General features: G+C 39.3%; 3 protein-coding genes and 2 long non-coding RNA genes across 19 annotated transcripts; 2 read left to right on the top strand and 3 right to left on the bottom strand.

Moving 5' to 3' along the window:
- Positions 1 to 27,151: 27,151 nt before the first annotated feature.
- Positions 27,152 to 124,875, bottom strand: LOC146763447 (uncharacterized). The gene is made up of 3 exons (XR_014952063.1): positions 122,818 to 124,875; positions 122,688 to 122,734; positions 27,152 to 39,050 (listed from the first exon to the last, which is right to left on the bottom strand). It is a non-coding gene; the product is annotated as an uncharacterized LOC146763447 (long non-coding RNA).
- A 6,577-nt stretch (positions 124,876 to 131,452) lies between these two features.
- On the top strand, positions 131,453 to 135,476 carry LSM8 (LSM8 homolog, U6 small nuclear RNA associated). The gene is made up of 4 exons (XM_021553471.4): positions 131,453 to 131,519; positions 132,390 to 132,430; positions 133,556 to 133,683; positions 135,231 to 135,476. The coding sequence occupies exons 1-4, from the start codon at positions 131,489 to 131,491 to the stop codon at positions 135,319 to 135,321; spliced, it is 291 nt and encodes a 96-aa protein (XP_021409146.1). The 5' UTR covers positions 131,453 to 131,488; the 3' UTR covers positions 135,322 to 135,476.
- Positions 135,477 to 136,584: 1,108 nt separating this feature from the next.
- Positions 136,585 to 138,304, top strand: LOC146763446 (uncharacterized). Its single transcript, XR_014952174.1, has 3 exons — positions 136,585 to 136,723; positions 137,964 to 138,067; positions 138,167 to 138,304. It is a non-coding gene; the product is annotated as an uncharacterized LOC146763446 (long non-coding RNA).
- A 3,467-nt stretch (positions 138,305 to 141,771) lies between these two features.
- On the bottom strand, positions 141,772 to 190,763 carry ANKRD26 (ankyrin repeat domain 26). 15 transcript variants are annotated; one of them, XM_021553490.4, is made up of 39 exons: positions 189,942 to 190,277; positions 188,088 to 188,202; positions 187,686 to 187,859; positions 187,464 to 187,570; positions 186,814 to 186,951; positions 185,886 to 186,037; positions 182,854 to 182,904; positions 179,897 to 179,930; positions 179,746 to 179,818; positions 178,451 to 178,511; positions 177,112 to 178,115; positions 176,447 to 176,576; positions 174,861 to 174,922; positions 173,665 to 173,770; positions 171,986 to 172,014; positions 171,819 to 171,885; positions 171,690 to 171,734; positions 168,085 to 168,170; positions 165,442 to 166,428; positions 164,392 to 164,600; positions 163,750 to 163,899; positions 162,801 to 162,834; positions 162,517 to 162,655; positions 161,860 to 162,073; positions 161,403 to 161,586; positions 160,843 to 160,989; positions 158,729 to 159,682; positions 157,090 to 157,242; positions 155,968 to 156,143; positions 155,677 to 155,770; positions 154,501 to 154,575; positions 153,259 to 153,393; positions 152,232 to 152,344; positions 151,679 to 151,820; positions 150,778 to 151,059; positions 149,855 to 150,090; positions 148,889 to 149,135; positions 144,271 to 144,316; positions 141,772 to 143,209 (listed from the first exon to the last, which is right to left on the bottom strand). In XM_021553490.4, the coding sequence occupies exons 1-39, from the start codon at positions 190,142 to 190,144 to the stop codon at positions 143,088 to 143,090; spliced, it is 7,476 nt and encodes a 2,491-aa protein (XP_021409165.3). In that variant the 5' UTR covers positions 190,145 to 190,277; the 3' UTR covers positions 141,772 to 143,087. The 15 variants fall into 15 exon arrangements, 14 of the variants coding, with proteins under 14 accessions (XP_021409165.3, XP_021409166.3, XP_021409168.3 ...); XM_021553491.4 differs by having other exon boundaries at positions 179,746 to 179,815; XM_021553493.4 differs by having other exon boundaries at positions 179,897 to 179,927.
- Positions 190,764 to 196,553: 5,790 nt separating this feature from the next.
- Positions 196,554 to 207,137, bottom strand: LOC146763445 (ankyrin repeat domain-containing protein 26-like). Its single transcript, XM_085569644.1, has 11 exons — positions 206,886 to 207,137; positions 205,841 to 206,016; positions 205,565 to 205,658; positions 203,255 to 203,430; positions 202,984 to 203,077; positions 202,167 to 202,333; positions 201,876 to 201,969; positions 201,202 to 201,437; positions 200,210 to 200,456; positions 198,128 to 198,173; positions 196,554 to 196,808 (listed from the first exon to the last, which is right to left on the bottom strand). Exons 1-11 carry the CDS (start codon positions 207,021 to 207,023, stop codon positions 196,687 to 196,689), a joined length of 1,590 nt encoding a protein of 529 aa, XP_085425770.1. The 5' UTR covers positions 207,024 to 207,137; the 3' UTR covers positions 196,554 to 196,686.
- Positions 207,138 to 239,515: the final 32,378 nt, after the last annotated feature.

Here is a 239,515-nt window from a genome sequence, read left to right as displayed (position 1 = left end):
GCGCGGGCGGGGCTGCCGAGCCCGGCCCAGCCGCCCCCTGCGCCGCCAGAGGCGAGCGACTCCCGCCGCCGGGCGCTCGGGCTTCCCCACCCACCCGGTCCCCGTCCTCCATACGTCGGCTCGGAGACGGGCGGAGGGGGAGCGGGACCTCGCCGCGGGCTGCCGGCGCGCAATGGTGGCGGAGGGGAGTGTCCCCGCTACCGCGCTACCCAGGCCCCACGCACGCATCGCTCTCCTCCCTACCCACCCCCGTGGTTTAGCAGCAGGAGAAAGAAAGGAAAGGTTGTGGCTGGGGCGAAAAAAAGGGAGTTGCAGTGGGTTGGTTTACCTGATCCGTGAGACCTTTAAACCAGCTGAAGTCTTCGAGGGAACGGCAACTGTACCTCTTATTGGTGGGGTGCTGACTGGAGGAGTCTCCTCTCCCTCCCCCTGCGTGCAGAGGTTTGGGGGAACATTCTGCTGCCAGCCATTGCTTGACTGGCTTATTTTCAAGGCATGTTTTCAGACCTTGTGTGAGGGTGGACACAGCCTGGCCCAATGTTCTGGCTCCTCAGACGCGGTGCTGGAGCCCATCCTGGCCTGGGGCTGCCCTTTCCCATTCCAGGTGGGTACGGAAGCCAAATCCTGTTCAGGATTCCTTCCAGAGGAAGGTTTTGGCAGCTGAGCTGAACCCACTACCACAAAGGCTCAATGTTCCCCACACAGGAGCACCCCCGCTGCCCCTCTCCAGGAGATGTTCCTCACGGTCTTGCTGTACTGCTTTGCCCCGGCAATGGGGACATTACTAAATCTACATGTACTGCCCTGTGGAACCAACTCATCTATTATAAGCTGAATTTGCAGCACTGTTTACTCTGCAGCCACATAGAACTTCCATCACCAGCAGGCTCATTTGAGCCTTGCCAGGCTCTTGCTTTCACAGGGCTGCCTCAAGTCTGCTGAACTAAATCCCTTGATACCAGAACCAGAAATGAGCTGATGGCCTTGATCAAAGACAGCATGTTCTTCTATGCATGCTGTACCTAAGGATGGAAGTAAACCCGTATATGAATTTTTTCTCTTTTACATTACCAGAAGAGGAACTGTGATTAGTAGAATAAACTCCAATTGTAAGGTAAACACATGCTGAATAGAGAAAGAAGGTGGCAGTGTATCCAATCCACTACAGGGTACATAAGATCAGTTAAACAGATGTTTTCTGGGTTTGGGCTTGTTTTTTCTTTCTTCTTAAAAATGAGCTCTCCTGCTCAAGTTTTACATTTTTATAACTTTAGTGTGTGCTCACATCCCTTCTATCACTGAAGCTAAGCTACATTGATGACACATAGACTAAAAAAAACTTGTTTTTCTCAGTTCTCAGCACTCTACTACCATTTAACTTGTTTAGGACAAATTGTTGCTTGCTTTCTTTATCGACAGCAAAGTAACATACATTACTCATAACTATTATTTATATAAATTTGGAAGATTATTTGGTGCTTTGCCTTCAAGAAATGCAACAAAAGTTATTTGTTTCCTATGAACTCTGTCATACTCCTCTGTAAAATGGATTAAAATACTAACGTTTTTAGAATTGCTTGAGGATATCTTTTCTCTTACTGATTCCTGTCTACCATTGTCATTGCCAGTATTTCCAGTATTGCGTTAGAATCATCTGCTGTCCCTCACAGTTAGTTATGTGTCTCTGAGTTGGTGCAAAGCATGAACACAACATACTGTGTAAATAACATTTTTTAATGCCATATATGTCAGAGCAATGATGTAGCAAAGACTGCACCATTTATCTCTTGCTCTGCTGAGATCATAAACTGGTTTAGCTGATATTTTATCAATTACCAAGTGTACATTTATCAAAATAACAATGAATACTGTATTAGTCATAGCTTGCCATTTCAGCCTTGAGAACTGATCTTTCTTTCCTTATCTGAAGATAAATTTAGAATGATTTCTGAGAGAGATGGGAATGCTCAATCTCAGCCAGCAAAAATTAATAGAATAGATGGGCCAGCAACACTTCAGTTAAAAGCCTATCTCCAGACAACTAATATCCAGCACATCATCCAAGTGCTGGAAGTAGTTTGACCTGCTGTTATGGTTAAAAAGATGACAGATATGCTTTTGCAGGAGGAGTCATCTATGCTTCTTGTTTATGTCATGAAATGAATCATCACCACATTTTGAAAACATTACTGATGTTTGTAATCGTATGAGACTATACTGCATGTTTGTGTTTTCTTTGCTCTTTCCCCTAACAGCAGCAACAAGGCTTATGGTTGGCATGAGAGCACTAAAATCCAAGCTAGATATTGCCAGTCACTACTGGGAGTAGACTCTTCTGCACAGCAACACTGTGTCATCAGTGGTGGTAGTATGGTCCAAATGTCTTTGAGATTTTGCTGCATGAAGAACACCTTCACACTGGGGATCATCTTCAAAGTAGAAGATGTTTTTTTCCTTGATTGTTTCTACATCACTGGACAAGGTCTTAGTTATTCTCTGGTTATTTATTTTATGCTACTGACATAATTTCTTAGATCTGGCTCTACAGCATCTACACACATTATGAATGACTTCAAAGTGAGGGACAGCATGACTTCATGACTGCTGTCATAGTGCATGGTCATTTCTATGCCTTCATTATACAGGGAAAGCAGCTTTTTAATACATGTGTAAGTCAGAGCCCTTCTAGGAGAAGAAATTACCTCTGCTTTTACAGACAATTTTCTTACTACAGTAAGGCAAAGGAGTTACTTCTCTCAGAGGAAGGTGCTCACTGTTTTGCTATTAGCATTTACCTGGCAAACTGAATGCAATTAACTATTTATTTGCTGTTACAGTTTTATTTGGCCTGAGTAACATAAAGAAAAGCCCAAGCCTAGGAGCAGACCTTAAGTGTATTCTTAAGTGTATTTCTTTCCTAGAATTAGAGAGCTGGCATAAAGCAGTGGAATATGTCCACACTTTACAGGATGCAGCTGCTGAACTGAATGGTGCTTATTCCCTCCATTAGCACACAACTACAGTGACAGAAATTACTCCCTTGGTATTATATTGACAGGGAAGCAAATTGTATGTCTCAATTGTACAATGTATTGTGGCTTTCCTGCCTTGCATGGGAAAACAAACAAAAAAGTGTAAAATAGTATTTTATTTGCCTTTATAAACAAACAAACAAACAAAAAGCCTGTTTCTGAATTTAAAGCAAAGAGGAGATGTTGAAGTCCCAAGATAAATTTTTAGAATATTATATTTCTGAGAGAAAGTAATTAATCACAGTATCATCAAAATCTTTCCAAAGGTCATCCCAGTGAATTTCTTCCATCACCCTCATCTAGGACTCATGAAGCCAATCCAAACAACATAATTCAAATACTGCACTGATTCCCTCTTCAGGAAACTTTGGTTTTGGAGATCTGTGTGCAATACAGAGCACATGGATAACTCTGAGCCATTGACTTGAGTTGCTTTCTCTGAAAGACAGCACACCACTGTCCAGGTAAAATTCAATAGCAAAAGAGAGGCATGTTGGCTGCTTCTGGGGATCTTAAAGTAACATTAAAAAGAAAGGTGAAAAGGAGGCAAAGTAAAACAATTGAGAAAAAATATATAATCTCCAGTAGGCATTCAAAGAAGAGATGCTTTAATTAACTATGCAGAAGGAACACAATTAATGAAGAAAGTGTTGGAATGATTGATTTTTGAGCATAAAGTCAACACTGTTGAATATTACTATAAGCTAATGATGTGATTCACATGACTGGAGTGTTGAAAACTCTCTATAATCTGCTTAGAAAGGGACGAGTGCACCAAAAAAAAGGGCAAAATATTAAAATAGAATGTTCTGTGTGTCAGCATTACTGACATCTCAGGAAAGGTTATTTGAATGTTTATGTGCTGTGTTTTAATGTTTAAAACATAAAATGAAGTATTTAGTATTTACTGCAAACCTCAAATCACACTAAAGAACAAAATGGCAATATCCTCAAGTATCTTTTACAAAGGAAGAGACAGCTGCTATCACTGAGATTATGCTTTGAATAACATCATTTTGCAATTCCTGTAACATTCTGTAAATGTCTAAAAATTATGGGTGTCAATTCAAAAAGTAAACCTTGAGCAGGAAGATTCTAAATGAGACATCCTTTTAACACAAGAAGAGGAGAAGGTCACTCTGACTGGAATCTAAAATTTTCATGTTCTATGTGCCTAAGTTCTGGAAATCTGAGCCCAGAATGGAATCTGGAAACTAAAAATGGGTACAGCTTATGAATTTGAAACAGTTATTTTAGAGAAATCTTGAAGTCTGTGTTATGCAAAAAGATCACACATTGATTTTCTTGGAGTTGAAATACATAAGCTTTCCTATGAGGAAGAAAAAAACGATTCTTATTTGCTGTCAAGACAAAAAAGGAGTATGTACTCTCCTTACACTAGAGAGTTTTCTAAATACCAGAAAGGTATAGAACAGTTAAAATTATCAAACTGGAAATGTATCAAAATATTCAGAAAAAGTAAAATCTATATCTTATTTCTCTCTTTCATTCATCTTCTCTTACTAGTGGGTAAGTAAGAAATGCAGAAAAGTTTTCTAACTAGAGCAATAAAGGTGCAGGAATCAAAAATTCTCAGAACTAGTTTCCATAAGCAGGCATGATGACTAATATACTTCTACAGGCATCAGCATTTCTAAACAAAAACCCCACTATTTTTTTTCTGGACATGGGAGAAATGCTTGCTGCTGTGATCATATTGGCTAGTGGCAGGAGGCAGGAGAATTCATGCTGCAACTGCCAGACATGGAAGAGTCTGTTCCTTTACTGGCAGGATTTATGCAGTGATCTGCAGTGCTGGGAAGTGCACTACCTTATTTTGGAATTTAACTCTTTGCCACTAATCACCACACCATGAAAGCAATACTTTTCAGTGACTATTAAATCACTTTATTACAGAATCACTTCTCTTTTTCTAATTTTCTTTTTTTATCTTCTTTTTTTTTTTTTAATAATCTGTTGATTGCTAAGACTATTGTTTTAGCTTTTGCTTATTTTCATTATACAAAAGGTTAATTTTGAAATTGCCTTATGCTGCTGACATCTTATGAACAAAATTGGATCACTAAATGCTCCCCTGTGAAGATGAAGCTGTGCCACTGCAAAATGGACCACTGTATCCTCGACAAAACTCACCTGGAATTGGAATGATAGTGCACATAGTGGAGGCTGTCCTCCCTGCCAAACCCTGCTGTTGTTCTGAGATCTCACTGTGAGCACAGCACTGTATTCAGGATTGCAGCACATGAAACAGCTTCAAGAAAACCTTTACTCTGTAATTGTAGAAATAAAACTGCAAGGGAGGTTAATCAACTCATTGCCAAGAAGGATGAGTCTAAGGAAGGCGGTTACTACCTTAGCACTTAGGTAGCACATCTATATAGTGGCTTGGTAATGAAATATTTTTTGCATTGAAATGCTCCACTAGGGAAAAATTCCCTTGCTAATGAAGCACTCCACTAGGGAAAAATTCCCTTGCTAATGACACAAAACTGCTTCAATAGGTTGTTAGCTCCATCACTGAACGGTAGAACCACAGCACAGAAGAACTGGCTCCTGTGTTGATGACACAGAACAGAAATTATTGTACTGAGGAGTTAATTCCCACCTGGAAAACAAGCATTTGCTAGAATAAAGGAACAAATTTGCTTGCCTGTAGGAAAGCGATGCACTTACTGATGTAACTCAACCTTTGTTTGCAATGTAACTTTATTTATACTTTCAAAGTTGAAAAAGAATCTTATGAAAAGACTAGATCTCTCTCTCTCTCTCTATGTGTGTGTGTTTGTGTGTGTTCCAAACTGAACTAATGTGATCATATTGACAAGACTCATAGTGACCTGACCTAAAGGTAGGCAACTCATGTGTAAGTCTGTGGTTCAAGCTTATGGGTAACAGAGAACCTGATGAATGTTTTAATTGCGGGAAAAAAATCAGTAAGACAGACTGATTATGAAATCATAAGTAAAAAAGGCAAAATTAAAATTCATGTGGCACCCTGAATATGTGCAAAATTCACTTATTTACATGTAAATGAGGCAGACAGAGGGAAAGCAATGAGCAGGGGAGAGATAACCCTGACTAGTCTCTACTGTCAAGCACAAGCATCTTTCAATGTGCAACTGCACTGAAATCTTTAAGTTGGGGATTAGGGATTCTGTCTTTGCTGTAATGCTTAAATTCTGGATATCCATAAGTTTATCTTTCATTATAATTTTGCTCAGCATGTCCCTCAAGATTGAGATGTCATTCATATTGTGTGGGATTGATCCCCAGTCTGTCATTTGCCTACCTTTCTGGGAATTAAGCAGGAAAAAATTTAAAGAATGAGTATGAACTAGCTTTGTTGCAAAAATAAAAATAGATTTAAGGCTCCTGACTTTCATCAGCTCCCAAGTTTCATCAATAGATGATGGAGACTCTCTTGCCCTTTGTGCCTTGACAATTTCCTCTGAGATTTCAAGACTGAGCATGAATTCTAAGCCAAAGCCCTACGGAAGATCTACTGCAACCAGACATCTGTATGAATATGACTTTACAAAATATCTTGGGAGGCTGAATAATCTTGCTGCAGGACAAAAGGAAAAAAAAAAAAAAAGAAAGTCAGTGGATTTGGAGTGAGGATTATTTACATAATATTTGATCTTTGTTATTTTAAAACAGCTACAAAATATGAGTCACAGAAACCTAAGACTGGATTGCCAGTTAGTCTAACATCTTCCAGATTCTAGAACACATATTACACAGTCGTGTAAATAAAATGATCACTTTAACATCAGAATTTTATTGCATTCATTTTTACTATTCAAATAATGCTGAATGTGTCAGGATTAAATGATATAAATTCTGCAAAATTTATGAAAAATTATGTCCTAACGCTGGTTAAGGGCTATCAAATAACCACAATATCTTTCTGAGTCTGATTTTATTTGGGCTGTTATTTTAAAGCAAAAGCAAAGATAAAGGGAAGATTATTGACTTGGTAAGGACCACAGAAGAGTTTGGAAACTGTAACTGAGAAGGGGAATCTTGGAATACTGGTTTCCAGCCTCCTTCTCTTATTGAAGCAAATATCTGAGTAAATATATAAATTTAATGAAATGAGATTTAGATGTCCCCTTGCCAAGATAAAGAGACTGAACTGGAAATGAACTGGTACTTTAAAAAATTGCGCTGTCAAAAAAGAATGCTTTTTCAGCTGAGAAAGACTTCATTTCAGTGACATTTCTGCTACTCTGTACTGTTGACACTCTTGAGATACAACAGTATTTGTGTAAAAACACAAGTACTTTTTTTAATTTAATGAATAGTTTGTCCAAAAACCATTTGATTGTGAAAAACATCAGCACGACATCCTGTCAGAGATGGAAAACTATTCCAATTAGAAGTAGAAACGAACCCACAGAAACACTTATTTTGAAAACAAATTGTTATTGGCAGATAACAAGAGGATATTTGGAGCATTTCTGAAGATAAAAAGTATCCCAGAGTATAAAAAAAATAAGCACGTGCATTTAGCTTCTGTTTATGCTTTGAAAAGGCTTTTGAGAACTGTGACCTCCTAAGGGAGTTTTGTTTTGCAGAGATCACTCTAGAAACAACCAGAACAGAGCAGCAGCCCAGAACAAAGCTGCTTCTCGCCCATGGCAGTGTGGAAGGATAGCTCCCCTGCCTTTATTTGAGACCCCTTAGGAAGCCTACAGGATGCTGGTTGCTAGGCAACGCCTGAAGCTGTGGTGTATATAGCATTGGGTATTAATTATTGTCATGGGCCTTTTCCATGGAAGATCCTGAAAATATGCAATTAGACACATCATAGGATAAGTAATTTTTCATTCTGATGGACAAGCGTTATTAATCTGTAGAAAATTCAGAATTTGATAAATTGTTCAAAGGTGACTGACTGTGCCAAGCCTAATATTTGCTTTTTGTTGTGATGCTGTTTTGTAATTGCAGCAAAGGGGTTGGAACAGCAATATGGTTACAGTAAGCTGTTTAAAGTTTCTAAACTAGAATATAATATTACTTCATTTTTTTTCCTCTGATTAAAGTGCTTAGCTCTTAACTGATCTTTACCAGCACTTTATTTTGAGTAGTTCAGGTCAGTGGTTGAGCAAAAAAAGAAAACCTTAGAACATGAAAGCAGTAAAATAAAATATTTAATAGCAGCTGCATGTGGCAACAGAAAAGTAGAAACAAGCCAAGAAATTAAATCTTGTGAAAAAGGCAAGTTTTACTCTGGTAGTGTATACTATGAGATAAGTTTCTGCATATCTTTGATGACACTGGCTTGTGTTTATGGGAAAGGAGAGCTGCTCTTCCTTCTCTACCATTACCTATCTAGCTAGCCATTCCAAACTAGTCATTACATAATGGGATGTATTTGTGGTACATTCCACTTTTCAGGGGATGAATACTGAAAATGGTTATACCCCATGAAATTAAACAGAGTAGCCTAGAAATTACTTCAGTTACTGCAAAGGAAAATGGAAGTCACCCTAAGGAAAGTCATTCCCGAAGGTAAAAACATAAGCAGCAGCATATTGGAAATTCTTGTGAAGTGACAAACTGTAACCAATGTCCAAGAAAATAAATTACTGTCTCAGGACATGAACTGAGTAATGAGAAAAGTAGAGAAAGAAATGGCTGAACTTTTAGCAATTAGTGGAAGTAAAAAAGAATGCTAGTTATTTTCCAGTTGAAGAAAGAAAATGTGACTGTGGAGTGAGAGGCTCAAAGAGACACTAATAAGAGGTTGTGTGACTGAAAATCTTTGTACAGACAAGGATGCCCTCTCCCACATCTTGGATACACTGATATTTGTTCAGAAGGAGCATGAAATGTAGCAAAGGGGAACAGAAACAATTTGGATTATGTGACCTGTAGATGCAGCACATGTTGGAGGATGAAAACTCCAACTCTATTTCCTGAGCTGTGTCCTTTTAGATGAATATGTGACAAAAACATGCCCTGTTGGAAAATTTGCCATGGGATACTTCACTAGCCAGACTGGTAATGTGCTGCTTCAAATACCCATAGAACATGCTAGCCAGCAAACTTATGAGGTAAGCCATAAAAATTATTAAGTTGGAAAATGACTGAACCTATCTTTTTCTGGTGAAGAAGTCCAGACATTCAATTTCAATCAATTTAGGGCAAAAGGCATGAAAATTTCACAGCTACCTCCATAACTGTTCTCACTCCAATCATTACTGCCCACTTGTTGAGGTCACTAACTGTTTTTCTTTACACTGCTACCAGCTGGAAATGTATGAGGAGCATTAATTTCATTCACAGCTGAAACAAAATTACTATCCTTTGGCCATTCATAGTGATAAATATTCTTCTTTGAAACCTAGAAAAACATCTTCTGAACCCTGTTTATCAAGAATTGCATCTTATGAATAGTATGTGTACTTCTTAATGAAGTGCTGTGCTAGGGAAATCAGTTATTTTTAAAATAAAAAGATTGTTCCACAAAGGCATACTGAGGGCAGAGAAATGAAGAAATTAAATTAGTGTTCCTAAAAAAGAAAACTAGCATACTGTAATTTTATAATGAATGTGAATGCATATGTTGCTAACATCCTATTGTTCAAACTGATTTAGGAATATATTTTTTTCAGCTGTTATTTTCCTTTGATAGCACTTCCAGAGCAGGTGGATTTGCTGTCACTGCTGAGTTGTGAGGAACCAAGATGTACTGCACGATAGCAACCACAAATTTCAGGTGGGCTCAGGATATGCGTCTGTGCTAGAGCCCAACCAATGCAATTTGTTTATATATGACAGAATTCACACAGCAACCTACAAATAAGTGTGAATCACGTCCTGTCTTATTTGTAATACTGATTTTTGACTGTAAGTTGCAATCTTATGAATCTTCATGACAACCTCCTCCTCTTTCCTGATGTGTGTTAGATCAATGTATTTGTCTTTTCTCTCACTCTTCTGATTTGAAACATTAGATAAATGAACATGGTATTTATGTGTATTGATTTTCTCTATTTTTCTTACATTTTGGGGTATTACTTTGAATTACTTTGCACTATTTCTAGTCATTTGATACCATGAAATGGGCCTGCTTTACTTCCTTCATTTTTTGCTAGAAATAGCTTGTATTTGTTTCATGGTTTTTTGATCAGTACTTTTCATTAGTCAGCTATTGTATTTAGTTACATACTCTAACTAAAATCATCATCTCATTTCTACTTCAGTGTCTGTCTGTGATAGTGTTATGCTTAATTCAGTTGTCTCCAGCAATGTTTTCTCTCAGACACAGATCTGTAAAGAAGCCTGTTGCCTCATTGCCCAGCAAGCTAGAAGCTGGCTTTGAAGGTGCCCAAATCCAGCAGCAAAATCACCTAGGGTTAGGAATTTACAGTTATGAACTTGGTTATTTTGTGAAAGAGAGAGCAGGAGTAGGGCTTTTTAATATTTGAGGCCTCAGTCCCATTTCGTTGATATGGAGATCAGAGAATCTGAACACATACTCTTCTAGGTGTAGAGAGATATCACCTAAGTTTGTCAGAGTTAATGGAATAAAATTTTGCATTTAGTGGAGACCAGACTCTTGGGTATTGTACAAAATAAACAACCAAGGGAATGAACTGCCAATTCATGCCAGCTGCATGCCTGCTGACCCTGACCTGCAATTTGCTTAAGCCCGGAAGAGTATTTTTCAGTGAGCTATTAGAAAACAAAACAAAACAAAACAAAACAAAAAACAAAACAAAACAAAAAGCAACCCAACGAAAAAAAAATCAAATATTTCAAGTCAGTGTTCCATGGTTCTGGGAAATAGGAGCTTAAACCACTTGACCCCTCAGGTTCACTTTTTCTTACAGCTTTACTGAAGGTTAAACTGTTATTTAACAAAAAGAAACATTTGTGTACAGCTTAGCAGCTATATTACAACAGGAAAGATATAATTTGTTCCAAGAGCTGAGAGGAACAGAAATGCAAATGATAACCTGCCCTGAAAATCCAGAAATAAATATTTTTCTTCTCATCAGAAATGTTGCTTTGAGATGAGGCCTTGTAAAGTTCTTAGGTGTATTTCTAATTGATGTACCTTAATGAAATAGCCATAAGCATTGGTGGAAGGGATAGAGATGGGCTTAAGTTCAAAATCAAATAACCTTCCATGAGATTTCAAATTTAGTTCAGGTTTATATTAACTGAAGTGATAGAATCATGACATTCAGTAGCTGTACCTCAGTTTCTGTCCCTGCAAACTCATTAGCTTCCCCTGTCCCACCCCTCCCCCCCCCCAATTCATGTGACTGAAAAATAGAGCAGTGACCATTCAGGAATTAACTCGCATTCATATTCACCCACCATCATTACAAAACTTTACATTTTTTTAGTTGTCTTCCATTGACATGGAAGCATCTAAGCATCTTCTACTTGCTTTAATTTCCTTTGCAAAAGCTTAACTCAAGATAGTATAGAATTCCAATACTTTTATTGAAAACATGATTTAAAAGCTGAGGAAGTCACACATAGTTAAATATACTGTCTCAACAACATCCGTATTTTCATATTCAGTCATAGCTAAGCTACATCAATGCATTTAATATTTGTACTGGAAGAACAGTAAATAATTTCTCAGGAAAATCTTGTTTTCATTTGCTAGCTGTCCCATTCAGTGACAAATTCTTTTTGAATTCCCTCCTTGTTTGGAAACAGAGGCCTCCTTCATTTTATACTCTCATAATCCCAGATCCAAGAGAACAAAAAAATCATTATATTGTCTACTAAAGGCTAAAAAGACAGATTGGTGTAGACAATTGTGAAGTGTTTGCAGTACATAGAATTAGAAAAGCTCATTTGTCTGATTTACAGCTGCCTACTTAAAAGGTAGATTGGAACATGAGATCTGCCCTGTGCTATACACATTTGGGTAAATAATAGCTAGGACCTCAAATAAAGAGAAACAGCAAGAATGGATTTTCATAACACTTTCTTGGCTTCTTCCTTTGCTTGTTAAGCCCCAGGTTTAGTTTTTAGGATCCCATACTTGTGTTTCTGTAAAACTAGCAAGCTCTGACTTTTTAACTTCTGTATCTCCCAGATTTTTGTTGCTGAATGCTGTACTGAAATTGTCTTGCTTTTCCACCTATTTTCCTAATTAGTGTTTACTTATGCTCTGTTTTCCCAACATAATGGCACATTAATAAGCAGGAACACAGTACAGTTGGTCAGACTGTTCTAAATATTCTGGCCATTTTATAAACTTGTTGGTCTCATTGGATGTATAAAAATATAACGACCTACATGAAGCAGGAATGAAAGAAATGCAGTTGAAAATAATGCACTCACTGACGTAAGAAAACCATGACTGACAGGAAATGAACCTACACTAGTAGTGCCCAGATCACTATAGAAACAGAATAATCTTGTGGCAAAATTCAAAATGCTAATCAACTGAAGAGAGGCAGAAAGTCTGTGAGCAACACAGAGAAGGAAAGCAGCTACCAGTGCCCCTGCCAATAAGGTAGTAAGAAATCCCATCACTTAAAATGCCATAGCAATGCTTGTGATTCCAATGACTACAGATGGGTGGAACTGAAGAATATAAAGCTTTCCATGTTGGAATTACAGTCACTCACCCTTCTATATTTGTTTAAGCTCTACTGTCACAAAGTGAGTATTGTAAACTTAATGTGATTCTCTGGAGATGTTTGTGTGGTTCCTCTGTGTATATCTGTGTTAAACCCTAATCCACTTTGAATGTGCTACTACTCAGCCTCCTGTGCTTCCCATCACATGACATAATGGGGGAAGTCTTGCATCCTCTATGGAAAGTAAAAGATCTGCTCTCTGAACTTCTGTGGTGGTCCATTCAAATGTGATATCAAGTGAAAGAAATCACATTCAAATGTGATATCATTAAGTGAAAGAAATGCTCACTTGTCAAGACAGATTGTTTCAAATCTGAAAAGGACAGTGGATGTTTTTTCCAAGAGTTTTGTTCATTTCTTCTGGCTGGTCATAAAATCACCAGGAATACAAGGTAGATATTTAAGAGGTTGCTTTAGAGGAAGCTCAGTCAGAACAATGCAGAAGAAAGCGAATGGACTGAATAGAGGTAAAGCCACATTTTTGAAAAAGAAGAGGGATCTAAGCTTAGGAAGTCCTTACTCTGAGGAAAAACTGAAGAACAGCAATACCTGCTAGTATTTGGTTGTTTTAAATGATAAGTAAAGGATAATTGTAAAACAAGGTTTCAATCAGAGTGAACTCCTAGAAAAGGAGATGACTGGAAAGTCAGTGATAGCCACCAACAGCTTTGGGACATGTGTACTAAAACGTCTTTATAAGAAGGTCTAGCAGACAAAAAGGAATTTTTTCAGAGAAGTTATAGATAGACACTGTGCTGGACCATACCTGCTCTGAGTTAACCTGGATATTTTCCACTTAAATTTCTAGTGTAATCACCTTGACTTTTTCAGTAATGGAGCACTATGAAATGATGAATTAATGCTAGAAAATCATCATTAATTTCCACTGAAATAAAATTTTTCAATATGCTGATGGACACATTTTCACCATCTCCTAATAATAACAACTTTTGGTGATGGGTAAAATTACATATTTAAATAAAAAGAAGAGCAAAGACTAACTTTGTTAGGTGCACTGGAGACAGTGAAGGGACCATTATCAGCTGCTACACAAACAGCCTGTCAGTACACAGACTTGAAGTAGAATGTTGCTCATGTTTTCATATTACTCTTCCATCCTCTCCTATGCTCATCTGGATTCCAAATTTAATGAGAGTTAGATCTTTCCAAAGAGAAAGAATGCTGATGTGCCTCTATCACTCACATGTGGCTGAGCTTTCCAGGAGGTCACAGAGGTTTGAGCAAACAACTGGAGACACAACTGCTCTTCCTTCACTGTGAAATACAGGTGGATCTCAGCCAAGTTCTGGCCAAATGTGAAGAGAATACAGGTAGGAAAAAAGGTTCCCTTTATAGAATCTAACTTGATATAACAGTATTACTTCCAGGGCACTGCATAGAATGTTATAATTTTGGAGATAAAGTGTAATTATTTCATTACGGTCTGAGTTGTCTTCAAAAAAGTGATGGGATAAACCTTTATGTAGGTATGTATTGATCTATTTACTTTTTAAATGAATTGTTGGGAGGGCTTGTTGAAAGGCAGGTAGTACAAAGGCCTCCCAGTGCTAAGATGTCATTTATGTACAGTGCTGAGGGAAAATATTTCAATGTTTTGTAAAATAATAATGGAAAACAGTAATGGCTAGTGGCACTATGACTTGACTTCCAATTAGACAGCATGAAGCTCATCAGTTGAACTGAATCAGAAAAGATGCTGCCTGCCCACATCATCCTGTGATACTACTAAATCTAATAAGAATAATTGTAAGTCTAGGAATGCTTCCAAGTAATTTTGCTTAATGATCTTAAACTCTGAATAGGTGGAAGGGATATCCACCTATTGCTTAAGTATTTAATCTTTTAAAGGACATGTGCATAATGGGGCAGATTATCTGCCCATCAGTACAACTCAGCAAGAATGTAACTCTCTAATTGTTCTGTGCTGCTTTGCCTTTTGGCTTATGAATCCAAGCAAGAGCTGTTACAGCCTGCTAGGACATGGGCCTGTTCAGAGAGGGAATCAACATCACATTCTGTAATTCATCTGCCCTTGCAGATTACCTTCACTGGCAAAACGAGTACACTGGCAAAAAAGAGTACACAAAAAGTAAAGCACCTCAACTGCATGTAGCTAGACTTGTCCCAGTGTGGGAACCCCAGGCTTGCTCTGGGGTCCCATGTGGTGGTGAAATTTCTCCTCCAACCTGTGCTTCCAAAGAAAAACTGCGCAGGCTCTTGCTGTTTGGTCTCAAGGCAGTTTATTGTTATCTAAAAGATTGTCTTTGTGGGCTGCAGCTATTTGATCAGCGGCCCAGGCAGAGGCACACACACACCCTGACATCCTCTCTGTCTGCTGTCTTCTTCTTCTCTCTCCTGCCCAGGGCTGCTGATATCTTTTATATGATATATTACGTGTTACATGTTTATAGTTTTCCCCCAATACGTACTACCTATATTACAAAGTGCTTTTCTACTCTAAACCAATCTGTGAGTGCCAACATCACCAAGAACATGGAGGCAAGGAAGAAGAAGGAGGAAGAACAGGATCAGCCCACTTTCCTCCATCTTCGAACTTCTGACCCCCATGTACAAAGTAAAAACCCCACTGTACAAGTGCTAACCCCCCCCCGTTCAATACTAAAAAAATTTCCCCTCTGTTTTGTAACTGCTTTTACTATACTATCTAACCTTTTTTGACTGCTTGTTCCACCTTCAAAGTTGGTAACTCATTCCATGGCTCAAACTCAAAATCACAGCTGTTTCCAGCTGTCTGCCAGGGTCTAAAATGCTTCTGACCAAGGCCTGGAACCTCTAAAAATGTCTGAGAGACATTTTGAGTTCCAACATCCCAGTCCTGTGGCTTCACTGATGGCTGAGGTGAACAGATATCAACCACACTGCACTGAGAGCAGCATGCAGCAGCACTGATTTTGACCTAGCTGTTCTGTATTCATGCCAGCAAGCCTAATATTATCAAATTTTGTATGTGCACATATCTGTATTTATACATCTACATGCAAACTTGCAGGTTCTACAGCTATACCTCAAAAATCTGAAAACTGAAAAAGCTTGCTCTTGATGACAGGGCTGGAAAGACAGGTTTTGCTGATTTTTCTGTATCACACATCATACAGACAAGTGATCCAGACATATATCTCTGTGTATTTTGTATGTTGTTATAAACACACTATATATTAAAGATCATAAACTGCTATAGGCTTGGATATGAATCCCTCTAAATTCACTCCTCTGGATGTTCAGGTGGTGATGTGGATTCTGTGTGAATTACTACATTACGGGGCTATTCCAGCATGAAGGGATGTATTTTGTCTTGTTTCCTCTGATGTTTTTGAAAAACTTCAATTTCAGTCAGATAAGGTGTGGGGGAAGGCTGAGAATTCTGCAAGACTGGAAAATCATTTCAGGTTGTGTTCTTCTATGCTCTTGATTCAGATACATGGAAATTAGGAATTGATGTAGTTACACAAATTAAAACAACAGAGAATCAACCCATAAAATCAAAATGGAAATGCAATGAGTCAGGTAAAATTTAGTCACACAACATAAAAGCTATGCAATGTAGTCTCAGATTGACTTGTCTGAACAGGGAAAATAATTTCTGGGATCCCTTTGAGTCAGCATTGTCAGAATTGTTCCTGAAGTTGTTACTTGGCTTTCTCAGTCCTGCCTGCTTAACAGAAGGAAGGCTCATAATGCAAGCTCAGTTGTCTGAGTTCTGTTGGGATTTTCAAACCATGGACTCTTTCTCATTCCTGAAGTTCTGGTAAGTACGGTAATGCAGATAATCCACAGCCAGTGGAACTGGTGAAGCTGGGTTTCTTTACAGGTCTCTGTAGTATATGTGAATTAAGCATATCCTTTAGAATATTCTCACCACAACACACTCAGTACAGCCTTATGTCCCTTTGCCTCGCTGCTGGGTTACCTGTTATCCTCCTAGCTTCCCCTGCACTGCACGTTGCTCCCTCCCAAAGCCCTGTGCCCTCTTCTCACACCACAGCAGTTCCCAGACTGCTGGTGCTAACATAGCTCTTCCCACACCACCACTTCACATAAGTCCAAGTTATTTTTTCTGCTTTTAGCTGTGTAAAACAGCTGTATTTATCCTGCTAAAATGGGGATGATAACTGGCCAGTCAGGACATGCCTGCTGATTGTCCAGCTGGATGCTGCCAAAAGGATCGTGTTGAATTCTCTCTGTCCTTACCTCAGAGGAAGCACCAGTAAAGTCTCTCTTTAATCAGCATCTATATTTCAGTGTAGACATTTCTTGTATTTGAGATCTCTAACCATCTGCTTTATGGGGCTGAAATTGGTCAGGGAGTACCAAAAATAATGAGAAATGACTGGGACAGGGTGGAGGGGAAATGACTGCCAGACTGCTAAAAGAAGAAACAAAGGGTGTAATTTTGTAAACTTCACATCCTTGGAAAGATAGGCTAGAAAATAAAGTGAGTATGCCTCAAAATAGACAAAACTAATTCTACTGTATCTTCACAGTTGTTTAGGAATGATTCTTTGGCTTTGCTACAGAAGCCTTGCAACACTGAACAAAAATTTAGGGTGCCAATAGCTTATTTGGAAATGAAAATGAGGGCTAAGGGCAGATCCCTTCTACATTTTTTTTTATATTTATGGAAGGATAGTAAAGTGAACCTGCTGCCAACACTGCTATTCACCACTGTATGATATTATTTGAAATGTCTCATTAAAGCAACTGATTTTTTTTCTGTAAGTTTGAAAAGAGGAAGTTTATTTGCCACAGGAGCCACAAAAGCCAAAGACTAGGTTGTGTGTTCAGGGATGGCTCAGGGTAAAGTATATTGGATAATCTTCTGGGAGCATCCCTTGGAGGTGGTCGGCCTCTGACACACTGTGCTCTTCTTCCCCTTGAATACAGCGCAGGAGAAATTATCACAAACATCTGAATCTGGTAGCTGCTCTGTCTTACACACATGGAAAGGAAATAAGGAGATCTTGCTGTTGCACAGCAGCTGGACCCCAGGCTAACAAGTGCTTCTAAGGTCAGGAAGAAGTCTTTTCCTGTGGTGTGAGTGAGAGCTAGGACAAGTTTTAACAAAACAGTATAATGTATGCTAATGAAGATGTTCTACAACATTTCAAGTTACGTTTATATTTTCACCTGAAACTAAAGAATCTAATTTTTCATCGTAAGTGAAACCCAAGGATAATTTCACTAATATTTACTGCTGAATAATTTTATCTCCATTTTCCTATAGTATTTCTTTTCCTTCTTTGTATATTTTGCTTCCTGCTGTCTATTCATGATCTGAGCAGAACTCTGACATGTGAATTTAAGGGATGTTTTTCCTGTTCCTTATTCTTGTATCTTCTTCTAGATCTGAGAGACCATATTAAAGGATTTGCATTTAGAAACTAGAACATTCCTTTGACTGTGAATGCATACCATAAACTTGGCACTCCTGCTTTCATTTCTACTGTGACTGAAGAAAATTTCTGCCCTTACTGTGAACCTTGTGGATGTTAAGGGAGCTCCTTAGTGATCTTTTTAAAAAATGTCTTCTGTAACAAGTGGAAATAGTCAAATGGTCATCAAAATACTGCTTTAAGATTTATTGCCATATACAAAATGAAGAAAACATTTCAAAAATAAAAAGTATCACTTGACTTGCAGAGAAACAGATGGGCATGAATTACACAACTAACTAGAATGAAAAATAGAAATAGACACCAAAGTGAATTAAATGCTGGTGGTATGATAATGAAGTCTTTTTTTTTTTTTTTTTTTTTTCCCTGAAGTGAGAAAACAGTCCTACTTATAATGGAAAATTATTCACTCTGTACTGCAGTGTAAGACAAAATCTATCACACTGGAAGAAGACATTACTAGACTGAAAAAATACATGGCCTCCCCAGTAGAATGGACTGTCTCACAGAAGGGAGAGCTACAAATAAAATTTAAACTTCAGCCGTTTTGGATAAAAAGAGAATGCTTTCAGTATTTACATATTTAAAACTTTTGCAAAATACATAGAACAAGTAAAATGAATTCTTTCAGTTTGTGCTATAGTTCTTTTTTTGTTGTTGTTGTAAACTTAGACTTGTTATGAGATTTTCATTGTATTTTTGTCTCAATAGATCTTTCTGTTATCATTAACTACAGCTGAGATTTCAAAATGTCAAATGCTCCTATAGAATCTATCACTTTATCTTTGGCTTTCAAAGGGCAAGTGCTGTAATAAAATTGAAATTGCTAAATATCATTTAATTCCCACAGTAATTATTTAAGTATTATTTATATCACTGTAACCAAGAGAGATCTCAGCTGAGACTGAGGTAGATGTTGTGCTAGATATTATCTAAGTTTAATATTCTAAATCATATTAATCTAGCTCAATAGAGAATAAGCTACTTTATAAAGCATCTGCTATGCCTCAATAATCAGACTTTTTGTAAGACAACAGAGAAAGGTCTAATTGTTCAATATGCTTGGGGCAGATGAACTGCTCTAAGTTTCAAGTGAACTGCAGGAAAATCTTTATTCTTTCTGGGCAGGAAGCTGGTGTAGTGCTTATCAACAAATAGTCAGCTGTACTTTTCTGCCTATTGGTGAGCACACTTGATTTTTAGAAATCTACAATATTGATATTTAGGCTCTCATATATTGACTTGGGGATGACACAGATTATTACTGACATTAATTTTAAAGAACAGCACAAATTAACAAGAGTCTTTGTCCAAAGGGGTTTTGTAGTCTAAAAAAAGATAAACAGATGTACTTGGAGAAATTAAATATCTTCTTTATTTACCAGAGGAGGAACATGAAGATTAAGAATTAAAATCTCTTTCTATGCAGGCCAATGGGAATTTTGCCAGTAACAGCAACTGGATTAGGCTTTTAGCCACATGGGTGATATTGCAGTGGTACAGTTGAGACAGGAACTGAGTGCAAGTTTGCTGAATTCTGGAACAGCAAAGAGTGTGTGGGAGCACTTGTTTTGATTGGAGTTTCATAGGCACATGAGCTCGGAACTGTACTGTACAGCACAAAATTACATTTATACATCAGCATATACAACTGTTTCCATCCCAGAACTGATATCTAGAACTTGAAAAAGTGCCTTGGGTGGGGAAGGTTTGTTTGCTTCAGGAGGACCAGAGTACCATTTTAATTATCACTCCAGTAATTTCATCAGGATACAAACTACAATGCATTTTTTACCATCTGATTTGAATCAATCTTTGTGTGGCACCATGCCTACCATACACAGGTTCCCTGCTATAAAATATCACGTTCCTGCACAGTAGCTACTCATTTCAGTTACTGTGTCCTCACAATGTCATGCAGTGCCTGGGGGAGCCTTATAAATGTATGTGCAACTGGGAGGAGCATGGTGTTTGTGATGGTCTTCGGTTCATTACAGCTGGTTGTGGTGGATTTATACACGTTCTCTACATTTTAACATCATTAGAGCATCACAGAAACAATTTTTTAGCAGAAGAATGACCACCGCTCTGTGGCACACATCTTAGGATGGGGAATGAAGAGCAGCAGGACACAGTACTGCTCTGTACAGTATTCACCTTTTCTGGGCAGACTTTTTTATTTTTTTAAGGGCACCATATGGCTAATGCAAAAAGTTAAAGAAAAGAAGTTCCCTTATAAAGATGCACAATATACACTGTGTTTTTCTGTGAGTGCTACAAGCATTACAGAGGTTATAATTTTATCTTAGAGCCCCTTAGTCAAGATTCTAATAAAATCATCACCAAACTGAAATTGCAAAATCTAATCTTCACTGAATTTCAAGTACCACAGACTGAGAAATTGCAAGAGAAACCTCAAAACTGTAGCGTAGCCACCTGTGTCTAAGACAAAGGGTTAAATGCATTGCATGCTTTGTGAGAAGGGGAAGCACAAATAGGAACAATACATAATATGCAGAGAACTATCCTTTTTGCTAGTAGAGTTATAAATCTAATCAGTCTATAAATAGTGAATCTCACAAATGTTTGAAACTTCCAGCATAGTGATTTTAGACTTTCATTTCCACAAAGGCTGTTTATGGCCCCTTATACACAACATTTAAAAGGTGTATAAAAGCTATGCTCTGAATATACCCAGTTAAAAATTTTTATCCCACAAGATGAAAAATCCCCTCCAAGATCATGATACTTAAAGTTTTTGTAAGGGACCCACTCTGGCCTCAGGTGTCATGTTGTAAAATGTTGGCTGAAATAACTGGGATTAGGGTAGTATGAAACAGAGGTAAGTGAAATTGTATGAAAACAAATACTAGAGATTTTGTTTATACAAGTGAATTTCAGATGCGGAAATGTTTATATCTTTTTCTCTCTCCCCAGATAAAATTATTTTAATAAGATAAATTAACCGAGCACTGCTTATACATAGGCCTTGCAGGACTGTGCACAAAGCCATTTATTGTATCCAGAAAAGAGCAGGATATTTTTGTAGGACAGACATGTTTGCTTTATTCCCCCCAGTACTCTTTTCTCTGGAGCTCTTTCCCCACTGGTCTCACAGCCCTCTTTGTTCATCTCAGCTGCCAGATGCTTCCTCCAGAGCCTGCCCTGGACCTTGACCTATGGAGCACCATGAGGTGGTGGCCCTCACATCTGTCACCATCTGGTCCCTCTCTTGCTCCACTGTGGCCATGACTCTGATTGTAGCACATATCCCAGGGGCTTGTAACTTACAATTCATGTGACTATGGGGGTTCTGGACAAAAGATCTCCTGTCTTCAAGTCATGTTTCTCTTAACATTTTAGGATACTTTTCTTTATTAAGATAATGTCACAGTGAAAAGCAGATTTAATCTAGAGTAAATACATAGAAAAGGTTTTACAAAATCTGTTCTTGCTAATGGCCCTGCAGAGGAGTGCTATGGAATACATTTTCTATTTTACTTTCATCAAAGTGGTCAGCTCCAAGGGGGATATTTTCCTTTGTGTTCTGGCTTTCTTTTCCAGTAAGAACGGAATCTTGTCAGAAAAAGAAGAAGCCTTTTGTTTCAATACTTTAAAATATCTTCCAAAGGTATGATAGTTACAATTATAATTTATAAAGGCTGCAAAAATTTTTAATTTTTACTCCAAATATGGTGTTGGCCTCAAATATAAATCAAAGACTTCTTGAGGTAGTAATTGAATTCCAGGAGCAACCACCCTCATCCTGGAGTTTGTACGTCATTTCGCTACATGATTCTGATGCAGTTGCTACATGGAGTGGCATACTTTATTCTGGAAAAGATCAAAAACAATAACACTCTTTGACCCACTACAGGGTTTCTTTCCAGAAAAAAGTGCCTAGAAATGTATGGTTGTCTGAATAAATTTCTTAAGATTATGAAATTACCTTGCAGATGTCAAGCACTATGTAAATATTGCAACAAAAAATATGAATCCCCAGAAAGTCTTAGCACGTGTAGAAGTAGGCAGTGACAGTTCATGGTGGGAGCAGTTATATCCTTCCCATTCAGAAAGTAGAGCTATTGGGAACATCTGAGCAGGGAATCTGTGCAGTCAGTGAAACACAGCCCGTCTGGTCTGTTATTTGAAATGCACTGTTTTGCAATCTTGTGAAAATGAAACTCCTGGGAAAATAAGTACATAGCATATGAAAGATAGCTGTATATCAGCTGAATAAATGGCATTTCTACCCTTATTGTTTTACAATGTTAAATTTCAGGTAGCCAGGTTAATGTAAGAAAATCTGCTACCAGCCATTCAGTAGTTCTTGTAGCAAATACAGTTAAATTTGCTGTTTACACTATATATACATGCAAAAACGCATTTCTCACATTTCATGTGAGAAACTGTATTTATAACTACAACACATTTTATGTGTTTGGTTCTTTGCTATACTTCTCTTTTCCATTATGTATTTTACATCCCAAAATATTTCAAACGTGTCCTTTTGTAAATGTAAATATAAATAAAGGGTATATGCCTGTTATATTTGCAGTACATATGGAAAGTTAAATTTTAAAGCACCAAACAGGAGAAAAACCCTTAGCACACACTGATAGCCACAGGAGTTGTGCAAATTCATGAAGGCTAAACCTCAAAAATAAAAAACTTTCATTTCTCTCATAAACTTTCCCAGGTAAAAGATCTAATTTCAACTTTCTAGTATATGTGACATTTGATTGGGCATTTGACCACACATCCTGGCATTTGACCAGGCAACTGCACTGGATTTGGTCCTAAAAGTGACAGGCAAAATGAACTAGCTTGCAAAACAGGCAGACAGTCTGCAGCCAAGGATACTTCCCAGAGCTCACCACTCTCCTTCTGGCTTCACATCTCCTGTCATTGCTGAGGTTTCAGAAGGCTGAGCTGTGGCAACTTTAGAGCGGACTTTGGCACCCACAGTTCACATGTGAGGGCACCAAAAAAACAGCACTATTTGAAAGCTAGACCTTTTGTCTGCCACCAGTGCCAGTGCAGAAGTGGCTCTGGTCAGTGTTCACCAGTAATGTTTCAAGAGATATGGAAACTCAACATTCCTGCCTTCTTTCTCGTATTCAAGGAGGGAAAAAACTCAATCCAACCAAATAGAAATAGAAATAGAAATAGAAAAAGAGCAGTTCTTTAAAGACTACCATGAATGTTAATTAGGAATTTTGGGCAGAAATGGCACTAATTAAGCACATACATTCTGAATTCTTATTTTCTTTTCTAAGCACATACAAGATAACCCCAAATATATGCTCTACTGACAATTGTGAATGTGTAAGAAGGCTTTTACCATCTCTTTTTTCTTAGAGAACCTAATGCAGAAATCTGGAATTAATTGAAAACCACAGTAAGATGCCATTCTCTGCCATTTGTCCTCAGCCAGTCAGCAGGTGGTGTGTTGTACACCCAGCACTATGGCACAAAGACACGCCCAGAACTGGTCTCCAGGTCATAGGGTGCCACAGCAACATTTCTCAGGTGCAAATCAAGAGTTGCACAAGGAAGAGCCCTGACTTAACGAGTGTCTGACTTCAGAGTGAGCATAGGAATTACAGTCCTTTAAAAGAAAATTTTATGAAGATAAATTTACAAGTGTTCATAGGTTTTGGGTCCCCTTCTTTGCTGCCAGTGCCTAAGAGAGCTCGTAGTTTGTGTTTTGTGACAGAGCAGGAGCACCTGCATTGTTCCACCCACACAGCCCACAACAGCTGAGTCCTGCCTGTGTCCCTGTCAGATTCATCAGTGCTTTTCTTAGCTCCAAGATGTGGTGAATGTTGTTCATATTCTATTCAGGTTCTTATAGTTTGTCCATCATATTGCTTTCTGTGAGCCCATTACAGCAAAGCTTATATTACAGTCTGTCAGATGCTGGGTTTTTTGCACATGCTATAGAATTGTATTTTTTGGTTTGCTCAGTTTGTATGTGAATGATCCCATGTGCAATAAAAAGATTCCTAGTGCATGCTCTGCTTGTAACCACATTAAAGAAATACATGTCTGCAGCAATCAGGATGTGTTATGGTTATTCTGTGTTCTGAGCTTTTTGTGGTTTAGGTTTCAGTGAATTCCTCAAGGTTTTGCTCTGGTGTTTAGGAGGATTTCTTGTTGTTTTCTATTTTGCATTTGAAGGAATTTTTAACTACTGAAACCTTTTGTCCATAGAGACTTTCTGTGGAATAAAATTGTATTGCACTGACCAAAAAATTTCCCTGTTGGATACAAGAAGATGGATTAGATGGTTTCTTGAGATTCTTGCAGCATTTAATTTCTGCAGCTCTGTGTTTTTAACTGGTGTTGGGGTGTGGGAGCCATACGGGAGGTGTTGATCTGTGCTGAATGATTGCCTGTGAATTATAGTTTGTATTTTGCCATCTGGCTGCCTGATAATTAGTCCATCTTTTTATCAAATGAATGGCACATGTCTTCCTTTCCTAAATGCATATGCAAAACTATATATTTTGGAAAAGGGTATTTACAACTTCAAAAAAATATAGCCAGAAAGCAGTGTCATTCTGTAATCCCATGTGTGTCCTCAGACAAACCTCACCCACGTATGGACCTAGACTACCCCCTGCATCACTCCGGGGTATTATGCAATCCAAGCATTGGATTTCTGGTTATGTGATGTTCTGAATTTGCTACATACCCATATAAGCTGAAGTCTGGATGATATACTATTTTACTATATAGCTGCAATATGTAGCTCTATTTTCCTACAACTAATACGTAAAAGACATACGCAGTTTGAGAGAATGTTCATTCTACTATATCTGCTATATCGCTGCTCCAAGTGTATTTCCGTGACATCCATTCCTGGTGGGACTCAGTGGGTTGGGATTACGAGAAAAGCAGGCTGAGCAGCAAGACAGCCTACAGGGGACAAAGTACCCATGAGGTACATCAGGTACCCAACCTCAGCTCCTAAGGCAGTAATGCTAGAGAAATCTGTGGTTCATTATAGAGTGTGAAATCAGGAAATCAAGAATTCAATGCAAATCTACCCCCAATCCCTGGGGGAAAAAAAAATATCATTTATGAAACCTTTTTCTTTTCTTTAGTCAGGAAACCCTGCAAAAAGGTTATTCAGAGAGGAGAGAAAGCATTTTCTCACTCTGTGGGATGTCAGCTATCCAATTTGGTACTTAAGAGCTATAATTCATGAGTCATGAGCTAGGTATTAAATGCACAGGAGAAAAATCTTAGTTGTATATATTTGGAGAAAGAGCTTTTTGACTTACAATATTGAAGAAGATGTATTTTCTTAGAAGTTACAGTTTTATTCTTTCTAGTTTTCAGTAATGCAATATATTCAAAATTAAGTGTGCATTAGCTTGTAAATATAACAATTTTTGTTCCTACCAAAAAAGAATTTCTATCATAAGATATATTCATTTATATAACTTTCTATGAGTTGGCAACTGCCAAGCTGCCTAAAAATGCAACCTGAGGGAGCACTTCAGATCAGTCATTTTGATTTTGGTAGTGCAAAAATCATCTGCTAGGAATTGGTTTGATGCAACAATATATGCCATTAAAAGGAATTAAATAAAGATATACCATAAAGTCTCTCACATATCTTATGCACTGAATGGGACTTTTAGCTATAAACAATCTAAGCAGTATTCAAGTTGATGGAATTAAATGTATATCAAGAAAATTACCATTTTCCTGTACTATCAAATTCTATCTAATGGAAGTGAACTTGTATTAATTTGCTTGTAAATCTGACTGTATATCCTCTTTCCTTTAGAATACTTTTGCTTTTCTATTGCCATTTTCATTACCATCTTATGAAATCTAAAATATTATTTGTACAAGACTTTGTTTTATTTCCTTTTAATGATCATGGTCATGTGGATCATGATCATTAAAAGTCTTTCTCTTTGTCAAGTCATTAAAACTCTTTCTCTTTGTAAAATATATATATTAAATTAGTAATAGTCTTCCTTTTGTCATTGAAATCACTGGCAACAAATGATGGCCAGAAAGAGGAATGACCTTTCTGAAGGGGTTTTCTTCTACACAGTGCAGAACAGGGCCACATTAGAAAACAGAACACTTTGCTTTAAGATCAGTCTTTGGCTCATTTCAGGTTGATGCCTGTTATGGCTGATTAAACTGTGTCTCTGTTTCTTCATTCTGCTGCAGCCTATTGTTACCTCCCATTAGCTGTGCAGATGGTAAGGTTTAGGGATCATTTTTGTTATAGATTGATGTGTACAGAGCATGCCAAATAGGCATGGAATCCATTTCCAGCTGGAATTTTAGCAATACTACAACACAAACAATATTTTTTGAAACAAATTTACCTCTAATAAAAATAATAGATATTTTCTTTCCAAGTTAGAAGAAATAAAAATAATTAATTCTTTCCATTCAGTTCAGAAATGCACACACAGACACGCACAGAGAAATATAATGGTCTAGATGAGGTAAATATTTTCATTTTCCATAGATTCTATATTTGATTAGCCTATGTAAGCAAATAGGAATGGATAACTTAATGAAAGCAAAGTAGATACATGAGAAAAAATTAGCTTAGGATGCTACAGAAATAAACTAGAACTTTTCTGTCCTCAAATACTTGTATTCCTATGATCTCCATGGCCTTCACCACAAGTTTATTTCTAAAGTTTCTACTGATATAATAGGCCTCTTGTGACAGAATTTAAGTGCTGTACCTAAAACATGAAATGAGACTTCCCAGAAAACCAGGCAAGTACCCAGTTCTACTAATACAGGTTCTTGTGCTCTGGTGTTCTGAGTAATAGCATGTCCAAGCAGAGAACCTTAATATGTGATATGGAAAAAGAATGGCATGGACCTTTTGTTCCAGGCTTTCACAGGGCACTCTGTATGATGCTGTGAAACCTTTGCTCCCAGTTTCTTTGCCTTCACATCTTCTCTGTAACTACATTTCCAAGATGACCAGCTTCCAGCAGGTTCTGGGCACGGGGTACTTATTTTGCTGACTTCAGGCTTTGAAATGTCGCTTTAGATATTTTTTTATTTATTTATTCTACAGAGATAAAAGCTTCTCTTTGTTTTTCCAGAGTGAGAAGTTATACTTGCAAAAAATTGTTTTGATGGTTATGCCTTCAAATACCAAACACAAGGTTGGATAGATGTAAATTTTTGGGTGCAAGTCTCCAAGATGTTTTGAAAGGAGATTGGATCACTGCTTCCTTGTGACATATATTAATTCTCTGCTTCAGGGCATTCACTGGCTGCCTTTGGGCCAAGAGGGATTATTTTTTCTTTTTTTTCTTTTTCTCTCTTGATGTATAAATTGCCTCACAGGGTTTTCTTTATTTGACTTTTGTTCTGTTGCTCTAATGGCCAGCCAACTGGAAATAGGCCACATGTCTAGACAGGATGCAAAGGCACAGTGCTGAAATGCTCCTAGTGCCATTTGAAGTAAGCTTATAGTTGAACTGATAGCTAGATTTAGGACCATGAAGAACTTTCCCCTAATCCAAGTGGAACTGTTATAGGGGTTTTTTGCTTGTTTTGTTGTGTTCCTCTATATTGAAGGGCATAGTCTTTGTCCTAGGTACCTTATGCAAATAATAATAATAATAAATCCTGCTATACAGGCATCTACAGTATAAGCAGTATCTTTTATTCATCCTGCTCACTTTCTGTTGGTCATTATAGATTTTTAAAAATTATTTGTTGTAGTTGTTTATCCCAAATAAAACTTCGGGACTATTCTAACAGGAAGCAGGGAGTTTAGGGCATTCAAGACTCCGCAGATGCTTGTCAGTACAGGGAAATGGATTTGTTGACCTCTGTTGCCATTTCAGACTGATGTTCATATAGAAGTTGAATCCTGCTTGCAACACCATCATCACAATTCATTTTAGATCAATTTGTTGCAGAAGTGTGCAGCAGAGCAGAATTTGGGCTCTTCATATAGAGATGCAAAATGGTAATCAGTTTTTCAAGGCATGCAAATATAACTCCAATAGCTGATCTTTAGAGTTACTAAAGAACATTTCTCTAAATGATAATTTAAAAGCAGTATGTCAGATAACACAGTCAAGTAGCTAAGAAAAAAGTATTTGAAGGCATGTTAAGGTTTGTTGAAACCTTACATTTAATTCAGGCAATTCTTCTAAAATATGTTTCCTGACTTTTGCAAGATTTATCTAGCAAATAGAATGGACTTCAGTAATTTGCTAAGAGATAAAAACTGTGAAATGTGAGATCCCTTTCCTTTTCAAAATAAGCTTATCTGGTTTGTAATCCTCTTGTGCATACACTTAGAGCCCTGTACTGTGTTTTTTCACCTTAAGGAAGATTCCCCCCTCAGAAATTCAGTACAACAGAAGTGCTCAAAATGTGTTTAATACATGTGGATTTTTGACACAAGAAGGCTCAAATTCTAAATGCATACTAGAACCACTAGAATCAGCCTGAAAATAAGATCTGTTATATTTTTGCTTCATAAACATATCTATTTTTCATTAGCAATATTGTTCTGAATTTTTGTCAGCTCTGGAAATGAATTCAGTTAAAAAAAGAAATAACTATTTCAAGAAGAGATTTCCATTAATTTGAATTCCTTGCAGAATCTGGATGGCACACCCCTCATTGTGTCCATTTTCTGCTGTTAAGGCACATACAAACTCCTGGCACTGGATAAAGGTGTTGTATTTTAAAAGACTTTTGAAGAGGATTAGAATAATTAAGATCTTACACTTCAAAATGCAAATTCTGTGTTATGCTGTTGGAGTTGCAGATTGTCTCAAACATAAATCAGCACATTAAGTAGTCAGCCATATTTAGTAGAAACTAGAAGCATGTGGCAATTCTGAACTTCATCAAGGTATGACTTTTGTACCATCCAGATTTTGACTGCTTTTATTCTGATTTTTTTATGAATACTGCAAAAATATGGTGTATTTAAAAAATTAAGGTGTGAATCTCTTATGATGAAAAAATTATGTATACCACAAATAGCACTGTCTTAGTTTTGTGTCAGCCATGATATGTGATATAAAAGCAGCCTCACTTTGTCTCAACACTACAGTGCAGAAAAGCATGTTAGATCAGGGAGCTGAACCTTTGACTCTAGTGCCTTGCTTGACATCAACAGAAATGGTTGGCAGTGGCAGCAATGAGCCATATGTTTTCCGAAATACACTTTAGATTAGAAGCCATAGAAGATTTCCATCGGAGCCTGTTGTCCATGGCAAGAACCAGTAGGCTGGCCTGGCAGACAACGAGAACCTTTACTCCCTTTCCCATGAGATCAATACAGTGTGAGATCTGGGGACATTTTTCCTCCTTTGGGGGCTGTGACATTCCTGTCCCCAGCTCTGCCATGGCCAAAGTCTGCCTTTCAGAATACCATTGCCACTACCTGTCACCCTTCAGTAAATCATCACTACCTGCAGTGCATCTCCTTTCCAGTTCCTGTTTTTTCTGAAATGCATGGCAGCCATGGAACTGTCTCTTCCACAGTGTGTAACAGTTTTTGGTGCTTCACACTGTGCTAATATAGTGTTATAAATCTATATTTGCCCTGTAAATCCATGCCTGGCCAATGGTAGATATCATCCACAATATTTTAGGATGTCTGTTACCATGACTAGTTTCTGGCTTCATAGTGGCTGCTAGGAATATTATTTATGGAAATATGTAATTAACCCTAAAATTATTTCTTAGGAGGGATCAATTGGAATAATTCCCTGTTAGGTAAACAAGAGTTTACATTGGCTTATGAACTGATTTCTAATGATTCACAGCTTCTGCACCTTCAGGTGCAAAGCCAGAGGTCAGAATAATATCGTAGTAACAACAACTTTAACACATTTTGTGATGTTCTAATTTAATTGAGGGGAAAAAACAGCCAGTAACTGCACCCCTCCTTATTTCCTTGCTTCTCACTGAAACAGGTCAAAGAGTTCCAAAACAGCACAGTGAGACTAAGCACCAAATAGGTCTGTGACCTGCTTCAGGCTGTAAATCAAAGTACTGTTTCCAGCACACACAGTCTCAGATGACCTGCTTTGTTCCTAGGCAGGGTTGTTCAGAAACTAGAGACCCATGAGCCTAGGTAGTATGGGCAGATGTTTGGCCTGATGCTGCCCACCCCCTCTATTGCTGAATCCATTCACAGCTTCTTTTCCAGACATGGATATATCAAGTTGCTCCCTGCTTGGACACTATCCTCATGACATCTGAGTTCAGTCTTCCAGTGACCAAACCATAGGTGAATAGACCAGGCCTTCCACTTTAAATACTGTCCAATACAAGGGTCCACATATATAAAATACAAAATTTTTTTCCCTCAAAAAGTGGCTTTCTGTCCAGAACAGGGACAAGGATGAACAAGAGTTAATATACTGTCCAACTTTTTATTATGATTTTCCTTTTGTTTACACTTAAGACACCTGAAGATAAATCTTCAGGTTGCAACACTTTAGTCCTACAAAAATCTGAAATCTAGCTAAAGGAAATTAAAAACGTCAACCTAAATTTTTTAGTTCTCTCCACACTGTTTAAGATGTCATTTTAAAACTGCCTAGGGCAAACCTAAGAAGAGCAGACAGCAAGTGACAATGGCTTCTTTTTGTTCTGGTTAAATTCATGTTTGAAGAAAAAGTTTTATTCACTGTGTGAATAAAAGCACAGGAGCTGGACATTAGACTGTGTATTCATCAGGAGCATCTGTTTGTCTGAATCTCTGTCCAGCAATATTAAAGGAAATCTATTCTCATCCCTGTGATGCAAATCAAAAAACACTCCCTTTGGTAAATTGGCTGGGTGTTGAAGGGATAGTTTGCTCGTCACTTTGGTGTAACTGCACCAGGATGACACGTTTCTATAAAAGAGCTGATTTGGAATGATATCTACTATATGATTACCTGTCTTTGTCACTTTCAATGGATTGAATTTGATACCAAATTCCATTTTTGTCAACCCAAAATATGTCCAACTCTGGAGGTTCAAAGTGAGCCATAGGAAGGAACTGTGTCCAAACATGCCATCCTTCCACAGGATCCGAAAAAGACTTCAGAACCTTTTTGGATGGATGTCCCTTGGAATTGGTCATTCCTTCACTGGCACACCTACCAAGCATGTCGAAAATTGTTTCCCCAGTTCTGAATGGGTCAGGCAAATGCTGTCCAGACCCGCTGCTTTTGCCAAAGTTTCCCACACATTTTCCCTTGGTTGTCTCATGGGAAAGTCTCTCCCATTGCCCAAGGCAACAAGCAAAGGAATGAAGCACACGAACACTATCTGTCTGAACCCCATGTCCATGTCCCCAACCTCTGTGAGAAACCCCGCAATGCAGCAACACCCAAACAACACTTGATTCCCCAGAAAAACCCCAAGTCTCTGAGTTGCTAATCGTTGTCCGACGAGACGTCTGCAGCGTTGCTGTCCATCTTTGTCTGCGTGCTTGCTTCTCTGCTTCTCTGGTCCACGTTCACTGGCATCTGCACCTGATAAGGTTTCACGTATCTTGGAGTTTTCTGATACTTTGTATTTATGATGATCATGTTATTCATCACATAAAGCAAGGAAAACAAAGAGTCATTCTGATTTCCCTAGCAGTGACATATATCCATAAAGGCTAACAGAATTACTGCAGATTTATGCTCTGTGAGTTCAGGATTTGTTCTAGCAGCTCTATAAATTCTCTAACATTCAGATAGCAACACATCTATATACCATGTAAGTCCTGAACCATCTGGTTTCTCTGAGAGTGCAGAATCTTTTTAGGGAGTTCTTTTTAGCTCCAATTTAATATGGTTAATTTTTTTCTTTCCTCATTCTTGCCATTGACCACAATAATACCATTCTTACAAGTTTTAATTACTTCATGTACGGCACTTGACTGGCTGCTACTTCAATACATTGAAGACACTATATGAAAGGTTAACTGATTGCAGTTCGTGTGAAGAAAAGGAAGCAAAGCTGTAAGATCTTCATGCAGCAGGACATAGATTTGTGGCAGTCAGGGACTGCTAACAAACAAAGGTCTCTGGAAGTAAAGGCAAAACACAAGCTGACATTGAAATTCTTGATTGCAAACCACCAGGGGAGCAATACAGTATAACAATAACTGCTGATAATGGATGCTCCCTTTTAGGAAAAATATAGCTGTATAGATCTATATAGCCTAAATTACAAATTGTATTCCATTTAGTACAAATATATAACCAAAACTGCACAGATGGCAGGATTAGGAGGAAAACAAAACAAAACACAACACAAAAGGAAGGTTTTTTACAACTGCTGTTATTTCACAGGCAGATCAAGACTATGTGACTTTCTGGTGGTTCTCTGGGAAACCAAAGAGACTATTTTTCTGAGCAGTTTAATAAGCTTAGAAAATTTTTTGTCATCTTGAGGAAGGGCTTAGATTTAAAATTACTAATCAGTATTTCAGAAATATTTGCCCTGTTTCTTATTAGAATTGTAGCAGAGCTTCTGATGTGTGTTCTTTGACAGCTACAGTAATACAGTGGAAGCAGAAGGGATCAAAAAGTTGTGGACAGTCAATAGAGTCCCATAGCATGATAGCCAATGATTAGTCAACCAAACTCTTTTATTAGCTCAGCCTGTCAGTATTCTTTTTCCAGGATTAATTATTTGATGACTCTGAACAGCTTTGACCTTATTTTACCTTTAGGATAACTTTAACCTTCCATGTTTGTCTTCTAAGAAAGAAATGTGCTTTTCAGAAAGGATGCTAGGTTTTTAAAATAATAGCTTGGCAGCGCATTTCTCACCATGTTCAGGAAGGTACATAATGTGTCACAGGAGATCAGTTTGGATGACAAAACTAACACACCAAACAGATCATCCTTCATTAAGGAAAATCCTTTGTGTCAAAAGAAGCATTCATGAGATCACTGTGATGTTTACAGTATATGAAATAAATAATGAGTTTTCTAACATGAGCATTTCCCACAGCATGAAGCAAAAAAACTGTACATTGATCTTGGTTACCCTTGTGAAACATTAAAGTCTTGTATAGCATAAAAATAGGAGCAGAAATTAGCCCAAAGACATATCTTGGCATTTCTTGTACAGCAATTTTCCTTTATACAACAACTTTCACCAATCTTTTATAGCATCTATTCAATACATATACTATAGAAAGGCAAATACAAGTGACAGCATCAATGAGAACCCACCTTATTGAGGAGAAGAGTAACATAAAGCAGTTCAGAACTTCTGTTCCTTCTCTTACTAATTTAATGTTGCTACAACATTATTCTAAATCTCACAAATACAAATCTTTATTTTGAAAACAAACTTCTGTGAATTCCAGCAGTGCTACCTGTCCCAGCCAGTGTGTGCTGAACCTTTCTTTCAGGCCATCCATACTGCTTGAAAGCCCAGCTGTTGAGAAACAGAAAAGTTTCCAGAAATCTGGAAACTTGCAGCCTGAGTGTGAGATCCCTTGTGTTCTCCCTACTGTGTGTCCTTTCAACAGCCTCCATCAGTCCACAGCACTGACATAATCCAAGTGTTTTTGGCCTTGTCCCCTGTTTTCTGTTTTGCAACAGAACTGGTAGCAAGTAACTGAAGATTTTATATATTTGTTTAACTTAATGTGCATTAGAAAGTTTGAAAGAAATCCACTGTTCCAGTACACTGAATTAGGCCAGAGTATATGAATGTTTTCTACAGTGGTATGCATTGGTAGTCTAGATATATTAAACAGAGATTGGACTGGATTGTACTAAGAAATATGTTGATTAGATGGAAGTGTAACTTTGCCTTTGAAGTTAAACACATGAAGTCACAGTCTGCCCACTACTTCTTAAAGCTTCATCTCTTGTCTTTAGAGACCTATCTGTCTATTTTTCAAAGAAAATACACTGTGCATGTTGCTACAGCTGCATTTGTGCTTCTAGAATATTCGTGCCTTTGCTGAATAAAGGTTTCTTCCTCTGCTGCTGCTTTACACCACTGAGAAACAATTAACATATAAGCAGGTCTCAACTGTACTATGTGTTTATGTCTCAGTGTACAGTATCCTCCTGGGAAGCAAATGGGACTGTACTGGATCAACATAAAGAGAGAGACCACAAAAAACAGATGTTCTAGAGGCACTTCCCCTAAGTCCTGTCTCTGTCATCTCTGGAAAGTTGTAGCACAGACTCGCTGTGACATACAGAGTAGAGAAGCCCCTAGTTTCATGGTTGTACATTTCTATACATTTGTTTGTGTAAGTGGTATAGGTTGAGCAATGTTAAAGAGGAGTGTTTGAAAGCCCTTCAAAAAGGTGCTGACAAATGAGGAGCTATGTTTTTTATTGCTTTGCTGTTTTGAAGTGCTTTATGTTTGTTGCCTTGGCTTTTCCAAAACAACATCATCTTACTTTTGCTAGAATTCAAAATTTTCATAGCTTTTTTTACATACTGTATTTCTGCCTTTGAATGTAACTCTTATTCTGTCCCTCCCAAGATACTACCAAATCAGATTTTATGCAAAACAGTTTTCATCCTCTGATTTACTTTGGAGACATGATGAGCCCAGAAAAGTTATAAATATTATGACAACAGAACAGAAACCGTTTCCTTTGCTAGGACTGTGGTAAGATGTGTTGAGCTGACTTCAGTTGATCAAGGACTTCAGAAGATCCCTTCTCTAACATACTCACAGATTCTCAGCTCTGATCTGTTGGCATAACATCAAAGACAGTTGCATGGTAATCTGGTTGTCAGTATGACTTGGGTTAGGGGAAACAATATATTTAAGCGCTTTGTTTTTTTAAAACCTGCACCATCCAGATAAGACTGCATCAAAGAGCAAGGAAGCAACTACTTGCATAATCATAACATTCACAGTTTCATCCAAATTTGCTAGGGAAGAAATGATTCAAGCAACTGGGCTTTTTGAGACAATGTGAGTTGTTCTAGTCCCTGAAATATGAAATCTCTTGAAGGCAAGAAGAAGATATAAAGCAGAGAAAGCTGAAGTGCTTAGCTCTGATCTGGACTGGGTTAGAAGTAGTTTCGCTCCACAGGAAAGTAGCAGGAGCATGTAGTGTTAAATATGGTTTTTGCAGGTTTTTTCCTCCAAATTTCAGTATGAAGAAATAACTGAATTACCTTCAGAAAAAATGATGTAAAGAAATCTGAAGAGTATATATGCTGCCAAAACACCCCCCAATAGTCCTGGATCTTAACAGAATTTAGCTTTTAATATGGAAAAATTACTCCTGTTTCCTAAGAGGCACATGATATATGCTTTGAGATAACATTACCTACATCAACAAATTTATTCAGATTAAGATTTTGTGTCAGTGTTTTCCATGTGAGACTTAAAGGGGTTTTTATGACTGTGCCAGTGTGTTTTCTACTTGGAGAAAGTGGTCTCTAAAGAACAAACTAATAGAAAACAATTTTGATGATCCCAGTATCCTGAAACTTATTGCATTGCTAATTAAATATTTATTCTATTCTCTGTGCTTTTTGCTAAATCTCTCTTTATTTAACCCCTCTTTACATAAATGCTCATCATGTTAAGTAATTATAAATAGTGCAATTGGCTGGTCTCTAATTAGGAGAGGAAAACACTCAGTGATGTATGAACTACAGGATAATGTAGAGCACTCTGTAAATCTGCCCAGGATCCAGCAGACTGGATTACAGTCTTTAGGCAATAGCTTTAGATAGCCTGTGTAACATAATGATATCAAACCAGCATAACATTACATACACATTTGTAATTAATAAGAACAAAACAAGCATTTACTGAACAAATCAGTGAAGCTGTGCTAAAACAATAAATGTATGAGGTTATAAGTTTTTTACAATACTAAATATTTACTGTGTAAAATGAATGTGCAAAAGAGCTGAAAACGGTAAAAAAATAAAATATTTTTAACATTGATATCTCCCATTGTATTAAGACAAGTTAATGTAAGTTACATAACAGTTCTTGGGGCATAGCTATTTCATTATCTCACCAATTAATTGGATCTTATCAAGGAAAAAAAAAATAGTAGAAACTAGCAGAGGCTGCACATTAACATTAAATCTTAAATGAGGAAATTCCTCATTTTACTTCTACTCTCTGAAGGGCTAAAACCAGAACCCTAAGGCCATCCTTTGGGGCGGAAATGAATATAAAACCTTTGTGTTTCATTATTGGAATTCTACTTCCAGTTGTGTCTGAGATGAGTTTCTCAGAGAAGTGAATTTTATTCACCAGGCTGGTAGCGTTTGAAACAGGCAATGGGTTGTAGGCTTTATTTCTTCCTTCAGGATTATAATTTTCATAGAACTATAGAATGGTTTAGGTTGGAAAAGACCTCAAAGATCATTGAGTCCAACCATTAATCTTGTACTGCAAAGACCCCTGCAGTTTAATTCTAGGCTATTTTATGGGTATTATCCTCCACATTTTTTTTCCTAAGAGTCCCCCTCTTTACAAACCAAGGAAATACTTTGGCACCTCAGTTTCATTTTCCTTAATAACTTTCTTCATTTTTAGACTCACAGACAGAACTGCATATTTTTACCAAGGCCCAATTCCCATTGCTGGTTTAAGTAGATGGGACTTGTCCAGCCAGCTGATGAGGCAGCCAATGAACTGTTAGCAGCTGGGAGAAATTACTTATAAGTTTTATAAAGAACCTTTGTTGGTTCTGATAATTCTTTACTTGGACTTCCCTTCTATCAGAGATGTGATGTACCTTGATTGTTATAACTGTTGATGTTTTCATCATTCACTTACTGTAAGATTAATCCTTTTCTTTTTTATTTTTCATCTTGACTTTAATGATGACTGGTGGTGATGAGTTCCACTAGTGCTTGTGATGTCAATGACTCAGTTTTGAACCCTTCTTCCTGTTTATAGATCTAATAAAACAAGCTGAGCAGAACTGAATGCAGCATTCCAGGAAAGATTGATTTACACAATATTAGATTACTTTCAGTTGTGTTTTCTACTCTGCTCCTACCAGTATTCTTAGGACCTCACATTGGATTACAATGATTGCACTGACCTGTATTCTATGGTGCCAAAGGCTTTTTTTTCAGTGCTGATACATATAATTAAACATTCAGCCACACTGTGAGAATAGTAAAGTACATTTCTTTACACATATACTGCATTTCAGTCCTTAGCATTTAAAAAACTTATGGTTCTTAACTGTGGGGATTTTTTCGTTTACTTAATTTTATAACACCAGTTTTGCTATCTCATTTTGCCCTCTGAAAAAAATTGTTAACTGTTTCATCTTATGCCTCTTATCTGATTTTTGATTTAGAATAATACTCTCTCTCTTGCTGCAAACCATAGTGTTATGACCATATGGCTTATTTAGCAGGGATTTCATTAGAGAATATGTAAATCCCCATGCTGATTATAAAAACAGGGTTTTTACCTATTATTTCAGAGTCTGAATGCCGGAAATTCTACTGTATTAGAAAGTTATGAGGTTTGCATGCATCAGTTTTTCTTTTATAGAATATTTATAATGCCAGTACTGAAACATGTTATATACATTCAATATTTTGCAGTTTGAAATATTTTATTCGGCTCACCTGGCATGAAGGCAGAGCTTATCCACAGATAATCTACTACGCTTTCTTTCAAATATTTCCTACACCCTAGCCCTCCATATAATTGAAGTGCCACAGTAGCTGATTCTACTGTAAAGTTCAACAATAATTTTAAATTCCTGGCACTGCTCCCAGTGGAGCTATGTTAATTTGAAGCAGCTAAAAATATGGCCCAGTAGTGCTGTTTGCTGCATTTCTCCTCCTCCCCAAACAAAACAAAGCATTTAAATGCTTAGAGAACATATTTGTCATATATATGATGCTATTTAATAACATGCTGACAGAGAATAGTATGATGTCTAGAATACTGTGATGATTGCCTTTAATATTTTTCAAAAACGGCTTACAGTGAACTGAAATAATAGTTTTACATAAAGCATATTAATAATACTTCCCAAACCAAATTTAAAATGTTCCATTACTCTTGGTTATTTTTCTCCTGTTTCAGAGCTAACAGTAGAAAGCCTCGGCCTCAGCCTCATTTTAGCACATACTAATTATAATTTTTTCAAAGTCAAAATAATGCTAATAAACTGGAAAATTTCACCTACTGAAAATCACCTTGTTAGGAATAGTTAATCCTTATGTTAGGAGCAAAGCAGCATCCTACCTAGTCTATCATACAGAAAGGAAACCTGGGTGAGGAGAAGTCCTCATCTCTTCATCACCCATCTCTATATAGGTCAGTCCACATCTCACTGTATTGAACAGATGCTGTACATGTGTGGGGCCTGCATATTTAATTACCTTTGAATCTATAAACAAGTATAAAATTAACAAACAGAAATAAAAAATATTGAGAACCAGGAGAAAAATTAGGGCTAAAAAACCTCCACAATTAGAAGTTTTGGTTTTAAAGAATAGACAAGAATAAATAGGATTAATTGAGTTATTCTGGGGAATAAACTATTCCCAGTGCAGGCCATTTCTATTAATTGGTTAAATCTGTGTATATTCTTCCCACTGCTGGTCTTGTGATATACACAGATATCTAAGCTCCCTCCTGAAGAGGCCAGTCTTATTGAATTGGGGCTGGGTAAGTGTCATGTTGATATAAAATGATCATGGGCAAGATAAAGCAGTATTTAGCTTAAAAATATTGAATTTTGAAGTGGGATGAATGTTAAATACCAGAAAGTATACTATAAAGGAAAAATAGCACAAATATAAAAATATATACTCTGTGTAGGTTGCTAGTACCTGATTCAAAATCATCCTGAACTTCACTCTACCTAGGTCTTGGTGGTAAAGCACAGGAAATTCCCAAAGATGAAGGCCTGAGTGCCTTTATGTAACAGTTTTGCAGTTGGAAGCAGCGTCACGGAACAAAATGAATCATTCATCCTACATGGAGAAAGAAGCAGAGGTAAATTCAGGTTTTCAGGCTAAGAACATTAGGCATCTGTGTCATTAGAGGTAGAGGAGAAAACTTCATCATGGGCTTCTGAGTTGGTGGTAAATCTATACTAAAGGAAAGGAAAAGCTAGTTTCCACATTTCTGGTTTCAAAGTCCCTGCCTCAAAGACAACCTTATGTTTAAATACTACCTTTTAATCAATCAGTGTAGCACAAAGTATTAGAAAGAGTGGAGGGATTTAGCCTATGTGGTGAATACCAAGAATTGCCAAAACCACACGTTACAAAACAGACTGAAAAGGTACTCCACCAAACATTCCATTCAAGTTAGGTTAGATCCTTGCTCACTTTTTTTTTCTTGCACATTCTTCATGCACCTGTTTCCCCTGGCTAGTGAATAAGTCAGTGCCTTTTCTCACAGCAGTACTTTGCAGTCTTCACCTCATGAGAGATTTTGCCTGATTACTGGTAAGAACTGCAACATGAACCAACATCCTGAGAAAACATTAGTCTAAATCTGATTGATCATTACACAGCTATTAGTAAATCATGCATGTTGACATGGCCAGGGTCTGAAGCTCAACAGTAGTGTGCTCCAAAAAATCACAATGAACTTTGTATCTTTTTGACTTTCCCACAGGATTGTGGGATAACTACTGTCCTAGTTAGGCAGTCTCAGAGCTCTGCCCACCCTCACAGCAGTTGGTACCGCTGTGTTTTCAGTGACTGTCCTTACCCCACTGACTACTTTTTCATGCAGATTTTACAAAACATCCCAAGCAACTGAATTCTCGATTCTTTGAGTTTTCAGCTGCTCTTATTGTTTCATCCTATTCCTTCACCATTGTTTATGATGGTTTTTGAAGATGCCTTGCCAGATTCTTATATTTCTTCAGGGTATCACAGACAAAGTACACCCATCTGCATTTTGATCACACTGTTTGGCCACTAACAGGCTCTTTCAGGTTCTGGAGAAGCTTAACCACCGCTGAGTTTAAGGAGTTTCTCTTTTATTGATTCAAAAAGTTACAAATGCTGACAGGAATGAAAACAAGGTACAGTAAAAGCCAATGGAGAGGTGAAAAACTAATCTCCACTCAGGAATGCATATAAAGATCTTAATGAAATTATGATATTAATGGGTTTCACCTCATACTTAGTCCTAGATCCAGCATCCACAGTGTCTCCTGAAATCTTCTAGAAGACTTTGTACCAATGTTATTTGGATTTGGATGTTTTTATCAAGGACCCATGGAAGATGTAGTTTAACTGCAGAATAAAGATATCACCAAGATGGGTGAGGCAGTAAATTATGAGATTAGGGACAAAAACACTGTCCAGCAAAATGTATTCTAATTCAAGCAAGTGCTGCATAGTGTCTGGATGTAAAGAAGGCCAGCTGTTCTCACAGGTTAGAGACCTGTTGAAGTATTTACTAGAAAACCCCAAGTGTCCTTCACTGACCTGTTTCAATATTCTGGCCATAGCACTTGGTAAGATGCTTGCATATGCTCCAAGGATAATGCAAAAATAAGCTGGAAAGGCACTTTGTCTCTGAACACAGCAGTGCTAAAACCACTGCTAGAATTCTGTTTCTGGCTCTTGATGGTCCCATCTAAGCAACGGTGTGGAAAGTGCAGAGTGTACAAAGGGGGTCATAAATAATTCAGGTCACAAATGACACAATTTACATCTTGGACACTGAGGAGTACTGCTTGATTTTTTGAAGATCCGATCCACAAACAAAGCTTTTGTTCACATAATGTTTCACAGGCAAAGGCATTGGAACAATCCAGTAGCTGGAACTGAAGATAAAGGGGAGAAAAAAACAACTTCAAGCCTAAAATGACACATGATTTTTCTTAGCTGTGAAAGGTAGGTAAAAGCTGGATCAGCTTATCAGGAGGCTGTAAATTCATCACAACTTTAGGTCTACAAGAAATTATTACAGGTCTTCCCATGAAATGTGTTTTGATCCAGTTCCTAAGCAAATGCCTCTAGACATAATTCAGACCAATGAATTATAGTAGTCCCTACTGGCCATCACCTAATGAAAGAAATCTGTGAAGGACAAAGCTGAGATTTAATTAATCAGATTTTAAACTAAAATCTTTTATTTATGCTGAGGTTTACCTCTTTACTTTGTTCATCAGAGTGATTACCAATTCCACAGAGAAGAGTTTTCAGTAAATATGACTAAGGTTATAGTTAAGGTTATAGTTAAAGCTGAAATATCATTTTACCAGAAATACGTAGTGTGGAGTTTGTGGTGGAATTATGTCATTTGGAACAAGTAATGCCTATAATCCACTTACGCCCTTCATTTTTTGTTTCTTTTAGTATTAATTCAAATTTTAATAGGATTGGAAAAACACAGCTGCTTCTTGTTGGAAAGGTAGTTATTTTCTCTGTATTTACAGGAAAAATTGATTCATTTGGTTGTAATCTATAAATCTAGCTTTTAAAAATGAAAATATATCATGAACCATGTTTGTCCATGCTGCTTTCAGTGAAGTTTGTCATTAACCCTTCTTCTCATCCTATGGATGGTTTTGTTTGAAATGTGATTAAGACTATTTTTAGGATTTAGATGAGTACTAATCCTCATAGAAATTGTTCAGTTCCCTTGTAGAAGTTTTTCACATGATATTCTTTCACAGATGTTCATGCATTGATTATCAAGGGACAAAATTAAAGCCTAAAACAAGAGAGGAAAAGCATGCATATATATTTATACATCAGTGGGTTTTTTTTTAAAGTTATTAAGAACTTTGTAGTTCAAAATAAAATTATTTGATGACGTAAAAGTAATACAATCAGGATTTTGGATAGTTATCTACATATAGGTGGCAAACCATGAATCAGTTAAATAATTGAGAGAAAACTTACGTATGCAAAATTCTCACACCTCCAGCAGCACATATGTTGCTGAGAGTTGGGGAAAGCACAATATTTAAGGGGATTTTAGAAATGCTACTGAAGCTACTTTTCATATCATTTTCCTTTTAAATGAATGCTATTTATCTCTAACAGTACTCCATAAAATACCTGAAAATAACCTACAGTATGTTTTCACATCATCATGAGACCTATGCTACAGGTTCCATAGGTAGTCTGAAGATTTCTTGTACTCAAAAGGATGAAGCTGTTATTTCTGGGCCTATAATGTCATGATTTAATATGCCTAATTAATGGAAAATTTTAAAATTATTTTATGCGTAAAAGAATCTGCCAGCAAGATTATGAAATATGCTGAATATCTTTTTTCTGCATATTTCTGCAGGAACACATTTGTTCTGGAAAGACATGCTGTTGGCTAATACCACAAACAAACTAAAATATGTGTGACTATATGATTGTCATGTTTCCTAAAGTGCAATGTAAGCCGATATAATTTACTTTTACAGGTGTGCATCTTTGTAATGACACCTTGAAAGATTTTTTTAAATTATCTATACATCTACTCTAAACAAAACCAGCTCAATCAAGATGAATCTGTTTTGTGGCACCTACTGGGAGTTTGCAACTTAGTTCCACTACCAAGTAGAATGAAATGAAAGTCTTTCTAAGATATTCAGTAAAGCCTAATTCAGTGAAAAAATATTGACAATTTCATCAAAAAGATGGATGTCTAAAGAAGAGATATCTTGAAGACATATCTTCAAGGAAATCAGTTGCTCAGGGTCCCATCCAGCCTGACCTGGAATGCTTCCAGGGATGGGACAACCACCACCTCTTTGGGCATCATGTTCCAGTACTTTACTACCCTTGTAAAAAACTTCTTTATATCCAAGATAAAACTATTTAGTATGATACCATTTTAGTATGGAACCATTACTCTTGCCCTATCACAACAGGCCCTGCTAAAAATTTGTCCCTATCTTTCTTATAGGTGCCCTTCAGGTACTGGAAGGCTGCAATAAGGTCTCCCCAGAGTTCTCTCTTTTCCAGGATGAACAACCCCAGATCTCAGTTTTAGCTTGTGGCAGAGGTGCTTCATCCCTCTAATAATTTTGGTGGCCTCCCCTGGACTCGCTCCAACAAGACAATGTCCCTCCTGTGATGGGGCCCCAGAACTGGATTCAGCACTCCAGGTGGGTCTCACCAGAAGGGAGAAGTGGCAGAATCCCCTCCCTTGACCAGCTGCCCATGCTGCTCTTGATGAAGCCAAGGATACAATTGGCTTTCTGGGCTGGGAGGGCACTTTGCCTACTCATGGGCAGCCTCTCATGCACCCCAAGTCCTTGGAAGGGCTGCTCTGGATCTGTTCATCCCCAAACTTATGGTGATACAGATGCAGCACCTTGCACCTGGTGTTATTAAACCTAATGGGACAATTTCTTGAGATTTTCCAGGTCCCTCTGGATAGCATCCCTTTCTTCTGATGTGTCAACTGTGTTACTTAGCTTGGTGTGGTCTACAAATGTGCTAAAGATGCACTTGATCCCTTCAACTATGTAGATAATAAACACATTAAACTATACTGTCCCATGAAAGCACTGTGGGCACTGCTGGCTCCTGAATGTTCTCTCCATTACCCTGATGTCCCCCTGCCTCAGTAAAAGCCCCTGTTTAAAACTGATACATCTTTCTGAATGACTTGCATTTGAAAAAATTGCCATTTATGCAGAAATGTCTCAGCCATTTCTAATACAAATTCGATTCATAGCCTCTACCAAAAGCAATGCAGAAATACCTCTATACTGCCTGAAGCATCTCCCATCTACACATATCCTACATACAAGCCCTGTTCCAAGACCTCCATTAACATCTTGATACTTGCCCAGGTGCATGAACATTTTTAGATGCCCATCCTCTTTGAAGGCAGAACGATGATTTCAGCTCTTGTTGCAAAAAATGCAGGGAACTAAATTAATTGATGATTGTAAGATTAAAAAAAAAAAAAGTTTAGAGAAGGAAAACAACACTTTATATTATATTTATTATATATTTTTTCAATTATATTACAGCAGTATTTTTAAAATATCTCATATATAAGATACCCAAATAATGATTGAAAACTATTTATATCCCAGCTTTCCCATCACAAGGGAATGCTCTATGAAAACACTATGATCAATATTAATTAGTACAACCTCACTGCGGACAAAACAAACAAAGGACAACAGTGTAAGGAAAAATTAATACAAAAAGCCTCTAGTGGCAAAATGAAAACCTGTAAAATCTAAGCCAGTCTAATTCAATAGTTGATTTTGCTCATCTGCACAGGTCTTGGTGGAAGGTTCTAGAATGTGGGCTCTTTCTGGTGAGGGCACCTTTCCCCCCTCCATGCCTCCCATGTGTCTCACTGTGCTCTCAGCAATCACAGCAGCAGTGCTGGGGATTTGGGAAACTGGTACAAGCAAGAGCAGCCTGAGGCTACTGTGTTGAAACTGGAAAGTAGATCACCATACAGCTGGTCTAGGACCAAGCAGCACTGACATGGCTTGCAGCCACCACTACAAACTGTTCCTCAATTATACTTTTGCCCTTCAGGTACCAGAAGAGGACTTATGCCATTAGTTTCTATGCCAAGATAATCAAGCTGCTTAGTAGATAAATTTTTCAGCATCAAACATTAGGATTGTTAAAAATATTGTTTAATAATTAGAGACATTTGAAAGCAACAGTTTCTACACAAACTACATACCTTTTTCTTCAGATATTGAAAACATAATTTTAAAGCACTTTTGCATATCCTTTAAAGCTATGAAAACTATCTGTTAATAATATTAAATACTATTCAAAGTATTTACTGTTGTAAATACAACTATTACAATATGATAAGATCCCTCCACTTTAAGCAGCCTTCTTTGCATCTTTATGGTACTTTAGCTCCCACTGTTTGTCTAATAGTAAGTATATTAGATCTGGTTAAATTCCATAAATAAGGCTTCTGTGGAAAAGACAGTATAATCTCACATTGCCTAAGGGATAACAGCTTATGCAAGTGGGGTATCACTTTGCCCTTGAATAAATCATTACATTCTTTCAGTGTCCTACATATGTATAGATGCATAATTATGTCTGGAGTGTTGTAAAATAACTTCTTTTAAACTTCAAACACTACAAAAGCTGCAACCAGATAATTTTCCCTTTTGAGACACTCTATTGTGCTATGTGTACTAATGTCCAAATCCTGGACCACGACCTTCTCCATTCTCTTTCAACTTCCATCTAACTTGAATAGAAACATGCTAGCAGGGCTCAGGATTTTATTATCCAATTTCTGGATGGAATAAATTCTGTCAGATCTTTAACTGAAAGATCCTCGGAAAAAAAAATAGGATCTATGCACCATCAAATGAGTAGTTCTGGCATTTGCTGTGGCTAATGTGTGGACTACACTGGACCAGATTTTGATATACAACTGTAAAAATTAATGATATCCAACTCACATTAACCTATGTAAAAGTGGAGACCCAGTTGGAAATAATGCTGCAATCTCCCTAAGAAATCACTGTAGAGAGACAGACAGCTGCAGAGGACACTAAAACAGGTGTCTGAGATAGATGAGAAGAACTGATCCCTGGAGGAATCATATGCCATAACTGCACACAGAGAGAGCTGAAATGATTAGTCAGGATCAAGTATCTATTCTTCCAGATGGTTTAATGTGGGTGAGATGAATCCAAGCCTTGACTTCTAATTCAGATGTTGAAACTATTCAAAAACAAGCACATCCATGGAACAAAAAGAAAGGTCCCTCAGATGAGTCCTTTCTCTCCTTTTTCTAACTCTGTAGGGTGCTGAGGAACTTGAAATATGGAATGATCCTGGATGTTATCCAGGGAGATGCCATGGACTAACCCACAGGAAGCCCCAGGCATAGGCTGTGTCTGAACAGGCTCTTCTCATGTTTCTTGGGGGAATAGGTACCAAACTAGGAATAAATTACAGGATAGAAGGCAGCAATCACTCAGCCTGGTAGGATAAATATTTGGTTCCTTAACCTAAATAGCTTCCTATCTACCTCCTGGCTATGAGTGGCTCTGATGATATGATTATGGTGGGTTTGTTTTCCAGCTCCCTTTTTAAGCTGGGCCACTGTGCAGATAGGAGTCCAAGATGTGAAGGGGTAAAAAAACCTAAATAATGGAATGCTGACTTAACCATGCTTAAGTCTCTGTCCTTTTGGTTAAGACCCAATTCTAACCCTGCTCCCAGGAGTCTCATGCCCTGCCAGTGAGGATGTTTGCAAAAGAAACTGGGAGGAAGCATAGCTGGGACAGATGACCCAAACTGACCAAAGGTATATTCCAATAGAATATCATAGCCCAGTATCTAAGTAGGGGGTACTGGAAAGGGGGGCCAATCTGGGTTTAGGAAGGGGGGTCTGGCACTGGTCAGTGGGTGGTGACTAATTGTATAATGCACTACTCCTTTTCCCTTTTAATTACCATCATTTATCTTTATTACTGTATTTTATTTTAAATTATTGAACAGTTCTTATCTCAACCTACAAGTTTTACTTTGATTCTCCTCCTCATTCTACCAGGGTGACATGGGAGAAAGGGGGCTTGAGCAAGTGACTGTGTGATGCTTAATTTCCAGTTCAGCTTAAACTATGACAATTATAAATCATCTTTGCCAGTTTCTTCCCCCTGTGAACCTCACCTTCCCCTTAAAACAGAATCATAGGATCACAGAATATCTTCAGTTGGAAGGGACACAAAATGATCATCAAAACCCAGCTCCTGGTTCTATACAGAACAACCCTAAAAATCACACTGTATGTTTGAGAGTGATTCAAATACTTCTTTAGCTCTGGTAGCCTTGGTGCTTCTTCCCTCGGGAGCTGCTCCAGTGCCCAACCACCCTTTGCCTCATATCTACCCTAAACCTTCCCTGACACAACTTCAGGCCATTGTCTCAAGTCCTGTCACTGGTCACCTCAAAGAGATCAGTGCCTGCCCCTCCTCTTTCCCTCATGAGGAAGTTGCAGATTGCAGTGAGGTCTCTCTTCAGTCTCCTCTTCTTCAGGCTGAACAGACCAAGTGACCTCAGCCACTTCGTACACGGCTTCTCCTCAAGGCCCTTCACAATCTTTGTTGCCATCCTTTGGACACTCTCACAGCTTTTTATCTTTCTTATATTGTGGCACACAAAACTGCCCCAGCATGATGTGAGGCTGCCCCAGAGCAGAGCAAAGCAGGACAATCCCCACTCTTGCCCGGCTGGCGATGCTGTCTGATGCCCCCCAGGACATGGGTGGCCCTCCTGGCTGGATAGGCCAGGGCACTGCTGACTCATGTTCAAATTTCCATTGACCAGGACCCCCAGGTTCCTTTCTGGTCTGTTTTCTCAGGAATACTGATACTGTTTTCCAGTATCTCATTCTTCAGTCTGTCCATGCATCCAGGACTGCCCCATCCCAGGTGCAGAAACTTTCTGATGTTGAACTTCATATGGCTGGCAATTGCCCAGCCCTCCAATCTGTCAAGGTCTCTCTGCAGGTCCTGAGGTAACTCTATTTGCCATAATCCTAATATTGTTTTTGTTGTTGTTACTATATTATAAAGTATCTAACCTTTCCTGATTCCATCCTCTTCTCTTGATGGATTGCAGAGCTTGTACCCAGGGTCCCACTATGAACCAACTCATTCAAGGTAATGTGACCTATTGAACCCATCTTACTAAACATTATAGATTTGGCTGACAAAGCAGCTCAGATGGAATTATATTTTCAAGACCTAAATATGACTTTTTTTACCTTCTGCCAGCAGAACCAACAGAGACTTGCTCTGACTCTATAGCTCTTTGAGAAGCTAATTTATGGAGTAAGCCACAAAAAAGCTGCAACCAGACCTGTTTCTTTCAGACCTCATATCACCTTATTCAAAATAGGAAGTACACTTTGGTCTGAAGGATAAAGGTTTCCAGGCACAGAGAGGAAACAACTGAAATGAAACAGTGGCCTTTTAAGTCATATTGTACTTGAGCAGGATTATAATGCTCTCAGGGCTGTGTCCTGAATCCCTCCTTCAAACACTTCAGTATAATCAGCTTTTTAGTCCTTTCAGCTCCATGCCAAATGGCAATAATGCCAACTCTGCCCACATGAGCCAAATCATCTCCAAATAAGACATAACAGTTTTGTCATTACACCACTCCAACAACACTGTATCAATAAGAAAATCTGGTTTCTTCATCCTGAATTGGAAGAGAGTCTATCATCAGTCTCCAGTCAGAGGCAGCAATACCAAAACAACAAGGTGAGGTAAAAATGAAAATGGGAAAATAAGCTTTTCCTATTACCAAAGACAAACAGCCTTGCCTCAGGAGGCCCTGGTGTTTCTGGATACAGTGGTATTATCAGAAGTTTACCACATGGAATTATAATACCCTGGAACATACTGCTCTTGCTGGGAGGGTGCAAGGGGAAAGGCTTTATCCTAAAACCCTCATTACAGAGATCACCTAGAAAGCTTCTCTGGGATTGCTTCCTGAGATGTAGTAATTGATTATGTTGACACTTCCAGTCCCTCCAGGACAGTGTTTCACAGTTCAGTGAACACTGGTGGTACAAGCTGAGCTGGTAGACTTTCCCCTGGAGTATTCACAAGTAGCAAAGAGGTGAAGAGATAAGGAATAGGTTTCTCAGTTACAACTGGGAATAAAAATTCTGGTCTTGAATCTTCTCTGGCAGCATAGTCAGTTAGATGCTGGATCTTGTCTAAGAGGCAATTAAAAAATCAGTGAATTCTGGTGCTGCCTAGCTGAGGCTGGTGACAGCATCCTATGCTCCTCTGCTGGGCTGTGTCCACTGATGGCTTACAGACCACAGACAGCAGTGCTTCACACTAAGCTGGCAATCAGCTACTGAAATGAAGTAAAGATAAGAAGCCTGAACCTTGTCCCAGCTGTCACTGGGACTTTAGCCATGATTATTTCAGCTGCCAGCAGCCATGGATGATTCCATATGTACAATAAATTTAAGCTGTCAAAGGTTTTATAAAGGCAAAAATGGACTACCTGGGCCACCGCTAATATACTATCATACCATGGCTATTTCAGTAATTATCATGGGCATTGACAGTTCATTGGGAGATAGCAGGCCCCTTTCAAGGTGTTTGTTGAAGAGGTTTGGACTACAGAGCTTTATCTTTGCATCTTGAGCAGAAATGAGGAAAATACTTGGTTGCAACTATGAAAACAGTCTTTCTGTAGCTTGTTAGTCACAGATGAAATGTTGACATGTAAACAGGCACACTCTGATCAAGCCTGAACTAAAGCTCAACCTTTTAAGCTGTAGAATTACACACACATATTCAGGAAATCAATACAGATTGATTCTTGATTTCATTTAGATAACTGTAAACTGACCAGCAGAGTTGTGCAGGCTATAGATGCTGTTTAGGGAAACAAAGTAGTATTTGCATGATTCTCCAGTGAATTTCTAATTAATTCAACAGAGAACCATGATTAAATTACTGTCAGACAATGTTTGGGTAGTTTTTTTTTCCAAATCCAGAATGAAATTTCTTTTCGAAACAGGGTAAACCACAGAACTTCCTCACTATGTAGCAGTATTAGGCTTTTGGGGACAGGTTGGCAGTCAAGTCCACCTTCTGCACAAAGCATAGGTCTTGAGCATTAGATTTTGCAGGAAGGGTTGATTTTACTTACACAAAATAGCTTTCAAGTGATTTGGGGTTGCTTTGGTACAGAATAAAAATATTTTTTAAATGTAGAAGAATTCTGCAGAATGAAAGAACAACTCTCAGCCAGCTTTACTTCTGCAATTCAGGTCAACAACTTGTTCACCAAAGCACTGCCACAATAAAAAATAACAGAAATTAAAAAAATCTAAGTGACCCTCTCTGAAGAGTTCCTGACAATTTGATTTGAATCTTTGTACAATATCTTTATCACAATGCCATCTTTCCTCTCTGAAACTGTCACTGTCACTATAGTAACTGCCATATTTAAAAAAAAAAAATCTCCTGCTAATCTTGAAATATGAACATATACCTAAAATAACCATGCTTACTGTACTGGTATTATCACCCAAAGACTTTGCAGAGCTTTCAGAGAGATAATAAGCATAAATGCTACAATGAAGAAACATTTTGTATTTGATAGAGTGTCTGGTAGTTGTTATAGATGAACTTACATGGCTTCATCTCCTTTGGAAGTTAAGGTGTTGATACAGAAAAAAATCTGAACAGAGAGAAAATACTAAAATTACTTTAGAAAGAAGATATGGCTAGGCTGTAAAAGACAAGGTAGAAATTGTTTGCTACTTTACAGATGTTACAAAAGCCAGTCATAGTCATGATAATATACAATCTCTTTTCATATTGCTGGAAGATAACATGACTGTATTGACAGGAGCAGGCACAATTCACCATATACTGCATACCGTTGTTCTCCATGCTGAATTCTGGAATCTGAAAATCACTTCGAAGTACTGTGAAAAATTATATGTCACATAGAGACAGTCAAGGGATAAGGCATATCCCTACTGCACAGTATATAAGGATCAGCATAAATTAAAGCTAGCACATGATCTATCCTTCTGTGTGCAAAGAAGGATTTTCCCCCAAAGTAATTAGGCTTTATGTGCAAAAAACCATTTTTTACATTACTTGTTTATAGATGCCTGATCAGATACTAATCCTTTATCATCTTCTTTAACCTAAATTATGTGGTTGTTGTCTAGCATTTCCAACATTGTAATGGACACATAGAAGTTGACAGATAAATTTAATCAAATCCATTATTTTTCCTTCTTCCTTTAATTATTTTATTACAAGTTGTGATGCAATAATTGCAGTCAGTTATCCTTATTCAGAATACAAACACTCAAAAAGGGTTGGAACTTTGATATATGAAGTATCAAGCTCTGTCTTAAATGTCACTGTACTCCCTTTTGTTGATTTATATGCCTACGAAAAGTATCTTGCAGGCAATTCTGGACATGAAATAAGATCTCTCAGCAATATAAAGATGCATGCAGACATAGAACTAACTTTCCACACTGTTCCTCCAAATGACAAATGTGTGCTATGGAGGCAAGGATATAGGCCAGAGACCTGGTCTTACAGGGGTGAAATGAAAGTTGCTTATTATCTACCCAGTCACCTCCTTCTCAGCTGAGAAGATCAAACACAGGTAACACCTGTGATAGCTTCACAGTAAAAATAAGTGGATTGAAATGAAAATATTTATTAGCTGACAATGGCCTTCCCACTGTACTGAACAATAGCTCGAGTGAACAATCTACTCTTTGGGTCTCACCTGGATATGCAGAACCATGCTGCAGACTTTCTAGGCAGCCAGAATTCCTTGCAGAATATTCTACAAGTCTTTGTGTTGCCTTGGCCTGAGCTGTTTGGTGCTTCCTTCCTGATGAGCTAGAGGAAAGTCCTGTTTCTTCTTCTGACTTATGGAGTGAATAATGGGGAGCTGCTGGTCAGATAATGTGTGTCATTGTGCACACCTGTCTTTGCTATGAAGGATTGATCCAAGTGAATTCCCAGTCCAGATTTTAGCCCAACCTTCAGCTGTGTCAGTTGGAAGGACCACTAGCATGTCAAAAAAATGAGGATTTGTGTGTGGCTAGAAAGGGCATGAGCAAGATGCATACCCATATTGTGATGTCCTTAGTAATTTTAGGTTCCCCCTATTTTCTGTACATGATCTGTCTCATTGTATGTATCTGTGGTACAGACTCAGTGTGTTTGTGCAGGGGTCCACTGCAGAACTTCTATTGACCTAAATGAAAATGGCAACAAAGATTTTGGCAAGTGTCACAAGAAGAATAAAACCTATCCCCAGCACACTGGGATGCTAAAGAGGAGAAATGAAAATATGAAGTGATCTTGGAAACAAACCAGAAATTTAATGTATTTGCAGATTCATTCTAATTTTCGGATCTCTGCTCAGATTTCTGACATAAAGCTACCTAAAAAAAAACCAGTTTTATGCTTCTGTTACAGGCAGTGAAATTTTAAAAACTTGAGAAAAAGAAAGATTTTGCAGGATTATGAAACCAAGAGGAGGAAAGAAGCTTCCAAAATTTCATGCATTTTTTCAAGAACAGAACTTTAAGAGGGCTTTGTCCATCTGTTTCAAAACCAAAATACAAATTTGTCTTCACCCCAAAGAAAGAATTCTGAAACCTATTCCATATCTTTAATGCACAATTTGTTGCACACTTTAACACTAGCACATACACTTAATTAAAAGTACTAAAATGTCAGAACTCTATCAGAAATCTGGGAGATGTTGGCCTGTGTCCCAATTAGCTCTTTTATTAGCTACTGTGGTAGAATAATTTTTAATGAATTTTTAATTATTTTTAATGGGTATGAATTTGATCAGGAACTGATCTAAAAGAGCATGTTATAAACAGTAAATTGTTGCAGGGTAGGAGATCAGGTTATGCCCCAATAGAATTAGCTGTGCTCGACTAAGACACACTTATAACCTCATTCATGTTAGAAAGAATTTTTTCATATGCAGATTTTTTTAGTAGTTGGCGTTTTTCTATGTATTTCCTTTAGAATAACAGAAGGATACACTTTAAGAATTTTAGCTTTCTTATATACTTTGAGGTTTGCAAGGGAAGGAATAAAGACTCAGAACAAAGACTCTGTAGGTTTACCTGAAATCTTTACTGTTAAAGGTGTTACACAGAAGGTTTCAGAAAATTTGGACTTTGTGGGAAAATTTCCTCAGCTTTAAAAACAAAAAGACATTAATTCTGTCCATATCTGTTGCAGTCCCTCACAGGATGGTATGGCTGTAAAATGCTGATAATGTGGGTGGGATGATGGGCACACCCTGCCCTGCAGGATTTGGTGGGAGAGGAGGATGTTCCCGAATTTACAGGAGCACTCCTGTACTTCAGGAGAGCCTCCTTGCTTGTGCTCTCTTTATTTCCTGTGAAAAAGGGTCATGCTGACATATATATCAGCATAGTAGGCCATGTACAACCTTCTGTTTTTTTATATGGAGACCTAACCTCAAAAAAGCTGAAAACACACTTAAAATTAGATAAGAGTGTCAGTTTGATTCTGTCTGAGGGGCCAAATTATCTTTGGTCTTACTAACTGTAAACCACGTTCCATAAATCCAGCCTGGAATCTGAAGGCTTGTTAGGTTTCTGTCACAGAAAGAGGGGAAATAATGATTCTGTAATTGAGTTTCTATTTGTGATTAATTTTTACTGATCCATGAACCAGGACAATGTACCCCCACAGAGATACTCTTTTTCTCCAGTGCTTACAGGTATGAAGAGAGAATGTGAAAAATGGTTCCATTTTTTTTCTGCATTAGCCCTTTTAGTGACCACTTTAAATAAGATTACCACATTTAAAATGAGTGAATACTGTACTAATTCTGTCAAACTTCAGTGATCTCCCATGCTTTGAACGTAGCTTTGAAACATCTTTATGTTTATTTTAAATTTTTCCTTTCCAGAATATTCCTTGTAGATTCGCCATTTCTTTGAGAGTTTGGAGAGAAATTGATCAGGCAGTGTTTCTGGTAAAATATATTGAGACCAAATCCATATAAATCCTGTAATACCTTTATATTTGAGATAGAGTTTATCTTATTGTTTAATATCATTACAGAAGAGCTCTCCTTTTCACTTGACTTAGATGATTAAATAATATAATGTGGTAAAGAGAAGGGCTTATTTGCAGCAAATACATTCAATCCTCACAAAAATTAGTAGGGCAGCAGAAACAACTTCTTTGCTTTTTGAAATCAGAATAATTATACTTTTTTGGAAGGACAATCATGCCAGTCAATAAAGTCTAATTTGAGGGCAAGCATTTATTTTGTCCTCCTTTTGGTGTGAGATTGATAAGGTTTTGGCAGAATTATGCATCTGAGTCAGTCCTAACTTAAATGGTTATTGTTCTACCTACATAATACAGTCTAGTAGTTCCCAATCTTATAAAGCCCAGAAATAATAATCAAATCATGCTCCTAAAATGCCACGTGCAGATTTCAAACTAATCCTTATCTTCTTCCAGAAAGAAATGAGATAAAATACCTGTTTCACTGAGTTGGGTCTAATAGATTCACTTTGCGAAGGAAGCTAATGCTAACATCCATTTCCATGGAAACGGAGCTTGCAGAGGCATCTTGCATGCAGTGTTTGGGGTTAAGCAGAGCCGAGTTTGGGTCCCACATTCCACGCAATCTAAACTGATTACATACTGCAAATATGCACTGCCAATCTCCACATTATGTCAGTCATTTTCCTTTGGGGACTGGGTACCCTCCATGAGAAGCACTCCCACCAACTCACGCCTCTGCACTTTCCTCAGGCTCTGCCGCACCCACGCTGCTGCAGCGCCAGCTTCTGCCTGCCTGGTTATCAATGGATTTATTTTTAGTGCCTTTGGAATTGAGAGATGCTGAGCCATGTTCTGCTCTTCTGCTCTGCCTCTGCACTGGCTGGGAGAACAGGGTGAGGGAGGATGCAAAGGCAGGGTGGTGTTCAGCCTTTGCAGCTGCAATTTAGCATTGTGAGCTGGGTCACACAGCCCAGATCAGCTCAGCTGTACATGTGGCATTTCAGCACAACGGGTTTTGTGAGCAAAGAATGCCTATTCTCTGCATCTGAGGAAGTTTATATTTTGTAGGTTTCTTCAGGTGCAGAACACTGAATAAGGGAAACATTCTGTAGGCAGTTGCTTAGAAATCTCCTATTACTTTAAGAGAAAAGAAGAGAAAAATATCTGAATTCTGGTATCTTGGTGTGTCTAAGATAGCCAACAAGGACCTTGTGACAGTCTTGTTATTCTTCAAATAGAAAACAGATTGCATTCTTTATATTTGGGAAAAAAAGAAGAAATAAAGGCAGCCAGCAGGATATGCTCCCAGAGTTTCTTTCTCTTTTTTCTTTCTGATTTAATTTAGTTTAACTCCTTCAGGATTTACTGTTCATTCCTCTTCCTGTTTAAGTGTATTATTAATGAATTCACTTTTAATTTATTTGCATTATCTTAATGCATAAGGACATGTACAGATGACAAAAAAAAAAACCAAAAAAAAACATGTCGTAGAAGACTAGAGACAGCAGACTAATCCAGACAGGCAGAGAAATCCTAAGGAACATTGCAGAGTATTTGTCAGGATGACAGGAAGGGAACCATCAGCCTAAACATTTAAGCCTAACATTTCCTGTTAAGCAGAATTGCAAAGGAGTCTGTGACAGATTATTTTGCAGGAAAGACCTGTGTGACAGATTGACATCCAGAAAATTTTGAAATGGACCTACATTTGCAAAGGACCAACATCAAGGCAGACACAATCTCTGCCTCAGATGAGGTCTTTATGTAAATGAGAAAAGAAGGAAAATTAGACTACAGATAGCATCATTACATGCTGGGGTAGGATTTTCTCTTCTTGGTGCTAACAAGCTATATAATGTACATATGCAAGATTGCATACATATAAAAAGAAGACTGCATACATGTACATATGCAAATAAATAAAATCCAGGGAATATGTTGATAGCTACAATAACATGGATGGTTAATCTGGATGGTTCCACTCTTCATCTTTCTTCATACTCTGTAATACAGGAAATCCAGATTTGCCTGAAAATGGCATCAGCATTGCTTTCCTAAACTGCATTACTCTTACAAAAGCAAATATCTGTGGGCTGAAAGCAAGCATGGTAGATTTTTCCCTGCAGTAATTTGTTGGAGAGGGGAGCTCCCCATTTCAGAGCTCTCCAGCACTTACTATTGCAGAATACTAAACATAGCCTCCCCCATGCACTGTTTCCATGGGGTATCACTAGAGACAGAAGGGGCATGGACTGACAGAAGAAAATATATTTATGAATGTCAAGGACAATTTATTCTGTCTTTACAAGCAGACCTAAGGAAAAATTGTCAAAAATACCCCAGCATGAGAAACTGCACTGTAGTTAGTTCCTTGGCTTAATGTATCAGAAAAATATGCATCTCAAGCTGATCCCACCATGATCTCTCCATCTGTGGCACATCATTTATTCCAGGAGTGTATAAACTGCATTCATTAATACAATATTCTCCCATATGCATCATAAATGTATGTTGCAGGTATGAATCCCGGGCCACATTTGAATTTAAATCTAGATTGCCAGTATACTATTCTACCTTTCATAAAATAGCACTTAACATGGGCATTTTTCAGATGGCCAGGCTGGCACAAGTGCATTTAGACTACACAATCTTGAATTTTCCACATGGTTGTATTCTAATCAACATCAATTTATTATTTCTGATCTTTCTCAGACCCAACAGTATAATGAATTTTTATTTATAGTATTTCCTATTTGTGTGATGATGTCAAGTCCTGAGAGGGGCTTCTGTAACAGGAGGCAAAATGCTAAATTAATCTAACATACAAAGCCTGCTTCAAGTAATTTTACATGGTTTTAGCTATCTTTCTGAAGAAAATTCTATCACATCATGCCAGCATCAATAACTTGTTTCTGTGTCCCATGAAGCCACCATTTAATTGACCATTGACAATTGACCATTTAATTTCAAAAACTGAGAAAAATCTATGATAGCCCCAGTAACCAGTCAGTCTTACTAGGATTTGGCTATGCATCCTCCTTTCTCCTTTTCCATGGGGAAAGTGCATTTCCCATTGCATATGAGCAGTCCAGGTAGTTGGTGTATCTACAACAGCTGCCAAAGTAGACTTGGTGCACTCAACCACCAGCACCTGTCTCCACGGACAGATGTGCCAGTGAGTGTTCAGGTTCTACTGGTGCTGCCCTCCTCTCGCAGCATGCCATGAGGGAGGACTGTACAAGGGAGCAAACCAAGCTGATTTTGGCAGGCATAAGCTACAAAGCTGGGACTGCTGTCTGGAGAAGTCTCAGCAACGCCTAAGAGAGGAGTGAGGACAGTGAAGGACAGGTTCCTTGGCATACCCAGCCTGGTGACGTAGTGCATGTGTGCATGCAGAGGACTCGCTGCACATGCACTGGGATGCTGGACCCACTGCACCATGATGAGAAGTGCCCTGTGCAACCATAAATCTCCTCTGTTCTCTTCTCCTGGCTAACCCTTCGCTTTCCCTCACAAACTTGTACATCCATGTCTCCACAGCCACACCTCTTCTTTTCCACTCCTGCCCTTTTCTACCCAAGTTTTTTTGTTTCCATTTACTTATTACTCTGCTATGCAATTGTCTTTGAAAGAAAGTACTTTAAGAGAACTAAATGACATTCAAGTATTGCTTTGATGACATTTACACCATGTCTTTTCCCTACATTTATTTTACTTGTAAGACCCTTCAATATGGATCCTGAGTATTGTTCTGTGCCCAAATGGGCTCTCAAATTAGTCTCTAGGTAGAGCTCTGCCAAATGTGACAAATAAATAACAGCATTTGTGAAGGACTACAAACAACTAAGGCTTAGGATTTTGGACAAAGATATTTGATGATGATGATGATGATTTTCAGACTATATTTATGTCATTCTAGAAATCTTCTCAGCTCTGTGAAAGCCTTTGGTGCCCACTGCTCCTGGTTTTCCAAGCTTTATCTTTGAGTATCTACACAAGTGCTCTTTCTAACTACAAACTAATGTTATAAATACTTCTATGTAGCCTCTAGAACAAATTACATCCATTATGATGATGGTTTTTAAAGTTCTCAAGAGCTTTGAATGGTTACTTTGTTGTTGTTTTATCCTATTTCCTACTTTATTATCAAAAGATTATTTTTAACACAGCTAAATAGAAAGTACCAAGATACTTGAAAAGAGCTAGCAAATGATAATTGAGAGCTAATGCCTTCATATAATTAAAATCCCATGCAATAAGGGGTATGTGTAATGATTGAGGATATGAAATAGTGGTTCTAATTTTTCAAAACAGTCAGAAGTATTATTTAACCTAAAATCACAGATTTTTCTTGTATTTAATGCAAGAAAAAATTATGAGCAATGGAATGAAAGTAATTATATTGATAGAGGGAAAGGCTATGGTTAATATGCTGTTCTCAAAATCTTAGATCTTTGCTGGATATATCTCAGGTTTGTACTAACATATAGAAACCTCTGTCAGACATGTCAGAAATCAGAGAACTCAGAAGTATTATTTAACCTAAAATCACAGATTTTTCTTGTATTTAATGCAAGAAAAAATTATGAGCAATGGAATGAAAGTAATTATATTGATAGAGGAAAAGGCTATGGTTAATATGTTGTTCTCAAAATCTTAGATCTTTGCTGGATATATCTCAGGTTTGTACTAACATATAGAAACCTCTGTCAGACATGTCAGAAATCAGAGAACTCAGAAGTATTATTTAACCTAAAATCACAGATTTTTCTTGTATTTAATGCAAGAAAAAATTATGAGCAATGGAATGAAAGTAATTATATTGATAGAGGGAAAGGCTATGGTTAATATGTTGTTCTCAAAATCTTAGATCTTTGCTGGATATATCTCAGGTTTGTACTAACATATAGAAACCTCTGTCAGACATGTCAGAAATCAGAGAACTCAGCTTGACACTGACAGACCAGGCTGTCTTCCAGTCTCTGGGGACTGCCTGGAAACCGGTCAATTTCATCCAGTGATGACTGCATGCTTTGCAATGGACATGCAAACAAAAGCATACATGTAACTTTAGTCTTTCTTTTCCTCACCCACACACCCAGAAAGGCAATTTTCTTTGTAATTCACCAAGGAAATAGTCACAGAGCACTTTAACCCACTACAGCACATGAACTCTGAGCTCTGCCGGTGGGGGAGGCACATTCCTAATCCTCTCACCCTTAGCATTAGAAAGACGGTGATTTTGAGAAAAAGAAAATAATTTTTTCAGATGTTTTCTCTAAAATAGAGCCTGCAAGCTCTCCATAGTCCAGAGGGAAAACATTTTATCTTTCATAAATTAGGGTGCTTGGAGCCCCTAAAATCTCTGAGAGAAGCTCTGGTTTCTAGAGCAGCTCGGGGCTTTCAAACTGTGAACATTCTTCTGACAAAGACTTCTCACTATTTCCTTTGCTACTCTCAACCAGTTACTGTCTTAGCAATCACAAAACCTATTCTCAAATTACAGTGCCCATCAGAAATAATATTTAAGCATCACTTGATGCAAACAGTGAAGTTTAATATATTAACTATGTCTAAAATGAAACTTTTTCAAAATGCTTTTTCTTTTTCTTTTTAAGCATTCCTCCTTTCTCCATAGCCTATTCTATTAAGCTCACTTCTCAAAAAGGATAAATAACTATCCTCCAGAATTACTTGCAAATCAAACACTTAATGCATAACATGTAGTCTATGGTAATGTGGAGAGATCCTGATTAAATATTTCATCACTTGGGGCTGAAAGATTTAGCAACCTGACAGTGTGACCCTACCCAAAGAAGTTTACAGTATTAAAATCTTTCTTATGTTTCAAGATTTTCTCTAATTTTTTTTTTTTTTAAAACAAAGAAGAGAGGGGAACTATCCACTGTGAAAAGATCATCTGTAGCAGAAAAAGAACAAAGAATACACCTGATTCATCCTGGCATTAAGGCATTATAAAATTGCTGGAGTTTAGAGAATGTTATTGAATAAAGAGTGCCAGGCCAGAATACAGAACTGTATTGACATTAAACACACTTATTAGGCCTCCTAAATCTAATTTTTTGGAGAGCAAAAAGTGTATTTCTGGTGACTCTCATACTTCCGCCTCCTCACACTGATTGAAAGAGATATATGGGACTAGGAAAATGGCTCTGTTTCCCATAAAGATTTGAATTGCATTAATTGTATCTGGGGAAAAATATTTATATTCAGTATCAGTGGGTTTATACAAATAGACTTTATTCTGAAACAGAAAGAGAACAGACAATATTCCTAAGAACATTTTCATACCAATATTCTTGAATTTAAGCCAGGAATTTTACAGAAGTAATTATTTCAATATACAAAAAAACAAACAAAAAACCCCCCAAACCCCCTGAAACACAAAGGCATTGTTTCTCTAATGACTGGTTTGTTAAAGACTTAGGGAAAACTTTGAGACATACATAATTCAGACACCAGCAGGAAAGGTCTTTGGTCTTCTATGAAAAATACTCTACTTGAGTAGATGGATACTTGATCCATCCTGGCTTTTTCACTAAACTGAAACTAATTGCATCTTGAGCCTTAATCTTCCTCCAGAGATAATAACATGGGACTAAATCCTGCCCTAAGCTATAGCAGTATTAATCTGAGTAAGGCCTTTGAAGTGGGATTCATTTTTATGCAACATACTTTTCAATAGGTTCACTGTTTGCAGGTTTTATTTGGAAATCCCACTTTCATCAGGTAAAAACATCACACTAACTATTAAAATACTAAGTAACAATAACAATACCTAGCAGCATAACAACACACTGCTCCCTGGGGATCTAACTGCTCCTTGAAAAGGTGAATGATTGCCAGCTCACAGAAGGAGGCTGCAATGCACAAGACTGCTATGAATTAAAGAGTAGAAACTGCCTCCATAAAAGCATCATAAAATGTCCCCAGGGCACCATAGCATAGCTCCCACAGGGCTTGGGAAGGGCAGCAGGCTTGTTCTGCTGATGGCCAGTGGTTTTTCTGCCCCTGGCTTTCCCCAGGACAACACAGAAGCTGCTGGCACTGGTCCCAGCCTTGAGCTATGCAGTACCTGTGCAGCCATGCCAGCACTTTTGGGAAACAGCCGAGGGTGTTTGTCTCTGGCAGCAGCGTGTGGAGAGGCGCAGGCAGTGCACGGCTGCACATCTGGCCCTGGGGAGCTGCATCGCCTGCCCAGGGGCAAGGCTGGGCAGCACTGATGCCCTTGCTGGTCTTCACCCTTCCAACACCAGCTGCACTAAGCCCATTTTCACAGGAGCCCCAGATTTTTTGTTTTGCTCTTGCTCTTGGCACTGACCTGAGAGAACAGGGAGCCAGCATAACAAGCTGTTAGGTGAGGTGGTTTATCATTATCACTGGGAGAATTACACACTGTCTGACAAAAGTCTACAGGAATTAATGTGGTGCAAGATTCTGCTTGAAGGATCTGGTAAGGGTAACTCAGTGTATATTTTGCCTCTTGCCCCCAGCTCATCTTTCATGTATTTGCTTCTTTGATTTACTTATTAATCTGTGATTTTTCTGCTTTTACCCTTTATTTCCTTTTTCTGTACTAGCATTTGAGGTCTGAAGCAAACACTAATTAATAAAAATCCCATAGCTGAAGATAATATCTTCACCTGCTAAGAGCACCTTCACACTTTTTGACAGACTTCTAAGTCTGTGCTGTGGATTGTGAAAGTAGCTGCAGACACAGGGAAGGCATCTGCTGCTGCTGACTGGCCTCTGAAAAGCCTTCAAGCTTGTTTGGAGCAACTTGTTGGCACACCAACAAGCCACCACATACATAAACATTTGGGGTTTATCCTTGCAGAGGAAGCTATCTTGAAGAGAAGGGGTATGATTATAGTGCTATTTTCCAATTGCCAGCTTGAATCAGATCCTGAGCCAGTCTCTGAAACCCCAAGCACACAGCCAAGGTGCCTGCTGTCCTTCGCTGAAGATACACAAAAGGCAGGGAGGCAAAACTCTCTGAAGAGGCATCTCCACTGAACACTTTAAATCAGGTTCTGTGAGATTCCCACAAGCATGGAAGTATTTTCTCTACCACTGTGCACACCTGGCCCCTTCCAGGTGCCACCACAGAGACAATAGCTCTCAAGCATGTGGTGGTAGCAGCTTTGAGTGGTCTTGAGGGTGTCTTGGTGACAACAAAGGTCACAGCCACAATTTCAACCTGCACCCTAGATTTGAGGCAGGGGGGACTGCTCTCTGCTGAACACAGGTCTCTGGTTTGGAAATGTACTGCTCAGTGTGCAGGAGTGGGTAGTGCTAGTGCTGTGAGAAAGGCAAAGGGAATGATGGCACAACTCCAAAAAGTGATCAAGATGTTGGTATCCACAGAGTGCTTAGGTAGCTGGGAAACCGGAGACCTGCCAAGCAAGTTGTGATTAGAGACACAGAATAATTTAGTTCAGAAGTGACCTCAGAGATCACCTAGTCATATCACTCCTCAAAGCAGAGCTAACCTCAAGGTAGAGAAGGTGCTTCAGGTCTTCACATACTTACTGAAAATCTCCAAGAACAGAAGTTTCACTTTTGAAGCAACATGACTTAGTACTTACCTGTTTGAAGATGTATTTCATCTATAGGTACAGTCAGAACAGCCCATCCTCCAACATGTGTCTGTAGCTTTGCTGAGCATCTCTGAGGCTCTGTCTTTTCTACAAACTCCTTTTAGTTGAAAAAAACAGAAAGGTCCTTCTCCTTAACCTTTCCCTGTCCAGGTCAAGTAAACCCTCTTTCTTCAGCCTCTTCCCACCATGTTGGGCTGCAGTGATTGACCTCACTTCAGCTTGTGAACATATTTACTGTATGTTGTGGACTGAAACTGGACAAAGTACTCTGAGTAACAAATAGAAGGCAATGATCTGTTTTATCAGTTTTATTCTTAAACCCACTTACTTGCCAACTACTGTGCAAATAAACTCAACTTATTTATAAGTAAGTTTATCCTGGATTTTATGTCAATATTCTTGAAAGTACCAGCAGAAGACAGGGTTAGGAGGGAGCCAAAGCTGATAATAGTTTTCACAAACTAGCTCTTTGTCCTGTTTGTGATTTCAGAGTGATGTTGCTAAAGCTGCAAAGAGCTTTGTTCTCTCTCAGAGTTATTTCATAATTCTCAGGCTCATATTTTCTAGCTCTCTGTAGAACTGTTCCCTTTTCTATCAGCTAGGCTTGCTTGGTAGTTCATATCCACTTTGCTGACATATAGTCTTTCAGCCAGCTAGCCTTGTTCCATTCCAAGGTAATTTCAACTCAAAAGAGCTTAACAATTAAATCTAGTTTTGGTTGTCTGAAGGCCCAACTTCTAGTTAAAAGCCCATATGGTTGCAGCTAAAAATCCTATTTCAGAAGATGCCCCTTTAGAACCTCCCCACATAAAGTTTCATCAGAGGATTAGGAGAGAGAGGAGATGAGTAGTCAAATGAATTCAGGGTGCATAAAAGATACAGACTGCCAGCAAAAGCAGATGTCAAAGTGGCTCAGGAATGGACTGTGGAGTGATGTTGAGAGCTCTGCATACAGGTCAGGCAAACAGCTGGCATTGTGGTAAGGGAGGGAAAAGATGACATGAAGAGAGCTGCCAACTGAGGTAATCCTCTGTTCCACCTCTGTCCTGACAGAACAACTTGTTTGGGAAGCTGCTGGCAAGGACTGGGGCCAAAAGAACCTGTAGATAGCCAAGCTTCACCCTGTTTTCCATGTGCAAACCCCAGATCTGGGGAAAGCAATTGTGCAGCTTGCACTTTGTATCAAGGCACATTGGTTTTGCACATTTCTTTGTCTCTTTTGGTAAAAGCAGATTTTCAGCTCTTTATTTATCTGGTGACCACAGAGGTGTCTGCCCTCCAGCAAGCTTCAGGTGTGATTTCCCAGTGCAAACTGGCCCACAGCCATACCAGCCCCAGCACCCTTGTCTGGCTCGTGGTTCAATTCTTGCTGTGCTATGCTGCCTTCCTGTCACACCCAGCCAACAGCTTGCACTAAGGACAATGAGCTTTAAAACATCTCCAAATTGTTACAAAAGTGCTGTATCATGAAACCACAGCCTCGCTCTCCTACTTAGGGCAGCAGCAGCCTTCAATCTGTCACTTTTCATGTCATTGTGAGAGCCTTTTTACAAACCTCTATGGTTTTTACTACCATGCTGTAATGGGAATATGACACATTCCTGTAATACCTGAAAAGTTTCTTAAAAGTGACTTGTCAGTCCATCTGTGGGAACACAGCTGTGATGGCTGTGTCATTTTTGATTAGGTGTGCTCAACCTTGGTGGCTGGTAATTGTTATGGAAGGAGAAGATATTGGAGACTTTGCCTCACTCATTTTTTACTTGAAATGGTCCTCCTCTGAAAAAATTCAGTGCATATTAGGGGTCCAGACTTGGTGTTAAGAACTAAACACCTCTCTATCACTTGTGTCCTCCCTCTCTGGTCTTAGATAGGTGGACATGTATTATTTGATAGAATCAAAAAGATGGTAATTTTCCCTCAAATGCCTCCTTTGTCCCAGAATTTCTGCTGTGTCATAAAGGAGGTGAACCCAGAGACCTGGATGACTGTGTTGACAATTCTTTAGAGCAGTCCCTTGCACAGGGTAGTCTATGTAAACTACAACTCACAAAAATTTCAAGGATTTCAATGTTCTCCCACGTGTGGTTTGGTAACCAGAAGAAAGCAGGGATTACCTGCAACAGAAAATATGCATATTGCCATCCTGTTTTGAGAGGAAGAGTTTAATAATAGGAATGGAGACTCTTCTGTGCCATTTAGCCTCAGAGAAAGGCCCCGAGGATCTTTAAAATAGTTACAGTCTGTGTTTCTGTCACTGAGATCCAATCCTGCTACTCCATCCTACAATTTGCCCTTCCCAATTTCCTCTGCCCTCAGTTTTGCTTCTGATGTTGTCTTGATACCCTTGCCTTCCCTACTGTCACTAATACTAACACTAACCCTGTCACTAATAGTAGGGATGCCTGCTACTATTTTGTTGAGTTTCACAGCTGCAGGTATCTTTATAAAAATATCCTATGCTTAAACTAAGAAACTGCATACCTTTCTCATTTGAGAATGAAAGACAAGAAGAAACAAAAAGAAGAAAAAGAGGAAAGAACAACAGCATCAAAAAACCACAATAAAAAGAAATCTAGATCTAAGTGCTCCCTTCCAGCAAAACAGCAAACTTTAAAAATATGAAAGAGATGGAACCTAAAACCTGAGAAATGTAGAGGTATCAAAAAGGGATTCATTAAAACGCATCATTATTTAACCTGAAGTTTGAAGATGTTACATTCCAATTTTAACATCAGAGCTGAAGGAACAATTCTGATCCATTAAACTCTCACTTGAACAGAGTTTTGCTCTTTCTTCAGTTTTACTGGTTCTATGCTGAAGTAAAAGAAGATGCATTGAAGAGAAATAGTGAAATCCTGATCCATGCTAGTGTCACTGGAAGGAGAATGAGAACCAAATTGAGGGCCTGTATTTAAATGAAAGTGACAGGTATATATCTACATATATATATTTTTTTTTTTTCTTCCAGGAAACAATATAAACAAATAAACAATGTTTGAGACAAAGAAAAAGTTTGTGTCTCAAAGCCAGATGACCACAAAAGTTAACAGTCCAGAGATATGTTGGTCTTCCAGAAATAACAGAGAAAAAGATTATTTTTGACAGGTACAAAGTAAAATGATAGCACATAGCAAACTTTTAAGGTTTGAAAGTTTAATCTTCACTTGGAAATATTTTCTGGCTGCTGTCTGGGCTTATATAAGCATTACCCATTAATACAGCAGCTTCCTCCACGTCTTGGGCTGGAGACTCTGAGTTTGCCTAGTGCTCCCAAGAACAAGTCTGTGAATGTTACCTGCCCTATAAACATGTTAGTGTTTTATTTTAACTGAGTTCCTGGAAGCCAGGCACATTTCATTGTTCTTTTTCACAGTAATTCTTTTTATTAGCTCTAGCGAAAATTACTCATCCATTTACTTAATGGTTTTATGTGGCTAGAATGACTTGGGATCATTTGCCTACCTGACAGATATACATGTAGATTAGTAAATAAGAACCATAAGAAAACCTATTTAATGATTTCCCAGGAGAAAGGAAGAAGACTTCAACAGATCTAGCACATCACTTTTCAAAATGATTTACGGAGAAATGGTTTGTTGTATGAATTGTTTGTTTTTCTGGTAAAAATTTTAGATGAGGACACTTCTTTAAGAATTTCTTTACAGAACTACTGTCTAATTTATTATGTTATTGTTGCTGAGAAACAACCTCAGATTCTCATAGAAGAATAATGCCTCATCATATCACATTTCTTCTTGAAAGAAGCATCATTAAATTTAACCCAAAAGTTAGCAGGAATCTGATAATCACGTGTTGAATACTGTGAATATCATCTTATTGTTACCTTCTGCCTTTTACATAAAAGAAAATAAGTAGGTCTGTTTGGCTTTCAGAAGGCATAAGAGAAGTGACTGACTGGTACTGTGCTCAGTGACAGTACAGAAGAATCACTGAAGGTCAGTTAATTTTGCTGCCAGATGCTCCACAAATGGAGAGGAAAGTACACATGCACATACCCTGTTAGTGCTAAGTCTATTAACACAGTCATTAATTGCAGCCTCCTGCTCAGACACCATCCTGAACATAAAATAAATGAAATGTTATTTAAGGGATTGTTCTTAGTCCAACCTGATTTTTGTATGAAGGCATATAGAGATCTAGTTTATGCATATACAGAAACAATACCACTGAGTGTGTAGCACCTAGACAGAGAAAAAATGAGGACCTAAAACCCCATTCTTTTCTGAGAACACCTTACTGATTTCTTTTCTTTAGAGGTGCTGTAAATGAAAAACTTCCCAGTGAAAAGCTTCATCAGTCTTACACTTTAAAATAAGTGGTGGAATTTGATAGCTCAGGCAGATACATTTTTCCCTGTTTAACATGGCATTGTTTTATGTGGCTTAAAAATATTGGCTTGGATATTGTGCTTTGGAACAAAGAAATCAAATATAACTATCCCTGTGATTCTTAAGGGAACCTAGGATCTAGTTTGCAATGCAGGACATATGCACTGCTCAGGCACTTTATGGACCAAGATGCTCTCATTCATGCCATTCTTCTTTCTTAAGATTATTTTTGCACCAACAGTCATAACTGGTTGCACGAAGATCTGTTTTGTGAGATGTGGCTAAGCAGGCAATTACTGATATGATGAACCCCTAGATAGCTAGTGCAGCAAAGTCATGCCAGTGATCTTTGTTGTACAATATCAAGCCACTATGTCAGAAAGGGACTCTCTTGTGGATCCTGTTCAATTTAAGTGCTTCAATTTGTGCTTCACATCTGAGATATGTTGCTCCCCTCTTCCATATCATTGAAAAAGATAATAAACAGAGCTGTGCCCAATACTGAGCCCCAGGGAGAAGCTCTAGTGTGGATTTCACTCTCCATTCTCCACCACTCTCAAACATCCACCAGTTTTTACCCAGTGAACAGTACACTATCCAAGACACAGCAGGCAGAGTCACCAGGGACAGATACTGCTGTGGAAAACAGCATTAAGGGCTTTACTTGCCCTCAGAAAAATGACCTTGTCTAAAAGATAATTTAGAAGTTACGAACTGGAATTGTTTGTAATGAGGAATAACACTGGACATTTTTCCTTCAAAACTTACAGTTTCAGAATGCGTTTGTTTCTAATGGAACCGAATTCTGCAAGGGGAAGCAAGTCAGTTGGAGTCTCAGTTTAATGGGAACTTGCTGATTCTGGGTACAGAGCAGGCAAATTACTGTAATTGCAGACTGTTTCCTTTAGTCAAATTCCTACAAAATGTCTGTGGAAGAAATCCTGTAACAAGTAGCATCTATCACAATTATCAGGTCAGTCATACTTCTTACTCCTCTAATTTTTTCAAAAACAGGCCAATCCTTACTTAGCCCGAGTTCCAACAAATCTCTACCCCATCTGGACATCGGCCTTTTTCCAAGATGAGTTCCACACCAGGGAAGGAGGAGAAGGAGAGACTTGTTTCCATAATTGTTAGTGCAGATAAAGCGTCATCTCTCCCCGCAATCTGGAAACACCACAGATGACTGTGGTTGTTAAACGTCTCACAGAAGTTTCACATTGCTGATAACGCACAGTGGAGTCTGAGGTGTCCCTAGAAAGGCCTTATGTTGTCCATCTCAGCACACTCAAGCTCTTTTCCAGCCTGAGTAGCAAGAATAAACCACCTTTTGTTGATGTAACATCATGGTGGTGCAAGAGTGCAGCTGGACGTGGGCTAGAATGGACTTTTGATGGTCCTGAATGAGAACACTCAGGTAAACATCATGCAGTCAAGCCACAGTACACAGCTAGTGACTATCTAGAGGCAGGTAGGATAGCAAGCTCAACATTCACCCTGACTTCAGTGCTGTTACTCAGGTGAATACTGATGTCACCTTACGCAGCAATGGGTGTGTAGGGTACTCAAGGTGCAAAAGTCCTCCTGACACGCTGAGACAGGTCAGGAAGCATGCCTGACTTTTCACCGTGCCTTAGTCCTGGCATGTAAAGACAAACTAGGAGCAGTCTCTCGGTATTTTGGCAATTGAATTGCAAGGGCCCATGCTGCTGTGATAGGGATGCCCTGGACATTCCCATGGTCCAGTCTACCCTGCAGATATTACAGACTTGTCACTGAGTATGGCTCTCATCAGAGCTTACCCCCTTCACCATCACACACCTCCACACAGTCACCTGATTAACTAACCCACAGGGCAGCACTAACAGTGATTACATTGGCAGGGCTGAATTATTTTCAGTGCCTGCAATTCTGTTCCCTCCAGGTGTAATTACAAGAGCAATTAAAACCAGCCAACTGCCTCCAAGTATTATTTCTTGAGAAAACAGGTCTCAAAATAGGTTATATATATTCTGCTATCTCAACTGTAGTTCAGGATGGCCTCAAAGCACTCTTATACAATCTCCCTGTGTTTCTTTTCCTAAGCCAGCAAACCCTGGCCCCTCCTTTTTTCGTGTTATTACTGGTTATTATTGTAGAGTAATTCTCTGAGGTTTTAATTTCCAGGCCTACCAGCTCTCTTAGGGCAGGACCTCCAGTAGGTGTGATGAACTGCCTTCTCACTCTTTACTCCAAGGTTTGTTCTCAACAGCTTGTCTAACGCTTCACTGCTTTCCCGCCAACCATAATCTCTAGTTAGATCAGGACTAAAAAATTCATAAATGAGAACTTTATAGTACAAAAATTACTTTTTGCTGACTAGGTTATACATAATTTTTATGGAATTGCTTCTCTATACTCTTATACTGCTATGCAAAATTGCCATCAAAGCTACACAGCAAATAGTCTGTTATGGGCAAATAAAGAAGCAGATGCTTTTCATTTAGCCAAAAGGAAGATAAAAAGAAAATCTAGACAAAGTAGTTAAAGAGGTGATGAAGAGTTGGAATGTCCAATAATGTGAGTCAGTCAGAAATAAATGTTTAATGTTAACTGAAGCTGAGCACTGTTAGGCAGTCTGTAAGGAATACTTTCCAAATTACATTGTCAATATGCTTTCTGCAGTATCACAGGTAATCAAAAAAGTGAAAAAGTTGATTTCAGCTAATATTTTAGTAATTATTCACACTTTCAAAAATAAACATTAATGGTGAACTGGTCTCTGGGTAATGAAGGAATTCCTGATTGATAAACTTGTGTCCGGGGAAGAGACAACCTACATTAACCTACAAAGCACAGGCGAGATCCCAAACAAGCAAACACAAAAACATGCAACCTTTTTGCTTTCACCAGTGTAATTGTGAACTGAAATGCAAATCCTAGCTGTTTCATGTCAGGGTGTGATCTCTCCAATAAAAACGCATTATTGAAAATTTACACTAGCAAAGCTGTGAAGAAAGATCACTTATAATAGTTTTGTCTACTGCAAATTGCCTGATAAAGCAAGTTTTTCCATACATGTACACCATGAATGTAGGTAACAAGAAATACTTCCTACTTCCAAGCACTTGCATCTGTTTTATACCTGTGGCTCTAGAGATGCTTTGTTTTCTTTGAAGCTCTAAACCCAATTTTTTTTGTGAAAGATGTACCATTTAATTGGAGTATGCTTAATTTTTGCAGTCAAATATAATATAAAGTACCCTTGCACATAAAACTCACTTTAAGGTTAAAATAGAAATACCTAGAACTGTAAGTAATTTCTTTGCCTGTGGAGAGATTAAAATTCATTTGCAAAGGAAGAATGAACAAAACAGTCATTTTTGTGTTTAATTTCTGTAACTACCATGTTGTTTGCCTTTTCATCATTTGAAATCCTGGCCATAAAACGAAACTGTGGAATAGAAAAATGGAGACAAGACAAAAAAATTAATGAAAATGTTTCATTTATGATAATGATACTGCTCAAAACATCTAGACTTTGACTCGTGAAACTGATAAAACTTCAGGAGCAAGCTGATTAAAAAGAGAAAGTAGAGGGCTAACATGGCCAGAGAGCTAGGGGTTGAAATGAAAATTACACATGACTTAAAGGTCTTAATAATACACATGACTACATTATTGCAATACAGTGAAAGTACTGTGTAATCAGGCAGTTATTTTGACATAGACTTCCAGTGCAAAAGCAAGTACATTTTGAACTTTTGCTATACATGCTCTCACCCAAGTCACCATGCTTTCTGTTTGCTATATTGGGCCTCAGATGTGCAAAGCAAAAATTATGCATATTACATAAGTCTGAACACAATCTGTCGTCTGACAAAGGTCTAAAGAAAATACATTCTCAGTTTTATCATCTAGGTGCTGATTTGGATTAGGATCACAGAAACATGGAATATCCTGGAGCTGGAAAGCACCCACAAGGATCATCAAGTCCAACTCCTGGTCCTGCACACAGTCTGAATTGACTATTCCCTGTCAAAAAAATGTTTGAGGAAAGCACATATATTATAATGCAAATATCATAACATATAGACTACATATACCCCAACAAATCTTTTTCAACACTTCTCTATTCTTCAGTAGGATCTTGTTATACTTCTAGACTGACAATGTCCTTTTAACTCTGTCACCATCGCCATAACAGAGATCGATAATAATCTTTGGTCATGAATGAGTTGTTAATGTCCCTGCTTTACAAAACTCAAATTCATCAGACTTTTTGTGAATCAGACTCTCTCCTGTTCCAAATCACTTAATCTGTGTCAGCAAAGGCACAGCTGTTGAGCAACAGTTATCTCTGCGGCAAGCTGCCTCTGTGAATCTTAGGGAATGCATATGTGCAAACAGGCCCTGGGGTGGGAATAACTGCATACACTGCAAATGCAGTTCTGCCTCTTATTTTTACCCTTTTAATGATATATACAAAGTATTGAATCATTCCTGCTTTTTATTTTTTCATCTTTGGGCTTTCCAGGAAAGCTTAAAGATCAGTTTTATGAACTCGTTTGTCCTTGAGCCTTTTTCTTATTTACAGAGATATTTATAACATATGGTGGTCAATTCTGTTCTTAGTTTCAGGTCCTCAGATGTAAGGTTATTGACACTAAGCAGCAATCTGTTTGCTTGCAGGGGTATAGCTTGTAGGAAAACACTACTGTTTGATTTTCAGAGACAGTGAGCCAAGAAAGTGCAGCCATGGGACTGGTTTCCTTATCCTAGTGTTCAGGCTTCTAAGAATGATACCACAGATAGAGTTAAGCATCCCTCTTCTATTTTCCACCCTAAGATCCTAGAGTTATATATATATTATAGAAAAAAACTTTTCACCAAATGTGCATCTTTTTTAGCTTTTTTCTACTCATTGATGCTATTTTGAAGAAGAACAAATGTGGCAATGGAAAGTGCATGGACACAGTTATTTCACCAGAATCTGTCTTCCAGCCCAGGAGCAGAGACAGGAAATCCAGATGTCAGAGCTGGCAGGTAGCATGGCAGATGGTACCATGGCCTCAAAGGCAGTGGAAGTTGGTCAGAGTGATTGCAGCTGTATGAGAGCAAGTTGGGGGAGATCTTGAACAGCTATGAAGAGAGTAGTATGGATGGCTTGGAGAAGAGGAAAAAGCTTCACTGGAGAAGGAATGTGGCATCAGGAGAGAGAGAGCATAAAAGCAGCTGAGATGTTTACCTCATAAACAGAGCATAAAAGCAGCTGAGGAAAGTGATCTTCACAGCAGGAAGTCAGAGCAAGACAGCACAGTAAAGGAAAGACTAACTGGGGAGCTGCTTTGGAAGAGAGCTGAAGGCAAAAAATAAAGCATAAGGAAAGAAAAAGGAAAAACTTCTCTGGTTTTACAAAAATCAAGTACACTGATTTGGTGGATTAATATTCAAAGAGTTCTGGAAAAGCTATGTCTATTGACATTGATTTTAGCTGCCTTTATATACCATTAAATACCTATTAAAGTAAAAAACATGGATTAATTTTTAACCTACCTCACTCTATTTCAATAATTTTGATGTTAAAATCAACATCAAAAGCCTCAGTAGCTCAGAGTGCCATAGTCGAAGGCAGAAAAAAGCTGAACATCAGTCTGTTTGGTTGACTTTCTCTCCTGACACATATATGACATTCAGGGTCACAATGTATTCTGCAAGTGTTTGTGACTACTATGCCAAGTTCTCAAAGTTAGTTGTGAGGATTACTTTTTGTGGTAGTCAGCCCTTCTGTTATGTTCTGCAGTTTAAAGATACCATTTAATAGCTCATCACGGACAGCAGATGTACATCAGAAAAAAAGTCATTGTTGAGAAGTGGGCAAACACCATATTGAGAATGTGAAACTGGCACAGAAGCTGCAAAAAGCAGGGAATATTCGCTTCTGCTTTGAAAAATGCTTAATTGGGCAGTTCAGCTCTCTCACAATAGGTTCCACTCTTCCAGTAGTCTCACTCAAGGCAAGCAATGGTATTAAAGTGGATACAAAGTTTGATGTGTGAGATAAAGGAAGAAAAATAAGTTCAGGTGTAGAAGTACATAATAACAATTGCAAAGATGGAGATATAAACTGCCCTGTGTGGTAGAAATAATGAAGCTGCAGTTGATGACTCACATTACACTTTGGGGCAAAAAAAGATATCTGAGGGGCTGTAGAGCCTGGAAAAATACTGTCTGCGCAGTCTCTCTCACTGGAAAGGTTGAAGAATAATTCAGACATGAGACATGTCCTATATAAATACATTTAATCTTCTTATGTTGCAGAGATATGCCAAAGAAACCTGACGATATACTCCTGGCTCAGGTTTCAGGAGTAATAAATAAAGTATATTATGCTGACATGACACACTAGGAAAAGAAAACCCCTATGTCTACTATTGAGTACATGCAGATAATGAATTCTCTTGTCAGACACTATCTATCAATGAAAAACACAGAGAAAGAAATAGAGGAGGTCAAACACAGTCTTGATATAAGGCAGCTATTCCTCTTACAGTGAGTGAAATCTGGGGTTTTTCTGAGCTGTTCAGGGTGGAATGTCACTTACCAACATTATTTGATGGGTGAGAAATGTGGATTATATTAGTAAATGATTTTGTAAATGAATAACTTAAAGGATTGTCTCCCTGTTCCTGATGATTTCTATTCTTTGTATAATCATCTATTTTCTCTTGCCCAATTGATATTTTTCTTAACTTTTTTCACCAAGGTTTTTTATTGAAATCTTCCTAAATTACCTATTTCTTCTGTAGGTCTATGCCATAGATGTCAAGTTTACTGCAAAGGTGTTGCTCTTTGTAAGCTTTATATCAAAAGTAAAACAGAAAAGCTTAAAACTGAAAAGCTTAAATCCCTTATACCAGTGATATATCATATGTTTTTTTCCTGGTTGCTTGGCAATAAAAAATAGACATATGACTCCCTCCTCCATCTCCCTGGCACCACCTGAAGATATTTTGTTTTGGCCTTTCTTCTTTTGTTCTTACCTCTCTGTGGGAGTGTTAGTTACAAAAGGGTTTTCAGCCCGATTTCTTTTTTCTCAGAGTCTGTATGTCAGTTTTCTTTACAAAATCCCCATATATGTGTAAAGACATGACTAATGGCAGCTGGGATTTAGAAGGACGGAGCAGTGGGAGATCAATGTCACCTAAGTTTAGACACCAACTGTGGCATCTAAGATACCTGCTCGGTGTCCTGTGTCAGTGAGATGCAGATGTCACCAGAAGACAATTCGGTACCCCTGGGACCTGAGTCACAAACTGGAGATAGCTGCACATCAGCCACTGGCCTCTGTAGACCAGGAAAGAAAGGCAGGACACTTCTCACCGAGGCAGCTTGGCTGGGTGTCAGGAGTCAGGTGCACTCACTCCCCTGCTTAGAAAGGGCAGTCCCCAAAGGCACCTGCCACAGGCCCTTCTGCACAGAGAGGGAGAGCCTTCATGCAGGTAATGCCCGTGTTCAAGGGGATCTTCACTGCATGGTCCAGAGGCCATCCAGTTCTGAGCTCCTGCGTTATGCCAGTGTCATTGGGATCATTTCCACATCTCAGACCCTGTGCCCTCTCCAAGAAGGCAGTTCTTGGTAGCATTTAGACTGGCCTGCTCTTCTTTCTACAGCCATACAGAGACCTTGTGCTCCATATCACTTTTCCAATGAACTTGCCTGTGTTTCTGGGTACAGAGAGATTTGTGGGAAGGCAGGCAGGGGGTTTCCTCTCTGACTTAGCCTGTAACTGCAAGATGGGAGGAGAATAATTAGTCCAAGAAAAAGCAATTTTTGGTCTCAAGGTCGTACATACATTGTGCCACCTAGTGAAAACCCCTCCTCGGTGGGTGGGTGCAAGTGCTGGGGCAAAAGCTGAGAAAGAAAAGGGCCTCAGTTGTACTTGAGGCAGCAGGGTCAGCTCAAAGTGCTTTACCCTTCATCTATCTCTCTTTTATGGCCATTGCTGCTCCCAAGGCAGGAGCTTCTCATCTGTTGCAATTTTGAGCAATGAAGGTAAACAGGTTCTTATTTTGGTCTATCCCCATGTATGGCTCTGGAAGCTTTATCAGTCCAAGAGCTGATTCAGAAAGCAGATTACGCATGCCTGCCCTAAGGACAGAAAAATAACTCAAATCCTATCACAAGTACAGCAGGGCACAAAGTCAGCAGTGGAGACCTACCTAAGAGTTTACAGACACATGCATCACCAGGCAAGTTAAATCCTAACACTTTCCTTGTTAATCAGTCATGGATAAAATGCTGCCTTACATTTCTTCCTGTCAGAGAAATGTGTGCAGGCAGATTTTGACATCTTCAAATATGCTTATTACTGAAAATTAATTTCAAATTCGTTTGCAGAACATTTACCAAGTGCAGAGAATATGACGGTTTTGTAACAGAGCAGTGCTTATCAGAACATTTTTGGCTGAGTAACTCATGCATTGCTGGGCTTGCCTCAGGATTAAAGAGCACAGGAGAAGGCAAATGGCAAGCACTCATTGTCATCATCAAATATACCATTGGAGATTTAATGTCAAACATCCCCCTAGACCAAATGTGCAATTTAATAGCCTGTCTTCATTTACATGTGAATGTGAGGGTGTCATGAACTCATAACTTGGTCTTCAGATAATTATTTATAGAGACTTTTCACTCAGCTCTTGTGGTGCATCTGTGCACTTGTTTAGTTAGGTGACAATGCATGTGGCAATGTGGCAACTCTGCAGTCTTAATTTATTCATCACAAAGTGCACTGGTTTCTTGATCTAGTTTCTGGAGAAATATTTAAAACTCCAGTTGGTGTGATGTTAAGTAACATTCTAAAATAAGAAGGTGGCATTTGCAACTTTTCAGTACTTAAAGGGGGCTATAAGAAAGAGAGGGGTAAATATTTTAGCAAGGCCTGTTGTGAGAAGAAAAGAAGTAATGATTTTAACTAAAATAGGCTTAATTTATAATATATATAAGGAAGAATTTTTTCCCAGTGAGGGTGGTACAACACTGGAATATATTGTCCAAATAGGTAGTGCCTAGAAACATTTAAGGTCAGGCTGGACTGTTCTAATTGAAGATATCCCTGCTCATTGCAGACGACTTGGACTGAAGGAACTTTAGAGGTCCCTTCCAAATGAAACTATTGTATGATTCTAACAAAAAAAGTAATGCATGGTCTGGTCAGTGGAGCTGACTGCACATAAAACCTTGGCATAATGCAAGATAAAGAGCCTCTCAGACACCGTGTTCCTGAATCTGGAAAAGACACATGCAGGAGTGATTACCATTCAAGACAGTGCAAGCTGCTGAAGCTCTCCCACAGAATGACCTATGCTAAGTACTGGCAGAAGAGTAGATCAGATTTCAGTTTACCTCTGTAGTGAGAGCCCTGAATTATCATTTCCCATGTCAGTGTGTGTGTGAGCATACATTTGCAGTCCATGGTGATAGATGTACCTACAGTGTCCCAGGATTGACAGAAGCAAGGCCAAGCACAGCCTTAGCACAGACTGTTGTGCAGGCAGTCAAAAGCCATTTTCTCCATAGTCAAAGGACACTCAGAGATCCACAAACATTGGCCATATACTTTTATAATGTCCCTTGGTCAAATTGTAGGGGGGTTTATTAAAAAAGTACTTGAAATGGCTCACACATATTAAAGAGTTAGAGCTTAAATTGTATAAAATTAAAATACATTAAATAACTACTGAAATAATTATATTTAAAATACAAATATAGGTTATAGAATCATAGAAACTGAGCATGGTTTGAATTGGAAGGGACATCAAAGATCATCTAGTTCAAAATCCTGTATTATGGGCAGGGACACCTGTCCAAGAGAAATAGTTTATAGTAAAGCAATAATGTCAAAATATTAAATTCTGTAGTGCTTCTTAAAAAGAAAGCTCTCTTCCAGCCAAGTTGTTTAGTGTTAAAAGAATAATTTTTGTCAGTGTCTCTAATCTGACTTCTATTGAGTCACTGAAGCACTCAGTTTTTAAATTATTGCCAAAAGATCTTTAAAAAATCTATTCTGGTTTACAAGCTCCATCTATTGCTTATTACCTAGGGGGACCACTGTCACTTCTGTCTCACAAATTTCTAACTAATAATTTGCTTTCATATCCCAGTATTCCACATTAGTATGGAAAAAACCATTCTGCCAGTATGATATTTTCACATTCACAGAAGTTTTTACTGCACCTTGGTATAGAGACAAATATAGTTGTACCCAAATAGAAGAGATTTGTCTAAGAATGCATATAGCTCCTTCTTCAAAAAAGATAGTGGTGCTTTTCTGTTCTTCTCTTTTGTCATCTCTGCAATTTTCTGAGGGTAGCTTGGGACTTGACATCTTTCTAAGCACATCACAGTGGCATTACCACTACAACCTTCCATGGGATAGCTTTAAGCTACAGGAGGTGGCCTCTGGGCAGTGCAGTCTTGTTTGTCCATGCTGAGCCTTGTCTGTTTGGTTTCCTGCCCTGCTTTTCAGGAAGGTGATGAAGACCTTGGCTCCAACCCCAGGGTCTCCCATCAGCATGTGCAAAATGTGAGAGATGGCTAATAATTGCCTATGCTAGCATTTAGAAAAGGAGAGCTAATTGTTTTTACCAATGAAACAACAGAAGATATTTAATTGGCACAATATTTTAATCCAATTTGGAACTGGGGTAGGATATGTCCTCTAATGCAAGTTTGTCCCAGGACTTACTAGGACAATGATACTGCAGTCACACTACAAGCACACAGTCTTTTTCACCCCATACTGCAGTTCCAGAGGATAATCCCTCAGGAGTATAATATTCCCCAGCATCATGCTTGGGCATAATATCAAAACGAATTTTGAAAGAAGACCAGCATTTTCAGGTTCTGCACATCTTCCTACAGCACTAAGGGATTGCTATCATATTCACATCCAGTTCAGAATCAGACACTCCAGGCCTTTCTGGCACAGAGACAAGATGGTTGTTAGTCATGTGATTAAAGGCTAATCACCAGAATCACAAAGGCCTAGCAAAGAGCAGATGAACAATGGAGCAGAGAAACCCTAAAAAGGCATTAACATGTGCTGAAATGGTTGCTCCTAAAAGTATCCAAGCATTCACTCATCACATGTAGTGTGAAATCCACCAGGACTATTTAACTGAAGAAGATATCATCCCAGACCCTGCAGACTGCCAGGGGTTATTGCCTACAAGGACACAGGGCTCGCTACAGGACATTGGGAAAGGCATTTAGGGGATGTATGCTCCTTACTATGTCAGGGCTTAAGGAGACCATAGGAATGTATGACACAGTATATTTAGGGGATGAAAAAAAGGAAAGGCTTCCAGGTAGATTGGGAAGGAACAAGCAAGTGAAAATGAAGATAAATGGGTACAAAAGTAGATGGTTATGTGCAAACAGGTTTTTAGTGCACTTGCCCAGCTGAGCTCTGTGCTTCCTCACCACAATCTAATTGATACTCTGGTTTAATTCTATTTACAATTATCTTCTGTTCCTAGTAGAAACGTGTGAATGTTAGTAAGCTTCAAGATGGACTTGCAGAAAAGTAGGAAAATAGATGGGTGTATCAGCAACAAGAACAGGAAGGTGAAACTCCACACGTAGTATATCTGGGTACCAGCACATGGAGAGACCAGGAAAGCTCTGACCTGCTATCAGAATGATCCAGAATGTGTTTTTTTATATCTACAATACATAAAACACACATGTGTATTTTCCACTTGTGGACTTCAATCCTAATCAGTTGGAGAGGAGGAACAGCACTGTGTAGGCTGTGCTTTTTGTGAGTGTTTATGTGGGTGCTGGCAAAGCAGTGTTTCTATGTGCGAAGCTGGCTCACACGTGTGTGCGAGGATGTGTTCACTGGCTGGACTTCAATATCAAAATGCCTTTCTGAATTCAATGTTCAAAGATGAGTTATAGTAAATGTTTATAGATATCTGAATACATGTAATGCATACATAAGCTTTGAAAGATCATGGCAAAATTTGGATCACAATACAGACACCCCTGGTTGGTGCCTAATACCATGTGCATACTGCTTTATAGCAGCAGTTTTCTCTTGGCCACCATTTTCTGTGTCATTTAATAATATTTTGGAAAGCTTTGTCACTGGAAAGAAAACCCCCTGAGCTTTTGGTAGAGTTGAGCTGGGCTGCTGGGAGTGCAGACAAGCAAACTACAGGCAGAAGGTGCCAAGAAGCAGATCTGCAAAAATTTATCTTCATCCTGCTGTAGAACAATGAAAACCACTTCAACTGCTCATTCCCTATTATCTCTATACCTGAGCAATAGTCCTCTGTGTTAAAAGAGAAAGTAGATTCTTTTACAAGACTATTTTTCTTTTGCTGAGAGAAGGCTTCTTTTTTTGACCAGTTACTTATGCCTGGTTTTGTGGATGGAGATGGAGCTCTGACATGGTTGTCAACACTTTATATTCATCAGGTATTATCTCACAAGAAAAGTTTCACTTTTCCATTATAACCTTTTCAAGGCTGGCAGCCTTGTTCAATGATTTCTTATTACAGTGAACTCTTTTGAAGTAAGAATGAAGATTCTCCCCTCTCTGTTCACTCTTTCCATACTAGTTTTAAATTTTTGAAAAGCTTGGAAAAAAGGTATTATAGGTAGTAAGGTCTGTTATTGGAGTTTCTCAGAGACTGCTTTGATGATGTATTTTTGAAATACTGTCCTTTTTTATATTTATTAATAATGGAAGCTATCCAGGTGTAAATCAAAACTTGAGCAACAAGTATGAAAAACACAATTGTCTTTTCCCCTGAAACAAATTGCAAGCCTTCTGGCCCCACCCTTGCTTTTCTACCAGCCATCAGGCTCTGCTATTGTACTGTCTGGTCCTTTCAAAACACTCAAAGCCAACAAGAAAAATCACATTTCATTTCCAAAAAGAATTTCAGCTCAAATCCAGCTCCTAAGATTCCTGAGCATTAGTGGCACCAGCCTGTGTAACCTTTCCCAGTATTTGTGTCACATGTATGAAAGTACGCAGATGGCCAATTATGCCAGTGACGGCACTGAATTATTATATCTAATTAGAGATAGGAGCAAGATTCTAAGATGAGAAAAAGAGGTCTGATTCTATCAGATTTGTGGGCTTGGAGAAGTCAGCTTGGTTTTCCTCTTATCTGTACATGTAGTGCTTCTGCACAGACATTTTACAAGCCATTCATGTGATGAATACATGCAGGGCTAAGGAGGTGATGTGAGGCATTGCTGCCAGGAGCCCAAAGGTGGATGGTGGGTGCCCTCGTAGGAGCAACAAAGGAGAGTTCAGCATGTGACTGGAGCCTTCACTGCTCATACAGGGAGATGCACAGGACACTATTTTTTCTCTTCATAACTCTTCTTGACTGCAAGATGTACGTTGCTCAGCTTCTTGACAAATATTTCAGATTGATAAGAAAACAAATAAAGCACCATGAGAAAAATGAGGCAGCATTATTATTTGTATAAATAAGATGGCTGAGGATTAAGCCCACTTCTCCTCCTACATGATCTCAGGATGAATTAGTGTCATTCATTGCTACACTGCTATGTTCTGTGAGAAACACAAGATTGCACTTTTCATCTTAGGGTTGAGTGGAAAGACTTAACTGTGAAAAGTCAAAGCTTTTTAGACAACTGCAAAGTCTGATTTAATACTGAAAGAATTACATGCAGACTGGTATTTTGTTCTCTTCTTTCAAGTTTACTCAAATAAAAAAGTAATTAATTCTTCAAGCACAGTTGAACCTTGCATATTTTATACTAAAAACTGGGTGACTCACTGGAACCTGCTAAGTTTTTGAACTCATGAGCATGAAATTAATGAATAGCAGAAATTAATACGTTGCAAACCATACTTATTTTCATTTGATAACTTTTGTTTAATGTCATTTCAAATACTTTGGAGTTGCTAATCAGTCACCAAAATATAATTAGCGTATATTTTATAAGAAATTACACCTCAATAGGTGGGCCATAAAAGACTTCCAGTGTGATTCTCTACTGAAATGAGGGACAGATTGCTGATTTTATAAACCATCTAGAAAGTGGATGGAAGGTGCTTGACAATTACTTTTTAAATCAAATGAGCTACTGCTTCTTCTATTTTTTTTTCAATACTGGCACATATATTTAATGCTTCAAAATGTTAAATATTTGACAAACCTGATTAAAGATTGTTTGCTTGGTATCTTTTTAAAATTCTTATAACAATAATTTAAATATATTGTTCTTTGCTTTTTTTTTACAATTTTCCTCTCTACTTGTTCAGATAAGGCATTTTCAGCCAATGGATGTATTAAAGTACTTCCTTAAACTTCAATTCCATTTCTGATGTCTGATCTTTGAAGAGCCATTGCAAAATTTTAATGCTGTATTTATGAAAAATACTTACTATGAAAAGTAAAACATAATGAACGTGTTCATCACAATTTTAAGATGATCAAGTTTAAAAAATCATAATGATAGAAGTACAAGCCTAAAAAAAAAAAATACATGTGATACATGTGTGCCATGTAATATTCTAGTCAATCTCACTAATATGTAACAACATGTACTTAATTCTTCCTGCCATGACAAATCTGAAAAGAACAATCTTAGACATTTAACACCCAAGCATCTCCTTATGATACACATAATGTAATAATCCCCACAGATATATATCCAAACACAATAGCACTGACAAAAAAAGGTCAAATAAAACCAGTACGCAAACAAATAAACAAGCAAACAAAACAAAAGAAAAAGAAAAGAAAGAACCCAAATTCCAAAACTCCAGCATCTTTCAGCATGACTTTTATAAGGGTCTAAAGCTTGTTAGATGCTTTCTGAATTGCTACTGTTGCTGAGTGAGCTCCACTTACACTTGTTCTGTCTGCATACTGACAATAAACAGTTAAAGCTCTGCTATTTAAGTGTCTCATTGTTTCTCATTCTCTCCCTCTCTGAGTTTAAGAGCATGAAGTACCTATTCTTATAAAAATAGCTGAAGCAATTATCTGGTCCAAACATAATCAGATTAGCTAAAAAATAGTGTGGCCAAAACAGCTTTATGCTACACCTCCAGTACTGCACAACTTAGCTTTCTTCTTTTATGTAGAGTCATAGAGTCACTAGTCCAAGCTTTCGCTGTGATCCAGAGGTTATTTTAATGCTCATTTGGTTGGCTTTCCATCCAGAGATGGAAATTGGACCTTCATTTCCATGAGAGCCTATTGCTTCTGGCTCCCCAGTCAGGGTATCCTGGTGAGTATCCAGGTATGGCCCATAAAGGGAAATAAAATAACCAGAGCTGGTTAGAAGACTGTCTTTTGTTCCAAATGGCTTTATTCTTGAAAGAAAAGCAAAGCTATGCTGAGCTGGGACACAAAAGCTAACAATCAGAACATTTTTGTGGGAGGGAAAAGCCTTGGAAGGATGTAGGCATCTTTTCAGCTTGTTTCCTGGGCTGCCCAGCTCTTCTGGCTGCCTGCTATGTAGGCAGGCTCCCAAAGAACTGAAAACCTCTTCTGCTGAGAGGGATGGGCAGAGACCATGAGGGACAAACTTGCTGACTACCAAGAGAGACCGATGGAGGGATCACTGCTCTCTCCTTCACTGGGCTAATGTGGTGACCCTGAGCAGCAGATACCCAGCTAACCATGCTCCTGGTGACCAAGAGGCTGCTGTCACCAGGGAGGCCAGAATTTGGGGTGAAATTTGCAGAGACAGCCAGCCAAGGGAGCCCAGGAACCCCAACTTCAGTGACAGTTTGAGTTATGTATTGCTCAGACACCAGTTACCTTTTCCCTGCAACCACCAGCTGGGGACTTGGGAACTCCAGACTACCTCCAGGTCACCAGAAACAAGCAAAGACTGAATAAAATCAAAGAGAAGGTTGAACTGGCAGAAGAGTTGGCTTGAGGAATTATTTTCCAACAAACTGTCATTTTTCAATGGAAATTAATTCCAAAAGGAAGCTTTTGATCACCCCCATACCTGAGGGGTTAAATACACTGAGGCTGAGTGATAGGCTTAACACATGTACTTTTAAGGGAAAAATGAGCTTTGATTAGTTTCAGGTAGCATCACTGTGCCAGAACTCACCAGCTGTTTGGTGGCCAAGAATGGAAAGCAGACGTGGGCGGTCAGGTGTTTAAGGTCTCTTGCAGCAGGGATCAGCAACTGTCTGTGCTCTCTTACTAGTGAGGGTGCCACGGTTTGGTGAGTTAAAAAGCTGGGGTGAACAGTTTTATTCATTAGGAACCTGATATGTTCTGGAAGAGTTATCACACAGCTGGTAGCAGTTTCTGAAATTTTCAATGGAACAGTTGTTTGCTGAAGAAAAGGGACATGACTATGTGTCTGGTCGTGTAGTTCCCGTCTAAGTTAGATCTGCTGCACCTGGACATTTCAACATTTAAGGTGAATTTTTTCCTGATGCTATTAACTGCCCAAATGTGGCCCAAGATAAAAATTAAGACTAAAGCTTTAGATTCATTAGATTTGATGCCTGAAAAGAAATGGTCATTCATAAACTATCTAGCAATGGAGATGCATTTAGCAGAGCCTGACATCCTACTGCTATACTTTATACTAGGTAGCAAGAGCTCTAATACCCCATATTTCTTGTTTCCACTATTTTATATATATTTTTATATTTTTATTACTTTATTTTTCTCTCAAAGGGCTAAGATAAGCATATTGAACAAATGTATTTTTAGTTTAGGCCTCTGATCACATTCTTTCAGGACAAAGGAATTGTAGATGTGTTTGCAAATATTATATTACTTCTTTTAGTTGTCTTCATGCAATTTTGGATTAGTCTTTCAGTATCTACCTGAAGGGAATTCGTGCTGAGCCACAAAAGCCTATTAAAGGAGTGACTGGTGAGGCCCTAAAAATACCTTAGTCTGAAATAGCTTGTTGCAGCTCTTTATCAGGCACAAAGAAAAGTGTGCTGCCTAACATCTTACAGGACAAGGATGATTTCCAGAGGACAAACACAATACCTCTGGAAGTGATAGAAGGAGAAAAAAGAGACTGTGGCAAGCTAAGCACTGGATGTCCCCTTTCACAAAAGCAGAAAATCTTCACAGCACAACTTTTATATAGCTAAGGTAAAGGTAGTCCCAGTTCCCAGTCCCAGTTCAGTGTTCTCGTTCACAATTTGGCCTGCACTGGTTATTCTCTTACTCTGTTCTCTAGTTCAACTTCATGTTTCCTATTCCTCCCTCTGTGCTTCATCATTTAATCTTCCTATAATGTCACATTATTTTTGATGTCATTATTTTTAATGATTTCTCACCTGTTCTCCTTTTTCACTTTCTGATCCTCTGACTAATGTGCTGATACATCAGTGATTAATTTTCAGTATTCAGCTTTGCTTCATTTGTCCTTCTCTCCCATCATAAGACCTTCCCTTCCAACTCTGATACCTTTTTCCCTTACTTCTGCTCCTATTCTGCAGAGTGGACTATCTTCCCTCACATGTATTTCAATTGACATGTTCTATTTTTACTATCTTCTATTTATCACTGTTTCTCTAGTTTAGTTGATGGCTCAGTCAATGTCAACAGCTCAATGTATTTTTACTTCTTAGTCCTACTCACAAGCAGCCCTGTTGCATGAAACACAGCTGGGGTTTTCTGACCCTTCCTTGTCTGTCACAATCCAGGGAGCTCTTTCTCGCATAATACTGAATTGTTAACTGTCTTTTTGGTCTACAATTTACTAATTCTTCATGTCTGTTTGTAAGTATTGATGTGACATACAGTGTCACAATTAGAAATAATACTTGTAGACCTTAGCCTTTCAGGAATTACAGTAACTTAGAATCAGCTCAAGATAGAGATACAACTCCAGAACACTATTCTCATTTTTTGAGATGAAATTCAATGTTTCTGCGAGACTCATTTAGAGATACAGAGTGTATATCTAAATAAAAATATTTAGAAACTTTTAAAGAGAAAAACACTTAGGACTGTGTATAATTAGTTCAGATCTCAAATTTGGGTTGTAAATACAATTTAGTGGGAGTCTGTCTACCTTTACTCACAATTATTCCTCCCAGAAGTCAAGCAGTGGATACGAAATACCACCAGCCATGAAATAGTATTTCTGATACAGCAACTCTTTTGCCTGTCATTACATGGTGTGACATGATTTAAATCTGAGTTTTTATCTAATCAGAAACTATTCTCATTTTTTTCCACTGTCTGATGTTCCTACACTTCAGAAGCAATGCATTATACACCAAACTTTACCCAGAATAATGTGGCTGGCCAGGTAAGGTAGCAGCAGCAAAAATTATGTCTGATGCATTGACTATAATAATTATTCAGAAAGACTGAGCTTTAAACAACCTACATTGGTGAGTGCTGAGTGGCTGTCGCTCTAGCACATGTCAGGTCTTCAAGTGAAAAAAAGAGCAAGTTTTGTAATTCATACATTATTATTTATTTTATTAATAATCTTCATTCGTCTCAATATTTCTGGTCAGGGAAGTGTCTGGGACATTTGAAAGCCCAAATTTTGCCTGTTTTGTTGCATTTCTGCAGGATCTGAGGCCCAAGCAGCCATAGACATCCACCTACCTGCTCTAGGTGATCCTGACCTCCAGAGGTCCCTTCCCACCCCAACCATTGTGTGATTCTGCTTGCTCCTTCTCAGTTAGTCCTATGGTAGTGGGGCAGGTGTCCCAAGAGCCTTTCCTACTTTTCATCCTGAGTAACATCCAACTGCACTCTGGAACTCCTTGTTCCAGGGAAGAGTAATCCCTGAGTATCCATCAAATTTCACTGTTAAAGATACTCATATACTGAAGAGAGGCCTTAAGCAACTTGTCCTTTGGATAATGCTGAAGGCCCCTTTAGAGAGAGATTGGCTCTAGAGTGAAATAGAGAACAATAAATATGAGATGCAGGAGTTTTTAAATGTTCCAGCAGCATGAACTGGAAGATATTAAAAATCTAGAAAGGAAATGTCAGAGCCTTACACAAGATCTACACAAAGTTCAGACTACACAAGCTAAACATTGTGTAACACCACCAGCATATTCAGTATATCTTTTTCAAATGAAGTATAAATAGAGTTAGTTAATATATTAAGTGGAGTCTTCCTTCTCTGTTGCGGTTACGTGGAAAGATTTTGTTTTCTTTTGAAATAGATAATTACATACCAACCTTTCCCCTATTTGCAACAATCCTTTCCTCTTCCAAGAAGCAGCCCTTCTTGGAATAAAGATACACTACATCAAGCAGCTCTATAGAAGGTGTCTTTAATACGATAAACCTGTTGTATGGTATTAGCATGGGGCAATAGTGGAAGGTCTGCTAACAGTAAGTTTTACATTAGCAATGAAAGAGTTGAGCAAAAAGTAGGGTCTTAGCCTACTTAGGCATTGTTTCTGCTTACAGAATTACAACTCCAGAACCAATTATTTTTCATGTTGCTTCTAATTGAAGCAAGTGGAAAGTAAAATCTAAGGGGTTTGGGTGAGCATCAAAATTGAAAAAAAATAACCCAAACAAACCAGAAAAGGATCTGACTAGCTCTCTGCCATTGACCCAGAAACCCAAAATATTATACAATCCTTAAAAAAAAATCTGAAGAAGCAAAGAGAATACTTAATACTTTGTTAGGAAATTTGATAAATATTTTATCTCCTCCTAAATTGTTAGCCTGACGCCAATGAAGACAGTTACAACAGGTTTGAAACAGAGCAGCACCCAGAGCAGCAAGACATTTGCCACAGTCTCGCTAGGCCAAGTGACAATGATTATTTTATTATTTCATGCCATCATTAAACAGACCTTATCACCAGATCACAGTGAACCTCTTAAAAATGTCCAATTTGTCCTTAGCAATCTGCTCCCTGTATCTAGCATGGAAGTATATACAGTGATCAATCTTACATCTAGCAGTTTTCATTAAAAAAATATTTCTGTGAAAACCTATGTTGTGAGTGGTTTAATTTTGCCCCAATGACACATCTCTTCCAGTACATGTACTTGCAAAGGATGCTCAAGTGACTCGTTGGACACTCAGTTCTGTTTAACAGGAGCATTAGGGCTGTTGTCCTTCTTCCTCAGGAAATTCCTGCAAGCCCATTCTGGCTCTTCACAATCTTTGCCCATCGATCAGACATTATTGATCTGAGTAAGGGTCCCTAAATACCTCATGAATTTTAAGTGAACAGCTGTGGTACAAAAACGGGACCTTATTATCTGTAAAATCAAAGGCCTTGAGTGAAAGTTGCTGAACTACTGTGGAAATAAAAATTTAGTCCTTGATCAAAAGCTGACCAAGGTCAAATCTCAAGCTATAGTGTTTAAAAGAGTTCTAGAATTCCCAAAGTGTTTATTGGGCTGGGGAAACTGGGCATTCATTCTTGAGAGGCAATGGATTCCTTCTGCTTACTGAAATCTCTTTGCTTTCAGGAATACTATCAAAAAAATGACCTTGTTATAGCCTGCCAAGTGGTGCTAAGCCACGGTCATTGTAGTAAAGCCATCCTGCAGAGATAACACATCTAACTACCTGAGCCTTTTCCAGATTCTGGAACTCTGAATTTGAGTGTGCACCCTTTGCATTCTTCCTGAAAGAGAAATATTTGTCAAAACTTTGAGCCACACTTGTTCAAGAAACTGAAATATTGAGAAAATATTATTGCTAGTCCAGGGTTTAGGCAAATCCTTCTCATTCAGAAACCATCTTATCACATCCTTTGTACAGCTCAGAAAGCTACCTTGAGAATTACAATTTACTTTGGTAAAAATTGTAAAAATCTCCAGAAGCTCCTGTCAAGTCTAAGAAGGCAAGTAATCTGTTCTGGATCTTTTGTTCACTGTTACACGCTATATAGCTTCATTCTTGCAAACCTTAACTGCTTGCAGTGAAGACTTCCAGTGAAAGGCCTTGGCAGGAATTGACTTCTGTTAACTGAAGAGGTTAGTGCTATCACTAGTGTCTAACCACTTTGCAAGTCTGGCTAGCTCAAAAGACCACAAATGAATATTAATCAAGCATATGAAATCGGTTTCAGATTTAATCTGAAATTCAGTTCAGATAACCCATGAAAATATACACTAGTCCTTGTGGGATTTGCTGATTTTTGGTTTGTATTAAGTATATCTGGTGAAGCTCTATCTAACCAAACATAAATTACTTCACTCAAAATACAGAAGACAAGAGAACAATGATGTTGATCTGGTATTGTTGGCAAATTCTTTGGCTAAATTTCTCATACTGGTTTCATCCTACCTAAAGCAGTGATGCCTGTGAACAACAGCCGTAATCAATACCATTACAGACTACACTTTTGACAGACGCACTTTCCTAGAAAAGGAAAGAAATCATTGAGACCAAAACAGAAAAATGCAAGAACTTCCTGAACTCTGAGCCAGTCAGTCTGTATCACTGACATATAGCCATGGACCAGACAATGGTCCATGGATGTTCTTTTCTCTGAAGTTGTCATCTGCTGACTTTACTACGTTTGCCACAGAAACTTTGGGTTACCACACTTTTCATCAATCACCTGAGGGCATAATTCAAAGCACTGGGGACATACACAGCAATATATTGAGGCCAGCTCCTTATTTGAGGCAATATATTGAGGCCAGCTTTTGCTGCAGCATTTCAGTGAAAAAATGCTTGTTTATGCTCTTCCTTTTACAAGCTGAACTAAGTGTGATCATTTGGGAGACAGAATCTTGAAGCCTATAATTAATTACCTTCAAGCTGTAGGGAATTAAAGATGTAGATCTTCGACTGTTGAGTAAGCAAACAAGGACATATACTGTAAGGCCCATTGCACCAAAGTAATGTAAACTACCATTCTGAAGAAGGGAAAAGAGAGGAGAAGCTGAGAAGACCTATGCTGGTAGGTCAAGTTACCAGTACACAAGTTACCTCTGCACATTATTTCAGAAAAAAAAAAATTCAGAATACTGCAGGAACCCTGTATTAAAAATCAGGGCACTGAAAATGCAAGACTAGAATGAACAGTGTGTCACAGAATAATTTCTGTCTTTGGTTAACTAAAAGAGCCTGGAAAGATCATGGTCTTTGGTTAAATAAAACAGCCTGGAAAGATCATGTTGGGTTGAAGTCTCTTCAAGGTTGATGTGCTAAAGATCTTGTGATTCCATCAGGGAAAAGGAGAAGAGGTTTCTTTCAACTTGGGGAATGATCTTGCACCAAACCATTTGCTTTTTTCACTGAGCTCTCAATAAAGAGGTAGAATTTCCAATTAGTAAAAATAAGATGAAAAACTTTGTCTATACTGGTCTCATCTTACTGCAGAAGTCTCATAAAGATTCCATTACTGTATACAGGACACAGACACTATGTATTTGGCAAAATAGACATGTCAATTAGTCTCATAATTCCTTAAGGACAAGTTCCAAAAACTACATTTGGACATCTAAAGCACTGCTGAAGCAGAAGACATGAAGGTTAAAGACAGTAATTCAAAAGAAAAAATCCTGACCCCTCTTCTGATGCCTGAAAGTCTGTCTGTACCTATGCCTTATCCAAAGAAAACTTACTGGGGTGCCAAATTCTGCATTTGTGCAAATGGCCAGAGATATAATTTTCTAACTTGACCTAAACATATGATATAATCCCCTCTCCCACCTAAGATTCCATCTCCATCCTAAGATTCACAAAACAGGCATGCCTCTTAGGAGACCCATCTGGAGGCCTGATCTGCACATACACTGAATTTAATGAAATAGCAACAGCAGCTGCTGTTAACGGCAGTGGCAGTAGTGACTGATCACTGTTTATACAGTACCTTAGCTATCAGGGCAGTTGCCAAGTAAAGAGGAGACTGAAGAGACTTTAAATCACTCAAATGTTCTCACCGAGATGGAAGACAGCCCAGTTTGTCTTTTCACAGAACTCAGCCACTTGGTATGTCTGAAAAGGTGGCCATCCAAAAGGACAGTCTGAGCTAAACACAGGCAAGAGTCTCCTCACCCAGTCAGGCTACTGTGATATTTGTTCTGAGCTGCCTGGTGGTGCCCAGGCAGCCTTTGGGGTCTCTGATTTCCCCTGGGAGCAGAGACATTCGCTTTGGGTGCTGCAGAGATGGGTGACAGAGCCTTCAGCTCCAGTCTGGGAGTTGACTCCAGGATCTCCATGTAGAGGAATTTCTCCATTGCATCCTGCCAGTCAGTTATGGGGGAAAGGAACCCAGAGGCAGGGGCGGCTTTCACCACTCCCAAGGAAGTGGTGGATGCCCCAACATTGGGCACTTTTAAAATTCAGCAGACATAGTTCTGGGCCATCTTGTCTAGACTGTGCCTTTGACAAGAAAGGTTGGACCAGATGACTCTTGAGGTTCCTTCACACATGCTCCTCTATGATTCTATGATAAGCTCATATATTTTCCTTCTTACAAAGTTGTCTTGTTCATACAAGAAACTCTGGTTTTGGGCACTGTGTGCTGAGAATGACCATGCTTGGTGCCTCAAAAGGCAACACTGCATTGGCAGGAGGTGAGACAAGCCTTGGGGCTTCCCAAGTTAGCTGAACTGTGATGCCACAAACAAGGTTCCTGCAAAAGCCCTGGTGGAATTCATCTGTCAGAAACCATGGCATTTTCAATATTTCTGATTAGAAAGCATATACTCAAAGGAAATAATATAGAAACTGAAATATTTAAGGTCAAGCCAGGTTTCCATAAGTCAGTGGGATATTTGACACAGACTTTAAAAAAAAAACAAGGATTACACTCTAAATAGTCTATTTATGAGGAATAAGTGATATTTTAACGTATCAGTATTTTTCCAAACTGTTTCAGGAAAATGATTAATAACTGAAGAAATCTAAAGAAATCCAAAATGTTGAAAAATGTTTAATTGCCATAGCAACGCCAGTTTTACCATTGAATAGCATAACTCCAGGGAGACACAGAGCTGCCACGATCAGATGCCTTCTTTTAAAATTTCCTGATTGCTAAAATAAAAGAATTTTACTGCATAATCCTCTTTAAACACAACAACAAAAACAGCTTCCCTCAGCATTAGTCAGTGTTCCTAATGGTTTTCCACACCTTTCCATACACAAATAGAGATCACCTTCACTTAAAGCTGTTGAAGACCATTTTTGTTACAAAGCAAAACACAGAATTGTGCTAAATAACAAATGATACTGCAAGATCTGAAAGGAACCTTTTATTTCATGACTCAGACTCACTGAGAAAGGTAAACAGTCTGAGTTGTCTGTATATCCTACACACACACACTGTAACATTGACTTACTGTGCAGTAGACTAGTATTAGGAGCCCCCCAAAAGCATAAAATAAAATTTGTCATAGTGTTATTACTAATGAACTTGTCTTGGTTATAGATCCACAAGTTGATAATCTGCCTCTGAAATATACTTAGCAAAATATGTGATAATTTTAAATGCACAAAAATATTACTGATGTGCTAAAAGCTATAAATCTGGCCCTCAGAGAAAATGGACTAGCTCTGACATCAGCAGAGTTTTAATCAGACTTTAGAATTTCTGAGCTGGAGGATTTGTGACCAATGGGAGCCAGGCAGACAGAGGAATAGATGGGCAGCACATCACCACGCCTGAGAAAGTGTTGAGTTCCTCCACTGCTCCCTCTGGCCTGTGGTTCCTTGGAAAATAGATGTAGCAGCAGATACCTATGTGGTATTACCAAAATCTATTATGATTCTTCTTATTCTAAGAAGATGTCTTACAGAGGACAAGATCCACACATTCTTAGCATTGACCTCTTACAACTGATGGCAGTTTTTTTAAGCTATTGAGATTTTGTTAAGTCAGAACAATTTTGGCACACATGATGAAACCTTTTAGAAGAAAGACCATGGAAAAGACTGACATGCATGCATCTGTTTGCCAGCAAGAGTTCTGACAAAGCTGAGGAATCCATGCTGGAGGTGACAGCAGAGGGTGCAGGTGGAGGGCTGGCTCAGTGGGAGCAGTGCAGCCGTGATGTGACAGGGACACGTTTGCACAGTGCAGTCTCCAAACCCCATTATTTTTGACTGATGAGGAGCAGAGACCCTATTATAACAAAGGATTCTCCTGACATGCGTGAAGTACCATATGGAAAAATAATACAACTTTGTGGAAGCAGCAAGATGTTTGACTTTATTTCTGCCTATTTATAGCTTACTTGAACATTTTGACAATTGCAAATAATTCTGTAGACTAGCTATTTAGACACCCTGCTGAATGTATCCCAACAGAAACTTGAGGAGTTTAATAATTTTCTACCCAGAGAGAATTAAACTCGTGATTCATTGAAGAATGTTGCAAATAAAGTCAGACTCTGAATTTTTAAACTTTCACTTCTTGTAAATTATCTTTTAATTACATTGTTACTCCAATTTATCCACTCACCCTCAATTGTAAATCAATTCTTTTATATGCAACCAAATCCCCAAATACCTCACTTAAGATTTGAGCATAAGAAATTGCATTAGTACTTCACTTAAAATCTTGAGCACCGGTTTAAAGGGAAAACTTTTTGCAAGGCTGCACAATAGCACCAGCTTTACCACGCTATAGGAAAACTTTCATGCAGCCATTACTGTCACCAAGGAAATTGGAGTTAATTCTAGCTTCCACCTTCTTGGATATAGACTTCTGGTAAAAATGCATGGCCTATTTTTGAAACCTCTGTAAATATCTCCAATGGCTTTTGTTGCTGCTTAGATCAATTTCCTGACTATCAGACTCCAAATAGACTGAATTAAAGTACGTTTGATATTATGTGTCATTAGTGAGTGCTCTTACCTTTTCAGATAGAAGACATCTTTACAATATTTGCATTTGAAAGTGGTGAGTAATTTTCAGCTTTGAGAGAACGTAACTCACATGTTTTCTGCAAAATTTTGCATTCCACTTAAAAATTCCCTCTCTCCTGCCATATCTTTCATATTCCTTTATGCTTAGGTTTCCCAGTATCTCTTGCCCTGCCAGTCTGTCCATATCTCTCATGAGTACTGCTTGTATATCCTTAGAGGAAAGATGAAAGCTCAGTCTTTCTCTGTTTTTCTTCAAATCATTTCACCATTGTCTGCTGGGGATTATCCATGGAAAATAATTTACAAAAATAATTTATTTTCTACATAAAAGGCAAAATAAAAATAGGGTTTATCTTCTACCTAATTAAAATTTGTGCAAACTCAGTATTAGACATCTTTTTTTTAAACAAATACTCATTCTCCATCTTTTCAGAGTGCCATACAAATCTGTTTCCACACAGAGCAAACCAAAGAAAAAGTGTCCTGGACCTTGCCCTGCACATTTTAGCTTTTGTTAGTGGAGTCATTGCCTGGTGCTTCTTCACCAATGGAAATCAACACTGAAAAACATAGACGTAAGTAATCTCTTCTGTTTGGGTAAAAAAAAGCTACTCTTCAAGGATTACAGATAAATAACCTTATGAACCTTTTAACAGTGGTGCCAATGAAAGGATGTCATCTGTATCATGTACAGGATTGAAAGGATACATTTTGCTACTGAAAGTTCTGCCCCATCACCTTTTAGTCTGAAGTAATGACCTATGGCAAAAAAAGGCAACATCCATGATGTGATAGTAAACACCACATCCCTCTGTCATGTTTCACAGACTAATCATTATAATTATTTGTAAGAGTGACTTTTTTTATTTGTGTAAATGATGTATCTGTCCTTTCCCCCCCAAAATTTTCTAGTTGCAATTCTGACTTCTTGATTTATTAAACCTTCATCTTAATAGCAAGAAAGAGCAAGCTTTGAGTAGGAATTCTCAGAAAATGGTTGTAGTGTACTACATACTGTCTGTGTTTTAGCCAGTCAATAATAACACTAAGTATTGCATGTCCGATGTTTGCTATTGTTTTATTGTTATACATTTAACTACATTTCTTGTTTTATTTGTCTGAGATGAGTTGAATCAGGCATGAAGAACAAACTCCCCCTCCTAAAGAGATTTGACCCCTATTCTTGTGGGCCCCACTGGTAGCTCATATTGCAGCAGAAGCGTAGCTTCCCTTGTATAAAGTTGTACTATGAAAGGCGGGAACTAAATAGTCCCATTCAGCTATATGTCAATAGAAGCAACAGAAATTAATTAGAGAAGCTATAAAAAAATTCCCAGAAAATTACTAGAGCATTTTTTGTGGGCCACAAATTAAAAGAAACACTATTCCTAAACACTAGACTGGGTAGCTCAGAACCCCATCCAAGATGGTCTTGACTTTTCATGACTTCCCTCTGCATAATCTAATGTAGTCATTGAAGTCATTACTTTTGGAACAATATTTGTGTATTTCCATTTAGCTGCCATACCAGCAGTATATTCTTACTCTGCATTGCTGGGCTAGTTGCACTAGCAACAAGAACAAGAGGCGTAGATGCACTTCAGTTTGTGTTGCAGGAATCACTACTTTCAAGGAATGATATTGAAGTAGAACCAGCAGAACCAAGTCTCTAAAACTGTTTTCAGCATCTCTGCTGAAACATTTTCTACTACTTCTATTTTGGTAGGCTCAGGACCAGCCTATGATATATAAAATCACCACATGATTCCCCTATTTATCAAGTAGTATCTGTAAAGATGTTTTTTTCCCCAACATTAATTTTCTTTGGTCAAGGTTTGATTTAGTCAAGTTGCCAGTGAAACCACACTGCCTCACAAAAATCTAAAATTAGCTTTTATTAAGTCTAGGCATATCTAATAATCTCAACAGGTCGAATAAAATTGTCTTCTAAATCTTCTAGAAACTATGCTACTAAATTTAAATTTACATACTTTACACTAGACCAGACAGTTTCTTAAAAGTCACAGTTGAAGTAGAATGTAAATTCAACCCAAATTTTATTATTTTCATAATAAATTTCCATTAATATTACTGTGCACTTCCTAAAAGAAGGGAGGGGAAAAGGCATAAATAGAAACAAAAATTACCAGAAATAATCAGAATCACAGAAAAAAAACAAACCAAAACAAAACCAAAAAAAAACCAAAAAAACCTTACTATTTAATTCAGAGGTTTATCTGTTGTGATCTTTGAGATCTCTGCTTCCCCTACTGCTTTCAGGTGATATCTTTTCAAGGCATTTGCAGGACTGTTTCAGTCCTGAAGTCTGTTTTACCATTGCTGTTTCTCTGGTAAAATAATTATGAAGCATTCAAATAAAAGTTAATCTTACTTAACAAAAGAGGAGGGATGGGGGCAAGAAGGAGAAAAAGGGGACATTTGCTTTGATGTATTATTTAACAAAAGAAAAAGAGAGGAAAAAAAAATGTAATTTTGGTTTGCCAGCCATAGAATAAACAAATGTAGAAGTTTTCCTGCCTCAGTGCCTCAGAAGGTCTCAGGCTTTGGTTCTCTGGGTCATATTTCTAGGTATTTTCCTGACATTGCCATCAACTCAGTGTGCATACAGATTCTGTGTATACACACAGGCTCCTCTGGACAAGCCATTAAGTTTACCATCAAGTTTAACCCCAGGTTACCATGAAACCATTACTGCAGGCAGTAACAGTCACAATTCTTATCTGTCCCCACTTTCTATCAATGTCTACTTGCTCTTCTCATTGAGATTAAAGTAAGTTTTAGAGTGAGTCTTGGTATTATTTTTCTATTAAAATCTCCTGTAAGTTCAACTCTCACATCTCCTAGAAAAGAAAAAAAACTTCAAATTAATTCATTTTATAATTGCTTCACTTCCTAAGGTTTAGGCTACATAAAGTAATTCATAGCCATGCTCATCTCTCAGCTCCCCTAAACCTTTATAAACCAAACTACATTACCAGATCAGTTGATAAGCCAACATTTGGTTCTGTAGCCACAGCTCTTTTTGCCCATACTGACCAGAAATGCGAGCACTCAGAAGGAACAAGATAGGCTGTTCCTGGACTACTACTGCTTTTAAAGAATATTTTGATTTTATAAAACATGTTACAATGAAGCCTTTATTTCAATGATCATATACTATTTATTGTCACAGGCATTCTGACACATTCAGTGCATGCAGTCTGTGTTGTCCTATGTCAAATGAAGGGTATGAACCAGAGGAAAATATTGCCCCCCCGCCAACACCTGCCTCTTCTATTCCAAATCTGAGTATTAGCATCCAGAGCTGGGATTGTGTCCCTGCATCTCTCCTCAAGCTCTGCATGGTGCTGAGAAGGTCATCCAAACCACAGGTTTCAAAAAGTGGCCACAAGTTATGATTTCTTCATGTTCTGGGTATCTAATATGAAACAGCTGTGGATGAATTTGAAAGCATAGTGAACACTCACAGCTCCAGGTGGGGGTGGTTCCCACTGCATAAAACTTCATGAAAAGGTTTCTTCACTAAAAAATGCTCTGAACATGATTTTCTAGGTGGCTTTCTAAAAGCAGCAGACATCTCTGACAATGGGATTTTAGCACAAATCATTTCTACAGGAATGCAGTGAAGAGAAGCTCATTAACAGTCATGAATCACTGCAAGTTTGCAGAGATTCTGGCAGTGGAACAGATAGCCATCATAGTATATAAAGGATCCACAAGTCTGAGTTAGTAGTCTGCAAGAAATCTGAAGATTTTGCATAAATCTTCTGTGCCAAAGCTGAGCCACATCTTCCCCTACATGTATTTATATTGTTACACACACAAGCACACAAGCAAGGAGAGTTGAAAAAAGCAAAAGAAATAAACAAGCATTCCAGGATAAACTATCTGTAGGTATTTTTGAATTACAACAGGTGTGGCAACGCTGCAAGACAGACCTCTTTCCAGAGGCTTAGCTGTTTGTCCAGTTTAAAAAGCTTGTGAAGCTCTGTCTGCCTTCCATGTAGCATGAGGAAAGACAGGCATCTCCTAGAGATTCCAGTGTGTCAGTTTATTTAATGACAGCATCCAGACCATGTAGAGTAACCACTTTCACATTTCTCAGTCTGGGTATATATCTGTCCTGCTCAGGTAGGGCTGGGGGTCTCACCTCTGTGCACACTGCTTCCACAGAGAGGAAGCCCTGCCATGCATCACAGAAACCATTCTATTTATTTAATAAATGACCAGTATTATTGAAGGCATCAACAGTTACATGTAGACACAAGCCAAGCCAAGATGACCAGAAAGACATAGCAAAGAAAAGCTGGGATCATAATACCCACCTGTGCTAGCAAGGCTTTGGGAGGCTTGAGTTAAATTTCTTTTGCTGCTTGAGGGAATCTGACCTGGTATCTCCTACTTGGAGGTGAATATGCTGATCACAAAAGGTCAGCTATTTTAAGGCACAAGGGTGAGGCATCCCATTATTTCTGTTCAAACTGTTCCACTTTGCATGGAATGAATATTCATTGGGTTCCTGAGAGAATGGAAGTGAAGAAATGTGTCTATAACTGGGCTGTTAGACAGCCTAGTGGGGAAGGTGGGTGAGAGGAACACATCCTTTTGAAATATGTGAGCATTTCTGGCTAAGCAGCAGCATGGACATGGTGTTAATGATCTGTGTTTAGGACTGAAAAGTTGATACTGGAGATAAAATGGAATTTGAATGTTCAAATCTGATTGCGGCAGCAGCCCCCAGACACCCTACTGAAAAGTCTACCTGGAAATTAATAGTTGTCTATTTAGTGCTGGATAATGTAAGGAAAATATAGTGTGAAACTACTCACACAATGATGAAAAGGTCTCTCCTAGAGCTGCAGGAATAAACTTTCTTGCTCTAAACTAGCCTTATATGGAGGTCTAGGAGTACAAATGATGCTGGCAGAGAAGTAATTAAGTAGAATGACTGCAAAGACCTGATAATAGAGTGTCCTATATTAGGCAATAAGTCATTCATCTAGATAGTCTAAAAAGCAGATTAAATAACTGTTCATATGAACTCTTCTATGAAAGTATTTTCACTTTTAGACTGTTGCTTTAATGACTGTGTAATTATTAGAATTAATTGGGTTTGAAGGAACACTAGTATTTTTAACATAGGTTTTATCAGGTAGCTACAGTGTTTTTATCTTATTATAAGTTTGCATTTTCATTCTCAGATGCCTTACTATTGGATCAAATTTTTCAACTGCAGAGTTGTTGATAAATTCAACTGTGGTAAAAAAGGCACTCATATAACTCTGTTTATACAGACTTTTATATTGACTTCTGCTGTCTTTCCTCAGGAATGAATCTGTCCCACAAAGCTCATTATTAAATTATTTAGAGAGATGTTGATGAAGTTACACTGTATGAGTAAAGAAATTTCTGCATATTGCCCTGAAGTGACTTTGCTATAGAGAAAGGCACTTAGGGATGGCTTCTTTTAGGGACAAAATCTATAGATTTTAACAAAAGGGAGCAAGACTGTTTCAAGATTCAGCAACAAAAATGTTTTATGGGATCAGTATGCACTATATATTAGGTCATTTGGAATTATACTTTAAAAAAATCAAGAAAACATTATATTCCTAGATTGTTTTAGTTCTGGTGAGGAATGACACAGCATCCACAAGACTGAGTGCCAGTTCACACTGACTGAGATCAGTGGCTGCTCCACTAAGAAGAAGGATTTTCCTGCTCTAAGTGCAGCCCATCCAACTGGAAAGAGAGCAAGGTTTTAGCTAAGGAACACCCAGGGGTGCTTGTGCCTTTTAGTCAAAGTTCATTTCAGATCTTCTGGCTGACAAAAAGCAGCATATTTGCTTCTGTTTGCCTGTACGCAGCTGGTTTGGCACTGCAACTGCATTTTCTGGGGGACAGCAGTAGCAGCCATTGCCTTCACAAGAGCTTTGCTGTGTAATTAAGTTTTACTAATAAAGACAGAATGTACCAGATTAATAACCTTGTCTTTACACTGAAGACTGGTAAATTAGAGTTGGATTTCTGTCTCTAAGAATTGTTGCGAGATTCAGAACACGGCTTTGATACCTTTAATTTAATTACCTACAAAAATTTGATGCCATTTGTCTTCCACAAAGTGCACATTCTAGCCAATGGAGATACACTGATTTACACCAGGTCTGGGGTCTGTATAGGAAAAATTGTGGTTATATTTTTTCAGGACACTTGAGAAAGGGCTTTTGTCCCTGCTTATCCTCATCCTATCTATAGACTGTAGTAAATGTGAACCTTTCCCCTTGGAGGGGTGTGTTCTTTGTTGGAGCCAGAATTTAAATTTGCCTGTTAACTCACTTTGAGACTCATTGTCCTAAAACCACAGAGATGCAGATCTGGGAAAGACAGGATGCTGTCCTGTCCATCCCATGCACTGTCCCCCAACAGGTGCTGGTGTGGACTGTCCTTAAACACATCCAATGAAACACATTCACACATATTCTTAAATACTTCAGTATTAAATACGTCAACAGTCAAAATACTTCTTATTAAAGGACTTCACTAATAATGCAATTTAGAAATCACAATATTTAGTTGCAACAGTTTTTTTGTCCTTTCTTTCTGATCTTAAGTAACAAGTGACCATTATTCTATTTATAATTACCTTTTTCAGATACTAGAAGATTTAAGCACCCCCTTATAATGTTCTCTTTTGTAGCCTGAAGGAATGGGATTACCTTTCTTTATGGATTATATCTGCTAAATCCTTTAGCATTCCTTGCATCATACAGTGGATTTTTCTCCAAGTCGTCCTTTTTAAAATGTGGCATCTAAACGTGGACACCTGTTGGTTCCCAAGCAGACAGTTAGCTCCCAAGCAGAGCAAAACAGTTACTCCCCAAGGGTTGAATACAATATTCCTAGGAATGTATTTTTGACCAAGATGTTTTCTTGGAAAAAAATACTGTGCTGTTACTCATAGTCAATTTGTGATTCGCCACAATCCTCAGATCCTTCTCTGTGTAAAGTCACTTCTCTTACATGTCTATTTTCATGTCTTTGTTGAAGTTCACCTGCTTTTAATTTCATGGGATGTCTGATTTTTTTAGACTCATTATTTTCCACTTTTGATGCTGTCAAAGTCAGAGCAACTTCTCCATTCATATTGACTGTAGATTTTTCTAAACGTATTACCTCAACTTCATCATTCAATCATTAATAAAATTATTTAGAAGAAATGATGTTACAACATAGGTCACAGCACACGCCACAGCCAAAATGGGCCACAATACACAGAGTACCACCGTACAATTTCAGAAAGCTTCAACCCATAGAGTAACACCAAACCACATCAGAAAGCTTCAGGTGTTTACCCATACAGAGCAACATCATCTCAGAAGGCTGCAACCATCTGCCCTTTTTGTTCTTTAGCCCAACATTTATAGCCCTCATTGTTCTTGCATTGCACCTGTGTGCCCTCTGTTCCCTTTGGTGGTTGCTCAGTGCACCTGGGCACTCCATGGCTCATTGCTGTCAGTGCTGCTCACCTGCTTCTCACAGTGAATCACTGAAAATTATTTTTGGGAATTGCTCCATAACCACAAAGAGGGGGTTCAGCACTCACTTTACCTGGATATGGGTAAATTACCATAGTGGCTGTGGAAGTGCCTAGCATTATATAGTCTGTTATGACACCTTTTCCCAATATCCATCTTTCCAGAAAAGTTATGCACTGGGAGGAAGTAACGAAGATGGACCCAGACCCTTCTCAGTCGTCTCCTGACAGTCTGAGGCAGTGATAACAAGCCAAAATTTAGGAAAATATACTCAAACACTCAATAATTTTACTCTTTTTTTTCCTGTGAGTGTAGCCAAAAACTTTAACAAGTCTTCCAGAAAATTTATGGAGTTTTCAGCTTGATGACACACAAAACCTACATGGACATAGACCCAAGAAATTTGCAGTAGCTGACTCTGCTCAAGCTGGGGCATGGATTACAGACCTGATGTCTCTTCCAGTCTCAAACATTCTGCAATTCTATGAATTTATAAGACAGTGCTATTTGTTTTACTTTTCCTTCCTTGAATTCAGAGAGTGTTTTGCAAGCAGTTTTAACTTTTCATGACAGTAATGTTAAATAACATGAAAGTCATGGTCTGATCTGCAGCTGAAGGTCAGTCTGGGAATCAGGTTAGACATTTTGCTAATCTCTGCAATATGACATGAATGGCATGTAACATTTGAAACAGTATTTGAAATTCTGTAGTTGACTCCTCTGGATGCTGAGAACACATCTTTTTAACCCTAGATCAAAGTCCTTCTCCCAGCTTGAGCACTGGTATTAAACAGTTTCTCTGTCACAGTATCCCTCTTCCACCTTTAAAAAGCAGTGTGTTATTTTTGAGGAAGTTGAAGCCCAGTGCTGACTTTATTAGTAAAGATCGGCATCCAAATTCATGACTCATATGACCCAGGGTAGGCCTCTGCAGTCAAATGGGAGTATTGGCAAGCATCACTTGTGACCTGGACTCCATTCCCTGTGTTCCCAGAACCTCACAGTCACTTCATTAGTGCCCACATGGATGAGTAATATGAATAGCATGAGTCACAGTCAGGGACTGTATATGCCTCAACAGTCTTTCCACTGTGCCTAAGGTTTTTGAATTAGTCAAGAAGCCCATGTCCCAGCAGGATGGTCAGACAGGCAGATGGATGTTTCTGGCCCCAAGACAGAGAGTCTCTAATCACAGTCATCCACTGAGAAGTTTGTCACTGGAGCAGCACAGCAAATAATAGGACCTTACTGAAAAGCTGAGCCAAAATGTATTTGTCTTGAAGCAGGAAATTTTCTATATTTATCCCTCCTAAAAAGAGTTTACCTTTCTTTTCTGCTGCAATGGGTAATCTCTGGCATCTGAATTCACTAGGCATGGGACCTGACTCTTAAAAGAATCTACAGTTTTACAGATTACTGACTTGGAAACTGATGGGGTGGACAAAATACTCTCAGCTAGTCTTGTAACCTGATTTTGATATTTGGCAGGAATTTTTAAAGTACTCATGCTCCTTTTTGTTCTCTAATTTAACAGACTGGTTTTCAGCACTTTTCTACTTTCATGACAGTTTCGGATTGTGAAATAATGTAAAATACACTTAAATATAATGGAGGGTTTTAAACTATCTGTTCAGAGAGGGTACTAAAACATAGTACAAACCCATGTCCTGAATAAGAGTGAAATAACAGACTGTGAGAAAAACCCCAAACATTTAACACAACTGTTTTTATGCATATTTCTTAGTTATATAGTTGAAATCCACACTATTTCAGGAATTATAATAGTGACTTTTTTTTTTTAATGTTATGAACACCAGTGTTTTTTTTAAGTACTGGTAAACCTGCTGATAATTTCTTTTAAAGACTAAAGGGGACTATTCTGTTAAATCTTCCCTTGGAATTTAGGTGTCCATAAAGTTGTCTCTTCTACTGAGAAACCTTCACGTTTCCTGGCTCCAAATGGATGATTCTCCACAGATATTAGGTATAAAGACATGAGCACTTTTATATATAGGTGAGATACAGACAGGAAAGGCCAAGTGTTGTCAGAGCAGGAGGTATGAGGTGGACACTTGGAAGTAGAGTACTCATTGTTTCTGCAGAAATGCAAGAACTTGGGGCAACTTACCACTGGAAAATGAGGTGCCAAGGGGTTGTAAATGCAAAGTAGCTTGAGAAGGGTTTGTGAAACTCTTAATAAGATGTGATTTAGGCACCCTGAAAGACAGTTAGGTAACAAGCTCTCCAAATCTGGCTTCTTGACCTGGGTATTTTATCATCTTAGCCAGTCTTAAGCTAGATGGGGACATGGTGAAGCATTACAGCCTGACTGCTGAGGGGAAGTAGTACCCACACAGTAGTCAAACCTGCCACTGTTTGTGCCTTCTAAGAATTAATTTTGATCCTATGATTTCACACTTCTAAAACTCCTGTGTTCCCTAACAAAGGTTATTGAAATGTCAGTTTTTTTCAAAAACTGGCTGCCTAGAGCTTGTTTTACGAGCAGCATGACCCTCTAGTGAAGCTAATTCACAAGATTTTTACCTGACTTGAGGACATATAGATTCATATTATTAATTAGTACTATCTACACAGCTAGTTTAGGAGCTAGAAAATTCAAACCCACAAGAGAAACTCAAAAGCATGTGTATTTTTCCCTCTTTACCTGACAAAGCTCTCAGTAACTGTGAAGATAGAAGGGTGTGTGTGGAATAGCAAAAAAAAAAAAAAATTAAATAAAATTCCTATGAATATTTTTTGTTAAGATGCTTAGATGCTTCTGTCTTACTGCAATAAACTCTACAGCCAACTCCTTCCCAGTTCCAAAAAAAAGCAAGCAATCTTGAACATTTTTAATTGTAAGTCAAGATTTCCATGAGGCATGTCTTTTAGTACTCATACACCATTGGTTTCTCATAAGTTATATTGGGCCAAAGCAATTGCACATTTCTAAGATAAATCTACTCTTATAACATTGAAGGCAGAGCCCCACTATCACACAGACTTCACTTATTTCAGGAATCAAGAGTTTTTAAGAGCTCCCCAAGGTTAAACACAGCATGCTGTGTGCAAGCCAAGTTGCTATGGTGACATTGCTTCATACTTGCATTAGTTACTTGTTAAGATAGGCCTTTGGCCTTCTATTTTCTAATTGCTGATGAATGAACTATCAAACTGTCTTACATTAATGGTACAAAGGTAATGTGAATCATATTTCAAAACACCAAACAAAATATGGTGCAATTAAACCTGATAAAAATGCATCATCTCAAATAAAACTATTTTTAAGAGAGATTTTAGATTAAAGCATCACCTTTTAATTTGAAGCAATAGTGTTTTAACCTATTAGACTCAAAATATGTTCCAGGAGATAAAGATGGAAGAAGGAGTTACAGTCAGAAAGCTCATAAAATATCAGGAAAGTATACTGTTGTCATCCAAAAACAACGGCAGGAGAAACTAAATATTTCTAAGGTTCTGGTCTCAGTCCTGTGTGTTATCTTGGTCTCCACCCACTGGAAGTTTAACCTCATTGCCTACTATTTGTAGGCATAAATAAAAACAATATGTTCCACCAGATACAAAAAATAATTATATTTTACATCTGCACATTATTTGTGTCTTTATTTACAATTTGAAAAATATGATGCTCTTGCAGAAATCTTTCCAATAAAGCAATATATTCCTTGTCTATGGCTCTAATAATGCTGTTGTTAGAGACAGCAACCTTCTATAGGCATTAAATAAGTATAAAATTTCTGGATAGGGATTTTAACAGAGATCACAGCTCTTTTCACAGAGGTAGTCTGGAGTTTTTTCCATCTCTACTAGAAAAAATCAAAGATATGTGAAAAGTTCATCTGTTCAAAAAACATTAGGCCTTTCGTTTAAGAATTTGTATATAGGCAGATGGAGCAATTAAGTAGTCCTAGTGCATTGTTAAGAAGCAAAATATAACCAGAGTAGAAATGCTTCTCAAAGACCCTTTTATCCACAGTGAAGAGAGGCTCTGATTGCATTTTACAAGTTCCAGAACATCCTGCAAGTGAAGATTTCTCTTCTGCCTCTTTTCAGTATTTGGGCTTTTCCCTTAAGGTTCTGTGTCACTCAGCATCTTTTGCTACCCAATGACTTCTGACTAAATGCATGCCAAAAGAGAAAATCTGAGATACATATTTCATTCCCTTTTGACAAAAATTATCCTGAGGAAACACTTCTTTTTCCTTTTTTTCTGACATTCAGCATGTTGCAGTGTCACCATCAGCATGCAAAACCATTTTGTGTACAACTACGTTTCACCTGATTAGATGTACTCAGGCATATTTTTAATTTGTAACAATAAGTATAATGTTATAAATATTTTTTTAAAACTTTATAATTACCTTTCTTCTGAGGTAGCCAGAATTTAGGTCTGGAACAGTAAGTGCTAATCCTTGGAAGAGTAACAAAATGGGATAATTTATATAAAAAACCCTTCACTATTCTGCCAAGCTCATTGAGGTGACAAGTGGTTTTAAATGCTGGTGAGGTCAATATATTCTTATACTCAGAATGCTGTTCATTACTTTTGCTGGGAATACTAAGATAAATGGTTATAAGAGAATAACTTAATACCGTCCATTCTGTTGGGCTTTTGAAAAAGTCTCTAATACATCTGAAATATTTTGAGCATTTTTATTCATGCATTAAGTAGACTGAGATAGCTTATTCACAATAGGTCAAGGAGCACATTTTTAGGAACTAAATCTTTCAAATACTGCAGATTTCAGCTTTCACAAGAACATCAGGCTTCATCCTTTAATGTATGTTCCTATGGAGACCTGAGAAATTTGCAGTTCAAAGACCAGAAAAACATTTTCTGTGAAAAACGTGAGTACATAGATCCTAAACAGGAATAAATATTTCTTACTTGAGAAAGGAAATGTAATTATGATAGTTACAACTTTCAGCTGCTGTCCTGGGTGTCTGATAATTGTGTCACGCATTTCAATCTAACACTCAGACTTCTGAAAGCTTCATAACCTTGGCTGCATGTACCTAGCAGTAGTAAATTGAAAGGGATGCTTAAAAAAGTTGAAGCTAGTTAACTAAGAAAAATGTCAAACAGAGAATGGGCTATTTGCAGGGCAGGAAATGTGTGTGTATATGCAGATGTAGTAGTAATCATTGTACCAATTAAGGACAAGGTTTGGAAATTAGCCATCCCAAACTGATCATCAAACACTCTAGTCTCTAGAGTCATAGTAATGAGACAGCACTCAAATCCCATGTTGATACATGTCCACAGTAAATTTAAGGCGTCCTGTACAGAATGGCTTCAGGATGAATTCTACAGAATGCCAGGGTAGGAAAAACGTTTTACCTCTCACTGCAGTAAAGATTTGCTAGCAGATTCGTCAAGCCATGATAAACAAGACATGTTTACTATAAGAGAGGAGATGACTGTAAAAGGGGCATTAACATTTCCATACAAGGAAAAGCAGTCTATGAGGATCAACCTCCATCTTGAAAAAGTTAAGGATCAGTAGTCACAAAGGAAAAATCTCAGTGGAAACCCAGTCCTATTACCTTGCTGCTCCCTTGTATACATCATCAAAAAGATTAAAAAGAAATGCACCCACTCTTCTACAGTCCAACATTATTAATATACCATCTCCCAGGTGCGGTGGTGTGTTTTTCTTTCATTTGATATTTGTTTAATATCTGTTTCCCCCCCCAACCCCCCTTTCCCTGCCCCTTTCCCTAGAACCTTCCCTGTCATTCATTCTAGCCCCCTCCTCAGCTTCCAGATGTTAGTTCTGCCCTAAACTCCTCCCCTGCTATTCCCTCATTGGTTACTGTTCCTACACCCGTCCTCCTGAGTTCTGTATAAAACCTTTGCCCCCCCGCCCGCCGGGGTCTTGGGGCTCATGGAATAAAACCATCTCGTTCCCCCCCAAGTCCCGTGTCGCCTTCGTCTGTCCCTGCGCGCCACGAACTGAAACTGCAGAGCTTGCGGGGGAAAGCGGCCGCCCGTTCTCTTCCCTCACCGCCCAGCACGGCTCGGAGTGCCGCGGCGAGGAGCGCATGCCGCGCCTCAACATATGGTAGCAGAGGATGGTTCCCTCCTTCGTCTTGTAAAAAAAACGGGCAAATTTGTGGGGGCGCCCGCCTCACAGAAGAAGAAGGAAGGAAGAGGAACATCTACGGCCGTAAAAGCTCTGCCTGATGCTATGAGGAGCTGAGCGCCGAGCGAAAAAGATTGAGGCTCCGGGACCTCTTTGTTCTCGCCATCTTCCCGCCCGGGAGCAGCCGCGCTGCACGGGCAGCCGGGCTGCAGAGCTTTTTGGCGGGCAGACTTACCCGAGAACACAGAGGGCGGTTTTGGCAGCGGCTCGGGGGAGCCTGAAGAGGGGCTGACCGAGAAGAGGTTCATTCCTCGGTCAGCATCTGCAGCGAGACCACCGGAGGCTGATAGTGGCCGAAACCAAGGCTTCGGGGACGAGTCTTGGTTTAACGGGAACACCCAGGCTTCCGGAAGGGCCAAACCGAAAGAGAAGGAACATCCCCAGTTTTTAGCGCGACTTTTCCATCGAGTCGAGGAGAAGATCCAAGCCATCTCCGTCCGAGCCTGCAAGGTAAGGTAGGCTACACGGGGTGGGGGTCGCCCCGACGGGCGGCTGGGTCTGTCACTTTTTTTTTCTCGCGTTTTAACCCCCGTCTGCGCCCAGACTGGGGCTGTAGCCGTGCATGTCCCTGGCAAGCGGGTGGGTTTTCTTTTTCTGGGAGAAGCTAGCACTGAGTGCTATCCTTCGCCTAGTCTTCTGTGGGGACCTAGATTAGATCGCTTTTTCTTCTCCTCGAAAAAGTTGTCTTCTCTATCCTCCCCTCCCCATTCTGGGCTGGACGGAGGGGGTAGAAAAGACACCAGTAGGGATCAGCTAAGAAGACGACACGTTAGCTATAGGAGAGTTGTTAAAAGGGGCCCTTTACACCCACGCATTGCGCCGACATCCAGCTGCGTCGGGCGGCCCCCCCCCCCTCCTATAAATTTCCCCTTTTTGCTTCTGTGAAGCTCCCTATGCCCCCATCCCCTCGGACTTTCCTAAAACCCTTTCCTATCCTCCCTTGGGGATTGCTGTGGCCGAGCCGCCCCAAGTGCCCTGCCGGACACTGCTCAGGCCAAGTGCAGTGTGCCCGGCACCCCTCTCAAGATGGCGCTGGCCACGCCGCTCGGGACCCATTTCCCGCCTTGACCCTTCTTTTCCGCCCCTGGTTTCCCGCCAGTCCCATCTCTCCCCCAATAGCCCTGCACCGTCCCTGCACGAGGCTAGTCCCTGTTGGGGGAGGCGGGGTTGGATATTCCCCCATCCTTCTTCGGGCTCGTCCTCCGGGGGGAGGGTCGGGAGGGATCTTCTCCCGAGGAAATGGAGCCGAAACCCGGGACTGAGGATCCGTCATTTTGTCTTCCCCCTGAAATGGCGGCGCCCCGGTCCACCCCTTACCGATACCCCCTGTTAATCATGGCAATCACTAATTAAGTGATTGTCTGATTCCCCTATCCTATTCCTTAATGTACCCTACCCAATACTCCTTTTTATTTAACTACGAATTCCTCTTTTTGCTTTTGATTATTTTTGAATAATCTGTTTGTTAAGTTATATTTTATAGAAAAAAAAAAAATCATCCCAGTTAATTATTACTCAAGATATTATGCCCACCTCTCAAACGGACATTCAAATTGAACAAACCACATCGCTATCCGCTGACTCTGCTTTAAAACAAGCGCCGTTATCCGCTGACTCTGCTTTAAGAATTTAAGAAGCTGAACATCGCAAACGCCGCGACGCAGCAAATTCTAAATCAGATGAAGTCACAAATCCTGCTGTGCTTTGTACCCTTAATTTGGACTCTCATTTAAGACAATTTTATATACTCCAGATGAAGTTTTTATATGTTTCATATGTTATAATCACAATTAGTTTATCATTTTTTAATGTCTTTCAATTTATGTTTTTTTAATAATATGTAATGTTACAATTTGATTTTATATTAAGTTGTTTTGTTATAATTATAATTAATTCAGTCTTTTCTGATATTTTTTAACTTAAAGGCTGTGTTTAACCATTATTGCTACAGGAATCACTCAGCTACTATATCGCTTCAGGCTTGCTGCATTGCTGCGAAATTTAAAAATTTATTAGTTATATTTAGTTGATCTTTTATTATATTTAATTCCAATAATTCCATTTAATTATTTTATTCAAATTAGATAATTATAATTTTAATCATTCTAATTAAATTTTTTAGTTTAATTTCTGTCAATTATTTCATTCTATTTCAATTATTTACATTATTTACATTATTTTAAATTGTTACTCAGAACAGCAAAACAGCAAGTTTTGTGCAGTCTTGTGTCTAATTTAAGCTGTTACTACTCTTCCTGCCCTATAAATGCAATAATGTGTCTTTCATGTCCTTTAAGTAATTTACAATGTTATCATATGATTTTATATTATTTGCATGTTTTATTAATTTGCTTAAACCACAAAATTCTCCTTCTTTTTGTAAAGTAAAAGAGGGAGATGCGGTGGTGTGTTTTTCTTTCATTTGATATTTGTTTAATATCTGTTTCCCCCCCCAACCCCCCTTTCCCTGCCCCTTTCCCTAGAACCTTCCCTGTCATTCATTCTAGCCCCCTCCTCAGCTTCCAGATGTTAGTTCTGCCCTAAACTCCTCCCCTGCTATTCCCTCATTGGTTACTGTTCCTACACCCGTCCTCCTGAGTTCTGTATAAAACCTTTGCCCCCCCGCCCGCCGGGGTCTTGGGGCTCATGGAATAAAACCATCTCGTTCCCCCCCAAGTCCCGTGTCGCCTTCGTCTGTCCCTGCGCGCCACGAACTGAAACTGCAGAGCTTGCGGGGGAAAGCGGCCGCCCGTTCTCTTCCCTCACCGCCCAGCACGGCTCGGAGTGCCGCGGCGAGGAGCGCATGCCGCGCCTCAACACCCAGGAATGCAATATTTGCAGATACTGTGTGCAAATTCTACTTCATATGGATCATATGGACTGGGCATCTGGGCATCACATACTAGTGTTTATGGCTTGTGAGCTAGATGACTTCTTGATACAAGCGTGGGATCAATAGATGGTTTTCTTTAACATTTGTAGCTAGGCTGTCATTAAATATTTACAATAGTAAATAGTATTTATTTGGGCATTTTTAAATTGAGTACTTTGTTTAAAATTTTCTCTCTCTGGTATTACAAACTCAGAATATCTAGGTAAAATTAAAATATATCAATCCTATAAGAATATGTGACTCATTAGTATCAGTGTCCTGGACTATACTCAGAGAAATACAAATACATTGCTTCAGAATATTAAAGTACCAAGACATTCTTCTGTTGAAGTATTTTGGGAACTGGATATGAAAAAGTGCATTCTCAAGACCATATATTATTCACATAACTTTTATCTTGTACAGTGTTTCCTGGGGAGGAAACTGGAACCTTGTGGGTTAGAATCCTAGATTCATAGGATCATTTACTTGGAAAAGACCTTTAAGAATCCAACCATTACTGTAATACTTCCAAGTCCCACTAAACCACGTTCCTAATTACCACATCTATTTTATAGGAAGGACACAGATCTGTTGGGGTGAGTCCTGAGAAAGGCCACCAAGATGTTAGAGTGATAGAGCAGCCCTCTTATGGGGGGAGGCTGAGAAACTTGGGATGGTTCAGCCGTGAGAAGAGAAGGCTCTGGGGAGACCTTATTGCAGCCTTCTGGTGCTTGAAGTGGGCCTACCAAAAAGATGGGAACAAACTTTTTAGGATTTCAACTAAAAGAGGCTTAATTTCAATTCAGTGTAAGGAAGACTTTTCCACAATGAGGTGGTAAAACACTGGTTGGCCAGTGAGATGGTAGATACCCCACCCCTGGAAGCATTCAAAACCAAATTGGATGGGTCTCTGGGCAACCTGATCTCGTTGAAGATGTCCTGCTTGACAGGGGGGTTGAACTAGATGACCTTTAAAGATTCCTTCCAAATCAATCTATTACATGGTTTGAAATACACCCAGGAATAGTGACTCAACCATTTCCCTGGGTGGCCTGTTCTAGTGCTGGCTGTGAAATCTTTTCACTGCTTCTAGTGAAAAAATTTTCCCAATATCTAATCTAAACCTCCTCTAGTTTGAGGCCATTTCCTCTTATTCTATTAATTGTTTCTTGGGAAAAGAGACCAACTCCCATCTCAGTACAACCTCCTTTCAGTTAGTTTAGGAGAATGCCTAAAAGTAATCACTTTCAGAGCTTGTAGGGAAACTGGTGCGTTGAGGTCTAAGTCTGTTGTAGGGGATACTCAACCTTTTTCAAGTTGATGGGGAGTGTGGAGTGACATTAGAGGTTTGCTGCTCCTAAATTTAGGCTCTGAATTTTACTTTGGCAGAATTCACCTCTGTATTGATTATATAAAAATTAGGGTGAAAATATCTTATTTCAATTGACTTAATTATCTTCAACTTATATCAGTCAAGACAGATGTCAATAAATATGGTGGTGTGAGTGTCATTCCAGCAGAAGATTATAGTATTTAGAAGCCTTGCAGAGGCTGTTACTGTTCTTCACGATGAAGTCATGAAGGTTGTCTCTCTCCTTTTTATGGGTGGGCCTTCTATATCTGCTTGGCATACATGGCAATAGAACAAAGCAGGACAGCTTGAGCAGTCACTGCCAGCAGTGCGCCCATCCAGCAGATAAAAACAGGATGCCAGCCTTCAGACTTGTCAGCTTGGTAACTTTCAAAGTCATTTCAACTCCTTGCAAAAATAAAACAGCCTTTTTCAGATTAATGCCAGAAATCTTGCACTGTGGTGAATAGGTAGCACTAAAATAAGATTCCCTGCTGCCTTCCAATGTAAAAATAACTCAGTATGTCTGAGTATGCTACAGAATACAAAGCACCCTAGCAGTCTTTTTGCATGAACTAGGCAATTGCTAGATGTTAGATAAAGATGTGTTTTCAACAGTGTGCTTAAAGGAAATGTAATGGGATGGATGTGTACCTGTTCTACATTTTGTCTCCCAAAGCAACTATTTTTTAAAACTACATGGACTTAACTGATATTCATGTAAGTTCCTTCTCAGTCTCACTAACTAGACAGATGCATCTTAAAACAAATTAAAATGCCATTTAAAAGCTACAATTAAATAACCACAATTATGCTGCATTAAAATTGTATAGTGGAGACCTTATTACCATGGACTTTGAAAGATTTTTCCATGTTTTCTACTTTCTTACTAGCAAGACCTTAAGTAACAGAGGACACTTTAACCTGGTTATGTTAGGAAAAGCTCCCGAGACCCATTAATGACTCAAAGCAACATGACACATATTTGAAGAATACTATCAGGACAGCAGCACTTTGAAGTAATTCTCATGTACAGGGATAGTCCTTGATCAAAATATTTCTTCTCTAGATAAAACAGACACAGGGAAAAAAAATAAGAGTACTTACATAGATTTTCTTAGGTCACCAAGGAAGACTGGTGAAGACCTTGGAAAAAGATTTCATTAGTCATTACCCCATCCTTCCTTTCTGATTATGACTTTCTGCTGATAAAGTCCTGCTCTAAATTGAATTATGAGTTAATTAGCTTTCAGAAGGCTGACTGAAAAGACTCAGAAGCTGCAGCCTACAAATTTGAAATAGAGCTCTTAAACGTAGCATATTAATGATAATACAGAAAGAAAGAAAGATTTAAAAAAATCAGCCTAGATTCTTTGAAATGTATTTTTTTAAAAAAAGACTAGCAATTTACAAATTAAGACATGTAACTAGATTCTAAAGCAACAGGAACTAAGAGAAACCACTTAGAGTTTTTGTTTGCTGTTTGACAACAGGACTAATAAAGATAAATATTTTATCCAAACCCATAGCAGGATTGTCATTGATAATTAACTATTTTATACTATGAAAGGAATTGCAAGGATATCATTAACATTAAAAAATATTTGATGCAAACCACTGCCCAATTCAAGCGTTACAAAAAGATAATCTATTCTTTACTTTGTTGCTGATATAAATGGTGAAGTTGAGGATCAATTATTGTTTAATATTGACAGAAGCATCTTGGTCATAAAGTGCAGATAGCTTCTTATTAACTCTGAGAGAGATCAGACAAAAGGAGAGTTAAGAGCTGGAAGTACATCTCCCAGGTATTACCTGGGAGTAAAAGCTTTCAGTGGAGTCCAAGGGACTGACGTCTTGCATGAAAACAAACTTCTGCTGGAACCTGACTTGTGTTTTAAGGATGTATGTATGCAAATGTCTAAGAATGCACACTCATTTTTCCAATTCAGAGCAGAGCACTGTATCAGCAGGGAGACTCATGCTTTTAACAGCTTGATTAAAGTATTTCTACTGAAGCACCTTTTTGCAAAAAAATTATGGCTTTGGTTAATTTTCCAAGGTCTGTTTTTCTTGGTCCATTGATTTTTCTATTAAATATGAAAACCTGAAAGACAAAACATTTTCTCCGAACCTCAGAATTTTATGTTTGGAAATAAAATCAGGTGTCTTGTGAGTTTCATTATCCCCTGTATTTTCTTGAAATGCTGTCCTGAGAAACCTCCACTGGTGCATTGTTGTCAGAAAATCCAGTGATCAGCATTATTTAGCAGTAGGTAGATCACCAGATACAGGATAATTTGAGAAACTGGACAAAAAAGAAAATTAATTATTACCTGCAAAATTAAGTAATAAGACATTGAAAAACTCTCACAGATTATTTGTGTGCATGTGTCTGTATATGCTTTTGAAAATGTGACTAGCTGTACTTATACCCAGCTAGCTATAAAGATCATCATTAGATAACACTATCCTATGTAATGTATCTTAATGTACTGGGCACACAGCTATTCAAATGTGCATGATTAACAGTGGTGATGCCAACTTTTATAGAGAATACTTCAAATGACAGAAACTAAAGAAGCACTCTTTCCCAAATAACTTGGGAAATTTCATCCACTGCAGAGTCAAGCCAGATAATGTTGCCATACCCCGCCTATTACAGATCCTTGGAGAAATATTAGCTGTGCGCCAGTCCATCAAATAAATTACTCAGTCCTACAGAAGCCTTCCAAAACCAATGGGCTCCTCTGGGCTTTGTGCTAACTTCTAAGAGCTGTCTGGTCCCCAATGCCACTAATACACCATGGGGCACTGCAATCACTACTTGCAGAATTCCATCAGCAAAGGAGGATCTCTCAGGATTTCATAAAGAAGAGTCCCTTGAATGGGATCCCCCTTCCCCTCTTGGATCATAAAGGATGATGCTTTTGATGCTCCACTGTTACCAACAGTAAGATTAGCTGAAAGACTAACAGCAAGAGAAAAGACAAACAGGAAAAATAATATCTGCACAGCCCACTTTGTCCTAAAAGGAAATGTCTGACTTTTCACCCCCACTTCAATAATCCATCATTTCATTTTTCCAAGCCCCAGGGATGTCACCTCCATAGCAAAGGGGCCTCATGCAACCTTCCTAAGAGATGTTGTTGCTGTGTCTGTGCTGTGCAGGAACTGGATGGCCCTCTAGGCTCAGCTCTGGAGCTCATCTGAGATCTGAGCTGTGCAGAAGAAAGGGCAGCCTTTTCAGCTGGATTTATGGCTAACAGGATCTGCTCATGGGGACCTATCAGACACAAAAGTCTACTACTTTTGGACCTGACACACCAATTTCAGGATTTAAGGGTGTTGATATAGGGACAGGCAGGAGTTACAGGCCTGCTCTATCATACAAGAAGAGCTCAAAGTTTTAGGGTGTTCCACTAGGAGGAAGCCTCCAAGTTTTGTTGAAAGTCTTATTTTTTCCAAGGCTTAATGCAGAATTCTTGCTGGAGGAAACCCCTTTACTATATCAACATGCTGTATGCCTCATGAAGTCTGTTTAGGGACTTGTAAAGCAAAGAACACTGTATAAGTGTAACAAAAAAGTGCACATGTGGGACAAAATTAGAGGGAAAAGGATCCAGGCTGAGGGGACAGTAACTTGGTAATTGAGATGTTATCCATAGTATCCTTTAAACAATGAGCCAAATGCTAAAGACTTTCTTATAAACACTGCTTATTATTCCCTTTGAAGCCTTATACATGTAGTGTTTAGAATAAAATACCAGCTGGTAATGCAGGATTTTTCCAACTGTTTGTATACAATTTTCTTTTCAAAATACAAGGAGAAAAGGAAACAAAGGTTTCCTGATGAGAACAAACTGAAATACAAGAACTTCTGCGGGAAACTGAAGGAGTAGCAGGATTAAAAGCAAAAAAATACATGCATCCCACAGACTCCCTTCTTGCCTGTGAGGCCTCTCATTCAAGCACTGACCAGAACCACTGTGGCTTTGTTTATGGCATTGAACAAGCCCTAAGCCTCTGGCTGTAGTACTGTATTAGGTAGTTTTTAAAGCACTTTTTGATGCTCTAGGGAACAATAAAATATTAGGAATCAAATTCAGCTTTTTCATGTTTGTCAGCACTCCATCTATACTGTTAATGTAGAAGTAAATGTATTTGAAGGCATGAATAGATGTGTGTATATATATATATTGCATGTATGTTGAAATACATTATTTAACTATAAGAGAATTGCTAAGATCTGCCATTTATTTACATTAGAGAACTCCAGACAATTTAAGAAGGATATGTGATGTGATACTTGTATATTCTTGTTCTATAAAACTGATCAACAATATATATATAATTTTTAAATTACATTTAACAGTCATTCATAGAATCTTAAATTAAATAACTTCTTTTCCATATTTAAGGGCTTTGGGGAAGTTTTAAGAATTTGAGGAAGCGAATGGATTTTTAACATTTATTTTAGCACCACTTGGGCTAATAATTTCTCATTAATCTCAGCATCTGGAGGACTGAAATAGCAAAATATCAGATGGCTTACAGCTGTCAGTTTGCCCTCTAGTGGGCTTCTTTAAAGCCATCACTGCTGAAGAAAATAGAAGGACAACAGTATTTTAAATTCATGAAAAACATAAACTGACTTATGTTGCTGCTGGAGAAGCAAATAGCTATAAAAATGCCTAACCATTCTAATTGCCCCTAGAACAGCAGACAAATATAAAGCTGCTAAACAAATTCTGAAAACTTCACATGGAAGTGAAGTGAAATTGTAGGTTGGGCAACTCAGATAGCTTGATTTATCTCATTGTTACACAATATCCCCATTTTGTTCAACTTCTTCTCCAGTATGTCAATGTCCTGATAAGAATATACTTTCATCCCTGATAAGAATATACTACCATTTTATTTCCTGGGCAGGGGCTATGGACTTGTTGGATCACTAAATATCATGATTTTTTGCAAGGACTGGGAGCAAAAGTTTAAAAAATCATCTTGACTGCACGAATTTCTGTCTTTGGTTTTCCACAGGTAAGTCTCTGGCATGTTTATAGTATGCTTAGAGGCAATGCTTAGATTCAAAACCTCCAGTAGAGTGGAGAAGACACAGGTCTTCCCAGGCTCATGGGGGAAGAGGTGGCCAGGTACTGTTAAAGAACTCCTAGTCAGGCTGAGCTGAAGTTGATTCACAGAAAAATAAAGGTATGCAGCATTGATCTAATTTATTTCTTATGTCACTTCTGCAGTATGTTACATGCTTATTATCTTATGGTATCTACTTGCACTGTTTTGCAGGTAAAAACAAACAGGCTGGGGGCAAAATCAACAGAAAGACAAGCTGTTCTTAGGCACAGAAGACAATAGCCCTATAGCCACCTATGCGTTCTATTTCTTTCTTAAGCTTTGTTACCTGGTTTTACACTGGAGTAGCATGATCAGGAAGAGGTTTGGAGAGCTGATCTAACTGCAGCCCAACCCAGCACAGAGCTGATGATTTCTTTTAAAGAGACGAAAGAGCTTCCCTGAAAATCTGGACTTTGAACATCTTCATCTACAAAGCTGCTGACTGCAAAATCTAGCATATCTGTGAGAACCAAACTTGCAAGTGTCTACTGGCATAAGGTATTCTCACTTTTATAAATTTAACTTAAGATAATTAAAGAGTCTGAGCTCTACAGTGTATTAAGCATACGTGCTTAGCAATTCTCAAGACTGGCAACTTAGATCCATTGAATCATTCCTTAAAATACTTTTACAGTTTTGTCTGGACCACAGCTGAAGTATGTTACTGTTGGAGGCAATGCTAGTGTATGCACTTTATATATATGTGGATGTACAAGCATAGCTATTTTATGCATAAGGTATACACATAGCTATTATATATGATATAGAGATAGCTAGCTAGCTAGCTAGCTAGCTAGATAGATAGATAGATAGATAGATGTGAACAATTTGTCACTGTGAAAGATATTTCAGTTCAGTTGTTCACTTTTGTTTTTGTTTGGTAGGATAGTTAAAACATTTTCAAAGACCTGTCCAAATACCAGTCCCAAAATGAAGATGGGACTAGTAGTATAAATGGAGAAAAACAGTCCCCAGCATAAGCATTTGCCACCTGGCAGTCTAGCCACTGACTTGGTCACAAAGTTTCTTGCTCATACTCTGATGTAACCTGAGCAGCACCAGTACTTCTTAAGCTAAGAGACAGAAAGTCATCATGCAGTCATCTACAGGTTCTGAATAACTAATATTCTTCAACACACAAATGTAGACACAATAATGTATTAACAAAGAGAGAAAAGGAAGGAATGGAAGTACTATGTCTAACATGTGAGAAGCAAAAAGGAGATCTGCAAAAGTCTGTGGTTATGCATAGCTGACCTTAAGAGACACCCTACAGATGGATATGTCTTCTCTGCAATGAGCTGAATTATACCAAAAGTGCTTAATAGGCTTTGTTCTACCTGAACTGGTACAGTAGGACTACCTCAATTCCAACAGGACACTGGCAAAGTCACTCTGGCCAGATGGAGCTCAAAGCTCCATGACTTCAGTGACTCTGAAGGAAAATGCCTACACAAAATGGTAATAATAATGGTCTTCCTTGGTCTTTGTTGTAGGACAGAAAGGGCAGCAGAATTTATTACTTACCGCCTAGCCTTTGGCTTGATTTAAAGCTGAGAAGACATCACCAGTCAGTTTCTCTGACTGAGATGTAGAGACAGTTCTAACCTTTGGCAAAGTGAAGTCTTTAGAGACCTCTGTTTCAGTTATGAGGGCTGTGTTTCTGTGGGCAGAGGTAGCCATTATATAGCACAGAAACACAAAATGTGATTACTGTGGCAAGAGGGTGGGAAGTGGGAAGTGTTCATCTGCATATGCTGTAAGAGTTCATTAAACACAATAAACTGCCTGCAAAATTTGCATAATGAAAAGTCACCATTTCATTTTCTCCTCTCCATTCAAGAGAGACAGAGAACACCAAATATATCTCAGCAGTCATCATATTAAAGGATTCTGTTCACTACAGTACCTGGTAATGTTTCAGTGGGGTGAGGCTTTAGCCTTGTGTTTATCAGTTGTTCTCAGGTCCTTAATTCCAGAAGTCAAAAAAATATGCTTCTAAACTAAAAGAAAATTTCCTTCAAGATTTTTTACAACAAATCTTTGCCACTACATTTTTTATATAAATGCACTTGTAGAATCATGTAAGTGCAAGAGAAAATATGAGAACAGCAACCTTAAAAATCACTGTGAAAAAAAAAATTCAGTTGTCAAGAAGCAGAATTTCATTAACAGCATCATACAATAAAGGTTTGCCATGCAGTTTGGGTGATCTCAGGTTACCTGTCATTTAACATTTGAACTATATCAAGAAACTGACAGTCATTCATATTTTCACTAAGCTACTTCCTCCAGGACAAGTCCTTAAGTGATTTGCCTTCTCCTGCATGTATTTGCAGTATATAATGTATTTGCAGTATATAATAATTTTAAACCAGAAAGAACCAGATGCATCCAGTCATTTTGGATTTCAATGAAAATTACTCAGATTGAAAGTGATGCGTTATTGTAACTCAGTCCTGTTTATATGCCCCAAAATATCACCCATTGTGGGTGGCGGGGGAACCTCCACCATCATGCTGATTTGTTCTGTTACTACATGTTCTTTGAGATTATCAACAGCCTGCAAAAAATGAATTTGCCATATGTCTATGATCAGCCATTCTCCATTTGGTTGAATGGACAATTCCTATTTTATAGAGATCTGGATTTACTCTCTTGAATCATGCTGAATGGAGAGACTTGGTACCTAAGTAAATCCAGTGATCTAAAGCCAAGCAGGACAATTACAATCATCTATCTGACCTTCTGCACCACATAAAATTCTATGTAGTTGTAGCTCAATCAATTTGTGTTTGTCAGGCTATTTTAGGAAGCTATCTGCCCTTTCAGTCAGCTGCAGAGACCCTGAAAGTAAGGGGCAGAGCATCATTTTTGTAAAGGAAATGGAACAAGCAGAAAATATAACTAAGCAGTCTCACCCATAAAAAATGATACTTTTAGGAATGCAGAGAGAAATCAGAGTTTTTGCAATAGTGCATCAGGTTTAGAATATTTCCTTAGCTACTGTGCAATTCTGCTGAAGAATTTCAGGTTCTCTGTGTATCCTCTTCACTTGTCTCCTGCAGTTACATGAAGATGTAACATTTTCTATAAAGTAAAGGAGATGATGGGTCCAAAAATGTTTGGCAGGTCATGTGAGGGCAGGAATACTTCTGGTCCCTTCACTAATTTGCTGGGTAGCAGACTCCCTACAGTCTCTGTGAATACTTTTTCTAGTCTGACATATTACATCAAAGGACAAATACAAACGTGGCTTTATTATCTAAAGTTACAGGATACACCATATTAACTCTTATTTCCTACCAGATAAGAAAAGCTATAGCCAAATAAGATTGACCAGATCATAAACACCACCACAGTGGGAAATCCAGGTTCTGGCACTATTTCTCAGGGTTTTGTGCCAATCTTTGATGACATGAGATGGGAATCTTCTTTTCTATTGTTCTATCCTCTCCTTTCTTGTACCACATCCATCACTGCACGCAATGCTGAATTAGTTTCTTCTGTCAAATCAGGATATTATCACAGTCTGCCACGGAAAACTATTGTCATTTTGCAATCCCTGCTGGTCACCATGGTGCTCAGACCTTCCTCACTCCAGTCAATATTATCACTAGTCTATTTTTAAGGCAACTAGTATTCTTTTTTACTATATAAGATTCTCTTTGGTTCCACACTCATAAACTTCCTTGGACATCAATATTAACTGAATGACAACGCCTGCCCTTGACCCTATAAACTGCTTTTGTGACTCACAGTGTGCTGCAAAGCCTTTCAGGACCCTCCACCTAGAGCAACAGACACGTCAACTGCAGGCTGCACCTTGGTATGGGCTATGGCCTATGAGAACAGTGTGTGCTAGTTAATGGTGCAAGGCTTACCTCTCTGTCCACCATACAAGAGTGAGCCAGCTAGAAGAGAAAAGCAGCTACACCAGCAGAGCTTCCTCATGGCTTCTGGGGGAGCCAAGAGCAGGGGAATAGATGGTATTTCACTAGTGGATGCTACGTGCACGCCAAGCACAGAAGCAAGGATCCACCAGAGAGGGGCAATGGCATCTGCAAGACAGGAAACGTGGGAGGAGGACTGTGGGTGCAGGGAGTTGGTTAAAGCAGGATATGAATAAGCAAGAAAAAGCCAGGTATGGGATTCTGGAGGTGAAAAGTAGGCCATTCCACATGTGGTCTGACTGTAGTGGAAGTAATTTTTGAGGGGAAGAGGGACAGGAAGCATTTTGACAGAGAGGTGGAAGATAGAGACCGAAGATCTGGCACAGGCCAAAGCATATGTCCATCTAAACTATCACAGCAAGGAAACTTGGGAACTACTACTTTAGAGAAATGACTGAAGAGTAAGAATGGCCTCTAATCTTAGTTTAAATATTGATTCAATGTATCGCCTTGGGCAAGGAATTGGTTAGATGGAATTAATTACGTCTATCTAACTATTTTAAAGCACTGCTGCAAAGATTAATTAGTAATTGTTTGCAGATTTCTTTAAAGATGAAAATGCAGAACTGTATAATTAAATTAAATCATTAGTCATAAAGTTATGTGACTTTGATGTTTTCCAAAAATACCTAAATTAATACCATGACATCTATTTCCATTTCATTCTTAGGCATATTTGTAGTCCTGGAGAAGAATTAACAATGCCTGTAAAACATTACTACACAGCAGTAACATGAATGAGTTCTATTTTAAAAATAAGGCTACATTAAAATTATAAAGTTTAAAGCCATAAGACTTAGGCTTATATATAAAGGTTTCAGCTGATATTCAACATCTTAGTGAATCTGTTGTTTTAAACTACTGTTTCATCTATAGAAATCAAATTTCTGGTTGCTTTCCAATAGTCAGGAATTGTAGGTGATGTTCCTCACAACAACAGTGAAACTCCACTGAAGAGAAAGGAATTACTGATATACATGTGATAAAGATTACGGTCTAGCCTTGGCGTTGTGCCTCCTGGGGTGACATGACAGCCAATGTGCACACGTTTCACTGTCTTCTCCAGGACAAGCTTGGGCCACAGCACACGGGAAGGGTGATAGGTCTTCCCCATCTGTCACTGAATGAACTTAAAGACAGTGATACTCTGTTTGGCACACAGCTTCAGAAAGCATCAGCTATGAAAGACCTACTAAGTCAAGAGATGCTGCACAATTTTATGCCATCATATCGGGCCAGATGGGGTAATACCTCTGACAGAATCACATCTTTGACATTGAGTGAGGACTTTTTTTTTTTGTTCTGCACACCTATTCACACAAGTGTAACAGAAGTTCCTATGTGTTTTTTTTATGATACCATGGTATCATAGTTCTATCACCATGATATCACACTGAGTGACTTTATACCTATGGAAGTCACAATTTCTGCTGATATTTGAATTTTCAACATAAATTCCAATGAAACCATCATGGAAAGCTGCTGTGGAAAGTTTCTAGGCTAGACTTGTTACCAAAGATGTTTTACCTTCTTTTTAATGGAACTTTTTAATGTTTCTGAAAAGGCACAACAGCTTCTCCACAGTTTGCTTCAATGTATGTGTTGCTTAGCATTCATATAACTACAATGACACATAAAGTTTTGTTTTGAATTGGATGTTTTCCAAACAGCTTTTGTGCACTTGTTTATTGAAGTTGATGGGCAGGAAGAAGTGAAAGGGAGTGTTAAGATTCCTTCGGGGTCTAATCATCCTATCTAACTTTTCACATCTCCTGGTATCCATACCACCCTGCCAGAGGACCCATCTGCTGGTAGGAAATTATGCCTAGGGCACTATACTTCTCACTTAAAGTTGCTGAATAGAAACAGACGTTACGAAAATGGCTGAACAAAAACAAAAGATGACTGTTTTTACTTACCTATCTTTAGATCACATGCAGATAGCTTCCTTTATTATGTCAAACCTGTGCCTTGACCAAGCTCAGAGTTATGTCCTTATGCAATTCCATCATATTCTATAGAAGCAAATTATGTCCTTATGCAATTCCATCATATTCTATAGAAGCAAATCTAAAGAAGATCTCAGCCAGAGAGAAAGTACTTCCTCCTTGCCTTAGGACCAGTTTGGATTAATTCTCACCTCTACTCTTTTGTTTTGTCCCTCTTACCTTCACCTTGACTCTTGCTCTCCATTAAGAAACTTATTGATTCTTAATTTATTCAGGAAATAACATCAGTACTCACTTCTCTCAAATCTTCATTGCTTTCACTTCATAAAACACATCTTCATAACACAATCATGTCATATTTGTATTTCAGGACTTTCAGAAAGTCTTGGAATGTGTTCTAAAAATCAGTGCCAGGCAGATTCTTTGAACAAAATTTTCTTAACCAATGGCAATGTGCTGTTTTACCATACCAAATGCATTTCAGATATTACCAATATGATAAAGTTTTATAAAAATATCCCCATTATTTATGGGAGGTACAATTCAAGTGACATTGCTTATTTAATCTAAGTAATCACAGCTCCTAGAGTGAAATTGGGAAGTAATGTTATACAAAATCTGAAATAGACGAGACTATATACATGTAAGAACTTTGCAATTTAATAGCATACTTGCATTTCTAACACAGTGATAATGCTTCTGAGGTAGGGAATAAGAAATCAGGTTCAAATCATCATGGGTTTGTACATGAACATAATGAACACTGAATATGTTCTTTGAGAGATAAACATAACATCCACTTGCCAAAAAATAGCAACGTTTTTTAAAATTATTTCCTCTTTAACACAGCCCCTTTTCCATGTGCAGAACAGATCATCTCCTGTTTAAATACCACAATCGTGACTACAAAATACCAGAGTCAGCCAATACTAAAAATACTTACACGCTGTATATGTTCATAATGAAGAGCAAAAATACGAAAGCACTTGCAAAAACAGATTGTGCACATTAGCTTCAGGGCAGCAGAGACTTGAACAGTGACAGCCTTATCTTGATACTGTGATTTAATTTGCAGTGGCCTTTTTTGCCTAAGAGTGGTACCTGCCCCATCACTTATTTGACATTAAAAATCGCAAACCATTTTTGAAAGATGTAGAAAGACCCTAGTATGGCATGCCAGTATCACCAGGAATGACAATGAATATTATTTCCATTCTAATTATTTCTTTCAGATACCTGTAATTATCTTTTTGTTGGTTTTCTTGTTTAATTATTTAAAGTCAGACAAGTAGGTGATGCAGATGATAATAATTACTTACATCATGTGCAGCAACCATATTCCATTCTGAAACTTCTCTTTCTGAAGCTGAAATAGAATGAAGGTGATTAGCAAAGTCCTGAAGTCTCTGGAAAGGACATGAGAAGGGGTAAGATGGGGAATGATCTTACATATTCTGTATCAAATTACATGCTGAGGGGGAAGCAGAGGAGCCTTCATCAAAGACCAAAAGGTATTACAAATTGCCTAGAACATAGTTCAGAAATCTGGGGTTTTTTTATGGGTGGAACAGAGAAGCAAACTGCTTTTCTTTGCATTCTCTCTGTAAACTAGTATAGAATAAAACAGAATATTTTCAGGTGGGAGGGAGCTTTAATGATCATGTAGTCTGTCTAACCACTTCTGGGCTGAATAAAAGCTAAGGCATATTATTAAGGGCTTCAAAATGGAGACACTAATACCTTCTTCCCTCTGCACTTTCTCTTGACTATTCACTATGCAAAGTACTTGTAGCCAGAACTTTTTCTCTTTCTTCACATGCCTATGTAGAGAGCTTACCATAATAGGTCCTAATATTGACTGATGCCTTCTGGAGTCTTTGTAATACCAATATTTAAAAATTAACTAATTTCTATTTATAGTTCCACCACTGAATTCAAAAGAAATTTTAATATTTCAGTGAACATCTATGTAGTTCAACTTGCAGATTTAGTACGTTATTAGAATAATATTTACCAATCATTCTGAGACATGGTAATGCTCAGCTAAATTGAAATAATACTTTTAGCCTCTACAATAAATAAAGCATGTGACTTTCCAGAACATTAATAGCAGCACCATAGCCAGCAGAAATTGAGTAAATATTTTTTAAAAAATGGAAATTTTATGCCTTCAGGATGGGTTCAACATTCAGTGACATATATATTTTTGTCAATGACTATAAAGAGAGTGCTTATGAATTGTATTTCACTCATTCCTTTTTCTATTCAACTAGATGTGGCTGATATAGTAAGTGTTTTTCAGTAAGAACATAAGACACCAACATGGACGGCTTTCAAGAGCATTAATCAATAATACAATATTACAGCGAATGACAATGAAAAGGCAGAAGTTACCAGTGGTTAGCACTGTGCTCTCTGAGACACTGCTCTTCCCTCATGTGGGATACTGTGCAGGGATGGTAACCCTTCTACACCAGAGCCAGGTAAGCAGGTAAGACTCCAACAGAAGGACACTTCTCAAGGCCTTTTATCATTGACCTCCTCAGCTACTACAGCACTATAGAGCTGCAAAACTAACTAGTACTTTCAGGTCAGGTGTTAGATGTACCAATTCAAATAGCCCAGAAATTTCACACAGTTTAAGCAAAATCCTTGTCCTGCAATTAACAAGGGGGAAAACCCTAACCATTGTGCAACTTGCTGTGAAGCTGATTGGCCTCAAAAAAAAAAGCTTTACCCATGACAATATTTCTTCAAACAAGAAGTTGCAACAAAATTCTGTCTTTTCATGATTCAAAGCTCTGTTTTGGTTTTTTTGTTTATTTACAAAGTTTTTCCCCAATTTAGACCAACCCTACAAACAGAAAGCAAACCAAAAGGATTTCTCCTGCTGTCACTTATTTTTACATCTATTAATCTCTGTAATCATAATTCCTACTTCCCCTCCAGATGCCCTGTGCTGGCTGCAGCACAGATTCCAGGGTGTGGCATATAGAGTTATCTTCTTCATACCAAAGGCCTCAGTGCTGAGCCTGCCATTGGCATCAGCTGCCCACCTGAGTGAATCATGAGCAACCACAGCTGGGACAAGCAAGGTCCTCAGTAAAGCTCAAATATCTCACTGAAGGTGTTTTTGCTCCCCATACATTAATGAACATCAGTATCTCAACGATAGCAGCTAAAAAGACTCATCACTAGAAGGTGGCTCAAGTGCCAGCTGAAACATGAACCAGAGGACATGAAGAGAGTGTCTAAAAGTACAAGCATGTACCCTGGCAGTGAACAAGGATGCCAGCTGTGATTACCAAGGAGATCATGGAAGTAATAAGAGAAAATACGCAGTTGAAGCAGTAGCTTGTGAAATCCTAGGCTAGAAATAATGACAAAAGAGACAGCCTGCCTCAAGGATCTGAAGAAAGAATAGCATCTGACAGCCTTGTGTGCTACCTCTCTTCATTCTATTGGTACAATTCTGTTTCTTGTCCTTCAAGATTTGCTTTTCACAGCATAGCTGTGAAAAGAAAAACAGCATCCTGCTGCCCTTTGGTCTTATATCTTTTATCAGAAAAAAAACAGTGCCTATTAAAGGAAAGCAGGTAATCCTATTTATCTTCTTCTCCTGTTGGTCATTTTTCATTGAGGTTTCCAATAAGGATTCCAACACCACTTCTGGGCAGGTCAAAATCTGCAGTATAATATTTCTCCATTTCCACAATTGGTTCAAAGGTCCTGGTGCCAAAGACTGCTTGGTGGTACAATGGATAACCTATTTCAAGAAATAATGATGCTATATAAATTACAAAGAGAAATCTATTGATTTTTTACTGCAATCTACATTATATCTGGCAGCAGGCAAAATGTAAGTCATCTCTGAACAGAGCCCTTTATCAATGTGCTGTTTCTTTTACATGGTGATTATGTGCCACAGAGCATATGAAACAAAAAGTGGAATGGGGTCAAATGGGCATCTCTGCAGAGGATTAAGATAAAAGACTTTATAATTAAAACTGGGAGATCTAGTCATCTTAACACAGACTAAAGATTAGTATCAGTGCTTTTACAGGAAGATGAATTATACTTTGAGAAGTAGAGAATCTATCAGAAGGAAAAGCCTGCTTCATGAAAGCAATTTAGCAAATGCAGTTTCAGCTATGACTGTAAAAATGATTCTATGACATACTAGTAAATGTCAGTTACTTGAAGCTTATTATTTATTCTATGTTCAACAGAATTGTCTTTATGCTTTGCTTAGAGCAACTGAAAACAAGAATCCATTTGCTCTATTATTTTGTAGTAGGTACACTACCCATTACCAATGGCATTTTCCTAACAATAGTTCCTAACATCCTCTACAATTATTAGCTAAGAGGATAATGGTACTAAACTCCTATGGCTGTTATCCATTTCTTCTGTAAAAAAAAAAACAAAACAAAAAAAAACAAGTTTGTTTTCCTGCTAAAAGAAACATGTAAAGTTATTTTTCTATGCTAACACAGAAAGTAGGGATACTCTCATTAAGATTGTTATGGTATTTTGCATATTTCAGCAAAAATTGCTGGGGAAAATACACACTTTCTCATGTAAAGGAGCATTTGAGTAAAATTTTTTAAAATTTTTCCCATAGCAGCAGTTGCTATCATAACAAAATTTAGATCAAGTGTTTGCTAATGAATTTCTAAAGATAAATAAAAAGTACTTTGAGACCTCATGCTACAGATTTGTTTCTAATGAATTGTAACACATTCACAGTCTATCAATCCTTTTCAGACTGTTAACTTTCTATGTTTTCCAGTTGTTTCATTGCAAATCCCTGTCATTTGATACAATAATATACATGAAACACATCTCAGCTTAGACTGCAGCTAATGCATGAGATGAGTGAGATCTTGCTACTTTTCTCCAGATACCAGAAAAAAAAAAATCTATGTCCTTGCATTGCTGATAATGGGCCCTAAAGTCTCTACAGATTCAGAGAAACAAAGTAATGAAGGGATATTTCTGTTATTCCTGAACTCATAATCAATCATGTTTAGCCAGCTTGGGTGTGTATGAACTAAAGACAAACTAAAGGGCTAAGCTCTTTCTGTGAAGTGATATTCTGGGCATGTAGGTGAAAATCAGAGAGATTTAAAACTTTGAGTCCCAGAAAGTATTAGAAAGGCTATCGGATTAAGTAAATTAAATATGTGAGATTTGGGGATGCTTAGTTTTCTTGTGGAGTACATACTGCCTGATTCTTCTTCTTCAGTACATACCACTCCATTATTCCCTACCTCAGGTGCTATTTTTTTTCTTGAGCAGCAACCAAGGGATGCAATTCTTGTTGAGCAGGAAGACAGATGTCACTAATTTGGGGAGTTTTGTTATATTAAATACTTTAAAGCTCCCGTTCCAATAGTCATCAGGTGATTACACTAGATTTTCAGCTTCCAAGGAAGCTGGAGGAGTAAATCTTGCACTTTTGATGATCTGATCTGACAGGGACATGGTTTGACATGCTGTGGCACAGCAGTAGCAGTCAGGGCCCCTCTTCTCACGAGAGCATCACAAAGTCATTTCACCCTTCAGCATGGCAGGCTCTATAAAACCTGGCTACTTCTGGTAACTAAGGAAAGCACAGTCAGCAGCAGCTAGCATAGTTTAGGAGATGTAAAACTGATAAGCATCATACAGTGACTAGCAACAAAGCATTTACTCAGCCATTCTACCAGTCTTAGGCAAGATAACAATTTTGCACACAGCCACTTGCACACACCTTACAAGTACCAGGGCATCCTTCCTGCCCTGGCAGGCTTTAAGGAAGCTGGGAAGTGTGCAGAAACTACAGGGAATGATTAGTTAGTCACATATTCTGCAGGAAGCATAACATGGAACAATCACTTGCCATAGCAACCTTAACATATGGAGAATCATCTGCAGAAATAAACTGATTTTAATTACTAGACCAAATGTAATTAGCAAGTAAGCTATAGGTAAACAATGTAAGAGAAAAGGAAGCCTTTTTAAAAGGGTCTTTTGTTTCTTCAACTGATAGCTTAACGGGCATTATTATTACTTAGTATGTCCCCAAGGACAGCTCTGCAGCAACTGAAGAGAAGGAACAGGCAAAGGGCTGCTAGGTAGTTTTCTGATCCCAAATGTTGCCAATGTTATACAGTCATCAGAAATAAAATCTGTCTGCTCTAATGAAAGTGTGAACCTGTGAAACGTCCGTGTCTGAGTTGGTCACAGCAGGCTCGCTTTGTAAGCACTGGAGAGACGCAGGCATTTTTAGCGGGAAACGCATCTCGCTCTGCGGCAGGGCATTTCCGTGCGCCGGACCCGGCGCCGCGCTGAGGCTGCGGGCGGCGGCTGCGGAGGCGCGGGGGCCCCCTGCTGGGCACGCGGCCGCACCGCAGCCCCGGCCTTCCCCCGGGGATCCGCGCGCTCTCCGCGCCGGGAGCAACTTCCGCACAAATGACGCCACTTGTGCCCCCAGGTTGTAATTTAGCCTGCCAAACCTTGCTCCTGAAGAGGAGAGGTAGTATATTTTTTTTTCCCCCCAAAAGATACGGGTTTAAATTAGATTTACCCATTTCCTCTGTGTGTGTGGGTGTTTAGTAAGAAAAGAATAAGAGCAGTGGTGACTTCAAACAGAAGATTGAACCTCAGTTAGGGCTGTATGAAGAAGGGCTGAGCTGCCTGCTTTCAGGAAGAGCCTAAGAGTAGATGAAGCCAGGAATTCTCTTTTCAGAGTTCCTTTTTACTGAGGATGCTAACTGCTTTTAAGCACCTGGTTTGGCAAAGCCTGGGCACTGGACTTCTTTAAAGAAGTCTGGCCTTACTCTTTGGGTTTTAATCCTCCTTTATAAAACAAAAGCGATTTTTAAAAAATCCCTTCTCTCGTTTTCAGGGACACTCTTAATATAAACAGATGGATCGGAGATCCTTGGCGTCAGGTATTGTGGCAGTGTCCTGCAAATATTTTAAGATTTCATCCTATATCCTTGTATCCCAACGATCTCATGTTCTTGGTCTTTGAGAATGTCTCTTTACAAAGAGAAAAAATATAAAAAGGAAAATGTCAACCCCTCACACAAAAGCCCTTTAGCCTCTTACATGAAATACAGAATAATTATTGCTGTCCTGGTGTAACCATTAGTGGAAGTTGTTAAGCTTCTTATAATAAAAGCTTAAGAGGATGAGAATTATGTAATGCCCAATTCCAAAAGTATTTTTTTCTCTGACATTTCTTGTCATGTTTCTGATAAAGGCTGAGCCATTAGACAAATGCTTCAGAGACTACTTTGGTGTAGGTAACTTCAGAGGTGCCAAAGAACATCTATTTTGTTTTGGCTGGCTGATTTGCTTTAAAAAAATTAATTTTGCTTTCCCTGTAGTTGAGATTGCAATAGTGTGCAAGAAAACAATTGGCATGCTAGGAGAATAAACAATAGCATTCTCCTTTCCAGAAATTGTATTCCCTACAGGAATTAAACCATGGGCTGGACACCAAGTCCTAGTTTGGACCTCTTGCCAATTTGTCTCTTTTACTGAAATAAAAGGAAGTTGGACTACTGACAGGGACAATCTAAACTGGGAAGTTGGGAGGAGAAACAGCGAGGACAGGTGACCCAAACTGACCAAAGGTATATTCTCTACCATGTGGCATCATGCTCTGTACATAAGGCAGGGGGGAGGAGAAAGGGAGGATGTTTGGAGTGACAGCATTTGGCATCCCAAGTCACCATTGTATGTGATGGGACTCTGCTCTCCTGGAGGTGGTAGAACACCTGCCTGCCCATAGGAAGCAGTGATTTAATTCCTTGTTTTGCTTTGCTTGTGTGCACAGCTTTTGCTTTCCCTACTAAACTGTCTTTATCTTAACCCAAGAGTTTTCCAGTTTATATCCTTCCAATTCCTTCCCCCATCCCACTGAGTGGGAAATGAGCAAGCAGCTGTGTGGGACATGGCTGTGTGGAAGGGCAGCAGTCAGGCCTCCTTCCTGCCCACCTGACACTGGCAGCCTACCGAAAACCAAGGGAGGATTACGTGGCTCCCAGACTAGCAAGACTCATATGAATTTACAGCTAAGAAGGGATCTTGAAGATAATCTAATCCCAACCTTTCCTACAATGGACAGGGACACCTTCCACTAGACCAGGCTGCTCAAGGCCTTACCCACCCAACCTGACCTTTAACACTGCCAGGGCTGGGGTATCCACAGCCTCCCTGGGCACCGTATTCCAGTATCTCACCACACTCACAGTAAAGAATTTCTTCCTAAAATCTAGCTTAAATTTTCCCTCTTTCAGTTTGTACCCATTACTCACTGTCCTGTCTCTACAGCTCCCGAAAAAGAATCCCTCTCTGACTTCCCTGTAGAACCCCTTTGGATACTGGAAGGTTGCTATGAGGTCTCCATGCAACCTTCTCTTCTCCAGGCTGAACATTCCCAACTGTTACACTGTCTTCATAAGGAAGGGGCTCCAGTCCTCTTATCAACTTTGTGGCCCTCCTCTGGACTTGCTCCAACAGTTCCATGTCCTCCTTCTGCTGGGAGAACCTGTGACACAGGGTTTCACAAGAGGAGAGAGGTTCAATCAATTCTCTCAACCTGCTGCCCACACTGCTTTTGATGCAGCTCAGGTTATGGCTGGCTTTCTGGACTGCAAGTGCACACTGCTGGCTCATGATGAGTTTTCATCAACCATTACTCCTACGTCTTTCTCTGCAGGGCTGCTCTCAATCACCTGTACACTCAGCCTGTACGTGTGTCTGGGATTGCCCTGAACCAGGTGTAGGACCTTGCACTTGGCCTCGTTGAACTTCATGAGATTCACATGGGACAATCTCTGAAGCCTATCCAGATCCCTCTGGATGGCATAATTTCAATGGCACCACATAGCTTGGTATCATCAGCAATTTTGATGAGAGTGAACTCAATTCCACTATCCATGTCACCTACAAGGATGAACAGTGTTGGCCCCAGTACCGACCCCTGGAGAGACACCACCAGTCACTGGTCTCCACGTGGACAATGATTCCTTATCTTTGCCAGTGGCCACTGCGAAGAGAATCGCTGCACCAAGCAGCCAGGCGCTGAAGGCGGACCCCGGCTGCAGGGATAAACCTTCCCGCCCACGCCAGCCCAGACCCGCCCCTGCCGCGCCTCCTGCCGTCCCTGTGGCCGGGGCCGTGTGCCTCTGAGGGGCGGGGCCGTGTGCCTCTGGGGGAGCAGTGCCGTGTGCCTCTGAGGGGCGGGGCCGTGTGCCTCTGAGGGGCGGGGCCGTGTGCCTCTGAGGGGGCAGTGCCGTGTGCCTCTGAGGGGCGGGGCCGTGTGCCTCTGAGGGGCGGGGCCGTGTGCCTCTGAGGGGCGGGGCCGTGTGCCTCTGAGGGGCGGGGCCGTGTGCCTCTGAGGGGCGGGGCCGTGTGCCTCTGAGGGGGCAGTGCCGTGTGCCTCTGAGGGGCGGGGCCGTGTGCCTCTGAGGGGCGGGGCCGTGTGCCTCTGAGGGAGCAGTGCCGTGTGCCTCTGAGGGGCGGGGCCGTGTGCCTCTGAGGGAGCAGTGCCGTGTGCCTCTGAGGGGCGGTGCCGTGTGCCTCTGAGGGGCGGGGCCGTGTGCCTCTGAAGGGCAGTGCCGTGTGCCTCTGAGGGGCGGAGCCGTGTGCCTCTGAGGGGCGGGGCCGTGTGCCTCTGAGGGAGCAGTGCCGTGTGCCTCTGAGGGAGCAGTGCCGTGTGCCTCTGAGGGGCGGGGCCGTGTGCCTCTGAGGGGCGGGGCCGTGTGCCTCTGAGGGGCGGGGCCGTGTGCCTCTGAGGGGCGGTGCCGTGTGCCTCTGAGGGAGCAGTGCCGTGTGCCTCTGAGGGAGCAGTGCCGTGTGCCTCTGAGGGGCGGGGCCGTGTGCCTCTGAGGGGCGGGGCCGTGTGCCTCTGAGGGGCGGGGCCGTGTGCCTCTGAGGGGCGGTGCCATGCGCCGCGGAGGGGCGGTGCCGCAGCCCCCCCACGCGGCTCTGCCATCGCTCCTTGGTACAGCCCTCCCGCACCTCCTGGCCGCTTCCTGTCCCCCGCGCATGCGCGCTCGTCGCTCCGCAGGCGGCCCCGGGCTGTGCGCCTGCGCGGCGCCCCGCGGTGAGAGCCGCCGCCATGACGTCCGCGCTGGAGACCTACATCAACCGTATCCTCCTGGCGTCGCCTCACGGCGCGCCGCGCTCCGGCCGCGCTCCGAGCGGGGCCCCGGCGGGGCGCGGCAGCGCGGCTCCGGGGCCTGGGCCCGCGCCTGTCCCTCCTGGCGGTGGGGGTTGCTCCTCCGGAGGCTGGCCGGGCAGGCCGGAGCGTACGCGGCAATAGGGTCCCCTGCAGCTCGCAGTGCTGCCGGGCTGAGCTCTGCCCGTGGTGAGCGGGATTCGCCGTGGGCCTGCGCCCTTAAAGGGCTCTTAGCCTGCGTTTGGATAACAGCTTCGCAGCACTTGCTCAAAACTGAGCTGGGGGATCTTGCAACGCTTTTGGTACTCGGTTTTTGTGCTCCTTGTAACCCACAGACATTGTCAGTTTTATTCACAAACAGTAAACTAGTAACCCGGAATTAGTTAAGACGATGAATATATGGTCATCGAATAGGGATAATCCGATCTTCAGGAACAAGAGATGCAGAATACTAGCCTCGGGATCACTACTACAGAGCTTTTTAAGGACTTTAAGATTGGTTTTCTAAGGTCTTAAAGTGTTCATTAAACTGTTTCCATTTCGAGGCAGTGCAGTTAGCAATGGGAAGAGAGGTGAGCTCAAATCTTTATTCTGTTTTTAAGGGTTTTCATGTTTGTTTATGGCTGTCCATGGTTGGGTGAAGAGAAACTTCCAAAGAGATGTTAATAAAAAATACTGTATTGTTACATGTTATTGTCAGCCATGCTGCTTTAAAAAAAAGTGCAGATAGGCTTTTTAGGCTCTAAATGGCTCATAAAACCTGTATTACATATGAAAGCTTCAGAAAGTGTTAATGGTTCTATTTCAGATATAACTAAATGTTTCCTTAATTAAATATCAGGTACTGTTGCAGTAATTACTTCTGATGGAAGAATGATTGTGGTAAGACTTTTTTTTTTTAACATTTTATTTTCCCCATAAAGACATCATGGCAATAAAGAAGCTCTGTTAGGATAGTCTCACATACTCACATTACTAAATTATGTATTATAGAATAATTGCTATAAAGCTTAAAGAATAATTTTGTGAACACTTACTGTTTCTTGCATGTCATGTCAGCTTTTTTCCATTGATATATTTGACTGCATAATATTTTTTGTTTTATGCTTCTGTGTTTTGGGTTTTCTTTCCTTGCATTGCATTTCCCCATCTTTCATTCTTTTGTGTTTTGAGTGTAACTTAATAGTATAATTGTTGCAAGAGGATTGTATCTTTCTGTCTACACTTAGCTTTGTGCAGCCTCTGGAAAGAGAAAACAGAAATCTGTTGGCTTCACCAAATCTGCTTGGCTGAAGTCAGTCTGATAAACTTTGTGTGTGTGTGCTACAAGATACCTCTATCAATAAAGATTGGAATGGAGTTAGTATATATGACTCGTTGTTAGATGATATAAATGAATATTATGACTGTTTCAAGGGCTGTTTTATGTAAGTTTGAGTTTCTTAATCAGTTAGTGATGGTAAATTTATGTTAAAAATTATCCAAACACGTACTTAATTGCCACAAAATCTTGTATTTTTTAATGTATTTAAAAAAAAATTAGTAAACACAAAGTAATCTTCAAAGAGATGCCCCTTAAAAATTGTTTGTTAGGAATGGTTTCAGTATTGTTGACCACAAGAATCCAACTTGTCTGTTTTCTGTTTATTTGATACTTTTTTTTAATTTCTGGAAATGTCCATACAAAAAACCATTGTAGAAATAGTAGAATTGGTTATATAGAGGAACATCACTGATAAAATAAAAAAATTACTTTTTTAATGCTTAAGCATATTGTCTTTTAGCATGAACACAAAGTAATACTAGGGTGCTTTTCTTAAATTGGTTATTGCTTTTAAAATTTCATTCTTTAGCTTTTGTGTTTAAACCAAAGAATAAAATCTGAATAGAACATCTGTTCTCTAGTACCTTTATTTTGCCACTCTGTTTAAGAGTGCTGTCCTTGGCAGCAAAGGGGAAGAATTTTAAGGGCAACGGCAGTGTGCTTTTTTGTGTTTTTTTTTTCAGGGAACACTCAAAGGTTTTGATCAGACCATAAACTTGATTTTGGATGAAAGCCATGAACGAGTGTTCAGTTCTTCACAAGGAGTTGAGCAAGTAGTGCTAGGCTTATACATTGTAAGAGGTGATAATGTGTAAGTATAGCATGTTCTTGTTTAAATCCTTTCATACAGACTTTGTGTGTGGATGCATGTGTTTGTGTGTGTGTATATTTATATATCCATAATCTGTATAAATCTTGATAGCCCCACACACCTTGCATCTTTGTGGGTAGCACTGAAAGTATTGTCAAAGCTGAAGGTATTAAAAAGATGTGTAGAAGTGACACTTAGGGACATGGCTCAGTGGTGGACTTGGCAGGGTTAGGTAATGGTTGGATTTGATCTTTCCAAACAAACAACCGTGATTCTGTATTAAAGACCAAACGTCTACACTTCTCCAAAAGTTGAGACTGAAGTTGAGATTGAAGATGATCTCTGTGCTGGAGCATCTCTCCTACAAGGACAGGCTGGGAGATGATGAAGGAAAAGACAGAATAATCACTAAAAAATGAGATAGAACTTGTGTACCAAAAGTCATCAATTTGGTATCAGTTTGGGTTTTTTTTTTTCTTTAGAGCAGATGTTCGCAGAGAACTTTATAATCTGGAAAATCCTTGAAGGTTCTGACTTGACAGTGTAGCAAGTGTTGAAGCCAATGTAATGACAAGTCAAATGTATGAGTTGGTATTTGATGTAAACTTCCCTTACAAAATGAGGGTGGAAGCTCATTGAGTGCGGAGAAAAGTAGCTGGTGTGCCAAACCCATGCGAGGGTTACCAGAGAAGTGGAAAGAAGGCCTGGTAAGCAGGCCAGCTGGGAAGATTACTTTTGCCATCAGTTTCACAATGCTGCTGCAAAAGTAAGATTATTTTTTTATCACAGCTGAAAAAAGTGTGTTGCAGTGGCTAAGACATAAATCTCGATAGGAATTTTCATCTTCTAATTCTAATGTATGCTTCTGTACAACAAAACACCAAGGCTTAAATTGATATCTAGGTGCAAGTGGATAATTCTGAATACTTTCATCACTTTCAATTTAAACTTTTAAGAAGAAGTAATTTGACACATGTACAAAGGTGGGACTATGCATACCCCTATACCAGTAGCTTTTCATTCAGGTAGTAAAAATGTGTATAAAACAGCAAATAATGGTTTACTACTTCACTGTTTCATCATAGAGTTGAAATGTATGATGAAAGACATCATCATACAGCCACATTACTCAAATATATTCAAAATACGCTTCTGTGAAATACATTTTTTTTGCAATCCTAACAAACTCAAACATATTTATTGCAATTAATAATTAGTATTCATGCAACTCTTCAACATGCTGAAATTCAGTGTCCTTATAGGAAGAAGTAAAAAGAATCAACAGCTAAGTGACAGTAACTTCAAAATAGGGAACTCTCATGAAATAGGGAAGCTGTTGAAAAATGAAAGAAACAGTACATGGTACAAAGTACTTTGAGCATTCCAGTGTGCATCACTAGACGCTTTAATGGAATAAATAGCTTCAGTCAGAAGTTGGTATAGTTCAACAGGAAGTAAGGCTTGTTAGAAGAAAAAATACAGCTTGTTTTAGAACTGTGTGATTTGATTTCAACAAATAATAACCTGATCTCTTTTTTTTATTGCAGTGCTGTGATTGGTGAAATTGATGAAGAGACAGATTCTGCTCTTGACTTGGGGAATATTCGAGCTGAACCTTTAAACTCAGTTGTGCACTGAAAAGATAAAAGACTTTGTAAATCTTTGGTTGTACAGACCTATTTAGCAATGTGCACAGTTTTTACAAATTGTGTTTAATTTGTTTGGTCACCAGTTTTTTATTATGAATATGTTGTAGTTTTGCATGTAAATTAAAGTTTCTACATTTTGCTAAAGATACTTTAATTGAATTTCTTTTGGGATTTCATGCTGCATAATTTCACTGGGAAATGCAATCAGTATGAGTGATGGTCCTGATACTGTGTATATATACAACTTGTTCTTAAAATAAGATCTCATTCCTAAAGGTAAACAAAGGTTTTTCATGTAAACCCAGGATTATTTGAAGGTCATTGTGTGGCTTTATGTAGACAACTTTTTGTAATTTTTTTGTGTATGTGTGTAGTGTAGAAAGGAAGAATGTTAAAAGCTGTCACAGTCAAATTAATGACTTATGCACATAATACTTTTGTGGTGTCAGACCTCTTTGTTCTCCAAGACTCTACTGGAGGTGCAGGAGTTAGTAGTGCCTTAATCCTTGCAGAAAAATTGGAGAAACAGACTTTTGAGCACAAACAAAAAACCCCTATATATGCATTTATTTGAAGCCCATTAAATTCCAGACCAACTCATTCTCTATCTTTACCTTTCAGCAGCTGTTGTGTTGCTCAAAATTTGGGTAAGATCTACAGAAAGAGAATTGTGTTTGATAATAGTAACCATTGTCTTAGAATGTAATTTAGAAGACCCAGACTGCCATTAGGTAGGTAAATTATTTTCAAAGAAATTTGCCTTAATATTGAATATAAGGATCACATATAGACCTCTTATACATAGCCACAGCCGAGCTAAGTCGGACAAGGTCTGTGCAGCATAGTGTGTTTGAGGCCATTATCAGCATGAAGTTTGTACTCTTGAACAAAGTTGGTTTTGTTATTCTCCAGTGTCGCACAGGCCCAGTATTTTTCTCCTGTATATAAATGTGTTGTCAAAACAAACAAAGGAATTTTAATGTGCATATTAGGGGGTTTTATACCGATTTTACTATTAAGTGGGATTTGGTACTTTTCATTGCAAGTTCAATGGCAAGATGAAGAAAGATGGGAAAAATCAATGCAATTGAAACCACAAAGTGGACATAGACTGATGGCCTAGTATTAGTGATTCTGAAGAAAGAGAGTGTTAGTCCCCAGTGGAAGAGTGGGGTGGAAACTCAGCACATGTAAAGCCTGTGTATGTGTCTTCACACTTAGGGAACTCTGCAGTCAGTGTTGCAAGCACAGTGAAGGTAGTAAAAAGGTATAACAGAACAAATGAAGAGCTGAATTTTTGAGAGGAAAACTGAACTCCTCAGATGCTGAAGAGATATGAAAGTGGACTGGGTGGAATGAGAAAAGAGCACCACAGATTCTGTGTTGCGAAGGTATGTTGATCACTGTGTGTGCCAGCTGGCTGGTTTGAAGGTTCTCCTGTTTAACACTGCTTGCAGAGATGTAGCAAAGCAAATTTCTCCTGGCAGATAAGTAGTATTGTCTGCAAGAAGCCTTTGCTTTATTCTTCCTGGAGAGAAAAGTACTCTCAACAAAAAAAGAGTAACTCTCTTTCTGGAACTGAAGGTGCTCCCTAAAGAGTTCTGACTGCTGGTGCCTTATGGCTGTCAGCTGGTTCCATGGGGTACATGAAGAGCCCTGCTGAGATCATGAATACTTTTTTTCTTGAAACTGTCTTCCTGCAATGAGCCTAGATTAAAGATTCAGTAAATAACAGGTGAAAATCCAGTGAGTCCTTGCAGGGTAATAAACATACTCTACAAAAATGAGAAGGGCAGAGAAAGGTGATACTAAGGCCAAAAGGAAGTAATGCTGAATTGGAGTTGTCATATGCCATTAAATTTCCTGCATTGCCATAGTTTGGTCACTTCCTCCTTTTGTTTGGTTAATAGAGATCTTGGAGTGAAAAGACAGCTCTTGACTAGTAGTGGAAAAATCCTCCAGTGAAATGAATAAGCTGGTTTATAGAGATTTAAGTAATTTAATTTGGTGTGCATGAAGAAACACAGAAACTACTTTTTGTTGTCCAAAGGCAATTTCTCTAACTGCAATCCACGTTAAATTTACCTCCCTGTCCCTTTCACATATTTGCAATCCAAGTGCTTCAAATATTGCCTGCAAGTGGGTTACTGGCTGTAGTGGATTGCAAGAACATAGATAATGTTATGAGGATGTAATCCAACAGTGGACAATTTCTGTACAACTTGGCCTTTGCTATCAACTACAGCCTGTTGTCCTTAGCTCTGGAGATAGTGTTTATTCTTCAATCCATTTTATAAATAAACAGCTGAAATACACATTGGACAATTAAGAGCTAGATGAAGTGCAGGACTATAGTATTTATCTCCTGGCCATTGCCATACTACTTTCATAGCAGATGTACTAGGTCTGTGTGTCTGAGTAGGTGTTTTGTACCTGTGGCAATATAATTCCACCAATTAGCCTCCACTGCATGCTGCTGCACTCTGCCAGGAATTTCATTCTGCAGATTAATACAGAAATTATCCTTAAATACCAGGGTTGTGTTCTCCATGCATTGGTATGAAAGGATTTAATTTATTCCATTGTTTATTAACATGACAAATACTAGGTCATGTGCTGTTTCTCCTTTAGGAATTAAATTACAATGACCACAAAGACACTTCTCAAGAGGGAGAAGCCTCAGTTGAAGAGACTTGGAAAATGTGAATGTGAGTTATGCCAGTTAGAATAACAAGGTATGTTTGCTAGTTACATTTGGTCTGTGATACATTTGTGGCACCTGTGTATGCTACTCTACTAATTTTTACTAATGGATTCTTACTTTTGCTTTCCAGTTGAGAGAACTGCAGCTTATTGATAAGAATAATGAAAATAATTTGGTGGATTAAGTGGAACTTGCAGTAGCCAGAAAAACTATGTAATACCAATTAGTTTTAGCTTCTCTGTTGCTTAAATAATAAGCATTATAACTTCAAATATCAGGTAGGTATTAATGGAGAAATAACTATGAAACCCAGATGTGCCAGAAGTTCAAGATTCTTGAGGTGAGGGAGGGAAAACTTGTACCAGACCTAGGTTAAAAATACATGACAGAAGATAGTAAAGAGCCAGGTATTTGTTCTGGAAATTCTGTTCCTGATGGCCTCTCTCAGCATACTGTGTTTTGCTTTAGGGTCCTTTTCAGGGGCCTATTTTTCTGTAATTTTACAGTAATGGCAGAAATGATGATATTTCGTGCATCAGTAGCATTTTTCCTGAAGGAAATAAAAGCTCCACTGACGCAGGTGAAAATCAAAGCTGAAAACACAATAGCATTCAAACTTTTGGCAAAACCTGCTTACTAGCCCTAAAAGCAGGACTTATCTACTTGTTATATGTTCCTTCCTGGAGCATTGCAGCACGTTCCAGGAGCTCTGGAACTTGCTTGGAACAATGTGCTGCTGCCATTCAGCCTTACATCAGTAACAGTGCCACTGGATGCCAAAAAAATTTCACTCAGTGCTCAACTTCTTTCCGGCTACTTGCACTTTTAGATGAAAGGCTTTCATTACTTTAGGGAGGACAACCACATGTGCATGTACTGCTTTTGTCTGCTAAAACCTCTTTAATGGCTTTCCTGCCATCTTGTTTTGTACTCTAGGTTTATTTTATCTTTAGTGTTGAATCCAGCAGTGATGATTACAGTGCTCTGTGTAGAAATGGGAATTGAAATTATTCAGTGGAGACATTGAAGAAGTTGGACCTGAAGTACTCTAATGCATAAAAAATAACTAGGATGGAAACCTGTTGTATGTGAACAAAGTTGGCCTTTATAGTAGTGGTCATTGTAGTGAAATTCTCTTAAACACAGGTACAGTTATTGTATCTGTATAAATCATTGATCTTATAAGAAACACTGAGAAATTGTGAGAAAACGTTTTCTACTCAGAAATATTTTAAGGCACTGGAATTTTATATGGAAGCTTCCTATCCTAAAATGTTACTTTTTAATGATGGTTATTGCTTGGTATTTTTGTGCTTAAATTTTTGGTAATTCTCATTTGTGTAATTTTCAGACTTCAGCTCTGTTTATGATGCAGATGGAAACCTGTATGCACATAAATATTGCCATGTTCCTGCAGACTGGCCAGAGCCGCTGGTGGTGTATGGCTGGGATCTGCAGCATTCACACTGATGAACATGTGTGTGATGTAGAGACCTTGGATACAGGGGACAGGTTGTCAAGCTTGTATTCAAAGCAGTGTGCATGCAAAAGACAAGGAAAAATATGCAGCAATAAACCCCCTACCTATCCATAATAGTTTCAAATTTGTTTTGTAGCATTTCCAATTAATAAAACAATTTCTTGTCAACTGCCATGTAAATACCACCTCATCTGTACCATTTCATGCGTACAGACCAAAGCTACAGTTCTATGTTGCACTGAGTTACAAGACTGAACAGAAGCCAAAGCAGGAAGTGATTATGGCTAAGAAGCTGATGCTGATTGAAAATGTGTGATGCTGTGGAGGAAATATCAGACAATAGAACCTCAGTCAGTTTGGAAACAGATTTCAAAAACAGCACATTAGGATGTAAACAGTCAATAGGACTGGGGCCAGCCTTTCTCCTAACAATCGCATCATTAGCAGTAGGAGCGTGCAGAACGATTTCTATGATTAAAGTGCAAGTGCAAAATCCATGAACATGTGTGCTCATCAATGCTGAACGGAAACAGCCTTCTTGCTTTTTGCTGTGTTTCTTCTACAGGTTGTCCTAACTCATCCTGGATATGAGTCAGGCATAAATGCAGTCTAAATCTAGGAAGTGCAAATGGTCAAGGACTTTGAAAAGAAAGGCTTAACATTATTTTGTGTAACTAATAAGTTAGGATCACTCTGGAATTACGCTGCTGATTTTCAAGACAGCTTCATTAAAAAGTCATCAGCTCACATTCAATTAAAATAGGATCCAAGTGGAAACAGATAAGAAATGGAACAGAGTGATTGTTATAATTTAAGTGATGATCATTATGTGGCTGAAGGGGACAGCTTCCTGATTTGTCTAGAGACTAGTTTAACTTCTTGCATAATTTATAACATCCATGAAGTAATTTTGAGTTTTATGCTGTAACTTGATTTCACCCTTTTACGGAAGTCCAGCCAATGCAGAAAGGAGTAAGAAAGGCAAACATTAATATGTTTGCATGTATCCATTTCATTTATGGATAAGACATGTATAATGTTTTATAACTAAACTGTATGTGTCAATAGTTTTTTCTAATTGTACTTTTTCTGAGTTTCAACAGTAAAGTGCAGATGGCAGCAAAATGGCCCTTAGCTAAAAGGGAATTACCAGGCTACCATACTGTTAATGGCACTCTTCAACATACAGGTATGTCTGAGCAATGCCCTCCATTGTCTTGGGTCTTTAACCAGCAGAGCATTAGTTATGAAGTACTGAAATGCTCTCTGCCATGGGCCACCTGAGCCTTAGTAATTTAATGAAGCAACAAACTTCTAAGAGGACAAAGCTTCTACTGTAGGACACATTTGCCTGGCCTCTGGCTGTTAAGATCTGACCAGTTATTAAAACTATTACAAACAAGCCTCTGCCTGACTAAAGGGGCAAGTGAGACAATATGCCAAAGGCATTAGTACGGATTTTTATTTAACAGTAAATGTGAGGTAGAGAGAGATAGGAAAAAGACAAGTGGAGGAGGAGAGGGAGAGAAGGGAGAAAGAGAGACTGAGAAACAGAATAAACATCAGAAGTATCACCATAGGTTCCAATGACAGGTTCTCTTGTCTTGTTGGTGGTTGCAGTCCTGTTGATGTGGTGGTTGCAGACTGTATCCATCAAGAGGGGCGGAAAGAGCCCACAAAAGAGCCCACCAGGTCCATGGGGCTTATATTAGCTAAGTCTAGGTGGAAAGGCCCCTGTAATTCCCCTGGATGATGTAGTAGTGGATCATGGGACATTCCATAAGGTGTTGCAGCAGTCTCTTACCCATTATAGCTCAATCAGCTGAGATAAAAACCTTCATCCTATAGTACTTCAGAGGGGAGTTCTCACAGCTGAGCCATTATGTAAGAGAAGATACTGGCATGGTAAGAAGGACTATCCCACTTTGCAGGATTTGCCTCTTATCAGCCTCTTCCCTTATCTGGGAACCCTGTTTGTAGCTTCAGGTGTGCACATCCACCTGCAGCGGGGAGGCCGCTCTGTGCATCACTAGCCAAGCACCCAGCTGATTGTTTGAGCTAGTCCAGTCTCTTGGAGCACCTGGGCAGTTCCTGAAAATGGTCCAGTGTTTGAGTCATTCCTATGTAGCAGGCCAGTCTCTTACAGCAGGACAGGCAAGGTGCATTTGTGAGCACAGGAGAGCTCTGGAGAGTTCTATGAGCAGGGAAGGGGTGGAAAGCAGTGTCAAGAGGAGGAACAATAAAACAAAGCCATGTTCTAGACTGCAAAGTTTATTAAATATCAAGGTCAATTAAATACACGGTAATAGCTTCACAAAAATGTATTAATATAAAAAGGAAGAGTGGTACAGCAGCATTTAATGCTTTTCAATCCTAAAAATTCTTTCAGTCTTGTTTCATCTCAGTACAATCATTCTTACTTTTCCAGAACTGGGACTTCATTCTTTACTCTGTTGGTGACTTTTGCAGGTGGGAAATGACAACACACATCTTAATTAAAAACCAGTAACTCCCTGAAATAAATAAAACTGCTATAAAACTGTGGCTGCTATCATTTTTCCACCACATCTGGGCTACAGACACTATATCATCAGCTGCTAGCAGCAACAGAAAGATTGGGTATCCTATCACACAAGTTCTAGAGAGTACTGAGGAAAATTGTTAATATTAATGTTCCTTTTTTACCCCTCCCACTGGAAGTGTACCATATGTATTTAAGCAAGAGCTGCAAAAATCTGAAACTCCAGCAATTCTTAATACAGAAATCAACATTAATACCATGAGAAGTACTAAGTTTGAATACCCTCATGATATTCAAGCATATTGTGACTGTGACTGATCATGAGGCCAGGTTGCCCATGGAGGCTTTGGAGTTTCCATTTTTGAAGCAATTAAAAAACCAACATAGATCTGGTCCTCCTGGAGCAGGAGGGCTAAAACAAAAATCCTTCAGAGGTCCCTTCCAACCGCACTCATTCTGTGATACAAAATAAAAATATCAAAAAGACCATAAAACAACTCTTGGCACTACTACACACTCACAGTCATTTTAAACTTAAAGTGACAACAATGTAAAGTGCCCTTTTCTCCAGCTTGAACACCACTATAAGTTAATGAGCAGAACTTAGTCACTGCATCAGGACTGAAGCACTGGGCTCAAAGAACATCAAATGATGTCCTAAGCATTGAAATAATACTGGAGAACTTTAAACACATTGAGTGAAAGGATAAAACAGAACAAAGGGAATGCTTTGTTAAAACACAGAACATGAATAATGCAACATAATGAAGCTACTGTAAGAGGAAACATTTCTGACAGTTTTGTCAAGCTCAAGAATCCATATCAGTCAATCTTCTGGTCAGAAAAAATGGATGTGGTTCTTACTATGAGTGCAAAAAAAGTCAGCTAAAACCCAACAGATGAGTGCACTGTGCTTGACAGCCAAGTAATAGACTTATATACTCAGACTGCAATGAACAAATTTTCACATCTGAATGGGGTAAAAGGGAAACCATAGATGTGCTTTCTAAAAAAGCAAAAAATGTTCAGAGCCTTTCCACAGCATTTCATTCAAATCATGTAATTTTTGGTTAAAACATCACGGTACTCTTCTATTGCTCTGCAAAGGGGATCCTGGTCCACATGAAGGTTTTTGGAAGATTCGGTACAACCAGTTTCAAGTTCAGCAGTGGCTGTGGGGAAAAAGAGATGAGATTCCTTATGTTACTTCTACAGCAGACAGGGAGAAATAAGGCACTGTAAGAGTCAAGAGTCTGCAATCCTGAACAAGACTTCAAAAATTCCAAGGACACCTAACCAGGGACAAGCTGGGCAAATAGGAAGAAACAGATTTTGTGCAAACATGCTTATCAGTCAACAGCATTTCTAAAGCTAGTGACAGACATTCCAGAGGCTACACACTGAACATCTTGCGGGACTCCACACAACTCCAGTGGCCCTTAGCAGTGCTTCTTAATGTAGCCCCTGCAGAGCTCTTCAGTCTGAAGTCTTTGCTTTCCTTAAACGTTCAAAGCTGTACTTTATTGGAACACTACAACTACACAGCTGCAGTCCCTGCAGAGCAGTGACTCTAAAGGACCAGCTATCATGTAACAAGTGGATTTCCTCTTTGGAAGCCTGGCCTCAAGTTACAGAGTGTGTTTGAGGCTCCACGTTGCAGGCATTGAACTCATGTTTGCCTAAGCACTATTGAACAATCTCTTCCTAAAGAAATGTGGTCTTTTATTCCTGATCATGTTCTTCTTACTTGTTCAAAACAAGATTGACTGCAACACCTAAGCTACAAAGACAAGCCATGCATCATAGCAAGAAAAATCAAGATCGAACAGCAGAGAATATGTATGATATGGTTTAGTACTGAATGCAACCCATGAACAGGGAAGAAAGGGATGGCTGAAGTCTATAATGATCTGTAAAAAATCTGGGGGCTTCTTTGATGTTTTTGCTGGAGATTAACTCCAGTGAATAGCAGCTTCATCTTAAGCCAAGTGTTTCTGTGTGGAGCAGTGGATGAATTTTCTTTCTGCTTGTTTTTTCCTAGGCAAGTGCATAACATTCTATGCAGTATTTTGGGAAGCAGGAATTTTTCACATTCAAGTCGAAACTGGAGAGCTTGCAGAACAAAATCTCTGTGCTTAGCAGAATAAGTTGAAAGTAATATCTTGAAAGCTGTCAAGACTTAGAAACAATCACCTTTTTCCTTAATAACACTTCAAATGTAATGACACATTACCTTCTTTCAGTTCCTTAGTGATTTTTTCATCCAGTTCCTGTCGTACCTAGAATTATGCATCAAATATACAGTTAAGTCATAATATGACCCAAATGTAACTGCTAAAACTCCTAAAACATTCTTACACCCCACAGACAACGTGATAAAAGCTAAAAATATCATCCCAAATAGAGCTGATGGCCAAGAAGATGCCAAAGGCCCTGGACCACCTGAGCTATGTGGAAAGGCTGAGAGAGCTGTGCCTGTTTCTTTCCTGGAGTAGACAAAGCTCAGGTGACCTTGTCTGTGTGTATTAACTACCAGGGGGATGGAGCAACAGAGATGGAGCTGAACTCTTCTTAGTGGTGCCAAAAGAACAACTTCCCCCAAGACTCAAGTTTTTTTCAAGTGTGTTAAAAAAGCAAATACATGGATTTCTCTGAAAAGGAAGGAAAAGGCCTTTGAATAAAAATACACCTTTGAGGACTGACAATGTCCCCACCATCCTCCTGCCCCTCCTGCATGAAATACCAAGGCCTGAACAACAGGCCCTAATGAGGCCTAAACAATAGGCCCAGAACCAAAGTTGACCTTAGATGAACCTTCCAACCAAATGTTATCTATATTGTGCATTTATTGGCAAAACATGTATTTACCTTTCCACATCTAGAAACTAGATAAGACCACATCTGGCCTAACCAAGGAGGTATAGGATCAAAGACAACTCCCTTGGTTCCTCCTTGAGCCCTGGCCAGGCTCTGGGAGAAAGCCAACAGAATGAAATGACACATTATGTCAGATTGTTTGTTTAACAGTATAAAAGCTGGGCTATTTTCACAGCAAAGTTGGGGGAGCCTGATAGTCTGCAAGGTGGATGCACCACAGGAGTTCCCAGTTACCTTGGTTCTCCATTCCTTCACTGTGACACCTTCCCCTGACAGCTGAGGTATCTCAGACTTGGATTATGGCAAAGTACTGGAGTAACTAGTGATGTATCTTCCTTTATCACTAAAGGCATTCTTTTGTAGTAATCACTGGGTGCATTGCTTAGCTTATCCTTTATAATTATTTGCTAATGATTATATGCTTTGCTTAGCTGAGCATATCCTTCCAGAATTCTCTGCAGTTTTACATTATAGTAAATTCCACTATTGCTCAAGTCAGTGTCTGTGTCCTGAGCAGGTACATCTCACAGCTTGGCTCTTCAGGCAATAACATACTGGGTCACTTGCAGCAGTCACCATCTTAGTAACTCTATTTCAGGTTGTGATGTTAACTTAGTTACCCATGGACCTTCTTGAGCACAGAGTAAGTTGGACCCTCTAAGATACCATGAGATGATACTCAGGAACTCAACTAGGATCTCAACTGCAGAGCAATACTGCTACTGCACACACAACTGCTGTTGATACCCAGAACTTTTTGTCTGTCAGAACAGGCAAGGGCGGTAAAAAGACTTCTCCTCTAGTTTAACCAAGTTCCATCAGAAGAGGTGAAATCCATACATACGGTGCCATCTTACAGAAGCTGAACTACCACAGAAGCCATAACTTCACAAAGACATAAAGCAAGCACTCGGCAGCAAGTCGGATTTTACTCAAGTAAAATCAGCAAATTCAACGTTTGGTTTAGGCCAATGTGAGGCATCAGTAAGTTTGAATCAAAACCTAGCAGCATAAATAGACAAAACATTTGCAATAGCACCCAAGGTTAAACAGTATGGGCTACAAACCTTGTCACATATCTGGCTGCAGAGAAGAGAGAGATTTTTTGATTAAGGATCTGAAGGAAGAAAAACAGTCTTAAGTTCAAAGGTCTTCACTGAGACACAAGAACATGGCCTACATGTACATGAGGCAAGGAAAAAAGCTCACAATAGAAACACCACTAAAATACAAGAAGGCTTTTCGAAAATGAAACAAGAAAAGGAATAGAAGTTGAGAGAGAGCATAGGAGCTGACATTTCCTCTCTAACATTAAGTAGGGAAACTGGTTTCATAAATCCACCAATTCACACTGGTTGCAACTAGCAGAGTTCACTATTCTTTTCCACATTCACTTGCAGCAGCTTTTGGCACAGCTGTTAGGATGGAAGCTTGACAGTTTGTAAATACAAGTGGCCTTGAGTCCCAAAATCTTCTTGCAATACTTGCAGCAGACAGACATTCCCTGCCTTGGGCTATGCACTACATTTCTAAAATCTGGTATACAGACAACTAACAGTACTTCCTACTCAAGACTCAGAGAGGGAAGACCATATTTTAAGACTTCCTGAATGAACACTGAGGTACTTGAGGCTACAGGTGGTGCCATGACAGTTTCAGTTCCCTAACTGGTGATTTTAGAAAGACTTCTCACAATAGAATGTGCAGCTCAATTTAGTATGAAGGCAGATAAATTCACAGCAGGAAATCTAAGTCCCAGACACCACCCTTCTGCTTTCATTGAGAGAAATCTGGCATGCTGAGATTTCCATTTTTCTCTTAAAAGAACCTGGTTGACACAGTAAGAAATAGGTAAGTTTTCTGTGGGCATAGCAGTTGTTTGACTTGCCCTTATTCAAGGAAGAAAACTTCAGAGTTTGATACAATATTAGAGCTCAAAGGGAATCCTAAGAAGACAATCTGTGTATGGTGAGAGTGAATTATCCTTAGCTCCCCTGGTGATGACAACCATAGGTTGTGATCAAGAGCAGAGAGAACTTCATGGGACTAAGTTGTACCAACAAAACTGCATTAGGAAGGAACAATGTTAGTATAGAAGAAAGTCCCCAAATTAAGAAGAAAATACTAGACATCAGTAATTGAAGACTGGGAAAACGTCAATACATAATTGTTCAACAACTTCCTTGAGAGTATGCTTAAAAGCTGTGAGACACACATGCTCTGGGCAAAATTCTGTGGTGGTCTTTAAGTCAGGACATTGAGAGACAACAGTATCACCATTCTCAGATATAAAGCAGACTTGTCTTGGAATAGGCTCAAATGTTTTTCACAAGTGGATTTAGAAGCATTTTTCAAAAAAACATTGAAGAGGCTGACACTACAGTTTGAACTATACATCTTATTTATTAGCAGCTGTATAAAACAATGAGCCACAAAGTAGCCAGGAGAAAAATTTAATTTCTGTAATTAAATTTCCTTACTTAGGGGAAGGCAGCAAATTGAGGAAACTGAGATTCTCAGAGAGTTACAATGTCTTCTGGAAAATGAAAATGGAAAGCACTACCTGAAAACTGCTGCTGTAATTGAGTTTTAAGAAGTACCAAGTACTCCCACTTTCTTTCCCTTCACTGTGTTTTCCTTGTTCTTCTCCAAAAAGCCACAATTGTTAAGCTTTTCCTTTTAACCTAGGGCAGCTTTTTTTTGCCTAGAAGACGAATGGTTTCCTCTTTTGCCTTTTTTTTAATGTCTTGCTCCCATCTCTCTCTTGTTCTATGCTCTCTATCCCTCCCTCCCCTCCCTCCTCTTTATTTCCCTTTCGCAGTGGGTCCCTGAATTTTCCTTCCTTTCTAGTGCTCGCATGCAGAATAGCCCCTGCAGACTATACAGTACTAATGTCCTCATGAGTTCTTCCAGTAATGTCTGTCCACCTCTCTGCCCTCAAAAGATCATTCACGGCTACACAGAGAAGTTCATCTCTGTAACTGCCACAGCTACGCACTTCCTATGCTGCTTTGGCCCCACCTGTTCTCTTTGGCTTGATTTGTAGAACAGGTGCTCTATGTAGACACATGGTTTAAATGGGTTCTTTCCAACAAGGGGGGGACCATCAAACTGAGATGGACTTAAAGGTGATCAAATACTTGTCACATTCCCTTGATAACAGAGTACAATGACTCAACAGAGCAGCTTGGCCATGTTAAGTGTGTCTCTCACCAATTGCAACTATTGGTGTGGGGCTTTCATGGTATAATGTTCAGTCTTCTGTGACAGATGTGCTATCACAGTGACTGCTAATTATAAGGCATACTTGGACCAGAGGTATTGCAGAGGTTGCAGCATTGCTGTAAAACCAGAAAGCTGTGAAGACTTGCCAAAGAGTAGGTTATTTTATTATTTTGTACATATTTTACAAGAACAAATGTCTCCTATGTGTAGCATCTGTTCTGCACTGAAGTTTAAGAGCAAAGTTATGCCATCCCATTCATAACATCCTATTTTTGAAGCATCCTTTTGTTGGCATTAACATACTAACACCAGTTCTGTGAAGAAACTTCTGGAGTGAAGATCAAGGAAGAAGAAAAAAGTGTTTCAGATGTCTGACTGGATTTATCACTCAATGTGATGTTAGCCATTTTAAACAGGTTAGCCAAACCATATTGAAATTTCATGAGCTTAGCTGGGAACTCCCTATGCCACAGTACTCCTTGTCACAATTTTTCTTGTAAAATAATGTCATTACATAGCTCACTGCTTTGACTTAAATACTTTATGGCCTTTAACCCCCTTGAAAATTTTTACAACCCTAATGACCAAGAATCTTCAGCCTTACAACATACAGCAGTGCACTGTTCTGAGGATTTGCTGTTGCTTTGGCCCATTAGACAATATGGCATGGAACAATACTTCAGGCTAAAAGGGAACCTTGCATGGCTACTCTTCAGCAGGAGTCAAGAAAGTTATTTCAAAATGCTTACCTTGGCCACAAAGGCTGCAACCCTATTTCTCGAGGATAATGTGTTCTCTGCTGGGGTGAAGAAGCTTCCTCCTAGACTGAGACTTCTGCTCAGTCCCAAATTGTTGCCAAGATGTCCCAGTGCACTTGAATACAGAACTGGAGTTGCAGCCAGACCTCCACTGACAATGCTGCTTGTGAGTAACGATTTGCTTTTATGGCGCTCCCGGAGGAGCTTAGCATTGGCTTCTTCAAGTCTCTCATTAGCTCTGAAACATTTGAAAACACACAGAAAGTTACCTTTGGTAATAACACTTTCCCAAAGTTACTCTCCAGGTCCTAACTATTATTTAACTTCTGAGATGAAGAGCCTCCAAAAGTAGTATATCATTTGACCTGAGCTTGTTTGGAGGGCCTGTTTCTAAGACGTCACACGAGGTGCAAGGAGCAGCATCACCAATGCTTAGGACTGCTCAACATGAGGGCTTCAAAGCCTTCTGTGAAAGCCATGTGTTTACATGGTTTACCTTCTGGAAGGTACGTCACCTCTGAAACAACTCTGGGCTGAATCCCCCTTCCCAAGGAAAGCTCAAAGCTTAGAGCCACTGCTTAAACAGAAGCAAAAAAAGATAATTTCTATTTTTTCTTCACAGAACAGAAATCTGTTCTCTGAGAGGCCTACATTTATTCAAAAAATAAAGGACATGAAATTCATGTTTCTCTGTTGTACAGAGAATGAGATTATAGAGACTGGCAAAAAAAGCTGCCACTTAAAACAACATCAACTTGAAAAGTCTCCTGTTAATGCCATGATCAGTTGTGTTCCTGCTGAAACACTAAAGAGAAATGGAGGCCTGCTAAACGTTTGTTTTCCCCACACACGTCATCATAGGCTTTCAACGCTGGCCAGGTGCAGAAGAATTAACAAGAAATATGCATAAGGAAAAAGAAGTCTTTTATTACCAGTCCAAAAAAAGGACAGACTTACCTTTCCAATTTCTTTGCTAGGCATCGTCTAGTTTTCATTTCCTCCAGATATAGCTCCTTGTACTTTTCCACTTCTGCCTGTACACATTCTTTTGGAAAAGTACTGTCCTGTTGAGTATTTTTTATCTTCTCCAATTCACATTCAAGATCTCTAATTCTGTCTTTTAGCTGGTTTCTCAGAGAAGCATGATGACTTGCTCTGATGTGTTCTAGTCTGTCCTGGGAGGCTGCCTGTGCCTGAAGGAGACAGTGCACCTTCAACCACCACAAAGAAAAAGAGAACTCTCCCCACCTGTCAATTGCATGTACTCAAGGTCATGGGCCCTCCTTGGCTTAGAGAGACAGCTGCACCTCCTCACTACCATCAGCAGTTAAGGCAGAACCCTGGAGCTACCACTAGGGTAAATAATTCTCTTCACTCAGGACAAAGCCCAAATCAGAACCACTATTCAAAGCCACTAATGCAAGGGCATTATCTCTGTAGGACAGGGCATAGAGGACAGGATTCCTCAAAGACCTTAGCAGGATGCCTCACCTCCTCTCAATCTCCACACCTACAACTTCAGTCACTTGTTTCCTGAGCACCCTCCCCCACACAAGGACAAAACCAGACTTGTAGGTCTGGCCGTGACAGCTGGAAGGTGCAAAACCACTTCAAGCATGAACAGGGAGAAGCAGACCAGCAGAGACAGCCCCAAGCACTGCAAAATGAAAACTTACCTTGGGCAAGCCTTTGATTGAGGGACCTGCCAGCAAATTACACACTCTAGGAGCACTCTTGCCCACCATATGCCCTTCTCCCACTGACCTTCAGCACAGACACAAGTACAGTGCTAACACACAGAATCAGGTACCAAAAGCAAAACACTAAAAAAATGGCAACCACAACCAAAGTCTACAGAGACGTGTCAGAAAGTCACTCACCTGCAAAAACAGATTGACTTCTTGTAGTTTTTGTCTTATTTCTTGGCCTGCTCGTTCATCAACCTCTCTTTTATATTGTTCTATTTGGCTGTGATCCACCATGTTAGTCTCCAAGTGATGTTGGAGTTTTGCCACTTCTTCTTTCAGCTGGCATTTGCTCTTCTCCAGTTTTTCACAGTTCCCATGCAGGGTAGATAGCTCTTCACGCAAATCCCGGTTTTGGGCTTCTAGCTGCATGCCTTTTTTAGACTCCATGTCCAGCTGCTGGGAAAGTTCAGCAACCTGTATTGGGGGGGGGGGGGGGGGGCGGGGAGAGAGGGGGAAATGAAAAGAAACCCAAAGGCATCTAAAAGCAGTGAATTCTGTTAAAATTGATAAAGGGGTTGTTCATGGAGACTGTATTTATCATCTGTATATTCAGCCTTGACCCTCACCCATGGACATGATGTCCTGGGAGGACAGCAGAAATGCCCATCCCTAAGGCCCAGCCTGAGGATCTGCACTCTTGGCTGACCCCGCCTGCTGTCACTGGACCTTCTCTGTTCTTCTTGGTGAGTTCCTGTGGGATGGCTCCTTGGCCCACAAGGTCACGGACCCTGCCAGCCTTGCTGCCACTCTTGGCTTGCCCTTCCTCTGCATGACAGTCTGCCCTTCTGGTGCCATTGCAGATGCTGCTTTGCACTTAAGGACTGCATCTTTACCCATAAGGACAGCTACATCAGTTATTATAGTCACCTGCTTCTCTAACAGTAGAATAACCATTGAGAGAGACCAATGAAATGTAAAATATAGCCAAGGAAAGCAAATCATCAACATGACAAGAAATACAGGCAAAGCTTCACACAGGTTTGAAAAGAAGTAATACCACAACCAAACAAACCCCAAATTAAGCAGAGCTCACCTTTGTTCTCAATCTATCAACTTCACCGACCATTTCAGAATATCTGCTCTTCATTTCTCCCTTCAAATTAAGCTGCGACTCCATTTCTCTCTCCTCATACACTTTTATTTTCTTCGTAGCTCTACTGAGAAGTCTCTTCAACCTAAATAGCAAATCAGTTTGGAAAACACAGGAACAAGCAACCTTTTCCATATGCTCTCCAGTAAGGCGTGCAGACATAGTTTTCTTCATCTTTAACATACTTGAAAGTATCAGGAATTGCTGATAAAAAACCTGCTCTTCTTGTGCCACAAATCAGCTGGCACATCCAAATTTCAGCTGAAAAGACAAACTGAAGATTTCCTTCCCCACCCCTGGAGAACTGCAGGGCAACCTGGATTGGCAATTCCTCTTGCAGCTATAAGTATAGGCTCATGCACAGATGTACCTTGCAGGAACTAATACGAGACCCTAGTTTGCTTTCAGAGTATGTGTGAGAGTATTCTTATATTCCAGTTCAATAAAACTGGACTTCTCTTCAGGGATATCTCTTCACCATATCAAAAAGTCATACCTCTTAAAGTCTTTCTGCAATTCTAAGTTTCGTCTCATTTCTTGGTCCAGACGGAGTTCAACTGGGCGTTTTAACTCTATCAGTTTCTTCACTTTCTTTCTTTCACTCTCACACTTTCAAAACAGAAAAGACACATGACACACACAACACATAAGAACAAGAGCTATGTGCAATACGTATGCGTAGTGTTCTCCATGGAGAAGCTGCAATCCATCTCCATCTTTTAGCCAAGTTACACATTAGGTTTCACAGCAAACTGGGCCAATATTGAACAGCAGAAATAGATGCCTCCCCTTAAACAAGGTGGAAAAGATGCTGGACTTCTTTCAAGAGTTCTCAACTCATAGTAAGATTATTTAGGTATGCTTATCACGGTAGAATACAAATTAATCTAAAGCTTTTATGGGATCTTTTCTGATAAGCAGGCAGAGGAATTTGATCTTTGGGAATTTTTTCAATATACTAATCCCTTCCACCTCTTATTTGTAGCTACTTATGTGCTAGTTGCTTTGCACTTCCTTTATTCCTCTACAGACAAAGAGGGAAAGACTGCTTCTTTGCAACTGTCAGTCATTTCTTGTTTCCCAAGCACTAGTTCATTTCCCCAGAATTCCTTCACTATGTTTTTCTGCAAGGCTTTTAAACATCCACCACACTGAAAACATGCTGCAGCTCCTCCCTGCACTGCACTGGAAAAATAAAATACTTCAATCCTGCCCAGAAAACAAGGGGTCAGAAGATGGCCAGAAGGAACCCAAGAAAGAACTGGGGAACTGCAGCCCTGCTTGATGTGCTTAACTGATGCAAACCATACTGGGAGCTCTTTCAAAGAGAATCACTCCAGAACTTACACAAGATACCCAGATAGCTTTCCTTTGCTTCCTGTATGATCCACAAATCACAACATATCCAGAGCCTAAACGGCTGGGGTAATAAAAAAATGCTCTTTATCTAAGAACTCGACCAAAGGGTTAATGGAGTTCTCACAGGTACTGGCTTAGGTCTCTGGAGAATTTTCTGGATTTACCTGTTCAAAGAGATCTGCCTTTTCCCTGTCAAGTTGAGCAACACGCTCTTCAAGGTTAGATCTTGATTTAAACTGCTCTTCCCATAAACTCTGCAAGTCCTTCGATGTCAGAGCCAGCAGATTCTGCTTTTGCACCTGTAAAAGCAACAACGACAAAAGAAGAAACTAAGGTGACCATAAAGAAAACACTGCAACTGAAAGCTGTAACTTAAATGGAAACTCTCTTCTCTCCTCATCCAATGTCTATGGTAAATGTTAATGTGGAATGTAAAACACCGCTTGGAAAACATAACCAAGAAGACAAACGGGATGAATGAATACTATATGGGTGGTTAGATGAGGTTGAACTCTGGGGAGTAACAAATATACACACAAAATTACCCTACAGCTTTCTTCCAAAGGTTCTCCAGAGTTCATTACATACTTTGTAATGTCTTCATTTCTAGTGCCCACCACAGAATATACCCTACCCTCATGGCTTCTGTGACAGCTGTGTATCTCCTGAGAGCAAGAAATGTTTTGAAATTGACAAAAATTTGCCTAACAGATGCATTTGAGTTGAACACAGCTTGCTGAGTTAGTTCAAGTATAAAGACTGGAAGATGACTAGATGCTTTTAGTGGCATTTTTTAAGGAAAAAAGAAAATTACAAAATCAAAAAAGGAAAAAACAAGAGATGTTTACTGGCTACAGAAAGTGACAAAGCACTTCACACAAAGTCTCAGATTAAAAAAAATCCTTAGGGTGTATCACTTTCTCAAGTGGCAGTAAAACACTGGGTCTCATGACAAAAACTGACATGGCCTCAAGACAAGCTCTGACAAAATTACAAAGAAAATATGGATCTGTCAATTCTGCTTTCCTCTCTCAGCTTTCAACCACAGATCTCCATGCTGCCCACAACATCCACTCTATCAGTCATGTGCTATGGCTTAACCCTGGTAAGCAGCTAAGCATTTCACAGCCACTTGCTCACTCCCTGCAGGTGGGATGGGGAAGACAATTCATCAGATGAGTCACACTGATGAACACAACTGTCTTGCACACCACAACACACACAAAACACAGAAGTAGGAAAATGAGGAAATGTACAGCCTTCTCCCTTGAGGGTGCCTTGCCCTAAAACCAGATGGGTATTTAAAAGGCTGTGTGATTACACAACTCACATGATCTTTTAATCAATTACCTATATACAAAAAATTCAAAGATTAAAACAGCCGTTCACAGAAGCCTGTCACGTACCTGCTTCTGGTGATCCTCTGCAGCTGCCTGTGCTGTCTGTAAGCTCATTATCAAGTCTTCCAGGCGGTTATGGACCTATAGAAGCATTACAAGAAGAAAGAAGGCATACGATCACTTTCCACATTGAAGTTACACCTCGCTGACAAGAGTATTACACAAGACCTCTTAATCTCTTTATTCCTACACTATTTACACTCAGCAACAATGATCAAAATGGCCTTAGTTTGATTCCACTGCAAAATTGTTAGTAATCATCACCTTTGCCATTTGATGCAGAGAGATAGAGAGAGAGGACCACGTGGGATATAAAGAATGTTCAGTGAAAACAGGTAGGAGTAGCTTTTCTCATCCCCAGTACACTTGAAAATAATGCCCTATTAATCAAAGCAAAAGGATTTGTGACTGCCTTCCCACTTCTCTCGACAGTATCAGCACATCACAAAGTTTGACTATCACATATAGTGATTTTCAAAATACCTTCAGCTATAATTGACAACTACAGTTTTAACAAGAACCCTAGCTCAGTGGCTACAATACAAAAAACAACAAAAAAAAAATCTCTTCATTCAGGCCACAGATGTTAGCACCTTATCTGAGCTAAAATTAACCACTGTGTAGAAGCTGTGGTAAATTCAAAGGCTCACACTGAGTTTTGCAGATGCCACAAGCAGTCGTCTTCACTGTTTCACGAGAACAGTCACACAGCAAGTAGACAAAGAAAAAGCAACTCTGCACAGCAAAAGCTCTGGAACACGTAATTTTTGTTTCAGTCTGATGATATCAGCCAGGTCTCTGGCATAAAGAGATTGGCATCAATATACCCTGTGGAATTTCCACCAGTTAACTTGATTAATAAATTAAATAGAACACGGCAGTCCCCAAAGCAGCATCTGATGTTATGAAAGGTTTAAAGCAGACAATAGTTACACTGGTGTACTGCTGTCAAATCCTTACCTTTTAGAGTGTTATGTTTGACTTGCTATATAGCATGGGAAAATTTTCAAAACTGGATGGCTGGAAAGTAGAGCAGGCTGCTATGTGGGCAGCTTCTATTCAGAAAAATGCAAGCACTGAGCTCCCCTTGGCTCTCTAGGAAAACCTCACCATAAAATTTCCACATAGAAATAGGTAACTAGGCTAATGAGTCACCGAAAGGGAAATTTATGAGCAGCTTACTGAGGCAGAGGCTTGCAGGTCTCTCTGTAGGGCTTCAATCCTGTTGCTTTGTTGCTGGACAGTGGCTTCCAATTTGGTGTTTTCAATTTCAAGGCTTAAAAATAAATACGGGTCTTATTATAAAAATCTGCCAGACCACTAATTCCAAAAGAACAGTGCAAAATGATAAAACCCAAGAACATCCTTCAAAATCTTAATAATTTGCTATGATGCAACAAGGCTACCTATCTGTGCTGTGGTTTCCAGCTAATCCTGCAAGTGAAGATGCCTTGCCCCACTGTGTTCTCTTACTGTTGCACGTGTTCTTCCAGTTGTTTTATAGTAGTGTTAGTCTCAGAAGATGCCAACAGCTGGTCCTGCAGTTTCTGGGCAGAAGCTGTTGCTTCTCTTTCCTTACCATCCAAGGAAGTCTTCAAGTCACGAACATAATGCTCAGACTGAAGATACTTTTCTTCCACCTCCCGCAACTGTAAAATCACAGAAAGAGTCCACAGTCTTCAAGTGAGCTTTTATACAGGGCAGTCACCTACTGCCCAAGGACTGACATGCTGCAAATATCTTCCCATGCCCTCTGCCCAAAGAACTGTAATCATCTTAAAGACTTCCAAAGCTTCTACTAGCAAATGAACACAAGCAGTGTTACTTCCTAATCTTCCACCGCAGCCTCTCCCATTCCTCCATGTGTTCCTAGAGTATGGTTCTAAGCACTAACATTGCTGCTTTGACCCTTTTGGTGACTCAGGATGCTCTTTGTGTTCACTTGTTTGCTCCTCCGTGAAAATATGAATTAAGAAGTTCATCTGTCTGTAGTGACTTCACAAGTCCCTCATAAGGATCAGATTTTAAATTATTTTCCTTTAAGAACTCCAAGGCCTCTATATGACCATATCTTGGAAAAACACTGTGAAAGGTAGTCCCTAACTCAGAAATAGCTTATACTTCCTTCTAGGAAAGCCACTTAAGGATATTAAATTATAGAAGGGTCAAAGGGGAAAAAATGCAGAGTAAGTTACAAAAGCATTCAGAATTTGACGTGTTACATGGTGACAGGGCAGGGTGGGGGGAGTGGGGGCAGGGAGAAAGCAGGAGCATAAAAATGTCCAAACACAGCAGTCCAATACTTCTACTATTCTTCAAAAATCAGACAATCTGCTTGGCTAAACCAAAGGTAATGAGGCATAAACACAGGAACAAGTTTATTGTGAAAAGCACGTTCGCAAATAAAAAGTTTTGCCCAAGTTAGGGCATAATGTCTGCATAAACTTGGACACCAAGTTTATAAAACAATGCAATTGATTCACACATCATTAAATCTATCCTGTTTAATTTTTTCCTGGGGCTTTAGGAAAACATCCAATCCTACTTTTAACAGCCACCCTAAGATTTATTGCTATAATTACAGACATTATGTACCTTGGTTTTAGTCTTTTCCAATTCCTTTTGCAATCGCAGCTTGTCTTCCTCCAGGTCACTGCGGTAGCGTGTAGTAACTTCAAGTGAAGCTTCTGACATAGACTGCTTTTTAAGAGCATCAGCAAGCTCCTGCTGCAGCTGTCTGATCATGCCCTAATGAAGCAATCAAATGAGCATGAATAAAGTTGTAAGAACATGAAAAATACCTTTACTTTTACTTGATTGTAGAGTTAGATTTGTCTTTGGATTGAACTCAAGTGAAATTTTCTTTCACCAGCAGGCATGTGCACAATCGCATCTCCATCTTTTTCAGCTGAGCGCCCCCAAACTGTCAGCAGCAGTTCATGAGGATTTTTGTTTCCATACATAAAAAAGATGCAATCATGGGAATTTTACTAACATAATCAAAAGAAATCTGTTGTAATGCAAGGGCCTCACTGCAGATACTATTTTGTTGACCAAAGGCAGGATTTGGTATCATTCTTTTTCCTATTCCTACAATTTACAAATATAATTAAATTAATAGCTATATCTAAAAGCTCTCTTTAGATATACTCTAAAAATATATTGAATCACATCCTCTTACAGCTGTCTCAATAAGTATGTTTTAGAATAACAACTGCCTTTATACTGACATACCAGGTTTACTAAAATCTAGACAGTTCATACCGTTATATAGATGTAGTATTTTCAGAGGGAACCTGTACTTTTGGTATAAAGAATACACAGCAATTCACAGATTAAAATGACTGACAGTATTGCTGGAGTTCTCTCCCCACACACACCTCACAGTAACTGATAAATGATGAATAAAGCAATTATCTCACATGTGCCTATATTTATCTCACTCAAAGATTCCAGACTTGCAATTCCGGAAGCGTAATTTTAAATCACTGTTCAAATCATTAAAGGTGAAAGACTGTACATCAGTGTGTCTAAATATTGACTTTTATTAGTTCCTATTTTCTAGAAAGTAAGGGATGATTGAACAGGGTAATTTTGAAGTCATTTCTCTACCTGAAATTGGCCAGAACACTCTATCATTACAGAATACCCTACCTACTCCTAGGAACACAGGTAATGATGCATTCTCTAGGCACACCCCTTAGAGCCCCCAGAATAATCATTAATTAGTACCTGGACCCTAAAATACTCTTCAATTTTGATAGCAACTTAGGGAAAAGCAATGTTTTTCCTCTACAGGAACTTAATACAAGTTCATCTCACACAATTCACTCATCTGCATTTTCATTTCTCAACTGTCACATATTAGATCATTCTTCCTTTTACATCACTCTTACTTGTGTCATCAGTGCAATACTTAAAAAAATCATCAAATACCTTAATCAATTCTATAGGGCAAATAATGGACTAAGGAAAAGAGAGAAAGAAGTTCTAGAGAAGAATCACCTTTCTGATCCAAGCAGACTTGGATACCTTTTTTCTGCTCCCTGCTCAGATCTGAGCAGTAACACCCCATTTACCAAACCCTTCCACAGTTTCAAGAGAAACACAGTAAAATCAGACCAAAACATCATTATCTGGTCCCATGCATATGGTTTATATCTGATACACTTTAGGAACACAAAATAATTTCAAGAACTGGAAAACTTTAAATTGCTGTAAGTCTGTATTTTACCTCTCTCTCTATTTTGTCAGTCTCATGTTTGAAGATTTGTTCTCTTAAATCAATACACTTGGCATTTAACTCCTTGTTTCTCTCTTCCACTAGGTAAACTTGCTTTTCCGTATCAGCTCTGAGTTTGTTGAAAATATCATTAAACCGATCTTGCACATCATTAACTACTTTTTCTTTGATGATCCCCTTGTTCTGCAGATCTTCCAGTTGCTGACGGAGCAAAAGGTTTTCACTCTGGAGCTGTGCCAATCGCTCCTGCATGGATTCCTGCTTTATTAAAAGTTTGCTTACTTGGTCTTTCTCAAGCTGTCGAGCATGATCACATTCCTTTGCCTGACACTGGGTTTGACTTAATTCTTTTTGTGTCATTTCTAAAAGCAATGTTTTCTCTCTAAGTGTTTGTCTTAACTGGTGAAGCTCATTTTCTAGACCATTAGCTTTGCTTTCAGCATTACTCAGCTGCTGAGACAAGCTCTTGTTGGCTTCTCGTACATCTGAGAAGTCATGATGGAGTTTGTCTTGCAAGCGAAGCCATTCATCACGCTCTCTCTGAAATGTTCGTTCGACGTCGCTTCTTGATGACTGGTGACGTTCAAGTTCTTGAACAGTAGTGCTCAGGCGGGAACGAAATGATTCAATTTCTGTCTCTAGTCTGTCTTTGCTTTCTTTTGTCTGCTCCAGTTTGGAAGTTAGCATTGTGGATTCTGTCTTTAGTAAGTTTAGTTGTCCATTGTACTGAAGAACTGTTTGTGTTAAGGCTTCCTCATTCAGCTTAAGTTCTTTTTGGAGATCTTCATTTTTTTCTTTCAAGGTCTCAATTTCCTCTAAATATTTTCCTTCTTCCTCCTGGTGCCTAAGTCTTATTTGATCAAGGTCTAGTCTTAGCATGGCAATCTCATCTTGCAGTAACTGATTTTTGTACAACAGATCCTTTTCTCTCTCACTGTCGGATTCCTGAATGACAGGGAACATGAATAAATATCCATGTGGGAAATAAATCTACAAAACCACTTCAGCATTAAACTGCATTTTAATATTTCTAACACTGCAACATGACTCCAAAGATGAGAGTGAAATTTCAGATAAGACATAAGCTACTCTATGAACCAGTGCATGTGTTCCAGTGCAGGCACAGAATGAAAGCATAACATATCCATAAATAAACATGCCAAATACATAATGCCTTTTTTTCTGTTAACCAACAATTAAGTAATAAAATTATTTAAAATATTTCAGGTATAAAGGTTATAAAATAACAGTGCTTTCTTGTGTGTGCATGCCTTTAAAATATTCCCTTTTAGCTTAATTTAGCTTCTACTAAAATCTGTTTACCAGGCTAAAAAGGGTATTTTCCTTTTTAAATGTCTTCTTAACATTTTTCTTGCCATTACTGAAAGTTGGCTATACAGCTGAATCATCCCTGGAATGCAAGAGTCTTGTATAGTACCTGTTTATTATACAAATTTTTTTCATATAAACATATTCACCCTATAGTTATTGGGTAACATGGCCAAGAACAAATAAATTCTTCCAATAATTTCACATTCTTAGTAAATTCATTAAACTTCTCAAGATTTCTTTTCTTTTTTTTAATAGTGTTCATGATTGCTCATTCTCCTTCAATTAGTTTAACTAGTATTGAGAGTTTAATTTATTGCTGATCTTCCTTCATAAAACTTTAATATGTGGAGATGGAAAAGAACTTCATACTTCAAGTTTGATAAGGGAATAAATAATTTAAAGAACCCCAAGTAATGGGAACACAGAGTGAGTGTCAGCTTCCTTCCTTGTCAGTCTGGATGTAGGTAGCTACATGATTCACTGACAGAAACCTTAAAAAGTGATGATAAAATGTCAAGGAAATAAAAACAAGACAGTTAAAAAAATGTTCTAAATAGTGTTTCCTTTTAGCTTTCTACTTGTACATACAGCACTGATTCTGCTTTCCATAACTTTTATAGATATAAGGGAAAACAGAAAAGGTACTTGCACAGTAAAGTTACACTGGTAAACTGTAAATAATCCATCAAGAAGCAGAAAAAAAATATAAGTTTTATTATAAGTTTAAAACAAATACAGGGAAATTTAATTAATTAGAAAAAAAATCTGCTTACATCTGAACTTTTTCCTATAGTTCTTCTTGTCTCTTCTTCGAGTTCTTTTTGTCTCCAAAGGTGGTTGTTCAGAATGCCTTCTTGCAGTGCCCTGGCACTCTTTTCCTGAGAGAGCTGTCTCTGTGTTTCATCACGCTCTTCTTCAACCTACAATAATACAATTAAATTACTTGCAGCTTCAGAGAAATCTAAGCTAGCAATATTGTTCCACTCTCCCCTTTATTCTTTTAAATTATTTTGCTTTCAACAGTTACAATAATCCATCCATAAATTTTAATTTTCTTCTGAAAATTAAGAAGATATATAGAATAATTTAGTTATTTTAATTATTATTTTGTAATAATTTTTAAAAAGAACGCAAAGTTAGGCTTTGAAATACAAACAAACAAAAAAAAAGGGATACACTACTTTGAAACTAGCTGTTTGCAAAATCTGACAATAGTTACCCAACGCTTTTTCCATGTACAAAGTACCTCTTCTTTAGGCATGCTGGAATACAACACCAATTAAAAAAAAGCAGAAAATAAGAAAACAAGTGTTTAAGTCATTATCTAATATACCTGTTTGAAGAGCTTTCTCAGTGTTACTAACTCCATTTCTAAATTCCTTGACTGTAACTCAAGTTGCCGTTTCTCCTCCATCTCTTTACAATATTGCTCTTCTTTCCTTCTGAGTTTTTCTTTTGTTTTCTCATATAGTGTTTCTACTCTGAGCCTCTTTTCTTCTTCTTGTTTCAAAGTAAACCTGGGAATTAACAGTATAGTTTAGAAACTAAAGCACTGATATAAAAATTAGATATTCTACACTATGAGCTTGCAGAAAGAACTCAAACAAAAATGTTAAATACTTTCACTCTAATTTTTAACTTTTTAAAGAATTCTATTGTCATTCCATTATCCATGGTATCACATTTACAGTATATCCAAATAAACTATTGACTGTTTCACAACTTGTAAGCTTATCTCAGTAAATACACTGTTACAAGGTAACACATTATCAGAAAAGAAGACTACATACTTAAGGCTTTGGATATCACTTTTCCATTCAACTTCTTGATGAGCCAATATGGATTTCAAATCTTGAGTCTCTTCAGCTTTTAACTTTGATTCTTCCTTTTCGCTTTCCAATTTTCTTACTTCTCTGCAGACCGTTGCATACCGATTTTTTTCATGCTCTATTATTTGTTCATATTTAAGAAGTATGTTTTGAATTTTCAGTAAAATAGCAGAACCTATTTTGAGATAGAAAAGACAGAGATGCACATATGCATAAATACTTTCTAATGTGTAAATTATTTGATTTGGTACAGGTGATAAAGTTTTGCTAGTGGGAGGACTGAAGTAAGGCAGTGAGAGTTCTCTGTGAGAAGATGCCATGGGCTGCCCAATGCCAGACAGAGACAATGGACCAACTGCAGGGCACAACTGTGCCTTTCATCATGCTGGTGGCACCTCATCAAAATATATTCAAGAGAAGACAAAACCACCACTCAGGCAAAGGCAACAAATAGGAAAAACAGCTGCTCTGTAAACACACAGGTCAGCAATGAAGGGGATGGGGGGAGGTGTTTTCTCAAACATATATGAACCAAGATATCTAGGAGTGCACACAAATAATTAATCTTTTAAAAGAGAAACTTGTAACATCTGAGGAAAAAGTGACTTTAGAACATACCTGTATGATCCACAGTAAGCTGTTCTAAAAGCAACACAGCCTCTTTGTAGGTGGACGTTGGTAATTTGACATCCTCTGATGTTGTGTCAGATGAGTGAGTTAAATCAAGGTCGTCAGCCACATCCATTTGTATGCTGACCTATAAACAATACAGTATCTTCTGTATACAACTATGTAATATTACAGATTACTCATTCTTTCATTCACAGTCCTTATCTGATTGATCCCATCTGAGTGATTAGAAGCTGATAAAGCTATTAATCAAGAAACAAATTTTACAGTACCTTGTTCTTTTCACTCGCTGTTTTTGCTGCAGGTCTGGAAAACAAATGTATTTCAGTTCTGGAATGTTTATCTTGCATTAAGAACAATACCTAAAGTTGTTCTGAAAACCTAATTTCAGTAGGGAATTAAAGTAAATTTTAATACAAGAGTTTTTTTAGAAATAGGTGAATACTGCTAAAAGACATCTTTATTGGAAGACTATTTTTTTCACAAGATATTATGCAAATAGGTGAAGTAACTGTTCACTCAAAGTGATAAGAATCATATAGCTACAGACATGGAGATATACAGATACATAGTTATGTGCATTCCCTCTTTAATACTAGAGGGAATCAGTTCCCTTCAGTATTTAAACTCTTCCCCTTACAGGTCAAAGAACTGTAATTTTCGATCTCTAGTGGGCTTAGGCTGACTGGAATGGAGTTATTTTCTTCAAAACAGCCCACACAATGCTGTCTGTTACTTTTCTGACCCAAATGATGTTGACTACACACCAGTGTTTTAAGTGCCTATACCCTGTTGAGAATTTCTGTTTCTCATTTTGCCCCCTACAGTTAAGTTTGAGGTAGGCAAGAAGTCAAGAGGACAAACAGCTGAAGAAAAAACATAAAAGTGAAAAAAACTCAAACCCTAAGGTGCATGTAATGAAATAGCAACTTTGTTCTTGCAGAAGTCTCTCCTCTCCCTTTTTAAAAATATAAAATATAGGTTTACATATACACTGACCTTCCGGTAATTTTTCAGCACTTGTGCACATTGCCTTTATAATGAACTTTGCTAAGATGTTCAAAGCACATAAAGCAAAAAAGATATGTTTTGGAATACAAAAATATTGTCACAGGAAGGAACAAAAACAACTGTGCACATCAGGTTTACAAAAAAAGTTACCTTTAGGTCAATTTTTATCATTAAGTAAGTTTTAATTATAACATTCCTTATATTCAGTACCTTCCTTCCTCTTGAGATGTTTCACTGAAAGTGCTATCATCTGGTACTCGAAAATTATTCCCACTGGAAGAGTTCATCTGCTGATCAGCCTTCTGCTTTGAAGTCCATCCTTTATTTTTCTTTGCAACATCATGATTCAGGGCAAATTCACTATATTAAACAGAAAAAAAATTACCTATTGAGTAACAAAACAGAAAATGTTTATTTGAAACGGACATAAGATGATGTCCAGAAACCACAGAGATGTAAAATATCTCTGAATAAAACACAGACTTAACTCCAAGGATTGTGGAGTATTTAAAAAACCTTGCCCTAGGAATGAGGGCAGAGATTCCTTTAAAGGACAGACAGAAAAACCCTCCTGCTTTGGATTTCATAAAAATATCAATGCTTCCTTCAAACTTTTAAGATTCATTTGGTAATATCTTTTCCCTTTTCCTAAAAAAAAAAAAAAAAAAAAAAGTGTTTTTCTTAAATGTTTGTGAAGCAGTGGCCTACTCAGTATTGCTTTCAGCATCAAAGAAACTGTTTCAACTAGTACAATATTAGAAAACCTAAAAGATACTTAAGTAATACTACAAATACAAATTAGAGATAATGTCTTTAGTTTCTACTTTCACTGGCATTTTAATAATTTCTGACCTCTCCTCAGGTGAAAAATTCTTGTTGGCTTTTTCTTCTGTAGTGTTTTCATCTTCCATTTTCAAAGAGTCATTCTTCCTCAGTGTTAGCTTTTCTGTCATCTGCTGATTATTAATGTTGCCTGGTGGTGTATTTAATTTATCAACATTTTCCTCTTTAGTCACTGTCTGTGTATTGAAACATATTTCTTTGCTTTTTTCCTTCTCAACCTACAAAAAGAAAGTTAAGTTTCAAGTATCATTCAGTCTTTCCATAAAAGAGAAAGACAATATCCATGATTGAATAATTCAGAGTTTACCTCTGAAGGAAGTGCAAAATGAAAAAACATATAGACAAGTATTTTCACAAAAATTACATTACAAAATTTATTGTAATTGAAAGTACTTCAAATTCACTCATGAACCTGTGATGTAACAGAAACAGAGTCCTTAGGAAGAAGAAAACAGTGCATCTTGAAACATGAACAACAAAAATGTAAAAGAATTACTGATGGATTAAACAGTTAGGACTGCACAATGTTTGTTATAAAAACAGAAATTAAAAAAAATCAAATGGAAGTGTGCTTGGATACTGCTTCCTCCACAGAGGGTAGGCAGGGTAGCAGAGAAAAAGATTCCAAATCCACAAGTAGAAACAACTCCACTCACAGCAAACAGGAATTTAAGGGAAGGGTAATGAAGACACACCATGCAGAAATCACAGCAAATGACAACTTCAGTCAAGACCCTGTTCAGAAGCTATTTTCATTCTTTGTTTCAGAATCAAAATTGATTTAACTGTGTGCACTTCTTTTTATGTCAATGAAGTGATAACTTCTTACACTTAAACTGAGTGCCACATACTGTTAAACTGGAACAATAGTGATTCTGTGTTTCCTGAAAAAGGGGAAAAGGCAACTCTCCACTGCTCTCTTTATGAGTAAATATTGTCTTTGCATTCAAACGACAATTAATTTGCACAAAGCATCTTCATTTAATGATGAATAGCTGAAGTGAACAGGACCATTGATATGGAGAAAGACTAAAGAATAATGAGTAGCACGTGAACTACCTCTTTTTGCAGCTGTACCTTCTCTTTCTCCAAAGCCAGGAATACTGTTTGCAGAATTCCTACCTTACTCTTAAATCTTTTCATATCTCGTTTTAGCTCTTCATCAAGACTTCTTTCCAGCATGTCACATGATTCCTGAGCACTAGTAAAAAGACTTTCAGTTCCTATTTCTCCTATATTACTGTTGATATGGCAGTCCTTGGGAATATCATCATTAAATCCAGAGTACTTAAGTTTCATTTCTGTTACAGAATGTGCACTTTCATCACTTGTACAAACAGATTTTATTTTAGGAAGAATATTAGAAATGTCACCCAAAATACTTGATTTTAAGCTATGTCTCAGGGAGTAAGCAGGACCTTCCTCTGCATTTCTACTCTTTCCATTATCATTCTCTTCTGTTTCTATAGTAAGCGTTTTCTTTTTCTCTCCTTTAGCTAGAGACATCTTTCTGTTATCTACATTGTTGATGCCAGCTTCTTCATCTGTATTCCAGGTATCTTCTACATTTGTCTTTAAGCTCTTTTGATCAGGAAGAACACCACGACTTGGAAATGCAATTTCCATTTTGGGTATTTTTCCACCAAATGTAAGTTTAATACCTCCAAATTCACCTTGGCTTTCTAAATTATTTGATTCTGTCACAGGAGATGAAATAATGTGAGAACTCTTCAATTCTTCACCAAAGCCATTTTCAGGTATTTCTTCCACAAGGGAAGCAGTTTCTTCTCCAGCTTCATTTTCACCAAACAACTGCTTCAACTCTGCTGTAATGTTTTTAAAATTTGTTTTCAATTCCCTTTTCTCATTTTCAACCCACATTTTTTCATATCTTTCTTCCCAAGGCTTTAGAATTAACTCCTTGTCAGCACTGTGCAATTCCTCTTTTTTTGTTAGGGCTTCCTGATGTGAAACTTCTGCTTTGTCAGTCTGATTTTCATGTGCTGTTTTTTCTATCAAGCTGGTAGTTTCTAAAATATATTTATCCTTAAGTATACAGGTACAGACAAAAAGATTACCAAGAAAAAGGAAGTTACAGTTAATCAAGGTAATTTCCATTGCAAACTCATCCTATCATGTAACAGAAAAAACAGCATCAAGATATTTTGAAAGCAATTTTTATAATATAATTCAAAGAATACTAAATTAAACATTCACTGACTCACCTTTTACTTAAAAAAAAAGGACTTACTAGCTACTAGGACTTATTGGAGACAACAGCTTTTCTAGAAATGAAGTTTTCTAGGTGAGGGTTACTTTCACCTTTAGGCCTGCCTGCTTTTTGTAACCAGCGGCCTTTGTTAGAAAGCAATTTATTTTTTCACGTTTCATTGCTTTAATACCATTTTTCTTTGGAACTGCCCGTGTTTCCTCACCTTCCTTTCTCCATACTGTCTGGCATTTTACAATTCCCTGCCAGCTAAGCTAATAAGAGTGTTAATGAACATGACAACCTTTTTATTGTCCACCACATGGAGAAGTGGGCCTATTTCCTCCCAAGGCACAGAAATGTTAAATTTCATTCCAAGATCCAAAGAAAAGCATTTATGAGGGAAAACTGACCATTCCCTCCTTCATCGCAGAAGTCAGGAACCCAAACTTATGTGAAAACCACACCACGCCTCCCTCAATGCCGCCTGTCTCCTCCTGTCCCTGAGCCCACACCCTGCTCCTCACACGCCCCTTCCCCATTTGCTGCTTTCCAGCAGCCCTGCAGCCTCAGTCACAATGGGCTAAGGCCATTCAACCGATGGCTAAGGCCATTCAACTCCTCCCTCGGTAGCCAAGCCCTTCTCACTCTGCCAAAATTCCTGCAGGGAATTCCCTTCCAGAACAGGCAAGGAGCACCTCAGCCAGGTCCCATCTGCCTCAGCCTCCCCATTCCCCAGTTCACTGCCAAGCACGACCACTGCCAGCAGGCCCAAGTTCCCTGCTCTGCCTGTCAATATTCAGCATCTTCGTTTTTATCACACCTGGGTGTGGAGTAGAAGTAATTTGCTCCACTGTCCCTTGAGGTGCTACAGAAGACTCCAGACCCCTCTATCCAGCCCTCTCCCTCTCCTGTTGTAGGCCCAACACAAATAGGACGCCTGCCTTATTCCTGTCTAAAATGCCTTCTGTAAAAAACCTTTTCAAACAGTAACATGCCCAAACAAGCATGTATTTTGCAGAGACAGGGAAAGCACTGAGGTCACAAAATGCAAGTTTTTTTTGTTTCTTCTTCTGTTACAAAGTGGAAGACCAGGCATACTTAATCCAACAGATCAGCATACTATACACAAATTTCCTTCTTTACTTAAATGTGCATTTTGCATAGAGAAAGAAAAGAATTTGACTGCACTGTTTCTCAGCACTATGAAAAAAGAAAAACACAGAGCGAAGTCCATGTAAACCAGCTGGAAACAAATTAGAGCAACAAGTATCCAATATAATAATAGGCATTTTTCCCCACCATAAGGAGACTGCATCCCATTTTACTTCAGTCTGTTATACAATGTTTATCTACAGAATTCTCCAGAATTATTCATTGACTGGTAAGTTTCCTTCACTTTACATGTGTATAATATATAATTCTTTGCTTTACAGTGTATAGTAAAATTTACTGATTCAGACTCTTAATTCAAAATCTTTGATGTTACATACCCACACTCCATAGTCTTTAATGGCATCCTTATCGTCTTCTTTTTCAGCTGCTGCTGACATATGAAAAGTAGATCCCGAGTACTCACCTACAGTGAAAAAACTGTATTTTGATAACCAGCATGACCTAATACTACTTTTTACATTTAGAGTGCATCTTGAAGCATATTTGTGAGAAAAATCTTGACACAAAATAATGCATCGCCTTCAATTTATGATGAGCTATTATAGACAAAAATTACCATAAAACAGATTGAAGATGCATCTTTGTACATTGCTTTCTTAAAGGGCATTTAAAGAAAATTTGCTGCAAATTACTGCAAGTGGTCACAAATCAACCAATCCTGCTTCTTAAAGGTGCATTATCTTGATCCTTCTCTTTGAAACACTGTGTGCCATACAGTTACATGTCTCCAGCAACTGTAATTTCCCTAAGTGCATATGTGCACCACACAAAAAATAATGAAAAACATCATAGCTTTGAAATATTTTAAGGCCCTGCTTTACTCTATCCATGAAACAAATCTGTCTCTAGGTGTGAATCTGGACTGAGTATTTCAAACTGCTACCTTATCTGTTGCAGAAGACACAGATGGAAACTGAAGGACAGACTTGTATAATGCTGAGAAACAATCCATACTCTGAACATTTTGCTTATACTATTGAAAACCGGATTCCACTCTTCCCTCTCTCAGAATTTCTATACAGTATGGGCAGGTCACAAACTTCTCAGATGTATTCAGTCTGGCAGCCTACCCTGAACTCTGTTACACCAGAAAACTGCACTCCAGATAATCCCAAACACAATCTAGAAGCAGCATCTCACTGTCATTGTTCTTGTGGAAGGCACATTGTACACTTTCAAGTGACAAGTTTTCACAAAGAAACAAGTCTTAGCAACTCAACTGAGGAATCTAAAAACAAGAGATGGAGGCTTTTCACCCTTATCACTCTGCACCTCCTGTCTTGTTTCATAACGCTGTGGATTCTACACAATAGCCTTTCTATACACAACACTTCACTGCTAAAGAGAGACAAAATACCCTTCCTACAAGAAAAATGAGCAAGACTGAGAAAAATAGGTAGGTATCATCACAAAAATACAAAAGGGCACAACCTCACTTCTTGGCATTTTCTGCTTTGGGTGAGTACTTTTGCAAGTCTTCATTCTTTGAAGCGTTCTTAACATTTGATACAAGCTCAGAGTTACAACTTTATGTCTGGAGTACGAGCTCCTCAGTCAGTCATAAAGGTCTCTAGAGGTCAATTCTGAACCCAAGTTACACAGTGTGAAGTAACAACCTTTTCCTTCCATCTCCACTGCTGGGTAAAATTTCTGAGATCTTTTGTAGATTAGATTGTTGGGTATTTCAGTACAAGGCATTACACAGCAGTCATTAGTGGATTGACAGCACTCATTTCACAGGGTTGTTATGATGATTTCTTGATAATTCTGATGCATTTCAGATAGTCTGATAAATACTAAAGACAATAATAACAGTAATTGTGGGAACCCCCGGCCTGGTTCAGGGGTCCCATGTGGTGGTAAAGTCTCTCCTCCAACCCGTGTTTCCAACGAAAGACTGCAGCCTCTTGCTGTTCAGTCTCAAGGCAGTTTATTGTGAGTTATCTAAAAGATTGTCTTTGCGGGCTGCGGCTGCTTGGTCAGTGGCCCAGGCAGAGGCACACACACACCCTGACATCCTCTCTGTCTGCTGTCTGCTTCTTCTCTCTCCCACCCAGGGCTGCTGCTATCTTTTATATGATATATTACATGTTCCATGTTTACAGTTTTTTCCTAATACCTACTACCTATGTTACAAGGTGCTTTTTTACTCTAAACCAATCCATAAGTGCCAGCATTACCAAGAACATGGAGGTAAGGAAGGAGGAGGAAGAACAGGATCAGCCCACTTTCCTCCATCTTAGAACTTCTGACCCCCATGTACAAAGTAAAAACCCCCCTGTACAGGTGCTAAAACCCCCCTGTACAATACTAAAAAAACTTCCCCTCTACTTTGTAACTACTTCTACTATACTATCTAACCCTTTGTGACTGCTTGTTCCACCTTCAAAATTGGTAACTCATTCCACGGCTCAAACTCAAAATCACAGCTGTTTCCAGCTGCTTGCCAGGGTCTAAAATGCTTCTGACCAAGGCCTGAAACCTCCAAAAATGTCTGAGGGACATTTTGAGTTCCAACAAGCAATAATTAGGGATTATCCAAGGATAATGTTCTATAAGGAACACAGGCATTTTTCCCTTTTCCTTGTTTTTTAACAAGAGGAGCTTTAGACTTTACTCATGCTTATAGATATCCCAATACCAAGCAGCTTGCTGGTGCAGATGAAGGCTCCAGCCAGCAGTAAAATCAGACAGATGTGCTGGTGGTCTAGGAATATTTGCAGGTAGCACACAGAAATTACTGCAGAGGGAATCCTAAGTTATCACTAACAAGACTGCTGTAATCAAAAGTAACCCAAGCTCCCATTTAGTCTTGCCCATCAGAGAAGTTTTCAACAGCAGCTATGTTGAATTTGAAGTCTCAGCCTTCAAGTAAGATTTTAGGCTCTTTGAAACCCCTAAGATCTATTTCACATAGTGTTTAATCAATCTTGAAATTTTTGTGTAGCTGACAGAGATAAAGTGAAAAGGCAGGAAAGACACAAAGCATCAACATTCCTCCATCTTCAGGACTGCCTGAAAAGGGGAGATGACAACATATATGCTTGAGGAAGCCAACATCATGGAAGGGCAGACTATAGGAAGGAGCAAACAGGTACAAGTGTATATTTCAGTAGTCCTTTTGCGTCCAGAGCACCTTGTTAGAACCACTAATTTAAAATTAAGAAAAGATTTGCAATTGAAACGTAAACTTTAAGGAATTTAGAGATTTTAGAGGAGCTAAGATTTTAGTTAGAAATAAGCCTTACTAGAGTTAATTAAAATAATAATAATAAATGAGTAGGCTTGATGAAGTTAGAAGCTAGTAGTTAACTAATAATTGATTGTTTGTCAACACAATGTTTAGTTAGCTGGGTTTATAATGAAGAATATAGAAACTGACAAATAGCTTTTAGGAACATAAGACAATTGTGGGCCTCCTCTGTTCTGAAACCAATTGAAGACAAGGAATGGGAGTTCTACCAAGAGTTCATTTGTCATATTTGCATTGAAAAGGTAGAAAGGTCAAAACGAGGAAGACTTCATTTACTTCCTCATTTTGGGACCCCTCCCCATGAAAAGGACACTGACCCATTTCAAGGAACAAACTACACATGCTGAATAGCTTTTGGAGCGATTAGCATATGAAGCAGGGAATGGGATGTACCAAAATTATGAATATGTATTTGCATTTTGTGTATTCAATACTTGTCTGGATAAAAAGACTCTGTAATCACCTGGAAGGCACGGTGTGTATTTGGGAGCTATCCTGCACACTGCCCAGTGTCGAATAAACACACACTTTCTAACTTTAAACTGTTAGAGAGTTTTTGTCCGTCACAGTTGGATATCGGTACTAGATCAATATCCATATTTTTCAATAAATCACAATTACAATGTGTCTGTTCATAAAAGAACATGACTAAGAGATGGTCATGAATACCTTCAATATCCTCGACATCTTCTAAATCAAATTCCTGCAATAGATCTGCAAAACATAAAACAGATGCTTTATTAAATACTCCTAAAAGATTATGAAGCTAAACTAAGAACCACTTAAGGCAAATATTACCTGATTTCTGCTGTCTGTTTTCAGGAGAAGTTTTGTTCATTTCCAAAGTAGATATGGGAGTCTTCAGCTATGAAAGACAATTCCATAATAAAACACCAAAATCAAAGTAACTACAAACTATTTAATGAGAAGAATAAGTAGTCTGTCTAACATGAAAAAATGTTTACCTGTGAATTATTTGGTTTCTCCAAAAAGGCTGTAAGTGAAAAATATTTTGGGAAATGTTATTTTTTAAAATGTTGGGTACCTTTTACTCCATTCAACATTAGTAGTTTCTACAACTAAGTATCAGTCACAAGCATTATTTCATCAGGAGTACAATACTTAACATTGCATTTACCTTATCATGCATCATGTATCTTAGTATACAATAAAAGAAAATCTTTGATTTAAAAAATAATTATCACAGAACTAGGACAATACAGGTGAAGCAGTAAGATCATGCTTGTTAACAGAACAAGATTAAAATATTTAGTCCTTGTGAGGAGCTGAATCCTGCTTTCTAAAAGGATTATTTCAAAAGCCAAAGCTGGTCTGCTGTAATGATCATAAAACAGCACTATGACTATGATTGGTTGGATATTAGGAAGAAGTTTTTGCCAGAAAGAGTAATTGGAATGGCCTGCCTGGGGAGGTGGTGGAGTCACCATCCCTGGATGTGTTCAAAGAATGACTGGATATGGCACTTGATGCCATGGTCTAGCTAAGGTGTTCAGGGCATGGGTTGGACTTGATGATCTTGAAGGTCTCTTCCAACCTAATCATTCTGTGATTCTGTGTGATTATTCTAGAAGCGCTTAATATTGATGAGCATTTTGTTTTCCATTGATGGGACTAAGAAAGCATGGGAGCAGACAGAGAAACCTCATATATGTCTAACAAGTTAAAATCAAGGCAGTGTTCATCTGATTGTTGTGGTTTAGCTTGCAGAGGAACAACAGAGACAAATGTTGTCTGGCTTTATTCTACATTTAGAACATAGTTCCAAATATGTTTTAATATTTTGTCTAATATTAAATAATTTCCAAACCCACACAATCCCACCTGTACTACTCAAATCCTCTGCTTAAGTCATCATACAGTTGTATGTGACTAAATAAGTAAATGAAAGAATACTTAGAATTATTAAGAATGGCTCCAGGGCAAAAAAATTATATTTAAATAATTTTAAAAAATATTTTATATTAAAAAAAAAACCCCAGCATTAAAAAACAAACAGTATTCAATTTCAGTAAACCTGGTGGTCTTAGAAAGATTACCATAACCATTTTTACCATCTTTTCACACTGATCCTAAACTTGTTTTAGTAGAATTCTTGTCTAAGCAGAATTCTGTGACAAATAGTTAACAACTGCATTTGAAACTCCTGGAAACTTGTAAAGTTTTGCTCAAGACACTCAAGAGACAGTGTCACAAACCACAGGCAGAAATCCTCAGCAAAAATTCCTGTACATGTAGTCCTACTTCAGCTTCTAGACGAAGCAGAACATAAAGCTATTAAAATGCTATCAAAGGTTATCAAAGGCTAGCTGTCTTCTGTTGCATTATCATCTAAGAATGTTAAATGATGAGAGAGGTCAGTCCTAATAGACATACACTGCCATTGCTATGAAACAAGAACCTGAATCAAAAAAACTAGATACTCACTGGAAGAACAAAAAATGCAAATAATTTTCTTTACAAACTGACCAGCAAGTGCTGTGATTACTGGCATTAATTAACAAACAATAAGCACTTAATTGGTATGGTTTGCACTCACACCGTGACAGCATCTCCAAGACTGACAGCTATAGAAGTTTACTTTAGCCTATAAATGCTTACAAACATTAGCCCAGCAGGAAGTTACCATTGTCACTTTCCTCTGAAACAAACTGGGAGCATGCTCCATGTCTCTTTGCAGCTGGAAGCAGCACATCACAGGGTATTTTTCTTTCAGAATCTGCCTGTGTAACCTAAAACACATGAATGAGAAATGGTACAGAATTAATTTTCAACTCACTTCTATACAAAAAGTTCCTGCTAAACTAATTAATGTAGCACAGTATCAAGTATATTCTAGATACAAAAATGTTTTTTAAGGCCCTTGGCAAGAATGCATCAAAACATGGTATATTGGGAAATCACAGCAATTGCGTTTGCTTTCAGACCTTAAGCAAAAACTTCATGCCACTAATCTGCCACACTTACAAACTCAACAACCACAAACAAGAATTAACATGGTAACTCAAGATACAGCTTGTGAACCAACAGATACATGTCTGCAGTGGTCCAACATTTGTACTGAATTTGTATGACATCCAAGTTGGTACTGACACTCCCTAGGCAAATATCCTGTGGTAGTGAATGAACACAGTGCTGCTCCAATTGCAAGAGCCATTTTGTCTGAACAAAGATTAGCAAGGCGGAGTTCAAAACTACCTTAAAATTAACAATGTTTGAGCCTTGTATTTTTAAGAAGGGGATGGGAAAATTCTTTTTTCTCAAAAGAAGAATCAGAGGGACTTAGCTACAGACCTTGCTGATTGCCACAGAAAGAATGAAAAAAGCAAACAAGGCCAGCATGTGCAGTGCCTCTGTTGAACATGATTTTAAAGAGGGCCAGAGTACACCTACAAAAGGTAGAGAGGATCTGTTCAGAAGCAGCTAGCCACCTAGCTTGTAGACCCCAAGGGCAACAGCTAACCAGGTCAGCAGACTAGGGCTGTATGTGAAAAAGCAACAATCCTGCCGGCCTCTGTGAAAAGCAGTAAGGAACTTCACTTTTTCTGGACTATACTAGAAACCAAACTCAAAGGCCAGTTGCTGTGACCCAAGCCATTAGCTCAACCTAAATTCATCCCAATCCTAACCGAGCAGCTGGCCTAGAGCAAAAGTTATAAACATATGGCAAAAGGAAGAAAAAAGGAAATAAGCCTTATCAACAGTAGTGTCCTACTGACACTACCTACAGTAGTGTCCAAATGAAAAGGACGCTCTCAAGTGATTCTGGACCTTACTTCTACTTCCTGCAGTGGAAACCCTTGTGTCCTTCACAAAAAGTACCTCAGAATCCCAGGGAGATTCAGCATCTTCCTCTTGCTCTGTTCCCACTGTTGGAAAGGCACCTAGAAATAAGGTAAGAAGTGAGATGATTGTTTGTACATCCAAAGATGCAGGTTCCATTGATAACGACAAACTAAGAAGCAAGTTTTATTCAAGTGTTTCTTCCCAGTCAGACACATCATGTTATCTCCTTTATACTTCCAACTCCTTTTGCTTCCTTTCTATCAGAAGATGGCTATGCACAACAGCTAACAAAGCTACAGGCAATAGTCAACATGCTTGGGTAACGTTCAGGAAGATACTCCAGTATCCTGCAGTTCTGTTGTATACAGAGTTAAGGTCTCTCCACCCTACAGCTCCAAATTTGGCATTTGCTATCACTTTCCACTGTACAGGGGGTACCACAGAAACACTATCCAAAGCCTCCTCACACTAACATGCACAAAATCACCAAGAAACAATGCTCCCTTTGTTGTGCTACTAGGAAAGATCTTCCCTGACAAAGCTGTTACCCGGCCCCTTCCCAGAAGCTAGACACCTAATCATTGCCATTTAAAAATAGAGGCTCACTCCTCAAACACTTAACCCAAACACACAAAAACCATTGCTGTCTTGGGAGGGTTAAATTCAAACCCCTTCCCTACAATTCAAAGACAATTTTAAGCTTCAGTCTCAGGGGGTTACTAGCTAGATTTTACTATTGTATTTCTATTTTAAGCTACTTCATTAGGAAAAAACTAATTCAGGATTCAATTGTGTGGATACAAACACATAAAGAAGGGGGAAGGAGCTGGATGCCTGTGAGGGCACCCACACCAGAAGAGGCAACTGATGGTTCCAATCTGAACTCTGACTACTTACACTATGCCAAATACATATTTATGGTAAAACACATATAGGCAGATAAGCAGGTATAGGCACAACACTAGGATACAGCAGGTTCTGCCAGTGCCCCCTGCACAGCATCTGAGCAGCAGCTACACATGCTCTGGTAACATCTACTACAACAAGCTACTCACTGGAGACAGACAATGGAAATAGTGCTTTGTCTTCCTACTGTCAGACCTCAGATAAGTACCAAAGTGCTCTACTCTGACTAGGCTGGTAATGCTTTCAAGCACACACATGTGGTGCTGGAGAGACCTTCCACATTTTAAAACTGGACAAGGTGAGCCACTAGAACAGCTTTCTCTCAGCTTGACTCAAATCCTTCCCAGGCTTCAGCCAAGAGCAATTACAGCCATTCAATGTGACAGTACTTGTCATAAAAGGGAATACTGTTGTCACTTAAGACATTCTAGTCCTCCTTCCCTTTGTCATCTTTGCATTTTGTTCAGATCACTTCAGGGAGAACATAGCAACAAATCAAGAATGGCACTTGCTTCATATACAACGATTTCAGGTTTTAAAGAACTAATGTAAAGCAATGCAATCTGCTTTCCTTCTCTGCCAATGCCCACTGGGACTCATAGGAAAGAGAAAATTTTGCTACCATAGGAGTCAATCACCATTTTAGTTCATTTTCTATGCTTTAATATTTGTAGAGGAAGAACTTGGGTCAGGATTTACAAAGTAATTTCTCTCACCAGAGTTGTCCTTTGAAGCTTTGTCGACTTCATGCCTATAATTACAAACAGAATTTTTCACATCCTCAACAACTGTAATTTGTAGCTTCTTTCCAGAACCCTCCTTCTCTTCATGTTCAGATGATTCTTCCTAAAAGAGATCAACCAAAACTGCTGAAAAGAACAGTAACAAACAAAGATACAAAACAGTATCTTTGCTGTTCCTCCATAAGCAATTCCTCATGTCAGTCTAACTCCAGCTTCATTTAAGTTCCAACATTCTGGAATGTATTTTTTTTTTCTCTACTTTGCTCCATGGAAAATCATTATTAGTTTCCTGCTCTCAGTCTTCTCCAAAATTATTTTTGTTTCCTCACTTTCACCAATCACACAATGAATTTTCCTAAATGGTAGTAAAACTTCATAGATAAAAACTGTAACACAGAAATGAGAAAAATCTAACTGATTCCAGAATCTACTGCCTATTCTTTTTCCATACTATATTACCATACCATAGCAAAAAAACTGTTTTGACTCCAAGTAAGACACTAACATCAAAAACAGATGATCAAAAGATGGATATATGTGAAAAATAAGTCTTAAGAGAAATCTGGTTTAGTATGTGCTCCTTACCTATCTGACCCTTAGAAAATACCCTTGTGATTGAATCATCCTTACATACTTACTTCGCTGCTTGAATGAAATGCTGCTCTCAAATTTTCTTCTTGCTTATTTAACTGCAAGTTTTCACTTTCTTTTTTCAGTGGTTGACAGTCTTTATCATCTACTCCTTCATATTCCTCTTCAGTATCTTCACCATCCACACGTTCAAGTACAACAGAGGTTGGTCTTTCAGGTCCCAGATTTTTTTCTGCTAACCAAGGATTATTGCTGCTTTCAAAGCCATCACTGAAGTTTGACCTTTTCTCCTTAACACCACAACTATCTAAGAGAGGCTGAGTAATCTCTTTTTTCCAGTCTGTCACTTCAGAGTTTGGAAAACAGGAGTCAGCATTTCTGTGAAATTTCTCTTCAATCATGCTTTTTCTGTTCTTGGTTTCTTGCATATCTTGCAGATTATTTAGATTTTGAAAGACAGCTTGTTTTGGTACTGACTTGCAAGATACTTCATTATTCATCTTTGGAGACATTGCCATTTTATTTTCTTGAAACCTTTCACAAGACTCAGCTATGAAAGACACAGGAGTATCAACAGATTCATCATGTTCTTTATTTATTTCATCATCATCACAGACATTGCCCATTACACATCGAGCATCCCCTTCACACTTTGCTTTACTGAAATACTCTAATTTCTGATTAATTGCCCTTTCAGGTTCTGTTTTCTCCTCTTCCAGTATTTCATTAGACTGAGTTTCTTCATCCTTCAGCTCTTCCTCCTCCTTTTCATCTTCAGTAAAATCTTCATCGTCATCCTCATCATCCTCCTCCTCCTCCTCCTCCTCTTCCTCCTCATAATCTTCATTACCATCTTCATTGTCATTTTCATCCTCTTCCTCCTCCTCTTCCTCCTCCAATTCTTCTTCATCCAGGTTGCTTGCAGCTGAGACATCCTGATGAAACAATTCTTCACTGTCCCCTTTGTTCACATTTACACTGGATGGGATTCTTTGTTTGAGACTTTTCTTTGGTGACTTAGGACTTCCAAGTCTAGAACCACCACCATCATCTTGAAGTAAAAAAAAAAAAAAAAAATTATGTAAACAGTAACAGGCATGTTATCAGATTAATGTACAAGACAGAAGCCATTTGGGAATGTTTAGAAATTGAGAGGTTGGGCAGGATAGAGGATGAACTTGATAAAGGAAAGGGGCTTAAAAGAGAGGATTAATATCTTCATATTAATGACTTATTTTATTCTGAATTATTAAGTGCCATGTTTACAAAATGCTACTTTTCTCATTTATTATTTAAAAGTCCCCCCCAAACTAACCAAAAAACCTACTTAGCAAGTCTACTCTATATATATCAGTGTATCATGCAACCTTCTGCAAATTAACTTACTGTTGTTCCTGAACTGCTGTGAAGCATTCATTAACAGTGTCAGGTTTGGTTTCTGCAGCTTCTGTAAATAAATGTTTAAGATTTTTTTTTAACAGTAACAGCAACAAATCCTTTGTTCTCATCAAAACTTGAGCAGTAAATATAACTAGACTGTCCTTATGACAGTGGTGGCTCCATTCTATACTTCTAACTACACAAACACTCCTCTTATATCCAATTCAGTAAGTATTTCACACTGTGCAGGCACCCTTCTGAAAATTTTTTTCAAAAATGTTTATGTACCTAACTATTGTAAAAAGCTGCTTCTAATATTTGTAATACTTAAGTAAAATTCAATTATATTTAAAAGTGCATTTTCAAGATGCTTACTTGCAAATGTGCACAAGGTAAGTAACTATTAAGATCCCATACTTAATGCGTAAACTTAGTCCCTGCAAGTACACTTAAAAAATACCCCTAAACTTCAAAACCATGGCAGAAAAAATCTATCATTTCTATTTAAATCAGTGCAAGAAAATAAAATCAAGTTAAAGCAAAACATGCTTGCATCTCCAGCATTACAGAGTGGGTTGAACTACCACACTCAGGTTCTACATCACAGCACAATGCCAATGCAAACGAGTTGATGCTCCAGACATCACTCAGATGTTCATAATTCTACAGATCATTAGTAAAAACAGTAAGCATTAGAGCTTGTATCTAACAAAAAGATCATAAAAAAAAAAAAAAACCAAAAAAAAAACACGAAGGAAAACATGCAGTGTGAAATCCCATGCAGGTACTGAATGTCATCTTATAGAAGAAAATAGATGACCCATCCAAGTAACTCATCTATTCATTGAGCACTCTTGATGAACCTGCTGAGAAAGGAGAACTAGGTGATGAGGATTTTTGCAGATCTTGATAAATAAATGTCCTTGATCACTTAGGAATCTATCCCCAAATTTACAGAAAACAATAACGATGATTCGACAAGAACAGGATAGGTTATAATAATAACTTATAAATTTTTTAACTCTGCAAACCTGACTCATATAAACAAGAAAAAATATAAAACTATATGGTTATCTTGTCATCTACTGCTTTTGGGCTTCAAATTGCAAATCTACTGCACAATCTGTCACAGCTACAGGTACTTTAGGAAAAACTCATAGCAGAAGAAAGGCTGGCAGGCCAGAGATTACTTTAAAAAGAAAACAATATTGGCTGGAGCTGCAGTTTCTTTCAGTTCCAAAGAAAATTTGCCTTCAAACCCCTTATTTTTACAGGCTGTTTTTCCTGTAAATGCACCATACCTTGGGGGTAAAATCAAGTTCCTCTTCCTCAGAGGTATGCCAACTGTCATCGCTCCCCTCTTTCTCAGAGCTTCTTTAAAAGCAAAGCAAAATGAGTACTGTGTCTCTCAAGTCATTCCTCAGGTAAGTGTTATTATTTTTACAGTCTCACCTTATTGAGTCTCCTTGGGAGAAGTCATCTACTGCTGTTCAAACATTAATAAATATTGAAATTAAATTTAGCATGCTAAAGATTAACCATTTAAATTTTAACCATTTCACAAGGGCAACTCTACATATCAATATAGAATAATGCTTTGGGTAGTAAACTCAGTACAAGGCGGCATAAATGACTGCATTTCCAAAACAAAACTGCATCTTCAAACAACACTGAATTAAATAAACAAACAAAAACAACAAAGCAAAATAAAAATACCAGAGCTGTATCTCTTCTGGAGTCTTATATCTCTAAGTTTAAAAAACATAGAAACACACCTAAACTAAACTAAAAAAAAACAACCAAACAAAAAACCCCAAGAAACCTGTAGCATTAATATCCTATAATAGTAAACAATTAACAAAACAGTGGTGGTTTAGCAAGACATTAAGAACTTCCAAAGTACTCATCTTACAAATACACACCACATGCAGAGATTTATTATTTTATGCAGCATTATGTATAACATTATGCTAGGTATTACACTATCTGCTGCTCTAGCCAGTTACAGATTGTTTTGCAAAGGTAATGAAAATCAAAAAGCATAATCAAGCTCTAAAGCTGAAGTACCAGAATTACCAACACTTCTGTAAACTGCATCAAAAAGGGAATTCAGCAGACAAAAGTGGCAAACCCAGGGCACTCTATAGCACACTCCAAGCTTTCACTGGTGTTACAAACGTGACTTGCATATAGGATAATAGGATAAATCAGTTCAGAAGGAACCTCAGGAAGTCTCTTAGCCAGCCTTCTCAAAGCAGGCTCAGTTATGACGTCAGATAAGGTTGTTCAGGGCTTTATCCAGTCTGGTCTTAAACAATTCCGAGGAGGGAGACTGTACAACCTCCCTGTTTTACTGTTCCCACATCCAAATAGAAACAATGTTGTTGCCATTTATGCCTCTTATATCTCCATCTCCTGTCAATGTACCACTGGGAAGCACATGGTTTTGTCTTCTCACATATACTATAGAAGCTGCTGCTAGGTCCCCTGCAAATTCACTTCTCTAGGCTGAAAAATTCTAGTTTCCTCAACCTGTCCTCAAAGGGCAAATATTCTTGTCCCTGACAAATCTGATGGTTTTCCACTGAACTTGCTCACTGTCATAAGACAAATCCTCTTGCACTGGAAACTCAAATTACAACCAGAGCACTGGCATAATCCAGAGAGTGCCAAGTAGAGGTGGATAATCACTTTCTTCAATCTCTTGGCTATGCTGCTCTTAATACAACTCAGGACACTGTTGCTAGGGCATCCTGCTGCTGGCTCAATCTCAGCTCACTCCACCAAGACCCATCAGGGTTTCTCTGCAAGGTATCCCTCCTGCCAGGCAGTGCCAACATGCTTTGTAGCAAGGGGTTGATCTTTTCCATGTGCAGATTTTGCATTTACCCTGGCTTAATTTTACTAGACAGACCTGAGAGTTCATTTACACAGTCTGTCAGAGTAAATGCCTCTGAATGACAGCACTACCCTGAAGGGCATCTACTGATCCTCCCAACTTATGGCTATTTGCAAACTTGTTGGGAGTGCACTCCAGCACACCTCTGATCTACTAAAGAAACCTGACCTCTAGGAATGCAGCTTCAAGAGTGCTAGAACCTCTCAACTATCAACAGCTAAGATTAAATAAAAGGGCTCTTCTTTCAATTCCCAAAATGGAAGGAGAAAAAAACACAACATCCACACAGCAGCTATTTCAGCATTCCTCAATTCTGGATAACTAATTCTTGTCAACTATCATAACAACCAATCCAATGTTTTGGCAGAATCATTAAAGGGAAAAGAAAACAAAGGCATATCATGCCTGAAGACACCTTCTCCACTATCATTAAACACAAAAGAGCATGGAAATTTTTTCTGTTCTAAAGACAGGGTGCATGTGGAAATTTTGATGAGCACATCTCCTCATCTGCACTGGGCTTTTGGACAATGAAATACAGTGTGCGTGTGATGTAGAGAAAACCTAGAAGCTGAAACAAGGACAAGCTAACAGCTAAAATACCAACACAGTCTCTAATTTTTACTGTTTCCTATTGCAAACACACAATATTTAAATAATATTAATTAGTTGTACACACCACAGTTTCCTGTTAACTCAATCAGTACCAGCAGTCTAAGCTACCTGCTGATTTCCCAAGCTGAATAAAAATATCTCCACCAGTATGGAGCAGTACCAGTACCAGCAGTCTAACCTACCTGCTGATTTCCCAAGCTGAATAAAAATATCTCCACCAGTATGGAGCAATCAGTTATCACTCCTGATGGGTGACTTCAGTTATATTTTCAATTAGTACAGTTATAAGCAATCATAAGAGCTGAGTAAGTTTTCTGGAATTTTGCTTCAGATTAACTCAGTTGGGTAGAGCATGGTGCTAATAATACCAAGTTTGTGGGTTGAATCTCTGTATGGGCCAGTCACTTAAGAGCTGGACTTGATGATCTTTGTGGGTCCCTTCTAATTCTAAATATTCTTTCATTCTGTGAATAGTGATTTTAAGCATTGATCAAGAACAAGTCACATTGTCCTTTAGAAGGCAAGAGAGAAAGTTCATGAGCTGCCTCTCAGACAGAACTCTGATTACAGTAGAAATGGGGTCTAGAAAAGCAGTCTCTGGAGATTGATTATTTCTACTTTAATTAAAGCCTGTTTGCATTTCAGAGTAACAGAAAGGCTTATTAAAACATTATTTACTATCACTAATGACACAAAGCAAAGACTAAATTCAATAATAAAGAACCAAGGCAAATAGACAATAAAACCGCAAAACCTGCTCTCAAAATAAAACCAGTAGTTCATAAAACCAGTACCATGAAAATAGGGGCCTCCAGGATAATAACCATTATAGATGTGTTGATATTGGTATAATGTACAACAGGTTTCACATTTTAAATGCTACTGTATAAAATACCTTTCCTTGATTTTCCTGTTCTTGATGTCTGGTTAGGAGATTGCTGCATTCCTATATCCATTTAGGAAAAGGCATGGAAAGGACAGATGGAACAATGACATCAGAATAAACTGGAATTTCCAGAAACTTGGAAAACATATGCAGTACATCAAAACAGCTACAACAATGGGAGAATATACTGTGACTATCAGCCTATTCTACAGCTAGAAGTGCTGGAAACAACCCAACCACAGTCTAAAGAGCTCCATTTTCAAGGGACAGTGTCAAACAGTAACTTAATGTACTTGCTCCATGTAAAACATCCATATTTCAGTATTTTGAAACACTGAAACATATTATCAGAAACATACACTCTTGACAATTTTGTATTTCCCTCAACTCGACTACTTCTTGTCTAGCAGAGATGCACATTAAATTGCTTCATGGTTGTAGAGTGCTTTACACATACAGCACACAAAATTCCTTATTCTGAGCATCTCAAAAATCCATATGTGTCAAGAATCAAACTTCAGAGACTTTGCAGAAGTTTCAAATCTTGGGTCCTTGTACTCAGACCAGCATGAAACTTTGAGATATTATGTTACTTACACATACTCAAGTTACAGTTTTAGCATGTTTGTTATCCGTTGCTAAAAAAGGAACCCAGTAACTTGTTGCCTTAAACCAGCTCATCTTAAAAGTTGTGTCAGTTGGTGCCTGATACAAACATAGGCTATTTCTACCTCTGTTTCAAGTCCTGCTTATATTCATTTGACCATGTTGAACCATCCACATACAGAAGCTATGCCACCAGCCAGAACACAGACATGACAAGAGGGCAGCATGTTCCCCTAGGACTATAAAGCAGGCCACAACTGGACTGAAATGGGTGCATTGACTGGTGTATCATGACTATGTGTTTGTGTGTGCACATGTCTGTGTGTTGTGGAACACAAGTTCAGAATATAAATCACTATGCATCTGCTCTACCCATCCCACTTCATAAAATTTTGTATTTTAAGGCTACAATTCATTCTGTTATTGCAGCTGACACCAAATTTCTTCATGATGTAATATTTTTCTCAGAACAGAACAGAGACAACCTTCTATTGATTTTACCACATGGAACAAATGTGGCAAGATTACATGTATCAAAAAAAGATACATTTAAAGAGTTAAGAAAGGACCTCAGGATGGTTTCTCATCCCTTCTACATTTCTCAGTTTTCTGAAGGGATAATATAGGACAGCTTTTACTGACCTTGGGAGATAGAAATCACTGAAGCACTTAATTATTTTCAAAGAGCTCTGTGATGGAAACTCATCAGTTTCCATAGAGACCCAGAAACACAAAAGGAACAATACAACACACAGTGAATATTCAAATAAACAACAGCAAACTTTTGAAGTAGGCTGAATTGCTCATTAGAGGAGAGTATTTTGAAAAAAATATTCAACAAGTGCAAAAGCAGGAAAACAAAGACAACACTGAAGATCCCAGAAAAACTGCATAGAAGAGCAACAAAAATGAAAATAATTCCAAAATGGGTTTCTCTGGTCTCTTGAGATCATTCCAACTTCTCCTCTAACAGAGGCTTCACAGTCTGTTACTGCAGCATATCAGAAGGACTCATGATACAAGACCTGTACTTTTTGTGTGCAAAACTAGAGACTGCAGAATTAATGCAGGTAAATAGTCTCTTTATGTTACTAATCTCTCAGAGACAGTAACAGTGTGCCCTGCGTGGGCAAAAGCAACATATTCCTGATTAAACCACCTGTACCAAAACCTTTAAAAAAGAAAATATTCCTGCAATCTATCAAGAAACTTTCTAAATCTCTGACTAGGTCAAATCAAGTCCTCCTAAGTCAAAGCAAGAAAGTCTGACTCTAAATTAAATTCCTGTATCTAGGAAAAGTCAGTGAAGAAAAATATCCCATATTTTGCTCTTTTTTTTTTACATATTTAAAAATGGAATAAATAACTGTATTTAAAAGAATAATGAATTGTTTTTGAGCAGTATCTTCTGCCCATTTACTACATAGCTCCAAAGTAACACCCTTAAAAATTCAGAAAGAATAAAATCTCCCACTTGTAAGGCTTGAAATGTAAAGGATAAGACACACTATTTCATTTATACTAAGGTATTAATTTTCTATGATTCCTCTGGGACTCTGAGCTCATAACTATAGACTGAATTTTTAAAACTCACTGAAGGCAATTTAATTGTTTTTCTGGACCATAAGGTAATAATTAGTTTCTAAAAAAAAAATCATTATAATTACTGAAAGTGAAAGAAAAGCATCATTTTTATTGTAAATCAAAATACACTCTAGCCAAAAAATCATTCACAGACACTGCAATGTTACTGCCAACAAAGTTCCAATATAATATTTGCTGTTCAACATAATATTTGCTATAATACATATATATAACATATATATATGTTCCAATATAATATTTGCTAAGTATGTCTCTACAGCACCTACGTGGAAACAGTTATAACTGATTTTGAGAAACAGGATGTACCAAAAGGGCCTTACTGCAGATGGAACTATTAACATTAAAATGAAGACACAAACTTCATGAAAATCAACGTGACACATACCTTTCCATTCATTTTCTCTGTTGCTTCTCAAGTACAGAAAGAGGAACAATTACACAGGTGGAACCTACTGCTTTTGTAATTGGATTTTCACAATCTGAGTTGCCATCTCTAGGTAGAAGTAAACACTTGAAAAGGAAACACTTTTGCCTAGTTTCTTCCCTATCCTCCTCTCTCTCTCAAGGAAAACCCAAATAAGTGGACAGTCTGACAGACAGAAAGTAACAACCCTAAGAAGTGAACACAGAATGCAAATCAAATGCTTTCACAGCCTGACAAGCAGCACTTCCCACTATCAGCAAATAAGCACATTCACAAAGCTTGTGCTACTCCATCTGATGCCTCCACTAAAGCCAATGGTGAACACAGTAAGTGCTACAACACAAACCCACTAAGAAAAAGCCATGCTGATTCTCCTCATGAGATACTCCATGATGAAAGGTCTTACCTCCTCTGTCCACAGCAGGAGCACCTAATGTAAAGCCAGCAGCTGCTGCCCTGTGTGGAGTGCCAAGTGCTGTGATGCCTCGTGCACCACCACCTGTAGAAGCTTCTCCTTTGTTTTCCCAGTCTGCATATTCTGCCAGTTGTTTGCTAAGACTGTACAGAAAAAGAGAGGAAATGCATTAGGCTAAATACCTGCACATACTTTAATAGAGGAGTTAACAGCCACTTCTTATCCAACCTATTCTTATCCTATCTTTATCCTATCCATAGCCATGTAGATTTATATACTCATATGCACTTACTGCATTATTATTACACACTTCAGTATTCACTACAGTCATGCTCACTCTACAGTCATGTTCAAACCTACGAAGGTGTTAACTCCTGCTTGGTACCTGTCAAGTTTCACCTGTGAATAACTGCAAGATACAGACATATTTTAGAGTTTATATTGAGCAAATGTGAGCTTAGCAGTAAAACTTGAAATCTAACAGAGAACTCTGGCTAAAAATTTTCCTCCACTTCCAAGTTAACAATAGGTACTGGAATGATACATATCAGAAGACAGGAGGAAATGACCACAAGTTGTGTCACGGAAGGATAAACTGGATATTAGTTAAAATTACTTCAGTGAAAGGGTTGTCAGGCATTAGAACAGACTGACCAGTGAAGCTGTTGAGTCACCAGCCCTGGAGGTATATGAAAGATGTTGTAGATTAGCACTTAGAGACATGGCTTAGTGGTGGGCTTGGCAATATCAGGTTGATTCTTAGAGGCCTTTTCCAATTTAAATGATTCTATAAAGACATCACTGAGCACATCCTCAACACAAGTCTCAGCACACTTAAACCTTGGTGCTGTTATCAAAAATCATCAAAAACCATACTGATAACTTTCAACTTACTCTAATGATACAGTTTTAAATTTACCTAGAATATCCATGAATAACAGCATAATCCTCAGCTGTCCATCCATTAGTGTCTTTATGGGAAACATCAGCACCATACCGAAGAAGAACCTTTATCACATTAAGCTCTCCGCCAGAAGCAGCAGTCATAAGCGGGGTTCTGGAGGATCCAAGACATATGATATGAAATGGGTTGCTTTACAGTCACTGTAAATATTTTTGTTTCTGCTTGCCCTCAAAGAAGTAAACTCTCCATTACTTTAAAATGAACAAAAGAAAAAGCATTTTTCATTAAACAATAAAATGGGAGAGAGTCTCAAAACAATTAAATGTTTAATCGTAAAACAAACCTTCCACACAGACAACACTTCGAAACTCTACTACTATGCAGGAGATGGTTTTCAATTTGAGGGAATGCCACTGAGCTAGTGGCAGGTTTCCTGCCAGGAAGGCCATCACAGTCACTAACATTTTGCAGTCCTCAATGTGGAAAGCTTTGAATGAGATATGACAGCAAGCCACTGAGGTATGACCATCTTTCACAAGTCACACAGAAGTAACTGCTTCTGTGTGGCTCCTTTTTTTATATTTTTTCAAACCTCATTCCCATGTCTCTCTCAAGCCAAGCTGAAGAATATTAAAAAGACCCATGTAAATTTTGACAGCACTCACCTTTCACATTGATCTCGAGCATGCACATCAGCTCCTTTTTTAAGGAGAAACTCCATTATCTCTTCATGATGTTCGGAGACAGCAAGAATAAGAGGGGTACATCCCTCCTGAAAGGGCAGATAAAGTTAAAAATCAAAGTTAAAACAAAAAACAAACAAACCTTTAAGAAAAATATGAATGCAACTTTTGGGAAGCACTTTATTAAAAAATATAAAACTTTACCTTATTCTGGGCATCAATATTGGCACCATGCTGAAGTAACAGCCCTGCTACAGTAGTATTACCAGACAGGACAGCCAGGTGAAGGGCAGTGTTGCCATCAGCATCTGCCAGATTTGGGTCAGCACCACGTTCTAGCAGAATAGCCACACATTTTTCTTGCTGGCACTGTACTGCCTGGAAACAAAACACAACAAACTTACAGCATTTACAGTTTCACTTTGTTGCAATTCCTCCATCCTCCCTTTGAAGAGCACCTTCAAAGATTGGCTAACACATGCCCATTCCACAACAATCACAATATGCATGATTTTACAAAGGTCTACATAAAGAATATTGAAAAATACATAATTTAGTCCAAAAGCAGTACGTCTCGCTTGCAAGAACATACCATAGTCCACGTACCTTCATCAGTGGTGATCTGTTATCATTGTCAAAAAGATTGAGCTTACACTTGTTTTCTACTAGAAATGTAACTACATCCACATGGCCGTTTGCACAAGCAAGATGCAGAGCTGTCCTAAAAATTAAATAAATTGAATTAGCACAGACAGGGATAATTTCAGGGTTCTTGCTGATAAACAGATATGACCACAAGTTTCACTTTGCAAATCTCAAGCTTAAGAACCCACTCCATTACCAGTACCAGTAGCTGCACACCAAATGCTTGGGACTTGGTAGAAAAAACCCTCCACAGCATCTGCTTAGTAAGGGGACATTTCCTTCACTGTAGAACAAAATCTGCAGAAACTCCTGTGACCAGGTGTTGGGTATTGTTCTCTGTAGTGTGGGACTACACATGTGGCACAGCAAGAGAGACCAAAGCTAGGGAATCTGAGGACTATGGCAAGTCAATTTCTAAATTTTTGTTTTATCATTCATGGGCCAGGAGTGTATTGGAGACGTGAGAGATGGGTTGAATTGCAAGAATATTAGAGCTTCCCCTCACTTTGAGAATTTTTCCTTTTTCTCTAGCTTTTTTACTACTGAAGCAACACCAGGAACACATTTGCAACAAAGTGCCTCTAACAACATGTAGCAAAACAGAGAGCAGAACACCTTGATCTTGACTACAGGAAAGTAGTTTTTGACTTTCTTGTAATGTTTAACTATCATGGTCATAAAAAGCCTACTACACATTAAGTCCTCTCCAAAGAGGCAATACTGTGTTTCTGCACTATATAACCAGCACAGCAAAATTGAACTTTTTTCTTTCAATTTAAAGCCTTGCCAGAAGGAAAAGCAGTCCTTTAAACCACAACATCTTAAGTCTGATATCAATTAACCAGTCTACTTGTACACAACAAAGACACAATCAATGACGAAGTCCCTACAAGTGTCTTATCGTACAAATCTAGTAGGTGTTTTTAGGGCAATAAAACTAGGCGAGTTTTATTGCTACCAGAAGTCCAGCCTTCTGGACAGCCAGCCTAGGAAGCTGAGCTACTCTGCTAAAACCAGCCCCTCTTTAGAACATCACAAAGGATTTGACTCTGAGCCTCTTCAGAAAAGGTGATTCCCTTTCGCTTATGATAGATCACTAGGAACTATGCTGCAGCCCAGGGCTTCTCCTTAAGGCAGAACTGTTAAGTGCTTGTTGTGCTTGACTCAAACCCCCACACAACACCTGCCAGAAAGCAACAGCTTCTCCTGCAAGTCACTGACCAGATATTCCAGTCCAAGGTACTGGAAGCCTCAGTACCTCAGTACCTGCCAAAGCCTCAGAGCAAAAAACCAACTGCAACCTAAAACCACACTGTGGCATAGGCTGCCACATCACACTCAAAAAAGGCAACTATGAGTGCAGCATCAATAAACAACATGTTTATTTTGCGTTATGAATCCTTCCTAACTGCAGTGCCCACCTTTCTTTAAGCTGCTCCCAGCTGAGACAGCACATCCTTCGGGCTCAACTACTGAACCTGCACGCTGAGCCCTTAGGTGCCCTTAGGTAGAGACGGATGCGATTACGCTCAGACTTCAAACCCCGGCTAGAGAATGGCCACAAGGCTCCTCCTGCAACTCTCCTTTGCCAGGCTAAGAGCCCGCTTCCACCCCTGCGCCAGGACATAGGAGCCCGGGAATGAGGGCACCGAGGAAGCCGGGTCAAAAACGGTAAGGCGACAGTTGGCCGAATTCAGGGGGGTTTTGGCAGCTCAAGCCTGCTTCCCACAGCAGCCAAGGGCTGCGCCGCTCCGCTCCTACGCCGGGGAGCTCCCGGGGGCTGCTAGAGCTGCGCCGGGGCTCCCGAGCCCTTACCGCTCCGCCTTGTCCCGCCCGTCGATGCCGGACTTCCTCAGCCCCTGCCGCACCTGCGCCAGGTCTCCGCTGGCGGCCGCGCGGTGCAGCTTGCCCAGGTCCTTCTGCCGGAGCTCGTAGGCACCGGCGGGGCAGCGAAGGGAGGCGCTGCCGGGGGGCGGCTGCCCCTTCCTCTTCCTCGCGAACCCGAAGATCCTCTTCATCCCGCAGCAGGAACGCAGGCACAGTCCCGTCTAAGGAGAGCGACGGTGGGCTGTATCGTGCCTCAAGCGGGGACAGGGGAGGGGAGCTCCCGGCAGCGAGCTCGGCTCGATGCGGCCTCTGCGGAGCGAACCTCGGGCACGGCGGAACCCCAGAGCAGAGCGGAGGAACCGCAGGGCAATGCCGGCGGAACCCCGGCGCAGAGCGGAGGAACCCCGGGGCAGAGCCGGAGGAACCCCGGGGCAGAGCCGGAGGAACCCCGGGGCAGAGCGGAGGAACCGCAGGGCAATGCCGGCGGAACCCCGGGGCAGAGCGGCGGAACCCCGGGGCAGAGCCGGAGGAACCCCGGGGCAGAGCCGGAGGAACCCCGGGGCAGAGCGGCGGAACCCCGGGGCAGAGCCGGAGGAACCCCGGGGCAGAGCCGGAGGAACCGCAGGGCAGTGCCGGCGGAACCCCGGGGCAGAGCCGGAGGAACCCCGGGGCAGAGCCGGAGGAACCGCAGGGCAGTGCCGGCGGAACCCCGGGGCAGAGCCGGAGGAACCCCGGCGCAGAGCGGAGGAACCCCGGGGCAGAGCCGGCGCCTCTCCCCGCCGCCCCGCGCGCCGCGAGCTCCGCGCAGGCGCGGGCGGGCACGCGCAGGCGCGGCCGCGGGAGGCGGGGATTTAGGGATGGAGTCGCTCTCGGATGGAATTAATTTCCCCGGGCAGTTAGTGCTGCGTGGGTGCTGCTGTCGGGCTTGGGTGAATGGTGATGAGAACAGACAGTAAGGATTAATACAAGAGGAAGGGGATGGAGCGGAGCTTCACACATCATCTACTGACGTGCCTGACCAGATGCTGAGGAATGCGTCTGGTCTGGGTAGCTTAACCCGCATTTCAGCTGCCGACTGAAATGCAGGTTAAGCTTTGGGTGGGAGCCCGAGACAAGTGGCCGTGAACTGCAAACCTTCGGGATATCCAAGGGCGCGGAGATGGGTGACACTAGCCAGGTGAACAGACTCTGGGAGACACAGCAGGAGCCTGGAATTGCCGACTTTTTGGGTAACAGAGGAGATGGAGAGCGGTGACGCCAGCGTAGTTGTTGAACATGGAGAGTGGGACAAGAGCCGAAGACTCGGGCGGAAGAGCGAGACTGGCTCAGGGGACGACTGTGAGGCTGTAGAAGCCCATAGGTTCTTTATGTTGGTGCTTTACTCAGGGGCACCAGCTCAAGATATTTCTGTGTTGCTGCACAGGAATAAATTGCTTTATGGAACGAGATAGCTGAGATTCCGCTATGGGAAACCGGGGTCGAACCGGTGAGGAAGCCTGGTCTGACCGTGTGAGAGCCGGGGTGAGGGGAGATCCCTCGCCTCGCTGGAGCCGCCCGCCGTGCCCGGGCTGCGCTCCCAGCACTGGGAGCCTTTGTCCCTGTGACACCTTCGGGGTATGTGACTGTAAGAGTTCTGTGGATGCTCAGACTGGGACGTTTCCCTAACACCCGTGGCAGACTCAGAAAGTTGCCTTCTAGTAAATGGGGCTGAGTTGGCACTGACACGGAGAAATACAAACATGCATGTGAGCAGCCTGTATGAAAATGTAGTGCAGAAAGCAAAATATTTGGTAAGTTTGGAATAATTAATATTGTACGGCTACAGTGATGCCACTGGTAGCAGATACCAGTGGTTTAGATACCATATAATTTGGGGGTGATGCCATGGTACAGTATACCCTAGGGTATTTGGCTAATGGAACACCCTGCCAGAACATTTCTTCCTATCTTTAGAAACTACTTTTTGCATATGAATTTCTGAAAAACAGATGGCAAACAAAACCTAATTCAAACAGAGGAATGCATTTCACTATAATGAGCAGTAAAAATACTTATTGCAACTGGACAGGAATATATTACCACTTTTTAGGCAGGTGATTCAGCCCTTTGAAATATTTTCCTTCATCACTAAGAATGGTACATGTATTAAAATCTTTATTTTCCTTTCCAGAATGAAGCTTCACAGCTTCATCAAATGTTCTTCTGACAGTATTCTTTTGTACTGAGGTGGTTGTTGTACAGATACTTTCTTTAGTTGATTCTCAGTGTATTAGCAGTGTTCTGTTTTTTCAGACCTGATGTCTAGAAAGAAGAGCCAAAATAATAATAACAATAATTTTAAAAAGATGGGAAAATACTGTTTTGCTGAAACCACAGCTAAGTAGATTCCGGTTGCAGAACCTATATATCTATGAGTATTAGGAAACAACTATTAGTAACCATTTTGAGAGTGTCTCTGTAGTCAGCCTGACCATTTAATAGAACAATGGAGAGCAAAATGCATTTTTTTAAATGGATATATTTGTTTTCTTCCAGCCATCTTAGAAGAAAGGCAAGTTTTTATTTACAAGATGGCAACATGGGATAAACATGAGTCATCTCTATGCTCTTCAGGAGGAAGTATTTAATCTCAGCTTTTCAAGCGGACACATGCTCAGCCACAAATAGTTTTGTTTTTACAGGATACTCTCCAACTAAGACCAGGAGAGCCTAATTCTATGTCAAATATTTCTGAATGTTATCAATAAAAACCCCTGTGATTACAATGTCAGTTTCAGTTGGTGACTTTGATAGCTGAATAGGCTAAAATTTGGTTTCATGTTTTTGAAGATAAGGGGATGCTGATGGGGTCATAGAGTCATATGGGTACAACAGGAACTGTTCATTCCTTACTAGCCAAGAAAGATGCAAAAGAAATAGCTAGTCTCTGTCACTAAAGCAACTGTCAGCTGTTTATCAATACTACTTCTTTAGTTGTGTTGGCTCTGGGAGCTGTTGAAGATATCAAAATGTATGCTTTTAGTTTTGATACATGTCTATTTTAAATTTCATTTTTATAGTTCCTTTTTGGATTTAGGTTTGGGGTTTTTTTTAAATTTTGGTATTTCCTATTATGTTGCTTTTCCTGTTCAGTGTTCTCTATGTTTATCTGTAGTTTTCTCAGTATCATCTAATAGCAGCGCTGTTTCTTTTCCTGTCTGTTTGAAATGTTTCATTCCTGTACCCGAATTCTTGATTCATTACAAGACTTGTGTACCACAGGAAGATTTCCAAATAGGGCTTAAATGTGACTTAAATGTTGCATAAGCACTGGTATTTGGATTAGTCTGCTATAGGTACACTTTTCCTTCAACATGATTCACTGTAGCCGGATAATTTAGCTCACAGTCTTTGTACAGCTGAAGTATAAAATGTTAGTCTGAAATTCCCCTTTGCCAATATGGCTAATTCCCCTATTAGACACCTGGTGGTTTTTGTCTACCAGGAAGGAAGTGTCAGTAGAGACTTGGGCTGATAGCAATATGCTGCTAAAAATCTGGTTTAGTACACCTGCTTTGCAACTGCTCTATTTATAGGAGTGGTACAGCTTAGAAAAGCTGCCTGGAAGATTGCATGTCTCAGTAATGCCGACTCTGAGGCTTTGAAGGGACGGGGTAGTTAAAACACATTCTGCAGACAGTGACTTCAGCAGCTTTTGCTGTAAGGGCAGACCTGCAGCTGTGGGGGTGCTCTGGTGTGCCACCTCTGGAGCCGTCCAGAGTCATTGGATAGTTGCTGAGTTAAGTGGGGACAGTTTTACTTGCTCCCAGCCCAGCCTGACACACCATATCCTATGCACATGGTAGGATTAACAGCTAGCTTTCCATTCAGAATGTAGAAGGGATTTATTTTGGCTTCCTCTAAGTCATGAACAAGATTTTATTTTCTTTTCAATACAGTAGAAGAGTTACTCTATGAGATTGGTGCTAACACCACCAAGGTTATAGGTTCAATCCTTTTATGGGCCATTCACTTAAGAGTTGGACTTGATGATCCATCCTTGTGGGTCCCTTCCAACTCAGAATCTTCTGTGATACTATGATTCGGAAGAAGCTTATTCATATATTCAGAACCACACAAATTCACTGGCTCACACTTTCTAGGCTACCAATATACAGTTATCATGGAAATGAACTCTGTCTTATTATGGAGTCAGGTAGGTCGCAATTGCATTTGTTAGTTTTGGTTCATTTTAGTTGAGAAAAATGCAAAATAAGACCTTTGTCTTCCTTCTCTTTATTAAACTACTTGGAAATTATAAATATCTGCTGACAGTAGGACTACAGTCCATTGAGAACTTATTTCAATTCCCAAATGCTGTGGCTTAATCTCAGACCAAAACTGAGGTATCACACAGCTGTGTGATCACTACCCCCTGCATACACACCACCACCCCACCCCACTCCAGTGGGATGGGGAAGAGAATTAGAAAAATTAACAACAAAAAAAAAAAAATCCTGACTTGTGGGTTCAGGTAAGAGCAGTTTAAGAATTGATACAAACAAAAAGGTAAGAATTGTAATTTCTAAAAAAGGAAAAATTAAACCCATAAGGAACAAGTGAGCCACAATACAGTTGCTCACCACCCACTGATTGATGCCCATCCTGTTTCACTTGACCCAGTTTCCATGGTGTGGAATATCCCTTTGGCCAGTTTGGGTAAGCTGTCCTAGCTATGTCTCCTCCCAGCTTTTTGTGCATCTCCTCACTGGTTGAGACATGAGACATTGAAAACTCCCTGACTTCTGATAAGTACTGCTCAGCAACAGACAAAGCATCAGAGTGTTATTGTGCTGGTTAGAGCTGTGGTAGAGTTAATTTTCTTCACAGTGACTGGCATGGGACTGTGTTTTGGATTTGTTTTGAACACAATGATGATAGTGTAGAGGTGTTTTTGCTATTGTTGAGTAGTGCTCTTGGGTCCCAAGAATGCAGTCCTGGGCTACTTTCTCTAGGATACCACAAAATGTCAGGTCCTGAAAGCACAGTCCTGGGCTGCCTACTCAGGTAGACAATATTTGGGATACCCTGGGCTAAATTAGGCAGAACAATGCCAAACAATCAAGTAGAAAGTTTTATTCATGGCAGCAATGATGGCAGAACTAATCTTTCTTTCCAATTTTATTCCTTCTGAAAAGTCCTGAATGTTCAGAATCCAACTGCATTAAGACTGTACATTCCTCTTCAATGGAGAGTCTATCAGCAATTCCAATAATGGCAGTGAAATAACTTGAGCTAAAATGCTTTGTAGGGTTAGCTTATGTTTGGGCTTGGTGCATCCCCAATGAGCTTAACGCATCAATTATTCTGAGTCTGCAGTGCAAATATCAGCCCTGCTCAGAGCTGTGCTTGAGTACAGAGAATGTGTGAGAAACATTCTGATGGAGAGGTATGGGAGCCTTCATCCAGCAGTGAACAATTATACAAACAAGAGAGTAGGCAGAAAGTTAATGATGACATTATTCACTTTGTGGTCTGATGAAATGTTTTGTTGTGCTTACAGTTTGTGCCAGCTGTCTTTTCAGATACTGATAAATTTGAGTCTGAAATTAGCTTAGACATGGTTTTCAAAAGACACTGAGGGACAGAACCATGATTGTGATTGTTCCCAGAAATGTCCCCTGAAAGCTTCAGTTGGTAAATGGTTTTTCTGTGACCCTCACATACTGATTATTAACCTTTTTTTCAAGTTCAAATTAGTTTCAATTTCTTGAAAGACTGACTTTCTGAAATAATTATGCATACTTGTTTAAAATCAAACCAGAATCAGACAAAAAGAAATCAGTGCTAAATCAAAAATCAAAACACATATGTAAGTGATTTACTTATACTGCATAGTCCTTGTTTAAATTGCTAAGCAGCCAGTTCTCATCAGCTTACATGGCATCACAGAGTTTACTGCTACTTTTTACATCATTTGCCTTTACTTAGAGTTTACAGTACTGTTGCTCCTTAGCAGAGGTCTCGTTCTCAATTATGTGAAGAACTCATGCAATGAACTGTTCAATTAAATTTGGTAGCCTCCAAAGGGCATTTGGGATTTACAACCTATACATTCACTAATATAAGTAACTTTCACATGGATCACCTGGAGAGGATGCAGAACATTATTTTAATGCACTTTTTGCCAACTGTACTTTGGTGTATGTGTGGAGAGCGATGTCTCAAAGTTCTAATGCCTGCCTTCATGAATTTGAGGAGATGAGGACTGGTTAGGTGGACTTCCATAGATATCTAAGTCCCAGCTAGACCTGAGAATGGTGTTTTTTCTCAACTTCCAGGTCTTGAACATGTCTCTAAGCATGAAAATAACACTGGAAACATTTCAAACACATTAAGAGAAAGGAAGAGAAAGAACAAAGGGAACACTTTCGTTAAAACACATAACATGAGTGATGCAACATAATGAAGCTACTGTAAGAGGAAACATTTTTGACAGTTTTGTCAAGTTCAAGAATGCAGATCAGTCAATCTGCTGGTCCGAAAAAGTGAATAGGGTTCTTACTGTGAGTGCAAAAGAAGCCAGCTATGCAGAAAAAACCCAACAGATGAGTGCACTGTGCTTGACACACATTTATTATAGTTTATATTCAGACTGCAATGAACAAGTTTTCACATCTGAACTGTGGAGAAGGGAAAACATAGATGCTATATAAAAGCAAAAAATGTTCAGAGCCTTTCCACAGCATTTCATTCAAATCATGTAATCTTTGGTTAAAACATCACAGTACTCTTCTATTGCTCTGCAAAGGGGATCCTGGTCCACATGAAGGTTTTTGGAAGATCCAGTACATCCAGTTTCAAGTTCAGCAGTAGCTGGGAGGAAAAGAGATGAGATTCCTTATGTTACTTCTACAGCAGACAGGGAGAAATAAGGCACTGTAAGAAGATTTTACATAACTTGAGAGTCTGAAATCCTGAACAAGACTTCAAAATTTCCAAAGACACCTAACAAGGGACAAGCTTGGCAAATAGGAAGAAACAGATTTTGTGCACATGTGCTTATCAGTCAACAGCATTTCTAAAGCTAGTGACAGACATTCCAGAGGCTACATGATGGTAGAGGTACTACTGACTCCAAAGAAGGTTCTAAGCATCAGCACATTATTTCAGTACACTTTACACCCTTCATCTTTCATGCATTACACCTGTGTGCCCTCTCTACCCTTTGGTGATTTGTCAGTACACAGCATTCCATGTCTCTTTGCCTTCCGTATTGTTCAACTATCCTACACAGCTGAAGCCCACTAGGGATAAGGGTCACCCGCAAACCCATTCCCAATCACCACAAACTGTTCTTACAGTGAACATCTTGCAGGACTCCACACAACTCCAGTGGCCCTTAGCAGTGCATCTTAATGTAGCCCCTGCAGAGCTCTTCATCTGAAGTCTTTGCTTTCCTTAAACGTTCAAAGCTGTACTTTATTGGAACACTACAACTACACAGCTGCAGTCCCTGCAGAGCAGTGACTCTGGAGGACCAGCTATCATGTAACAAGTGGATTTCCTCTTTGGATGCCTGGCCTCAAGTTACAGAGTGTGTTTGAGGCTCCACGTTGCAGGCATTGAACTCATGTTTGCCTAAGCACTATTGAACAATCTCTTCCTAAAGAAATGTGGTCTTTTATTCCTGATCATGTTCTTCTTACTTGTTCAAAACAAGATTGACTGCAACACCTAAGCTACAAAGACAAGCCATGCATCATAGCAAGAAAAATCAAGATCGAACAGCAGAGAATATGTATGATATGGTTCAGTACTGAATGCAACCCATGAACAGGGAAGAAAGGGATGGCTGAAGTCTATAATGATCTGTAAAAAATCTGGGGGCTTCTTTGATGTTTTTGCTGGAGATTAACTCCAGTGAATAGCAGCTTCATCTTAAGCCAAGTGTTTCTGTGTGGAGCAGTGGATGAATTTTCTTTCTGCTTGTTTTTTCCTAGGCAAGTGCATAACATTCTATGCAGTATTTTGGAAAGCGGGAATTTTTCACATTCAAGTCGAAACTGGAGAGCTTGCAGAACAAAATCTCTGTGCTTAGCAGAATAAGTTGAAAGTAATATCTTGAAAGCTGTCAAGACTTAGAAACAATCACCTTTTTCCTTAACAACACTCCAAATGTAATGACACATTACCTTCTTTCAGCTCCTTAGTGATTTTTTCATCCAATTCCTCTTGTACCTAGAATTATGCATCAAATATACAGTTAAGTCATAATATGACCCAAATGTAACTGCTAAAACTCCTAGAACATTCTTACACCCCACAGACAACGTGATAAAAGCTAAAAATATCATCCCAAATAGAGCTGATGGCCTGTGATGGCCAAGAAGATGCCAAAGGCCCTGGACCACCTGAGCTATGTGGAAAGGCTGAGAGAGCTGTGCCTGTTTCTTTCCTGGAGTAGACAAAGCTCAGGTGACCTTGTCTGTGTGTATTAACTACCAGGGGGATGGAGCAACAGAGATGGAGCTGAACTCTTCTTAGTGGTGCCAAAAGAACAACTTCCCCCAAGACTCAAGTTTTTTCAAGCATGGACAGTAAAGTCCTGGGGAAAAGGGATCCCTCCAGAACATGAAATGAGATATGGGTAGTGGAAGAAAGCAGAAAATCTCAGGCCTAGACCAAAAGATGACCAAAAGCAGGACTAATCCTAAGCAAAGCCATAGTAGTTGAACTGTTGGAAGAAAGCACCTTCCCCAGTTTATGAAGCCTTCACAATGACAAGAAGGCCCACAGGACCCTCTGCAACATGTTCAGATGAATCAAGAGAATAAAAAGGTCTTGTTTGCCTATTATTTATTTTAGTAACCTTTCTGTGATTCTCATCCTTGTGTGAGGAAAGAAAGTCAACACATGGATTTCTCTGGAAATGAATTAAAAGGCCTTTGAATGAAAATACACCTTTGAGGACTCAGACAGTGTCTCCACTGTTCTCCTGGTCCCCAGCCCTCTGGAGAAGGTATCAGAGATGACTAGCCCAAACCTCCTGAGCAGGTACCTCTCACTGCTTAGCTCTTCAAGCAGTAACATACTGGGTCACTTGCAGTGACCATCTCAGTAATTCTGTTTCAGGAGGTGATGTTGACTTAAGTTAGATCTTCTAAGACTCAGGGTCTAGGACCTCAACTGCAGAGCAATACTGCTACTGCACACACAACTGCTGTTGCTACCCAAAACTTTTTGTCTGTCAGAACAGGCAAGGGTGGTAAAGAGACTTCTCCTCTAGTTTAACCAAGTTCCATCAGAAGAGGTGAAATCTATACATACAGTGCCATCTTACAGAAGCTGAACTACCACAGAAGCCATAACTTCACAAAGACATAAAGCACAGAACTACTCGGCAGCAAGTTGGTCTTTTACTCAAGTAAAACCAGCAATTTCAAAGTGTCTCCAGGTTATGCTCCTAGCAGCATAAATAGACAAAACATTTGTAATAGCACCCAAGGTTAAACAGTATGGGCTACAAACCTTGTCACATATCTGGCTGCAGAGAAGAGAGAGATTTTTTTATTAAAGATCTGAAGAAAGAAAAACAGCCTTAAGATCAAAGGTCTTCACTGAGACACAAGAACATGGCCTACACATACATGAGGCAAGGAAAAAAGCTCACAATAGAAAGAACATTAAAATACAGGAAGGCTTTTCGAAAATGAAACCAGAAAAGGAATAGAAGTTGAGAGAGCGTAGGGAGCTGACATTCGCCTTCTCACATTATGTAGGGAAACTAGTTTCATAAATCCACCAATTCACACTGGTTGCAGCTAGCAGAGTTCACTATTCTTTTCCATGTCAAGACACCCACATTCACTTGCAGCAGCTTTTGGCACAGCTGTTAGGATGGAAGCTTGAAAGTTTGTAAATATAACAAGTGGCCTTGAGTCCCAAAATCTTCTTGCAATACTTGCAGCAGAGACATTTTCTGCCTAAGGCCCCATCTTCCAAATTCTGGTACACAGATCACTAACAGTACTTTCTATTTATGACTCAGAGAGGGAAGAAAAGGTTTTAAGAGTTTAAAAGTTTTACAACCCTGATGACCAAGAATCTTCAGCCTTACAACATACAGCAGTGCACTGTTCTGAGGATTCACAGTTTCTTTGGCCCATAAGACAATATGGCCTGGAACAATAAATGGATTCTAACTTCAGGCTAAAAAGGAGAACCTAGCATATGGCTACTCTTCAGCAGGAGTTGAGAAATTTCAAAATACTTACCTTGGCCACAAAGGCTGCAAACCTCTTTCTTGATGATATGATCTTCTCACATTGGTTTAGGAAGCTTCCTGCTAGACTGAGACTTCTGTTCAGTCCCAAATTGTTGCCAAGATGTCCCAGTGCACTTGAATACAGAATTGGAGTTGCAGCCAGACCTCCACTGACAATGCTGCTTGTGATTAACGATTTGCTTTTATGGCGCTCCAGGAGGAGCTTAGCATTGGCTTCTTCAAGTCTCTCATTAGCTCTGAAACATTTGAAAACACACAAAAAGTTACCTTTGGTAATAACACTTTCCCAAAGTTACTCTCCAGGTCCTAACTATTATTTAACTTCTGAGATGAAGAGCCTCCGAAAGTAGTATATCATTTGACCTGAGCTTGTTTGGAGGGCCTGTTTCTAAGACGTCACACAAGGTGCAAGGAGCAGCATCACCAATGCTTAGGACTGCTCAACATGAGGGCTTCAAAGCCTTCTGTGAAAGCCATGTGTTTACATGGTTTACCTTCTGGAAGGTACGTCACCTCTGAAACAACTCTGGGCTGAATCCCCCTTCCCAAGGAAAGCTCAAAGCTTAGAGCCACTGCTTAAACAGAAGCCAAAAAAGATAATTTCTATTTTTGCATCACAGAATCCAATTTTGTTCTCTAAGGGCCTATTTATACTCAAATAGTAATGGACATTAAATTAATCTTTTGTGTGGTACGCAGAATGAAGAGATTTTAGAGACTGGTAAAAAAGCTGCCAGTTAAAAAATCATCAGCTTGAAAAGTATCCTGTTCATGCCATGATGTTGCTACTGTGGTGTTGCTGTTGGAACATTAAAGAGAAATGAAGAGAAAGCTGATGACGGGGAAGGGTCTTTCACCAGAATTATGCCACCTTATGCTTGCACACATGATGCTAAGCAGGTGAAGAAGAGTGATTTGGAAGGAAGATGCATAAGGAAATAAGAGTCACTTTTATTACCACTCCAAAAAATATGGACTTGCCTTTCCAGTTCCTTTGCTTGGCATTTGCTGATATTCACTTCCTTCAGATACAGTTCCTTGTACTTTTCCACTTCTGCCTGTGTACACTGTTTTTGAAAAGTAGTCTCTTGTTTAGTATCTTTCATCCTTTCCAATTCACATTCAAGATCTCTAATTCTGTCTTTTAGCTGGTTGGTCAGTGAGTCATGATGACTGGTTCTGCTTTGTTTTATGAAGTCGTGAGTGGCTGCCTGTGCCTGAAAGAGACAGTGCACCTTCAACCACCACAAAAAAAAACCTCTCCCCACCTGTCAGTTGCATGTATCCAAGTTCAAGAGCCCAGCTTGGCTTACAGAGGCAGCTGTGCCTCCTCACTATCATCAGCAGTTAAGGCAGAGCTCTGGAGCTACTACCGTAAGTCTGTTTACTCAGGACAAAGCCCAGATTACTAATACTGTTCAAATCTACTAATGAAAGGGCATGATCTCTGTAGGACAGGCACAGAGAACACTCAAAGGCCGCTTGCTATGCAAGCCAGGTAGGTCCTCAGCTGCTTTCTGAGGAGCCTCTATTCAGCAGAATGCAGGAACTGAGTTCCCCTTGGTTCGCTGGGAAAACCACATTGCAAAATTTCCCTATAGAAATAAGTAACTAGCCTAAGGATTCATCAATAAGGAAATGTATGAGCAGCTTACAGAAGTAGTGGCTTGCAGGTCTCTCTGCAGGGCGTCAATCCTATTGCTTTGTTGCTGGACAGTGCCTTCCAAAGTGGTATTTTCAAATCCAAGCCTTAAAAAGAAATAGAGGTCTTACTATAAAAATCTGCCAGAACGCCAATTACAAAAGAACAGAGTAAAATACTGAAAATCAAAAGCATCATTCAGAACCATAATGATTTGCTCTGATGCAACAAGGGCTCTATTTTGTGGCTTCCAACCAGCTTCTGCAAGCAACAGACACTTTGTCCCACTGTGTTGTTCTCTTACCGTTGCACGTGTTCTTCAAGTTGTTTCACAGTCTCCAAATATGCCGACAGCTGATCCTGCAGTTCCTGGGCAGAAGCTACTGTTTCTCTTTCCTTCTCGTCCAATGTAGCCATCAAGTTCCGAACACAACGCTCAGAATTTAAGTATTTTTCTTCCACCTCTCGCAACTGTCAAATCACAGAAAGAGTCCACAGTCATCAATTGTGCTTTTGTACAGGGCAGTCAGCTACTGCCCAAGGATTCACATGCTGCAGATATCTGCCCATGCCCTCTGCCCAAAGAACTGTAAATCATCTCAAGTACCTTCAAAGCTTTGCTTCTACCAGCAAATGAACACAAGCTGTGTTACTTCCCAGTATTCTAGAGCAGCTTCTCCCATCCCTCCACAGATTTCCTAGAACATGGTTCTAAGCACTGACACTGCTGCTTCAACCCTTTTGGGAATCTGTGATGATGCTCTTTGTATTCACTTTATTTGCTACTGCATGAACTCAAATGCTTTTATTTCTAAAGAATGAAGGAATCTAGGAAGTGTTAGAGGAAAACTGCTCGAGTGGACTGATGTTTTTGAGGTAGGATGGGAATGAAGAGACTTTGAATTAGAAGGTGAGAGAATACAACTTAGTTATATTCTTTCTCAGAACTTTTTCAGGCTGGTTAGAAATTTTTTGGTTTCTTTCTAATTGAATCCAAGGCCTATACTAGACCTGCTCTGGAGCACAGCATGGCAGCACAAGGAGTTTTCAATAAAATTTCTGCACAGAAATAGGTCACTAGGCTCAGGAGTCTCCAATAGAGAAATTTATGAGCAGCTTACTGAGGCAGAGGCTTGCAGGTCTCTCTGCAGGGCTTCAATCCTGTCACTTTGTTGCTGAACAGTGGCTTCCAATCTGGTATTTTGAATTTCAAGCCTTAAAAAGAAATATAGGTCTTACTGCCAGAAAATCCACCAGAAAAAGCACCAATCCCAGCATGAAGTCACAGAACTGAAAACAAGTGTGTCTTTCAAAATCAGAGTATGTGTCCTGTGGTTTCCTCCCAGCCCCTGCAAGCAACAGACACCTCATCCCACTGCATTGTTCCCTTACCGTTGAAGGTGCTCTTCCAGTCCTTTCATGGTAGTCTGGTTCTCCAAATATGCCAACAGCTGGTCCTGCAGTTCCTGGGCAGCAGCTAGCTCTTCTCTATCCTTATCATTCAAGGTAGCCATCAAGTTCTGAACACAACGCTCAGAATTTAGGTATTTTTCTTCCACCTCTCGCAACTGTCAAATCACAGAAATCACAGAAAGAATCCACAGTCTTCAGTTGTGCTTTTATACAGGGCAGTCACCTACTGCCCAAGGATTCACATGCTGCAGATATCTGCCCATACCCACTGCCCAAAGAACTCTAAATCATCTCAAGTACCTTCAAAGCTTTGTTTCTACCAGCAAATGAACACAAGCTGTGTTACTTCCCAATATTCTAGAGTGGCCTCTCCCATCCCTCCACAGATTTCCTAGAACATGGTTCTAAGCACTGACACTGCTGCTTCAACCCTTTTGGGAACCTGTGATAATACTCTTTGTCTTCACTTTATTTGCTACTGCATGAACTGAAATGCTTTTATTTCTAAAGAATGAAGGAGTCTAGGAAGAGTTAGAGGAAAACTGCTCCAGTGGACCTGCTCTGGAGCACAGCATGGCAGCATGGGGAGTTTTCTGAAGTGGCAGAGACCTCAAATGCAGCACTGAGAGAGGTGCCAGCTCCCACTGAGCAGGAAGAAGTGGATTCCTGAGGAATGGCAGCTCTGCTTCAGCATGGTGGGACCAGCAGTTATATTCTGGTGAGCACCATTTCAGCAAAGGCTCCCAGGTGAACTACACTGTCAGACCTTCTCTGGAGCTGGGAATCATGCCGGGGTGCTTGTGCCTGGGGAGTGTTCTTAAACCAGGAAGATCTTGAATGTAGAGCAGAGAGAGGAACCCATGCCCTTGACAGCGGAGTGTGGAAACCGTGAGGAGAGGCAGCTCTACCTCAGCATGGTTAGAGGAGGAGGCAGGAGGGACAGATGCAGGTCAAAGCTCAATGTAACCATCTCTTCCTATGTCTCTCTCCTTCCCCCTGGAATACTGTCTTGTTCTTTTTCAGGATCTATTGGAAGAGATGCACAGCTTGATTCTAAAGGCACAGGCTTTCCCTAACTCTGCTCAAACCCTAGCCAATTCCTTATGCAAATGCAGGCTACCATTTTCCAAGTCAGCCTCAAGGCTCATAGTAACTGCCAGTGGAGCTTGGGATGTAGATTGCTCTAGAACTGCACTGGCAACCTTCTGCTGCAGGTGTGGCACTGAGTCCTAGGGAAATGGTGTTCCACAAGCATGAAGTTTTTGCTGAGTGCTTTTTCAGTTGCAGAATTACACCTGTCTTCAGAGTGAATTCAAACTAATAAATGCTGCTGGCCACCAACAGGTAGCCAAAAAACCAATGAAAAATCTCTTCTCCTTTTCCACAAAAGTAGCCCAGTGCTGACGGGGGAAACAAGGAAAACTTCACTGCTTCTATTTGAGACTAGAAAGGCCACTCAAAGACCATTTGCTATGAATGCCAGGTCCTCAAATGCTTTCTGAGAAGCCTGTATTCAGGAGAATGCAGGCACTGAGTGTTGTATTATATTTTTATATTTCTGTAATAGTTCTGTAATGGTTTGCCCCTCCACCTCCCATTTTCTCCCAATGGTTCCACTCCGAGTTTTCCTGCCGTTCGCTCAATGTCAATCTCCCTGGCAAAGCTCGGTCACTTCCCTCTCCCCTCCCTGGTACCTTGTCCATCACTCAGCTCCCCATCCTATTCTTCCAGAATTTTCTACCCTGGGTGTCGAGGGATTGGATGAGGGTCCGGGGTCCCTCCCTTAAGTTTCGCTTATTGTTTTTTGTATTTGTCTATCCTTTCACCTTCCACTCCCCCAGATCCCTCCATTGGTCAATGTGTGTTCCATTGACCAGTGTTCCCCCTGTTACACCCCTGTTTTTAAGATGTTGCAAAAGCCTCCAAGGCATGTTCGGCTGCTGGACAGTGTGTAACTCGGAGCTTCCCAGAGCCTGGATTAACCCTGAAACTGTTTCCCCAGCCTTAAGTCAGCTCCCTCATTATCTCCTCGGACACCGCCTCTCCCCAAACAAGGCAGGCAGTGTGACTTTCTGCATCAGCTGCTCCCCGACTCCCCTCGAAATCCAGGGGAGTGAGCCCCGCAGCTGACCGTGCCTCTGCTGGCAGGGGAAGCCAGGGGGCTTCAGCTTAGCTCGGTGGCACCTGAGCTCCCCTCAGGTCTTCAGAAAAATCCACAATAAAATTTCCGCACAGAAATAGGTCACTAGGCTCAAGAATCTCTGGTAGAGAAGTTTATGAGCAGCTTACTGAGGCAGAGGCTTGCAGGTCTCTCTGCAGGGCTTCAATCCTGTCACTTTGTTGCTGAACAGTGGCTTCCAATCTGGTATTTTGAATTTCAAGGCTTTAAGAGAAGGAGACGTCTTATTGAAGAAAATTCTCCAAGAAGAGCACCAATTCCAGATGTTATGTGAAGTAACAGAATCAAAACCAAGAGTGTCTTTCAAAATCAGAGTATGTGTCCTGTGGTTTCCTCCCAGCCCCTGCAAGCAACAGACACCTCATCCCACTGCATTGTTCCCTTACCGTTGAAGGTGCTCTTCCAGTCCTTTCATGGTAGTCTGGTTCTCCAAATATGCCAACAGCTGGTCCTGCAGTTCCTGGGCAGCAGCTAGCTCTTCTCTATCCTTATCATTCAAGGTAGCCATCAAGTTCCGAACACAACGCTCAGAATTTAGGTATTTTTCTTCCACCTCTCGCAACTGTCAAATCACAGAAATCACAGAAAGAATCCACAGTCTTCAGTTGTGCTTTTATACAGGGCAGTCACCTACTGCCCAAGGATTCACATGCTGCAGATATCTGCCCATACCCACTGCCCAAAGAACTGTAAATCATCTCAAGTACCTTCAAAGCTTTGTTTCTACTAGCAAATGAACACAAGCTGTGTTACTTCCCAATATTCTAGAGCGGCCTCTCCCATCCCTCCACAGATTTCCTAGAACATGGTTCTAAGCACTGACACTGCTGCTTCAACCCTTTTGGGAACCTGTGATAATACTCTTTGTCTTCACTTTATTTGCTACTGCTGTGCCGTAACTGCTCTGGAGCACAGTATGGCAGCATGGGGAGTTTTCTGAAGTGGCAGAGACCTCAAATGCAGCACTGAGAGAGGTGCCAGCTCCCACTGAACAGGAAGCAGTAGATTCCTGAGGAATCGCAGCTCTGCTTCAGCATGGTGGGACCAGGAGGGATGGCAGCAGTTATATCCTGGTGAGCACCACTTCAGCAAAGGCTCCCAGGTGAACTACGCTGTCAGACCTGCTCTGGAGCTGGGAATCATGCTGGGGTGCTTGGGTAGTGTTCTTAAACCAGGAAGATCTTGAATGTAGAGCAAAGAGAGGAATCCTATATCCCTGACTAGGAAGTGGTGAAATCCTGAAGAGAGGCAGCTCTGCCTCAGCATGGTGGGACACAAAGGCAGTAGGCATCAATGTAACATCCACTAACATCCACTTCCTAAGATCTCTCTTCTTTTGGCTCACAGGATACTCTTTTACCCATTTTTGTGATGGACAGGAAAGCATCAAGCACCTTATGGTTTATTTCTTTAGGAACAGGCTCTCCATACCTCCATTTCAACCCTCTCCAACTCCTCCTGCAAGCACAGATTGTCTTCCTCCACATCAGCCTCATGGCTTGTAGTAACCTCAAGAGCAGTCCTAAAGCATCTAAAATTTGTTAGGAAACATGTCAAATTCATCATCATTTCCCCCCTGCTTGCTCCCAAATCTTTTTCCCTCTTTACTACATGTACAATGAAAGGACAGCCATGTACATGGAAGCTTGGAGAATTCAGCTTAGAAGGAACCTCAGGATGTCTCCAGTCCTATTGCCTCTGCAGTGGAGCTTTTACTACAGGGTAAGGCCATGCTGTTTAGTGCTCCTTGAACTACTCTTTAAAATCCCCCCCATATGCAGCTGTATGAACTCCTGGGGCAAGCTGTTCAGCTGCCTGATCATCTATATGCAAGATGTTTTCGCTTCATGTGTGGTTGGAATCCATCAAGTTCCCTTGGACAAGTTGTTTCTCTTTCTCCCAATGCTCCCAATTCATAGCACTTAGGTCCTTTGCTAAAACCCCCTTAAAACCCCCCAAGCAGAGCAACCTTGCTGCTGGTATAATGGCAAGTTTCCCAGTGAGTTTGGGTCTGTCTGAGGAGAGTGCACCACAGACAACACGTTCTGGCAGTCCTCAGCAGACAAAGTACAAGTCTATTGAAGGTCTGAGCAGCCAAGAGCAGACCTGCATTTACCAGTCACACTGGAAGAACCACAGAACAGAAGAGTATGGGTGAGGTCTAAGCAGCTGTGAAACAGTCCTGCAGAGTCCACAGCAAAGCGGCAGGCTGACAGCACGCATTCCAACAGTGCTCGAACCATCCAGGCCACTTCAAGCCACAAAAAACTCTAAGAGTTCACTCTCCCAGCTGACAGGACAAATCTCGCTTTTCAAGCCATTAGCTTGAACGCGACCCCACACACGGCCTTAAGGGCGGGTGCTTCCACGTGGCATCTAAAGGCGCTGGGGAGAGGAGGTGGTCGCACCATGCTGATGCCTTTTCCCGAAGAGAAGTTTGCTGAGGACTAGCGAAGCTCGGCTCAGAAAATGCCGCGGCAGCGCCTGCCAGCAGCAGCCAAGGTGTCCCATCAGTGGCGCACAGAACTGACCGCCGCCGCTGGCCTCGCGGGTCCCTGCCGAACCTCTTGAAAGAGCAGCGCCACCGCCTCAGCCATGGCACGTCGCGGCTGTGCAGCCTGCCCGGGACCTTGTCACTGAGCTCGGAGGCACCAGCGGCGGCGGCACAGGGCTGCCCACACGGGCTACTGGATGGCCACCGCTGTCGCCTTCTGCTGAACAGCCACCCGACTCCTTTCCGCAGGGCGTGCGACGACATGGCCCGGCTGAGGGCGATCAGCAGCAGGAAGCACCCGGCGGGCTGCTTGGCCCCGGGTGTGGATGGGGATGGACAGGATGAGGACGAGGGACAGGGCGAGGATGAAGGACAGGGAAGCGAAAAGGACCAGAACAGGCACTCGGCACAAGGCAGAAAAGGTAGCCCCGCGCAGTGCGGCGGCCTGGATCCTCCGAGGCGGCGCAGCGCTGCCAGCGCGGGCCGTGCCGCTGCCCCCGGAGCGGGCTGGGCGGCTCCGGGCGCCGGCAGAACCTGCGGCGGCACGCGGGATTCACCGCGCGTCACAGAGGCCGCGGCGCGGGCGGGGAGACGCCGGGCAGGGCACGGCGGGGCCCGGGAAGGCGGCGGCCCGCCTCGGGCTGCCCCGGGACATGCCCCGGGCCGCTCCGGCCGGGCCGGAGGCTGCGGCCGGCGCTCGAGCAGCGCTCGCCTCCTCCGCTCTGGGCTCTTCCCTCAGCGTATGGCCGGGCGTCGCTGGGCTCGCGTCCTCGGAATGAAGGTCAGGGTGGGCTCGGATCCTACTCCGAGCGGCAGGGTCCCCCGGAGCTCTCAGTCGTCTCGGAGATGATCGCTCCAAAGCTGCAATGCCGGAGTTCCAGGACAATTCTCCAACTCTCTGTCCCTCTTGAAGACCAGACAGACCCTTTGGCCCCCTACACCATCGTAACTGCTGACACGTGTTGCTATGCCAGCTGCCAATGCTGATTTTGTGTTCCACTGCTCCACCAGCCAAGCGACAGCGTGCGGCCTGCTATGAACACACTTGAAAAGACATCCCTGTTGGTCCAAACCACAAGAGAATGTGAAGGTCCAGAGGTTCTGCACTTGCTTTCTGGGCAGCTTCAGTTTGCTCTTTCTTGAGTCATTGTACTTTGCAAGGTGTTGCAAAGTCTTTTAGTCTGAAGAAATTTTGGAAAGGGGGTTTGATGAAAGCGCTCAGTGTGTAGCACTGTGCCAGAAGAAATTAAACTTGCCAATAATGTGGTCCTTTGTGGGATCCTCTGACTCCTCCCCGCCAAGGAATTCTATATAATAGAGTTTCCCCCACATAGGCTGATAGAGAAGACTAAAGTCATGATGCCCTGCAGCACTACAGCCAATCTACATTAGATTGCCTCCCCCATTGGCCAGTTGACACTGTCCACCCCAATTATTCATCCCTCATCCCCCCTACAGGTTGTTGCCCTTTGCCCTGCCCTTTGCCCACCCCTCTGCCCTCAGGTCATTGGTTACTGACCCCACACTTAAGTCGTGCACACCACATGGTTTGGTCTTTTGTCTCTGGATCGTTTGGCATGATGGATGTAACAAAACCCTTGCTGGAATATATAATGCAAAGACCTTTCCTATCTTTCCTCTGCTGAGCTATCTTCAGTGTGTGTGTGCATGGACATGAAATGGCTGTTCTTGTGGCCTTACTCTGAGTGGCTTCTGAAGGGGATGCCTCAAATAAGGTTTCAGCATTTCTACCACCTTGCAATGCTAAAACAGTCCTTTGTAGCAGACCTGCCAGGATGTATATAGCTCAAGTCCTTGATGCACTGTTAACATGTGACCCTTGCAGTCATTCAGCCCTCAGAGACATCTCAGTGTTCACAAAGGTGCGATGACAGTAAGAGTCACTTCCCAGCCTAGTGTTAAAAGGAGATGATGCTGTATAGATGAGGGAAATATGCTGGGAGATCTGTTCCCCAGTATGTTTGGAAAAGAAAACTTACATCACCATCATTGTGGTAATAGGCGTTTGGTGCCAGTGTTTTCTCAAGTGACTCCCACAGTGTTGCCTGTCCCCAGGCCTAGTGTAGGTGAGGTCATTTTGTGTTATTTTCTGTTCACATCATGTGGTGTGTCCCATAATGACTCCACAAGTCAACAATAAGACTTCTGGAGTAAATCCTTTCAACTGGCTAGGGATTTTCCTATGTTCCCTCATCTTTCACTATCCTCACAACTTCATATTTTCTTGCACCCAGAGTTCTGAACTCTATTGTACACTGTCTTTAAAGCTTCCCTGAACATCCTTTGGGATGTACAACTTTGTTGTATTTGTTGTTGCATTTGTTGTTGTTAGCTAGCTTTAAAACTTGATGATAAAACAGCTTTAGAACTTGATGATAGCTTGATGCAATGGGAGGTGGAGAATTAGACAGCATTGGGATACAGTACAGCTTTTCAAAGACACTATGTACTCAGGCAGGGCTTTTGTGCTGCCCTGTTGCCTTCCTACCTCTGTTTCCCTATGAGGGAGTAAACTCCTCTAAATGAAGAGACCATTACTTGTGCTCGCAGAAATACGCTATTGCTTTTCATGGGCACCTTATGCCATCTAGTGGCAGCAACGTCTTCGTGGACATTTTAGGCACAAAACTGTTGGTTGTACGACTGACTCCACCATCAAGCAGCAAGGTGCAGCTCTCCATCCATGCTACTGACTACTGCTGTGGTGAAGAGTCAGGAGACTTGATAGAATGGTCAGGTTGGGTGAAGTATCCGGTGTCAAGTAAAACCATGGGAGTGCTCAAAATTGGTTCTTTTCTGAAGCTGAATGGACTTGTGAGTTAATTAACCAAATACTCATTATGTGATCGTATGGAAACCTGGTTGCTGATTTAGGGATCTATTCTGGAAGGTAACAAGTCTTATGAAGAATGACTGAGGGAATTGGGGTTGTTTAGCCTAGAGAAAATAAAACAGCAGGGAGACCTTATAACTTTCCATGATGATCTGAAAAGGAAATTGTGTCTCAAGTCATAGGACAAAAGGAAATGCTTCAAGTTATACCAGGTGAGGTTTATACCACATAATAAGAAAAAAATCTTCAAAGAAGGGTTTGTCAAGCATTGGATCAGGCTGCCGAGGGAAGTGGCTGAGTCACCATCCCTGGAACTACTTAAAAGATGTGCAGAAGTGGCACTAAGGGACATTGTTCAGTGGTGGACTTGGCAGTGCTGGCTTAATAATTGGAGTTGACAACCTTAAGGGTCTTTTTCAACCTATACAATCCTACAATTCTGTTACTGTCGAGCCTCTAAAATGAAAAGTTGTATTTTGATGGGAGTGTGTATTTCTTAAGTGCCTCCCATAATCATTAGGTATGCTGTGCCTCCGAAATTCAGCAGTAGTGTTGCCTATGTAGTTACTTAAAACAGCTCCACAACAGCAATGCCAAGTGCTTTAGAGGAATTGTCTTCGTTGAAATACAGTTCTGCATATCTTAGGGGTTGTATGTGGCCATTTTTCTGAGCTCCCATCCACTTTTGAACCAGGGTGTGAACTGGAACTAGGTTTGTCTTTATTGATGACTTGTTCTATCATCTGATATGAGGCTATTAAAATATGTGTCTTTTCACATCCAGAAATTAGAGACCTGCTTTTTGTTGCTCCGTATCTGAAACATGCTGTAATTCCACCAGTTTGCAAGTGATAGGAATAATATCCATTCATATTACTGCTGAGGAACTGAGTCCCTGGCATGGGTGGTACACGCAAAAAGTCCATTGCACATAAATCTGTGATTCTTTGGGATAGTTGTTTCACACAGGAGAAGACATGACATAAAGTGCATATATTTGTGGATTATTTTGGGCATGTTCTGATTTTGCCAAAAGTAACCTTGGAGTAGTCCAGATAAAAAACAGGGGGCAACACCTAGGAACAATCTTGCAAAACCTCCCAAATACTCTCCAGGAGGTTAAAATGTCTGAGAAGTACTATGCAACACCTACCTTTGGTAGGCAGCCTTTTTAGACAATGGACTTTGCTTTAAACCAAGCCTTATTTCCCACGATACAGAGACACTGTGCAGAATATAGTCCAGTCAAAAGGGATATTCAAATCATAGCTCAAAGTTGCACTGGAGAAGGGAAACTAAGGTTTCTAATCTAAGGAAATGGAAGGTTCTAATCTACATTCTGTGATAGGGTAACTTAGCATAATTAGATTATGTTGTTGTAGCTAGAGTTGCACCCATAAGCATGTGAGCTTGTTTAGCAGTATCTTCAGCCCATTCACCAGGACAACATGATGACAAGACTCTTATCCCACCATGTTTGCTGCGTGACTACAGAGCTGTTTCCCCACTGAACTCTAGTGGTTTGCTTCTCCTATGTGTGAAACTTGTTAATTTGCTTTACCCTATGGAACCTTTACAGATGGCTACTCCCCAATTACTAAACTTTTTGCAGATGTTTAGTTGATACATGTTTGTTTAACAACCATATGTGGTGATTTAGGATGATCCTGCCCCTGTGCTTTCGCCTTCCACTCAGAATGAAAGAGGTTGCCCTTATTCCTTCATGGGCTTTCCCTTTTAAAGTGATTGACTGGTTTCCACCTGAAGCAGTTGTGGGAAAAAAACCAGCCAAAAAAACCCACAGGCTCAGGGTAATAGCTTTAGATATGCCTATTAGTGGCTGTTTGCAAAGTTAATCTGTTTCCACCCGAACATGGTCATTTGTTCCCCATAATTCTGAAACAGTGACACCAACCAGTACCTCGAACCAGCTTTACCAGTCTGGCTGAATCCAGGGGGGTGTGAATGGTCCAGCCCAAATGCTGCACAGTATGAAGAATTAATATGTTTCCCATGTATCTTCTTGGGATGAGAATTTTATTTATAAAAATCTATTACTTCAAGACAAGAACTTCAGCTGAAGTTATAGAAGGCTAGCAAAGAAAAAAAAAGAAAAATAATTCCAATAAGAGGTATCTTGAACATGTATTTTGTCATTAGGATACTGATTTTTTCATAAGAAGTCAAAGACTTAATGTGCTGATATATAAGGAGCCCAACAAACATCAATATTATAAATGTACTCACATACTTAGTCCCAGTAAATATACCTTTTTTTTTTTTTTTTTTTTAATTGGTGGGTGTGGAATGGCTAAATAATGTACCAATCTGGGGCAGAGCCCTTATCTTAGAGAAGCTGAGAAACTGTAAGAGTGATATAAAGAAGTGGCAAATTATTCTCTTGAAGTGATATTATTAATTAAAAGATAAGTAGCTAAAAATGGTGAAACAACTCTCCTCCTTCTGTGGTTAGTGCTCAGCTGGCTGGTATTCTCAGAGCTGGACAGTTACTCTGTTTTATTGGTGTGTATTTGGTATTGGATAGTATGCTGAATGCAGTTAGCTCTTTCTTAACACCTTTCCCCATATTTTCAGTTACTTAACCACTCCTTGTTTCTCACTTCATTGTTGAATGGCCATATGGCTTACTATATCTGTACAGAGCTTGCTGCAAAAGGCATTGAGTGTTTCACTGATATTGTAGAGTTATAATAGTGTGGGTTTTACAAGTCTAACTTGTAATTAGAGGAAAAATAGACATTTATAATCTTATTGGACTACCAGTGATTACTGGATGGACAACCATCTTTTCAGTAACTGTGGTAAGAGGTAAATAAGCAACAAATACCAAGATGTCTAATGAAATATAGTGCAGCATTTCCACAGATCGCAAGATTTTGGTTTGCCATTACATTTTATTAAAATGTAATTAAAGGGCAGAAAAGAATAGAATAACCCATACATTATACTAGAAAGTGTAGATGAATTTATTTTGCAGCATCACATTTCTAAAACCACCGGCTTCTGTATTTTAAACTCTAAATAATGTAATATTATTGAAAGACGGGGTATGAATTTTACATAAGGTAATGAAAGAATTAGTTTTGATGATGAAAATACTAATTGTATAGGAAAAACATTTTATAAATGTTGTGAAAGAACTGGGTACATTTCTTGGTTTTGTCTCTGGGTACTGCTGTTATGCCAGGTATATACTCCTGTTTGGTTGGTTTTTATTAACAATATATTTAAGTCAGTAATCACAAATCAGTAATTTTATTCTTAATTACAAAGACTCCTTTCATTGCATGTTGCTATAGATTTCAAATTACAGTGGTGAATTGTATACACCTTGTACTATTTGTGTCTTTATATACATAATAAATATGCATGTATGCAGTTGAGTAAGTATATATATAAAATACAATTAATAGTCTGCTTAAAACTTGTAGCTAACTTTGCAATACAAAACTTGTTTTTAGAGGAATTGTGGTGTTAGACTACTTGGGAATAATCTCCTTTGTTTTGTTTATACAGCATACAAGCAAACCAAAAATCCCAACAAAAAGAAATTCAGTGTTGTGATAGTTAATTCTAATTCATCAAGGATCAAATTAAGAAAAGAATATGTTTCTTCTTTCTCCAAGAGGGGATAAAAAAGGATAGAAAGAAGTACATTTCTTGTATAAAAGAGAGAGAGATATATTTGAAGTACCTCGTTTGTCATATGTGTAGTATCACATGTCAGAAGGCTCTCCTCTGCACCTAGCAGCTATGTGCAACATAGAGTGAGTGGGACAGTAGTGAATACTTGTGCTGTTCCCAGAGATCTGATAGCTGTTGCTAACCTCTTCACCAGGCTGCTTTTGTTTGTTCTCAGGGAAAGATGTTACAGAGATTTTGATTGTATAATCTCAGTAATATATCTCTAGGCTTGACCACAGTGAGAAAAAAAAAAAAAAAAGGAGTGTCATTATTCTGACACTGTCATCTAGGGACAGCTTACCTGTCTGTTCAGCACTTTGTCTGCAAGAGGCATTGGCTTAGTTGTGTCCGACCCTAGCAATCGGAATGCTAGCTAGGTAGCTGAATTCCTTCAGTTCCCACTGGAGATTTTTATTTGTATATTGTGCATTCCATTGTTCTCAGAAGTCTTGGTGAGCTCCAGGTATGGATGAACATGAATGTTTACTGAAGAACAACTAGATTTCCACATTATTTGGTATTATCTTGATGCACCTTTGTGTTTCCTGAGGTTTTACTTGTCTGGTCACTTCTTTCTCACAGAAATACAAAATGTAGTCCTCAGTAGAGTATACAAATTTAATTATTTCTTCCTGATTTATTTTTTTGCACAGATCCCCAGAGTATGTGATCTACTACTGAATTAGCTGTGCATGTCTGTCAAACAGCTCTGGAGTAATGGTTTATGGCAAAATAACAAGCTGTACAGCAGGTTATTTAAGATTAACAATACTGGCCTCTCATTCCTTGTATGTTCAAGTTCAGTTGTGTGGCAACACAAATGAATTAGCAAGTGCACTGATTTGAAGAGAGCAGACAAAATCAGGTATAAAGAAAGACTGTAAGAGAAGAAATTACATATGGGGATAGAGAAAAAAATATTTAAAAGAGACCAGTACACAAAGTCTGTAAAATGTTCATAATTTGGATCAGTCTTTGCTGTAAAGATGGAGAATAGTGTGTCAGTATTTCCACACAGAGCAGACTCGTTTTGAATTTTAAGGGAACAGCCAAACGTCTTCAAGGTCAACTTCTTTTGAAGTAAAACCTCAGGTACATCAGACACACAACAGTTGGATGCAGGCTTCAAAATTCCTTGACTTAGTGGACTCAAGGACCATAATTAGTATGTCTAGGTCAGTCAATAGCAGAGTAAAAAGTCATTGTCCATAGACAGCAGGATAGCTAGTGCAGTTATTCTGATCCCAACAGTCTGAGACAGACTACTCATCCAGTTTTCATTGGGATAGTTGGGGTAACAAGTCTCTATGTCCTGATGTTGGTTGACATACCTAAATATTAAATCCTCCAAATCAGCACTAGCATCCTCTCTTTCTCCAAGATGGACTACCTAAGATCTGCAGACAGTGCCTCTGATACAACCACAGGAAGACAATCACCTGGTGATGACTAAACTTTTCACTTGCTGTAGTCACGCTTTCTGCTTCCAGAAAGCAGTGCCACCCATGAATGAAGCCCAGCAAGGCTTTACTTCCCTCTTCACCTCAGCAGCACCCTTCTCTCACTCAAAAACCCTTCAGGGCTGTCACTGACTGTAAGATGTATGACATCCCTGAACTAAACACCACTCAAAACACAGCAGTCTATGTGATCTCCAAGCTCTTCTACCTTTGTCTAGAAATGGGGCTGAAGAGTTACAAGAACTCCTATGTCAGCATTGCAAGAAGGGTCTTGTTCATAACACAGAATAGTCCATGGAAGGGCACTGACTTTCTAACAAAACAGTTACTCTAAGACATTTTATGACCATTTCCACAAGTCATTGGTCAAAATCTGCGGAAGGTTTTGTCCAGAACAAAAAGACCCATGTATTAAAATGTTTCATTGGAACAGCACAACAGAATTTCCGTGTGAAAAATAACAACCAAGAGTTAAATCCTGCTAGAGTAGACTATTGCTAGCAGGAGGTTGGGCTCTTTCACTGAGCTGGTAATTTTCCCCAAACATGTGATAAAGGCTGAGATCTCATCTCTGACCCTTTAGCTCAGTATTTTGAAGATCTCAGATAGTTAATTATAAGTTCTTTCTGCATCAGTAGATCTCATAATGTCTCATGAGGTAACCAGTGGTAAACTATAGAAAAGTTGTTCCACAAACCTATTCCTTGTAGCCAGATAAAAAGGGAGGATGGCTACAGCTGATCAATTGGAAGGTGAGAGAGGTTAATTATTTTTGCCTGTTTGCTCAATACCAGCCATTTCAGGTCTCTGGAAGGAGACACTGTAGAAAATTAAGTGTCACAGAAAATAATTTCCCATGTGAATTAGTTTATTTGCACTCCATGCATATGGTCTCTAATGAAGAGAGAGGGATGAGGCTCAGGGGCACTGCTTCATCTCTGCTGGAACACTGTGAAGCCTTGCTGTCCATAGAGGCTCTTTTCTCAGGCTGGGGAGCACCACTGGGTAACCTGTGAGCCCAGACAAAGCACCACAATTTTTGTTAACACAGTGCTGTCACCCAACAGAGAAATACCTGGCAGGAGGTGTAAGCCAAGCCAGCCTGGGGCATCATTCCAGTGTAGAGTGACACAGCCATGTCTGTTCCCAGTGCCCACAGGTCTACATTTAACAAATACGGTTGTGTAGTTCCTGGGATGGACCTGTAGTATGTGTAGTGGCTCAGTAGTAGGGTGTAGGAGAGAGAAGCTCAAGACAAGTCCATCTGTGTAGACATCCCCCACTTGACCTCCATGGGCTCACCTTCCACTGAAATGGAAGTTTTTGGTGTGTTTCTGTAAGATAGAGCTGCTAGAAGAGCAGGTAAATTCAGTGGTACATTTCCTTTACAAAAAAATATGCAGTGATCATTGGAATTCAAAATTTTTATTTAGTTAGCAGCTTTTGGCTTCCTATTTTATATGTATAATCTCTGTTCTGCCTTTTTGTTAACATGGCAGATTATCAATCATATTTTGGGAAGAACTGTTAAAGCAAAATTTTACAAACTTGCATTTTATTAACATTTTCCATATTTTACATAAGTCAGTTTTCTTCTGGATTTCCTTAGTATTCAAATCCCTCTGGAAGATATATTTCCAGTAAATACACTATCTGAAAGGTAACGCAGATGCCTGATGCCAGATGGGAGCTGTTGCCTGCTCCAGTATATCCTTCACTATCCAGCTGGTAATGTTAGGGATAGTCCTAAGGGAGAAATGTAGAACACAGCCACATTAAGAAAATTCAGGTTTTCTACAATAGTAACCTTTAGTTTGAATTTTAGGGCTTAAGTGTACTGGTATAATTATAACACACCATGCACTGCAATTCCTGAAATTATATAATTTAAAGAATTACATAAAAAAGGAGTGGATTTTAAACAATTTCTATGAAAAAAAAAATGATTAGAATTTTTTGGTTTAGAAAAATGGTAACTAGCTACTCTGCTAATTTTAGAGTGGATGAAACAGTCCTGATCAGCCCTATGGACAGTACATGGTACCAAAATAGATATGAGGAAGTCCTGCCATCACTACACATACATAGTTACAGTAAGGGGATGAAGGAGATGATTGAAGGCCTTCCCTGATCTCTACTGGAGACTTGATTAAGAGCTGCCAGGCAGCTGGTTGTCCCTTAACATGCGAATGTATGGCACAAGGCTTTTTTGGACCAGCCAGGTTGGAAACCTGACACTCTAAAAGTAAGGCAGCATTGTTTGGGCTAATGTGCATGAGCAGAGGTTTGTGTAAATATGGGATGGGTACTGCATATGGGATCCAAGCTAAAATCTGGATAACCCTGACTTCTGCTCTGTGGGAACATCAGTTTATCTGGAGATAGACTTAGTGTTTCTGCCTGACACTAGTTGGAACAAAGCAGTGTAACCTCTGGTAGTATGCCAGAGAGATAGGGAGGTGTACATCTTTTCTCTGTAAATTTTTTTCTTGCATTCAGATGTAACTACATGATATCTCAGATTTAACAAAATGGCATGTGCCACAGAGAAAGAATTTTTTCAAATAAATAAAAATAATTATAAATAGTTCTAATTATGAATTAGAATAATAAATAATGAATAATGAATAATTACATTATGAATAATAATGAATTATTACATTAAAAATGAATGAAACTGTTCTGAACAAACATTTTAACAGACTTTGTTGCTACATTGTTTTGCTTTGTTATGTATTTATCCATTAGTCACTAAGTTGATCCTCCTAATCATTAGTGTTAATTAATGAGGTGGGGCTGTTCCAGAATGTTAGTGAGAAACTTAAAATATTTATAATTGGTGAACAAGTACAGGATACTTTCAGCAATACTGAAACTCTACTTCTATAGAATCATATCATCAAAATATCCAGAATCCAGCATTCATCATAATGATAAGCTGTACTGTCTTCTTTTTATGCCAAAACACAATGACACAAGTCATGCAGGTTTTTTACCACAGATGATGTGTATGGGAATGGAATTTTTTCTGGCTTTTAAGTTATTAAAAAGAGCAGTTTTATAACTTGATCACAGGTGATAGGTGGATTTTGAGACAGAAAAGGAAAGCAGAAGATAAGCATGACATCTTTTTCCATCTCTCTTTTGGGCAGTTGGGTATCAACTACTCATCTATAATAAGCAAAATTTTATGCTTCCTTTCTCTTCCTCTTGGTATGCCCCACTGTAGTTTTTCAGTTGGGTTTTCATTATCTCAGGTGATGAAAAGCTGGTAAGATAGAAACAAAGACCTTGTGATAATATTTTTGATGCTGCAATTTGGTTGCATAGCAAAGGCAATGCCAAGTTAATTGCTAATGTAGGAGAACTCTAAACAGAATTGAGTTCTTCAGATTTTCAGTCCTTTTATCACAAGGCATATGATTGGAAGTTCTCAATTACCTGTTCGACTTCAGTAACTTGCAAATGACTCCTGAGAGCATTGTAATGTCTTACACAAAAATTGATGGATAGAACACAAGGAAGGCTTTAACAGAGGTCAGAAAAGTGTACGTGAGAAGACGGTAGGGGCCAGGCAAGACCAGTATCTGAGATTATAGGAAGTTTCCCTCCAAAGTGATTTTTTAAGATGGCAGAGTAATTTATTTGAGAATGGAGACATTTTAGGATTTGCTAATATTGTGATTCATTTTACAATAAATTTTTCTACTCAGACTGCTTTTTACATTGATGCAGTTATATGTTTTGATTTTTAGTAGATAGCCCTACTCAGTATTAGCTATCTCTTTTATTTCAAGCTACAAAAGCATAACATGGAACATGTGTCCATAGGGCAACTTCCTAAGATGAAGAACAAGACTACATTATTCACTCTTCAAAATTCTGTAATGATGTGATCTATGGTACAAATTAGGTTATTTGTAGTATTCCAATGACATGAGTCTTATTGTTACCTTCTAGTGAGCAATGTATTTCTTTCTTTACATATAAAATCTGCATAGATCAATTTTGTCTGATTTGGCAGACAAATAATATAATTCTATTCCTTCTTTACTCCTGCTGTATGTAAACTATTACCCCTAGCAATATACAAAGGCAGACTTTTGCATTTATTACTCAGTTGCAGCCTGGGAACAGCATTAATCCAGATGAGGTCTGGTACGACTCCTTCCAAATGTATGTATTTTTGTATTGTTGAGATTAGGATTATACTGGATAGTGCTTCTCTGTTACAGTCTTATGTTGCATCATCATCTGTATTCCATGGGATTATGAAGGATCTCACTGAAGCCAAGCAGTGTTAAAGAGAATATGATCTAGATGTGCTTCACTGTGGTGCAGAAAGAATCTTAGCTCTCATATTAGCCCCCAGTTCTCATTTTTTGGTTTTCCTTTGCAATGCTGACAGCTGGCCCAACCTTTGCTGCCCCTCAGGGTGAGCCTTTTCTTTAGCTTCTCGTATGGGGATATGCATAAACAGGTAGCATGGCCCTCTTTTGCTAGGGCTGCTTCTATCCCTGCATTCCCAGTGAAAGTGGGGAAGGGACCAATGTGCAGTCCAGGACATGGGTACTTGGGGACGGCTGCAGGATTGATACACTTCTATATAAAAGAAGGATGATGTGGTGGTTTGTCACGGTGCCTCTCAGGTCGGTGGCTAGCTCAGGCGTTAGGCACAGCGGCCAACAAAGGTCACTCCCTATGGCCACCGTGGGCGAGGGATGTGACCAGTGGGCTCTGATCCACCAGACCAAGCAAGGACCCAAGGCGACGGTAACAGACGCGGGAGTTGTCCTTTTGGGGGTATCACAGCTCCGAGTTTATTGGCAGTTCACCACAACAACCTTGGCTCGAGTAGGATATGCCCCAAAAGGCACCCGAATACAATGTGCAAGGGTATATAACAGGGCGTGGCAACATGGGGAGGGAACAACAGTAAACCAATAGGGAACAGCCTGGAGTGGTAAAGGGAATGACAAGCAGGGGAGATATCCAGTGAGGTGAGAGGGAGGGCGGGGTCCCCGAGAACTAGCCTATCACCCGAGGCCTTAGCTGGCAATTTCTGGATAGAAGGGCAAGGCCTCAGAGTGACAGACAAGCCCCGGGGTGGGGTCAGGGGAATGATTTAGCAAAAGGTTACATAACATGGGTGGGGAAAGGGAAGACTAATAGGCGGAGGGGGAGGAGGAGAAGGAGAGACGGACCACTTAACATAAGAGGGGAGAGGGAGCAACCACAACATGGGGGAGCCCAAAACGCAACAATGGTTTAAAACCTAGCTGGAAAATTAATCACACCCAAGCTTCTCCCTTTCCCCTTCCCCTTCCGATAATGGAGAAACACTAGGACACATTATGAATTGGAATAACAATTTGCTGAAAATAGCAATAACCACAGCAATGTTAATAACAAAAAGTCTACAAAAGAGGCAGAGTATTTTCACCACCAAGCAAACAAGAGCAGTTCCCTAAGGTAGTGCCCTGTGTGATTTTCCTGATGAAGGCAATAAGGCAGCAGCCCTGCATCAGGGCCATGTGGAATTTGGGAAGACAGGAGCAATGTGGCTAATGAGAGTTTCCACAGCTTAATGCTCCCACTGCCCTGTCTGACAAAGCAATGGAGGCCACTCAGAAACTAGATCATCTGTGCTGTGCCATGCTGCAGCCTCAGACTGCTCTGAGCAACCGCCTCCAGCACTGTGCCATTCCACTGGGGCTGGTGCTCTACACGGCTTGGCCCTGCACTGCCACCACTCTCTTGCTTGGGGCAGCATCTCGGGTCCACTATCATGCAAATGCTATGTATAGATCATATTAGAGGAAAACTAGCTTGGAGGTTAAGTAAGTGCAAATAAGTGTTGTGGAAGTCTGTACATTTCAGATATATATTTCTCATTTCCGTTGTCTTATGTCATGACTTATATCATGACCAGCTTTTGGAAGATGGGTAAATATTGCAAGAACCCCTACCTCTTAGTCATGACAAGTTAATTGCTTGAGATGTATGCGAACTACAGGGCAGATGAATTAGTTGTGTTTATATTTTTGTGGCAATCCAAGTAATAACCAGACATAGGTATAGCAGCAGGGATGAGTCTTTATTCTTTCCATTAGGATCAGCTGACACAAAACATATTTTTTCATTGATGTCTGTGCTGTACAGCTGTGTAGCTGCCCCCTCCCCTCCCTCTCCCCCTCTTTGGATCAGGACTCTTTCCATCACTGTTATAATGCTGTAGGCTGCCATGTCCTGTGCTGAAGTTAAGTACATCCTGGCATCAAGTCTGAGAAATAGATGAGGATGCTGTCAGACATATTTAATTTAAGTCATTAGTATTATCCATTGCTGTAATCAATCTGCTGGGTTGGTTTTTGTTATGCTGCAGTTTGTTTGCTGCTTTTGTTCACTAACCCAGCATAACACTGGATTTGGTGCAGGTGCAGAGCTGTGCTGCATTTCCCTCACTTCGCCACTCTGACATAAATTGATGGATGGCTTGGAAGACATTTTAAACAGCAGGGAAAAGACAACAGCTATTGCAGTTTAGGAGATATAAATGGGAGAAATTGGTCAAAATATAATATTCTTCTGTGAGAAGGGGGAAGAAAGGAGATACTGTAAATTGAAAGTAATCAGGGAATATTAAACACGGCACAATTATATACAATATATTTAAGCTGGTAGGTTGCTGTTAATGAAAAAACTATAGTGGTGGGGATGGGAAAAATTTAAAGCTATTATCTATCAAAAGTGATAAAAATTAGGGAAGCAAGTACTTTAATATGCTATCAGACATCAGTGACAGTTGCTAGGTTCAGTAAAACTCTTGCTGATTCGCAAATTAGGCCACTGAGAAATGTGATGTTGGTGATTTGCATGAACTTGAAGCAGATCAATTCACCGGTGATTTAACCTTTGTTGATTCCTACAGCTGAATCAGACAGAGTAATACACTGAAACAGGCAACTGAATGAAATTGGGATCACCAAGTTATATATAAATAGGACTATTTTGAAGCTAACAGATTTAGAATAACCTAGTTTTAATATTAAACACTGTCTTTCAGTTACAAAACAAGCAATTTTGGTCCCTTGTAAGAGCTTTGGGGCTAGGAAGTGACAACAATACCCTTCCACAGATTTTCATACTGTAATTACAGAATGTTCATACATCTGAAACATTACAGATATGCATTGCAAAGCTACTGGCTACTTTGAAGCTTGTAGTTTAGTCAAAATACTGGGCAGCTAGAAAAAGGAAGCAGCATATAATACTTGAAAAATGCTTGGTAACATGCATTCCTTTTTTCCTAATGCTTTCTGTTACAATGGACTGCAAACACCTTTTATGTTTTATTACATTTTCCAAAGATTAAAAAAACATCTTGCTAGAACAGCTCATTGTCCCATTGCAAGTGAGTCAAGATCTGGATGTTTCAATAGCTCAGTTGGGAGAGCATTAGACTGAACAAAAAAAAAAAAAAAAAAAAAAGACATGCTACATGCTTCTTTCAGCATATTAGATGTAAAACTGAGTTCTTATCTAAATTAGTTTATTAATGTCAATTTGGCTTTTATAACTTAGTATTTTATAATGCTAATTCATTTATATTTTTGTTAGCATTTTTTGGTTAGGTTTATGGTCTGGATGTGGTAAGTAGCTATTTAAATATTCAAATAATCTTTTCAAAGTTACTTGGACTGCTTGCAAATTTTAGATTAAGAGGAAGAAACACTTGGGCTGGTTTCCGGTTTTAGCCCCATCCCAGCAGTTATTTCTCAACATGAAAAGAATAACTAGATTACTTTTTGCAGTTTCTTTTCAAAGCACTTAAGGTTAAATACTGCAAAATATCTAAGTTTTCAGTTATAAACCTAGAGTTGTTGTTAGATTCAAACATTACATGCTCATTGACAAAGGTATACAGAAGAGTTGCTGTTTATACATTTTGATGCTGTTTTTTTTTCTCATATTTTTTAAGGTGCATGATATTCTGAACTATTGAGTGGATGTCTATACAAAGGACTTCCATTATATTAGATGTTCATACACTTAGAGCTATTTTAAGATGCTTTATGGGTTTTATTACTTCTGTTTTTACCATTATTGCTTTTTCCTCAGTATTTACTCTGCTGTCTCTCACTGGTCCCCAAGGAGACTTGTAACCAACTTTAATATTTGTTGCACTCTAACAAGAAAGTGGTCAGAAGTTAAATTCATGATAGCTACAGCCTGAATTTGTCTTGTCACTATCCTTTGAGGAAAGACTAATGCAGACATCTTCACTAGATTTATAGACTCATGTTAATCTCTCTCACTAGTGTTTCAAGATTTCTAGGAGTATAATACTTCCCTGATAACCAGAGTGGTTATTGCCTGTCACAGTTTGTAAACACACTTCATTACTGCCTGTCATAGTCTATACTTCAAATGCATTCAATTTGATACTATAAACCACAGAATTATAACACAGAGAGATAGATCCTGAACTCAACTCTTTGAGTAATGAAATATAGTGTCATCTCAACAGTGTTATGATTAAGTGTGAATTTTTGTTAAAGCCATGGCTTTACCAAACATGTCTTTTAAATTGTCAGTGTATTTTGTGGCCAGCCTGTAGCTCAGTGTGCTAGTTTTACCACTAGTAGGGAAACTAAACTCCAACTAAGCCCCTTATTTGTAACAAAGGGACAATAAATGAGATTATGAGTTGAAATAACAATTTACTAAAACCACAATAACAACAATAGAATCATTAAGTGTACTTGTATTCCACACTCCAAGTGATGATTTTGCTTGAAGATAAAATTTCCCTACATGATGAAAGGTAATGCTGTGTTGGATACACAGACTAAACAACAACTTCCATTAGAAAGCTTCACACTAAAAATATTTTTCAGGGAAGTAATTTAGACAGGTGGAGAATTAAATGTACAAAAAAGGCCAGATTCTTATTTTGAAAAAAATACTTTTTCCTCTTTTATATAACTCAAAAAAAAAAAAAGTGCATTGTTTTTGGACATTCAATTGGTAACTAATTGATATGGAAGCCGCAGTGTGATGTCACCTACTTGCAAAGTTTCTGGCCCCTACAACTGCTTGCCCATTTCTGAAAATATTGTGAAATGTTCATGACTTAATATTTGGATTCAGTAGTGCCTAGTTAGTCGCTGTTGCAGGAAAGATCATCCATTGTTCACGAAGATAACAAAGAAAGTGCATTTCATTCCTTCCAGGCACAAATCTTCCTAGTAAAAAGTCTCTCCAATCAGTCCTCGTCATGTGGATGGGTCATGTTACAACGGAGATGAAAGAGACAGAAATGAAAAACTGTATGGGATTTATAACATCAGACAGTGTTTCCCCATCACTGTATTGCCCTTGGGACTAACATCACATCTTCTGGAAAACCTGATAATATTATTTTAGATTTCAGTTAGAAAATCCATTTACCTGCCTCAGACTGTGTACTTCTGTCACTGGAGTATCAGAGCGCCTTACAGGAATTAAAAGTAGCAATGGCAATGATCAACTGACTTTCCCAACCTCAGGAAAAAAGTGCAGAGTAAACTGATGTCATGGTTTAGCTCAAATCAGCAACTAAGTACCATGCAGCCATTAGCTTACCCCACTGCACATCTCCTCTGCCCCCCAGTGGGATGGGGTGGAGAATAAAAAAAAAAGTAAAACCTGTGGGTTGAGATAAGAACAATCTTATCTCAACCCACATTTATTTCAATATTGTAATAATTGAAATATTATTTATATTAATATTATATTAAAAACAAACCCCCAATTATGATTATGATGATGTAATAAAAAGGGAGACAACAAAAAGATAGAAATAAAGAAAAAATTATGAACAATGCAATTGCTCACCACCTGCTGATGGATGCCCTGCCTGCCCCTGAAGAGAAATCTGAGCCAGTTTCCCCAGTTTATATACTGGGAATGATGTTTTGTGGTGTGGAATATCCCTTTGTCCTGGCTATGCTCTCTCCTAGCCTCTTGTGCAGCTCCTCACTGGCAGAGCGTGAGACACTGAAAAGTCTCTGGCCTAGAGTAGCTACTACTTAGCAACATCTAAAACATCTGTGTATTATCAACATTATTCTCATACTGAATACAAAACACAGCACTGTACCAGATACTGAGAAGAAAAGTAATTCTATCACAGCTGAAACCCACACATCTGATGAGTTTATTTTAGCTTAATTACAGTGATGCTTAAGTAGATGAATCCTTGGACTTTTAAAGGTAATCTAGTCCCACCACCTCTGCAATAAGCAGGGATATCTTCAACTAGATCAGTTGCTCAGAGCCCTGTCCAATCTGACCTTGAATGTTTCCAGGGATGGGATATCCACAACTGCTCTGGGCAACACGTGACAGTGCTTCACCACCCTCATAGTAAGAAATTTCTTATTTGGTCTGATGCATGCATGTAGATAAACTCAGGAGACTTCAGCTATTTTGGAGTTCACACACTGTTATTCCAATATCATTAGAGTTATGTTAAAATTTTCAGTCTTTTAAATTTGATTATTGAGCTTAAATTAGTTTGACATTAAAATCCAAACTGTAAAGTATATTTTTCTTTGACTGTAAGTGGAGACAGTTTCTCATTATTGTCCAGTGTGAATCAGTAAACCAAAAGGGAACCACAAAAATTTGTGAAGCAACAGGAATTCTCTGTATCCATTCTGACTGCTCAAATCTTGAGAGCATCTTATGAACAAATGTGTATTCCCTACTGCAGACCTTTACCATGTAATGTTTAGCATGGTGTATTACAACTTTGAATACAACCTGTATTATAGAAGCAAAAATAGAGGTTGTAGTATTAATGTGAGGCCAATGCCAGGTGTATCTCTGAGGAACTGAATGCATCACATAAATAATTCTGCAATAACATGGATTTCCCATCTAAGATACATGCCAGTGCAATGTGCACCAAAAGTTATTCTGCTTTTAATGACATGATGCAACGGTAAAAGTGAACATGCCACTAGACCCTGCAGAAAAGGCTTTAAAGTCCACTGCATACTGCAGCACAGCAACTATATATAATCTACTGGATGGCAGCCAAGAGGCACTTGAAGGAAATGGTAAGAAGTGTGCTTAACAGTAGTTCAGTGGAAGTTGTTGTCTTTGTAGGAAGATAAACCTTTTCAATTATGTTGGTAGCTGTAAGAGTTTAACATGGGCCCCAGTGGTGAGATTTTGTTCCAGAGCTTGGTGCAATAGAGCAGCTCCTGCTTTAAAAAATGTTGTGACTTTCTCCCTCTTCATCCGCACTAAGGGCTGGAGCTTTTTTCCAGTTGAAACATTAGCAATTTACATAGCAATAAATGTGAAAAAACCCCCGAGATTTAAATCTCAGTTGGTGCTGATTCTGTAATAAAAGCACAGAAACATTTCTAAAAGGCAATTTCTGCACTTACTTGATTTCCTCTTCTGTAACTGCATTGCAGTGATGGCCTCATATTCACTGAAAAAACCTTTTCTTCTGTTGTATTTTTCTTTTTTCATTGTTTTTAACTTCTTGTTATTATTATACATAATATTGAATTGTAAACTATATTCTCTTCAAATTGACATAGATGATTGCAATGTTGCTTGTGCTTTTCCCCAGACTAACACCCCCGTGTCATCCCATCTTTTGGATGGGATCCTAGTTTTTATTTTTGCCTCCTCCTCTGAATTGTTTGTAGTAACTAAACTCTGACAAGGACTGCAAGTTTACAAATTGTTTTTTTCAGAAGGGCCATGTGTAACCTACAAGATTCTGTGTTATCTGAGGATTTATAACATCTCTGTTGAGAACTGAATCAAGAATTTTAACTTCAAACCAGTAATAACCAATTTGGTTTGATAAAGCAGAGCTTGGGTGTAGTGGGTACCAGCAGAATTGCATTACACAGACAATTTGTAATTAGACATCAAAGAGACAAGTGTTGCTGACAGAACAAATGAGGGAGAGTGGGAGACATGCTCAGACTTTCTTCCTAAAAATTGCAGAAAAGTACAATGTGATCTGTTTCCATAGCTAACCACAGTAAACTTATGACTAGTCTATTTGATTAGTACATTGCTTGTCACATTCGGTGTGGTATGCCAAGTTTTTTCCCAGTTAGGTTCTTAATTTTTGATATAGCCAAGAATATTGCCTTACAGAATCTATTTGTATCTGCACAAAGTCCACCATCCTAGTTATTTATAGCAGAGATGCCTGAAAGTGATGCACATAGTACATACAAAGTATAATCAAAGCCAAACACACACCTAAGCAATATGGCCTATTATTGTTTGATGTATTTGTCTAGTCTTGTCTGGATTCTGTTTGCATGTACAAAAGTACAATCTCAGTGATGCCACTGGTGTGATCATGATGTAAACTTGATGGTCCATATAACATGGAAAAGTATAATTATAGTTCCAAATCTACTCATTTTTCTATTTTTCAGAACACACATAGGTAATATATATACACACACAACTAAAAATCCTTTGATATGAATAGTTTTCAAATAAAAAGAATTCTAAGGCTATCCTATGTCCTTGCAGTGTAAGTGAAGGGGTATCTTTTGAAATTTTTGAAGCTAGCTAAAATAAAACTTAGATATAGGTATATAGGTACCTAGAAGCAGTATATTGAATATAGAAAGAAAATCAGGATTCTTGCTTCTCAGAGTGACAAAAATACTCCTGATGGCTGATGTAAAGAGATTTAGAATAATGAATGGCAAGTAAACATAAAACCTCCTACATGTGGTGTCTGCCAATTCAGATGGCAAAAGAGAAGTTTAGGGTTTTTTGTTTCTAGTATGTAAATGCCAGAGTAGTGATTAGTTTTGTGCTTCAAAGGCATATTAAAATTAGCAGATATTTTTATTTCTGCTTATATATATTGGGAAGCCAAATATGACAATTAGTCTTTCTCTAAGGTAAAAAATGAAATAATGACTTTTTGCAAGCAAACAGTAGCCCCTATTTAAATATCATAGTGCTTTGGGTGTTAAGGATGAGAATAAGTATTTTGTGGAAAGATGCATTGCTGAAATTCATCATAATTTTGAACATGAAAAATTCCCCTGTTTCTAAATTTCTTAATTTTTAAAGTTGTAGAACTCTGGCCTTGAAAAAAACAGAAATTGGCTATATGTGATTTGTAATTCACAGCATACAAATTACTCTACATGAAGAGCTGACTTATGCCAATCTATAAACACCAATGTCCAATAAATAACTAAGCAGAGTTTTCACCTATGTTCTTAGCAGTTTCTTGATTATATAATATCAGATTCATCTTCAGAGATATAACTAGAACAAAACAAGTCTATGCCATCTCTAATTTAGTTGTTTTTCCTGATATTAGATCTGTTTTCTCCCTGGTGCCTAATTGCTGTTAGCGTAAAAAGGCATGATACATAATAAGGTATTGGAAAATAACTCATCTGAGCTTTGCTAAAGATACTAATATTTATTGAAATATGCTTTATGTTTTCTAAGTTATGTAAAAGTATCTCAGAAAGTACCTAGTCTCTGTACCACTACACACAGAACAAGTTTTACCTTGTAGAAGTACCCATAGTGTCTGATAATGAATGTATTACTGTTCTAAGCACAATTTAAAAGGAAAATCCAGAAATAGCCTCCATGTTCACCTGGAGTGACAGCTTTGATATTTAACCTCTTTTTCTTCAACCTCACACTATTCTGTTCATACCACTGTTAGTGTATGGGCTTTATGTCCTCTGAAAAACTAACAGTAATGTTTTAAACTGTTTCAGTTTAGGGACACTTACCACATGCCATAAAATAAATCATTTGCCTTGTTATTTGAAATGAGCTTTTGTACATTAGTTGAACAGCATTGTTGCTGGAGCCCTGAAAAACCTTTAAATATATCTTTCCTTAATTTTATGCCTAGCATTTCAAATACAAAATAGCACTGAAAATATACTTTTCTATAACTCAACAGAAATAGGACTGATTTTGAGGAAGGCTTATATTCTCAGGGATCCACATCCTGTCATTTCAATTGCTTCCATGGGAAATGTATTTCCAGAAAGATGGTTTAAATGGTTGACAGCAAAAACTTTTTTAAAAAATGTAAACTAATTAGATAGTTAATCTTTGTCTTAGATATTTAGCTTCTGTTCTCTACAGAGTGACATGCTTACAGACATATTGCCCCATTTATAGTCTGGTGATAAAAAAATGCTTTTGAAACAAATTACAAGGGTTGCTATTTAGAAGATACTTCAATTAATAAAGAATTAATGTTACTTTAATTTCTTAGGGAAAACATGAACTGTGTTCCCAATCTGGGCACTGATGGTTCTATTCACATGAATCAAATTACTGTATGCTACAGTGATCTGTGGGTGGCTCTCAGTTCTGAAATAGAAATTATATTGCTGTATCTTTCTTCTTACTCTCCCTTTTCTGTGAAAAGTACAATGAGAAGTCAACAGCTGAACTGAACTTTTCTTGTTTTGCTTTTGTTTTGCATCATTTTAGGCCCATGAGGCCTCTCCAAACATGTGGTATTTCCTTTGAGAGGACATTGTTTTGCTGAGCAATAGGTACCAGACTTCACTAAAGAGGTGTAAGATTTGCCTAGCATTAAAGAGCCATAGGTGGTTCCCAGGAGCTGTGGTTTGCTGACTAATGGAGTGGGCTCCTAGGCTAAATTAGGATCATACAGTTGGATGCTATGGATATCCTTTGTTAATATTTCTATTTCTGCATTCACAAATCTCATAGGAGCTGTGATTCTCCTTTGGTCAGGGTACTACATAACACTTTGTATGTGCTGCAGCTCATTAGCAGTGAAAGAAAAATGGACAAAGGTACACAAGAACACATGAAGTCAAGTTTGCACATCAAGCCATCACCAGAGCTAGTTTGATGCTTAATACAGTATCTTGCCTGCTAAAGTGCCTTATACAGAACAAATTATGTTTACGGAATTTTGGTTATGTGGTGAGACATTAGGGATTGCAATATTTTTTTTCCTTCCAGTAAATTAGCATTTTGTACAGACTTAAACCCTAAGATGGACAATTTGGGACCACTGAAGGTAAGCCCTTATCTCCCATTTTGAATACATTCCCTCTTCCCATAGAAGAATCAATGAAATCTGTAAATATGTTTGGCAATAAAAAAAAACATTAGGCTGAATTATTTACAATCTTTCTTTATTTTCCAGTCTATCCAGGCAGAGTTGTTATTAAATAACATGTTTTTCAAGTTCTTTATCAATCAGACTAAATCAGGATCTGAATTGACTATGCAAATGCAAGTCATGGGGAAAAATATTCAGTTTGAGGCTGGGTTTGAACATATCAATTCAGTTCTTGCTTCCAGCTAGAAAAACAGCCCACTGCATGAAGTCATGGTCAGTTGATCTAAGGCAAGAGGATGAAGCTGCTTCCTTTCCACCCTCTTCCTTCACCTCACTTTCTACTGGATAAAGGACTTTATGATTGTTCATTTGCTCACTTTTACCAACTGGCAAGAAAGATGGATTCAGATATAAGCAAAGTATCTGCTTCAATGGCTGACCTACTTATGTCCTTAGTTTTATATTTTAATTTAGAAAATAATAAATGTATTAACTTTAAGTAAAATGTATCACCTTTAAGTAAAATGCATCATTAGAACCTCCACATGTTAATTCAATATACCCATGGATGAGGTTCTGACATTACAGAATAAGAGCTGTATTGTAAATATGCTTGCCACAGAGCCGTGTCGAACTTGAGCACTTGTGGGACATGGATATTTTCAGGAAAGGAAATGAAATCTTGCAAGTTCCATGGGGATGGCAAGCTTTGGTCCATAGCCCTGCACTTGCTGGCATGCCATGACTTTTGCTGGCTTTGGCTTGGACAGAAGTTTTTGAAATTTAATTTTTTTCCACTCCAGGTCATTTCACATCTGTCTTGCCCTCAGTGTCCTCTTTTCCTCCTTGGTTTTCCCCCTGATTTTGCAGCATCTCTGGGCTTTGTTTTGGCATCTTTTGCCCCTTCCCACTGCACCTCATTTGCTCCCAGACCATTTTCTTGTGCTCACTGCATTTCCCAATTATTTTTGTTTTTCTGAATGGCATTTCACTAGGTCCTATCTCCTTTCCAGAGTCTTTGGGAGCCTTTATTTTCTGTTCCAAAAGATTTTGTTTCCTTTCCCGAAAGGAAAGGAGCTTGACTTGTATATTGAGTGTCTGCCAGTACCTCACTTGTGGTGCTTTTGAGCAGCACTGCAGTTTTCTGCTTGCTTACTATTACCCCAGAGATCCCCTGCTTCTGTGCTTTGTACTCTTAGGCATGTTTTCTTTCTTTAATATGACCTGTCAAGTTTTCCTTTTCTCCTTTGCTTTTACCATTTTCTGTGATTACTTTCTTTGTGCTTTCTTTATAGAGTGGTCCTTGTTTCTCCCTAATTTCTATGTCTTGTCAGATATTCCAGGAATAGTTCAATCAAATACTCAAAGGGATATATTTTGCTTTGAAATGTCCTTGGAAATCTTACCCTGAAAGTTCAGGAAAGCTCACTTGTGTTCTATATTTTAGCTGCCAGTTCCATGGAGATGGCTGAAGTACTACAGAGTATCTCAAATAGCACTAAATGCCTCTCTTTTAGGAACTGAATTGTACTTACCATTTCTTTCTCATCCTGCTGTGATTTTACCACTGTATTCTCTCCTAATCTTTCCCAATTTTTTCCATTTCCTACAGTCCCCCCTTAAATTATCTCATCCTTTTCCTCAAAGCACTCCTCCTAGCAGAAGTGCGTCCCTCAGGACCTCATCTCAGACTTCTGCCAACAAGGCTTTGTGCTAAGAACCATCATCTCCAACTTCTTCCTTTCTCAGATAGTCCCTCAGTAATAATCACAGCTGTGAGCTCCCACATACTTCTGTCTCCATGCAACTGGAGACAAATATAGGACAGAGAAAGAAGATTAAGATTTTGTTCAAAGTACAGAGAAGCTGAGATTTTGAGAAAAATTTAGTGTGTGGAAAAACATGAGGAGGATGCTAAGTGAAAATGTAATCTTTAGTTACACAGCCATGCCCACTAAATAATTCTCTTTTGAAGTTTGACTGGAAGAAAGAGGATTCTTAAAGGAAATTCAGACAAGCAGCCTGAAACAGCAGAGCCACTGGGGAATAGGAAGCAGACAACCAGTTGTTTGCTTTAAGAAGGAATGGAGGAGAATTAAAGACAATCAAGTTTGATACTGAGAACAGCAAACTGAAACCACATTGTACTTCCTCTCCTCCAGGGATTAACTGCCCTTGGCTGATAATGAAAAGGAAGCCTGTAAACATTTTAGGCCTAAGTGTACACAGCACTTCTCTACACTTCAGGAGCACTGAGCAATCAATGAAATCTGCTAAAAACAGCTGTTGTCCATATTTAGCATACATAAGGGGGTCATTCATACAAGTAGACTTATGGTTTCCACAGTTCTTAATGAATGAATGAACTGCTAGTAATGGGCTGTTTCAGTCTAAAAAACCCCAAAACATATTTATGCAGTATGCAACTCTGCATACAGGAACCAGATAATCATGAGGAAAAGATTATGCATTTACTACCTTTTCCAACATTTATTTTCTACAATGTTGCTTTTGCGATTTTCCATTCAGGTCAGTGCAACAATTCTGCATAGTCAACGGAAGTGTTGAGGGGGAAATTTTATCCTAGCTATTTGGGGGATATACATTTTAATCTCACACAATTTTAATTGCAAAACTGGGCATGCCCAGTTTTGTAATTGAAAAAATGTAAACTGGAAAGAAATACCTTGGCTGTCTTAGTGTGTCCATGAAAAGTATGCAAAATGAAAACTTCTGCACCTTCATGTTACATATGGTCTTATGCAGTTTTCCAACAACTTTTGTTAGCAATTTTTAATACGCTTTGCCTGTGACATGAGGACAGAAAGTTGTTAGGTCGCAGCTGGGCCTTCTAATGAGTCGACACAAGACTCACTTGTACTATGTCACAAACTCATAGCTCAGGGCAGGTATTTCAATGCATTATTGCAACCAAAGCTAAAAATAATGTTATGAGTAGCTGTACTGAGTATGGTGTAAAAATTTTGGAAGCAAAAGGCACCTTGATGGCTCAGCCACAGTATTCAACTTCACCTGAGTCCAACTTGCCTGCATAACTGAATGTTCTTTTTATTTGCAGTGACCAAGTTATCAGCCTGTGTATTAATTTTAAAAACTTTATTGCTAGGGTAAATTTTATAACTGCTATGTTCGTTATGTGTTTTTATAATATGAAATACATGAGTCAACTAATAGCATAGTTCTTCATCTCTACCAGCCTGTTCTAAATCCTTCAATGTATAACTTTGTCATAATTAATTAAAAATGCAATTTTTTCTTGGGCTATATAATCATATAATAAAGAGAAATTTTTACTTGACTATAAAAGAGAAATTAAGATACTAGGTATAATCTTTAAAATTTTCATACAACACTTTACACTCTGCTTGGCAACATGCTTCCAGAAGATAAATTTACATTGCATACACATAAATAATGCTCTCCTAACTCATTCTTATGACCTTTTATTCTGTGCTCATACCCATAATAAAAGGAACAAGAAGTTAGGCTTTAAAAACTATTTCAGTAACTTTAAATCCTATTGCACATCAAAACTCACAAAAAGTTCCCACTAACTTCAACACCATGTGCCTTTGTTCAGGTGGCCTTATACTTCAGGTAATTACTTTTCTTAGCAGAGCTTATTAGGGAGAATGAGGGTGTATATGTTCTGAGCTGGGCTGGCTTCTGTGGAAATGGCTGTGGTGTTGATGCTCTGTACTAGCACAGTGGTTTGCACTGGGGCGTGAATGCCCAAGCACAGAGTGCCATTGGCTTTGTACCAGTCATGGAGTAACTCCATGCAGAAATTTTTAAACAGAAACATACAGTAAGAGAAATGTCTGATAATAATGGAAAGTTTCCATTTGCAATTTGGTAAAAACAAAATATGAAAAACTAACTGAAACCTTTCACTGTCTAAATTATGTCTCTAAAGATTTTTTATGCTGATGTCCCTCTTGATTCTTCTGGCAGGCAGCTTATTTAAAAGTGTTTGAGACATTTTAATTCTTAGTTTATGGCAGCACTTCAGACAACAACCATAAGTAATTATGTTCACATACATGGATAAAGAAAATTGCTAGTCCTATTAGTGTCAGACAGTGATGCACATTTGAAAGTAAGTGGTGCTTTAGTTCATCTCATTTATGAGATGACAAACGGAGAAGTTAATGGTTCCTGGGAAGTATTATGAGATTTACTAATTGAGAGCTCCACCAAGCTTTAGATAATATTATTATTACTATTGTTAGCATGAATTATAGTAGTAAAAACCATAACAGCAGCCAGTCAGGAGGAATGGCTGTATGTGACTAAGCAGGCAATCATTGTTGCGTCCTTCTCCAGAACACCTATGCTCATGACTAAGAAGCAACATGATTTATTCCAAATATCTTGTGGTTTGCAGGTTTTCTTACTCTGAATGCATCAGATTTCCATTATAGAGATGACCCTCAAACCTCTTTTTTACCCCCACTAACTTCTCCAATGCATCTGAGATTTTTTTCAAAGAATAATCAGAAAAGGCAGTTGATATGAGAAATGTACTGCTACTACTTCTACTAGCTAATTGAGGTACTCACAAAATAAGACAGCCTACTGACCTGAAGGAGGCAGAACTTATGCTCAGGTTCTTAACAACACATAAAAAGAAAGAAAATGAGGCTGCTAGAAAACGTTTTGTTATTTGGAGAGTGATAGGTTTTCTCTCCATCATGGCAGGGAAAGTATTTTCAAAAAGAAGAGAGAGTTCTCAGTTTTGAGTTGTGGTAAGAACTCCACGTGAAACCTTTAGTCAACCAGACCCTAATCTCTTCTTACTAACTCTGTGCCCCCAGACTTTTGTCTATACCTTCACTTCCTGTCTGAGGGAAGGCAAAAGAATCTCATAATTTGTCATGGAATTAGGAAATATTTGTCTGGGGATTTATTACAGGTGGGGATGTGTGTTTGCATGTTTATCTGTCTGCATGTGGAACTTAGAGACAGGGTTTAGTGGCGGACTCAGCAGTGTTAGGTTAATGGCTGGATTCAATGATCTTAGAAGTCTTTTCCTACCTAAAAGATTTTATGATTCGATGATCTTTGTTGTATTCCTGATTTTTTACTATCTTGTATGAGCACATACATGGCAGTGATGAGGAAGATAGCTCTTCTGGTCTGGGAGACAGAGATCTTTTGGTATACAGTGTCTGTACTCACTTTTTAGGTGAGTTTCCATTAGGCAGAAGAACAAACAGCATGAGGGGTCTTGCATTGATACCAGTGCACTGAGAAGGAGACCTGCTGAGTGTGCGTGGCTGCCATGGAAAGGAGTGGAACAGCTGACACCAGAAATGGTGCACCCCCAGCTGCAAACCCCAGGGACATGGTGTTTGACTCTCTGTGGCCCCATTTCTGTTTTGACTGTGTTGTTCCCCATCTCCATTCCTTCTTGTCCTCCCCTTATATCCCTCTCTGCCCACTCTCTCTTGCCTTTCCACTGTGCATCCCCAGTCAGCCCTGCACATGCCACTGTGCAATTACACTGTTTCCCCTGTTAGAAGGAGGGGATGTTGCTGAGATGCTGGCCCTAGTGCTGGTCCTCATCTTACTGTCTGCCATACAGCAGAAGACTGTACTGTGATTTGGAAAGACATTCAGAGAAATGGCTGGAAGCTGTGACAGCAGCAGTCCTTTCTGTGGGGTGTGCTGTGGTGGTCATGGAACACATGGGGTGAGAGGCACAAAATGAGTCACCTACTTACTCAGTGGCACATGTGATGAAAGGCTGAGTGGACATGACTCCTGCACTGCAAAGGCTCAAGCTCTTTTCTCTGCGCATGTCACTAGAGAATGCCAATGTTTCCAAGAACAAAGTATACCTGTCTCTCTGGTGCAGAGAGACAAATGGTTTTTGTGAGTATCCAGTTTGTTCTCTTATGTTTTTGACTTTTGACCATAATGAATGAGATTTAACTGGGCATTCCCTGCATTTTTGACACTGATCATACATAAGTTTCAAAAGTTATTGTTTAATGAATAAACAAGAATGCACATTAGACAGAATGGAGTAGCTTGCCTCACCCGATTGTTAATAAATCAGTGTACACTCCAGATAGCGTTGCTGACTAACACAGTGTTCGACATCTCAGAACACTGTTTTTGCCAGAATAATAATGATTTTTATTCTTATCATGTGAATTACAATGCCAGTATGACTCATTGCACAGTTTTTCTTTGAACATTTTTGAACAGAGTGTTTAGAAAGTGTCAAATGGCCATATTTTCCCCAGAAGAAATAGTGCATATAAATTATAAAATGATTTTATCATTTCTGCTAGAGGTGGGGAACATGATCTGCTTTGACACTTGAACATTTTGCCAGCATTAATTAAAGAGATTTAAATTAGATTTTTAGGAATTACTTCAAGCTATAAGAAAAATGTAATTTCTTGATTAAATTTTGCATAATTAAGTTACATTTTGCAAATCTTTGTAACTTGCACCTCTTCACTTGTAAGTCAAAAGCATGGAGGAATTGTAAAAATAAGAAACTGAATTGGCTGTAGAAATAGTCTTACTAGTTTTGAATGTCCAGGAGCCTGAAAGTACTGCACCAAATGTAATGTCTAATCGTAAATGTATTCTGTTGTGTACCCAAAGTCACTATAATGCTTTGGGGAATAAATGAATCAATTCTGAATAACTAATCAAGAGAAATTAAATGACAAAAGGATGATTAATGTAACATGTAGGCAATGTAATTCAGGTTGTTAACAGAACAAAGCAGAATTAACTTTATTATCCTTGCATACAATAATTCAATCAGAAGTAATTTCAGTGACATCTTGAGTGGTACAAATAACTTTAAGAATGCATTTTCATGGGCATCAAATGGAAGTTAACCACATCAAGATCCTTTTGTATTTTTGAAAGACCACAATCTTATGGACAAATCTGCTATCAGGAAGAATACAAGATGGGAGAAGCTGAATGGGTATAGCACTAAGCAGCATAACCCTTTCTCCTGCATTACTCCATATGACCCTGGCTTTGTGGATGCACATATGCCCATCTGCCCCGCCAAGTAAGACTGAAGTTGTATCAATCTTTGGGACATTATACCATAGCTATTGTTGCAGTAATTTGAAGCTGCATGTCTGTAAGCCATGAGTATTTCATTTTCATATTGTATCTGGCAGATCCTGGTAGTGCAAAATTCACTTGGACTGCACTGTTTCTGGAAGGACTCAGCAGAGGTTGTTCTCTGAAGCTGCTCATCCTGAGTGCTGCCTCTGAAATAAAATGGGGCACTTGGCTGCTAACAGGAAGAAAAACCTTCCCTCTCAGTACTACAAGAACTAGAATTGGTTTTGTATTTGAAAGAATAACTTAGTATTTCATTTAAGTAGTCACTTATGCAACCTGTTCACACTGTAATCCCCTCTATAGCCTTCCCCTAGCCCAGGCTGGCACTAGTGATGTCCAAGGATCCTTGGCTTTACTTTGCATGGGCCAGATGCATAACCCTGGTTTATGCTGCTGAAGAAATTGCCTTATGGGGAGAACCAGCTTTGAGAGGTCTACAGAGAGATAAGGAATGTGAAATTGCAAACAGATATAGGGTTGTTGAGGCATAGATTAAGAAGAAAATAAAAACCATTTTGAAAAGATATAAAATCTCAGAGGAGAAAAATACAGGGGAGTTTTATGCTTTTTTTGATCAACAAACTATTCCTTTTTAGTTTAAACAAAGTATATGCTTGCAGGTTCTCTCTGCATGTGGCTAAAGGTGTTGTTTGCCTGAATGGGAGTGCTAACACATAAGAGCTGTCCTTAGGAGCCGTGACTTTTGCTGATAGTCTGGGTACCTCAAGCCATTCCTCCCATGGATCGCTTCCAAAATGTTCCCATTGATAGGCACTCTGTTACTATTAATCTTGGGACTCAGCATTGAAATCAAGCAGTATTGTTACTCCTTCTCATTTGAACACCTAAAATTTTTAGGGGGCAAATGGATGGTGAGTTACAGGCACACAGTTTGTGGTAACTGGGAGTGGGGCTGTGGCCCAACCTCATCCCCAGTGGGCACAGCTGTGAGAAGCAGGTGAGCAGCACTGACAGCAATGAGCCATGGAGTGTCCAGGTGCACTGACCAACCACCAAAGGGAACAGAGGGCACCCAGGGGCAATGCATCAACGTGAAGGGTATAAAAGATTGGGCTAAAGAGCAAGCAGGGCAGGTGGTTGTAGCCTTCTGAGGTGATGTTGCACTGTGGGCAGATGCCTGAAGCCTTCTGATGTGATAAGGTGTTCCTTATGTATGGGTTGAAGCTTTCTGAAATTGTATGGTGGTGCTCTGTGTGTTGTGGCTGTTTCAACTGTGACACATGCTATGGCATGTGCTGTGATAATGAGTAGCTGGATTAGTAA

Source organism: Lonchura striata, chromosome 1A, assembly GCF_050655825.1.
Source record: "Lonchura striata isolate lonStrDom1 chromosome 1A, ASM5065582v1, whole genome shotgun sequence".
In the NCBI taxonomy this organism is placed as follows: Eukaryota; Metazoa; Chordata; class Aves; order Passeriformes; family Estrildidae; genus Lonchura; species Lonchura striata.
This window is presented reverse-complemented; position numbering and strand designations above follow the sequence as displayed.

What these genes read in the sequence shown, in the direction of transcription:
- ANKRD26 (XM_021553490.4), bottom strand. Translation starts at nt 190,144, where the DNA reads ATGAAGAGGATCTTCGGGTTCGCGAGGAAGAGGAAGGGGCAGCCGCCC. An exon ending in AACAGGAAAATCAAGGAAAG is followed by an intron (nt 179,931 to 182,853) that starts GTATTTTATACA and finishes ATGTTTGAACAG; the next exon opens with CAGTAGATGACTTCTCCCAA. An exon ending in CTGACAAAATAGAGAGAGAG is followed by an intron (nt 157,243 to 158,728) that starts GTAAAATACAGA and finishes TTGCTTCATTAG; the next exon opens with GGCATGATCAGACAGCTGCA.
- LOC146763445 (XM_085569644.1), bottom strand. Translation starts at nt 207,023, where the DNA reads ATGATGATGAATTTGACATGTTTCCTAACAAATTTTAGATGCTTTAGG. An exon ending in CAAGCAAAGGAACTGGAAAG is followed by an intron (nt 200,457 to 201,201) that starts GCAAGTCCATAT and finishes CAAATGTTTCAG; the next exon opens with AGCTAATGAGAGACTTGAAG. An exon ending in TTGCAGCCTTTGTGGCCAAG is followed by an intron (nt 198,174 to 200,209) that starts GTAAGTATTTTG and finishes GCATAATTCTAG; the next exon opens with GTACAAGAGGAATTGGATGA.
- LSM8 (XM_021553471.4), top strand. Translation starts at nt 131,489, where the DNA reads ATGACGTCCGCGCTGGAGACCTACATCAACC. An exon ending in GCTGGAGACCTACATCAACC is followed by an intron (nt 131,520 to 132,389) that starts GTATCCTCCTGG and finishes ATTAAATATCAG; the next exon opens with GTACTGTTGCAGTAATTACT. An exon ending in CTGATGGAAGAATGATTGTG is followed by an intron (nt 132,431 to 133,555) that starts GTAAGACTTTTT and finishes TTTTTTTTTCAG; the next exon opens with GGAACACTCAAAGGTTTTGA.